The 288,358-nt window shown below is 40.4% G+C and overlaps 3 protein-coding genes across 3 annotated transcripts; 2 read left to right on the forward strand and 1 right to left on the reverse strand.

The window, feature by feature from the left end:
- Positions 1–2,583: 2,583 nt before the first annotated feature.
- LOC149300765 (peptide-N(4)-(N-acetyl-beta-glucosaminyl)asparagine amidase-like) lies at positions 2,584–16,110 on the forward strand. The gene is made up of 12 exons (XM_089484794.1): positions 2,584–2,690; positions 4,042–4,156; positions 6,008–6,190; positions 9,378–9,540; positions 9,776–9,995; positions 10,465–10,586; positions 11,885–12,030; positions 12,950–13,060; positions 13,440–13,604; positions 14,074–14,259; positions 15,189–15,366; positions 15,938–16,110. Exons 1-12 carry the CDS (start codon positions 2,584–2,586, stop codon positions 16,108–16,110), a joined length of 1,869 nt encoding a protein of 622 aa, XP_089340920.1.
- An 8,223-nt stretch (positions 16,111–24,333) lies between these two features.
- Positions 24,334–58,647, forward strand: LOC149300766 (DNA topoisomerase 2-beta-like). Its single transcript, XM_089484795.1, is given in 37 exon segments — positions 24,334–24,405; positions 28,046–28,216; positions 29,399–29,489; positions 31,517–31,580; positions 32,431–32,576; positions 34,390–34,487; positions 37,665–37,877; positions 37,953–38,126; positions 38,880–38,981; positions 39,100–39,237; positions 39,654–39,792; positions 40,433–40,590; positions 40,704–40,829; positions 41,635–41,745; positions 41,836–41,941; positions 42,049–42,158; positions 42,343–42,435; positions 42,535–42,649; positions 45,905–46,026; positions 46,839–46,987; positions 47,612–47,669; positions 47,672–47,863; positions 48,088–48,222; positions 49,175–49,375; positions 49,844–50,044; positions 50,235–50,324; positions 50,570–50,725; positions 50,957–51,040; positions 51,851–52,042; positions 52,594–52,729; positions 53,170–53,340; positions 55,452–55,668; positions 55,833–55,909; positions 56,397–56,498; positions 57,155–57,289; positions 57,684–57,781; positions 58,489–58,647. Coding segments are annotated over 37 exon segments (4,902 nt in total).
- Positions 58,648–60,297: 1,650 nt separating this feature from the next.
- Positions 60,298–242,693, reverse strand: LOC149300767 (retinoic acid receptor beta-like). Its single transcript, XM_089484717.1, has 8 exons — positions 242,516–242,693; positions 119,392–119,540; positions 100,953–101,094; positions 75,963–76,123; positions 71,243–71,419; positions 62,560–62,764; positions 61,372–61,530; positions 60,298–60,488 (listed from the first exon to the last, which is right to left on the reverse strand). Exons 1-8 carry the CDS (start codon positions 242,691–242,693, stop codon positions 60,298–60,300), a joined length of 1,362 nt encoding a protein of 453 aa, XP_089340843.1.
- Positions 242,694–288,358: the final 45,665 nt, after the last annotated feature.

Consider the following 288,358-nt stretch of genomic DNA (forward strand, 5'->3'; position numbering starts at 1 on the left):
ACTGCACTTTTACTGCAGTATTACTGCACATTTACTGCATTTGTACTTCACTGTACTGCAGTTTTACTGCAGTTATTTTTGTACGGAAGTACAAATGCAATAAAGCTGCAATACATTGAAGTACAACTGTAGGTTTGCAATATAAAAAAAAAGTGCAGTAAATGTGCAGTAATACTGCAGTACAGTGAAGTACAAATGCAGTAAAACTGCAGTAAATGTGCAGTAATACTGCAGTAAAAGTGCAGTATTGCAGTTTTTTCATGTCCAAAAAACAGCAGTATTACTTCAGAAAAACTGCAGTAATTTTTCGTAAGGGATACATTGTATGGCGGCGGACGCCCGTTTTAAAAGCGTTTAGGAGGATATCAACCATCACCTCCTAAACTTATATGGTGTCGCGGGAATGCCTCGATCAGGAGGCATTCAGCGACACCAAATACTTACCCCAGGGCGGGCTGTGACCGCTCCGGAGAGCGGTCACAGCCGCAGCTGCACGCAGTCTTCACCATCCGCAAGATGGCGGCGGCCCGGGAAAAAAAAAGATAAAGATGCAAAAGTTCGCTAGACGGTCTCCTGACCCTCTAGAGAACTCTGGCTCCACTTGCAGGTTGAATACAGGTACTGCATTCAACCATGCAAGTCAATGGAGCCCAGCTTTCTAATCACAGTGTGATTAGTAAAAATAAATTAAAAAATAAAATAAAATTAATAATTAGAAAAAAATAGTTAAAAAAAACTGTAAAATGTAAAAATAATTTCCCACTGATGTCACTATGAGGGGAACCTTCAAGTTAAAAAAAAGTAAAAAAAAATTAAAAAAAGGCAAAAAAAAATAATCTATATATAAAAAATGTATGATTTGATGGGGTAAATTGAATTGGCCAGGTTCAACAATGTCCCAATTAACACGAGGGGAAGGATGGCCACACACCTAATTTCCAATTAGAAAAATGCACACGTCCCAAATGTGGCCTTTTAGTTCACCCAAAAAATGACAAACCCATGCATGTGGGGTATCACTGTACTCAGGAGATGTTGCTGAACACATATTGGGGTGTCGTGTGACAGGGGCATATACCAGGAGCTGTAAATTCATACATAAAGTAGGTGTGTGGGGGGAAAAATACACACAAACAAATACTACTGCAAACTTCGAAAAAATGCTGGTGGTAAAATGTGTGCATGCAGAGTTAAAATACCAGCATTTAAAATACCCTGGGGTGTCTAGTTTTCAAAAATATATGGTTTTATTGGGCATACTGAAATGGCCCAGCTCAATGATGTACCAAATAGGGCATGGGCAGTGGATCCCCAAATTGAAAAATGCGCATGCCCCAAATGTGGCCCTTTTGCCCCCAAACAGCCAGACAAAATCATTCATGTGAGGTATCGCTGTACTCAGGAGATGTTGCTGAACACATATTGGGGTGTTTTGTGATAGTGACATATACCAGAACCTGTTTATTCATACCTGAAGTAAAATGTGTGTGAAAAAACAAATGCAAAAAAATTACTACCATAAAGTTTGACAAAGACTGGTGGTAGATATGCTGCATGGAAAGAGTTAAAATACTAGCATTTGAAATACCCTGGGCTGTCTAGTTTTCAAAAATATATAATTTGATGGGTAAATTGCATTGGCCGGCCTCAAATATACCCGAAATGGCACATGGGGGGAAGAATTACCAGATTTGGAAAAAAATGGCTTTGAAATAGCAAAACGCTACCTGTACTTATTGCCCCATAATGTGTAGAAAAAAGCTACAACATAAAAACATTGGGTATTTCTAAACTCAGGACAAATAGTAGAATCTATTTAGCAGGTTTTTTCATTACTTTTTATAGATGAGTAAAAGATTTCTCAACTAAAAGTTAGAAACAGTCATTTTTTTCTACATTTTTCACCATATTTTATACTTTTTTTAATAGTAAATAATATGATACAATCAAAACAATGTCATCTAAAGAAAGCCCTTCTTGTCCTGAAAAAAACAATATCTAATGTGTGTGGGTTCAGTAAACGGGAAAGAAGAAAATTACAGCTAAACACGAGCAGCGCAGAAATGTTAAAACGGCCATTGTCACGAAGGGTACAAAAAGTAAAATTAGCCTTTGTCACGAAGGGGTTAAACACAGACAGAATACTTTATAGACGGGTATAAAGCGACCTTTAATAAATAAATAAATACATAATAATAATAGTAATAACAGGGCTTTATCACGGTGTAGTGCAGACCAGTAAATGCAAATATTTTTCATACCACCAAGCTGACAGCACTAAGTGGATCGCGATCACGCGTGGAGTTAAAGAGTAAAGGACACAGTCGCGTTAGCAGCTTGCTATTTACACCGAGTCTCCGGTTTCTCGTTTATGATAACACCGACCCGAAGCCAGCTCTACCCGGGGAGTCAGGACCTGCTCCCTTCCCTAGCGGCCTGCACCAGATGACGATGATGATGACGGAATGGGAGGGGGGAATCATCCGTTCACATCCGGCCCTGCGCCGTGGCGCTCCCTCGGTTTCCGTGTACGGCGGGCGGCACGGTGACTCGGCTTCGCTTTCAGTACTGCCTGCGGTGGTGATGGCTGCGTGGGAACCCACGGCCGTGGCCGAGCTGTGCCAGAACGGGAAGGATGTGTTCATGGACGCCTCCCAGCTGCTGCTCACCTATGCCGACAACATTCTAAGGTGAGTTAGGAAGTTCAATGCCGGACCGTGACGTCACGGCAGCTGTGACCACATACAGAGGTTATACTGCTAGTGCAGTGTGTGCGCGGGACTGTGAAAGCGTTACTGTGTGCTTTTGGAGGTGAATTAGTTAAATCGCCACCTACTGCTTAAAGGGACCGTTTACTTTAGAAGACTGAATCATAAAGTAGTTTGTGAGCGCTTTAATATGCATTCTTGATAAATAAAGCTGCAGCTGCCAGCCTTATATGCGGTCTGACAGTTCCCACCACTGATTGGTGGCAGGAAGGAGCTTCCATGGAAATCAATGGGATCACTTTGTACATGCACGCAACTGCAGATGGTGCTGCAGCTGACTGGCGGTACCTACACCGCCAGGAGTGATGCACATCTCCTGCATAGGAATATCTGGGGGATCGGGCAGAGGAGAATCCCCCTCTATGCATTTGGCAAGGGGGGCACCATGTAAATGTAAAGGGACCTCTCACTTGCAAATGATGGCCGAAGTGTCCCTTTAAGTGCGGGAGACGTTAACTACATGCAAAGTAACTAAATGAACCCCATAAGTATATAGGTGGTCTTATGGAATGGTGGTTGCTATGGTGATATAAGACCATTTTCCGCAATACACCCTATATTGTTTAGCTTTCCAGAGGGTTGCTTGCTGTTAGTTAGACACCAGCGCCTGTAGACTGGGTCTACCGGAATATTCTATTGGTACTGTATACCGGATATATATATTTAATGTGTATATAATTTGAGGACAAGATAAGCTATCCATATATACGAAGCCTAAGGCAAACCATGCATCCCTGAAAAGATATACTGTATACATATACATATATATATATATATATATTATATTATATATATATAATATATATATTCCCCCATATGTACAAAACCAAGTAGTAGAATGAATGAAAAATCATTTCCATTATTCATAATAATAACAATACACGACATGTTGCATGTATGGAAAGGGTTAAATTCCATAATATTGTGAACAAAAACAAAACAAAAAAAAATATATATAGATGTGATATAAATGTTGGAACCCATGATACACTTGCTTTTGAAGGCTGCAACTCCTATCGTAATCATAACCCCTTAAGGGCAATGGGCGATCCCTAAACCCATTGAAAACAATGCATTTTGTACGGGCTTTGCCATTCAGGGGTTAAGACAGAGGCTGATGGGAGTTGTAGTCCACAAAAATTTTTCTTCTTAAATTATTCTGCTTTTTTGGCTGGCTTTAAGATAGGGGGGCACCTGTGACATCACAATCACCAGTACCTACATGTCAGCATAAGATGTACGTTCTTTTCTGTTTTGTATTTTCATTCATCAGGAGCCCCAATGAAGAAAAATACAGATCGATAAGGATCGGAAACACGGCGTTTTCCTCCAGGCTTTTACCTGTGCCGGGAGCAGTTGAATGTTTGTTTGAAATGGGATTTGAAGAGGTACTTTGTGCGCAGTGAATATGTTCTAGAACATTCTTAGATCAACTTCCATATAATACATGTTTTCTTAGTAAAGTTATTCAGTCGTCAGGGCGTCGGGGGATTTTTACTTCCTGATTCTTTAGCAGGTTTCCCCAACGCTGCAACTTCTTCCTTAAACCGAACCTTCCAGTTTTTGCCATAAAAATAATACCGTATTTGCTCGATTATAAGACGAGGTTTTTTCCAGAGCAAATGCTCTGAAAAATACCCCTCGTCTTATAATCGGGGTCGTCTTATAATCAGACCTCAAATAGGTCTGACTATGAGACTAAGATCCAGATCCCCCACAGCGATGCTGGGGACCTGGATCCTCCTGTGTTATGCCCCCCCCCAACTTACCGGTGCATCGCGTAGAGCTCTACACGCTGCCCGGACTAAGCACCGGGGACTCAGATGCAGGGGACCTGGATCCTCCTGTGTTATGCTCCCCCCTACTTACCGGTGCTTCTGAGTCTCTGGTGCTTAGTCCGGGCAGCGTGTGCTCTACGCGATTCGCGTAGACAACTTCCGCTCAAGCTCTACACGCTGCCCGGACTACGCACCGGGGTCTCAGAAGCACCGGTAAGTTTGGGGGGGGCGGGGGGAGTGTTAAACTGTTTCTGGAGGCAGAGTGCTCTGTGAAATGCCTTTTAACCCCCTTAAGCCTGGGGGCAGATGTGCATATCTAGGGGGGCAGGTTGTAAAAAAGGAAATAAAACCAAAATATTTTTCTCAATCATAGCTTTTATTAACAAACAATTGTTCACATAGTTTACATGAATTAACATTTACTGGTAAAACTTTTTTCCTATAGGGTCGTCTTATATTCAGGCTTTTTCTTTTTTTTTCCTAGATTAATATTCAGATTTTTGGGGGTTGTCTTATAATCGAGCAAATACGGTAATTTTTAATAAATGTGCATACAGCAGAGAAATGTTTAAATAAGCACATAGCAGGAAATATCAGTCGCAGTCCGCCTCCGTAGTCCGGCCGCATCATTTTCTGATGTAAATGTCAGATTAACCTTTGGTGCCGCTGTAGTCCCGACCTAGGGTACTGCGGCCTATGCCCCTCTGCGCACCTCTGTCCTTTCTAGTAGGTATTGGGATATGATGTCATATCCCGGCACTCTACTTTTAAAGACAGCGCGGCAAGGAAGGAAATTATAGAAGACTGTGCCGTTAATGGTTTGGTTGGGGAGATCAGTGATCAGGCTCCATGTTATGCGGCTGACGTCCCGCCTGGACCTGCTTCCCTTAGGCTTGGACCTGCTTCCCTTAGGCTTGGACCTGCTTCCCTTAGGCTTGGACCTGCTTCCCTTAGGCTTGGACCTGCTTCCCTTAGGCCTGGACCTGCTTCCCTTAGGCTTGGACCTGCTTCCCTTAGGCTTGGACCTGCTTCCCTTAGGCCTGGACCTGCTTCCCTTAGGCCTGGACCTGCTTCCCTTAGGCCTGGACCTGCTTCCCTTAGGCCTGGACCTGCTTCCCTTAGGCCTGGACCTGCTTCCCTTAGGCCTGGACCTGCTTCCCTTAGGCCTGGACCTGCTTCCCTTAGGCCTGGACCTGCTTCCCTTAGGCCTGGACCTGCTTCCCTTTAGCCTGGACCTGCTTCCCCTAGGCCAGAATTTGCCACTGGGTTTATGCATTCCTTGGGATTTGATAGGTCACCCCATTGGTTCTCCAGTGTTTAAGATGGTCCTGCTATAAAAAAAAAAAAGAAAAGCCATGAATTAGTCTTTCTTTTACTTGAGTCGCAGTTCTTCACTTTCTTGAAACTTTGCCAGTTCCCTTGTGAAAGTAATGTATCCATTAAAGTCTTTACTTCCTACAGGGAGAAACCCACCTTGTGTTCCCAAAAAAGGCATCTGTCGAGAAGCTCCGTGTAGTCAGAGACCGCATTGCTTCGGAAAGGAGTAAGAGGATGGATGGCTCGTACATCACGCAGCCAGCCGCGCCGAGTCCGAGCCCTGCAAACAGACCACCACAAACGGCAGAGGAGTCATCCAACTTTTTGGTGCGTATTTCAGGTTCTGACCAAACCTTAGGGTTGGGCAGCTCCTCCTGACACACTGGTACCTCATTAATGGTGTCCAGAGAAGGCTCTAAATCAGGCATGTCCAAACTTTTTTTGAAGAGTGCCGGATTTGATGAAGTGAACGTGTGCGAGGGCCGACCGTTTTGCCTGACATTCTTTGAGCCGTTAAAATTAAATGCAAATTAACTATTTTATGCAAAGTTTATTGAAAACGGCATACTTTTCATTTTGTGACTTGGATGACAAATCTAAACAGGTGTTAAATCACTCTGCCTTTAATATCAAAAAAACAGATCTATATTTGGGCAACTTATCTGTGGGGCCTTATCAGTCCGGAACGCGAGCCGCAATTGGCCCTCGGGCCGGACTTTGGACATGCCTGCTCTAAATGCTCTTTTGGGTTAAAATTCATCTCCTTGCCATGAAGTATTAGATAGCACTCGACAAACTTGGGGTATGGGGGAACCTATGGGGAACAGAGATAGTCGCTGACCACAAAGCCTGTTACTGTCTGTCAGTGAGCTCTCTCCGATATGCTATATACATATATGATATACATACGCTCTTGGGTCAGGAACAAGAAGCTGCTTTATAATAAATGTCTTTGTTTAGAAATCAGGCTGGGGTTACATAATTTCAGTTTAAATAACATTTACTTCCCCGGGAACCTAATTCAGATGTGAGGACTGTGGCATAGATAACTAAAATAGAGCTTTCTCCCTTCATCCTCTTGGGTTTGGCGTTTGGGCCAAAATTTGAGGACTTCGAGAGTTTTGCTTTAGATTTAGTTACCAGTTGGCTACACAATGTGCAAAAACAGAGGCGAACAATTTTGTGAAACGTTTTTGTTTATTAAAGAGCTGGTTTAGAGAAAAATGGATGGTTTCGTTATTGTTTTACAGAAAGGCTTCTTTCATCATTTAGGCTTTTTTTTTTTGAATATCGCTCTGTATGCAGAAATTAGCGCTTGGATTTTATTAGGACTATTCTTTCAATTCCATGCCACATTAGCTCCCCTCTCTGGTTGTTTTGCTGTTGCATGATGTCACGTGACCAGAGAGAATGTCGCATTTCTGCTTTGTGCTTGATATCTGTTTCGGTGGCGCATGTTTTCCAACTTTGTGACAGATCACATGACATGTACTGGCGCTCTGTCACGTGATATTGCATACCGACAGTAAAGGAACCAGAGAGGGAGAGCAGGAGATCAGGGGGCTGATGTATCTACAGTGAAAAGTATTCAACCCACTTGGCATTTTTCTTATTTTGTTGGATTACAACCTGAAATGAAAATAGATTTTTATTTGGATTTCATGTAATGGACCGACACAAAAAGTCCAAATTGGTGAAATAAAAAACAGAAAACTGCGTATGTATTCACCCGCTTTGCTATGAGGCCCCTAAATAAGATCTGTGCACCCAATTACTTTCAGAAGGAGGGAGGTACAGGTGTTGAGGTAGCAATGGAGGGAGTGGGAAGTAGATGGTGGATGAAGGGGTGGCTGAAGAGGACAGTTAGGGGCTGAGGCATCTATAGAGGTGTTTAGGGGGCAGAATCAGTTAAAGTGGGTAGTTGCATGGTTAGGGGGCAGGTGGGGATGCCAAGGGAAGATGAAGGGGGTAGTTGAGGTGGCTGAAGCAGGCAGAACAGGTCAGAGATGGTAGAATGAGGCAGTTTGGGGATTAGGGGCAGATAGGGGGCTGAGGTGACTGAAAGGTGCAGATGGGGAAATGAGAAAGGGGGTCTGAAGGGGCAGATACTGCTTTGAGGTAGTTGAAGGGGGCACTAGTAACATCAAAGTAAGATATATTTATTATATTATCTTTTTTTTTTTTTTTTTTTTGGATACACCTGTGTTCTGTTTGTAATTGTTTGATATCCATGAGAGCAGAGTATTTTTGTGTATTTTTTGAAGAAAATGTGATCTTAGATTTAGTTCTGGCATGTGTTGCTGAACTTCCAGGACAGAAAGAGGGTATCGGGGGCGCCCTTTTGAGAGCGTTATTGTTTTATATAAGAACTAAAATTGTATAAATTTTTTTTTTTTTAGTATTGACTAGTTATTGGTACATTATTACTACTAGGAGATAACAGGCGGCACTTTTGAAGGCACTTTGCCGCCCCAAACCCCCTTTTTTTTTTTTTTTTTAAGCGGAGGAGAGAGAGGGCGCCGAGTGGTTTTCACCTATCAAGTTGCCAGTACCCGCTCAGCGCCCCTCTCTCTCTCCTCTGCGAGCCCTCTAGCTCGGTCTCGGTGCCGGCTTGTAATGCTGAGCGCCGGAAGATGACGTCATTTCCGGCTCTCAGCATTACAAGCCGGCACCGAGACCGAGCAGGGAGACTCGCCGCAGGACTGCTGAAAGGTAAGTACAAGGGGGGGGAGTAAGGGTAGATAATAGGGAGGGAGGGAGAGGGAGGGTAGATAATGGGGGGGCGGCAGGGAGGGAGAGGAAGGGTAGATAATGGGGGGGGGGGGCAGCATTTTAAACTTCACCCCAGGCGGCATTTTGTCTTGGGCCGGCCCTGATAACACACACACTCCCTTTCAACTTTTACGCAGACACATCCATGCTAACAAAGTTACACATCCATGCTAACACACAAACCTTTACACATACGCATCTATGGGAACAGTTACACATCCATGCTAACACACAAACCTTTACACATACGCATCTATGGGAACAGTTACACATCCATGCTAACACACAAACCTTTACACATCCATGCTAACACGCACCTTTACCCATACGCATCCATGCTAACACACGCACCTTTACGCATACGCATCCATGCTAACACACAAACCTTTACACATACTCATCCATGTTAACAAAAAGTCCTTTTGAAGAACTTTATGTCATATTTCCCAGCTTTTTTATGCTTAAGCAAGAAATGAAGTTTGGGTTTAGTGAATGTTTTTTTTTGCCATGGAATAATACATATTTAATTTCAATCCTCACCTTTAAAACAGAAACCTGAAAGTGTAATTGTATTAGCCACTGGTTGGAATCCTTTTTATGTTATTACCATTGTGTGTAGCTACAAGTTACTTAACAAAAAAAAGATGAATCAGCTGACTCATGATAAATACAGAACAGTGTTTATTAACTTATATTGAACACCACAGTTAAATTAACATTTTAATTATTTTTTTGTTAATAGGCATCTGAAATCAAGTTTTTCAAGACTTTACAATCAAATTCCCAACACGTTCTAGTATACGAGCTGCCTAAACTCCAGCAAAGAGCCTTAGAAGAAATCCCGGTTACTATACTGAAGAAGAACGCGCAGGAAAAGTTGCACCAGGCCAAAGCGCTTGACTCTGGTAATCAGAAAAAGTGTGTGTTAGAAAGAAATAAAAAAAAAAAAAAAAAAAACCTACCTCCAGCATTTTGTGTAGTACTTAGTGAATCCATTTGAATGTTTTTCTGTGTTTCAACCTTTTCTTGTGCTTATAAAAGTTTTTTCCTTTGCCCGGTACATCAAAATGTTATTGAGCTCCTTGTCTTTGTAGCACCTTAGAATAATATAGACTATAAAACATTCTTTTATTTGTAAAGCTACCACTGTGAACGAAGATGACTTCTTGCTGTTGGAGCTGCTGCGTTGGTTTAAAGAGGACTTCTTCCGCTGGGTGAACAATCTCCCATGTAGTCTCTGTGGGGGGGCAACCCAAGTGAGAGACGCCCAGGCTCCCTCTGCTGATGACCTTAGATGGGGGGCAAACCGCGTGGAGAATCATCACTGTGACAAGTGTCAGCACATCAACAGGTTCCCAAGGCAAGTATGCATTAGTAAATTTCTTTTCATTAACCTATTTAATAACGCATATTTCTAACCATCCGGCTGATCCCTCTGGCAGGAACTGTTATCTGTTGTAGAGAATGGTTAAGCCCATAATTTTAGTTGTTTTCGTCCATATTCTTAATAATTACCTTAAAATCTTGAGTATAATACGCAGGTAAAAGTTTGCACTCAATTTTCTGGTGAAAAAATGAAGTACTTGTATATAAGACACAACCACCAGATTAGGTCACTGGCTGATGATCGTGAGAGTCATTAATGATCGGCGACCTAAGGAGTCATTTATTATCTCTCTCACTCTCACAAAACATCAAATTCCTGCCAGTTCTATTTTTAAGGGCTTTTCCATTGAATTATCCTTAAGTTATATTACTAGTCTAATTAAATACTCAATAAACTGTTTATTCGTTATCCAACATTTTTTTTTTTCCTTTTTCTATTCTAGATACAACGACCCTGAAAAGCTTCTGGAGACTCGGCAAGGTCGTTGCGGGGAGTGGGCAAACTGTTTTACATTGTGTTGCAGAGCTTTGGGTCTTGAAGCTAGATATGTTTGGGATTCTACCGGTGAGCAATTTTTCCTTTAAAACTAGTGGTATACTCCAAAAATAACACAGTACCTACTCTGTGGACAGGCATAAACACCCTACAGTGGTAGTATTTCCTAGACCCATACAGTCTGACTTTGCCAACACTATTTCGTAGCACTTCTCTGTTGAACCATATGAGAAAGTGAGGCTGGCGTTCCAAAAACATCTTATATAGTGGTTATTTAACACTAGGCATTTTTGCACCACTCCCAGAATCTGGCACCACATCTCTGCCAGAAGACGTTTCAATTAGCTGGTTATACACATATCTATTTGACTATTAGGGACCAGGAACCAGACGGACACGAAACGTAAAATGCAATCACCTTTATTGTAATAAAAATAGTGAACAAAGCCAAATCGTGATCCAAGAGCATATACCAAAAGACAAGCCGGGGTCAGGAACCAAGACGGGTACTCAGACAAGCTGGGGTCAGGAATATGGAGATCAGCGAAGTCAGGATCAAGCCAGGAATCAGGAGCCGGGAGGGACGTCGGAGAAAGCCAGGTCATGCACAGGAATTCAGGAACACAGAGATAGCACTTGCAGCCGGAAACAACACAAGGGCAAGGAAGAAGTGAAGTCTAGCTGCTTAAATAGCCAAAAGGGGCTGGCTGTGGGCTGGACAATGGGCCGTGTCACAGGAGTGACAGGAGTGTAGCCATGGCAACCCAGCCAGGCTATATTAGCCTCCAGCAATGCAGCTAGACAATAACAGGGGGTTGAATTTAAAGTTTTGTAACCATTCATATATTTTAATGGAGAACATCATGGATGTCAATCAATCATAACATGAATGATTTTAACTTTTTGATAGCAGCCCTTTTGGCAGGAGACACTTGTTGGGGTTGGTCCTTTATAATGACCAGTAATGTTCAAACTCACCATTAAGTGAATGTTCCCCTATATGTTTTATATCATTTTCCATTGAGAGAATGCATCCATGCTGTTTAGCTGCTTCTGAGTTATAGGAAGCAATCTGAAGGATACTTTTTGTGACAATATATTTGTGTTGTCCAGGGATGAACTGGGTGCTTGCTCAGATGTACAGTACCATACTTTCTCGATCAGAGTGAACATAAATGGGGTGTCAACGATAGACATACCACCATTTCTGTTTAGCCATCTTTCTAGGGAGAAACAGACTTTATAATCAGGAGATATATGTTTCAAGTAAATTCACTTCACAATATATATATATACACACTTTTTTGTGAATTTTCCAGTAAAAAGAATTGAAAGAATAAGTTAATTATGTTTTTTAAATCTTGCAGATCATGTCTGGACTGAGGTGTTCTCTTCGTCTCAAAACAGATGGCTTCATTGTGACCCATGTGAAAATGCTTGTGACAAGCCTCTCCTCTATGAGGTTGGATGGGGGAAGAAGCTTTCTTACATTATCGCGTTCTCCAAGGATGAGGTATAGCTGGGCATGTGGTCACTATAAGTATAGAAAAGAATGCCATGTGTGCTTTCCTGCATGACGTTTTGTAAGAAGTTATAGTTAGGGTCATGTTAATGGCAAAGAAAGGCTAGGGGAATTCAAAGGATCAGTCATGCCTAAATGTATTTTGTTTACGATTGATATTCCTTGAATTTGTCGTCTCTATTTTTTGGACCCTCTCACTTTGTTGCCTTTCATAAGATAGGAGAAGGATCTCCTTAAAGCAGCAGCTTCTCCTTGCATGACAACCTTCAGAACCAGCAACAACTGGAACAGCCGGCTGAGCATGGCTATTTTCTTTTACCAGTCTGAATAATACAGACAATAATTTTTATCAGCATCAGTATATGAGCCCTCTTCATGACACTTAGTCCATTATTCATTTTACATCAGACGTATATTCAGGGCTGGTGCAAGGATTTTTGCCACCCTAGACAAAACATAATTCTGCCGCCCCTGGCTCCACCCCATCAAGCCCCTCCCTTTTGCCACACCCACTTATACCCCACTCCTCCCCATAGTGAGCGCGAGATATGCTTACTGAATGACCGCGGCGCTTCTAATGAATGACCGCGGCCGGCGGTTTGCGGCTGCAGGCGCCCCCTCCAAGTAGGCCCTGCGTATATTCACACTTTGTCTGCCTGGTGTGGGAAGTATAAAGCTTGCGAGCAGGACCCTCTTTACCTAATGTATCGATTTGTCTTAGTCTTTCAGTTATAGTCTTGTCATATAAATTGTTGGCTGTGGTATATAAATAAAAGATTCCACCTTTGCACCGGCTAAAATGCATCTGCAGCAATCACAAAGCCAAATTGTCTACAACTCAAAAAATAGACAAAATGTACAATATTTTTCAGACAACGTGAGACCATATATTTTGTTACACCGGTTTTAGGTTGTCGATGTCACCTGGAGATACTCAAGCAAACATGAAGAAGTGATCTCTCGGAGAACGGAAGTCCAAGAAAGTTGGCTACGAGAAACAATTGCTGCTCTAAACAAGACGGTACAAAGCGTGATCTATTGTAGCCTGTTTTGTTTCTTAAATAAGCCATATATTATATTTATAATACATTATTGACAGTGACTTATCTTTGAAACGTAACTATATAGTTACCTTAATGGCAGATTGCTTTAATTTTTATGAAAGAAATTTGGTGAAGTTGGGACTTTTATGTTATCATCACCTGATGCCGTGAACCCAAAAAGTTTACATCTGAAAGTGGAGCTCTCCTAACCCGAGGCTGAAAACAAAAGTTAAATAGCTACAGGTCACTATAGCTATAGATTACAGTGTCATTATTTGCTCTCTTTGAATTTATGAATCATCTAGCATCATTATTGTTTTGACAAATTGTCCTTTGTTTTATCTTACTGTGTTAAAGAGGCAGCAGTCGTTGCCAGAAAGCCGGAAAAAGGAGCTTCTCGGAAGACTGATTGTAGAGATTGTAGAGTTTATGTCTCCTAAGGCCGCTAAACCTGGAGAGTTTGGTGGCAGGGTGTCTGGGTCACTGGCCTGGAAGATGGCAAGAGGTGAAAGCGGATTACAGGTAAATCATTTCTATTACAGAATTATATCAACCCCAAATGTTCTACATATGTAGCTGTCTACCTTACTCTTAAACAGATGAGCCTGTTTAAACACACATTCAGATTCAAATTGGCAATATAAATCTTATTTTTTTTTTTAACCATCAGCTGTAAAATTATTTAAATGGCTGATGTTTTGGGTGAGGGTCCCAGGATCTCTCCCTGCTATTAGTCAGCGACTACAAAAGTAACCTTTTAGAATAAGAGTGATGCACTTGTGACTATTTCACATGGCTGCAAATTATACTAAGACCAGCCCTATTTTGTAGGAGCCCAGGTGAAAGGTTACGGTAGCTTACCAAACACTAACCCTAACCCAAACAGCAAGATTATTTGTACAATGCAACCTTAAAAAAGACAATCACAGCTTGTTACATTTCATGAATATAGTATTTTTATTTTAATGTATTTATTTTTTATTTAATTTAGAATAAGAGTGTCGTTTTGGTGCCATCTGAAAAGGAGAAGACCAGCAAATGCTTCCATCTTCAGTACAACATTGTTGAAGATGTCTACAACCGAGTCTCAAATAACAATGAGATGATTTCTGGATGGGAAAATGGCGCTTGGAAGATAGAGTCTGTGTGTAGAAAAGTAGAGAATGACTGGAAGATGGTATGTGCGATCAACCATTATTACCTGTGTGATGACTATGACCACTGATGTGGGCTTTCACATAGAAATCCACGATACAAATTACCTTTTTGCTGCCTTTTTTTCCCCTTCCTAGTTTGAGTGTTAAGCAAACAGGGCCCAGGTGGTCCAATTAAAAAATATTTTTGCGTTTATAAAAAAAAGTTAAATTGATATTTAAAGGATTATATCTGTGTGTGTATACAATATATGGACATAAGTATTGGAACACCTGACCATTACACCAACAGGGACATCGCATTCTAAATACATGGACATTAATATGTAGTTATGCCCCCCTATAACGGCTTGCAATTTTATGGGAAGGCCCACCGCAAGATTTTGCTGTTTCTGTATGATTTTTTGGTCATTCATCCAGTAGAGCATTTGTGAGGTCAGGAGTAGGACGAGAAGGCCTGGCTCGCAATCCCCATTCCAGTTCATCCCAAAGATGGGGTTGAGGTCAGGGCTCTGTGCAGACAGTCAAGTTCTTCCACACCAAACACCAATCCAACCATGTCTTTATAGACCTTGCTTGATTTAGATTTTTCTTCTGTTCACTTTCTTTGCATTTTGTTAAATGATAAAAAAATAAGCTATTACATGTCTAATTCTGAAAGCATTCTTACTTTACAGCATTTTACAGTACAGCCCATAAATAATAGTCCATAATAAGCACGCAAAAAAAATAGTTTTTATTCAACTTGCCAAATCCTCATTTATATATATTTATAGGATGATTCAGCCATTTAGTATAGTATACACAATAATTTGTATTTCCTAAATATAAAAGACTAACATTTTAGGGAAAGAAATGCATTTTTTCCCATCATGATATTCTCTGTGTGACATAATGGAATATTATTTTTTCATGAAGCCATTAGTCCTGATGATGTACTTTGCCTTTGTAGGTTTATTTAGCTCGTAGTGAAGGCTCCACGTCGGCGAGAATTGGTTGGAAGTTTGAATGTGCGTCAGTGGGGCTTAGGGTGGAAAGCCTAAGTTTCCGTACCAGTAGTCAAACCTTCAATAGTGGTAAAATAAATTGGAAGCTGTGTTCTGGGGACATTGAAGTGGAAGTAAACCCTGGTAAGTAGAAGTGTGGATTTCATGTTTTGAGAGTGGATGATGTGGAATCCCTGCTTGTACTCTCTTCTCTCCGATCTCCCCTGCACTGATCAGACGGTGATCAGCAAGCAACCCTCCATAGACATGTCAGCCTGATCTCCTGTGTATCAAGAGGGAGATGTCCCTTTCGCTGCAATAAAATAAGGGCTTTTAGCACAGTTTTTTAGGACGTACAGTAGCCTCCATATGGCCGCGAAGGGGCTAAAGGCAACTCTGTGTCGCAATTTATTGTTGTTGTCGTTGCTCACCAAAAGCATACCAAATAGTTGGTTACATGCAAAGATTAAGGAGCCTTTGTATATCTGTATATGATATACCGAGCCAGCTTAACCCTTCTTGCTGGAAAAAAATGCCAGGGACGGCCCTTCATTATGAATAGTAAAGTCAGGGGATTGGAACTTTCCCGGCAATACTCCATTTAGTGAGTAAAGGATTCTGCTGCTGTTAAAGGGAAAAAAAAATATTTTTTAGAATGTGTGTGTATGACATATATGTTTATATTATCTTATATGTGTTCATTTTTTTGTTGCAGATAAAAATCTTTATTCCTATTCGGAGTTCTTAAACGCATCGGAAGTTGTGATAGAAGCAGAATTAAGTGGAGGAGATGGAAACACCGCATGGCAGCATACACAGCTCTTCCGAGAGTCATTGGATGGAAAAGACAACTCTTTAGAGATAATAATAACTCTTAAAGACCCTTAGGAACATTTTGTATTTGTTTTAAAAAGCATTAAAGCAATGGTTCTGAAAGAAAGCCATGATTGCAATTTTACTCATTTTTCTTTTTATTGTTGCGGTTTTTATGTTAATATGGTCCAAAATACGGACAGGTATTACATGGAAATGTAATGTGGCTTCCTGTACATCAGTGTATGCCAATTGGCAAACCACATTTTGCAAAACATGATCGGTACATATACAGGAAGCATTTTGGGTAAAATGATTTTACATGTTTGCTGTATTACGGTTTATGTTTGATATTTGTTTTTAGGTTATTAAAGAGAATTTTCTTTTTTTTTTTTTTGCAAAAAAAAATAATTCAATTGATCTCTTCTTCTACGACAGAATTATGTGTTTTTTCTCCAGTTTCTAGAAACATTTGAAATGTCTGATCTAATCCGTTTCAGCTGCTATACATTTACCAAGATCAATAATATATCGGTAAAAGGTCTTATCTGGAGATCATGTCTCATTTGTTTTCTTGTGAATAGCATGTAGAAGTGGGGGAATATACTGCCTTTTTTGACATATTGACATTTTGAAAAAACTATTTATCCTGTTCCATATGTGGGATAGACGGTGCCACCTGTCATATTAAAATAAATTGAGTTTATTTTTTTTGTTATGTCTGACATATTTAAATAAAACATCTATATTTTTACTATTTATACATCTTCCTTATAGAGTTCCGTTTAGAGCTGAGCAAACCTTTGTGCTTATGTTTATATTAACCTTAGGAGTTCAATATATATTGGCAAGGCAATTGCTAGCTCATGTGGTGCTCAAGGAAGTTTTTATATATGATTGCTAAAATTAAATAAAACACGTACACGCTGGCTTTTACCTCCTGAAAAAAGTGCTAAAAGGTTTTACAGGTAAAGCAATCATTACCATAGGGTAACAACTACCATGCCTCACTTCTTAACCCCTTCTTGACAATGGAAGATTTTCTGTACCCTTCGTGACTATGGCTGTTTTAGCATTTCTGCAGTGCTCGTGTTTAGCTGTAATTTTCTTTCTCATTTAATGTACCCACACAAGTTATATTTTGTTTTGGTTTTTTTCAGGACAATAAGGGCTTTCTTTAGATGTTATTTTGATTGCATCATATAATTTACTATTAAAAAAGTATAAAATATGGTAAAAAATTTAGAAAAGGACTTTTTCTGACTCTTACTTGAAAATTGTTTTACTCATCTATGAAAGCTAATAAAAAAAAAACCTGCTAAAAAAAGTCTACTGTTTGTCCTGAGTTTAGAAATACCAAATGTTTTTATGGGTTTTTTTCAAGTTACAGAGCAAGAATTACAATTAGCTTTTTGATATTTCAAAACCATTTTTCCAAATCTGGTAATTCTGCCCCCATGTCCTATTTGGGACATATTTGAAGCCGATCAGTTCAATTTACCCAATCAAACCATATATTTTAAAAACTAGACACCCCAGGGTACGTCAAATACTGGTATTTAACACTTTCCATGCACTAATTTTACCACTAGCCTTTGTCAAAATTAGCGGTGGTATTTTTTGTTTCTTATTTTACACACATACTTCATTTACCACTTCTGGTATAAGTCACCGTCAAACAACACCCCAATATGTGTTCAGCAACATCTTTGAGTACAGTTATACAACCCATGCATGGGTTTGTCAATTTATTTGGGAGGTAAAAGGAAACCTGTGAGAGGTGTGCATTTTTTTTGGAATTTGGACATCTGGTCAGTCTATGCCCATGTCTTATATTTGGGACATCTCTGAACCTGGCCAATTCGATTTACCTCATCAAATCATAAATTTTTTTAAACTAGACAGCCCATGGGCATTTAACATGCCAGTATTTTAACTTTTTCCATGCAAGAATATTTGTGACGATATAAGGCAAATTTTAGGGGTTCTTAAAAATAAACTATTGTCTTAGAAAGCTGGACTCCATTGACTTGCCCAGAGTTCTCAGTTCAGAAAGACCCAAAAATATTTTTTGAAAGGACATCGCCATCTTGCGAGAGACAAAATCTCTGGCAGTGGCGCTTGTGACCTCTCTCCGGAGCGGTAAAAATGCGTTCTGGGGTGGGTTTTCGGTGTCGCTCAATGTCTCGCTTTCGAAGCATTTCGTTGACACCGTTTAAGCTTAGGAGGCACTGTCACCATACAATATATGGGGGATGTTGATGTCTGGGGGAGGGGCCACACAGCTCCCCTGCTGCCGATCTAGGTGTTGCCAAATGCCTCGGTGTCAAGGCATTACAGCAACACCATTTGGGTGAAGAAACCAGTCGTAGCATGCTTTCTACACCCGTTTAAAGTCATGACGTGGCAGGCATGTCAATTGGCGACAATGGGATGTTGTTCTGACGTGCCTGTCACATCAATTGTCTTAAAGGGGTTAAACAAAATGTCTTCATCAGGAAAGTTTGGTAGTGGTGGGGTATTTATTGCTGTTTCAGTGCTGAGCCATGCATTTAGCTGGAACCTGCGTTGGCTCATCTGTACTTAAAGCACTGTGTGTTATACATTTTAAATATGTGTGTGATAAGCATAACACTAGTGTGAATCCAGACAAGACCAAGACTAGATGGGCCAAATGGTTCTTTTCTGCCGTCAAATTCTGTTTCTCTTTTTATCTTCTAATTTAGGGTTGTGCCATAGTTGGGTTTGGTCAATACAGTATACAGATGGAGGACAAATTATAATGCTGATTACATTAAGATAACAATTGCTTGTTGTAAATGGTAATCTGTTTGAATACTATGATGGAGTGCAGAAGTCCTTAGTTATTCTGTATTTATCTATGTGGTGTACTGATATGTACCGTTTTGGAATTATTGGAATGTATCTATAAACATTACTGGCTTTTAAAAAAAAACAAAAAAAAACACCAGTATCATACAATCTGAAATTCTCTACATGCTGAAAGATCTCAGTGTTCTTGTAAGTACGTTAAAGAGGAACAGTCACCACCCCAATGTATACAGGTTTTAATTACACGTATATATTGCCTACTCTGAACGGTAAACGGGTACAATGGTTTAATGTATAGGAATATAAAATCTTTAATTTTGGATAAGTGATGTGCTGTAAACCCTTTATAACTGATGACAAAACAGGTGCATTGCAAAAAGCTGGTCCTATAGGAGAACCGGTGTACTTAATGAGTTAAAATCAGTGCTGCGGAGCTGATTGCATCCAGGATTGTGGTGAGGGTTGTCTGATAATAGACATGTCTTGCCTCTTCTCCACGATAAAGAACAGTAGAAAACAAGGAGAAAAAAGTTTTTTAAAAAAATGAACGGAAAAAAGTACAACACATCCATACCCTTTCAAGTAGAATTATTTTAAAAAAATGATATAAAAAAACCTAAGGGAACATGGCTAAACATAAATCGGGGTTAAGTTCTGCTCTTTGGCAGAAATACTAAGCAATGTTTTTTTCAATTTTAATGCCATTTTTTCTAATATTTTATTTCTCTTATTGTATGTATAAAGATGATTTTAAATGAAAGCCATGCTTCACTTGGGAAAAATGTCATGTATGTGGGTACACTAAAGTAGAAAGTACCCCTTACAAATAAAATCTCAGGATGAAGATGTTTCAGATAAGTCGGTACAGAGATGGTCTACATCTATGAGAAACCGTTATGAATACTAAGCTACCCACACATTATCAAATAATTGTATAAACTTAATATTTTCTCAGCTTTTATCATTTAAAAAAAAATAAATTTAAATAGGTGAAGAAGACTCATTCACTAAAAGAAGAGTTGTGATGTCAACTATTTGAGCCCCAATGAGCTTCTGCTGCTTGAGCCCCAATGAGCTTCTGCTGCTTGAGCCCCAATGAGCTTCTGCTGCTTGAGCCCCAATGAGCTTCTGCTGCTTGAGCCCCAATGAGCTTCTACTGCTTGAGCCCCAATGAGCTTCTACTGCTTGAGCCCCATTGAGCTTCTGTTGCTTGAACCTCAATGAGCTTCTGCTGCTCGAACCTCAATGAGCTTCTGCTGCTCAAACCTCAATGAGCTTCTGCTTCTTAAACCTCAATGAGCTTCTGCTGCTTGAGCCCCAATGAGCTTCTGCTGCTTGAGCCCCAATGAGCTTCTGCTGCTCGAACCTCAATGAGCTTTTGCTTCTTGAACCTCAATTAGCTTCTGCTGCTTGAGCCCCAATGAGCTTCTGCTGCTCGAACCTCAATGAGCCTCTGCTGCTTGAACCTCCATGAGCTTCTGCTGCTTGAACCTCCATGAGCTTCTGCTGCCTGAACCTCCATGAGCTTCTGCTGTTTGAACCTCCATGAGCTTCTGCTGCTTGAGCCTCCATGAGCTTCTGCTGCTTGAACCTCCATGAGCTTCTGCTGCTTGAACCTCCATGAGCTTCTGCTGCTTGAACCTCCATGAGCTTCTGCTGCTTGAACCTCCATGAGCTTCTGCTATTTGAATCGCCATGAGCTTCTGCTGCTTGAGCCCCAATGAGCTTCTGCTGCTGAACCTCAATGAGCCCCAAGAACCTTCTGCTCCTTGAATCTCAATGAGTCCCAATGAGCTTCTGCTGCTTTAACCTCAATTAGTCCAAATTAACTTCTGCTAGTCTAATCAGTGAGATCATTGTGCCTTTATGATGAATAGTGAATTAATGCCCATGTCTATTCACTATAAGGAGAGCTAAAACCAATGAATAAAAATGAGCGTTAGTAGTTCTATATCAGTATTGAACTTGTTCGTGAAAACCTGCTGTTATTCAAAAAGCAAAAAACTGGGGCTTGCGCATGAAGTTATGTGTGGGCAGTTTAGGTAAACAAATGCACACGGCAAGATTCAGCACTTAGCAGAAGGGCACTGAAGATATTGCAAAGTAGTTCACAGTTATTGCTGGTATCATCAGAAAAGCCTAACTAGAGGAGACATTTGCTGGAACACAGTCTGTGATAGTCAAACACATTGGCAGCATGGAGAATGAATCAAGCGTTCCAAATATAGAATTCAAATTTAAATACAGAAGGCAAAACAGATGGTCAAAAAGTGATTATTTCAAGGAAGACCGCCATCTAACTGACTCTCAGGTATTACGAAAATATAAAGGTGGGAGTTCAGTAAAGTGTGTCTTAACCCCTTAAGGACCGGGCTGTTTTTTTTAAAATGTTGTGCTCTTTGCGCCCGAGGCTATTTTAACACTTCTGCTGCGTTTGTGTTTAGCTTTGAAATTTTCTTCTTCCTCATTTAGTGAACCCACACAAATTATATACTTTTTTCAGGACAAGAAGGGCTTTTCTTAAAATACCATTATTTTGATCGTGTCATTTAGTTTACTATAAAAAAAATACGGTGAAAAACTTTCTGGATTTTATTTGAAACATCTTCAAAAGAAAAATCTACAAAAGCCGTACAACACCCCAACATATCCTGTACAGTGATACCCCCATACATATGTTTGGGTAATTGTTTTATTTTATTTTACATTTTTTGGACTTTTTTTTTTTTTACATAGTGACATCCTTAGGGTCTTTTTATTACATTTACATTTTTTTTACTATTTGACATTTTTTATGGGGTCCCTGCAACTTTTTTTTAGTGTTTGCGAATTCCCCAATATCGCACCATTTCAGCAACAATGTTTTCTTTGTTTCATTTTTCCATTGTTAAAGAATGCATTTTCGGAGCTTAGCAACCTATCAGCAACTAAGTTTGTGCGGGCTAAACAGTCCCTAAAAAAACTGTAAACAGGGTAAAACTTGATGTGATTAACAATTATTTGTGAAAAGGCTGTATTGAACAGTACCATGAACGATGCTTCGAATTGCTGCATTTAGTCATAAAATGATTCGACACATTTCAGCAATGTTAGTGGAACAACGCCTTTAAAAGGGAACTCCCACCACTCTTCCCATTTTTGTGTAATAAAGCATTATTTATGAAAGTAATACATACTTCATCGTTTAGTTTAACTTATTTGAAATCTTTAACTTACCTGGATGTTTAACATCACTACTCACCTGTCCATGCTCCTCTGGTACTCTCCAGCCTCTTGTCATAGCAGTGTAATTACAGAGGCTGCACACAGCATCCGAAGCCTCATAAGAAAGCAACAAATTAGTCAAATGGCTGTAAAGTTTGGTCTTATTTTAAGCGATATGTGGCTTCATGCAAGGGAATCAAGACAACGTCAGATGCCAGCGCTCTGTTTGGTCCATGGTCTGGCTGGGAGAAGCAGGCACATTTGGGTAAGTTTTCCAACACATTTCACCTAACACTAGCTAGCACACAACATAGGGTACCCAGCTGACTACAGTCCTTAACCATAAAAAACATGAGCATTACCATTTACATCAATTATTATTGTGGAGCATTCATGTAAAAAATAAGGTGATTTTGGTAAAATTTGATTTAAATATCGTTTTGAAAAGCCAATATATTGGATAGTCTCCAAGTGGCTATGGGAAAAGCCATGCATAGCGTTGCTTCTGCCATTTACCTACACTAGGACCTTCAGGCTTCAACAGGGGTTCAAGGTTGATGACGCACACATGGTGTTTTGACAATAAGGTGTGTCAGATGGGTGCAGGGACAATTCACAGAAGACTGTCCTGGCCACAAACTGAACTGTAGAACTGGATGAGCTGATGCGGACACCTCACTGTGCATGGCTCATCAATCCAGGAGAACGTGTGCCAAGGCCGAGCCTCCATCAGTATTAGGCATGGGTTCTGCCCTACCTATACTACCGCTGACTTGCCTACCTCCAAAGAAAATAGTTATTGTGTTGGCATGGCTTCCTGGCATTGGCACCCTATACTCTCAATGACCTGTTCCTTGCATAGGGCCAATATTTTCAATGGGTGCCCATATGTCCTGACATCATCATAGGAGCCTCTACCGAATAAAGAGTTGTGGTGCCCCCAATCCTATACAGGGACCCTACCAGAACCTCATACATTATTTTGAAATGTCTCCTAACCTGTTATTCCAGTAAATTATAAAAAGAAACAAGCATTGTAATATAAAATAATATCTTTTTATCGGACTCAAGTCTAAAGCAATACTTTCGAATACTCTCGAAAGCTTGTCCTGAAAAAAGAGTCCAGTTAGGTATTATTTTATATTGCAATACTCATTTCTTTTTTTTTATATATATATATGTCTGTGTGTATATATATGTATATATATATATTTCCCATTGTCTCTTCAATTAAAAGAGAAGATTATATGGAGTCTGGTTCTTTTAAGTCGTATGTAAAGCACTGCCTGCATTATAGCTTATTATTAATATTATTAATTTTATTTATTAATTGTTACATTAGCCAACCCAAGGTGTTGGTTTTCAGAACACAGTCCCATCATCAGTCGTAGTTCCTATCGTTACGTTCACGTGCAGCTCGCACCACTGGCATAATATTCCGGATTCCGGTATAGCTCCCTCTCCCTTTGCTGTAATGTATAGATTACCATCCCTGCTTCATTCACGGCTTCAACTTCACTTCCACCGCCAACCATTCCATCCAGTGGTTCCCTTGCTGTGACGTCATTGTCACGATCAACGCCCACCTCAAGACTCCCATTCTAGGAGAAGGTAGCTCCGCCCACTAGGTCGTGACGCTGCGCGATCGGAGCGCTGCCATTGGCTACTGGCCGTTCCCGGGCCTCTGTGTGTGTAGCTGCGGAGAGCGGAAGCGGCGCTGTGTATTGTCTGCGGGAGGAAGAGGAGGGGGTAACCGGGGGTCAGGTCCGCGGACTGTGCCTGTGCTGTCCTGTCCGTGTTTAATGCACGGCGCAGAGCGTCTTATACCCTCCCGGTACACATGACGCTGCCCATTCTGTTAGAGGGTCTCTGTAGCCTTTTTACAGGACCCCTCTCTTTTTAAAATATTGTTTTTAAATGATTTTAAATTAATTTATTAACGTCGAAGGCGCCTGAGGGACCGAGCTTACTAGATAATACGTAAACCATTCATCAAAGACTGTGCCTACGGATAGGCCTCATCCCCGGTGTGTCGTACAACCTGAGGCCGCGGGCCCTTTTCCAAGAGACGAGAGAAAACGACGAGGAAGGAAAGACCCCTGTATCTGTGTTGTGTGTGTTCGCATCTTGGAGGAGGAGAGCCGCACATCTGGGGGAGGAGCTCGACTGCACAATAGGAGCCGGAGCCCTATTCTTTTATTTCTCTGCTTCATTTATTAATACGCATTTTTACTGCATTTCTCTGGGAGGAGGACCGAAAAGATGTCTAAATCTGCCGGAGGAGGAGGAGGAGGAGGAGCAGCTGGAGGGGGAAGCGGGGGGCTCACCTGGGTGGTAAGTCATGGATACCTAGCCTGGTTAAGTATGATGAGAAATAAGCTATTATGAGGTAAAGCCCGGGGATGCCCCCTAGCGGCAGGGCTTTCATTGGAGACTCTGCTTTCTAGCAGTTGAGACATGGAGGCCTCGTCATTGGGACCATGAGTTATGTGAGGGTGCTGCTTCCAGGTCAGCTCAGTAAAAGGGCATCTGTTTCTCTGTGTCATGGGATGCCTGGTGGGCACTTTGTGGTTCATCTTCTTGGATCTTGGTCCTCAGCTAGCTAATGATCTGGTGGTGTTGCTTTTTTGTGTGGTGGGAAACACTGCTGTGTTTCTTTGTGTTGTGTGAGAGCTTTAATGCAGTTTGCCCCCCACTGTGCCGGAGTATATGTCGCGTCAATGCCTAAACATGATGCTGTAACGCTAGATGTTAACACAGTGAGGGGTCTAAACATAATGCTGTATGGGTAGAGGTTAAGGCAGTCGAGGGGTCTAAACATAATGCTGTAGGGGTAGATTTGAACACGTGAGGGACCTAAATATGCATGTGATGGTATATAGATGTTCAGGATCTAAGAGGAGACCAGGGACTATTTAAGGTTTGATTGAGTCTTTAACGCACTAGATGGGCCGAAGGGTTCTTACCTGCAGTCAAGTTCTATGTATCTGTTTCAGGTCTTCTGTGCCACCACTTGTCCTCTACTGCGCTTTCCAGTCTACGTTCAGAACAATGAGGAGCACCCTTCGGGTTTGAGGCCTTACTTCATGCCTCTTGTTTAGGTTTTTAAGTGAGATATAAGCCAAATATATGCACCCATTGTGCTAGCTGTCCAGTTAGGATGCAAAGAAACACCATTATCACCATTGGATATAAATAACTCATTGGTTGATGTTCAAGGTTAATAGATATACAAAGTTCTTATGTGGGAGGAACAGGGGTCTTGTGAGAGCCTCGCGTCCAGTTTTAAATTGGACATCTATCGCAGGCCTCTGTATTATGCTTATCATGATTATATTGGCCCCAGTGCCAAAGTTTCATCTTGACTTCTTCACTCCTCATCATGTAAAACTCTCTTCAAAGGAGGCTTCAACGTATTTATGAAACAATCTGACCCAATAAGACCTCTCTTGGTGTTTTGTAATGTATGTTTAATGCAAAGAGATTATTCATTGATAACAATTAACTTTTTTTAGGGATAAACCCTTTGGTTTATGTTCCTTGTTATAGGAAGTTTGTGTGGCAGCCTGGACTCATGAGGACCCAACTACTTTATTGTCGCAGCATTGTCCAGGTAGAATACGGAATGAGGTCTGTAATGCGGAAAGGGTTTGAGAACTAGGAGCCCCATAGCTTCTGCTCCTCTCCTAACCAATGAGCTTGAGGCCAATCAGATTGTGCAGTTTATGTAAAATTTACGATTTATTTCCAAATTACTGTATAGTTGGTGGGCATGCATTAATTCAACTGGATAGTGTAGTGTCTTGTGATCGTTTCTTTTCAGATCCATCTGTTTTTCAACAATTTAAAGGCACAGCGGGGTTATGTCGGAAAAGGGGTTCTGATGCAAAGTTTGACAAATGGTCTTATCACCATAGCAACCAGTAGAAGGATGTTGCTGATTGGAGCTGTGGCGATCATGTTGATGTGATGTCTTTGTGGTTGGCCTGTTGGAACCTTTGTCACACGGGCTGTGCGGCCATACACCTCATTCACGCAAACTGTTTGAAGATGAATAAAACCAACCAGCTCCTTATCCTGTGTATTATGGCTAATATCGCTGCGTAATATGTAAATAATAAAGTGTGACTTTATCACAGTGCACATGAGTCGTTAGCTTGCCTTTGCTCCCCGTTACGCTTCCCCCTTCGCTCCCGTTACGCTTCCCCCTTCGCTCCCGTTACGCTTCCCCCTTCGCTCCCGTTACGCTTCCCCCTTCGCTCCCGTTACGCTTCCCCCTTCGCTCCCGTTACGCTTCCCCCTTCGCTCCCGTTACGCTTCCCCCTTCGCTCCCGTTACGCTTCCCCCTTCGCTCCCGTTACGCTTCCCCCTTCGCTCCCGTTACGCTTCCCCCTTCCCCTTCGCTCCCGTTACGCTTCCCCCTTCCCCTTCGCTCCCGTTACGCTTCCCCCTTCCCCTTCGCTCCCGTTACGCTTCCCCCTTCCCCTTCGCTCCCGTTACGCTTCCCCCTTCCCCTTCGTTACGCTTCCCCGTCCCTCATTACTGGTCGTTTATGTCCGAGGTCCACATACCGTGTGTGTAAAACTGCAAATGTCTTCTCCCTCTAATAAGAGATGTTCTTTCATTGTTACTTCTCTCCGACACTCGCTACTTGTTCTGTATGCTGGCACGTCTTTTTCCTCCTCCTTAACGTTGTATAAATTAACAGCCTCGTTTAGTTTCTGCTCTCTGCCGGCAAGCTTTTTGAAGTAGGTTATTTATGAAGCTAATTTGTTGAAATTCAGCTTGTCTCCAGCAATTTGTTATGAAAATAGGCAGTTTATTAAACCCGGACGATACCTGAAGATGTCGGTAACGCGTCTTTAATACCAGTCGGTGTCCACAGACTCTTTCTTGTGGATTTGGGAATGTTTTAAGTGCATCGATAGACAACCGGGCGACCGAGCTACACTAGGAGCAAAACGTAATTTATGTATTGTTTTCAAGCTTGTATCTGCACACAAGACGTCTATGAAGTACATTAGTCACTAGCGTGTTTCACACGTTTCACCAGCACCAACAGTGTGCACGGCCAAGCAACCCTACGCACAACTTTCCCGATATGTAACAGGAGATCATTTCTACTTAAAGGCGATCTGCCGCTTTCCCAAATCTCCTTCGCTTTTCCAATTCAGCATCCGTTCCAATGAATCAATATGAGAATGTTTACGAACTAAAAAAGTGATCCTATGTTATGATGGAAGCATCTATAACTTCTTAATCCAGTGGCGTCTGTATATATGTATGCTTTACGGTAGGTGGATGATATTAACGTAAACCTGCCATCAAACCAGGTTTCGAAATGTATCGAAATAAAAGGCCGTTTTTGCACAAGGAGAATGAACACGTGACTCGTTGCGAGTTCCACATATTTTAATTTCCCTTGGATTGTAGCTAGCCCTTTGTTTTTGATGATCGTTTACATAATATTGTTGAAGCTTACACTATTGTGCGCGTTGTCTGCTTTTATGCTGCACCTAGTGGGGGCGTTCTGTGTCCTCATAACCGTTAACGTTGTTAGCAGTGCCAGTCCGGCTCCTCAAGCTGTCTGGAAGCCAACCTTGCGTTGCCTGACATATATGAGCTGAGCTATTGCATAAGGAGCGTCCATATGGATGTGATTAAGGGCCAGAATGAGGCATTTGAGCCGGCTCGGCGATCTGAGTTTGATCCTTGCCACTTTGCCCAGCTGTGTTCTATATTGTACCATAAGCACTCTGTTACTGTGGCCACTTTGTATAAACAGTACCAAGTGTATCCATAGTCATAAAACATGACGTTTGTGGCATGCAGCTGGTAATGAGAGCTGGCCTGGAGCAGAATCTTGTAGTGCTCCAGAATCCTGTTCTACTTAAAGTACAATTATATTTTTGATTTATGTCTAAGTGGGAATGTATATGGTTTTTGTTTAAGATGTTCTCTTTTTCCCGCTCAGACCCTGTTTGATCAGAACAATGCCGCCAAAAAAGCAGAAGAAGCTGAAAGCAATAATAAGAACGACTCCAAAAAAATGTCCGTAGAAAGAGTTTACCAGAAGAAGACGCAGCTGGAACATATACTGCTCCGACCGGACACATACATTGGGTCTGTGGAGCCGGTAACGCAGGTAAATGCTGTCCCATTTTTATTTTGAAAGCCTGGCCGTGGCTCGATTAAACGCGTGCAGTTTTGCCCTGTATTTGCTTGGTTATAAAACGACCCCCAAACTTTGGATCTTAATGGAAGAAAAAAAGAAAATGCCTAAATATAAACAACTGTATTGGGGAAGAAAATCAAAACCACTGGTTTTTGCTTTCATTGCTCTCACGCTCTCATTCACACACCCTCATTCACACGCCCTCACAAAGTCTCCATGCTTTTTCCGCTGGCTGCTTCCATGTGGCCCGGCTCCTTTTCTGAAGCTCCGCTTCTTCTCTTGCCTCTTGTTCTTCTATCTTCTTTCTTCATCCACTTTGCCCCACAATCGGCTCGATTATGCATGTACTACTGAGAAAGGACAGAGCCTCCGTGCCTGTATTGTGTGCTGTGGCTTCACCTTTTTTGCGGAAGTACTGCAAGAGGCCAGAAGTTTGCAGACAGACTCGCAGAGAAAGAGAAACGTTTCTGCGCCTCTCCACAAACCCCTCTGCAATATTCTGGCTTCTTGGAGTACTTCCACAAAAAAAGACACTACAGGGACAGCCTCTCCCCAATTCTCCGGTCGGGGCAGAGTGTGTGCGCGGAGGCTCCGACCCTTTACGAAAGTACCTGTATAACGGGGCGGATACCCGAGAAAAGCAGGTGAACAAAGAAGACGACAGATAAAACAAGAGGAGGTAAGAGAAGAAGCGGAACTGCGGAAAAGTAAAGGAGTTCAGTCACCAGGTTCATGTGTGAGGAACATCCCGCTAGTACAGTATATGTGATCGAGTTACACCAAGTGACACCGTACTCATACACAGTGATCCCTTTAAAGGTTCTGACGCTTTTAAATGACCGACACTCATACAGTAAGATGTAGAGTCTCATGAGCGTTAAAACCTTGGAGGTCATTTCTTCATGAACCCCTCAGGTCCCAATAGCTTGTACGATTTTGTGTTTTTCTCTATGTATGTTACCCAACCAAACGGTAACGCAATCATCTTCTGAGACCGCTACGTCAATATCCTTTCTGTAGGTGACCCATTAAGTGAGAGATTTTCGTTCGTATAAAGTGGTCTTTAAGGTTTGTGTATGAGTTGCAAACAGCTTTTGTTTTCTCTTGATAGTATGAGCGTTATTGACACACATGTTTATTCCCCTTGTTTAGACAATGTGGGTTTACGATGAAGATATTGGAATTAATTGTCGCGATATTACTTACGTGCCAGGATTATACAAGATATTTGATGAAATTCTTGGTGAGTATATTTTTTTAAATTATTATTTTGATTGGAATGGGGCCAGCTGTAGAGATACTGGTGTTTACATTTGTCATTCAAATACAAAATACTGTATTTTCACATTAAGGTGATTGGGGGGAAAAAGACAAATTTGGTTATAACACAACACAGTCAGCTTGATGTGGGGTTATATGTGGCTATATTGCATTGTATTGTATATGTGGCTGCTATTATATTTTCTCTGTTTTTAGTTTATTGATGTAATTAATGTATACATTACTATATTTTTGTTGGTTATAGTTATGATATTATTGGGACTGTAATGGTTTCCATTTCTATGCGTATTCACATTGACTCACAGTCTTGTCCATGTTCAAGAAATTACTCTGGTGCTGGCATTGTCGCTTGCTAGTATGTTTTGTTTCCTGTTTAAGTCAAATCCCTTTCCCCTGTTAAAATGGTTATACAAACCATATCCCGTCCCAACAACGTGTATTCTTATGCTTCGTGACTGGCGGCACAGTTCTCCGTGAGAACCTTTTTTTGAACAGAGGAATCGGAGCGGCTACCCATCTTGTAGGGTTTTATAGAACCTGCGAGCAGAATTGCCATGTGTAGTGAATACCAGACTTCTACTGCCCTTACTCTTCACTTTCCCTCCTTTCATTGGTAAATACTTAAAAAAGAAATATCCTAAAGTATTGTTCACCAACGCTTTCAAGCAAATAGTGTCTTGGAATTCAAACAGTATGTTGTGCAGCTGGACTCGACGGAGTACATTTTAGTGTATAATGTTACATTTAGCGAGACGTGGAATCTGTATACAGTGCTTACAGGTTATTCTGGTGTTTTATAAATGACTCTATAAGGCTAGGTTTCCACTTGGGTTTTTGTCCTGCGTTTTTTTTCTTGATGAAAACGCCAAGAAAACCGCCACTGCATTTTCCTGCGTTTTGGCGTTTTTTTCTGGAGTTTTTTCTGGCGTTTTAGCCTTTCTGTGGAAATTGCTTTTTTTGACCTTAGGCAGTTTTTCCAGCCTTTACAAGTTAGAAGTTTCACCCAGCTAAAAGGGATTCGGATAAATGGCAAGTATCTGCCCCCTCCTGATGCCATTTACTTGGTAGAGTTCTACTTAAACGCCCCGGCGGACCCTTTTATCTCTTTTCTGTGGTTTGTAAGGCATGCTTTATTCCGGATGTCTGCTCCTCTAGGAAGATTGGCCCCAAATGATGGTGCAAATTGTTTGCTGTTGCTTTTGGCAGGCAGAATCCCGTTGGTTTGTTTTTAATGGCATGTTTGTTCCAAATGGTGTAGAATTCAATATGAAACTTTGTTTTGTGTGAAACTGTTTGTTTCCAGCCTATTTCTCGTAGGACACACAGATACTGGGTCCATCCTCTGCATTGGAACTGTGGAAAAAACGCCATAAAAAACGCCAAGGCAATAAACCCACATGGCTTTTTCATGGCGTTTTTTCTCTCCCATAGACTTCTATTGGAGAAAAACGCCAAGATTTCCTTGCAAAAAAACGCCAGAGTGTCAACATGCTGTGATTTTGAAAAACTGCCACAGAGCCCAAAAAAGCAGAAAAACGCCAAAGAGGACTGAAAAAACGCCAAACAAAAAAACGCCAAGTGGATATGGCATTCTGCGATTTCCTATTGAAGAACAGCTAACATCTGGCTGCAACGTTTTTTCACTAAAAAAACGCCAGGTGGCGCTATTGGTGTTTTTATGGGCGTTTTTAGCAAAAAAAACCCAAGTGGAAACCTAGCCTAATAACTGCTTTTCCAGGCATATGCTCCAGTTAATAGGTAGGTGTTCACTATAGATGTAAGTCTGTCTCTATCACCTACACTAGGTAGGTGTTCATTGTTAAAAATAAATCAAACTGCCGGTGTGTTAACTTTGTAACAATAAATATTTTACCATTATGACTAGTATTTTTATTATCATGTTTTGTGGGGGGTTTTTTATTGCTTCTGTCCGTTACTATTCTAGGTTCTTTTCTTGCCTCTAAACTTTTTTTGTTTGTACTTTTACAGTCAATGCTGCTGACAATAAACAGAGAGACAAAAATATGAGCTGCATTAAAATTTCTATTGATCCGTAAGTAAATGTCTGTTTTCTTCTTGTGGTTGTGCATTATGCTCGATATGCATACCCCTTGCGGTTTCGCTATGTAATAAAATGTGGAGCTTTCGTAAAGCCAAGCAAATACAGGTCTCACGGGCAGATCATTCTGCCATATAATTGTTTTTGGTCCAGACATTGTGTGCAGTACCCATTAACGTGGAGGTTTCTATATTCTTCTCAGGCTTGCCATTAAGGAACATTCCAGCCACTACATGCACTTATAAGTGCCTATATGTAGGGCTCTTTGTGTTAGTACACTGTAGCCAAGCTGTAGATCTGTCACTTTATCCAAATATTGCATAGAGAAGCTCAATCCTCCGCATAAGACCTTGCAATGGTGTTTACAGATGAAAAAGCAATAAATATTTTAGGTACCTAGCTTTTTATATATACAGGGTGAGAGAAGCCATCATAACTTCCTTCTCTCAGCTTCTGCACGATAATAATAGTTTCCTTTCCGCCAGTTAAACTATTGATTGGTTCAGACAGCCTTTGTAGTGGTGGAAGAGAATGGAGGAATAACTTTAGGGCAGATTATGAATAGATATGCTAGTTTTGCTATTTTTTGCTTCTCTTCTTCCTTTAGGTAATCCTTAACTTTTATACCAACCATGTCAATAGCAATGTCACTGATTTAAATCCAAAAGTACAAACTATAGGCATTTTTGACAGGTTACATTTTTGACGGTGACCTTATACTGCTTAAGGGTTGGGCAGTCTATAACGTGTAATTCAGATAATGCTTTTTAGAATGGTGGCGCCATTTATTAGTAAAATGTTCTGTCATTTACTACGATACTAATCCTGCAAATACTTTGTGTAGCGAGTCAAATATAATCAGCATATGGAACAATGGCAAAGGGATTCCAGTGGTGGAACACAAGGTGGAGAAGATGTATGTCCCAGCATTAATTTTTGGACAGCTCTTAACTTCCAGCAACTATGATGATGATGAGAAGAAAGTTACAGGTAAGGCGTGCTAGATTTAAGTGCTGTATACATTCTCTAACTTTGCTTTATGGTGTTTGCTTAACAAATTGTACATTGAAACATTGAACTTAACATCTCTTTGATTTGCATTATGGAAGGCCAGCCCCAGTGAGGTTATCCTGCTAGGAGAGCTAAGTGCGCTATGCATAACGAAATACACTGTATGACCAAAAGCATGCGGACACCCATCCTCATTATTGAGTTTAGGTGTTTCAGCCACACCTAACAGATGTATAGAATTAAGCACAGAGGCAGCCATCCCCATAGACAAACCAAAGCAATAGAATGGGTCATACTGAAGAGCTCAGTGACTTTTCAACCTGACATTGCCATAAGATGCCACCTTTGCCACAAGTCACTCTCTACCCTTTGTGGTAAAGTGTATGGGAGAGTGGTTGATGGGATGTATATCTCACCTGGTTTCCTCAGCCAGGCACGGTAGCAAACCCAGGAGCCCTCAGGTGAGGCTTCCTAAGCTCATTACTGGGGAGGAAGCCTTAAAAGAGAGGGCTGTTGGGTTTGAAGGGGAGAGGAGAAACTGAGTGAAGGAACAGCTACAGCCAGCGCTGCAGCCCACCAGGTATGAAGCTTTACCTATGGAAAACCTGTTACTTTGCTTTGTGCCAGACCTTAGGCTTGTAGAAAGGTATCCGGATGTTTAGTTAGAGCCGGACAGGCTTAGAGTTTGTTTTGTTTACAAGGTGCTCTGTGCCTACAGCATCCAAATAAACACGCTTTACGTTTGAAACCTGTGTAAATACTGTCATTGCCGCCCCATGCGTGAGCTGTTCCCTACACCTTCTAGATCTGCCCCGGCCCACTGTAAGTGCCATTATTGTGAAGTGGAAGAATCTAGGAGTAAAAAGAACAACTCGGCCGCAAAGCAGTAGACCACGCACACTCACAGAACAGGGCCGCTGAGCTCTAAAGTGTGTAAAGTGTGCTTGTCCTCTGTAGCATCATTCTCTAGAGAGTTCCAAGCTCTGTGCCTCGGCAGCTTCATGGAATGGCCTGACAAGCTGAAGATCCCTTTGCACGTTGCCAAGTGTCAGCCGTAGTAGTGGAAACGTGTTTTCTGGAGCGATGAATCATGCTTCATTATCTGGAGGGATAAATCTGTGTATGCTAAATGCCAGGAGAACGCTACCTACCGAAATGCAATGCCTAGGGCAAAGTTTGGTGGAGGAGAGATATTGGTCTGGGGCTGTGTTTCAGGGTTAGGCCCGTTTAATTCCGGTGAAGGGCAAAACGAATGCTAAAGCATGCAAAGACTTTCTAGAGAATAGTATGCTTTTAGCTTTGTGGGAACAGTTTGGAAAATGCCATTTACTGTTCCAGCATGACTGTACCCCTGTATAAAAAGCTATGTCTATAAACACATGGTTTGACAAGTTTGATGTCAAGGAACTTGAGCGCCCCACACAGAGGCCTGACCTCAACCCAACTGAGCACTTTAGGGATGAATTGGAACGCCGGTTGAGAACCAGGCCTTCTAGTCCAACATCAGTACCTGATTTTACAAATGTTCTTTTGGCTGAATGGTCACAAATTCCAACTGACTCTATAGTAATGCCCATGGTTTTGGAATGGGATATCCAACAAGCTCATGTAGGTGTGATGGCCAGTTGTCCAAATACTTTTGGTCATAGAGTGTAAGTTGCATTAAGCCACAAATCATGAGCTGATGTCAGTAAACCGTATATCGGATGCAAAAGTTCCAGGCTTGTTGAAATGTAAATTTCGCTTCACAATATTGTGTACATAAACACTAATTACTGTTTTCATCTTACAGGTGGTCGTAATGGTTACGGTGCTAAGCTTTGCAATATATTTAGTACCAAATTCACAGTTGAAACTGCATGCAAAGAATACAAACACAGCTTTAAACAGGTAGGTTTGGTTATGTTGCTAAACCGCATTCCAAAACACATGATTTGTTCAATGATAAATATCTTATACCGTATTCTTTCCAAATGGAAAAGGCTTCATGTATATTATTTCACCAAATGTGAAAAATATAAAAAAAACAGGACACCTGAACGCAACTGTCACGAACGCACTCTACTCCAAGCGTGCGCGTGACTTGGTTCTGGTGGTAAAAGGGTTAAAATTCACTATCTGTCTGTCCCTAGACCGAAAATAGTGATAAAAATACAAATATCCACCCTTAATACCACCCGCAATTAACTATAATGATATAACAAATATCAAAATAACGCTGCCACCACCAAGACAATTTAGAAATGGGGTGCCTTGGTACCCCAAACGAATCAGACTAAAAAAACCCACACAATATATTTTAACACAAAAATTATGTGATTTAAAATTACCAATAAAACGGTCTCTTCAGGTAACGTAAGTCTTTACCAGACAAAGGCAGAACTTAATAAAGGAATATTTATTATGAATAAAAAAATCACAGTGCATACAAAAAAGATGATAAACAGATTTACACGAACAGATAAAAATAAAAAGGAGAAAATTACAGAAAACCTAACTACTCACTGAATGGTCAAGTAACAGTTTTTCTGTCCGTAGGGCTCCGGCAAGGAAAGATGGCGACTTACTCAAAATTAGATCTTGGCCCCTAGTAAGCACACTGACCAATCTTCTTTCACTTGCTTTATACTCTTTCCCAGTTCATCTCGAGTTTCCAAGCCGGCCCAGAGGTGGTATAAGCAGAGGGAAGGTGTACCATAAGTGACCTCCCCCTTGAGTAGTGGAAACATATCCGTCAAAATAACTTATTTTCATTTTATCGTCCCTCCTGTGCTCGCCACAGCAATAATTCGTGCATTTATGAATTTCCTGTAAATTGTGAAGTCCATAGATATGTCACACTTGCTACATATGACTGACCATCATAGACTTCACAATTCCTTCCAAACCGTTTACGTTGCGCTGTCATGTTTGTACTCTTTTTGTAGGCTGCGCTTTCCCCGTTCTAGGTATGCACACAAGGAGGTATGATAATGAATATATGAGTTATTATTGATATGTGTTGGATATGACCTGGATATGAGATGGTTTTCCTGACTGCTAGTGGTCACTTAGCATATCAAAGAATCCAGTATTATGAGGGGGAAACAGGCATATGGTCGTCTACATTTGAACCTAGACAAAACGGCATCTCCACTGCAGGACCTAACACCCTGTAGAAGGCCCCGGTTGGAGTCCGAGCTTCAAAGGACACATTTATCTCACAAGACCTTTTGGCACCACATGACTGTACAATCAAATTAACCCCTCTCATACTGAAATTGGCCATTCCATCTCTACCAAGTAGCAAGTCCATTTATGCACTACACAAGTTGGTGTGACACAACCTTCTGGAATCACCATTGCCGTGTATCCACAAGCCAGCAATCGCGTAGTTAAATGATGAGGAGCACAGCGAGAATGAACAAATTAAATGAAAAATCTTGCCTTTTTGGTCTCTTTCCACGACTTACAGATAATTTTATTTTTAAGGAAATAGAAGGGACTGCTAAGACTTCTTCTCCGTGTCTATTAGATGCTGGTAACTTCCCACACTGTAGAGACTCACTTTATCATTCAGTGTAACTTCCAGACCAACATTTTATCCTTTTTTTTTTTTTTTTGGAATAGATAGGCAAAGGAGCAACTGATATTGTTTTTCTTTTTTCCAAAGCAATTATTATCTGATGATATTTGGCAGCGTTTCACGACATGGACTCGCATTTATATACTGACTGTGAGAGTATTTTTACGTTGCTTAACACTTCCTTTTAAGCTTGTGATTAAGTGCAGTTTATTTTCCTCCAATCTGTACAATTTAATTTCTTTTAATACATATTCTAATTCAGGTTTTAATTGGAAGCTTATTAGTTGTGATTTTGTTCTATTAGAAGTACAGCTCTATTTGATGGCGCTATATAAAACAATAGATAATAAGTGCATGGTGTCAAACATGTTGTTTATCCATATTTTATTTATACATCGGGGCAACACTGACTGATGACCCCCCCTAGTGGTTTTCGCTCGAAAGTGATCAACTAATATGTTTGTGGGATGTAAAATTATTTTCTTTAAACCAATCAGATTTTCAAAATGCTGCTTTTTCTCTTGTGTTGTATCCACCTGCGGGCAGCACTGATTGGTAAAGCTTCCCCTCTCAAAGACACATCTTCATCTATTCTGCCTTCACATGTCGCCATTGGCCCTTGGCTACAATGAACAGTATCTTGCTCATGTGTCAAGAGTAGGGTCTTGGTTATCATGCAATGTGTTTTTCTATAGACAAAGCCTGCAGGGCGCAAGGGGGTAGAAGGGTTTAAAGTTTTATAGCGCTGAGCAGTTCTTTACATTATGGATATGCATCATTTTCATTTATTATTATTCTTTTATTTATATAGCGCCAACAGTTTACGCAGCGCTTAATACAATACATAAATTCAAGGGATATGACAAGACAAGAATTGACAGACTGATACATTAGGTGGAGAGAGCCCGGCTCGCAAGCTTACAATCTTGAGGGAATGAGGTGACAAACATAAGGCACTTAGAAAGGCTGAGAGGTAGTGTGGTGGTTGTATCAATGACAAGGAAGTTCTAGCAGCTAAGACGGTGCGGGTTCTCCGAAGAAGTGGGTTTTGAGATGTTTCTTGAATGTTGGGAGGGAAGGTGGAGGTTTGGTGGAAGTAGATTCCAGAGATATGGGGGCAGCCTGAGTGAAATCTTGTAGATGGGAAAAGGAAGAGGTGATAAGTGAGGAGGAGAGCCTTAGCCCATGGGAAGAAAGTAAGTACTGTAGGTTACTCTACAGTATATTTTTGTACTCGAGGCTCCAGCCAATGTCCTGTTACAATATCAAGTCTTCTGTATGTCTGTAAACTTTTCTGCCACATATATCATTACCTCCTTTGTTGCCCCAACAAGGCTTTCACACTCCTCTGCTACTTTATCGTTGATTCCTGCAGCAACGCAACTTAAAATGCTCGTAGAGGTCAATACTGTGACTGCTTTTGCCTGTTATCTTGAAGGTGGTTCTTGGTTTATTTTATAAAGTGTTCTGTTCCTTAGTGCTTTTTTTCCCTTTCTACACAGACATGGTCAAATAATATGCTAAAATCCACTGAGCCCAAGATAAAACACTTTGATGGCGATGACTACACCTGTATTACATTCCAGCCCGACCTGGCCAAATTTAAAATGGAGAAACTGGACAAGGACATTGTGGCCCTCCTGACACGGCGGGCGTACGATGTTGCCGGCTCCTGCAAAGGCGTAAAAGTCATGTTGAATGGGAAAAAACTTCCAGTGAGTCCTTCTTTCCTGAACGCTCTTAAGTCCGCGTGCCTCGAGCGCTGTGCCAACCATCTCTTCTGCTTTTAGGTTAACGGATTCCGTAGCTACGTAGATCTGTACGTAAAGGACAAACTAGATGAAACTGGTGTTTCGCTGAAAGTTATTCACGAAGTTGTGAATGAACGGTGGGATGTATGCTTAACCTTGAGCGAGAAGGGATTCCAGCAAATCAGTTTTGTAAATAGTATCGCTACCACAAAGGTAAGTATGCTTTTGGGCACTTCTGGATAACGTTTTCGTTCTGTTCCGCAATTATTTCCTTACGTTTGCTCCTTCCTCTGCCTTCTTTTTGGTTGGCCAGAGGGCCCTTTTCCTTTTTTTTTTTTCATCCTTTATTTGTTAAAAACAAGATGTTTCTTGTAAAGTAATGTAAACACAAGGTTCCAAATGCTCCTAATCTCTTCACTTTACATTGCGATGGGCATTGCGTAGACAAGCCAGAAGGCTTGTTTTTCCCTCAGAAATCTTAGGGTGCTGCCACAACCCCAAAGGATTCTGGGTAGATGTATGCAAATAAGTTCAATAATGATCACCTTTTGCCTCTATATCCACTTTATACATGGATCCCTTGATCATTGTTAACCTTATTTGCATGTGCCTACCCAGAATCCCTTGTGGTTGTGACAGCACCATGAGATTTTGTGAGGGGAAAAACAAGCATCCTGGCTTGTTTGGTGTCTGTAGATGAGTGTTTAATAATGCTTCTACTACCCCCTTAATTGTAAGTGGAAGGGTTTTCCTTCACCTTTACCCACCATAACTTTGATTATTTACACTAGTGTTTGTCTCTTTTGTAGCCCGTTTCAAACAGAACGTGTATTTATCAGTAGCCTTGCCTCCCGGATTTTGGCATTTATTTGTCACGGTTCACATCTGTGCTGTTAAACTGATCCTATGAAGTTACTTGCTAACCACTTTTCTTTCTTTCTTTTCTTTCTTTTTATTGTTTTATAGGGTGGTAGGCATGTAGATTATGTTGTTGACCAAATTGTCTCGAAACTCATTGAAGTTGTGAAGAAGAAAAACAAAGCTGGGGTTTCAGTGAAGCCTTTCCAGGTATTTTTTTTCCTTTAAGAAACAGTTTTGACAATTGTTTCCGCCTTTAATTAAACTCCCCTGAGATTATTATGTAGAGCTCTATATAACTTTTGTTTTGTGTTTGTTTTTTTGGTAGGTGAAGAATCACATTTGGGTTTTTGTCAATTGTTTGATTGAAAACCCCACCTTTGACTCCCAGACAAAAGAAAACATGACTCTTCAGCCCAAGAGTTTTGGTTCAAAGTGTCCACTGTCTGAAAAATTCACTAAAGCGGTAAGGCTTTCTTGAACTCTCCCTTTTTTTCCCCTCTTCCTTTTTTTGTATTTTTTATTCTGAGTTATTCACTTATTTGTTGCTGATGTAGAATTAGACCCCATATACCATAGTATTTGTCTAAGACAATTAACATGAATTATTTTTCATCTTGTTTACTGCTAACATCACACAAGTGTACTAGAAGTCCAACGTATCTTATGTGATTGGGAACACTGACCTGCTTTCTGTTCCCTAAAAATTCTGAAACAATTAAACGGATTGACAAAAAGCAGTAGCAATTTGAGTACATTAATTTAATAATGCTAAAAGCAGTGTTTGTACATTAACATTGAAAGTCACATAAGTATTCCTGTATGTCATTGGCCCTGTTTGATATCTCCTGCCCCCCCCTCTTTTTTTTCTTCCCCTTAAAGGCTTCAAATTGTGGCATAGTGGAGAGTATCTTGAATTGGGTTAAATTCAAGGCCCAGACGCAGCTAAACAAGAAATGTTCGTCTGTGAAGCACAGTAAAATAAAAGGCATCCCTAAACTGGATGACGCCAACGATGCTGGTAAGAGCTGCCGCCAAATGCACAGATGTCCTCACGGTGTCTGTGATCTTCAGTGTTGCGCAAGCACAAGTATACCCATCCTTGTAACCCCCTTCAATACCCAACTCATTGGAGCTCTGCACTTGCCAATGTACTATCATTATTAGCGGTGTAATAAGAGAATCTCATTGTACGGCGCTGCAGAATATGATGGTGTTACACAAATCAATAATGGTAATAAGAGAAACCCTAAACCTCCAGGGTGGCGATAAGGTGTAAGCAATTTCCCTTACTCTGCACCGGCTGCGCATATCCACTCTATATTGGGAGACTGAGGTTTTCCTCGTACATCTATGTGGACTCTGCTTTTAATGGATGGTTTTAAGAATGTTGGTCAATACTGTTGGCCAATAGTTTTGTTGAAAACAACTAATAATAGCAGTCTCACACCAAAATTGTGTGGCGTTGGTGAGTGACAAGCCCCTAGGCTTAGCCGGCACTGCCGCATCTGAGGTCTGACGCCTCAATCAAAAGATTCTGGTTTTTGTAATTGAACAAAAGTGGTATTACCCAGCCGGTAATCCGCTACACATCTATGTAAGGAAGAACTACCTCTATTGAGTTTCATTTGCTTAATTTGTCCTTATTGGTTTCTGCGTAGGTGGCAAACATTCCCTCGACTGCACTCTGATTTTAACGGAGGGAGACTCTGCCAAATCCCTGGCAGTTTCTGGCTTGGGGGTCATAGGAAGAGATCGGTACGGTGTGTTTCCTCTCAGAGGGAAAATCCTCAACGTCAGAGAAGCCTCCCACAAACAGGTAGCAAGAGAAATGCATTTTATATATATGTTTGTGCTTTCCCATTCCAGTCATTCGCTCCCCAGTTTGTTCAACTCTTTCGTTCTTAAATTTTAGTTTTTTTGTTCCTACAGATTATGGAAAACGCCGAGATCAACAATATTATTAAAATTGTTGGATTGCAATACAAAAAAAGCTATGATGATCAGGAATCCCTTAAAACATTGCGCTATGGCAAGATTATGATCATGACAGATCAGGTAACTTCTGAAGTGTTGTAAACTAACAGTACACATTTTTTGGTTGCATTCAATAAATACACATTAAAAATAAGCAATTTATATCCTATGTACTAGAGGACTGCATTGGGACCCGTCAAAAAACTTGCGGGCGGTCTTGCTGGGGTTGCGGGCGGTCAGGCACTGCACCTGCCGGTCCCGGTAATCCCGCACAGGGCTCTACTATGTACTATGGCAGGCATGTCCAAACTTTTTTCAGAGTGCCAGATTTGATGAAGTGAACATGTGCGAGGGCCGACCATTTTGCCAGATATTCTTTGAACCATTAAATGCAAATTAACTATTTTATGCAAAGTTTATTGAAAAGTCCGGTACTTTGGACCCGCCTATACTATGGGGAAAGCTATCTTTTTCTCAGGGCCTTGGTTATTATTCCTCCCTACTAACATGTTGCTCTTTTATGAAGTTGATGATAGCTGTTGATTGCTTTAGGCATCCTTTGTAAGGGTTGGAAAGAGAGATGAATTCCAAGGAAAGTCCAACGGAAAATATTTTCTCTGAGCTTTAAATACAGCTCTCTCTCACTCTCTCACTCTCTCTCTCTCACTCTCTCTCTGTGTTATTGATGATAATCTAATACATCACTTGATTTTGTTTTACTCCGTTTTCAGACCCCAATCAATTTTGTAATTAGGTTCCGGCCCCAAAACTGCCTCAGTGGCCCTACTGTAGGGGGTACCTTCTACGTAACCCCCATTTGTTCAGTCTGGGTTTGCTTTATTGCATCTCAGCCGGTTAGTGACTGCGTTTTTTTACATACACACAGGATCAAGATGGCTCTCACATCAAAGGCTTGTTGATTAACTTTTTCCATCACAACTGGCCGTCCCTGTTGAAACACAGTTTTCTGGAGGAGTTCATTACCCCTATTGTCAAGGTACACAATAAATATTCTTATCCCAGCCTCTCCGATGTGCCTTTTGGCCAAGAGCTACATGTAACTCTTAACTTCTTTTCCTCCCCAAAGGCAACTAAAAATAAGCAGGAGCTCTCGTTCTACAGTATTCCAGAGTTTGATGAGTGGAAAAAGCAAACGGATAGTCAAAAAACCTGGAAGATAAAGTATTACAAAGGTTTGTGTTTGTTTCTGACATGTCTATGCGGAGCGTTTGTGTACACACACACACACACGGACACACACACGGACAAGTACATAATTTGTTGCTTTTTTATTTCTCAGGTTTGGGTACAAGCACTGCTAAGGAAGCCAAAGAGTACTTTGCGGACATGGACAGGCATAGGATTGGTTTTAGGTACGCGGGCCCGGAAGACGATGCAGCCATTACCTTGGTAAGAAACCGGAAATACAGGAATCCTGTCCAATCCATGTTCTTGAAGACACCATTTTTGCAACATTTTGACAGCTAGGCAACTGCTTTGTTTTTTTTTCCCTTTTATTATATCAATTTTTTTTTCTTGCATGTCTCACTGAGCACATTTGATTATCGCTTTTATCTTTCTTTGCATGCTGTAGGCTTTTAGCAAAAAGAAGATTGATGACCGAAAAGAATGGTTAACAAACTTTATGGAGGACAGACGGCAGCGACGATTGCATGGGTTACCTGAGGTAAAGACAATCGTTAGACTCTGAGGGATGGGATTAGGTGTAGTTTAATAGATGCGATATCTCACTGGGAATTTTTATTTTTTTTTCTTCTTCTCACAGCAATATCTGTATGGCACGGCTACCAAGCACTTGACTTACAATGACTTCATTAACAAGGAGCTGATTCTGTTCTCCAATTCTGACAATGAGCGATCTATCCCGTCGCTTGTTGATGGTGAGTACAGTTTCTCACAAAGCAAAGTTAGATCTTCTTTAATAGGTTTTGGGCAGCTTGCTGGAAACTTTTCTTCTTAATAAACAGCATTTAACAGAAGTCTTGAACAGAATTGTGATGTATATTTTTTCGGATTTGACTTTGTCCTTGCAAAGTATTATGGTTTCTACCAATCATAGCACTGGTAACTAAATAAATGATTAGTATTATATAATAGTAATACGCAAATGGGCCAAACTGATTTGGTCAAATGTTACGGTCCGTTTTTGTCCCATTCGTTTTCGGGCAACGAATTCCGTTTCCTGCCCGTTCGCTCCCGATGAAAATCAAGGGTATTTTGAATTTGGAAACAAAACTTGTCAGATGCGCGCGTTTACTCTTACTCTCGCTCACATTCAGAGAGTGTTGGAGACATTGAGCCCATTAACTTTGGTTACATTTTTGTTTTTGGACATTCGTACGAAATTACGGAATCGGCAGATTTTGTTAAATTTGTAATTCGTGCTAATTCGAATCCACTGTCAGAATGAATAACCTAGAAAGCAGGAAGTGGGAGAGCTCAACGGGGGTATGAAAGGAACGTTCCAACTACTTTAATGTAGAAAAAAAACGTAATTTCTAAATTATAACTCACCTCATGGTGCGTAACAGTAGGGATTCACCTCCCACACCTGAGACATGAAGAAATCCGCCTAATGTGTTCAGCTCTTACTTATAGGTCACATCGTACGATGCTACCTTTGCCCCAAGACAGGTTGTAAAGTTTCTGCCGTGCTAGATCTGTCCCGGTCCACTGTAAGTGCTATTACTGTGAAGTGGAAGCATATAGTAGTCACAACAGCTCAGCCACAAAGCCGTATAGACCACAAACACACAGCGAGACCATAACGGCATCCTACACCCGACCTGACTAATGCTGTCTTGGCTGAATGGGCTCAAATTCCCACGGACTCCACATTAATGGTTCCCTAGTTTAGGAATGGGTATTATGTATATATTAAATCAGACTTTTAAATAGGGCTGCAACTAACGATTATTTTAATAATCGATTAGTTGGCCGATTATTTTTTCGATTAATCGGATAAAAAAAATTATTTTTTTCAATTTAAAATAATGTAATAAAAAAACGTACAATTTACACTTTCATCTGTTTATCACAATGGCCTCTCTCTATTCACCTTCTTATTTTACTGACATAATAAAAGCTACAAGAACCCAAACACAGTGTTTCTCAAACTAGTTTTTAATACAAAGTTATTAGTAAATATTAATTCATATGTTAACTATTTTTCATATTTAATAAAAACTATGAGAAAAAAGCCTTGTTTAAATTTTTTTTATTTACCAAACTGCCCCCGGTTATACACATCTGACCCCCAGCTTGCCACTCTGCCCCCATATATGCCTTATACCTCTTATATGCCAGTGATATGCAACTGAGCCCCCTGATATACCTTTTACCCCCAGATATGTTTTATGCCCCCCTGATATGCCTAATATCGATATGCCTTATACCCCCTATATGCCACTGAGCCCCCTGATATACCTTTTACCCCCAGATATGTTTTATGCCCCCCTGATATGCCTAATATCGATATGCCTTATACCCCCTATATGCCCTGAAATTCATAATACCCCCCATACACCAATATAACTCACCCATACACCACTCTGGCTTCTCCCCCTCCCATACACCACTCTGGCTCCTCCCCCTCCCATACCCCACTCTGGCTCCTCCCTCTCCCATACCCCACTCTGCCCCCTCCCCCCTCCCATACACATACACCACTCTGCCCCCTCCCCCCTCCCATACACCACTCTGCCTCCTCCCCCTCCCATACACCACTTTGGCTCCTCCCCATCCCATACTCCACTCTGCCTCCTCCCCCCTCCCATACTCCATTCTGTCTCCCCCCCTCCCATACATCCCTTTGCCTCCTCCCCCTCTCATATACCACTTTGCCCCTCCCATACATCCCTTTGCCTCCTCCCCCCTCCCATACATCCCTTTGCCTCCCCCCCCACTCCCATACATCCACTCTGCCTCCTCCCCCCTCCCATACTCCACTCTGCCTCCTCCCCCCTCCCATACTCCACTCTGCCTCCCCCCCCCTCCCATACTCCACTCTGCCTCCTGTCAGCCACGGAGGTTCACAAGACACCAGGGAGCCGGGTAGAGAGGCAGAGTGCCGTATGGGAGGGGGAGGAGCCAGAGTGGTGTATGGGGAGGGTGGCTCCCATACACCCCTCTGACTCCTCCCCCCTCCCATACACCGCTCTGCCTCTCTACCCGGCTCCGTTACTGACAGGAACTTTCACTGCAGCTTCATAGAAGCCTCAGCGTAAGTGAAGGTGAGTAACGGAGGCTGTCTGTGCGCATCGTACAGTCAGAGGGGTGTATGGGAGGGGGGAGAGAGACGGAAGTGAGGGACCGGCCGACAGTGAGGGGAGTCCAGGTCCCCTGCGGGGGATCTGGATTCTAGTGTTATAATCCGATCTCTGTTTGAGGTCGGATTATAATTTTTATAATCGATAAAAATCGATTCGATTAATCGATAATGAAAATCGTTGACAACGATTTTCATTATCGATTAGTTGTTTCAGCCCTACTTTTAAACCTCGAGGAAAATGTATTGAAGGATCCAATTGCTTGAACACGAGTACTGTATTCAAAAGGCCATTAGAAGTAAAATGTTGAAATATATTTTAAGGTTGAGGAGATCTTGCAGTTCTCAATTACCCGCTTTCATAATCGTGTTATTAGCGAGTTTATTCAGCTTGCTCGCGATGGCGGCCATATACATTGTTTTAAGCTACTATGCATTTCCCATTCAGTACCACGGTTCACAGTTACTAGACGGCTATAGCCAAAGCGGCACCTTGCTGTACGGGTCCAAGATGGGTCATCCAGGGCTTGCAAGCGTGCAGAAAAAATGAGAGTAATTTATAAAATATAAAGATTCTGGACAGATTCTATATCATTTTGCAAGTTTTACCTTTTTTAGTGATGTCTGGTGTTGATGTGTTTATAAACCAGGGAAGAAAGGAGCATCTGTTATAAGGTCGCATTATTAGAGTATGGTTCTTAGCATTAAGATGTCTTGTAGAAATGAAGGGATTACGGTTTAGGATTGGAAATTCGGACCGTTATTTAATGGTATCCCTCATATAGGCATTTGCCAAAAAAAGTAAGGCACTTTCAGTTCTTCGTTAACTTGCATTTCCCCAAATTGACTTTTTTCCCCCATTTGCTAGGTTTCAAGCCTGGTCAAAGGAAGGTTTTATTTACTTGCTTTAAGAGGAATGATAAACGTGAAGTGAAGGTAGCTCAGCTGGCTGGTTCTGTTGCTGAAATGTCTGCCTATCATCATGGAGAGGTATGTACCCCGTACGTTTACCAGGGCAGCACCTAAACCAGGGGTTCTCAAACTGCGGCCCTCCAGCTGCTGCAGGACTACATCTCCCATACTCCTCAGCCAGCCCCTTAGCTGAAGGAGCATTATGGGAGATGTAGTCCTGCAGCAGCTGGAGGGCCGCAGTTTGAGAACCCCTGACCTAAGTTCAAATACCAATACAGAACCACAAAAAATCACTTTGTAACATAATGTTGCTTTGCGTAGTTTTAATATTAACTCCTGCATAAGCTTAATATTAAGCTTCTGTTTCGCCTACTAACTTAACACTCATACCTAAATGCCGTATTATGTGCTATATTACTTATGTCTACTCATTGTACAGCGATACGGCATGTGATGACGCTAAATAAAACAATAAATAGGAGCGATGGTCCTAGGACTGATGATTGCCCAAACCCCTTGCAGCAATACTTTTTTCCTGTGATTAAATATCCAGAGGAAGAAATTAAGACAGGTTTATTTGCTTATAATGCTAGACAGCTATTGTAATGGGCTTATCACTTTAACCGCAGTTTAATTTTATATAGAAGATCAGATTTAGCAACATTCCGATATGTGCTTTTACATGTATGTATCTTGCCTATTATGACTTTAAACGCTTAAGGGAATTCGGGTTTTGGAGCGAACAGCATCTTGTTGGGCTGGGATTAGAAGTTTTGTTTGTAGCGGCATCCTGGTTCTTTTAATTGATTGAGACTGATCCAAAGCTGGTTTTGTCTGTTGTACACAATCGTCCGACCGTGCCATTCACGGGTTATGTCTTCTTTCTCCAGCAAGCCTTGATGATGACGGTGGTGAACTTGGCACAGAGCTTTGTGGGAAGTAATAACGTGAGCTTGCTGCAGCCAATTGGTCAGTTCGGTACCCGGCTACACGGAGGGAAGGACGCCGCCAGCCCTCGATACATCTTTACAATGTTAAGGTAATAGACATGTTACACAGGGATGAAAAGCTAATTTTAAAATAATTTTTAAAGTGATCTCACATTGATCAGGAAAGTCATTGTTAATGTAAATGACTATTGTAGATGGAAACAGCTGGTTAATGGAATATCTTCATAGACGTACAGAGGCCCTTTATCGGCTACCATCACTCCCGTGTTCCAATGGCACGTTGTGTTTGCTAATCCAAGATAAAGGCTAATTGATCATTGGAAAACCCTTTTGTACTTGTGTGACACATCTGTAGATTTCCTTGTTTCACCCCAAACTTTTGAGCACTAGTGTATGTGCACAAAGTGCTTGTAGTGGGACTCTGTTACTGGTAAAGCATGCATAATAAAGGGGCTCACAAAGTACTTTAATATGCATTCTTCTGGCAGGGTTGTATGAGACATTGTAGTAGATCTAACTTGTTTAAGATAATCACTTACTGTATTTTGTGTGCCGGACCCCGTTTCTGTTTATCATATTTTATATTTTGTTCTTTCCCCGTTGTATGACTCTGTGAGACCTGTAACATGCTTTCACATGGCCTTTACCCAGCTGAATGGCGTGCTTCTTTTGCTGTGGCTTGTTAGATGTAATTAAGGTTGTCTCTCCTGCAGTCCCCTGGCACGGCTACTTTTCCCAAGCGTGGATGACAATCTTCTCAAGTTCCTGTATGATGACAACCAGCGCGGGATGATGACAACCAGCGCGTGGAGCCGGAGTGGTACATGCCAATTATACCAATGGTGTTGATAAATGGTGCAGAAGGAATTGGTACTGGTTGGGCGTGTAAACTTCCCAATTATGACACCAGAGAAATCGTGAACAATGTGAAGAGAATGCTGGATGGCCTGGAGCCATATCCAATGGTAATTACCCACTTACACGATTACCAGCATGCAGAGTTTCATTTGAGATGTTTCTCTTGTCAATTGCTTGTTGCTTGCTACTTGTATGATTCAAGAATGTATGTGCAGATATGTGTAGATTTACATTTTGATATGGGTGTTAAACCAGCATTAAAAGGTTTCCAGGTGTAATAAATCACTTTTTTCCTTTTTTTTATTTATTTATTTATTTATTTTTTTTGCAGCTTCCAAGCTACAAAAACTTTAAAGGTACAATACAAGAACTGGGTCAGAACCAATATGCCGTGAGCGGAGAAATTTTTGTTTTGGACAAGAACACAATTGAGATCAATGAGCTTCCGGTTAGAACGTGGACTCAGGTTGGCACAGCTAAGTTATGGGGTTAACCAGCACCTGCTTTTTTATATACCGTATTGGCTCGGATATAGGCCGCCCCCGTATACAGGCCGCACCCTAAAAGTTTGGTGCTTTTTTTAAAGAAAAAGTTTTTTCTTTAAAAAAGCACCAAAAAAACATGCTGCCACTCTGTCCCCCCCCCGAGATATGCTGCCACTGCCCCCCGAGATATGCTGGCACTGTCCTCCTCCTGCCCCCCCTCCCCCGACTTACCAGAGCAGACTCCTGAGTGTCTTGCGGGGGACATCTACGCAATACGCGTATACAACTTCCGGTGCCCGGCACTCAGCCGTATTGCGTAGATGTCCCCTGCCGGCCCCGCAAGACACCCGGGAGTCTACTCTGGTAAGTCTTGGGGGCAGAGGTAAAACGCATCGTGCGGACGGTCACCGGCTGCGGCGATGCGGGTAAACAACCTCCGCAGCCAGTGACCGTCTGCACGATGCAGGGGGATCTGAATCCTAACCCCGCTGCCTGGGCGTCGGGCGCTAGACCCCGAATATAGGCCGCACCCCCACTTTAAAGACTGCGGCCTATATTTGAGCCAATACTGTGTGTGTGTGTGTGTGTGTGTATATATATATACACACACACACACACACACACACACACACACACACACACACACACACACACACACACACACACGTCAGATGGGATATTTTTCAGTTTTTCTTTTATCTTTCTCACCTAAATGATATATTCAGGACAAGAAGGGCTGTTTTATGAAATAATTCACATGAGGGTGGGTGTGTGTATGTATGGGTGTGTGTATATGGATGTAGTTTGTATAATATTACCCATTGTAAATTGCACACAGCTAAAAAAAAAAAAATAGATCTACTTGTCTTGAGGGTTAATATGCTGGTATTTTATATCCTTATATATAATACCTAATTTCTGGTTTGCTGGCAGGTTTACAAAGAACAGGTCCTGGAGCCAATGCTCAATGGATCAGAGAAAACACCAGCCCTTATTACCGATTACAAAGAGTATCATACAGACACGACTGTGAAATTTGTTGTTCGAATGACAGAAGAAAAGCTTCAGCAGGCAGAAGTGGCTGGACTGCACAAAGTTTTTAAACTTCAGACTAGTCTTACATGCAACTCCATGGTAAACTCCCCTGTCAGCAATTTAGTATATGTGTTTGTAGCAGATTGAAATGTTTGTTTAGTTGGTCAGAAGTAAGCACGGGAGGTTTTGTAGAGCAAAATGTTGAAGCGCACGGGAGGTTTTGTAGAACAAAATGTTGAAGCGCAGTATTCACAAGTAGTTGCCACCTTGTGCCTCAGTTCTTTATGTTAGCATATAGGATTTCTTTACATACATGTACTTTATAAATTCTGCAGATTTAAGTAAGATGTGAAAATACAAAGGCCCATTTCCTATTACGTGTTAGCCTAAAATAGATGACACAAGTGCATAAATCTGTTATGTCATCTATTGTAATCTGACTATTTCTAACCTTGTGGCGTCTACTACTCTTAGTCAACCTTCACAAACAGATGTAATTTCTATCTGTTACTGAAGAAGCATAGCTTTGTGTGTTTCCAAACTGACCTCCTTTTTGTTACCGTTTAGGTATTATTTGACCATATGGGTTGTCTAAAGAAATACGAGACCGTGCAAGACATCCTGAAGGAGTTCTTTGACCTGCGATTGCACTATTACGGGCTGAGAAAAGACTGGCTAATAGGAATGCTGGGAGCTGAAGCCACTAGGCTTAACAACCAGGCCAGGTTTATCCTAGAGAAGATACAAGGGAAAATAACAATAGGTAAAGTCTGCGGCTAGTGAGTAGTCCATCTGGCACAAATGGCATGTATGGGAAAAGAGTGCTGTACATATAAAAGGCAGCCACTAGATGGAGGTGCCGGGGTAAAATAACAGTAAAATCACACTGGTACATGATCTGCTAGTCTGTAAGATTTTCGCTTCTGCTTATCAGATCTGCTTTTTTTTTGCCTGTGAGAACAAATCCAGGAGGGACTTGATCCAAATGTTGGTGCAGAAAGGATTTGAGTCTGACCCCGTGAAGGCTTGGAAAGAAGCACAAGAAAAGGTATTTTAAAATTAGTCTAATAGTAGCAGTTTCTTTGTGTTGTAGGAAAAATGATGATAGCTGTATTAGTCCATGCAGCTAATTGTGACATAAGCTTTCAGGACCCCAGAGGTTCTCCTTTTTTCCCAACATAATGTTGCATATAGTGACCTCAGATTCACTATGCATATGTCATCAAGTGCTGTTTTCTGTATTAACCATCAAACACCACTATCCTCCCAATCATGAGATGTTGTCGTTTGTAGGCAGCAGAAGATGATGATCCTCAAGAGCTAAATGAAGATACTTCCTCGGACGCAGGCACTGGGTCTGGACCCGATTTCAATTATATTCTCAACATGTCTCTATGGAGCCTTTCCAAGGAGAAAGTAGAAGAACTGATTAAACAAAGGGACATAAAGGTATGGATTCATTATAGTATAATATAACTGCAGTGTTTGTTGCGTATGGTAATTGTACTGGACAAATGTTAGAACATTTCCGTCGGCTCACACATGGGGATCCCCCCCCCCCTTGTCTGGTAAACTCATATAGGATCTCTACTCTCCCAAAAGGAGAACAGCTGGCAGAGCTTTTGAAAGAACACACTGGTCTCCCTCAAAGGAAACTCATTCATTCTATTTGTATTTCAGAGCAAAGAACTTAATGACCTCAAGCGAAAGTCTCCATCGGACCTCTGGAAGGAAGACTTGGCAGCTTTTATCGAAGAACTTGATGTATGCTTCAAATCTGTGTTGCCTTACGATAAGTAGTGAACGCAGCATAGATGTAATATCCAATGTATTGATTCAGTATTTGTTCTGGGATGAAGCGTGTTTTCAAGCATCTTATTTACAAAAAAAAGTTCTCTCGCTAACAATTAAGTGAAATCTTTCTTAGTACCACATTGTTTTTCAAATGACTCCCGCCTTGCATTGGGTATTCTGTCATTAAAGTGGAAGATGGCGAAGTAGAGCCCGATAGTGGGGACGTCCGCGTATACATATTTCTAAAGTGTGCTGCTGTACCGCTCATGCTGGGATGTGTAGCGCATTAATTATATATTAATAGCTAGAGCAAAGTAATTGTAATATGCATTAAAAGATTTACCCACAGTAAAGATATCTGGATTAAATGTGGCGCTCCTCAACACAAGCTTAAAATACAAAATCCTCAATAAGACCTTTTCTAAAATAAATATCCATTTTACCAAAGTATTTTCCTTCAAGCATGAAATAGGTAGAAATATTTAGTTTCCATTCAAAAGGCTTATATATATGTTAGCCGCCTTTAGGTGCGCAGCGGGATTCTGGTGTCCTCTACACTCATGACTGACTTGGGTTTGCCGTCAGGAATTATCTGAGATATAATCCTCACCCAGTCTGTATAGAAAAATTCCTTTTATATCTAGAATTTTAGGCTGGTCTCCCAACAACCACCAAGGTGAAAGGTTTGCTTAAGAATTCTCACATTTATGAATGCAAGATACTTAGTTAATAAAACAACCAAATCCTGTATGAATAATATGTTTCTGTGGATTGTTTTAGAAAGTAGAGGCCCAAGAAAAGGAAGATATCTTGGCCGGCTTTTCAAGAGCAATAAAAGGCAAAGTTGGCAAGCCCAAAATGAAGAAACTGCATCTTGAAGAGACTATGCCTACTCTTGACGGCAGAAGGATAGAGCCACAAATTAGCGCGATGAAGGCAGATGCCAGTAAGAAAATGCTCAAAAAGAAGAAGGTATGGACATGACGATTAGCTGTGATTTTAAGAGGTTCTTGAGATTCATGGGATCTCGGTAGTCTGTTCTGTTTCAACCCGTGAAGCTGCGTTTGCACGTTCTGTAGTTCTGTGCGTCTTGTGATGTGTATTGTAGCTCTACAACTGGTTTATTTAGTGTATCTGTTGGTTATTTTCTGACACTGTTCTGATGCAGAATATCAGTCCTGCTTTTCCCTATAAGGAGTCTCCATGGGTTCTTAAGGATACTTTATATTTCACCACTAGATCTGCAACCCGCACCGGTAAATATTGTGCTGCTTTAAAACTAGTCGCCGTCTGTTTTGTGACTCGATCAATTTAGCTTCCAAATGGGCAGCTTCACTTCATCAGCAAGAACCAGACTCTAGAGGGATTCCAGAAATTCAGCACCAAGAACCAGAGAAAACTGTCCCGTATTCTGTTACAGAATGTTTCTGTGTTCTGTAGATCATTAGTTAAAAATAAAAATAGTATGTAAAAAATATTCGAGTGCATGCTTTTATATAATTATATGTTTCCCTCTTCAAAAGGGTGAAATTGACTCAATAGCACTGAAACTGGAATTTGATGACGAGTTTGGTTCCATACCAGCGGAAGCAGGAGAAGACTCTCAAAATATCACTCCAATAAAGCTTGTGAAACCCAAACGGGAGAGGAAAGAACCTGGTATGTATATACAGCGGCCTCTGCATCAGAAACCACCGGCTGGCTGAATGACATGTAGTTCATTTCTCCAAGCTCATGGACCGGTGTCTGTCAACATTCCTAATAAATGTTCTTTATGTGTTACGTGATTTTACATTTTACAAAAAGCAGACAGTATTATAGTAAAATTTGACTTTTTTTTTTTCCTTCAAACTTTCAGAATGTTAAAGGAATCCATAGATTGTGATTTGTGAATAACATGATGTCTCGAGGATATTCCATAGTACATTCTTTATCAAGTTCCAATCATTAAATATCCACTCTGTTATTTACCATTCCAGCTAAATTCGGCTGACATAGTTGTTGCCCCACAGAGTCCTGTACTTGTTTAGCCACGCTGTCTGTCACAGCTTTTATACCGTGCTCTGGAATAATGTGAGGTACTGTGTGCTTTTCTTAAGGTTCTAGAGCCAAGAAGTCCATATTAACAACTCCAAAAACTGGTTCCGTTAAGAAAGTGAAGAAACGAAACCCCTGGTCAGAAGATGAACTAAAATCCGACAGTGATCTGGAAGAGGTGGAAGCAGAACCTGTGGTCATTCCTCGGGACAACCTACTGAGGAGAGCAGCAGGTACAGGAATGAGATGTACTTTAGAATGTTTAGTCTTTGCATTCAATCTTGTTCCTGACACTTTTGCCATCTGTATATCATTTTTGTTTAGTGAAAAAAGCAAAAAAAATTTTTGTATAAAAAAGAGTGATGATGTCGTCATGAACCCATTGTGATGTTGTCGTCATGAACCCATTGTGATGTTGTCGTCATGAACCCATTGTGATGTTGTCGTCATGAACCCATTGTGATGTTGTCGTCATGAACCCATTGTGATGTTGTCGTCATGAACCCATTGTGATGTTGTCGTCATGAACCCATTGTGATGTTGTCGTCATGAACCCATTGTGATGTTGTCGTCATGAACCCATTGTGATGTTGTCGTGATGATGTCATCATGATGTCATCGTGAACCCATTATGTCATGAACCCGTCATGTCATCATGAACCCATTATGATGTCGTCATGATGATGTCGTCGTGAACCCATTACGATGATGTCGTCGCGAACCCATTACGATGATGTCGTCGCGAACCCATTACGATGTCGTCGCGAACCCATTACGATGATGTCGTCGCGAACCCATTATGCCATTATGATGTCATCATGAACCCCTTATGATGCCGTCATGATGATGTCATCTTGAACCTATTATGATGTCGTCATGAAGCCATTTTCCCATTATGATGTCGTCATGAGCCCATTATGATGTTTTCTTGATGATGTCATCATGAACCTATTTTGATGATGTCGTCTTGATGATGTCATGAACCCATTTTGATGATGTCGTCATGATGTCATCATGAACCCATTCTGATGTCGTCATGAACCCCTTATGTTGTCGTCATGATGATGTCGTCATGAACCCCTTGTGATGTCGTCATGAACCTATTATCCCATTACGATGTCATGAACCCATTATCCCTTTATGTCATCATGAACCCATTATCATGTTGTCATGATGTCATCATGAACCCATTAAGATGTCGTCATGATGATGTCATCTTGAACCCATTATGATGTCGTCATGAGCCCATTATCCCATTATGATGTCGTCATGAACCCATTATGATGTCTTGATGATGTCGTCATGAACCCATTATGATGTTGTCTTGATGATGTCATCATGAAGCCATTATGATGTCGTCATGATGCCATTATGATGTCGTCATGAAGCCATTATGATGTCGTCTTGATGATGCCATCATGAACCCATTATGATGTCATCTTGATGATGTCATCAAGAACCCCTTGTGTTGTCATCATGAACCCATTATGATGTCGTCTTGATGTCATCATGAACCCATTATGTCGTCTTGATGTCGTCATGAACCCATTATGATGTCGTCTTGATGATGTCATGAAGCCATTATGATGTCGTCATGATGTCATCATGAAGCCATTATGATGTCGTCATGATGCCATTATGATGTCGTCATGATGCCATTATGATGTCGTCATGAACCCATTATGATGTCGTCTTGATGCCATCATGAACCCATTATGATGTCGTCTTGATGATGTCATCAAGAACCCCTTGTGTTGTCATCATGAACCCATTATGATGTCGTCTTGATGTCGTCATGAACCCATTATGATGTCGTCTTGATGTCGTCATTAACCCATTATGATGTCGTCTTGATGTCGTCATTAACCCATTATGATGTTGTCTTGATGATGTCATGAATCCATTATGATGTCGTCATGTCATCATGAATCCATTATGATGTCGTCTTGAGCCCATGAACCCATTACGATGTCGTCTTGATGTCATCATGAACCCATTTTGATGCCGTCATGAACCCCTTGTGATGTCGTCATGAACCCCTTGTGATGTCGTCACGAACCCCTTGTGATGTCGTCACGAACCCCTTGTGATGTCGTCACGAACCCCTTGTGATGTCGTCACGAACCCCTTGTGATGTCATCACGATCCCGTTATGATGTCGCCATGATGCAAAGTAATTTCTTAACAGTGGTGTCCTTTGCCATCTTTATTGCATGATTAATATGGCAGCTGGAAAACAGTAATTGAATATCCAAGTATGTCCAGTGTGTGACACTAGGATAGATCTCTTTTCTAGAGAAACAATTTAAGTTCCTAGCTAAACCCGTGTCTGTTCTGTTTGCAGCTGAGAGGCCGAAGTACACCTTTGATTTCTCTGAGGAGGAGGATGCAGAGGATGATGATGACGCTGGGGTTATCGGTAGCAATAATATTTTTAACGATGTGAAACCGCGGTCGTCTCCTGTAACGAATAGTCGCGACGACGATGAATATAACGCTTCTGACAGCCAAGACAAGGACGACTTTGAATTCTCTTCCTTCAAATCCACACCATCAATAGAGTAAGCTTTCCACCGGTCTTTGTTTTTTTTGCGGGGCTACTAAACGCTAGCAGTTAGCTTTCCAAACCTAAAACCGCAAAATCTGTGCTCAGAACACACAAAAATTCAGCAGTACGAAGTGTGATTATAAACCGTTTAATAATATATCGTTTACTCCAATGTAGAAAGACAACAGAAGCACAGAAGAAAAAAGACACGGACATTTTCTCTTCTTGTTCGTTCTCGGAAAAAGTACAAGACGGTAATGGAATTTTTTTCTTCTTTAGTTTCCTCAAAATCCTGCGCATTTGTGTTCTTGTAGAAGCGTTTGTGCATATTTATCCCTTATCTCGAGTTGGTCTGTAAAGTGTTTTTTCTTGTGGCTGAGTTCTATAATGAGCCCAATTTAGAATATTTCTAAGATTATAAGAAAAGGACAGGACTGCGTATTTAAATGGAATAACCCTTTTTCTAAGCTTTGTATTGTAGGCAGCTGTATTTTTCGCGCATGCTGTTGTCGGTGGTGTAATATAAAGAAATGCTCACCTTGCTTTTTTGTTTTGGGGTCTGAGTTGCTGTAACTAAGAACATCTCTGAATGCAACTGAAATTAGTATTTAATTATGCAACATTACATTTACATGCAGGGTGACAACCTGCACAAAATAAGCCCATTAAATACCCTGCTGCACTCATACTACTGTTTTATAGGGAATTAAATAATCTGATCCTCTTTATTTAAATATACAGAAAAATCCAGTGATGAGGAAGAGCCCTCCTCGCCCCTTTACTCGTCTTCATTTGCGTTCAAGTCTTCAGAAAAACCTGCAAACAAAAGCTCTACAAAGAAGGGTAAGTGGATGAGACCCCGATACGGTGACGCCGGGAATAATCCGGCTCATTATTTGGGAATATGCTTTGCCTGGAAGGCGTTTTGTTACCGATAACACTCGCTCCTAGTAGCGTCTTCAGGATCCCATCAGAGGAGCTCATGGCTAGTTTACCAAAGAGCCACTTGTGTGAGGAAAACCAGAGTCGTCATGTGTTAGATTTCACACACGAATGAACACATAAAATGAGACAGGAGACCCAGGCATGGGCTTGTCTGCACTCACTGCGAGGTATTGGTGTTGGATTCATTCGGTCACTTCATTAGCTGGAGTTAAGCTTCGTGAAATAATTTAAATATGCTTAAGAAGTGCAAATAAATATTGTGTTAGTGTGAATTTGCTGTCCCCTCAAAATAACTCGTTATACAGGCTGTACACTCACTACTTTACATTGTAGCAAAGTGTAATTTCTTCTGTGTTGTCACATGAAAAGATATAATAAAATATTTACAAAAATGTGAGGGATGTACTCACTTTTGTGAGATACTGTGTGTGTGTATGTGTATATATATATATATATATATATATAATATATATATATATATATATATATAACTGTTGAAGACAATCCTACTTTTTGGTGTAAAGATCTGTTTTGTGTTTTCTCCACTGTTGCAGCAAAAACCCCTTCGGATGGCACCCCAAAACCAAAACGACCTCCGAAGCCAAAGAAATCTGAGGTCTTGGTGAATTCTGATTCCGACTTAGAGATCGGCTCTCCAAAGAAATCTACAACACCCAAAGGTGGGCTGTGTTCATTTCTTGCTGGTGAAACATATTTTTCCAGAGATTCACGTTAATTCCCCTACGTGGCTGCCGTACGTAGCGTTACTTTCTAGTATAGGGGTTTTGCAGTTTTGTCAGAAAATTAGTAGGGTGGACCGAGCTGTAGCAGATTCTGTCCGCAGCGCATGGCTGTATTGCTCAGAAATAGACCTGTCCATTCAGTTGAACCAAAAGCTCTGCTAATTTTATAAATAAGGGACAAGACAGGTGGCCTTTTAAGGTCCAAACTTCCACGTTCCGGTCTGAGGTTGAGACTGATGTTAAATTCGCTGTTCTATGCAGTGAAATACCAGAGTGTGAATCTGAATGAAAAGCTCACTTGATTGTGATTTGGTTCATTCACTTTTTTTCCTCCGTACAGCAAAAGGAAGAGGAAGGAAACGAAAAACATCTGGTTCAGAGAATGAAGGGGATTATAATCCTGGGAAAAAAGGAACAAAGTCATTGTCATCCAGCAAAGTAAGGGCAGCATTTCTCCTCTCCCCCCCCCCCAAGTGTTTTGCTGTTGCTCCTTCATCACTTGTTAGTTGCTTAGTTCACGGTCTCTAGCTTCTTCACATTTGCCATTTAGACCGCTTTGCCCTAGTGGTCAGTGATACTGCTGAATGGCGCAGGGAGGATACCTATTTGGTACACATGATGTCTCATGGAAGGCATGCTGAGCAGCACTCCGTTGAATTTGAATCCATGCAGGGAATGTCATTTAGAGACCTGCTAGCAAAATGAGCAGCGTGTTCGCTTAATCCTTCAAGTGGTGGAGCGGAGCGGTACTATGCGTTGCTCCGTAGGTGGCGCTACAGTACTAATCACATGTATCTGGTCTATGAGGCGTACATCAGTGAACCGAGACTTCAAACGCAACGCATCGTTTCTGCACCAGCAGTCAAACATATATGCGTTACGTTTTGCCTTGAACTCAGATCCACTGCTGTGTCGCTGTTTATGTTCCGTTTCCTTGAGAAGATCTGCCAGCTTTTCCGAGCACTGCCGCAGCGAAGAGGGTAGAAAAAGCCCGGTTAAAGCGAAACTCGGTAGTGATGTAGAACTTGGTATAAACGCCACAGTTGATAAGCTTGCATGAGCAAACGTTAATGTCCCTTCTAACGTGGATTGTGTAATTAAGCCTCTTTTTTAGTGATTGTGTTTGCTTCTCCGATTCATTGTAGAAATCAAAGAAACCAGCACTTGACCAGGACTCAGACGGAGACATCTTCCCATCAGAAATGGCGTCTGAAAGCGCATCACGGCAGAGGCCTGGTCGGGCAAGGAAAGAAGTGAAATATTTTGCGGAGTCTGATGAAGATGACGATTTTGTTATGTTTTAATTGTGTGCCCGACGAGCACAGAAACATTTTTCCAACGAAGTATCTTGTGTAGTCCTTTTTGTCCCTCCCGTTGCAGACTTTTGTACATTTGTCTTATTTTAAGTGATGACGTATTTGATGGTTTTTATTATTGTGTAGACATTTTAACATTTTGTTGTTACATATACAGATTTCTGCTCTTTTTTACTCATGTCATGTATTTGTCTGGACTATGCTTGTAGAAATTGTTTTAGACACCTGTGCCTAGGCACACATTTTAATTGTCCTGGTTGAAAAAGAAAAACTGCTTTTATGAAATGAAAGAATGAAAGAAAAACATTAAAAAAACAAACCTTATTATTTTGGGCTTTCTTTTGCTAAAGATAATGAAATAATACTTGAAAAGTTTTAAAATAAATATATTTTATTCTTTGCCAGGATACTCCATGGAAAAAGGTAAACAGTATATGAACATAGAAAGCATTGTTTAACAATCTCAATGTACAAACAGAGCCGGTGAAGATACATCACAGACTTGCTAAAATATCCCCAAAAATTCTACTAGTGCTTTAAATGAGACCTATCAACATTTTAATTTTTAGATGGTCAACGTCTACTGTGACATCGCTGTCTGTGATCCAAAGGCCTTTTTTATTTAAAAAAAAGAAAAATGGGGGCAGATAGGCTGCTAGTGTTGAAAGTGTCTGTGGTCATTAGAGGGAAGTTCATTAAAATATCCCTATCTACACAGTACTTTTTTTTTTTTTTTTTTTAGAGCTGTGATCTATGAACTCTGTAGGCCTCCCACCCCTTAACGTCAGAGCAAACATTTCACAATTTTGAGTGAACAAACAGGAGCACACAGAAGAGCGGTGAGTGTGAGTGTTACATTTTGGGAATCTGTACTTGTAATTCTAAACCCACTCATAAGTCGTGAACATCACACACACGTTTCTCTAATGGCTTGTGAAACAAGTAAACATAAGAACATCGTAACACTGGAAACGCCTTCGAGGCTATCGTTGCTGCAGAGATGCATCCGTAGAGAGCGTCCACCAGACCATCGCGTTCCTGCATTTCCCATTTTAAAGTGACCGTAACAATTGTACAATTTTTCTGACTGAACCGGCAGATACTTTGATACAAAACTGGCTTCAAATAATGTAGTGATTTAAAGTTTTCCCTCACACAGGATAGAGGACAGACTAAACAATGCAGCTGAGGATGTGTATACAGATTTTATGACTAAACTTTTATATACAAAAGTCCATTTTTTTTTTTTCTTTTCACCTTATTGTCTTGATCATTTTATGTATACAAGACAGCAGGAAAGCACCAAACATCCAGCAGAGAGAACAGTAAATATATATGTACAAAGTCCACTTCAAAGATCTTGCAATCCGATCATCGAAAGAGAAAATAGGCTATTTCTTGTTCTGTAAAATGGCTGCTTTTAGTGTTTTGTTTGTTAAAACATCCTTTATGAAGAGTCCAGTGAAGTTTAAGAATGTAAACAGCATAATTATATAGCTTTATTTAAACGAGAGCCGACGGTCTTTTTTTGAGGTCTTGGCCTTAATTCAGCAAAGACAGCAGCAGACAAAATATGCTCCTTGCTTTACATCGTTGTGTGCATATTGTTTTGGGAATGTCGGATGTGGGGGGAATGTCTTATTGCACCTGAGCGCAGTTGCTCACTCGTTCTTGCTCTGGGCTGGCTGAGATGTTTGGACTGTGCTCTGGTGCTTTCTCGTCGGGACTTGATGATGCCTCGTGCCCTTCCGAGTTCTCCAGCATTTCCTGAATAAGAGGTGGCATCGATCCAGGTATTTCCAGCTTCAATGTGATAACACGTTCTGCTCCTGTACAAAAATAAAATAAAAATGGTTATGGGTGTAGAACGTTGATGGTGTGTTTACCAAGCAACAGTGCAAGGGGTTAATGATGGATGAAAGGCCGCTACCAGAAGGTATAGATATTGTTAGAGTGCAACAATTCCTTCCTTAACGCAAAGCAAAGTTTTCCGAATAACTGGAAACGGTGTCCCATTAACGCAGGCTTCCATTGTGAGGAATAACTCCCCTTTTTTTGTGCTTTCTGAGGTGCAAACGCGGTTTAACATATCTCTTGTTTACATGGTTATCAGGACGAGTCATATGTTAGGTTTGAGAATGTGTCACGTTCTCACGGGCTCTGTGTTTGGTTCTTGCTTACCTGCAATGTTTTTGAACGCTCTTGTGCTTTAGTAAATTTGCATGTAATTTTGTGGTGTGTTTTTTTGTTTGGTTTTCAATTTTGAAAGGCCCTGCCAAAGGAAGCCACAATAGCCGAGGAGCTGCTCTTCTACAAGAAGCTATCTACTAAATACACAGCACTCCCGTGCAAGAGATGGTGGAGTTTAATCACCAAACAGTAGGCCGGGGAGGCGCAGCTTCATCTCATCTCACATTATATTTTGAAGGGCCAACCCGTGAGCTTCTGCTCCAAAATAGCTTGAATGGCCACGAGTAAAGCACATTTAAACAAGTAAGAGTCCTTGAGTGGCCTTGCTGAGTAAACCATGCATTACTTAGGACCAGCTCAGCCCGTCTTGCAGATAAATTTGCCTGAAATGATCTTTTATCATGCATAATGAATTGCAGACTCATCAGAATCCACATGTCCTTTCACACGATAAGCATTACTTATTGCTATTATTACTTTATCTTAAGGTTAGCTTATCTGATTTTTTTTCCTGAACCCTACCTTTTGCACTAATGCTGCGGAGATCTGTGATCTTCATTAGAATCTTTGGAAACATATGGGGTTTGTTGGGTCTCCTCTTCCTGATGTAAATTTTCAGAGCTTCCAGAAGTGGTTCTTGTAGTTTGTCTACTTTAGCTGGTTCTTCAAGGTCCTGACGATCTATGGAATAATAAACAATACTACGACATCAGTTTACTTGTTCTGCGGTGTGCTACATCTTTTGCCCTGTAGGTGGCAGCATTTTGCAAGCCAACAATAAAAATTAAAAAAATAAATAAACGGCCCCATCTGGTTGAAGGAATTGTTGTGTTGCATTAGAATGAGAGCGAGCTATATTTGGCCTGCTGACATCAGAGTGGCTTTCAAGTCTAATTCTTGATAAAAATATGGCTTGGATGCGTATTACCAGCAGTACTCAACTGCACCATCTATTCTCCCTGAAAGAGCAAGCAATTTCTATATATTATATATGGGTACTCAAAGATGTTGTAAAAGCTATAATATGTTATGTGCATCCAAGCATTGCAAACAAACAGCAATGGGGAAGGTTAAGAAAAGTCTTTCCTGCGCTGAGGTTCTTATAAGACTTGTACCATCTCTCTGTGGAACAAAATAAACAATGAAATGGCATTTAACATACAAATGTAATGCTTCAAATAAATCAGAACATTACAGAAGGTCTCCGATATATAGGTTTATATAACAACGTCTGGTTTCCTTATAACGACTGTTACAAAACCCGAGTGCTGGGAGGTCTGTATTACGCCACATCTGTAACAATGTGTCCAGGCCCTAAATGCCACGTAGAAAGCTGCAGAAAAACCAAACCCATCGCACTGCTGTTAGAATCGAGGCCACTAAATGTTTGGCTCATCGGTATCTTCCTCGTAAAATCTGTGTGACCTCCTTCTGTCGATGTCTACTGGGGTCAGCACACTTATACGTATATATATTCACAGTGGATTTAAATGCCGGCAAAAGAGAGGTGATGGTCTTATGTGCCTGCTCGATATGAAATTTTATTTGAAATATGTATTTGGCTTTTTTACTTAAGCCCCTCTTTGCCACATTAAACATAAACATACACGCAGGCGATGAGTCTCCATCTCACTGAATAATGAACCATGTTGGGCAGCTTCAAAGCCCATTCAGTGCCAAGGTGCCAGCCTAGTCCCAGGGCTGACTTACCTTCACAGATTAAGCAGATGGCACTGAGTAGGCCCGTTTCCGTGTCATCCATTTCCAAGGGCAGGAGCTGATTGGCAAACGTGAACACGAGGTCAGTGAGGGGCCCAAATCCAGCATTGTGCATCTGAGTTCTGTTGAGAGTAAGGCCATCCGAAAATGTCATCGTGTCCTGCTCCGGGGTGTATCTTGTGCAAATTCGAAGAATCTAGAATGGAAATGGAAACATGGATATATATGTATACATAATCTGTGCTACAACCATTCATCATGTTAGTTAATTGCTAATAATAATTTTTAATAATGCTAATAATAAAACAGTTTTTTCGACATGCTGAGATAGAGAAAACAATAAGATGTGGTATGATTGGTAATGCTAAATACAGTGATTTGCTGTATGGTAATTTCAAATCTTCGTTAACCCCACATCTGTGTAAGGGTAATAATCATAAAAAGTGGACATTATAATACAGAAGGCAAAAAGAAAATTCACAGAATTCATTTTACAAACTGTGTAAAAAGAAAATGTTTCTAGCATAATTGATTGGCCATTTTTGCAAGCTGACGGTGTAGCTCCGCATCCGAATGCACTTCGGCAGCAAAGTTATGTTTTCTGCGCCATATAAGTTCGCCTACAAAATATTTACAACTATATATTTTTATTTATTACATTTGTTCATATGCTTCTTATGACAATTCTCTAAAGGGTCTGTAAATAAAGTTCCCCATCTTTATGCATATGGTAAAAACTGGAGCGCATCGATGCCAGAGCCTCACTCAATCTGTTCGCAGCCACGACTGCAAAATAAAATCGTTTAAAATCAGGTTCTGGTGACGTTAAGGTCATATTTATAAATAGCATTTATAACTCATTGATGAGCCATGTGAATCCATAAATCCAGATGTCCTGTGATGTCATGGAAACCACTTGCTGTCACGACATGCAAGTGATGTCAGCCTTACTGTTTCCAGCTGTTGCAGATGGATATGTTGAGATAATGCGTACTGCCGGCCATGGCAGAGCTTGAGAATGTAACCACTACCACCTTCTGCGCCTGAGCACAGAGAAAAGCCCGACTTATGGGACACGCAGACCATGCGACCGAGATCCAACATGTCACACCGAGGCTTTTGGACACGTCCCCAGTAACAGGCTGAGGAGCATTACAGGCCATCTTCACAATAACGGAAAGTGAAGGTCCTCGTTCCACCTGAATTATTTTGTATTACGCCGTCACACTACCCATATACGATCACACACATGCGATCAAAGAACTCGTGAAGACAAATATCCTGTGGTAACATTAACAATTCCCATTCACCCCCCCACCACACATACACACACACACCGTGTACAAGTCATGTACTTACCTTCTGGACGGAGTATTGTTTAACCCTTGTTTTAAAAAGCAAAGCTAATAGAAGCTCAAACTTTTCCCACTTTAATAAGTGCATTGCATAATTTTCCCAAAAATGATTACAAAAACAAGGCTTATTTACATTTCCCGTCTGGGTAGAGTCCAGTGAAGATGTCGCAGGAAGTTTAGTCATCCTGTATTTTATTCAGAGCGTTTTCATACCGATGCAGTGTGATTTGTGTTGGGATGTCTCAGTGATTTATATCAGGTATTCCTAGATAAATACCAAATACCACTGGGATGTTGACCAAGTGGCATCTCTGTTACACGCCTGGGATGCCATATGCCTTGTTTTGCGCATTCAGTTCTGCAGATTGTTTTAGTTGTGCCGCACCTCTTTAAAGCAGAACCACCATGGACGTGAATCTGTACGAGTACCTAATCTCTTCAGAGCAAAATTTCCATAAGTGTGAGTAGTTAACCTCTTTAATACTGGAGAGCAGGCCTTTGTGATCCTGTACGTGGCAGACAGACGAAGGGATGGAAGGATGGATGGCACCATGGTTGTGACGCTGGGCTCCGTTGAGACCTTTTTTTCTGTTTTGAATTTGCCAACCCTAATGCCTAACGCAGAACAAATAACACACAGCAATGAATTATCTCGCTCTTACCAACTGTGCTGTATCGTTCTGACACAATGGCTTTGGAGGGCTCCTCCTGCAACAACAGATACTGGGAAATCAATAGCATTTTATACTTCTGAGTGCTAATAAAATGAACGCAGCAACAATGCTTGTTTGACAGTGATACACAATAGATGGATTGCTCTCGAGTTAGGATGAGTATTAACTCCATTATCTCAATCTGGCTGGTTGTTGTGAATAGAATCACACGCCAGGAGCGTAGAATCAAGCATTCGCATGCCGTCACATGAAAGTCAAATGCTTGCAAAGTCATAATGCAATATCTGTAGCTTCCCTTAATGTGACTTTTGTTGTCTATTTTCCCGTGGCAAAAAAGCATGTGATGGCCTAAACGCAAGTGGTTAACCGCATTCCACCTCTTTAAAATCAGATGGTTCCTGGTGAAAACGTCCTCAGCTAGGTGTCGTAGTGAACCAAGAAGGCCATTCTCATAAAGTACATTTTTGCCACTTTGACTTTAAGGGCAGTCAGGCCCGTTTTCTCCTGTATTTCAGGATTTAACTTAGAAACCCATGTATTTGAATGAGGGCATTCGATCCCAATGGATCCTTCCTTTCCAGCTAGTTTCATGATGACTCCCAGCAGTTACCGGCCAGTTTCATGATGGATCCCAGCAGTTACCGGTCAGTTTCATAATGGATCCCAGCAGTTACCGGCCAGTTTCATGATGGATCCCAGCAGTTACCGGCCAGTTTAATGATGGATCCCAGCAGTTACCGGATGGTTTCAGGACGAATCCCAGCAGTTACCGGCCAGTTTCATGATGGATCCCAGAAGTTACCGGCCAGTTTCATGATGGATCCCAGCAGTTACCGGATGGTTTCAGGACGAATCCCAGCAGTTACCGGCCAGTTTCATGATGGATCCCAGCAGTTACCGGCCAGTTTAATGATGGATCCCAGCAGTTACCGGATGGTTTCAGGACGAATCCCAGCAGTTACCGGCCAGTTTAATGATGGATCCCAGAAGTTACCGGCCAGTTTCATGATGGATCCCAGCAGTTACCGGACAGTTTCATGATGGATCCCAGCAGTTACCGGATGGTTTCAGGACGAATCCCAGCAGTTACCGGCCAGTTTCATGATGGATCCCAGCAGTTACCGGCCAGTTTAATGATGGATCCCAGCAGTTACCAGATGGTTTCAGGACGAATCCCAGCAGTTACCGGCCAGTTTAATGATGGATCCCAGCAGTTACCGGATGGTTTCAGGACGAATCCCAGCAGTTACCGGCCAGTTTCATGATGGATCCCAGCAGTTACCGGCCAGTTTCATGATGGATCCCAGCAGTTACCGGCCAGTTTCAGGATGAATCCCAGCAGTTACCCGCCAGTTTCAGGATGAATCCCAGCAGCTACCGGACAGTTTCAGGATGGATGCCAGCAGTTACCGGCCAGTTTCAGGATGGATCCCAGCAGTTACCGGCCAGTTTCAGGATGGATCCCAGCAGTTACCGGCCAGTTTCAGGATGGATCCCATCAGTTACCGGCCAGATTCAGGATGAATCCCAGCAGTGTGTATGAGAAGGATCTGAAGAGCACTATATAAAAATTTTTACACACCAATAGAAAGCTTTGGGTCCTCCCCTAACTTTAATGGTTCACATGGAGTCTATGGATTCTGAAGTCAATGGTGCCCATTCAAATAAAAGGATGCATCCTCCAAACACATGGGGGTGCTGGCGGACAGGAGTGTATATATGCTCCTGTGAAACCAGCTTCCATTGTAGGATCTTTTTTTTTGGTGGAGGCACGTCACCACCAAAGTTTCTTAAATTATTTTTCCTCCATTTCAATAGGCACAGGATGGGAGGCACATGATAGAGTTGGTGCCTATAAGTAAGGTTTTTTTGACTTTAACACCCCTCATCCAAGTGAGCAGGAACTTGGCGTGTGGGGTGTTGTGTTAATAGAGGGTCCTGAGGTGTGCGTTCTCTTGACACCTAATATCTCCGTGGAAATATGACCAGTATAAATTATGGTTTTTAAATGGTTCACCATATTTTTAATGAAATATATATATATGGTTTTGTGGTTTTAAAACCTCTTAAAGAGTGCTGGGTCACTTTGTAACACGTTAAAATGTTCGTTTTAAAGAGAAGCTCTAAATTGGGTCACTGGGGTATTTTTGTGGATGCTAAAGGGTAGGAAATTGGTCACCACTTGTTTCATTCCCATGGCAAGGATAAAAATGGTGGATGGGGGAGAGAATTAGTAGATCAGTCACACATTCCAGCAGCCCTGACCATGCAAGCATTCCCATTCTGCATTAACAAAACTCTTCATTTTTCACCAAGACCGCAGGCTCCGCTCACAAGAAAAAGGCTAACAAAGGAGAGGCGCCCTGATCTGTGAGGAAATCAAACACAGGATTGTCAGGCAGAATGAACTCAAAGAAGATGACAGCGGGGTCAATAAATCATAGGGGGTCACTGAAAGGTGTGGGCCCACTCAGAAAAAAATACATTTTGGTCCCAATAATATGAAAGCATTCAGCCATGTAACAACTTCTAATATATGCTCTGCGGCTTTTGAATTTTAGCCCTGGGAACCTTAGGCCAAACGGTGCAGCAAATGCCACGGAAAACGCTACACACCCTGATACGCCAGGGATTAAAGAGAAAACGTAGTGATGAATCCCAGGGCACAATCTGTTTAAACAAAATAAAATGTTTATATATATAATAAATAAAAATGTATTCTGTTAAAATACATATACTTCAAATAATTCTGCTATTTGTAAGCATGTTCGTTTTCTTACATTTGTTTCCAGCATCTCTAGGCTGGTTTCTCAATGAGTTTAAAGGCGATGTCCTACCTATTCTACACATCAGAAACATCAATCCGAACACTGCTGAATGCCCAAACCCTTTCCACAAATAATTTTATAACCTTTCCACAAATTGAGCGATCTTCTAAGGTTTATTTTAACACAGGGCTAGTGCAATAAACGGAGCTGTTCCTTTAAGTCATGAGAACATTAAGCATTAGTGCGGTTTTTCATGCTCATACCGTAACCTTTTCAGTTACAGGAAACAGAATTCTAATCAAGTGATCCAAGAAACACAAACTTTTACATTTTGGCTATTTAGTATTTTTTTTTCTTCATTTCGGCTTCAAGCTTTATCTTTAAAACTTCATATTTGTATACACCAGAACAGAGGCTGTTTGCTTTTGAAGCTGTGAAAAAAGGAGCAAAAACGTGTTCATTTGAGGGCCACGATGGGCTCCAGTTCCCCAAATCTTCTTTCTTCTGGGTCCACACTCCACAAAGTGATATGCTACGCCTTCCTTCCCTCCTCCAAAAGCCACCACAGAAGGGACGAATCTTCTTGGTCCTTCCACTGAAGTCATCTGAGATAGGGGGCCACCGGCGAGAGCTACTATGCCTCCCTCACTAAAAAAGCTGAATCTTTAGGGGATCCGGCTCCACTGTGGCCATTTTCGGTCAAAACAGACAGTTTGCTATTACATTGTTCTTCTAATACAAACACTTGTATGCATAATCGCCATAATTCTTTAGACTGAGCAAGACTATTAATTAAATCATTTTACTTGTAACTGGCAGGACAGAAGTCTCAATTCTTTCACGGTCTTAACATCTGTCGTTTTATCAGCAGAAATCAGGATCCCTTTATTGAAGTTTTGCCCATTAATGTATTTCCGCTGCATTGTAAACCTTAATGCGGCCCGCGGAACCTCGAGGTGCGGCCCGCGTGAGATCGGCAGCCAGGATCATAAGAGCCCTGCCGCTTCCTTGTGGGAGGGTCTATTCTCTGCTCCAGTCCTGCCTCCTCTGTGGGGAGAACGAGGGAGGCCCCGACCCCTGCTGAAGTCTGTGAGCGGCATTGAGAGCTGTAGAGCAGGTAAGGGGATGGGGTAGGTTGTGTGAATGAGTATGTCTGATTGAGGGAATTAATCTGTGAATGAATAATTGGTGTGTGTGTGATAGCATGGATGTGTAAGTGCTGGAACCTAGGCATGATGGGACTATGATTGCTGTTAGCAATCACACCCCTATCATGCCAAGTCAGCCAGTACATGCTGAAACCTGGCTAGCTGCCCCCCTTGTGTATTGATGCTGCCAGTAGTATGGGGTATGCACTTACAGCCACCCTGTACCAGCATGTATTGGCTGACTTGGGATGATAGGAGTGTGATTGCTAACAGCAATCTGCTAACAGCAATCACAGTCTCATCATGCCTAGGTTCCAGCATTCACTGGTTGCCTAGGTATAAAAAGAGTGTGTTTGCTGTTAGCAATCACACTCCTATCATGCCAAGTCATATTGTTGATTTTTTTTTTGTCCAATTTTGGTGTGTTACTTTTAATAAAAGTGTGGTTACACAGTAAAATTGGACAAAAAATACAATGCCCAGCCAACCAGTACATGCTTGAATCTGGGTATGCCTGAGATTGCTGTTAACAATCATAATATATAATTTTTTTGTACAATTTTGGTGTGTAACTTACTTTTATTAAAAGTGTGTGTGGGGGTCACTTTCAGTTTCGGCTAAGTGAACCCTGAATTTTCGGTTTTGGGCCAGAATTTTCATTTTAGTGCATCCCTAAAATAAATAGAACTATTTTATTTTTACTTATCCAGAATCCTGAATTTGTAGGCCCAGAAATCCCAGAAATCAGTGAGAGAAAAGTAAAGGTTTTGTGTCATTTACTTTATTTTAATCTGCATTTCTTATTAAAGGCCATATTTTCTCTCAGTGAAAAATGAGTGCGGCCCTCGCACGTATACAATTCTGATGAAGTGGCCCACTGCAGAAAAAACTTGGACACCCCTGATCTAGACTTTTCTATAAGCAGGGCACACTTTACCTTGCATGCAATGCTTTTCTCTGTTGATAAATATAGAGATTCCTCTGATTTAAATATGCGTTGGCTAAGCCCAAGACCACAAGGGTTGGGCCTTCATGATGATGTATGGAATATCCACAACCCAACTTTTTAATAGACCCTGAAGCCAAAATGACATATAATGCCCCTGATGATCAGTAAGTTGCCATACTTTACATAAGTGGGAAATTGAAAGGTTAATCACTGGATTTAGCAAGTCAGAGTATGTAACATGGCCCTTCACTGGTCTCTGGGTGGTTGATACAGAGGTTACCCAAGCTTGAAAAACCACACTCTATAAATCACAGTATATGTATGTATGTGTGTGTGTGTGTATCTATGTGTGTCTGTGTGTGTGTCGTGCAGTAAGCCAATGGCGGCACTGATGTATAATTGTGTAATATTGACAAGCCAGCAATCAGTGATATATATATAGAAAGTTTTGTAGAGGAGGACCACACACACAAGTGTGATAAGAGAGTACAGTATGAATGAATTCACAGGGAGGAGCACCTCGGGGCAGACCCAGATTCACTCCCTACACAGAACAGAGGATACTTTTACTCCATTCCTCTGTTTACGCTATACATCAATGTCATAAATGAGAGCCTATTCACAACAGCTTCTGACTGGGCATGTAGAGGAGGTCAAAGCAGCTAGAATGTTCTGAGGAGAGATCTGTTTGATTTTTAGCAGCTGTGTGATTAATAACACCAGCTATCATCCATCTGGGTTAAAGGACACCCCATATCCCATAAATCATTATGTTTCTTAATTCTGTCTTGTTTTTATTAAAGGACCTCTTTTTACTCCCTTGCTTTCTGCTTCAACCCGTTAGCTGCCAAAATTTAAGTTAGTTTCTCCCACACGGCTAGAATCCCTTTGAGGGATCAGCACGTGTCGGTGAGACTTAATGCTCATCCCGCCATTGCTGTTCTTGGCTACATCCTGAGCATCTACATGATGTGCCTGTAGCTATATAGGTATGTAATGTTGTGCCACTAAATAAATATTAGATATGTTAGATAAGTAATATGTTATTATATCAAGAAAACAATTGTATTCTTCAAATTCCACAAATTTCTACTATTCATGTGAGTCATCGAACCACAAAGAACAAACTTCTATTGACAAGAAGTAACTCCATGTGTCATCCATTACTTCCAGACATGCCGGACATTCTGATCACATTATCTGCATGTCTGCATTTTTGTTCATACAATGCAAGTTCAAACTAAACAGAGTTTTATAATGAGCAGATGTCTAGATAAACAAGAAAATGCACTTTATCCACTTTGTGACATCACAATCCTGTCTGTATACAAATTAGAATCCAAAATACTGGTTAATTTGTATAGAGGATGGCTTCTTAATCCTACAAATTATATGAAAATAACTACGGGTTTACTAAAGAAAAGTGATCCTTGTGGCTCTCCCAATTAACATATTATTTGCAATTTCACAAGCAAAACACTTTTTTAAAATGTAATACAAGGTTATAACAGACAGTAGACACTGCCTGGGTAACAATGTCAGTAATTGTCTCTAAGAAGCTGGCACTCAATAGATCAACATATATACACGACCAGTGTTTTTCCATCAAGAATAAATACATGCTCATATACATATCTGTGTATAAAGCGTACGCCAATGGGTTAATACAATATGCTTGGTAAACAGTAATCCTGAAGCTTTCCATGACTTCAGGAAGCATACACTAAACAGAACTTAAAACAAGGCACAATTTAGTGATAGGGAAATAAACCATACACACCAGAATATCCAGACAAGCTGCTTTTAGAAGAGTGATCTGATCTGCAATGGTCAGGCTGGTGAATCCAGGTAACCGCTTTGCAAATTCCACTATTTTAATAATGCACTTTGTAGCAAGTTCGCTAAATTTGTCCCATAAACCAAGGTCGAGTCGGACACGGTGATCAGCGCTGGAGTTCTGAGGGATAGAAAGAAAAACAAAGTACACACTTTGCTCTATCACAGATTGCAGACAGGAACGCAGCAAAGAGTTTGATCTATACATTAAAATGTACATGTCAAGCAAACATAATTGTAGTACATTAAAAAACAGCCATATTAACATGCAGATCAAAACATGTTAAAAGTCTTCAATTTACAGCTCCTGTAGAATTTCAGTTTTACTGCCCAGCACACTAACTGAGCACAACTACTATAGTTGTAGGTCTGTGGATCCATTTTGTACTTTGGTCTACAAGAAGCAAGCTTTCAGCTACCCCTCCTGAAAACTTGTCATCCTCTCAAATAACATTAACTTTTGAAATGAATCACATATTGAAACAATCCTTGGCCTCGGCCATAAAGCTTCCATTCACTACACTGACAAAAGTTATATAAAAAGTTATATAATAAGTTTAGAATTGAAGAGAAGTGATAATACAGACAGGACCATCAGGTTACATATCTCGGTTATTACATTCCCATTACGTGAGACACTAACTGGTGGCCTTACGGTGACTTCACAAGTCACGCAAACTCAAAGGATTCTCCAGGTAGAAAATATACACCAATAAAAATGATTCTCTGGGTGTAGTGGTCAGACAATGTCCACCAATCACAAGGGTTTTTTGAGAGTAGTCATCAGTGTCTAGCAATCAAAATGATTCAGTGGGTGTAGCAGACAATGTCCACTAAAGAAAAGGTGTAGCAGTGTCCATCATCCATAGTATTCTTTGTGTGTAGCAGAGAGAATGATGGCCCTCATCAAAAGGTTGTTCTGGGTATAGTAAAAAAGACAGTGTCCTGTGAATGCAAACAGCAAAATACACATCATCCATCTCTGTAACTGCTTACAATATTACAATATGGCCATATTACAGTTACGTTAAACCAGGTACAGTTGTCGCCAATGTCTAGAAGCAGGACCTCTAACAATGAGTCCTTCTCTCTGAAACAAGTGTTGTATCTTTATTGCATAAAATCAGACTGCGGCAGCCGATAAAATCAAATCTTTCTGATTGCAGCGTTGCAGGTTGAGGACTGTTCCGTCAGCTGATGAATAAATGCTAAGAGCCTGTTCTCCGTAACGCTTTACGCTGCCCAGGGGTAGCAGGTGAACAGTCAGCTCTGCGCCCTTAAAGACACTCGTCACCACCACCAACCGGAGAGTCCGATTTCTTTTATTTCATTGTGAAGGGCCTGGGCAAAACGCAGCCCATCAAGAGGAAATGAGATCAGGGAAGGGAAAGAAAAATCAAGATGTGCAGTCATTCGGGCCGTAATTAAATTTAATAGCCAGTTTATCCAGTCCACAGGAATACTGCATGGTAAAGAGATACACAATGCAGAAGCCTAAAGCAGGAAATCATTTGGCAATAGTTTAGCCATCTGGAAAAAAAAGACATTGCGTGAAAGCAGCAAGTGTGAAGAAAATATTCATCAGTATTATATGAGATTACTTTATCATGCGATTGAGTTTGACACATATTCTATTACACAGAATGCACGCTATCACACACAAAATGCAAATGGCTAGAACAGATCGAGGAGAAGACAAAGGGGCTGTGTATGCCGTCAGCCTGCTTTCACAATAGGTTGCCTAATTTCGGAATATTTTTCAAATCACTCTACATTAAGGGTATTTTTCCTAAATGAAGCACGGGGGCATTCTGGGAGCTCAGGGGAGGCGACTGCTACAGGAATATATGCAAGTGACATTTACACTCTTAAGGATCAGGGTGTATATCATCATCAGTGGCACATAGATATACATTAAAGCCTATTTAATATAGTTTATAGTCTGTTTGTGAATACGTTTGCTAGCACAATAAATCTAATAAAATAAATATTTTCAGGAATAAGTCCTGTTTAAGGGGTTAAAGCAGTGAAACAGGCCGAGTAACTTGCAGAAGTAGCCTGCGGGTATCGGCACACAATGTAACTTGTGGCTGGATGATTATGTGACATACCGTTATTGGAAGAGGAGATTTAGATGCACCTTTAGCTCTGTGACACGTAGTATGAAGATGGTTATTGCTTGTTATTACAGCTCCGGATTTTTGATTCAAATGCTTTACTGCTTTATAAACCCACAAAGGTTTATGCCTTACATGTGCTCATTGAGCGCCGTCTCCCATTAGAAACAAAATCGTATGGCATTTTCTGACTCCTGCATGCTGTCAACCTTTACGACATCCATATGGAACATAATGAAGGCACCTTAATATTTACAGGGGCTTAAAAGCCATGGAGAACACTAAATCTGCCTGCAGTGCTGACGGGGAATGTAAGCATCCAGAATGTGTTGAGGAGGGAAACAAATTCACATGGAAGATAGATCTAACGTATTTATAATTCTTTAATAGATGGGGGGCATCTTGTTTAGAATCAAGTATTAAAACCATCATATTTACCATATTTTATTGCTAACTTCCAGATTAAGCTGGAAGTGGTTTATGTATGATATTAATATTACATTTTACTTCTTAACAGGGAAAGCATGGTGTTCTGATGTTTTGATTGTGTTCAGCGTTTACAGAGTGTTAAAAAAATAAAGTTCTGGCTGTCTCGACATCCTCAGAGTTATCAGACCATTAATCTATAGACCAGCAGCCTCCCGATGGGTTAGAGCATCTTTGGCCACAACACCGATTCCTGTTATTAAACAGCAGGTCTTCATTGATTGTTTTGACTAAAAGCAAGAATAAGCAGTGACAACTGGGAAGGCACGTAAGCGTTTCTGGTCCCAAAGATTCTGCAGTCATATCTAACTTTATATCATCTGCTTTTCTCAGAATTAACTATCATCGAAATATCTATTTCCATTGAGAATACAATAGTCTCTTCCAATGACAAAAGAAAGCCTAGGGGGTCGGTCATTGTGTATATTGCACAGCCTCGTTCATGTCTTCATGTGAAATCTGTAAACATTCTGTATGTCTTCAAAGGACATTTTTTTCCTAATTTAAATAAATGATTACCCTTGAAAAATAATATTCCTCATTACAAGCAATGGAACTGAACCACGGTGCTGGCATTTCACTGGTGTTGGACTTGAATAATTTAAGCTTTTAAATTCTTGATTATACCTCAAGCTTACGTATCAGAGCACAATCTGTAGAGTATTATGGCTTGCAAAACGAGAATAGCAAACTCAATCTGGAAAATCTATTTCTCGAGGCTTAAAGAGAGAGTGTTGAGTTTCCTGCTGGAGGTCACACACCCAGCGCTTTGTGTGTGATGTGACCTAACCACAACCACAGCTCCAACAAACGCTGGTGCAAAGACACACCGCCAGGCCAGGGTAATGTAGATAATGGCTCTGAAGCAAACACATGAAGAAAAAAAAAACACTATCAATCTAAACAAATCCAGTAGAAATCTCTGATGAATCTGGGTCATTGTATTTTTGCCAGATATTGCCCAAGAGAGGCATTCCTCAATTAGCTTGCACTAATGGTACACCATTTAAGATTATATGGATGTAATTATGGTGCACAAAGGAACAATGTGAGCATGGCACGGTGAAAACGCATAAATACAGGCTCAAAGCAAAGACCTGTTAATAGTATGCGAGGGAGATGAGAGACTTTCTCTGAAATTGCTTTGTTTGCTCGACTGTTAAAAAAAATCAACAAACAAACAACAAAACATACCAATAAATATATCAGGATATTTGATCCAACCTTTTGCCTGCACACCATTGTACAATAAACACGCAGGGTATGATCGGTTGTATTGTACTGTTTATAGTCTGGACAGAGTCTGCTACTTGGCACCCCGGTCACCATGGTCATATCTTGTAACAGTAAATGATTTTTCCAGAATTTAGCTGCAGTTCATGTGCATTTGTGGGGTTCAGTCCACCTCTGTGAGAACAAGCCCTCTGTGCTGTGGATGTAAAACTCCCAGAATGCTCATGAACATACCAGGGAACATCCAGGCTCCAGCTACCTGGAGGCCGCTCTTTTCGCCATGCGGGTAGGCAGTCACACTGATGTCGTCAGTAGGGGGTCCCACTGGGAGCATGGCGATCCGTTGACGTTGTGTGCGTGCTAGCCCCACACAATGGAAAACTGGCCACAACATTTCTCCCACGACCTGGAGTTTCACAGTGATGACCCGAAAAACCAAGGAAGCAGTGCTTCACCGGGTACGCTCATGAGCATCCCGAAAATAAAGGCATGTGCCTATGGCGAGCTAAACATCATAGACACTGTAGTTTCACAACAGCTGCTGAGCTACATGTTGGCTAGAACTGCCAGTCCTAGCCTACAGCAAAATTTGAGGTTCAACTAAACCCTACCAATAGTATCATTCAGTGTCACAAAACATTTTGTTGTGTAGTATAATGACACAGTCGCCCATGCGATAACTTGACAAGACAAAACAAACACAAATTTAAATAATGAACACAGAAAGAGACCATGAGTCATAACCATAAACTGAAGTTGCCATGGGGCAAAAGTAACATCTAATTGTAAGTTCTAGTGTTCCGCAGTAATTAGTAGGAAAAAATGTACCGTAGTGTATTTTCCCAGCTGACACAGAGAAGGGAAGGTTTCTTGATGGGCCTTTCGAATTTTCTCTGTTAGGTCATCGAGTTCTGCTGTCATCTCACAGTTTTCTGTGCACTCTTGTTTTGAAGGCTCTTTCTTCTTCTTGTTCCTGTCATTTCTGACAGCTAAAGGAAAAAAAAAAAAGTTCAGATACCGGATGCCAAACTTAATGTTCAACTGTGCGATGGCAGAAAACACCAACTTGGCCTGGCTGTAAAGCCCTAACGTTTATGCCATGGGCAGCTCTTTGATAAGCCATATAGTCATGGAAAATTAGATAGGACTCACCAAAAATGGGGTACTTTGATGTAGTGGCTGGCTAAGCAATATAGTGTGACGGAATCCCAAATATTTATGTCTTAGATATTTTTTTAATTGCATACCTGGGACATTGATCTGATCTCAGGGGCTGTCTTCCATCTTCTGCCCACTCCTCACCCGTTTAAATGCTAAAGAGCGTAGCCCCTCCCCTAAATGCAGCTAGACACACCCCTTTATAGCAGCCACACCCCAAGTTAAAGGGTAGCTCCACATAACCAACACTGGGAAGTCCCCACAGCTATGGGTTTGGACCATCAATATACCTGTTCATTTAAATGTAACATTATTGTGTACTGTACAGTATTTGCTGATGCTATATCAATACAAAATAATAATATTCTCAGCTGAGGCGCTATCCCAGCATATTCAGTACACAGTTGTATTATTGCCCGGAGTGCTAATCTGTTACCAGGGTCTTGAACAGAAAGCATGAAAGGAGAACTGATTATGCTTTGCAAAAATTCTTTAATTAACAAAAAAACTATTTGGTCTCTCGAATTAAACAGATTTTTTTTTAAATATGGGAGAAAAAGCCATTAGGTCTATTTAAAATGTGAAGCATTTGATGTACTGCTATGCTCCCAAGATACTCTTCATCATGCTAACTGTATTATAACATTCAAAAAGAAAATTCAGATTCCAGACACTTAATAATGCTCTTGCCATCTACAGCGTTCCTATCAGAGAAAGAGAAGAAAGCTATTATCTCGTGGACAGATTTCTGTGGGGTAAATACATTATTTATGCACAGATCGAGTAAACACAGGGTAAATATTCAGGATTAATGTGGCAAAAAGTAGGGGACAAAAAGGAATATGTAGAAGAGAACAGCTTATTGTTACTTTTTCATTAAAGCATTAATGCGTGTTATACAGCAATGTTAAATAATGTTAAATAATGGGTACTGCTTCATTTATATGTGTCCCAGCTCTGTTATCTTGGCCCAATCCACTTTACTCCTTGACTTGACTAGATGACTCTTTTCATACTGCCTGTGAGAAACAATAGAATGGTACAGTCCTCATCCCTCCTGGTCTGCAGATCAACAAAATGAGATAAAACGTCTCCTTTAAGGATATCAGACCTGGGAGAAGGGGATATGACAGAGACAAAACTAGGGATGCATCGGTAAGTCGGGGGGCATATAGGGGGGTAATAAGGCATACAAGGGGGGGTGGCATATCAGGGAGGCAGAGTGGCAAGTCAACTGTAAAGTTTGGTGGAGGAGGGATAATAGTATGGAGCTATTTTCCAGTGGTTGGGCTAGGTTTGGACAATTTTATGCTTCCAACTTTATGGGAACAGCTTGGGGAAGGACATTTTCTATTTGAACACGACTGTGCCCGAGTACAAAAAGCATGGTCCATAAAGACATGGTTGGATGAGTTTGGTGTGGAAGAACTTGACTGGCCCGCACAGAGCCCTGACCTCAACCCCACTGGAACAGAGACTGTGAGCCAGGCCTTCTCATTCAACATCAGTGACTGACCTCACAGATGCTCTACTGGATGAATGCCCAAAAAATTCCAACAGAAACACTCCACAATCATATAGAGCGTTTCCAGAAGAGTGGAAGCTCTATGTATTTAGAAAGTGATGTCATAAATGTCCCTGTTGATGTAATGGTCCAGCGCCACAATATTTTAGTCCATATGGTGTACGTACCGACATAAAAAAAAGCTGTTTCTAACTAAAAACTTTGTCAAAGGGAACATCTTTGGGTATTTATCCTATTATGCCCTTGTTTATCTGCTATAGAGTGACATGTTAATGTTCGTACTTGATAACTGTAAAGGTTTTTAATATGTAGGGTGTTTGCGCACATGCCCAGTTCCAGACGGGGTTTACATTCAGGGCCGGCCCGACAATGGAGCCGAGTGGGGCAAGCCCTTTTTTTTTTTTTTTTTAAAGCGAAAGAGAGAGAAAGGGGCGCCGAGTGGTTTTCGCTTACCAAGCTGTCAGTACCTGCTCGGCGCCCCTCTCTCTCTCCTCTGCAGCGAGTCTCCCTGTTCGGTCTCGGTGCTGGCTTGTAATGCTGAGTGCCGGAAGATTACCTCATTTCCGGCGCTCAGCATTACAAGCCATCACCGAGACCAAACAGGGAGACTCGCCGCAGGACTGCTGAAAGGTAAGTACAGGGGGTGGGGGTAAGGGTAGATAATGGGGGGGGGGGCGGCAGGGACGGAGGGAGAGGAAGGGTAGATAAGGGGGGGGGGGCGGCATTTTAAAATTCGCCCCAGGCGGCATTTTGTCTTGGGCCCGCCCTGTTTACATTACATGTCACTCTGATTTTATAAAGGTGGACTCTTCGAGAGGGTGACAATCTCTTCTTGAACATAAGTGGCAAAATAAGGCATTAGGCAATATTGCTTTGGGGAGTGAGGAGCCAGCTGCTCTACTACACATATCTGTGAAATCAGCCACAATCCCTTGCTTTAAGATGACTTGTTTATTCTTCCCATTGCACACATCAGTCTTATGGTGGAAGAATAAATATCTTACAGTGAAGCAGGAAATTGCATCCTGGTTTTGACTGATTTTCTCTTGACTTCTACTTCCCGCATTTCTACACTTCTCCCTCCTCCGTTATTAGTGTTCAGTTTATCAGCATATTCAGAGGCTAGATTTGTGATCTTAAACGTGCTGTTCTTCAGATGAATAACTATAAATTAATTATTAAGATCAGGGTCCATAATGTGTGCTGTTATCCTCAATTTGTATATATATATATATATATATATATATATATATATATATATATATATATATATAGCAACCTTAATGTTATTGGTCATTTTTATGGCAATTAAGCGCCCCCCCCCCGAACAATTATTAATGAGGCAAAATTTTATATGATAAAATTATTATTTCTGGGCATTTAACAGCACTAAGAATTATGTTCTAAATATTGCAACATTAACCCTTTCCTGGTACTATAACAATGTCAATTTACCTAGCCCTCTCATAACCAATCCGTAGCCAAATAATATTATGATCTGAAGAAAGGTGTAATTGCGGGGACTCTATGGGGGGCTGAGAATGAATTCATCATTGTTGGTCATTTTCCTTTTAATCTGGAAAATATTAATATTGTAATGCTGCTTGCTTTTGGGACTTACTTATAGATGTATTGGAAGACTGAAAAATTTGCAAAGCAGACAGCTTCCTTGAAACTACTTAGCTCAGTAGCTCTGGGCTTCTCGTGGTGCACAAACACATAATTTAGGACAGTCTTATGAACCGCTGCCAAGGACTCCCTGACACAAGGAAACGCTTCGCATGGGAATCGCTTTGCTGCTCCTTCGCTTGTGGTTCAGCTCCTGCCGCTAATCCTGTTATGAGAAGCCTTGTTTAAAGTACCAGGCCCTTACCTATTTCCTAAAACAAAACAAAAAAATGTACTTCATCTGTTCTAAGCCGAGCTATCCAAAGTCACGTCATGGAAAGTGTGAAGGTGATTTCATTTCTGTACATCTGAGCCTTTTTCTATATGCTCCGAAGTGTCACATACTTATATGACATCGCTTTTCATCCTTAATACCCAAGCATGCACTGATGAGAAATGCAACCATCACTATTACGTTTCAGTAATTCTGTTCAGACCCCTGTGTGGAAAGTGCTGCCACTGATTCTAATGAGCGCACCTTCCTGCCACTGATTGGCAGTTCCAATCAGCCAATCAGTGACAAGAACAGTCATGTACTGTAGGAGAAGGACGACAGCTGCTGCTGTGTCAGGTGAGAGCTCTAATTTTATTTCATTTTGGAAGAATGCATATTAAAGTATTCAGAGACAAATTAAAATAGAGAGATAATTCAAATAAGCACGACCATTTTCCCACACCCAAGTCCTTTAGTTTCTTACAGATTGAATATATTATGAACCTATCATCATTTAATGTTCGACCATCATTTTATAATGAGATATATGAAATCCTTTGTGAAATACTTCTGAAATTATCTACTGTGTCTCATTAAAGGCTAATTGTCGTTTCACAAATGAAATGATTGCCTTTGACGTCTTTTAGATATTGTTCATAAAGTAGGGTACCAGGTAAATCCGTGTAATTTCTGCGTCAATCATCAGATTATAGTTTGCCTTCAAAGTAAACAGATGTCTGGTCACACCAACCAAGGATGAAGAGCATCACATACTTGGTAAATTACATTATTTTCAGTATTGAGGGGAAAAAAGTGAAAAATGTACCAAAACAATCCCAGAACTAACAATCCATCACTATTGCAACCCTGACTGTAATAAAAATAAATCAGAAGCCGGTCCGTTTGAAACTAATTTTTTAAGCATGACATTTTCCTCAGCGTTTCTTTTTTAAATGTCACCCCATTCTATGAGACTGAGTGATTTTATCCCCAGGGACAGTCAGTCATTCCAAAGTCTGCTGCTGCAACTCACCCGTCTTGGCACATTTTATTTCTCAGACTTCAGATTAATCAGAGATATAACAGATCATCATAAGATTTTAAATTCACGTGAAAGAGGCAACATACGGGGTCATCAAACCTTCCTAATGTCTGATAAAGTCTGTCTTCATGCATTGGGTTTGCATTTGCAGAATGTAGTATTATACTAACGGAAGGAATAACAGAGGGCGTGCTCTGTGTAACGATTTGGAAGATAACATGTTGCGGGCTTGTCTCTCCGAAACATATAAAAATGTTCTTACAAATGTAATTAACACTGGAGGAGCTGAAATGATGCAAAAATACAATATAAAAGGTCGGCGCTAGCTAAAAGGTAATGCAACGTTTCATTTTGAAGGATAATATGCGACTTTCATCCTGTTGCATGTTATCAAGTGCATGCCTGAATGTCAAAAACTGATATCTCGCAGGAGATAACATATATATATAACAAGGTATGACTGACAAGCCCTTCCATCTTCCTTAAAGGGACAGCTTACAGTCCCTGAAGTCCTACTAAAGAAGAATGCACATTAATGAGCTCTGTACTGTAATATGCATTCTTCAGAAACAAATAAATAAAAAAGCACGCTTACCTGTGGTTGAAACTGCACCGCTGCAGCTGGCATCCTCATCTATGGTTGGACAATACTTGCCAGTGATTTGGCTGCTTGAAGCAGGCAATTAGTGACAAGAAAGCACTCTATTTTCCTCACATACACATAGGGGTCAGAGTAAGCCAGCGCAGGAGCCGACTAAAGGAGTATATCAAGTGCATGGAGATGTATTCAACCTGCGGGTAGGTGGTCCCTGATGTTGCAGGAAAGCCAGCGGGGTTGGAGGTGATGTGGGTTGTGTAGCAACGCTCCCGCAGCCCAGAATTTGGTGCTGGGGACCCAGAGGAGACCTAGATAGTTCCCAGGTCTGCTTATATGTGCTGACTTGAACCCCCTCACTGCAGGTTACCATGTGATATTCAAGCGCTACTTCTTTCTCATACACTGTTTATGGAAGAGCTTACCAAGTTATTTTCCCACAGACATTCAATAGTGAAGTTGTCCCTCTAGGGCACTGAATTATAAATTCACAAAGCCATGATGTGTGGCCTTGCAGCTGTATGAAACCAATTATTATTATAGTTTGTCAGTCCCAATGACATTATAATGTATATTATAATTTTTAATTTACCTTTTCTGCAAATACATTTTTTTGTGTTTTCAAGGAGTTAAACATATGTTGGTGCATGTTTAAAAAATATTTCATAAATTATTGGAGTATGTCATTTTTTCTTGTTATTTGATCCAAAAAGATGGAGATCGAAGTGTTTATGCTGGTTTAATGTCAAATATTTGTCCCCAAGGAACAGTTCTATTTATGCCAAGAGATATATCTTCGGATATATAAAAATGGCCGTTGTCCCAATATTTGCACTTCAGTGATGACTTGTGCAGATTACAATTAACCTTTATTATTAACATAACTATGGAGGTCATATGGGTGAAGTTGCAAGGAAGCCAGAGTGTCATGCAGGATAACGTCCGCCCAGTGCTCCCTGTCTAGTGGAGGATTATGGTCACATGTTCTTATAGTTATTTAACTAAAGCTCCCATAAACCTCACCCAGATATTAGCATTTTATTTTCCCCGATCCATACACTATATTACAATAACAATGAGGCCACTGAAAGTGTTCCGAGTGATCATAAAGCCACTTTTTCTCCGTTTCTGGCACACGGGTCTGCCCGGATGCCCTTTTGCAAAGTCATTTTTTCTAAAACGGAACATATTATATTAATATATTATTATATTATTTGTTATGATTTTCCAGAAGATTTGATAAAGTGCTATTATCTTTTTATATAGTGCATATAATTTATGGAGTACTTTGTGAAATGAACACAGAATCTGTAAAGTAATGTGCTATATTTCAGGGAGAATCTTAAAAATAATTGATTAATAATCCCAATATAACACCACAAAAAAAAAAATACAACAATATATCTCACAGCTGGAAAAACGTAACTCCGTAGACCTCAACCTCACATAGAGATGTGAGATTATATGTGAAAGTCTGATGTGTTTTGTGTGTAGCTACATAGAAACAGTATTTGACAGCAGATAAGAACCATTCGGCCCATCTAGTCTGCCAATTTTATAGCGTGACAGGAGGCTCATATTTTGCATATCTTCCTTTACTTAGACCTCACAGCAGCAAAGGAGAAAAAACAATGTAAACAAATAACCAATCAGAGACAGTCCTAGCATATATAAGTCCCATTCAGCAAGACTGCCTCCTCTTCCTTTGCTGCTCCTCACGCAGGTCAGTCACATTTCTTTTATTTGTCTAGTGGGTGATCTTTGTGTGCTGTTTTGTCTTCTGAGACATTTGCTACCCACTTTTTCATGCACGGCTATTATTTAAATTTTATTACCAAATTATTGTTATTTATAGATATACATCTGTGCCTAAACATATGTTTTATTTAGAACTTTCTCCCTCCCCCTGGTAGTTTATTTCCCCTAGTTTACCTTCATTATTTTTCCTCTGACTTCCCTGCTTCTGTCCAGGGCTCTCACCTCCATCTCTATGTTCTTTAACAGTCATTTTCTCTGTCTCTGGTCTCCATCTTGGATCTCGCGGCCGCCATCTTTAATCTCGCGATATTTCGGCGGCCATCTTGGATGCCCTGAGTTTTTTACAGGTTTTCAATTTAGTTTTTTCGTTTTTAGTATAGCGTTTGGGGTTGGGAGAGCACTAGCTTTCTCATCATGTTAATGGTTTCCACCTAGCTTGTTCCTTTGTTAATTTCGGAACTTGCGGTGGCCATCTTGGTGGGGGCATAGTGCCTTTTATATAATACGTTTTTCCTTCCTGCGTTTTTCTGTGGTGTTTAAATAGTGTTGGTGGTATTATAGCTACATTCAGTCTCTATTTCAGGTGAGCCCTGAGATTAATCTGTGCCATTAATTCCTATAATCCTTCTCCTGTGAGTGAGCCTCACAACTTTTACCCCTGCTTTCAGATTTGGGAATTTAGATAATTATCCCTAACACATTTATTCTTGCCTCTATATTATATTTGAGAAATCAAAAAAACATCATGGCTGATACAGCTTCTGGCTCTAATGCTCCCCCTGCTGATATCCAAGCCTGGATTCAGGTGGCAATTAAAGAGGCTCTGGCCAATTTAACCCCGGCCCTGCCGGCATCCACCATTCCTCAGGTCTCCTTGTCTCAACCCTCAGGTTCTGATTCAGAGAGCTCTGCAGGGTCCCCACCTCCCAAAAGACCTTGGAAAGGATCTAGCGCTCATGCCAATAAAGGCAAAGGTCCGGCTAAACGTGCCAAACGCCGCGCAGATCATGCTTCGGCAGGACCTTCCACATTAGCAAACCCTTCGGGGGATGCACCTGATTATACACCTCCCTCGGGAGATGCCCGTGATTATTCCTCTGACGAGGATTCAAATTTTCTGTTGACCCAGGAACTTGGTTCAGGTGAGCCCTTAACCAGTTCAGAGGCTGCATTACAATGCGCAGATCCTTCGGAAGCAGACCTAGTTTACACCCCTCAGGGTGAAACCCTATTTGACCCCCGTTTTATTCGCCACCCTAGGTCGGCTGAGTGGACACCTCCAGACCATATAGCCCGCTATTTGCAGGTCTGGATGCGCAAGGCCTTAGATAAAGAGGTGCGCAATAAACTTAGGGCCGAATGCCCTCGTCCCACTATCCCGGGCAAAGTTACGGCCACCCCAGAATTCGATTCTTTCATGGTCACGTATATGAACAAAAAGGGTAGAGACCCACGTAGGGGTTTGGAGAAGGGTTTGAAATCCGCACAGGATAAATTATTAGATGTTTCTGGTCCTATGACTCAGATTTTTGTGCTGGCTGATGAGGCAACAGCCCAAAATTCTCCCCTTGACCCAGGACTAATCAAAGATTGGGTACAGCGGGGGTTATGCCTGTTAGGCAACGCCAACGCGGCAATTTCAGCCGAACGTCGCAAGGCAGCGCTGCTTAGAATTGACCCCCGGCTGGCCGATATGGCTGATAAAGAACTTGGTCCCAAAGCCGATGGCAAATTATTTGGGGATCCCTTTATTTCTGAGTTACGCAAACATGCGGGTAATTACACCACAATCAATAAGGTCGAGACTTCTCTTAAGAAAGTATTTCAAGCACAAGGTGTTTTTCACCGGGCTGGCAGACAGCGGGGCCGTGCTGCCAGCCGTGGAACCTTCACTGGCCCTAGATACAGCTACAGTCCGGTTTCTACACCCCAATATAATCCCACCTTTCGGACTCCGTTTCCCGTTTCCAGAGGGTTCCAGAGAGGTCGTGGCAGAGGTGGACGTGGACGAACAAGATTTTCATCTGGTAAGTCCTCCAATACTATCTTCTTTCCTTCCTCCCGTGCTCCCTGCGGCTCGTCTCGCATTCTTTTCCCACTGTTGGCACCTCATTACCTCAGACAATTGGGTCCTCCAGACGATACAGGGTTTTTCCATAGACTTTGTGTCCACCCCGTCTCAGGCCCACCCCCCCGCCCCCTTAGTTGTCAATCGAGAGACACAAAGTCTCATCGACCAAGAAATAGCACTTCTCAAAGTCAAAGGTGCAATCCAGAGGTCACCTGGCCCCCAGGGTTTTATCAGCAACATATTCCTTGTTCGCAAAAAATCAGGGGAAAATCGTCCAGTCATAAATTTGAAATTCCTAAACGAATATGTGGTTTACCGTCACTTCAAAATGGAAGGGATTCATATGCTTCGAGACCTTCTAAGAGAAGGCGATTGGTTTACCAGACTGGACCTAAAGGATGCGTACCTTACAGTACCGATCCACCCAGACTGCCGACAGTTTCTTCAGTTCATATGGAATTCCCAACTGTGGCAATTCACTTGCCTTCCGTTCGGTTTGAGCTCAGCTCTGTGGTGCTTCACGAAGCTAATGAAGCCTGTCATGGCCTTCTTTCGAGCTCGGGGTGTTCGTTCGATCATCTACCTCGACGACATCTTGCTCTTCCACTCAGACCCGAGACGACTGCGGTTTCAAACAACCTGGGTTATCGGCTGGCTTCAGGCTTTGGGGTTCATTGTGAACCTCCAGAAGTCGGTCATCGCCCCGACACAGTTGATTACTTTTCTGGGCTTCGAGATAGATTCCATCAATTCCCTTCTCAAGCTCCCTTCTTCCAAAATAGCGAACATCAAAAAAGAGATCAGGAAAGTTATTCGCCTGGAATACATCTCCTTGAGACATCTTGCAAGAATAGTAGGCCTTTTATCTTCTTCTATTCAAGCAATTTTTCCGGGCCCCCTTTACTATCGGGCCATGCAACGCCTGAAAGCCAGACATCTTCGGGCTCTCCAATCTTACGATCAATTGGTTCCCCTCCAGTCAGATGTACGTCTGGAACTCAATTGGTGGCTCAAGCACATGGAAGCATGGAATGGCACAGCCATTTTCGGAACCAGACCAGACTTTGTCTTGGAATCAGACGCCAGTCTGTGGGGCTGGGGCGCCTCTTGCGCAGATTCCGCAACCGGAGGCCGCTGGTCACGGGACGAGCGTCACTTACACATCAATTGCTTGGAACTTATAGCCGGATCTTTTGCGGTCCGCAGTTTTTCCAAGGACCTTTCTCATTGTTCCATTTTACTGCGCATGGACAATGTGTCCGCGGTGCGCTATATCAACCGTCTTGGTGGAGCTCGGTCGAAACGTCTATCCAATCTGACCAGGGACCTCTTTCAGTTCTGTCTTCACAGGCAAATCTCTCTGTCAGCGGAGTACCTTCCGGGAGCGAGCAACTTGACAGCAGATTGGTTCTCCCGATCCTGGAGAGATGCCAGCGACTGGATGCTAGACAGGCATGTTTTCTCGAGAATCGCTCTTCGTCGGGGTCCACTCTCAGTGGATCTCTTCGCGTCCAGATGGAACTTCCAACTTCCATCCTTCTTCAGTTGGCTTCCGGATCCGGAAGCAACAGCGACGGACGCTTTCTCTCAGACCTGGCCTCAGACGGGTTCTTATGCGTTCCCTCCTTTTTCAATGCTCTCTCGCGTGATCCACCAAGTGCGACGACAGGTGATTTCCCTTGTGTTAGTTTCGCCCCTGTGGCCAGCTCAACCCTGGTTCCCGGCTCTCTTGGAAATGTCCTACAGGGATCCCCTCATCCTTCCGTGGAGTACTTTTCTCCTTCGAGACCCGGAGGACTCCCCACACCCTCTGGTGGTCGATCATCGTCTTTCTCTGGTGGCATGGTCGATTTCAGGGGTTCCTGGAATCTACCAGGCCTATCAGACTCAGCTAGAGACCTACTCCGCGAATCCTGGGCTCCCGGTACTAGACGCGCCTACTCCTCCGCTTGGAACAAGTGGAGTAGCTGGTGTATGGCTCAACAAGGTGATCCCTTTACAGCCCCTGTGACGGACGTTATCAACTTTTTGTCGGCACTTTTTTCCCAAGGAAAATCGTACCGTACCATCAACGTGACCCGCTCTGCCATCTCGGCTGCTCACGTTCCCATATCAGGTCTTCCGATCGGTAGGGACCCCTTGATTTGCCGTCTTTTGCGAGGGATGCGTCTTTCTAGACCCCCTGCTCCTCGGTATTCCCATTTCTGGGACGTCTCCCTGGTGCTAAACTTGTTCAAGTCCTGGGCGGATAATTCGGAACTTTCGATGCGGCACTTATCCGCTAAACTTACCACTCTTTTGTGTTTGGTTTCATTTCGCAGAGTTTCCGATGTCCGGGCGTTGGATTTTAATTCGTTGACTTTTTCTCCGGATGGCGTTTGTTTTCAAATTTCGCGTCGTACTAAGTCACTTTCGAGTTCCGTCTCTTACCCTTTTTTCCCTTCGGAACCCCTTCTCTGTGTTGTTCGTTGTCTTCAAGCTTATCTTGATAGAACTGCAGTTCACAGAGTTTTTAGGGTACCCCAACTGTTAATTTCTTATGCAAGCCCGTATCGCCCGGTCTCTTCGCCCACCTTAGCACGGTGGATCCGTTGGGTTCTCTCTCTTGCAGGAGTGGACCCTCTGTTTGGTGCTCATTCGGTTAGAGGTGCCGCAGCCGCTCAAGCTTTCCAGATGGGCAGTTCGTTGCAAGATATCATGCGTGCGGCCGATTGGTCCAGGGAATCTACTTTTCGTCGTTTCTATTGTCACCCAGTTGATCATGCGGCGGATTCTCTTTTTTCTAAGCGTTAAAAATGCAAAATATGAGCCTCCTGTCACGCTATAAAATTGGGGATTATTCTAGCTCTGTGCCCGAATAATCTGAATTTTATTAAAGACAGGAGGCGAATATTTTTCCCACCCATCTTTCCCTGACCCGGAATGTTTTATCTTAGAACTCCTTTTCTGGTGTTTTTTTTTTGTCTATTATTATGTGTAGAATTTATATTTAATTTATTTTTAGAGATTTTAAGATTGTACCGCGCTTATGATTGTATATGTTACATGCGGTCCCATCTCCAGATACTGTTATGGTTTTTCTCTCTGCTTCAGCGTAATCCGTTCTCTGCTGCGGTGCGTCCGGAAGACCTGTGTCCAGGAATTCCAGTTGTGGATGGTCAGGCTTGGACTGAAGTTTCCTCTGTGGTTTTTTCTCTATGATCTCCTCGTTCCAGTTTTCAAGTTTCGTCTTCTGCGTTCGGTTCCATACCAAAGGAAGAGGAGGCAGTCTTGCTGAATGGGACTTATATATGCTAGGACTGTCTCTGATTGGTTATTTGTTTACATTGTTTTTTCTCCTTTGCTGCTGTGAGGTCTAAGTAAAGGAAGATATGCAAAATATTCGCCTCCTGTCTTTAATAAAATTCAGATTATTCGGGCACAGAGCTAGAATAATCCCCAATTTTCCCTCATTCAGACCATAATTGAGTATATATTTAGTATAGCTTTAAGCCTAACCCATGGATATCTATATTCCCTCATGGGGGCTGCTCCATTTATCTAATGCCCTCTTCGTAATGTAAACTTTCCTTACGTTACACCTTAACCTCTGGCCCTCTAGTTTTAGATCATCTTAAATACATTTCTCTCCTATACTTTGTTTATATATATATCTATATACACACACACATACATACAGTATATATACTATATATACACATACGCACAAAATACACTCAGTCCTAAACTACCGATGTACTGGGAAACACCCTATAACAGAATGTAAAGGACTCACTGGATAAAAATGACATCACATTGTATTCATAGGACTATATATATAACTATGTAACACAGTTTTGAGTACTGTTCAGGCTATGGGGAAGCCACCAGAATGCTGTTCTTCCAATACAATCTCCACCTGATTCCAATGATTCGCAAATAATAATGATCACCATTGGGAAAGAGGTCATTCAGAAGTCTGTGATTATAAAGTTCATTTCCACAGTTCAAACTTGGGCCACAGCTCCACCATATAACTCTTCTTCAGAGAAGGGAAGAACGTATCATGTACAGCACTTATTTCCCAAATATATTGCTCTTACTTGGCTAAAATACGAGTATAAGGTAGAGAGGTACCCTCGGGTTCAGACCCTGTGGAAATTAACCTTATCATTACAGACTAATGACTTACCACTTTAATAACGATGAACATTATTAATTTGAATCATTGGAGACATGGATTAATGTCAAAAATCCATAATTCTGGTATAGGACCAGAGTTGACTTGACAACTAGACTTGTGCATTCGTATTCGGGAGAACATAAAACTAACATGGATGTTTTCGTTGTTCAAACCCAATACAGAATAAACAAATATGGCGGCGGATAAATGTACATGAAGATGAAGACGCATGACACAAAGAATATTAATTTGTTCGTGTTCATCGTCTTCGTGTCACGCCCAGCTTTTCTTCAAAGAGACATTGATTGAGTGGCCTGATCTTTGTTTGTCCAATCGGCTCATTCTTGTGACATCATGCATTTAATAACACCTATTAAATTTAAAATTAGATGATTTAATAACAGATCTTTAATCAAACTGGGCACTACTACTATCCTTAACCTCACGTTAACTCTATGACTATAGGTCTAAGCTTATTTTGAGTTTTTGACCCACCTTCTTCCATCCGCATACCTGCCAACAGTCCCAAATTTCCAGAGACAGTCCCGTTTACTTTTCAGTCCTGTCCTGTCAAATTCGGGTTGTAGGTAAGTATGCCATTGTAGGTGTTCATTTATTGATTTCATCACCGTTTCACGGCATTTCTATGGCAACCAACAGAACATGATGAAGAACGTTTACGAATATTCGTCCCGAAGACAAACATGAAGACTTCAGTGGCGCCCAAGTCTACTTATAACTGAAGTCTTATGAAGTAAACAGTAAATAAAAGATGAAAATCTTGCTCGACATTAGTTACACAGACCGGTATGTACTAGAGGACTGGATTGGGAGGCGGGTCCCGTGGATCCCGCCAAAAAACTTGCTGGCACGGGCGGTCTTGCTGGGGTTGCGGCCGGTCAGGGACTGTACCTGCAGGTCCCGGTAATCCTTACAGCGTCTCCTCTTGCTCCACCCAGGAACAAGGCGGAGTCACGGGTAGTGACGTCACATCACGTGACTCCGTTTTGTTCCTGGGTGGAGCAAGAGAAAAGACGCTGTGAGGGAGCAACTAGAGGGCAGCCTTGTGGGACTGCGCGGGAAATCTGCAGTTCAGGTAAGGAGGTGGGCTTGATTGGCCACAAATGTGGCGGGAGCAGGTGGAATTGGCCACAAATGTGGCGGGAGCGAAACACCCACATTGTGGGAGCGGGCGGGATTGGGCAAAAAATCAGCGGAGCGGGATTAAAAAAGCAGTCTCGCGCAGGGCTTTAGTATGTACTGATTCCAGCTTGACGGGGATGCAAAGGGTCTAAGCTGCCTCTGCTGGACGTCTGTCACTGCCTCATGTGCATCTGCGACATATTATTTGCTCAGTTACTTTCCACTGAGTTAGTGCATCCCACGATGATGGTTTTTAATGGCAAAGAAGAGTATTAATCAGAGTTTTGGCTTATATGGCAAATTTTTTGTCAGGTGAGGTCACACTGTCTGAAATCCTTCAGATTCAGGTCTCCTATACATTATTTATGGTACATTCCAGTACTTTCCTGTTTCTGCTGCCACCTTGAGTCTTCATGTTAAATCTTTTAAGGACAAGACACTGATATGATTTAGCAGTTGGAGGGGGGGAGGAAGGACGGGCAGGGACAGTAACATGTTTTATATATATATATATATATATATATATATATGTTACACTCTCTCAGTGCCTAGGAGAGGGGACACTTTATTGTAATGTTGTCCTTTTTAACCCACCACACTGGTACTGAAATGGGGTTAAAGGCAGTTTGTGTAGATTTGAGATCAGGTTGTCTGCCGTTTGGCACCACTGTAGCTTGTAGTCAGAGAAGCTGCAGTTCATCATACAGTTAACTCGATAAAATAATGTTTTCTACATGGATTAACTGACCCAGTTTTTTTCCTGGCTCAGAAATGGAAACAAAGCATGTAACTTGGATGTCAGATGACGTCTGAAATGGAGTAAAGAGGTTGTGTGCTTTGCGTGGTCTGCTAGATAAGAAGCCTCTCTCTCTTTTTCATTTTTCGATTCATTTTTTACCATTTGCAAAAAATCACCAGGCAACAGTGGTTTGAAATAATCTACTTGTTAAAGGCATAAAGAGAGTTCTAATGACGACAAAAGATCACAATTACCTAAATTACCTTAATGTGCTTGTGTTGGCTTTTATACTGTTCAGGCTGAAACAGGTATCTTTAGACTGATTTTCATTGCTATCAACAAATGGACTGTTCTTCAAGGGGCTTTAAAACGAACAGTAAAGAGTAAAGGGCCAATTGTAATGCCAGGGAAGAGGTAAAAATCCCTCTGGTCCCATTTAACACTGTTTTGATTTTAGCACTTTCCTCTGAAAATGTAATGACATGAAAACACAGAAACGTGTTTTTGGTAATAAGTGCTTGTTTTTGGGACACACAACAATTAGGTGTTCCTGGCCAAAATTGTGAATTAGACGAAATTTGATATGATTATTTGTGGGAAAGGGTTAGGCATTCAACAGTACTAGAATGATGCATCTAATGCTGAATTTAGTTACAAAGTGTTATATTCAACAGAGCAGGTGGAACAACACATTTAAATGGTATTAAAGCTCCTTGAATGAAAATCATGTCATTTTTTTATTATTTTTATGTTAAACCTAATGTCCCCACAAAATACGTTCCGTGAACACTGTCCAGTTCCACTTGACCCGGCCTTTTTCATCTTGATGGACCTTTTTAGCTACGCTCCCTCACTGATCTCTGAGAAAGAAGAGCATGTGTTAAGGTTACACGGTAAATGTATACATAGTACACCTTTCTTTTAAACTTGTTGCAGTGGATGACAATGCCATCTAAAAATGTTGATGTTGTCTATATACTGACCTGCTGTGGATACCTCAATAGCTCAAGGATATGAACATTGATGGATGCATATTGATGTATCCTTGATGTATGATTGATGTATATGTTCATATTTTCTACATTTGATATAAGTGTAAGCGCATTGTTGTATAAATCAGACTGATTTAGGTATAATTTAGTCTGTGTTAGTTGCCAATGCAAGGAAAAGTAGGTTAGAGGAGCAGGTTAAAGAAAGTTGGTCCAAATAGTGGTACATTTGAATCATATGGTTCTAGCCATACCATTCTGAAGCGAACAAAAAAGGGTAAAGAACAGTAAAAGCCTAACACTCCCCAACCAGGACATAAAAGACTGACATGGAGGCCTCCTAACCAGATGTCTTCCCTGGACCTTTATGGCTAAATCAGTTTCTAAGCATTATTATCAACCTTTTAAGGAAAAGGCTGGAGTAAAAAGAATGACTTAAAATGCTTAGGCTTTACACAAAGCTTACTTGAAAACGAAAACCTTATGGATAGTTCAAGCAGCTTTCTTTACAATACTTAAATCCGCAGAGTATAGAGTATTATTCACCCTGCCAGTGCTGCGTCGAGAACACCATATACCCATTTATTTTGTTTTGAATTAAGTTTTGATGTATGGTGTCATGTTATGTCACATAAACATTGAATTTAATTTACCTAAAAGCCATCTTTCAATTCCTTGTGCCAAATGTCCAGTAAGAGTAATTGGTTGTGCAGACGGAAACATAAGAAAGAAGTATATCACACTGTCATTTAGGCACAAGTGGCATCAAAAACTGTCCTATGCAAGTACACAATGGCACTCCTGATATTTGGTAGCAATTTAACTGATCTAACTAAAATCCGAGTGTGTTTCAATTTAAAGATATACGGTATTTAGGACCACAATTACCTATAATATGATGATATCAGTTATATAGTTTGAGTGGAAATACAAGTTTTAATGTTGGTTCTGGCTGACTCTGATTTTAAAATATGTCACTGCACACATTTACAAATGCCACAACTGAGTCAAGACAAGCATATTGCCTCACAACAAAGCACTGTGATGTCACTGGCGGTTTTTCACCAGTGCCAGGACAGCCAACAGAAGAGGCCAGCAAATGTACCCTCTGGCAAGTGCTATTTTTATGAGATGCAATTTGGTTGCAAACCATTAGCAAGTCAATGCAACAAAATCTTTGTTACAAGCGTTAATGAGGTTCATTCATTAGAATGGAAGTTGTCAGTAGTTTTGGGGTTAATTCCCCAAATTCCTTATGTAATATAAAGGGCTTAAAAGAGGGTGCCTGTGTTGCTTTTATGTGATTAACCTCCTGGGGTTAAGAGTAAAATGTCAGATCTGCTAAGGTTTATTTGCTTCACATAATAGAGAGTCCAATGAATGTTTTGTCTAAGTGGAACAGCACCTTTAAGCTGATCCCAAAAAGGAGAGACTTCTATTCATCCTCCCACCCATCACAGTAATATAATTAGTGTTTTCAACACTGTCCTTTCATGTCTCTAGCCACTTGTGATCAAGCATTGTTAAAGAAAGCTGTAACACACTGTTAATTAGAGATAGGTGTACGTTAACATTTTGTTTCCTCGCCGTGATAAAATACAGAATAAAAGTGGGTCAGCCGTTGCATGCATTTCTGACTCCATTATAACTGTCAGCCAGAAAGCCTACAGCCTTAACATTCACTATAAAATCACGCTGGGTTCTTTTTTTGGGAGTTAAAAGCCTAAATCCCACTCCAACTTAATACAGAGATATATGAATGCCACCCAAAAGTACTAAAGTTCTATTCCTTGTTTATTTAAACATAACGGTTTTATCTGGAACAACTGTAAAGCTTGTTATGTATTCAGGGCACTGAGACAGAAATCCCACACTTAATTAAATGCTTATCGCCCTTGGGCATTGCCTCTAGGGTTTCAATGTGTACGTTTTCAATGTCAGCTGTAAGTTATAAAACCTAAATTTGTTACATTTAAAAAAAAAATTTCTATGAAATTGTTCCTGTTTAATATAGTAGGTGGTGGTATACTCTGGCTCCGGGCTATTAGGCAGCCCCTCTAACACCAAACAAGTGCAGATTGCCCTATGGGCTAATCAGGTTCCTTGGTGCAGACCTGCTCAATGGGCAGTGTATATAACCTCTCCTGACCCATCCATTCCTGCTATGGGGAACTTGCCAAGCTAGTTTAGCCTCCATAGCTTGCTGTTCCCCAGGCACCGTTCATCCTTAATTGACGGAGTGCCAGCATATGACATCATAATACATGGGTAACAGTATCTCTACGTTTTAATTGGTTTAATTTTTGTGTATCTTCATTTTTATCATTATTTTCACATTGTCATTCTCACTGGTGATCTTATGCTCCCTGGTAGAGCATGCTGGATACCAGTAGTCCATGCACACAAAATATCAATGAGAGAACATTATCTGGTTCCACTCAAGCTCAAAAATATCAGGCTTTGGCCTGGTACTAGTAGCGCACGTTTCAAATGCATTTTCAGAGGAGTGAGAGAACTACAGGACTTAAAGTAGGTTGGGCCAAGAGCTATAACCCTGCATTTGTGGAAAACATATTATGCAAAAGAAAATGGCACGATATTTAAAAAAAAACACTTTTTAAAATGAAATACTAGTAATAAAATATGGTGATTGTTATGTTAAACTTCGGCACCTTCCTTTAGCTATTGCTATATAAGTAATGAGTTACAGTATATACTGTATAAATTCAAAAGTGTTAGCTTGCGGATTTTATGGAAACTCATGCTATAAAGCTTAGCTCCTGTATAAAACGCCATAAAATGTAAATGAGGTTAATCAACGATCGTCACAAATTAGGAACGAATTCATTGAAGGAACAAGATAAAAGGCGCCTGTAAATTGCTCCTCTGTTTGGAGTTAACATCATATTAATAAAGAAAACAACAGTATTATTTTCTTTACGGGTTTATTAATTGGTCAGTGAAATACTTTTTTTGTGAGGCACAACAAGCAGAAAATGAATTCATGGGCTATTAATCTGTCATACATGGTACTGGAAGCAATGCTCATTAGATGGTTTGATGCAATTACTGCTATTACATAACCATCCTTACAGAACCTAGAGCAAATTATGAATAATATCATTCAATCTTAGTCGCCTTGGAAGACTTTTAAAGCGAGAGATGGAAATAGGCTTAACCCTTTTCAGAACGATACTGTACTCCCCTTGTGGCAATTTAAAGGTTAAACAAGACCACTTATGATTTTATAGTAGGTGTGAATCACACCATATAAAAATCATATACAATTCACTACCACAAATTTTTAGGCATTGCACCTGTAATGTTCTTGGGGATTCTTTATAAGTATATTTATAGGGGATGCGTTAGAATTTGGACGACTTTCACTCCAAGGAAATAAATCTTTGTAGCCCCCATGTTGTCCAACACATACATTATTTGTAGTTTGTGGACTAGTTTAAACAATTATGTTACTACGAACTTACATATAGTACCAACTTGCACACACATTTTAATTTAAAAAAGCCCTGTCAGGTGGGGGTGCCACTGGACCCTGGAAGGGATCATAATGGCCTGAGAATGCTATAAAGATGCTATGAAGATCATTAACTGGGAAACTATTTGATCTCAGTGGAAGGCACAATGCTGATTCCCTGATTACCAAAGGAATTATGATGTCACAGTGTATGAGGTAGTAGGCTGGGGACCAGTAATGCTGCCTGATCTCAGTGTGAGGTGCAGCCTTGCTTGTTGACTCGGGCACTGACTGTGATGTCACACTGTAAGAGGTGTGATGGTATGAGACACCTGGGCGACTATCACTGTACCCACAGCATTTACAGTAGGCACCGAAACACAAGAGGAATACATAGTATTCAACAGTAACTGCTCTTAAGAGTTATTAAACTATGTTGTGTCAGCAGAAATCACTTTTTATTAAACCTAACATATTGGCCCGTAATTAAAAACACCATAGCTTACTTTGTACTCTGGGGATATGCACTAAAGGGAGAGCTGACAGGAGAGCTGTGGTTTTAACTACTTGACTTCATTATACATTTTGAAGGTCTAATACCATACAGTGCCAGCCAAGCACTTTCTGTTGCAGGGAGAGTGTGGTTGGCCCTGTATAATGTATAGGTGCATTAACCAACCACCAACCTCTCTTGAAATCAACACACAATGAAAAGTACATCCTTAATATTGTAATTGGTAAATACCGTCTTATTCCATTATGTGGTGTAAATGAATCTATGGCTCAAGTGGGTTGTCAATAAAAAAAATAACCATTTATTAATTTCTTTATGCTGGGCCAAGGGTTCTATGGCAATTGTTCCTTTTGCCCCATCATTAACGAATCACAAAATTGACTGGTCAATAAAACAATAACATTTGACAAATATATGGAATTGATGGACAGGCATGTTTTTCACTGTAAAGTGACTCTAGGAAACACACATTCAGCAAGATACTTGTATATCAAGAATATAACTATCTATCATGGACACATTTGATATAAAGTGTTGCACTTTATTGCACAAACTGTGGTTAAATATATGTTAATGGCTTCAATTTTGAATCAACTTTATCAGGACCCTTGCTGGACAATTACTCGTGTTTATGTGATGGTTTATGTATTGTTATAGTTGTTACAATCCTTTAGTGAAAAGGGACCGTTGCTGGGGGCCAGTTACCATAAAAGGCAATTTTGTCAAATAGAAACTTGTATAGTTTCAAGATTACTTGTGGAGATCAAAAGCAAATATGTGCTTAATAAAAAAATGCCTGAAGTCTCAAGTTGGCCAATTAAGATATAAATATAATATAGAATATAACACCTGCCAACCAAGTTTCTGCTCATGAAGACTTTCATCTTATCACCATAACACCCAATGGCTTGCTCCTACTGGCAGATCATCCAATTGAGTGTTATGGTGATAAGATGACTTTTACTGCATTGGGCAGGAAAATAAAATCACAGTTTTCTTTATATATTTGTCTTCATGAGTTTGTCTTACAGCAGATGTATCTGAAGTCAGTATACAACTCGCTTGACTGCACTTAGTTGAGATCTTTTTTGGATTTCAGACGCGTGCTAATCTCCCGGAGTCATTTAGTATTTAGAAATAAGGTAAAATTATTACAATTTGCCGTATGACCTAAAAATGGATATTCTTTTACAAATCTCAAGGTACAAAGGGAAATGACATATAAAGGGTGTTTTCCTCACATCTGTTTAGTGTTACCTGAGTACTGAGTAATCCTAAGTATGCCAAAGGATTTCAACACAGAACAGCCAGCTGGCAAACACAACAGAGGCACAGCTGAAAGATGATGTGTGAGTATTACTTATTCTTAATGGGCTCTTTGACACCTTTTTTTAAGATCTAGAGATAATGTTTCTTTCAAGGAGACACATTTTAAGCCAACCATGCAACAAATTTTAGGGAGGGATTTTTCACTTCCACAAATCCTACATTTTACAGTTCAGTACACTAAATAAACATATGGAATAGTCTAAAGATTAACATAACCAATATACATGTAATAGAAAAGTGATAGATACCTTATGGGAACCATGAAGCAGCCAATTTCCCTTTCTGCTCGCGTGATCTGAATGAGTATACAGTCCAAAAAAGTTATTCCACCCCTTTTTAAAGTTGCTGCTCCCCTTTGGTGGGAGCTGTTTGGCTCTGGCAGTCTTTCTAAAGGGTAGAGTAAGGGAAAGGGAAGCGTTCGGAATGTGAACCTAGTTGTTATGCTGGTTTTGCCAAATATCTTGATGTCGATAAGGAAAAATAGTTCATTACCTGACCAGTTACTCCAAACCAATAATAGGCTAAACTACTACACTGACTGACTTACACATCATAAGATATTGTAATACATCAAAGTGGCTATGCTAAAAGCTGAGAAGGTAACAGCTCCTCTTTAATACTCCTTGTTCCAGATTTAGAGAGTTATCAAATATCGAACCACTACCACTGTGTACGCTTTAGTAAACATTTAATTTTTGATATTCCATAGAGCTACATTTAATTTTTTACAATGCCTAAAATACTCTAACTGCTCCTTTTAACAACATTACATCACACATGCAAGCAGCATACCTAAATATGCTGCTTTCTTCAATGGGAGCAGTGAGAGAAGGAGGTACACGAGACGAGAATCATTGTTTTTTAATTCCTATGAAACAAGAATACATGCAACTATTTTGGGTTAGTTAAAATGCCCTGTAGTCTTTCTAAAATGTTGTCTAATATGCATATTAAAAAAGATTACATACACAAAGGTTCAAGAACTCCACAGAGAACACTTAATCAAAAGGTTTTGCTCACTTACACCACTGTGAAGGAAAAAATCTCTATTGACGTACCAGTCTGATCCTGATCACAAGGGCCAGAACCAGAAAGCAAGGGAAATTTCCTCTGCACAAGAAAGCCAGAAAACCCAGACATAAAGTTTGTCCTCATCAGTGATGTGTGGTTGGTTTCCCTCTAGGCACAAGTGAGCAAGGAGGGTCATGTCTGGACTCACCTTTACACTTGGGATAGACAGAGGTTTGCGACAACTTTGTATGTAATTTCACCCTCGGAGTGAATTTTCAAGTTCACCCCAAGTGTAAAGGTGAGCACCCCCTGCCCCCCAAGAAAGGATTTGCTATTAAGCGGTTGTCTTTTCTCAGTTGAGTTGATCTCAATGCTTTTTGTATGTTATTTTACTCAAGGTTTATCCCTAGCGTAAAGGTGGGTCCAGAGGTGAATTGTGCCTAGGGGGATGATTACGGCACCCCACTGAGTAACGTACATCTGGGGTCGTTGGTTCCCTCATGCAGAGGAAATGTGCAATTTAGTTCTGGGCCGCCATTGTGGCAGTATCAGACTGATATGTGAACAGAGGTTTTTTATATGTAATGGACAAGTCAGCTGGAATTTGAGATGCTCCTGAGCAGACACCCACAGTAGGACACACTGTCAAACAGCTGTCTGTTGCTTTTTAGTTGATTTTAAACCTTTTAATAGGCATTAAAATTATCATAGGGAGTTGGCAGAGTGGGCTCAGGGTGCCAACTATGTAACACGTACACAGTGACACATTGCGGTCTCCCTACAGCAATAAAAAAGCCAAATGGTTCTGAGCCACCACCTAGATGTTTCAGCAAAAAGTGTACCAGGGCAGACTTAAAACAACCTTCATATATAAACTAAAGTATATCGGCATTCTTCCTCTCTCCCTCACCGGGGTGCACGGAGTTAAGCAAAACCTTTTATGGGGCAGTAACAATATACACACCATATAACAGGGACCTTAGGCCCTGAGGAAGACCACTCTCCAAGCACTGCAGCGCTAAGTGGGACTTTGTCCAATCACAGTATAGCAGCTACACACTGATTGGCCCAGGCCCGGTGATTGACAGTTCCCGAGATGTATAATAATGTGCAAAAACTCACAAGACCTTTTCTACTTCAGCCTTTGTATACATCTTCAACGGACACATGAAAGTGAACTGGACATTGCGGGGACACAGTAAACACGGCAAACATGTGAACGGAATGGCTTAATATTTACTGTTATACGGAGATCAACAGAACGTTCCTGTGGTTCCTTGTTTTTATTAGAGCATTATAACATTACTGGTAAGTTTATTTTCATAAAGCAAAGAGGAGGCCCATTAAATGTAGCGCAAATTACACCTCTGGGGCTGTTGTTATCGCTTTTTCCTAACACCATAGTTTACATATATACATATATATATATATATATATATATATATATATACATACATATATATTAGAAACCCACTTCATGTGTATACCATGGTGGCAGCCATATTTTATTCCTCTGTATGATTATGAAGTCACAGTTGAAAATGTACTTGCTGTTGTTTGGTCCAGGAAATAGATTAGATAATGGTAATGCACGTTTGGCCACCTTTTGTCACCAATCTCATCTTCCATGAGGTAAAATGGGTTTTTAAACTAAGTATCGCCATAACAATTACATTGATGGAAACAAATGTGGTTTTAATTTATCCAATCAGATATGCTTGAAGCTGTGACAATGGCCCTTAAGGTTTTTTGCACATCAGTAGAAAATGCGTAAAATACATGTTCACACCCTCAAAAGATTTTTAAGGAAGACATTAACTACTGGGGAAGTCCCATGGGAAAAATGTTACAATAAATGTATACGGCAAAACCTGTTTGTTTTTATCTGTTTTTGTTCCAATAAGCTTCCTTTATGTGCAGACATGGAGGTCGCCATTGTTGTCGGACACTTGATATGTTGGGCCCTGCTCAAACACCACACTGAGCTGATTCTTTATGGCAATGCTAATGAAGTCTGCCCTTCCATAGACTTTTATTAGTTAGAGATTGCGGCTCGGTGTTTACGGCAAAGCAGTACGATAAAGAGTCTGGGTGTCTGTCTAGTAGAACGGACTAAGATAAAAGAGATAGAACATATACAAATGACTGATTGCAACTGTCCAAAAATTATGTATTATGCACTCTTAAAGGAAGGAAATTAGCACAATATGTTTGAAAAACTTTTCATTGACCTAATACAAAGAAATGGGAGTTCACATTTAATGACAAGCCAGGTTAATGAAGTCTTAAGTGAGGACACTTAAACAAGTGAATCTGACATTGGGATAAAAAGAGCAGACTAGAGTCTTGAATGTATCTTACGTACGGCACATTTGGGCGATGAGCATTTTTACTGATAAAAAAGGATTCCTTGCATTCAACTTACATTCTTTGGACATTCCCACTTCAAAGCACCTCTGTAGTCTGCAGTACTGGCAGCGGTTCCTAGTAACTTTATTGATAACACAGTTCTTTTCTCTGTGACAAGTGTAAATCATGTTCTTCTGAATACTTCGACGGAAGAAGCCCTGTAATGAAATGGGGGAGGAAAAAAAACCACATTAAAAAAAAGGGAGCAACATCAAACGAGAAATGAAATCTATGTTTGCCACACCACAGATTGGCCTATTAAGTTAATGAAATGTCTCCAGTGGAAATGCTGGATAATGTTAACCTTCAAAACCCATATGAAATATTAAAGGCTTTGTATCCCTTTCCCTTGTTGCTTAGAGCGCGCTGTTTAATGAACACTAGAGTACAGCGAGTAGATTATGATGCCGTGTTGTTGAAAATGATACCAGTACTTGTAGATTGCAAGAATACTCTGTGATACCCAATGACAGCCAGACTGGAAAAGAAACTGGGTTCATTCGAAGTTTAACTACTTATTCTAGAGATGGAGGAATATATAAACAACGCTGGGGTTCTGCACTCTGTACGGACGTCTTAGGGAAAATGTTCTTTGTTTCATAAATCCGGTAAATAAATTCTTCCTGCACTGTTCCTAGGAGCGATACCTAGCACTCTAACTGCTGATGAAGGCGCTGGGTAACGACTTGCAATTCAGCGCAAAGCGTTTAATAATTAATATTGTCATTATGTTCCAAACAAATTAATACAGCCTTGTGATAAGAAACTGCAAGTCTTGTTAAATATTGAACAGCGCTAAATAAGTCATGTCTGTTTCTTTCTCATTTCAAGGTATGTACAAAATCTCTGCCTGTTCATAAACCATACTTCAATTTCCATACGCCAAATTTATTTTCATCCAAAGGGCAGAAAGCAGCGTTTTAATGATCTGGTATATTGTCTCTGAATACCACTATTCATACCACTTTACCAAATATGACATTTTTAACCTCTTCATGAGCAAATGTGCTCCATACTTGGAGATTGGGGCTTTTTTCATCATTTTACTTTATGTTTGTTTGACCGCAATACTCCTGTTTTGTGTTTAGTAGAAACAAAAATAGGGGAGTGCAACAACCTAAAAATAATCAAAGGCATAAGCATTCTCCTTGCAATAAAGCTGTGAAAAATTAGATAGGACTCGCCAAGCTTTGGGGTACTTTAACGTGGTGGTAGGCTACGAAATATACGGCCATATAGTGTGACAGAATCCCCGATATTTATGCCTTAGATAGGTGTTTTTGGAATATTCACTGAGCATGGCCTGAATTCTAATTCTATATTGGAAATTCATATAATATAATAGAGCACAGGCAGTACACTCTGGCATCTAGAAACATTGCATTTCTGACGTTTAAGTCAAAGGAGACATGCTCTAATTACGCTGATAGACTTTTGGCTTTGTGATAAGACTGCATGGAAGAACACAGCTCTTTGTGGCGGGTGGAAAATGCAGATTTGTAAACCCAGGCTGTTGAATTTTAATAAAGTCAAAACAATTGGAGAAAAGATTAAGATGCAGAAACAAGCACTGCTACATAGCGATGGATTAGCCAACAAAGAAGCAGCGTGGTGCCTGCAAAACCTATGGGCTTACTCCTGTACTATTCCCTCTTCTCTCCAACCAGATGAATACTGGGTTATAAACAAGCCAATGCTGAGCCCAGTTGTAAACTCACCTTCCTTATACTTATGCATTAGCTGCTACTTCACATACTATTACTCTGCTGCTCCCTTCCCATGAGCCACCGCTGCAGCATGCAGAATGCACCCTGGCGGAAAGCACATGCAATCATCAGAATGCCTCCCAGGGTTCTTGCTATCTGTGGTATGTGATAGATGAGTAGCATGTGGGTTACACATGTCACCACATGCGCATTATGTCAGGTTCACTGGCACTGAATGGGTGACATGATAGTATGCTGGCTTGTATTTGGATGTTAGCGTGGTATTAAGATGCATGCAACTTTTTTACAGTTGATATGAATTATAGGTGTGCGGCCATGAGAAGTATAACTGCAGCAGTTACTGGTTATTGTGATCACCCATCACGGTGGCCCTAAGATGACAAATACTCATTCAAGGTGCATATAGTGATCAGTTGGATCGCTGGCCTGGGCACCATTGACAGGCTCCTTAAGTGTGTGGCTGGCATAAAATAGGTCCCTTGGAACAACTAGCGAAGCTCATAGAAAGATAATTTTGTAATAATCAACGTGTATGTGTGCAGGGTATATGTGCCCTGTCTGTAGGCATTAAGGATTCATTATGTTGTTACCCCATATGCATTCAGCTTTAGTTACAGAACGCTTACCATTGTTTCCTGATTCTTATTCATAAAATCTCCTGATGGTTTTAAAACAAATAATAAACCAAGGCTGCCTCTTTAATTTCACTTTAGATTTATTGAACACTTGTTTTATTTTAATTTCAAATGTTATATTTTATTTAGGCTAAATAGACATTTATTTAAAAGGACTGAGAGCATAAACTGGTTCCCTTGGTAATTATTGGCAAATCAACACAATTTTCATAAAATGTTAAAAATGGTCTGACCCACACAGGCATTTCTGTTCCTCTCTTAATAAAGAGCACCCTTTCTAAATTAAGATACGAGTGAGATCATAGTATGATGTAATATAGAGTTATTTTATGAACTATTTGCATGTTTTATTCCTACACTTTGTAACTGATAAATATTAAAGATTTGATTTAATAAGGGATTGGATTACTTGAGTTCAGGTAATGACCTGTGTCCTCTAGAGGTTACCGGTGCATTTTGGGTAATTTACACAAGGGCTAAGTCTGCAATCCCTGTTCCATTTACATCTTATCCTGTGTATCGGATCAGTGAGGACATTGCTCTAAAAAACAGGTAGAGCACTGGCCGTCTTATCTTCTTATGTTCTTAAGAACCTTAAACAGATCAGCTCAGCCCTCACACTCTATCTCCGGCGATGAAATATCATTGTATCGCCGCACACTACAAACTCAATGAGTGAGATAAGAGGGAGCTAGGGTACAACTTTCAAGTCAGGGAGGAATGTTGGCCACATCTGCAACACCATGTTGCAAAAATAATTATTCAGAAAAACATGCACAGGTCGGTTATATTTGTGCATCAGAATTTTGCTGGTCAGGAGCATGTCACTCTATCAATGACTTACTTCATCAAAAAAGTGCAGTTTTAGATAGATCTCATTGGGAAGCCACGTCAGTAACCATGTCAAGTTAAATAGACTTTTTTTGTATCATTTTCTTGGTGTTGTTTAATATTCTAGTAATAAACACATATGCCGTTACTAAGAAACGAGGGTGATATTTAACTGCATTATTCATTATTATTAGGCATAATAACTGCTATCACACTTATCAAGCTAAAGACGGATGTCAAACACAGACACGCCACTTTCAGTCATTCTCATGCACAGATAATAAATATGAATATGCTATTAGTAAATGGAAACTACCAGCAATACTTTATTCTGCTGGAAACACTATGACTAACAACCTCCAAAATGTGTTTTTGGATGACTTTTTATTTGCACGAGGAGTCCTTGATAAGTTGTAAGGGAGGGTATCATTTAAAGCACACATTAGTAGAAAAACTGTAAAAAATAAATAAATAAATAAATAAACCTGCCAAATATAATAATACAAGTATTAATAAGCTTTACTGGCAAAATAAATAAACTAAATAAGTACAATTTATAATGTGTATACTGTATATACACACATAGATTTATATACAAATCAACTCTGCTCTCAAATTTCCACGCACACACCTGCTATAATATAGAGAAAAAAGAATCTCTACGCTTGTACCACTTGTAGTCACCTATAACCCAGAGCTTGAAGAAATCCGGAAAGTCATCAAAGACCTACAGCCTATGCTAGCAAAAGATGAGACACTAAAAAACATCTTCCCTGAAACCCCCATTTTGGCCTTCAGACAACCCCCAAAACTGCAACAAAAATTAATTAACCGGAAACTACCCACTGACAGAATGAATAAAGAAAAAGGGACCACACCGTGCAAAAGGCCCCGCTGCAAACTGTGCCAACATATATGCACAGACAACATAGCCAGCCACAACAGCAAGACCTACAGTATTAAAGGATCATATACCAGCACAACTAGCAATGTAGTGTATATGATACAACGCACGAAATGTGACTTAGGATGCTACATTGGAGAAACCAGCCAGCAATTAAATGGCAGAATGAACATGCACAGACATTCCATTAAACATCACAAGGAAAATTCCTACTGCACCCCTGTGGGACACCACTTCACCCAAAATGACCATTCTATCAAGGACCTAAAAATCAAAGTACTGAAAGGGGACTTCAGTAATACCAAAGAAAGACAAACTTTTCAAGTCAGAATGATTCAACTATTCAACAGCAAGAATAGAGGACTCAATGTCGATTTGGGTTTCCTATCCCACTACACAGGTTTTACATAACCCCCCACCTGCTATATGTACTGTATTTTTAAGTGCACCATGTTCATCTATATGTACCTGTATATATGATAGCATGTGTAGACATATACATTCCCATCCCTATATTCATCACTGCATTCCTATTCCCTGTATGTGAGCACTAGCATCTTATGGGGGTTTTTTTTGGTCAATTTATCTTCAGCAGTGCTAAAACCCCCCCTCAAAATTCCCTACTCAGAACATTTATGACCCTCTGGAGGGACACATACTTTTACAACATCTCACCCTCCCTTATCAGATCTGGGTAGTAAGCCCCCCTCCCCCGCCACACAACATTGAATTCTATGTGTCATTTTGCTCAGAAAGCTTGTCATTCCAAAATTCTGTTAGCCCAATAAAAAAGGTATTATCACAAGATACTTATTCCATCTGTTATTTGATATTGACACCACTGGACTAATACGGCTACAACCTCTACTCTACACACACACAAATATACACGCATACAAATGTGCATCTATGTGTAAAGGATGCGGCACATGTTAGTTTTGGGAGTCTGTGACCTTATTAATTTCTGTTTGCTCCTTTTCAGCTCCTTTCATCCCCAGACACCATGTGAATGCCTCTACATCTATATTTACAAAAGTACATAGTTGATTGACATCTGCAGGTGGTAGCTAAGCTGTTAGTTAACTATAAGCTGGGACACCTACCAGGAGGTCCTGACTCTGCCCATGACCCACCAACACCGAGCTGTGTTTTAATCACTTTTCTTAATTTTCGAGAATCAAAAATTGGTGAAGTTCATCAAGCTTTTGAAGAGGGAAAAAACTTTGATATAATAGAAGTAAACAAAACAATTAAAAACAGTAGCAACTGGCTTAGAGATTAATACAAGCGCTTGTGGTCAGAATGTGGCTTTTGTGGTTTGAGAAGAACAGGGAACTTTTCAAATGACAGTAGAGTTTACATTTTGCACAGGACACCAGTACGCCTGCGCATGTCTGTCGAGTGTGTGATTACCTTAATTATAAAGTACTTTACCCTTACCACTTCCTTTAAACTTAATTAAAAAAGCATCTCACCTCTCTGAGAAGTAGCAAATCACACTCTTGGCCTTTATTAAACTACCTTATGGCTGAAAGCGTCATTAGATATTCCCTTTCTAAGAAATATACATATTACACTCATTACATACTTACTGATGTATTATATATATTGTTATATGGGTCATTAATAATGTTACAGGGTTGTCACTCTGCAGATACCTCAAATCACCCCCAGTCTTCCTGTAGACAGCTCTACATGTATATGACGAAGAGACCTTTGATGTCCCCAAAGCTTATGTGACTTTACTATTTTTTCTATGATGGCCCAAAAAAAAGAGATATCAACTTGGACGAAAGACTCGAAGTATGGCAAACCAAAAGGTTAATCATACCGACCAAATGGGTCTGAAGGACAGATCTGTCCATTATGTACTAAACAGTCACATCACAGAAATACAGATATGCATTGCTTTATTTCTCACTGGATAAACAGATGCCTTGTCATTTGTATGTACTCGTTTAGGTATTCTCTCTAAGCATTGAACCTTGCGTCATAAAAAGCATATGCCACTTCATATAGGAAGATCAGAGAAGGTACAATGCAAGATTTTTATGGCATCAATATAATATGAAACCTAACAGCAGATGTTTGAGGAAAGCAACATTTAATCCCCCCAAAAAGCAGGCCTGGTAAATGCAAACGCTGACATTGTAATGAGAATTATGTTACTAAGTAGTGAAAGAGATAAAGTTACACTCGCAGTAAGACTCCACCAGCCACCTGCAGGCGTGCTAATGATGGAACAATGGTGGCATTGTCTTCAGACAGAGGTCGCTTCTTGTGTGGACAATAAAAAAGGTTTATCTCAACTTGTTAAGACAGCATGCCCACATATAGGCAAATTTTAAAGAAAAGTATTATCACATATTTTAACAGATTTAATACATTTCACAAGGGAGATATTTGTCCATGAAAGATGAATGGCATGATAAGAACAGACTATGTGACCAGGTGATGGTTTGAGAAGGACTCATATTGTTGACTTTGCAGTATCTTTAGATGCTCGTTAATTGTTGGTGCCAACTAAATACATGATCACAGGTCAAAAGATAGTGAACATTAACAAAAATTATAATAATATAAGTGATAGATACGATAAGTGACAGCTACAATGCCTCTCCTTAAAGTTAATGGCATCCAAGCTTATTAATCAGAGAGAAAATGATGAACTAGAAGGACCAATTTGTATTTGTTATCAAACTGTGGGAGTTTGGGGTAGGAGCTTAACATTACCAACTCCAGTTTTACATAAAGCAATCTTAGTTAATAATAATTAGCTCGCTTTTTATGCAGCTTCTAAAAATACAATGAGGCTTGCAATAAATGTGACAAACGTGATCAATTTTAAAAGTTATATGGTTACATTACAAAATAGCTGAGGTGGAGGGTGGTGTGGATCAAGTGCGGCCTGGGCTCATGTCTTTAAGCCTAGCATAAGTAAAGCTGGACTTCCTTGAAGTGAACTCATAACGAGCCAGGACAAAAACAGGTCAACTGCTGAGCTCAAGCCAACACCTGCTCACCCATGTATAGGTTAAATTAAAGTGTGGAGCTGCGATAACTTATAACTCACTGATCATGGAAAGTCCATGAGATTTGGATAACTGAATAACTGCGAACTTTTGGCTGAGAGGTCAGTTGTTAGCTTGTTCTATCACACAGGTAGGTTGATTCTGCTCTTTGATTCAGATAGCTTCTCCTTAAGATCGATGAAGGACCACAACGCTGAGGTACTCGCATATAAGCATGTTAGCAGCTGTTAACATAGTAAATGGAGGTGTTCTATACAAATGTGAAAGACTTATCCAGCCATTAAAACTATAGCATTTTTGTTAAACAATTAAACATCTAAATATTCTATGGTCACTTTGCACATAATGACATTTGTTGGTTCCTCTTAAAAGATAGCAATACCAATGAGTACAGCAATTAGAGCAGGGGCGTCCAACATTCGGTCCGCGTGAGATCGGCAGCCAGGATCACAAGGGTCCTGCTGCTTACTTGTGGAAGGGTCTATTCTCTGCTCCAGTCCTGCCTCCTCTGTGGGGAGAACGAGGGAGGCCGCGCCCCCTGCCGAAGTCTGTGATCGGCATTGAGAGAGCTGTAGTGCAGGTAAGGGGGTGGGGGAGGGTGTTTGAATGAGTATGCCTGATTGAGGGAATGAATCTGTGAATGAATGAGTATATGAATGAATGGGTGTGTGATAGCATGGATGTGTAAGTGCTGGAAACTAGGTATGATGGGACTGTGATTGCTGTTAACAATCCCACTCCAATCATGCCAAGTCAGCCAGTACATGCTGAAACCTAGCTAGCTGCCCCTTGTGTATTGATGCTGCCAGCAGTATGGGGTCTGCACTTGCAGCCACCCTGTACCAGCATGTACTGGCTGACTTGGGATGATAGGAGTGTGATTGCTAACAGCTAACAGCAATCTGCTAACAGAAATCACAGTCCCATCATGCCTAGGTTCCAGCATTTACTGGTTGCCTGGGTATAAAAAGAGTGTGTTTGCTGTTAGCAATCACACTCCTATCATGCCAAGTCATATTGTTGATTTTTTTTTGTCAAATTGTGGTGTGTTACTTTTAATAAAAGTGTGGTTACACACTAAAATTGGACAAAAAATACAATGCCCAGCCAACCAGTACATGCTGGAATCTGGGTATGCCTGAGATTGCTGTTAACAATCATAATATATAATTTTTTTGTACAATTTTGGTGTGTAACTTACTTTCATTAAAAGTGTGTGGGGGGTCATTTTCAGTTTCGGCTAAGTGAACCCTGAATTTTCAGTTTTGGTCCAGAATTTTCATTTTAGTGCATCGCTAAAATAAATAGAACTATTTTATTTTTACTTATCCAGAATCCTGAATTTGTAGGCCCAGAAATCAGTGAGAGGAAAAGTAAAGGTTTTGTGTCATTTACTTTATTGTACTCTGCATATTTTATTAAAGGCCATATTTTCTCACAGTGAAAAATGAGTGCGGCCCGCGCACGGATACAATTCTGATGAAGTGGCCCACTGCAGAAAAAAACTTGGACGCCCCTGAATTAGAGTATATGCTTACAGGTGTTTTGTAAATAGCCCTAAGGAAAAAACTAAATTGCAAAGACCAAAAAAAAAATTTAGGATTAGTTAAGAAAAAACAGCTCTTAATGCGTGCATGTAAAACTAACCTATCAAGCAAGCCCGGGGTAATAGTGTCTGCTAATGCCTGACTCCCGCTACATCTTCCTGCATCCCACATAACGCATAGATTGAATTATGAGCTTCTATATAAATATGCATCCAGAGCATGACCTCTCTGAGTCACGTCACGTATGTATCCCCCTCTATCATATTATAAACAATACAATATATTTTAAGGTCACCGTCTTATTTAATGGTGATGATTATTAAAGCGATATTCCCTTCGGGGTGCAGTTTTACTGTCCTAGATAAATGGGGTCAGGCTGTGTACTGAAAGAGTCATTACAGATATCGCTCTTTTTACAGTTGGCACGATCAAAATGACTGCCAGAATGAATGCAAGACCTATACTCCACCAAGGATTTGCATAAAAATTTGGCCAACGCCAAGCTTTTGTGTAACCTCGAGATTTACGACGACATTTAGTACTCTCCATCTTCCATTTCTTGTGGAATTCAATAAATCTTGGCCGCACAATAAGAACCAGGCAAAAAATGATGATCTAATGCATTGGATGCATCTTTTTTTAATTTTGTTATTAATTATACATTGAGCAGCTGGTGGGGATTATAAACTAGGTACATGGTAGTCATCCCAAACGAGACATAGAAAAATGAAATTTAAGAAAAATTGGGGAAGGGGAAGACTCATCTGTACGAGACGAGGAACATAAGAGGATATTTTTATAGCTCTGTTTTATTGCGCTCCTTGTGATATATCATACTACTATTAGACCGTGGATAGGGCCTTCGTAATAAAATGCAAATGAGCGTACGCCGTCTGCGCACCTTGTTCTCTCTGCATTTTAAACACGGAGAGTCATGTGACCCGAGAGCATTTTACAGCCAATCTCCCACATGGTTGCCGATAAAGTTTTTTTGTCTCAAGTTTATAAGAACAACGCTTTTGTGCCAACGATAATAAAAACTTAACTGGTATTATATTCTTTTGTTGCACCAACATGACATGTACTAGGCTGGCTGCCATGGATGATTTTGTTTCATAGGCATCACTTATCTACAGGTTTATAAACGAAGCCATGGAAGAATAACATTCGGATGCATGAGCCACTTTGCCTGACTATTATTATAAGGGATGTTTGGGGGAATTATTATTTGTTTTCAACGCTCGGTTTAGTTAAAAGTGTGCTGAGAAAAATTACCGATTTTATCAGGGGGTTTTTTTGGTACCTGTTATCTTGGTCCTAGTAGCAATACTAGAAATTATACTCTATATAAATATAAATATATATCTATATATATATTGCCTGGATTCATACAACAATCTGAATCAGAACATGTGCAGCCAACAGAAAACAAGCGGTTAGACTCCATTTCCTCCTGGCTGCCAAGAAAGCCTGCCGGTATGATCATACACCTTGTGCAACTCGTATAAACACCCCCCTTATATCCCATATACATACATACCATTACATCCAGTTCTAGTTGGCTATTTCCATTCATAAAAAGTAACTACAGATATCTTCTTTACGAAACTAATACAAATAATAATAATAATCATAATATATTAACAGAAATGGTAAAAAGTTCCAATATGAAAATATTTGGAGCGTGGGCGACGTTTATGTCCCTGTCACCCATTGTGCTTTTGCCAGAGGCAATGGTTATGACCTTGAATTCCATTCAATCTACATCTAATAGCTGCTGCTTTCTGCCCCTTCTCTAAATGCTGTACCAGACCCTACACTGTAGACACATATACAAAGTCATCATAAATAACTCTACTGATTGGCTTCTTTTACAGCCAGGATTAAATTACTGGTTAATTGGTGTTTTTACATCACAGTAACTTCTGGTTGCTGCAATTAATAATAATAATAATAGTAACTGGGATAGGCTTCCTGGAGCTCTCCATCTTCTAGCAGGCCTAGCTGTGCATAAGGGCAGGTTGACATCAGAGGCTTAGGTGGGTAGTAGGACGTCATGGGCAGCTCCCACTATTATAATAATAATTATAATAATAATGACACTTGTAAAATATTTATCATATAGTTGAAATATACCTTTGGGTTAATCTGTCTATTACATCAGCTTCTTAATAAGATGTCCTTTGTCAGTACACAGTAGGTTACAATAGCTTCTGCCAACCTGAGGAGAATTCATTATATGTCAGTAAATGTGAGTCCTATGAAGGCATAGACCATTTTTAAACATTTTTTGTTTTTTTATTTCCTATTCTTTTGATAAATTTGTATTATTGTGTACTTCAGAGACACATTATGAGAGCTCTTGACTTACCCTTTCAATCTTAGCTAGCAGACATGGTCACTTAATATCATGATGCCCCTTTGGCACGCTTCTATTTTCCCTAATGAGAAATCCAGTAATGAAATCCGGGCTGTTACTTTAGGCTTTGATCATTATATCATCCAAACTCATTGCCCCTCATCGTGTTATCTTAATGGGTAAAGGATCGAGTGCTATTCTTGTCCTTGGGTGCATTAAATGTCCTCATTTACAGATTGGAAAAAAATAAAAATTAAACTGTGGATGAATTATTTAAAATCTATTGTATCAGTGTGTGTTCTGTGAACATTCGCCACTGGCAGGAGAGGCCAGATTAGCTTTCACTTTTAATTGTGTGGATATCTTATCCACTTTGAGGAAAATAAAGAGCGATATATGAAACCATACTTGCTAGGAGCTGAATAAATCCAAGTCCTTCTGGCTTTTATTCAAAGCCAACGTAATATAGTTAAATAATGTAACACTGATGCAAGAATGTCAAAAGAAAAAACTCTGTTTATTATTTACTTTAATAGAATTTGTCCATTTCTATGTTAAACGAGAGAGAAGTTAATATAGGCATTGGGTGGCTTTAAGGAGACTTCAGGTGGCTTAAGAAGCCATTGACAAGCAGAATGCAGCATTCCATCTGGGCACAATAGGAGCCCATTGTGTGTATAGTGCAATTCACATCAGCTGGCTTTTTTGCTCAATCCACAGTGTATTACAAAGCCATAAAAATCCCCTGTGATGGTTGTGCTAACACCAGCGAGATAACATGTTTAATGAGTCAACATAATGTGTCGTATTTCCCGCTGAGCCTGACAGCTAAGCACACAGGGCGTGATGTGTTCCAGGCTTTTTTTTTCTGTTGTCCTTCTTGTTTATAGGTAGTTAAAAAAATATTTACCTGGCCTATTCAAGGTACACAGTCGGAGCATGGTGAGTTGAGCAAATAATTCCTTCATTTGCAAATAAATTTTAACCTGGTCATGCCAGACAGTAAACTTTACAACCATTGGGAAATGACACAAAAGCAGGCACTGATAGGAAGCTGCTGTAGAAGCTGAAGAAGTTTCTTTAAAGTTTGTGTTCTTTCATATGATTAAGGACATTTTTATCAGGACATAAAAAAGTGACAGATCTGCTAAGGCTTATTTGCTAAGCATACTAGAAAGTACAATTAATATTTTGTTCAAGAGGGGTAGCCCCTTTAACCCTTCCAGGATCCACAATGTACACCGCATGTCTCATACGTGGTGAGACTGTAGGGTCACCTGTTATATATATATATATATAAATATCAATATATGAAATATGTGTATTTTCTACCTATATTTAATTTCTTTAGCACAACTATGAAAAGTAATCCCTGTCTACCCTGCATTATGTTGGGGCTGCATATACATCATTCTCCAAGTATATAGAACAACATCATTAGATACATTTAGTAAGTTGTATGGGAACTTTTAAGAAAATCCTCTTAAATTCAATATTTTGTTTGTCACTGAAAATTTACCCTAGAGAAAGTGTTACCTGTTTATACCGTATTTGCTCGATTATTAGACAACCCTGATTATAAGACGACCCCCAAAATCTAAATATTAATTTAGGAAAAAAAGAAAAAGGCTGAATATAAGACTACCCTATAGGAAAAAAGGTTTACTAGTAAATATGAATTCATGTAAACTATTTTTTCATATTCAATAAAAGCTATGATTGAGAAAGATATTTTTTGTTTTTATTTCCTTTTATTTGCCAACCTTCCCCCCCAGTTATGCACATCTGCCCCCAGAAAAGCCTTATACCCCCCCCTATTTGCCACTCTGCCCTATGATGTGCCTTTTAACCCTCTATATGCCACTCTGCCTCCAGAAATGTCTTATACCCTCCTATAAGCCACTGTGCCCCATGATATGCCTTTTAACCCCCTATATGCCCCTCTGCCCCATGATATGCCTTATACCCCTATATGCCACTCTAACATATATACTGCTAACAGCAATCACACTCCTATCAAGCCCAGGCAGCCAGTACATGCTGGAACCTGGGGATGATGATAGGAGTGTGATTACAGCCTCCCTAGGCCATGCTACCACCCCCCCCTTACACATACATGTTATCACACACACACTCATTCACAAACATTTCAATACTCATTCATTCCATTAATCACACATACTTGCTCATAAACCCTCCCCCATCCCTTACCTGAACTGCAGATCTCTCACTCGCAGACTTCTGCAGGGGCCCGGCTGCTTCCCTTTGCAACTTCTCTTGTTCCGCCCTCACAGGAAGAAGGAGGGGGCAGAGTCATGTGACGACTCTGCTGGCTTCCTGGCCCCAGCGGACATTTTTTTTCCATCTATTTGAGGTCTGATTAGAAGATGATCTCGATTATAAGACGAGGGGTATTTTTCAGAGCATTTGCTCTGAAAAAAACCTTGTCTTATAATCGAGCAAATACGGTTATAACGTTTTCCCCTATATCTAACTATAGCAAAACTACAAAATCTGGCCTGGCCAGAACTGGTAAAAAAATGTAAAGATTAATTTGCTGATCATCAATATCACATGTGATGTCAGGAGTCACAAGAAATGGGGTGATTCCCGGCTCCAACATACTTGGGGGTACCCAACATTGTCAGGGACAGGTTCCATACACCTCATTTGAGGAGGTAGAACCTTAGAGTCATCTGACATGATAGCGGCTCAATATTTGTCAGAGTGGCTTCATCTCCCTCCATAACCAACACTGCTTCCCTCTTGCCACCCACCAAACTACTATACACCAATTATAGATAGAGCATAGCATCTGTATTAGCAGTCATGCAATCGCTGTAATTGGTCATCACATTGATCACATGACTGCACTGGTTGCTGATTGGTTCTCATGGGACTGCCTCAGGTGGGAGGCGGTTCTTGAAGTCTGAACGTAAGTATTTTCTAGAGGATGTACCAGACTGAAGGGGTTAAAAAAATATCTAGCAGCGCAGCAACTCATACTGCTTTACTAATCATGACAGAGGTTGAAAGGATAAATAAATGAGAAATAGTATTCTGAAGGCAAAGAGACGCAGGGGTGTAACAAAAGTAAGCCCTTGTTATAAATGTACTAAATGACTCTAGAAATCTGACGTTCCGAATATATTAGCGTCTCTTGCAGCTGTTGAGCAGGGATTTCAGTTTTGACTATTGGAGCTAATGTTTTGAAGAAACTACCAAAATTGCTGATTATGACACACAGCAACTAGGGAATATCAGAAAACTATAGAGGAATAACCCCAAAGGAAACTACTAAATCTGACCAAAACCCATTAATTCTGACCAAAACCCCAACTCCTTTTGAAGAAATGCAGCCCCAAACTTGCGAGGAACTTCCACCATGCTTTACTGTTGCCTGCAAACACTCATTCTTGTACCTCTCTCTCTCTCTAACCCTTTTGGCGAACAAACTGCCTTCTTTTAGAGCCAAATATTTCAACTTTTGACGCATCAGTCCAGAGCAATATAGCCCATTTCTGTGTGCTTCTTCAAGAGCGCATGGACAGAACATCTAGAAATCCCTGCCTATCTTGACATTTCTGCCTGGGAGAGACCTTGCTGACGCAGTATAACTACCTTGAGTTTTGTTGCTGTGCTCAGTCTTGCCATGCTTTATGACTTTTAGCATTAAACTGTCTTTAGCAACCTCACCTTGTTACTGAGTTTGGCTGATCCTCATCCAGTTTTATTTCTCCTACACAACTGTTTCTGTTAATAATTGTGTTTCAACCTACATATTGAATTGATGATCATTAGCACCTCTTTAGTATAATTGTTTAATCATACAAATAACTATATGCATGCAAAATACATAGTATACATAGAAGGATTAATGCTGTTTAGAAGGCAGATATTGATATTGATTTTACTTCTGTTCACTAACTTTGCATTTTGTTAAATGAGAAAAACAAACTATTAATATATTGTTGAAAGCATTCTCACTTTACAGCATTTGTTCACACCTGCCGACAAATATATGATCATATAGGTGCTTTTAAATAAAATTTGCAGGATGCCGGCTGATTCATTGATTTGTTGTGTGTTCATATGGGTCATTTTAGCAGCACCCCAGTATTTTTTGTTCATATTTGCAGGTCCTTACCAGACCATAGGGTTAAGCACCCAAACTTAATGAGGTGCCTCATTAATGGTATCCAGAGAAGGCTTTAAATTAAATGAGTCTCAGTGGGTTAAAATGCAGTGCCGTCCCACCGATTCAGCTCCTTGGTAAGCAATATAACCATATAAAATTTTTCAAAAAACACTAAAATTGGGATACTTTAACACAGTATGCAATACATAGCCATATAGTGTGACAGAATACCCAATATTTTTGTCCCAGATAGGTGCTTTTAAATAATATGTAATAGGTGTGTACTGATATATATATGTATATAAGTACAGCAAAATGCAATAATAATGTTGGGAAAAACGCAACCAACCAATAACAAAGTAGGTAAAAAATGTTAAATATTCCCTTTCTTATCTTAAGGAAACACAGAAGAAAACAATCAACACCTTTAGTCGTTCTGTTGTTTAGCCGCCATAACAGGAAATAAGTTACACGACTAAAATTAAAAGCAGAGGAAAAACTACACTAATAGCGTGTTGGATACAGGGCTGCAATTGGCAACACCACATGAGATTTGTGGGTTTCATTTTCAAGTCTGTCAGGGGAAATTTGTATTAAATGAATCAACTAAAAGCTCAAATATTTTCAGTGGCGCTGCTATTACTCGGTCTCCTTCTCCGATGAACTTTTGAACCGGAATCCATACCTTGATGAGGGCAATCATGGTTTTAACCCGAAAGCTGTCAAAACTGCCATTATGTTTACACCTATTCTCGCCAGATGTTAACGAATAAGAAAGCAAAGACTAAAAAAATGGCAACAAAACGAATGTAACTCCCAGTAGCTTTGTCATCTCAGCCTTGTTCTTTATCGTAACCATATTGGCCCAAATCATACCAATTCAGAAAAAAATGTTATTCTTGATCTCCGTTAGGATAACTTAAGAAAGCATACAACTGTCAAACGTGTTACCTAAATCATTTGATTTGCTTCTATTTTGGTTCATAAGGGACCTTATGATGTTTTGTCTACACTGATACCGTGAACAAGGTCATACCCTTTCCTTGTTCTTTATCCTATGTATTCTATGTTAGCTGTCACAATGTCACATGACAGGAACAAGCAAATCGGAAACCGTATATGCATAAGAGCAGAGTGAGCTCAGAACTCTATACGTTAGGATGAATTATATATTTACACACATATATATAGCATAGTTGATTTTGATATATATATAGATATATATATTGCAATTAAAACAACAATTTTTCTAAATACAGAGCTTTCCCATGAAACTACGCAGTTTAAGTGTTATAAGAGTGAACTTCACAAGGGGAACATCATGATTTACTTTACCAATTATAGGGGTAATAACAAGCCGTATCGATCCACAAGGTCTAGGGGAAAAATACATTATTTCTTAGAAAAACAAGCAAAGCCTATTCATAAAACGTCACCTTTTTAGTGGTGTCCATAAAATCATTGGAAGACTTTATCCAATATGACGCTGGGTTAAGGAACAGATCTTTTTATTACGAGCTTGTGCTTTTACATGTTTCGGTTTCGTTGCACAGTTGATTCAGCAGATGGGTCAGTAGAAAGAGCAGTTTTGGTGCAAAGTGGCGCTATCATATCATGTGCATATATGTGTAGAAATGTTTAAACTTTTAAAAGTAGTCTCAACTTTGCAACCAATGGAATGTCCATATTGATTAGTAAAGAGTTATTTCTGATAAATAGAATAGTCATTATTGAGAACAATGAAATGCTGGTTAATACATTTTGCACCATAATATTGTTTAATGACATACCCTACTTTACAGTTAAACCTCATCATGCTATTCAAAGTGGATTTCAATGTACATTCAACTCTGATAAATATATTTTCTGGTCAAGTTAAAAAAATAAAAAATATAACATCATTATTTTTTTGTAAAGGTTGATTTGTTGCCTTTTGGTTAATGAACTAGAACCCTACACAAGGCAGCTTTGCTCCGAGAGGTCGGACTGCTGCCAGCAAGGGAATGCCAGCCTTTTCATTGCCTAAAACAAGAGACAAGAGCCTAACAGGCAGCGGCATTTTCAAGTGCACCAGTCGCTCTTGACGCCGCACAATGCTGCCTTTGTCTGGATGGGCACCAGGCTGCGCTCAGTCCCATTCCTGCAGGCCTTTCAATGCAGAAAGCAAAGTGTCATGAAGAAAGGATGTGAAGCCCTTACAAGGACCTAGCCACGTTAATGAAAGCTGCTCTTTTGAGTAACCAGTCCTTTCTCCATAAGGGGAGATTTCTAGACCATGGTAAAATGGCGTGTTAACATTTCTTTTCATCTAGTTTAAAAATGGCGATGGTGAGAATAAAGAGAGCTTCTGGAGCGAGGTTTAAAGAATCTCTAATGAAATGTTAGATTGTGACCTCTTGTTCTAAGATTAGAGACGCAGAGGCTTCGGTGTAATGGAAGGAAGTTTTACTTTACTGTGAGGGTGGTGGATAAGTGGATCAGCCTCCCAGAAGTTGGTAAAGGATAATACAGTAAGGAAATGTAAGCATTCATTAGATAGACATAGTCCTACCTTGAAACTAAGATGAGACCAAGGACCAATTATGGTTTGAGTCTTTGCATCAGGAGAAACAGGCAGACTAGATGGGCTAAATAGTTCCTATATGCTGTAAAATTATTTTTTTTATGTAATCCTGTCATAGGTTTTGACTGTTTTTAAGAGCAAAACTCTTGACACTGAACATAAGAATTCTGATAAACAGCAACCGTCACTCAGTGCTTTGCGGGGTCTTGGCCTTTAGGCGACAGTTGTCAAACGTTAAACTTGCGAAGTTTGTTGTACTTCAAGTCCCATGAGACTCTTAATAAAATTGTGAGTTCTAATGCGTCTCGAACAGAATAGATGCACATATATTTAGATTTATATTTTGAATTGAATATGCTAAAACAGTTGTATTATTTATTGTCATTAGTAAGTATTAGTTTATAATATGTGAGTTCCATATACGTATTTAACATACATAGGTCCTTTTCTCTACTTTACAGAGGGTGGTAGATAAGTGCCTCCGAGCAGAAGTGCCAGAGGCTGATACAGTGGGGGAGCTTAAACATGCATGGGATTGGCGTTCTTCTGACTCTAAGACAAGACTGAGGGCTAATTGAGGAAAAATGGTGAGACTAGATGGGCTGAAAGGTTCTTATCTGCCGTCAAATTCTATGTTCTCTATATTTTTATCACAGTGATTTCTAGGCCGACCCATTGTTTAAAGCAAGAACACAACAATATATGACAGGTGGACTTACCTTGCACCCCTCACATGCACTGACTCCATAGTGATATCCAGATGACTTGTCCTGACACACAAAACAGGGCTTGTAAACACGCGGAGGAGGGGGAGGGGACGGAGGACTGGGAACCAGCTCCTCTGAACTGGTGCTCTGTGTTTCGATGGCTACAAAACAAAAAAAGGGGGAAACTCTCATTTAGTTACGATTCTGTTATACTTTATTCGCTATAGTGTGTATTAAAGTAGATTTATCTGAAAAGTAACAGAGCAGGTACAGACAATTATGTCATTTTTTAGGTCTTGAAAATGTTCAATAATTCAGTTCCACTAACTTGGCTTTCAACTTGTTATGTACATGGCCTACCACTAAACTCACCCCATATTAATCACCAAATCTCTTCTCTCCGACTGGCTGTTCAGTTGGGGGATTTAAATATCTGCTAATTTACTTAATAAATGACGAAGGAGAGAAGTCTTTTTATGAGAGAAGCTGGGTTAAAGGAAAACTGTTGGCTTTACAGCTTTTTTTTGGAGATATTTAGGTTTTATTCCTAAGAATGTAGCTGCCACCAAGGGGTTACTAACTTAACAAACTAGTAAAATAAAAGAAGAAATAATTAAGCAAATCCTGAGATCAGCTAAGATATCATGTCATTAGCTGTAAACACCATTAAATTAGGTTTTTTTACAGTAAAGTTCAGGATGTGGGAAAAGTAACACGTGGACCACCAATGCCCTTAGCAGAACAGGTCCTCCTGAATCGCTACCCTTCTCTCTATAACGCAGTCAGATTTTTTTATATTTTCAATTAATCTAAAAGGTGTCTTTAGAATCCATAAGTGACGTGGACATGGAGAAACATTTCCGTTCAAACATGTTCCAACATCATCTATGTATACCTTGAAAGTGGCAAAACCTAAGGCGAAGTCATCCTTTGGGACCCAAATATCTCTGCCCCTCTTTCCTCCCTGATGCCCCCTTTTGTTTGAATGTTTGTTGGGTATGACTGTATCACAATGTTCTATAGCCCTAAAAAATGCAATGATCGTTAAACAGCATAAATTGTGTGTACCGGTTATATTGTGCAGATAAAATGAATTTGGTTATAAAAATAATGATCAATAAATAAAAAATAAATAATGATCAGTAGGTCACGTTACATAAAATATCTCGGTAGTGCCGCGGCTCTTACCCCACCTTTCTCTGTCCCTCTCTGGCCATTTAAAATGTTGGCACGCATGGAATTTTCCATAATTTATACTGACCCTTATATCAAAGGATAAATACAATGGTTAAAACATTTTTGTGCGGCTCATCTGCTTTTAAATATTTTTGGTGGATTGGAATAACAGTAACATATAGCCATGCAAACAAAAATGACTCATTAGAAACCTTTTCCCTTTGCATTTTTTGGAACAGCACATTAGCAACTATATTTCTTTGGACGTATAAAAAAACAACACAGTGGGTTTTATTCATTAAGGGAGAGCCGTCATGAGAGTTTGCGGAAGAGTTGTGGTTTTAACTTGCTCACTTCCTTGACCAATGCTGGCAAGTTTCTTCAGTAAGAAGCTCTGATCTGGCCCTGTAATGTATAATTCAATGTGCAACAAGTCTTTCAAGGAAGCTCACTGACTTAACTACACATGACACAGGGCCAACCAAGCTCTTCCTGCAGCAGAAGATCAACGAGGCAGGGCCTTCGTAACATATAGCGAAGTCAAGGATTTGAAACCCTCATCCCTCCTGCAAACTGTCCTACCAACTCTCCCTTTTGTGAATAGACTACATAGTTTTGTAGCTTGAAATATAGGGGAATAAAAACTAAATGCAGAGGTGTATTGTACTGAATAAGATAGAAGAATGCTGTCTAATTTATGCCTTATTTCCACACACAATTACTTTAACTCTTCTTAAGGTTTGATAAAGGTCTATTGTTTTTTTAATATATAAAACATATTATCTGGACAAAAAAAAAAGAAAAAAAATGGTGATTGTCATTCTTTAACCCAATTACTGTTTCAATACATAGAGAAAGTTTTCGGAGGCCCCAACCTAATTTTAATGTCACATTAACTGAAAATAATGCAAACACAAATAAAAATGCTATTAGTCTAAAAGTTGGAGGGGCTTGAAGCTTCTCTCCACCCCTAACTTCACCATTGTTATGGGATTACTTGTGTTATATACTTTATTTTACCCAGCTTGTTTTTATTAACTGTTTCAAATAAGAAGCGGCTTACAGCAAACCAATGAAATGCATATCCCATATGTCTACCATACATGAAATGGTTAAAAAGATTAATTGAATGCAGGTAATCACAATGCAGAGTGCAGAGTTGGATCACAATGTTGGATTGTTAAATCAAATAACAAATACTGCACCTGAACATAAGACAGAATGGAGGTAAAAAAAAAAACTACCCACAGACCTAAAAGATGTAGCTGGAACACTTAGGGCTCTATCCATCAAGGTAAACCTGGAGTGATTCTGGTGTAACGTACTACTATTGGGGCAATCAGGAGACAGGCCATAGACATCAAGCAGCGCGACACCAGAATTAGTCTAGTTCTGATAGGATATGATAAAAATGGACCCGAAAACAAATGTTAAGAAAACAAAATCAAATTTAGCTCCTCCAATAAAACAGAGATTGGGGTAAGGAGACCCTTAAATGTGTTATTGTCTTAGTTTAACAATACATAAAGACTACCAAAATGAATTTTATTATACATATAGTATATAAATGGTGAATTCATTGAAATGTGTGGCTGTACCCTGAGCATTAGCAGTTAAAAAAATAAATATATCTGATGTTGTTTTCATTGTCACAAACTTAAAACATAAGTTAAGTAAATACATACACAATAATAACATACTCTTGTCAAATTACTTTAATTTCCAAAACACAGTGTAGGAGCCTGTTTTTTAAAGGTTCCAGTTTAATAAATCAAGATTTTATTTTTATCTAATCAAAAAAAATCTGTATTCAGTCAAATTTAGATTTTCAGTTTTAAAAAACCTTGTGAAAATTACTTAACAATTTGGCTTAAAATCTTTGTCTTGACACCCGCCTAGACCGGCTCTTAAAGTCTTACGTTTTTCTGCAATAACATTTCCAGAAGACACAATATTACAGATCATACCAGGGTTCCAGGGAGATTATACACAACAATCCTTTTAGCCGAGTATCCCAAAACATAAAAGTATACAGTTGATTCTGAAATTGCGGCTCTGAAAGTTATAAGGGATAACTATGTCTGAAATGGAGGACAAACCAGAAAAATGTTACACCTAACCTTTCTTTCAAAGAAAGTTTAATAGTATAAAAGATGAGATGTTACTGCTGGCCAATTTACATTTATTTTCTAGAGGAGTTGAGATTCATGGTGTACACCGCACAATGCCAGATGCCAAAAGGAATGGGGGTGTCCAGAATTTAGATGTCACTATAATCACAAAGAATGAGGTGTGTGACAGCACAAGGAAAAAAAGAAAACCAGGTATTATGAAGGCAGAATATTTGTTATAATATTTTATTATAATGTTATTATGGAAAGGGGTCTTAACAGTATAAACACTCCTGGTTGCTATAGGCTTACTACAATGTTATATAGTGATTCACAATCCAGGCCATATGAAAAGTACGCCATTAGGAGGCTTTTGTAAGCAGGATCCAACCTATACTTGGTTATGGTCGTTAAAGTTGCTGTTCTACCTATTCTTCCAAACTGAACTCTCTGTAACTCACACAGCATTAAAACCATCATTTCTGGTCCTGTTGAACACTTAACACCCCCCTTCCCCCGAAATAATGATTTAATCATTTAAATTTTGAGCTCAAGGAGCATCATATAGTGTTGGATGGCATTGACCCCAACTTTACCCCTCACCCCATCCCCTGCTCAGGGGATAGAGGGGTTAACTTATGGCAAAATATCATATGGAGCCACAGACCCCTTTCCATGAATAGACCCCAGTGTAGATGTTCCACACCATCTGCCTTTGTATATTTTAATATTCCATACAATGGATACAAATGTGTGGCTATGATGTTAATGGTACTCAGGATACTTAACATGCATATACTATTTTATTTTTACTTTTTTCTCTTCTTTTTATTTTTTTTTTTTTTTTTTTTTTTAAATCTGACCTAGTCTGACCCTCAAACCCAGAAAAAAATGTGATTTTTTCAATGAGTGGCAGGACATCCTTAGGCATTAATCACCTGCAATTACTAGGAGCTGTTTAATTTTCTGTGACACAGGCTGCTTGTTCCTTATCAGTCATTGATTATAAGTGATTACTGCGCCAACAGTTACAGATATCCCAAGCTCATTAAGTAAATGATACATCTCCTAATTGAGAGAGTGATATATGTTCTGTAGCATGCAGATAACATCACTTCAGCCTGGAGGGTATATAATATGCAGACTAAGAGGAAGGACAGGACGTTTACCCTGATGCTTCACCCTAAACTAACAACATTGGAACAGCCTCCTCATTGCCTTGTGTATCCACAATTAGATTTTTGCAAGTGTATCCTTCAAGCCAAGAGTGACATATATATAAACAGGGTCATACGGTGTGCTTACAGGTTTTTGCAATCTTTACATGCAATCTAAACATGCCAGCAACTTAATGATTAGAACCAGAAACCCTGAGTATGGGAGACATCCTCATGGTTTCCTTATGCCCAATGCTATACTTGTTTAGGTTTCTGAGACACTTCTGAGTAACTTGTCATGGGTGGCCTTTATATACCAGTGTTCCTCCCAGCTTCTATTTGATCTTAGACTGTTTATGCCTCCGTCTCATCCCAGTGTAACTTGCTGTGTATGACCTTGGGTTGCCTGGCCTTCTATGCCAGTCTCCCCAGACTGCGGTGCCATCCGTCCGTCTCCCCAGACTCTGCAAGTTTCCTCAGTCCATCTGACAGTCTCCAATCTCTTTTGTCCAGTCCATCAGTACTGTTTCTGTATATGGTGTCCAGGAAGAAGTCTAAAGCTGCAGCAGACAGCCGTCTGCAACCAGGCACATCTATACCTGCCTACCTCACAGGGTTCTTAGCCCGAACCTGCACAGAGACTTCCCCCTCATCCAGCACCTGCAGCCATGACTATACAAGCTGTTGTGCCACATATCTTGTGGCTATTGACTCCTAGACAGGGTAGAAAACTAGGTACAGCCTAATTGTGGGTACCCAGTATACATGTCGTTAAGTGTTGCCAGATTTTGTAATCCCCTATGAGGCTACCTAGGTCTGGGCAAATAGCGCTAGATACTTATAGTGATATAAAAACCCTAATCAGCAATAAATCAATAGACACACCACCAAATTCATATATATATATATATATATATATATATATATATATATATTCAGTCCACCAAATATAGTTACGTACAGTTTTGTAATATCTGCTTTCCAGAAATTAGTTCAGAAATGCTGATTAACATACTGTAAAATATTGGTCATTCTTTCTACTGCCGTTCCTGGGGCACGAAGAGCCACAGGCTGCTGCTGCTTCACCTCCGTGTGCTGAAGTGGTAACAATCTTTCTATCTGAAATAGTCAGTTCTACTCCCTCTGTGGGACACCAGGACACCCCCCACCACTTTTGTGTTATGTTTCGTGTCATGTGTGTCAACAAATTCCATCATCGGGTCAATGATGGTTAAAGAACTGGGCTGCTCTCCTAGCTAAAGCATATGGTAATGAGGTAAACTGGGTGAAATATAAAATTCAAGATTGATAAAAGTTCCTTCTGTGGAATAAACTTTGGTCAGGTTGCCTCACATAGGACTCAAATGTGGTCCTTTATTGTTTGGTGCATTTTATCAGAGAGGCATGTATTGGTCATGATCACACCAGGCATGCATTTAAAAAAAACACCTCTGAAATAAACCTGTCAACAATTTTTTTCGAGAGATGGAATGAAGGAGAAGGTCTTCTCTGGACACCTCAGCATGGAGAAGGTTTGATGAACACTGCAGTCCTTATCTGGTTAATAATGGTGCACTTTCACGAAGAGCAGCGTCTTTACCCTCTACGAGTGACACTCTTCCATAATAGCGATCCGTTGAAACCTTTATTGGAAGTGGCAAACATTTTAAAATATCTATTTCCAGTTTTTTTACCGTCATATATGATAAAGCATATACTGTATTTTAATATAAACTCTGGACAGCTGAGCCACAGTGCTAGAGGAATTGTAAGGCACAAGGCATTTCCTGCATGGCCTCAGGGGCATTACAAGCACCGAGCTCGGAGTCCCTGGTGGGAAAGAGCAATTTAAGCTAATTAGGGTGAATAGCAAAGTGTTGCCTTTGGTCAATGGATTCTGTTAGCCCTCATTTTTGTTGGCACCAAAAGGAGCCGGTCTGGAGTTTTCATTCTTTTAGTGTGTGTGCATACACTTGTGGAGTGCAAGGCACACAGCTCACATGCATTAGTCACAAAGTCAAAGGAAACGGCAAAGTTCAACTAGAGTACAAGTAATTAGAACCAGATTCTCTACTGCGCAAACGTATTGTGAGAGTTATATGTTCGCCATGAAAGCAATCTCATATATGTATGTGCCTTCGTTTAATATTTCTATCATCCTCTTGAACTTTATTTCAGAGGGGACACTAATCAGAGAACGACACTCACTCAAATACAAATTGCCCACTTGCCACCAGAGGCTAATATACATAATGAAAAACAAAATAAACCTATACGGGAGCTGTAGCCATCACAGGTTTTATAATTTCTCTATTAATTTATTAAACTATCTATAGCGTTGGGGCGATATTTGGATTAACCAAGAATACCCTTGCACATGGAAAGCTGGTTGAGAACCGATTAGTCCCCTATCATCAACTCCCCTCCATTTTCTCCACCTCACCGCAAAGAAGGCTAGTAACATATGGAAGGAATAATTAGGCACCCATATTACAGATATTAGATCGGTTTCCATTGCATATATTTTTAAATATTTAAATACTTTTTTTTTACACCAGCGAGAAAAATACCCAACTTCAAGGTTTCAATCCACCAATATTCTACAGGAAATCCAATTGAACTGGAAAGCTGGTTAACACATAACCTCAGAAGAACAGGGTAACATGATAATACAGCTCCGTTATGAGGATTGCATACCTGGACTGACCTCACTGTGCTTCCTTAGCAGATGAACGTATGAGCAGGGAAGCAGCCAAAGATTTATCCTTTTGAATACGGATCACTAACACCCCTCTGAATTGTATAGGCGTGAGATTTAATTACATAGTAAGCACGATTAAAAAGTAGTTTTAAGCACCTACGTGACTTACAGCTAAAGAGAAAGGGTTAACAAAAATAACTAAAAATAGAATAGGCCTTTACAAGGATGAAAACACTTTCATATTCATTGTTCATGTTCCAATGTAAAGTTGAGTTGGTTGAATACAGAAGACCAAGATGGATGTTCCTTCTTTGACGGTATAAAACAGGTCTATATGTGAGTTAAATAGTACATTAGCTGAAGCCTGAGCACAGCTGATGTTCTTTTGTTCTCGACAAGAGTTCTCCATGCAGAGGTGCAGTGAGACTTGGTTTCACAACCTAGCCATGACCCTTAGGGGAGTGCGTCTGACTTATATTTAACACATACGCAAATCACGCGCTTGTTACAAACGGGAAGTATGTTTAGAGCAGGTATGATATTTTGATTTCTTTGGCTAGGTAAACAGGAATTTAATATTGAAAGTGTTAATCAGATAAGTGTCCTCATGTAGCCACGCTGCGAAAACATGGTAAGTACTATTCTACAGATCGTTAAACTAGGTTTTTCCAGTGCCTTTCACAAAATCCTTGCTCAATTTGACATTTGTTTATTGAGAGTGATGCTTGCATTGTGAGATTGTATGAAGATTACAATGCAAATATATCAAGTAGAGATAGCTAATAACTAGCAGGCATCTTTGAAAGAGATCAACAATAAAAGGCTTTCATTCTTATACTAAGTCGTAGAACATCATGATCATACATCGATTTTATTCTTCTGATTGGCATTAAGTAAGAAGCCGTGATGTGAGCAGCTGTATTCACAGGGTTAAGATAGCCGCTTAAGATAAATATTTCCCATTTGCATTAGGAATGAAAGTTGCATCCCTAACATGCATGAAATCCAGGCACTGGGTTAACAAATTGGAAAGCAGCAAGTGATGGACCAGTTTTTGGTCAATTATAAGCCCTTCCCGGTGTCGCAGAAAGGGCTACTAAAACATCTCTAAATATTCAAAAGAATAGCGCAGACAGCATCTGTGACAGCATGCACATTAACGCATCACAGAAACATATCACAACAGTCAACAAATAGAATTTATCACACTCCAGGGGCTTATCTGACGTGCCAAACTCTATATAATCGGTGCTTCCATGTACTGTACGGGAGGGAAATCTCTACCTCCTATTATTAGCTAACAATAATGATTCGTTAAGAATTTTAGGCATCTATGCAAAATAGAAAGTGGTTTTGGGCCAAAAGCATAACTTTAAAAAATAAATATTCACCATTCCTCTTTTTTTAATTCTTTTTAGACATCAAAGGATAGGATTAGAATTATTGTCCTGTCATTATCCCTTTTCTAAAGCAGCTCCTGTGCTTGTGCTGAAAAGCTTGTGCTGCGTGGATAGCTTACATTATGAATGTCTGACCTTACGCATGGACAGCAGTGATAACTGACGCTTGGCAGACTATAACTCTTGGCTTGTCCTTGGCTTGCTGAGCAACCTGGATGCTTTAGTCTAACAACCAAAAAGCTGATATTTGTCCGGCCCCACTTTCAGGTGTGGACATGCTGGGGGTTGTAGATCCCTACCAGAATTTGGAGGTTACCTCTTCTGAAACGTATGGAGCTTGCAATTCTACTACCAAAAAGTCTGCTGCAATTTGAAACAGAGGCATCTGTGTTTTTAGTAAAATATATGAAATCCAGCTCACTGACACACTACCCTGTACCAGGTTATGGTCTAAACTTACTGGCCTTGAGAAACACTCATCAGGGAGCTCTATTTTAGCCAATTGCCACCTTTCATAACTATAGGGATCTCATTCTGATCTTCTTGAAAACCTGTACTTGTCACTCTTTGCAGTCCCTTCATGAAGATGTCTAATGAATTTGATGGGTTCAATTGTTTAACTCACCAGAAAACTCCCAGTTAACTGAATAAATAACTGCTTGCGGACCATGTCCCTCCAAACTCATGTCAATGCTGACAATTCACCAACATGAAACTGTGCTTATGAACAGTTCCGCAGATCACAAATAAGATCAACCTCTCCATCAAACCTTTTGGTGTCTTGGTGATGCTTTGAATGTAGGGTAGACAAGAAAGGAATTTGGCCAGAGCCAACTGCTATACTTATTCTCAGATACTTTATGAAATTCCATTATTAATGTGTCTTTTAACACCAGTTTCAAATATTCCTAAATCATCAACTAAAATGAGAAAAAGTAAATGCATTTGGTAGACGAGATGCAAGTAAGAATCACACAGTGAGCTAGTAGGCAACATTAAAGGTTACGTCAACATGAAATGTGTATTTTAATTTCAGGGAGAGGAGGCCCGCCACTGCTATTGCTTGTAGAGCGTTTCATGTCTGTATTGCAATTTGATAAATATTTTTACAGTGACAGCATACCGTTCCTAACGATGAATGGTACCATATTTTTGCCTCTGTGTTAATGCTTCTCTGGTCATGTTTGAAAATGCGCTAACCTTAAGACCAGGGGCGTAAATACAAACCACCGGGCCCCCAAACTTCAACAGCTAGTCTGTGCCTTCTTTGCCCCTTGCCCCACCTCCTTCCAACCTAAAACATATGTAAACACACAAATTACACACTTACTCATACTCACTAACACACACTCCATCTCACCCCACTTACACATCCATGCCCACACACACACACATGTACACATCCATGCTCACACACAATTACACATCCATGCTCACACACAGTTACACATCCATGTTCACAAACAACAGTACACATCCATGCTTACACATACACACAAGTACACATCCATGCTAACATACATACATCTATATAAGCCTCCGCTTACCTCTCACCCCTCCTGCAGCTTTCCCTCTGTGTGAGCAGCCTCGGTTTCACTGCAGGGTCACATGACGTCACCTGACCCCAGATATGCTCCTGTGTCCCTGTGCTGGTTCAAAATAGTTTAGAAAGGGCCCATGAACTTGATGGGTGCAGCCCAGGTCGGAAGGGCCCTTTGTAAACATTTTAAACCCCTGTAGCTACACCAGTGCTTAAGACTCTTCAAGATATGTATCATTTTACAAGGATTCTATTAACCCAAATAGAGTTGCCAATTGGTGGTCAGGTAACCAAACTTGCAAGAAGGTGTAGACAAGGTTTCTGAGAATGGACATCAGTCTCCAAACCAAAGCTTTAATGTGCAATGCCTTGGTTTATAAGGATTACAATATAACTGTTTTCAAGCAGGGATTTGACTTATTAGCTAGGCAGAAAATGTCAAGCAAACATTTTATGTTAATGATTCCCAGGTCAAATTACATATTTTATGTTCATCTTCATAAAAGAGCTTACAAGTAACTGATAACATGCACAAACAGAGAAAACATTTAGTCTACAAAACATCTCTTGATCTCTACACATGCTCCTCAAGTATGAAACTTTTCATCGAACATCAGTGTCTGACCTCACAAATGATCTACTGGATAAATGGGCCACAAATCCCAACAGAAAAACTCCACAATCTTGTGGAAGGCCTTCCCAGAAGAGTGGAAGCCGTTATAGCGGCAAAAGGGGGACCAACTACATATTAATGTCTGTGTATTTAGAATGCGATGTCATAAAGGTCCCTGTTGGTGTAATGGTCAGGTGTCCCAATACTATTGTGTATATATAGAAGTCCAAGATATTAACTGCAGTCACAGGACTCCCAAGGAAAAAGGTCCAATCTTTATTTAGGAATTATATCAATGCAATTTGTTAATAAAATATTGAATTATTTTTCCTTACTTGAGAGTCCTGTGAGAGTGTTGAATTTTTTTGACTTTTGTATATTGGCTGAATAGCATCTGGGCATGTAGATTATTTTGTATTAAAATAGTGCAGGGCTATTAGACTTGTGTGTGTGTGTGTATATATATATACACACACACAGACAGACAGACACACACAAGTCTAATGGCCCTGCACTATTTTATATATATATATATATATATATATATATACAAATTTTAAACATATAATTAACATAAATACATCAACTGATCACAAACAATTTTCCAGCAATATGCCGTCTCAAATCCACACCCCAAACCACTTAATAAAAATGTCTCTTTGTGGCCCCTTGGAATGTTGGTAAGGTATATGTACATTTGCTTTGCCTTTCATTGCCTAATATTTTATTTTTGAGGACAGACTCACTTTTGAAACTAACAAGAAACCTGTCTTAGAAAATATAAAGACTGGAGTGGATTTTATTACAGACTGTTTACAAGAAAGCTTTATTGCTCTTTTAACTAATGTCATCCTTTTCAGATATGAAAAACATTATGAAAAACACATGCAAATCTATGCATTCTCCGAAAGGGTTGATCTAGTGTCGCATACAGTGAAGAATGCAGATTAACCCCTTTTTAACTGAGGTTCTTCTGGTTCTTCTGTGTTTTGATGATGTGTTGGTTTAGCTATGATTCCCACATTTTCATTTTTACTGCACACATACATACCGCTTTTAGATGTCTAGACCAGCATTTAATACTCCTAAAATATGAACAAAATAAGAAAAAAAGCTCAACATTTTTGTGTGATTTTCACTATTAGCTGATTTGATCAAAATACCCCAAGATACATTCATTAAATGCCTTGTGTTTGATAGTACCTTTTGTGTAAGAATTACTATACCTTTGTGCCAACTATAGGGCAAATATTAGACAGCAGAGATTGCTGTTTCAAAGTGTCCCCCTCCCATAATTTTCAGAATTACTGGTTTTTAACTGTAATCACAATCAAATAAAACAATAAATAACTAAGAAAGTGCATTTTAAAGGAAAGTAGACAGCCTGGGGCAGAGGCGTATCTACTGAAAATAGCGCCTATGGCAAGCACTGAAATTGCGCCCCTGTCCAAATAAAAACCCATTTACTAGCCCCTGCTGCCTATATATATATATATATATATATATATATATATATATATATATATATATATATATATTAGTCCCTGCTGCCGATAGCGGGTATAGATCAACACGCAAACCCAGATCAATTGAAATTCACTTGTGATCTCAGCACTGAAGGTATATATCAAATAAACAGAATCAGACATACAAGTCCTGTATTTGCAGGTATTCAATAATAATATATGAAACGTAGCATCGCAGGTATAGATCAACTGAATAAGACATATTAACCCTGTATTTGCAGGTACACATAAATAATGTATGGAAACATAGCATAGCAGATATGGATCTACAGAATAACACAAAAACCCAGCTTTGCAGGTAAAGATCAACTGGAATTCACATAAAAACACGGCATTAAAGGTATATTTAAAAACCCCTAAATTACAGGCATAGATCACAGGTTGCACACCCCAAAGCCAGCCCTGGCGTCCACACTGCCGACATAGAACCTGGCCAGCACCCAGATTACACACATAAGATTTGCCATCTTTGTCCCCAAATAGCCCACCACAAGTCAACTTTGTCCCCAAACAGTCCGGCCAGTGCCATCTTTGTCCCATATACACCCTGCCTGTGCCATCTCGGTCCCCAAGGCTCAAACCTCCTGCTAGTGCCATCTTTGCCCTTCCACAATTATACATCTATGATACACACAAACACTTTTACAGTCACTCACTAATTCACACTTTAATTCAGAGAACTCATCCACACATTAACTCATGCTCTCTCTCATTCACTCAATGCATCCACACATTAATGCACACTCTTTACTTATATCTACCCCCCTCCCTCATCACTTTTTAACCCCCCCTCCCTCATCACTTTTTAACCCACCCCCTCCCTTCCTTCCCACTTTTTAACCCCCTCCCTCCCTCACCACTTTTTAACCCCCTCCCTCCCTCCCTTACCACTTTTTAACCCCCTCCCTCCACCGGGGGCTTTTAGGTTCCTGTTATCCAAACATTTGGCCACCAGTCTTTGCCAGATTTAGCAGTTTTTTTGCGTTGGTTAGAATTTTTTGCACTGGTTATGCTAATCACCAAAATGTATTTAGCTGACCCTCCAGATTGCAGAAATGTAATATGTATAGGTTATTGTATAACATCTGAAATCTACAGGGCACACTACCTGATACATTCATTTGGACTGTCATTATTATTACTATCTTTTATTTATATAGCGCCAACAGTTTATGCAGCGCTTCATACAATACATATATTCAAGGGTTATGACAAGACAAGAATTGACAGACTAAGACAAACCGATACATTAGGTGGAGAGAGCCCGGCTCATAAGCTTACAATCATGAAGGTTTTAAGAGGTTAAAGTACTTTGTAATATTGAACCAGAGGTTTCTCTAGAAAGGAGGTCCATTTGATGATCATATAGTAGGCCAAATGAGCATCTATGTACCCCCAGTAACTAGACCAGGATAGGCTACTCCTATGACACATGTTCCACTTTTCCTTGGCGTAGAAGCTAACTCTTCTTTTATGTTATCCATAGTGAGTTACAGAACAATGAAATAAATGATTTCCATTTGACTTTGTAACCTGTTAATAGGGCCAGACATTTAAAAGAGGAACAATATATAAACCCCATGTTATATATACTATAAATACATTACATATCATATATGTTTCAAGTGCCATACATTTCCTAAGAAAGGGATGCAAAAATATTGGTGAGTATAACTCTAGGATATGAGAGGGGGTATCTCTTTTTTTATAATTACTCAATAGCACGACTGTTTCATTACTATTTTCAATGATGTCAGTGATGAATGGAAAAAAACACAAGGGTCAAATGTGTCTGGATGGAATTAGATTACTTAATAACTTTATAATTGTATAATAGAATAATAGGGGCAGAAAATATTTTGCCATTTTAAGAAAAATCCACTTACCAATGTTGTAAGGAAATGATTAATTTATAATAATGTCTCAAAATGAGCCAGCTAAAATTAGTTTGATATGAGGTCCAGACTGCCAGGTAGACATAGCAGCAGCTAAATGTTACACGTGCCAATTAATTTCAAGCCAGCTGCGCTGTATGATGCTAATTGATCTATGGATATTCTAGTAGCTAATGTCCATTTGCATGAGCAATTAGGATGAGTGCGGAACGCTCGGATACGTGGAGTTAACCCTTCCAACTCCACAGCGGGTTTAAAGGAGCACCACAGAATCGGGGATATAGAGAATAACATGCTTTGGATTCCGTACAGTCCGCTGAAATTACTTAGGCTCCGACAGAGGTACGGGACAGTTGGTGTCTAAAATGCCGCCGACTGTTCAAGCTTTCAGTATGCCTTCACATGGGCTCAGCCGATATCAATCGTGCTCAAACAGTAGTCTAGGCTATTATTGCCCGAAATCCCTCCAAAACAAAGTTTTTTCGGTCTGCTTCATAACATAAAATGGCATAAAAAAAGAAGCTTGGACTGAGTGTTATACTGAGGAAGCCGGTAGTCTAGTAATTGAATATCCTGCTGCCTTTGGTCTAGATGGTCAATTATTTTTCAGTCCAACAATGTTGTCTATAAAATTAATCAACGCCCGGAAAGGGTCAGACCTGTATGAAAACTCTATTGCTTATGTTTTTCAGTTTAGGTAAGGGCCAGAATCTTACTAACATACCTGGGCTAGCCCCACATACAGGAGAACTGGCCATGGTTGGCGGGGAAGTGGGCAGGCCATGCCGTGACCTGTAGTTTCTCCGCGGTGGCCTTGGAGAAGTGGCGCTTCACCCACATTCTGGACCCCACAGAGTCCCCAGGTATGCTTACAAAGTTCAAACAGATCTGATGCTTCTCCTGAATTAGCACAAAATAAACCTATATATATATAGTAGTCTTAACAGATTAAAATCAACAACCTATTTGTATTTGAAGCCCAGTCAGATCCCTTTATGATGTTTTTATTATTGTGGCTTTCTGCAATGTGTGTGTCTCAGTGCGGCCGTTACATATATATTGTATATTTGTGTAAAAGTCAATATTCTATGTTGTTATAATAGGCTGCCATTGTTGTAATCGCAGCAAAGAGGACATGCCAAAACCCACACAGAAATGTGTTTAGAGTTGTTAGAAAGGCACGTCTATTGTTTGCAAAGATAAGCAAGGCCCCAGCGCACAATTAAAGCTTTCAATAAATAATCTGTAAGCACATTCCTTTGATTTACTGTTATTTGATACAGCAGTTAGTTTCAATGGGGCAGTTAATATTGATCATGTAAAGCTCTGCAGACAAACATGAAACACTTCTAGAACTCAATGGACTATTGGTCTTTATTCTGTCCATCTTGCAGGGTACTTGTAATGGCTGGGAAATTCAAAGTCAATAACACCAATTAGCGTTTAATGCCCTTCAAAATACACACCGCAGAAACGACCGAGCAAGTGGCATATGCTTGAACACTTAACACGTCCGTCTGCCTTACACCCTGCCCCTAAAAATAGGGACTGGGGAATAAAGCAAGCCTGGGTTTTGCCAGAAATCGGTATAATTTAGAGTTTCTGAATTAAACCAGTTCTACGAGATGGAAATAAAGCGCCAGCGTTACGTTTTTCCTGATGTTTGACCAATTGCTTTCTCTTGAAAAAAGGCATCATTTTCTTGTTGGAAGGACTGTGTAGTAATGTTTCTTAGTTTATAAAAATCATGTACTTGGATTATGTAATCTTTATAGCATTGCGTTTCTAAGTGACCTGAGCACTTCTCTAAATATTAACCCTTTTCCACGATGTTCCTTAACCTACTAGTTATAAAAGTAGCCATAACTGGAAAGCTAAACCATGCCCAGGCCTAGAATACCCTAAGAAGGGTCATTTGCGGTCAGGCGAGGTGTCATCCCCTTAAGCATTATCTAAATCACTTAAGTGTCATCACATTAGGACTGAAGAAGACACTGAAGAATAAATGAGTCTGAAATTCTGCACATCCACTCGATAACTACAAAAAATTGTGAAAATGAAAAAAAATGGCTGTCAACATTTTGTAATGACTATGACGGAATGTCAAGGTTAAGGAACAGCTTCTTCGATTGCATTTTTAAGGCAAGCATTTTCTATGACTCCAATTGACTGCTGGTTTCGAAATCCTCTATTTTGTCGGCCATCTATGGGGCGGAAGATATTAACATATGATTACTTCCTCTGTGACTCCTCTGTGACGAGTAGGTTTTTGGAAGGATTGTTCTACAAATAATACATAATATTTACAGAGCATCTCATTTCATAGCTTTTTCTCGCAGTACCTGTATCTAGCTGGCAGCTAGCCTACACCGTCTCCAGCAACCTATATTATACTGATACATACACTTATTGTAGGTATTGCAGGGGGAGAATCTGTTTAAGATTAGGTAAATCAATATTTGCCATTTAAAGCCTGCAGCAATATAGCTACATCAAGACAAACATCTAATAGTTATTCCCTATAACATAGTATTAATAATACAATAATATTAGTATTTAATTAAATTAATTTAAATCAGGAGCAGGCAGACTCTGCGAGACCAGCATCTGTGTACTGCAATTTCCATCATAAGACTCCAGCTGCATGATAGGAGTTGTAGTCCACAAAGCTTTGGCTGACAAATAGTAGCCAATCACAGCCGTGCTGCAAACCAGCCTTATGTTACTTTTACAGCCTTACATAATGGGCTAATTTTCAGAATTGTATTGTGTTCCCTGAAATTGCATCTTTATATTTTTATGGATAACATAATTTTTAATATAACTTTTACAATGTATTTCACGAATGTAATAATGCCATTTTCTCTAAGTATTGATACTAGTTTTTTCTCCCTACTGTTTGTAATGTTAAATTGACAAAGAGAACCGCATTGATTTCATACCAATAAATTCTAGCATCCTTCTCCTGTGTATCCACTAATACGTTGTGACCCTATGATTGCATCATTAGCATCAATCACAGTTGAATTGGAGGGCTTTGTAAGGGGGGCAGAGACAATGACCCTGGAAACTAATTTACTTTATTGATACGCTTTTTGCTCTTTAGTTTATTGGACAGCTCTATACATAAATGTCTTTAATGTACAATATATATAAACATAGAATCTGGCGGCATTGAAGAACCATCCGGCCCAACTAGCTCAAACCTTATTCAGTCCGTGCTCTCGTCCCAGAGGACCTTATTTACGTCCATGACAACTATAGGTAGATAATTATGCTTGATAACGAACGCAAATAGCAACTCTTATTTTGATGATCTAGATGAGGAACATATATAGCAATGTGGGACTGGACCGACCCGCAAAATCCCTATAATACATTTAAAAAATGTTTCAAATGGATCCATGTTGCTCCTGGTTGAAATCCTAAAGGTACTCTAAGCATATACCCCAATGGAATATCCACCTAGCTATATAATATCACTACTGGCTAGGTATACAATATTATTACTGGTTAAGTTTATTGAGGAAAAGCCTGATGGTAAAAAATGTTAAAATGTATATAATTCTGTACATATATTATACAAATGTATAACCCTTACAATATCCTTTTTAACTATTCTGGTGCCAGTCCTTTGCAGCGCATTATATTCCAACTTCCTAGGAGACCTTCAATGTTTGTCATCTGTGTTAATTAATTGTCATTATTGTAATGTTGGACAGTGAAAGGAGCTCAATCCGGTTACTTTCTATTAAGGCCAATGACTCAGAAACATAACCAAACAATTAGTTTGCCAGTTCTTTTTACAAACGCTAAACTTTGTCTGTAAATTATAACATCAGAAACTAAATGTCACTTGCGTTTGTTTCCATTTCAGTTAATGATACCCTCAAGCTTAGAAAGGGGCCAAACCGTGCCGTCTTTTGATCCTAAAACGGCCTGCCGACTAGCAGTCTTTTCTAATTGTGTCCTTTGATAAAAAAGTAAAGGTGATTCCGCTTGCAGCTTGAACGGTTCTATCGGGTGACCAATCAAATGACGCTATTATTTCGCTTTCCGAATAATAAGACTGTGAAAGGGGAGAGATGGACCCGAGCACTGTGGAGTGCAGCTGATCACTGCGTCCAGGCCCATGTTGGACACGCATATGATGTGTTATGGACACCCAGGTCGGATCGTATCGCAGCTTATAAACATGCCTTGGGTTTTGCTAAATTTAACAGCACATCTTGGTTGTGGAAGGCATGTTTCTTGGGACGCGTGCAAATCAGCGCCTTTCCCTCGAGAGTGCATGTCCTGACGCCACTCAAAAAGCGTTAACACATATAAACACTCTAGGATTCATCAGAATATTACCGTGTAAAGGATAAAGGATTCATCTTGAACATCACGTTTCAATATTTTCAGCTCCTCACAAAAACAGCTCACAAATGTGTTTAGCTGGGATGTTTTTTGACTCAAGACTCAAGTGAGTGCACACTTAGATGGCACACAAATAGTTAATAAAATTATAAATATATATATTCCATCGATCACCCAGAATTCCCAGGTCTGTCCTCACATCAAGGCAAAGGTCCATAAGCCAATGTTATACGTATATTTCTCTAGCAATATATTTCGGGTAAAGCTGGCATTTCTTTTCTATTCCTTTATGTATCTCTATGAATTCTGGCTGTAATATCTGATTTAACATAGGGGTAAAATGTTACTCCTAATGAGATATAATGGAGATTGTTCTCAATCAGGAGTGAGCCATTTTCAGACAAGCGATTTTTCTGGTGTAAGCGGCAGTGCTTTCCTTGTTAAACTGTTCTTGCCGCCTAAGTACAAGTTTTTAAAGACATTTAACTCCCCTAATACCTTGTGCTGCCTACTTAGAAAGAGATAATTGTTTTGACATTTAACATTAGTTTCTGGGTCTTCACATTACATCGTCTCCGTCTTCCCACCGTTTCTGCTAATGTCCATGACAGAGTATATAGCACATTGTGCCGTCCATTGGCATTAGAGTTTAGGCAAAGAATCACGCAATTACCCCCCCCCCCCAAAAAAAAATCTAAATTGCACAACACTGGCTATACGCTTTAGAGTAACAATAAAACATTTCTATTTAGATAAAAACCTTGATCGTACTAATATTTTGATTTAAACTTTAAAACTTACTTGTACAAAGACTTATTTTGGCAATTTTTGTATATATAAAGTTTTACTGTTTTTACTCAACTCAAATACTTATACTGTCACCGTAAAATGAAATTAGTCCCATGAAGGTATTCAAATGTGCATGTTCTTGCAAAGCTTTTTTGTAGCCATTTTTTTAATTTATATATATATATATATATATATATATATACTGTAGTTTGGGGTAGCCGTATTAGTCCAGTGTATAAGAATGCAAAAAAACAGAATGTTGCAGAATCTTGTAATACCTTTTTTATTGGACTAACAGTATTTTAAATAATAGACGAGCTTTCGGGAGTCCTCCCTTTATCAAGTCAAAAGCATTATATATATATATACACATTTTTGCGATAGATAGCTATGTTGGTCGGTCAATCCATAAACCTTTACCGTAAAATAGTTTCTTTTTTTTTTTCCAACTAATTCTACAATGTTCCCAGATTTGGTGGCTTTGGGAGCAAATACAGCGCCTAACAAACAGAAGCGCACTAAACACATATAAGGGGATATTAATGTAAAACGTTATACTAGCATCCATTTTACCTTAACCATTAACATCGAAACCAATAATGTGAGCGTTAAAATAATTTTAATTTTAGAACTTCTTACATTTAAAAGGTCACAGCCCGATCATATATTTGGAATATCCCTTCAATCATTATTTTTATGGTACAACAAAAAAATAACAATGAGTTTAAATCTCTGCTTTACAGCGTAATAAAATATAACTAAAAAACCACAGTAAAAAAAGCTTAGGCTGGTCTCTAAAAAGCCCAGCATCAGTACTAAAAGTTTATTTTTAATTCAGCAGAGTAATGCTGTTTGCAGCTGTGTATTTCGAATTCCCTGTGACTTGCAAAGGCTCAACACTATAAAATAAATACTTCAATTATTCATGGCTGGTACACAAAAAAGCGTGGGCTTTAATTCTTTATTTACACAAAATAAACGCAGTCACAACTCTCCCTGTTAAATGCGAAAACATTGGTAAAAAAAGGAAAAAAAAAACAGCTTGTGAAAGACAAAATATTGGCATGAATTTAGCAGCAGATTTTTTAAAAAAAATGTTTTTCTTTAGAAAAGGGATGGTGTTGTGACAAGTGTTTCAACCGTAAGTACTAGAAACCATGTTTCCAAAAAGATATATGGCGGAATCGTATATTTAACATAGATGGGAAATTATTAATATGCAACAGAATGGGGCAAACAGAAGGTAACTAAACAATGAATCAATGCAATATATATATATATATATATATATATTCACACGTATATACATATGGAAATATTTACGTCTATACACACATTGCCAAGGAGCAGTTGGTTTTATTGTGTATCGTGAAGGATTTGTTATATATAAACATATTACAATCGCAAATAGGTTTAAGAATTATTGTAAGCTCGCTTGAGCAAAGCCTTCTTCCTCTTTTGTTTCTGTAAGTCCAAATTATTACGTCATGGACTGCTTGAAATGTTCTGTTTACCTATTTTACAGCGCTGCGGAATATGATGGCACTATTTAAATCAATAAATAATAGGAAGAATTTACAAAAACACATCTCAGGGTAATCCTCTAAGGTCTTTCTGTATAGATATGTTTACTACATTACATTTTTATCCGTTTTATTATGTGTGTGTGTCTGTCTCTATATTACATTTTATAACTTATACGGCACAATAATTAGAACTTTGATTTTTTTTTATTATTACATTTTGGGGGATAATCTATAGCTGTCTACCCATTGTACAGCGCTACAGAATATGATGGTGCTATATAAAATAATAATAATAATAATAAATAGAGTACAATAGATAGAAAAGAGTACAATGTATTTGTTGCAGGTTATTTTGACATATTTCTTGTTTTTCGGTTTGTTTTTTTGTCATTTTTAAATCTGCAAACATGGCAGTGTCTTGCAGGAGAGAGTCCATTAAAAAAAGGAAAGTATCACATGGCTACATTTATAAGATATTTGGGGTGTGGCGAGCGGGGCAGTCGCAGAACACACCGAAAAAGCCTGACTCGGAAAGTTGTGTTTACTGCATTAGCGTAGTATTATGCTTCTTTATTTTTACAGCATGTGCAGAGATGTTATGGAGGCTGGAAAGCCGTGGTTGAAAGGTTATCGCTAACATCTCCTCACGGTGTGACCTTAGGGAGCGGTTAACACTTTCTCCGTCCATATCACACATTTCACGTTTACCCTGATAAGGAGCATAGCGGCATTTTCTCTTCTGAGTTTCAATATATATTTCAAAATTAGATGCAGCTTCATTATGTTTATGAGATAGTATAGAAAGAAAGTGATAATATATGTAGATATATTTGCAGTATTAGACATGGAAAAATGATCTGCACAGCTAAATAGTTAAACAATACAATTATACATAAATATATATATATATTACATAATAGTTTAGGTATATTGCTGACATGCGTATACATGTATACTTGAGAATTCAATCTTCAGGTCATGTTATCTTTATTATATAGATATATATATATACCCATACATACATATGTAGATTAGTATATATATATATCCTTATTTTACTTGTGTTTGTCAAGGCAAAATGTAATCCAGGTTCATATATAGAACATGCTATTATCAGGCTACGTTTAAAGAGGTATTAAGTAGAAGTCTTATCCTAGCACTACACATGTACGTCTGGTACACTGTTAAAAAAAAAAAATAATGGAAAAAAAAGGAAATAGATATCACGTCTGCCTTTCCAACAATTGTTTGGATCCGTGAGATATTTTTAATTATTTTTTTTTTTTTCTCCCTACATTAAACAACAGCATGAAGAATCTCTGGCATATCATATTCATGTTGTTCTAGTTAATTGCAAGATGGAAAATGTTCTATGGTGGGTACTTGGATTCACAATTTTGTTTTACGAGCACACATTTCGTTGGAAGAAGCGGAATTTCATTTAGTCGTACAGAGCGCTCGTAAAACAAAGCAAAACACACAAAAAAAGTAACAGCAATAATCGAAGGGACAATCCTCAGTCGAAGTGTCGAGCACTGCGTTAAAACCATTGTGATAAATAGCTCGGCAGTTTATCTAAATCAGTGTCACAGCAAAGCAGCATCCTGCGGGCTCCTTGGAGCGGTGGCTGGCTCCGTACTTTGTTGCCTTTGGTGATTTCTCAAAAACTTCAAGCCCTGATGTTAAAAACGCTGCCGCTGTTTACAATATATCTGCTCTTCAGCACCATGTCAAGATCAGATAACAGAATTTTACAGACCACTAACAAGCTTTCCCTCCTTCACAAGCCTCCTACTGTACATATGGAACCACTGTCTGAAACTCAAGGCAGGGCTGTAATTGATGGCTTTACACAGAAGCCACCACGGGCAATGGATATTCAGCAAGCCATAAAACTTTTCGCCAGACAGAAGTAAATAAAGAGGTGCTAAGGTCAAATCCAAAAATGATGCCTTCACCGAAAGATATACAACTTTAACAATGACTTGGGGAAGTACCCATACGGAAAAAAACAAAACCACAATTATTTCAAGTAACATGCTACAAATCTCAACTTATCGGAAAATATAAACACTGTAATATTTACAGCGATTAAGACAAACAAGAAAATAAACAGATGAAATATAAACCAAACTAAATAAAAAAAATAGATATAAAATAACACCTATTTTGACAGCATCTTCACAAAGCTACACATCAAAATTTTACAATTTTGGCACCCATCAGCAATAAAAAAAATAATAAAACATAAAATACAGAGAGAGAGAAAAAAATGAGAAGCAATGCACTGGTATGTGGACCTACATTGAGCGCTGTGCCGGTGTTGCCAATTGGTTTGTGCCAGTCCGCTGAAGCATGCTTTAAGGGCTTTTTCCTGGAGCATGCAAGAAGAAGGGCTTGCAGTGTAGAAATCCAGCATTTGCCCTGGACTTACTGCGAGTACATCCATACAGTCAAACATGATTCCCCCCTATACAGAACGCCTGCAAAAAAAGTGCTTTTTTTCCTTTTAGGTGCAGGGTAAAATGGCATCTAAAAGTACACCCAACTCCATCAAACTCTGCCCCCTTTTTTTGGCACGTAGGCTCTTGGTCTTTTTCCCAGACCAGAATCATGAATTATGACAGACAACACAGCTAAAAGCCTGTAATTGATCCAAATGATCATTTACTATTTTGCTAGCTTCCCAGTCATTCCAGCAAAACAGGAGGGGGGGACGAAGAAATCCAAGCTGTCGGCTCCAGGCTAAATGTATGGAAATTCCTGACGGTGCTCGTGGCTTTCTGCAGCAGTCCCTCGGTCGTCCCCGCTCTCCGGGCTCGAGTGAGCTCAAAGCCTGTAAAAATAACTACATTTATTTCGTCTAGCACTCGGTTTCCCCCCTTCTGGAGCGAATAGATCCTTCTGCTTTTGAACAGCTCACTTCCTACTACTTGTGTCACACAAAATGAAAGATTGGATTGCCTAATATATGCGAGTGAACTCTCCATGAACCCTTCCCAGGCTGCTAACCTTCAAATGACCCAAACTAGTCTGACATCACCAACTCCCAGGATTCTCACACGGCTTAAAGACTAGCAGCCGCCCTGCAGAAACAGGCAGAGCCGCGCAGGCTGCTGCATACACGCTGCTCGCTCTCCTACAAACACAAGCAACATCATGCAACCTGTGCGTTCTGATCTGGCGTCCATCCAAATCAGTCGTCCTGGTTATTTTTCTTTTTAACCAAAATGTAATTTATTTGCACATTTATTTATTTTTATTAGCCAAATAAAACAATGTATTTTTTTTAAATAAATCTGTTGCATTTGTTACCTTATTTTGTATTTAAACGTATTTGATACAATAATAATAAAAAAAATTGTAATTTTTTTTAGTGTTTAGCAATAGTTTCCAAATCCTGAAAGCATTGTTTGTTTAGCCTTTATGTAAGTACGCAGCAGCGCTGACCTGCGATGTTGTGTATAATTGTTACGGATAACCATTAATTCACGGCTATGTCCTGATAAAGGGGCACTTTGGGGTGAGAAGTCACAAATGCCTAATTTAATCAGCACTTAGTGCTTTTTTTTCTTTGTGATAACAATAGGACCGAAAACACAGGGCATGGCAGGCAGCGGCTTTAGTGTTAATATCAAAGCACAATTACCCCTATGGGGTAAATCCTCTTGTGTTATTATGCCTCTGATCACTCCTTTCCCCTCAGCACAAGAGGCCACTGTTGAGGTTACAATCTATATTTTTTTCTAGATAAGAAGAATGTTCTTTGCTAAACAGTTCCTTAAAGGACCATTTTCCCGTTTTCTTTCACTTAAAATGTCAATTCCTGGGGCTGACTCCTCTTGGCTGTTATGCTGTCGGCATTACGAGGGTGCATGTTGCTACGCACAGTTCTGTGCACAATTATTATTATCACAGGTAATTATTAGCAGGGCTATCATAGCCTTTATTTAACTCATACGCGGTACGGAAAAACACGCGTGGCTTCCGTTCCAGAAATTCATTGTTGTCCTATCAAACCACAGGTAGCACACAGCCTTATATGTGTATGTGGTGGGAGAACAATTTTTCCAATATTTTTCCTTAATAAAGCTCATCATAAATATACAGAATAGAACCAGATACAAGCAGGCACTGGTAAAGCTAAAACCCCCCAGAGGTTGCATTTGGGTCCTACAAAGTTGTCGTCACATGATAGTACACAGCGTGCAATACCATTGTGAAGTCAAGGACACACATGCTTGGCTAAACTTCCACTTAGGGTCAAGTGTAATCTACATCAGACCCTTTAAGCCAAACAGAGGAATTGGTATATTGGTAGCTATCATGGGGGGGTCTAGATGTAGGTTTATTAAGAGATGGAAATTAATGTCTTCAGGCCATTCAACGGGAGGGTTCTGTAGTGCAGAAGCCCAATATCGGTGGGGCAAAGGAGAAGAACCTCAGCATCCAGGACTATGTCTCTAAATGCCCAACACAGCCCATAGAAGAAGTCAAGGCCCTTAAATATATGTGAAGGGAAATTACCTGTGAATTATGCAGAACAATAAAAATCCTGTACAGAATCTGCATGTATAGGGACTGTTCCGTAACAAGCTTTCAAATTGAGTCAATCACAAAGCAAGACGCAAACAGATCAAAAATTAGTAGATTGGATTTACCTGACCAGGGCACGTCAACATAAAATAAAGAGCTGACATTCTATTAACAAGTTAAACGGTCTGTCTTTTTCTTACGCAAAGCCAACCATGTGAATATAAAGGAATTCCACTCCTTCCTCCCTTCTCCCATTAGGGAAAAAAGCATTATATCCAGTTAATAATAATAATAATAATAATAATAATATGTGGCTAGAGAGTTCAGCATAGTGATGCTGCTGAGTAAGATGCAGATGATAATAGGTATTATTCTGTAGCGCCATCATATTCTGTAGCGCAGTACAATGGATACAAAGGACATAAAAGTGCACAACAATTTGGACTAACAGAAACAAAAAGGTGGGTCCTGCTCAAACAAGCTTACAATCTAAGCTCACAAAAATTCCGATAATAAAGTCCCCAGAGAAAACCTCAACAGGTTCAGATTCCTTTACTAGTGTTGATGAGTAAGTCCAGGCATTGGACGATGTAAAAATACAGCCCTCACCTCTCTTTGCTTGGTGATGGGAGTCAAAGTCTAGCAACAGCTGGTGGGCTGCAGTTACCCACCCATATGCCAGAGAGAATATGGAATATGCACAGCCAATAAAACCTTGGGCGATCCAGGTTTTGTTCTTATAAGACACCCTGGCGCCTATTCATTCTCTCTTTGAAAGTGTGGGGTGATGTATGGGATGCAGTCTCCTGTCACTTTATGTGCTTCTGAGGATGAATTTCCCTGCCCTCTCTCAGTCCTCCTCTGAATTTAAAACTCAAGAGTGGAGAATGAGGAAAGGGGTCGGAGACCGTAGTGAAGTAGAAAGAATTTGAACGCAACAGGCTTTGACCAGGGGCACCTCTAGGTTTTAAGGGGGCTTGAAAAGCAAAAAGCAAATATATAACCATTTTTGTTCTAATATTTTACTGTGATAATGGTCCCCAAACCAGTTCAGTTGACCAAAATACCACAACATATATTAATTTAGGTGTCTTGAATTTATAAAAACCCAACATGCATAGGTTTTTTTTAGGTTTCTTGGAAGTTACGGGGCACAAATCAAACATGCCCATGATCACGTGAGACTTCTGACACGGGAAGGAGGCAGTCCTCGGGAACTGTTGATCATAGCAGTGTATTTTTTAATTATTATTTTTCAGAGGCTGCTAATCGGTATCTGACTGATCAGCAGTACTCACTACAGATCAACGAAGCATCAGGTTCATTGCGAGGCAGTCCCTTCTTCATGACGTTCTATGCCATCAATATAGATTTCTGGGCACATTTTTTCATGAGGACATAAAACTTCAAAGATTTTAAGGGGTCAAATATATTCTTTGAAATTAGTGCATAGCTTTATATCACATTGTAATAATGTATTGTCTTAATCACTGGCATTAACTTCAGAGGCAACATTTGGGTGATTTTGACATTCAAGGCTATAAAAGGAATTTTAATGGAAATGCTGATTTCTATCAGCAGAATTCTGTCGAGTGACATCACTCATACTTAGTTTTGTCAGGAAACTCCAACTTTGTTGCTGCAAGCAAGAGTTTTGTGGATAATCTGCAGTCATGTTGTTTGCTGCTTCTTCTCATTATTCATGTAATATAAATGCAAGTACCGTATTTGCTCGATTATAAGACGACCCTGATTATAAGACGACCCCCCAAATCTTAATATTAATTTAGGAAAAAAAGAAAAAGCCTGAATATAAGACGACCCTATAGGAAAAAAGTTTTACCAGTAAATGTTAATTCATTTAAACACTTTTTTTAATAAAAGCTATGCTTGAGAAAAATATTTTGGTTTTATTTCCTTCTATTTTCCAACCTGTCCCCCAGTTATGCACATCTGCCCCAGAAGTGCCTTATACCCCCTATATGCCACTGTGCCCCATGATATGCCTTTTAACCCTCTAAATGCCACAGTGCCCCATAATATGCCTTTTAACCCTATATGCCACTGTGCCCCATGATATGCCTTTTAACCCTATATGCCACTCTGGCACTTAGAGGGTTAAAAGGCATATTATGGGGAAGAGTGGCATATAGGGAGGTTTAAGGCATTTCAGGAGGCAGAGTGGCATTAAAGGGGTTAAAAGGCATTTCACAGAGCACTCTGCCTCCAGAAATGCCTCAAACCCACATTTAACACTCCCCCTCCCTCCTCCAAACTTACCGGTGCTTCTGAGTTGGGGGGGGGCGCATAAGACAGGAGGGTCCAGGTCCCCTGCATCTGAGCCCCAGGTGCTTAGTCCGGGCAGCATGTAGAGCTCCACGCGAATCGCGTAGAGCTCTAAGCACCGGGGACTCAGAAGCACCGGTACGTTGGAGGGGGCATAACACAGGAGGATGCAGGTCCCCTGCATCCTCCTGTGTTATGCCCCCCCCTCCAACTTACCGGTGCTTCTGAGTCCCCGGTGCTTAGTCCGGGCAGCGTTTAGAGCTCTACGCGATTGTATCGTGTAGAGCGTAGAGCTCTACACGATACAATCGCGTAGAGCTCTACACGCAGCCCGGACTAAGCACCGGGGACTCAGATGCACCGGTAAGTTGGGTCGGGGGTTAACACAGGAGGATCCAGGTTCCCTGCATCTGGGTCCCCAGTGCTTAGTCCGGGAAGCGTGTAGAGCTCTACGCGATTGTATCGCGTAGAGCTCTACACGCAGCCCGGACTAAGCACCGGGGACTCAGAAGCACCGGTAAATTGGGGGGGGGGGATTAACACAGGAGGATCCAGGTCCTCTGCATCGCTGCGGGGGATCTGGATCTTAGTCTCATAATCAGACCTATTTGAGGTCTGATTATAAGACGACCCTGATTATAAGACGAGGGGTATTTTTCAGAGCATTTGCTCTGGAAAAAACCTCGTCTTATAATCGAGCAAATACGGTAATAGAAAATACAGAAAAAAATATGTATGTAAGGTCAAAACTCAAGGTCTAAAATTGTTATATTTATCTTATTTATCCTGTGTCAGAGCAGCAGGACTGTCTTTAACTCTTTCAATGCCAACCTCATATGTGATATGTGTATACCTGGGAAGTTTCTAAATGAGCTGGCGCATCCTGGCGATTCTATGCAGTGACTCATCTAATATGTTATAAAATTACTGTCATACTGCTCCTTCCAAAATCTTAATTTCTGATTATTTGAAGATAAACTTAATTGAGTAACACATATTCAAACAGGGATATCAGTTATGATATACTGGTAACAAAAGCACAAAACAAAAAGTTTTAGATTTCATCACATCACATTGGTCCGTGTGCTCACCTGTAACGATGTGAGTGGACTTTCCATATGCTGCGGTTTGCGCCTGGCCAGCTCGTCCACTTATAAAGAGAACGGGCCTGGGGTCAAGACAGATCTACGTGGACTGTTTGATGCATACAGATGTCTGTCATGTCTTGGAAAACAGGTCTGAATTCTGAGGAATAGTGCGGTATTCTAGGAAGGTCCAAGGTGTCATGAACATTGCACAAGCATGCCAACCTTATACTACTTAGCCTGCCAAGTACTGACTTAAACGCTTACTTTCACCAAACGCAGGCCTGGGATTAAAATAGGCCTGCCCTGGCACTTTAAGACGAACGGACGATGAATTATGTACTTGTGGCCACCTGCCAGATGCATGCAATTGTGCGGTACTCTGTTACACATGCTCAGTATGTGGCTGCCTCTATTTATAACATGGGAAGTTCTGCCTGTCCACAGGGCATTTGCCTAGTTTGCCCAATGGCCAGTGGGGGCCTGACTATAGGTGATGCATTTTAATGGGCTAATTTTCATTAGTAGCATAAGGTGAAACCTCAGATGTCCCTTGTTCAGACCTACATGCAGTTAGAAATAAAGCCTCAAAGCTCCTTGTTACCATCACTTGTCTCCTATCCTCAGTTGATTAAAAACAGTCAAACCCTTAAGTAAAAAAGAGGGAAATAAAGCAAATTTGCTCTGTTCACAGATCGTATGTAGTTAAACGTCTGGCACTGCGTATTATTTTTTCTCATTATATTGTTATATAATTAAAATGCACAAATGACCCATTCTCCTGTCCCCCATGTGCTCTATACATAGCCTGTATGCAGTACAATTTTAATTAAAAAATATTATCCGCAAATATTTCCATCTCGGGATTTCGTAAAGTATCTTAGATTACTAAGTGTTTGGGGTTTTTTTACATCGAATTTGCAAACCATGTTTCATTTTTTCCCCTTTATCGTTTAATCTTTTTTCTCTCCTAAAGAAATATGGCAAGAAAAAACGATGCTTTCAATCAGTCTTGCATTTTAAGCATATAAACCTCGGTGCGTCATTTTATTCTCTCTTCTAAAGGTTTAATTACATAAAATCAACTTTTACGAAGAGTTGCTAATTTTGGCAACAACCTATCACTTGTCTGCTTTTGTGTCACATGACAGCTAAGTGCTCCTGGCAGAAAATACGAAAAGGTTTAACATATACCGTATTTGCTCGATTATAAGACGACCCCCCAAAATCTGAATATTAACTTAGGAAAAAAAGAAAAAGCCTGAATATAAGACGACCCTAAAGGAAAAAAGTTTTACCAGTAAATGTTAATTCATGTAAACTATTTTTTTTAATAAAAGCTATGATTGAGAAAAATATTTTTTTTGTTTTTATTTCTTGTATTTTCCAACCTGTCCCCCAGTTACGCACATCTGCCCCCAGGCTTGCCACTCCAATATGGCACTGTGGCCCATGATATGCCTTTTAACCCTCTATATGCCACTGTGCCCCATGGTATGCCTTTTGACCCCCTATGTGCCACTCTGCCTCCAGAAATGCCTTATACCCCTATATGCCACTCTGCCTCCAGAAATGCCTTATACCCCTATATCCCATTCTGGCATTTAGGGGGTTAAAATGCATATTATGGGGCAGAGTGGCATATAGGGAGGTATAAGGCATTTCAGGAGGCAGAGTGGCATTAAGGGAGTTAAAAGGCATTGTATAGAGCACTCTGCCTCCAGAAATGCCTTATACCCCTATATGCCACTCTGGCATTTAGGGGGTTAAAATGCATATTATGGGGCAGAGTGGCATATAGGTGTATAAGGCATTTCAGGAGGCAGAGTGCTCTATTAAATGCCCCCTTAACGCCACTCCAGAAATGCCCTATGCCCCCATTTAACACACACACACACACACACACACCCTATACCCCCATTTAACTAACACACACACACACACACTCTCCCCTCCCCTCCCCTCTCAGCCCTCTCTTACCGGTGCTTCCAGCCGGGGCAGCGGGTTGACGTCGCCTTCTGCTGCAGCCGGAAGGAGGTGGATTTGGCAGCGGGGGTTTGTCTGCGTCCGTCGCGTATACTTTCCCCGGCTGTCAGAGATCAGAGTTCCCCGCACCGGTGCGGGGAACTCTGATCTCTGACAGTCGGGGAAGGTTTGCGCGACGGACGCAGACAACCCCCGCTGCTAGCCACACCTCCTTCCGGCTGCAGCGGACGTTGTCTACGCGGATCGCGTAGACGTCAACCCGCTGCCCCGGCAATACAGCAGGAAGCACCGGTAAGTGTGTGTATGATGGGGGGGGTGAGACAGGAGGATCCAGGTCCCCTGCAGCGGTGCGGGGGATCTGGATCTTAGTCTCCTAATCAGACTCTATTTGAGGTCTGATTAGAAGACGACCCCGATTAGAAGACGAGGGGTATTTTTCAGAGCATTTGCTCTGAAAAAAACCTCGTCTTATAATCGAGCAAATACGGTATATATAATTAAAGAGCTATTTTTTGGAAGAGTACTCGGAACAACGTTTCTGATGTAGCATTTAATTACAAAAACGTTCAGCAAAGAAAGTGGGACAGATCCGTTGTTTTAATTGATGCGGCTGAAATGATAGCGGTTGTTGGTTCTTTTGGGCAATGTTAACTTAACTAGCATTTCTGAAGTGCTGAAATCTGCGGGATCTGTGCATACTTTGGATTTTTTTAATGTGTGTGTAGGGGGTGGTATATGTGGTATGGCTTATTGTAAACATGTTCTGTGAATCTGCCCTAAGCCATTTTTGACTGTCCGATCCATCGTATACTCAACAGACCTAAAGTAGCAGCTGTATATTTCCTTCCGTCAGTTAATTACTCTGCAACGTGTACCTGCAAAGCGAACGCGCGGTGTTACTAAGTGAAAAATGGCTCGGATCGATGAAAGACAGGCACAGTTAAGCAAACATAGTTTGTTTTAGTGATTCTGGAAAAAAATGGGATTGCCTGTCCCTTTAAATTAGGCGAGCGGCAGCGAATATGCTGAACCCAGAGCCAGACCTGTATGGTAAGAACAGATTAATTAATGATTCAGTTAAAGTATACCACAGGGAATATCCTCTATGCACGGTGATATATATTTAAGTTATTTATGTGTATGTTTAAAGTCTGTAATTGAAGAAAGAACTCATAATAACAGTTGCTTTAGATGCTGCAATTCATTTATAATTCATTAAGGGAGAGGAATAAAGGTACTTTAAATGAAACCCTTCATTAGTATGACTTATACGAGGTTATCTGTGAAATTATCATACAGACTTGTTTACTGACAGATTTGGGGTAAGCACATAATATCTTGATTACCCTTAATCAGTGTATTTATCGTCTATAGATTAAATATTATGGACTATACTTGACAAAAAGCTTACACATTTAGTGTAAATGGCTGGCTTAAATAAAAACAAACTACATAATTTTTTAAACAAAATCTAATAAGTACTTGATTTACTTACATTGCGATGTATAATTCATGTATAATAATACATATACATAATTCATACATATACATATACTTGTGTGTGTGCTTTCTAGTGACATGATTTGTCACTTTGACAGAATTTTGGGCCGGCATCTCCATTATAAATCATCCCCAAATAATGCAACTCTGTGCAAGGCAATTTCTAACTAGTTATCCAGTCGCTCAAAGGGTTAAGATTATGTTATGGAGCAACAGATAAAACTTATATATATATATATATATATATATATATAGTAGAGGTTATCACAATAATAAGATGGAATAAGCATCACAAGATACTTATTCCATCTGTTATTTGATATATATATATATTTAATGTTCACTGAGCTTTACGGGGAATACTAATATAGCAATGGTAACGTCTGCAAAGCAAGACATTGCCCACACCTCTGAGTGTCAAATTGTTACATAGAAGGTTTGTTAATCTTAAATATTTTAGTATTCCGGAATGTCATGTATGTAAAGGACTCATTATGTCTCCATAAGAGCCACTTCTCGGTGCCTCTTTTATGTAAACAACATGCTCAAGTGGTGTTTGATGACATCTATTCCTCAATTATATAGCATAGTCAGTTTCACACGTTAATCAGTTAAATAAGACTTTTTTTTAACACTTCATAGCCTTTGAGGCCTGAAGTAGAGCCCTGCGCGGGACTGCTTTTTTAATCCCGCTCCCGCTGATTTTTTGCCCAATCCTGCCCGCTCCCGCAATGTGGGTGTTCCACTCCCGCCCGCTCCCGCCACATCTGTGGCCAATCCCGCCCGCTCCCGACACATTTGTGGCCAATCAAGCCCACCTCCTTACCTGAACTGCAGATTTCCCGCGCAGTCCCGTGCGGCTGCCCTCGAGTTGCTCCCTCACAGCATCTCTTCTCTTGCTCTGCCCAGGAATAAGGCGGAGTCACGGGAAGTGATATCACATCCCATTTTGTTCCTGGGCGGAGCAAGAGAGGAGACACTGTAAGGGAACTCTGTTGTGGACCGCGTGGACGGTCTTGCTGGGGTTGCGGCGGTCAGGCACTGTACCTGCGGGTCCCGGTAATCCCGCACAGTCCCGCAAGGCTGCCTTCTCGCTGCTCCCTTACAGTGTCTCTTCTCTTGCTCTGCCCAGGAATAAGGCGGAGTCACGGGAAGTGATGTCACATCCCATTTTGTTCCTGGGCGGAGCAAGAGAGGAGACACTGTAAGGGAGCAGCGAGAAGGCAGCCTTGCGGGACTGTGCGGGATTACCGGGACCCGCAGGTACAGTGCCTGACCGCCGCAACCCCAGCAAGACCGCCCACGCGGTCCACAACAGAGTAAAGCTGAACTTAAGCCTGGAGAGTCAGAAGGCACATATGACAGTAAAACACTATCTGACAGCGGTTGCCAGCCAGAGGCTTGCGTATAGTAAACCAAAAACAGGTAAAAAAAACCCCAAAAATGTGAGGATGAAGCTCTACCTATATCCAAAGCAAACCTTATCTGCAGTTGGGCTTTGCCCATACTACCCAATCTTGGTGTGGATTTTGAAACCAGGCACACTGTCTAAATAAGCCCCTGTGTAAGTGAACTACTTGGCATTAAACAAATTATTAATCAGGTTTTTATGATTTGTTAAACATGTTTGTGGAGGAACTAGTTTCTTCAAACCCCCTGTCAGGCTTGTATCTAGGCCACCGTCCAAAGACATCTCAGAAAAGCTACACTTAAGTTTAAGACGAAATTCCAAATGGGATTTTAGTGATCTCTAAGGGAATCTTATTACATAAGTTATGGTGGGTAAAGGTGATGGGAAACCCTTCCACCTAAATTTAAGGGGTACTAGGAGCATTATTAAACACTCATCTACACCTACCAGACAAGCCAGAAGGCTTGTTTTTCCCTCAGAAATCTCATGGTGCTGCCACCATGTCTTTTTTGTGTAATAGGAACTGAGACTAACCTAGATGTACAGGCCTTATCCAACAGTTGCTAAAGTTCGGGGAAATGACCACGAGCTAAACTAAACTTCAGCCGTGCTCACAAACCTGCGTATGAACCCGTCAGGCACATGCATTGATCCAAAGGCTAACGTCAATAGCGGCTCCAGCTCATGCACATTTGGACCATTACTGCTTGGCAAATTGTAACTTTACCAAGAACTCCTAAATGCACAGAAGTAACTTGCTGCAATGTGTTTGAGCTTCATCTACACTGAAGTGTCAACATAGAACTGTAATAATGAGTTTTCATGTGACCACAGGAAAACATATATCGCAAAATATATATAAATAGGGATATCAGTGTACTCAGCAGTGTAAGGCATTTCTAGGGGGCAGAGTGGCATATAAGGGTGTATGAGGCATATCTGGGGGGCAGAGTGACATATAAGGGGGTATAAGGCATATCTGGGGGCAGGTTGGCAAATAAAAGGAAATAAAAACAAAAAATGCATTTTTCTCAATCATAGTTTTTATTAAATATGAAAAAATAGTTTACATGTGAATTAATATTTACTAGTAAAACTTTTTTCTTATAGGGTAGTCTTACATTCAGGCTTTTTCTTATTTTCCTAAATTAATATTCAAATTTTGGGGGGTCGTCTTATAATCGAGCTACTACGATATATATATATATATATATATATATATATATATATATATATAAAGCACTTTCAAAAGATGGTCAGCACTCCAGGTCTTTAAATTAACAATTTCACTTTATTCAAAGTCAAGTCGACGTTTCAGTCATTGCTGACTTTCCTCAGGACATACCTGAGGAACGTCGACTTGACTTTGAATAAATTTAAATTGTTAATTTAAAGACCTGGAGTGCTGACCATCTTTTAAAAGTGCTTTGTATGGAAACTGCTGGTTACTAGCACCAGGCTTGGGAAATGTGTGTGCAATGGACTTTGTGAGTAAATATATATATATATATATATATATATATATATATATATATATAAAGATCAAATCTGTCAATTTGATATACATGTTTTGTATAGTTAATATTAAATGTAACTAGCTAAGAGCAACATGGGCTCAGGCAAGCTGTCTTTTGAAGGGTTGGTGGAATAAAGAGTCTAGTACATGTTTCCTGTTTTACTGCTATATAATCCATTCAGGAACCCATTCAGGAATTTGTTGGTTTCTGCCCCATATTCCTGTCAGAAAATATGGCAAACAGTCATTGCACTGTAGTAGAAAATGTGTGAGCAGCCATTTACCGAATGAAAGACTCTTCGGAACAGGCAGTGAAACGTGATTTAACGTCCCAAATACATTTAGAGTCTGCATTGAGTGCCGCTTCAGCTGCCTCTTTGCCATTTACTGTAAAAGAAACAATCATGTTTCATACACACAGAGATCAGGACGAATGTTATCTTTCACCATTAAAGTGAATGCTGTTCCATTTTTTTTCTTTCAAGTTGAAGTATATATATATATATATATATCACTACTAAAAATTTAAATTATATGACAGTGTTGTCCATAGTTATATATAATTTGTCAGCAGATGAGAACTGTTGGGCCCATACAGTCTGCCTATTTTTCTAGCTCTTGCAAAACCTCAAATGTTATTTGGTACTCCTACCAAAAATATTTATTACATTATTTTATTTTTTAAATATCTTTAATTGTTATTTTTACATTATTTTGTTATATTAATTACATTAAAAAGACATTTTCAAAATATTTTTTGGATAATATGTTTTCATACAGCTACATTATTACTCACTTGTATTCAGGGTTAGGCTGGCGAAGAAGCCTAACCCTGTGTTTTTGGCACTTTAAGGCCAATGGCTGCTAAATAACATACGTGCAGCTGCTGGTTTAATATGTGCCGCTACACGCTAAGCTCTTCACACTTCACACTTCACAATTCTAGCGCAAACTCTAGTTTTTATATAGTTTGGGATTTACTATATCCGAGGTGCACCCAGGGCCGGCCCAAGACAAAGTGCCGCCTGGGGCAAAGTTTAAAATGCCGCCCCCCCATTATCTATCCTTCCTCTCCCTGCCGCCCCCCGTACTTACCTTTCAGCAGTCCTGCGGTGAGTCTCCCTGCTCGGTCTCGGTGCCGGCTTGTAATGCTGAGCGCCGGAAATGACGTCATCTTCCGGCGCTCAACATTACAAGCCGGCACCGAGACCGAGCTTAGAGGGCTCGCGGAGGAGAGAGAGAGAGGGGCGCCGAGCGGGTACTGACAACTTGGTAAGCAAAAACCACTCGGCGCCCTCTCTCTCTCTCTTCTCGGCGTTAAAAAAAAAAAAAAAAAAAAAAAAAAAAAAAGGGCTTCAAAAGTGCCGCCCCACTCGGCTCCATTGTCGGGCCGGCCCTGGGTGCACCATTTTCATAACGGCTTCTAAGAAGTCCACGACTCTGAAATCAAATCAATCGAGCTGTGTAATAGACAGGAACACTCTTTAAACAAGTGGTTATTACCTTGAATACATCACTTTAGCATCAGTAACAACAAAAATTATCTTATTGCTCATGACAAAATGTTCTCTTCTTGAATCGGCTTATTGACAGAGACTATAAATCTGGCTATGCACTGAATAGATACCAGTACAGTACATTTATGGAGCTAATTTATTGAGAGCTGAATAGGACTCCATCAATTAGTCCCATAGATGCTGTATATCACGATGGAAGACCATTGATGTCTGAAGTATGTTGTAAAGAGTTGTAAAGGGTGCAGGTAGTGGCTGAGGCCAGGCTGGGAGAGAACTGGTTTACATGGAGTGATAGAACAGGGTTAGGGCAACAGGGCAGACCTGTGGAAGGATAGTGAATTGGAAGCAGACCAGAAGGAGAAAGTCAGTATGGGCATGTGATGGAGTGTATAAACCCTTCTCCCCAAGCACGGCACCAAGTTAAAGCCTCCAAACAAGAGTGGGGAGTCCGGCCCTTAAAACTCTGTCTGCGGTCCACAGGTGGATCATGAAGCATTTGGGTTTAAAAAGTGCTGCGCATTTGAAGCTGGTTGAGAGGCCAGTGAGAGGCCTACATGGAGACTTCTCTGGATGCTACCTGATGGATTCCCAATAGAACACTCATGGAAGTGAGTTTTACAGCCTCCTATGTGCGAAGAGAATTGTTTTTCTTTAATTTGCTGCTTATTAACAAGCTGTGAGTCTCTGCTGTTAAGAGACTGTGTTTATTCGGCTGCAGAGTGAAATAAAACTGACTTTATTTTGAACCTTCTGTGTCCTGTCTGCCTGTGTCATCAGCCATACGGGGCAAAGAAGATATCTTGCTACTCCGAAAAATGGATCGGATGAGTTGAATGGGATGCTGTCAAATTCTATGTTAAGAAGATGCATTCTTATGCTTAGAGTTTCCCTTTTAGCACAGTGGCCAAAGCTGTAAGATAAGTGGAAATAGAATTAGAAAAAGAGAAAAGATAGCATATGGCTGGCTAATGTAAAATTTACCAATTATGTTAACCACATGGTAACAGCTCACAAGATCTCTCTGAGAAAATAACCACAATCTCTTCTAACTGTTGGAAATAAAATTTAAGAGGAAATCAACATGGATGGAATCGGAATCCTACAATTTGATGCCACCCTATCACACCTGGGAATTTTAACACTATGCCCTATACAGTTGCTCCTTCAATTCATGTTAATATTCCATCTCCATCTGTGCCTTCTCTGTTGTTTCCCCTAAGATTTAAATCCTCGCATATATTTGTATAGGCACCTTCAGTACTACTACTACTGTAATCTGCCCAATCATGTGCTTTTTCTTTATACTTTAAAGTATAATTCAAGGGTTGATGGGGGAGGATTTCATCCAAAACACACTGGCAGACAACATACTCCTTGTGCATTACATGGTCATAAACAACATACATTCATTCATTATGAAAAATGGAGTGCATAGGAATCTTGTGAAAGGAGTAAAGAAATCACTTTGCTCTAGATTTCTCTTTGTCTCTCCTCTTTCTCACTATCTATCTCTCACATCACATCCCAGCATTCAGCTTCAATATTTCGTGGGGAGCAGTAAAACAGACCACGCGCTGCCTTTTATTTTGGGATGATTTTTTTTTTTTACAAAAAATGTCTAGCTGACAACCTGGCACGTGCCACAACAGAGGCCTTGGCATGCCCGTTGTCACACATGTGGCGTGGGTTCGCCATCACTGGCCTATACCTAGGAGTCTAGGTACTGGGGCACGACCATAGGACAACTTCAGACAAAAGAGGCGCATTTCTGCATAGTTTTCTATAATAATAATAACCAAAAACCCATCCGAACCAATCATTGTTTAACTGGATTGATGAAGAGATGACACTTATCACAGATGAAAGAATCAATAAATACAAAATACAAAAAAAAAACCCAGACCCTTTTCCCCTCTATTAAAACTCAATGAAATACTGTCGTTCTTTAAATGTATTTGCAAGCTTCAGGCACATCATCACCTACACAACATATAAAGAAGACATTACTGATTAAGAACATATAGAACCCCCCCCCCCCAAACCAGCCCCTACAACCATGCGTTATCCTTTCCTCTGCCCTTGTTGAGTGAAAATATACTTCGGTGCTCCTAGATTTCCTATATGAGTTGCGTAAGCACACTTAATTTTTAAATCTATATTACGTTAAGACGTTACTATGAGCCCTGTGTCCTACCAGGCGGTAGAGTAAATTGACATCTGACAAACGTTTCTAATAACAAACAATGATTACCATCAGTCTATTGGGATCTGCCGAGCATCTAAATTGCCTCCCCCAGCTAAATCACGTCAATTTGTATCAAGTGTCGGACAATAGAGATTAAAATAACCAATACTTTCCCCTTTCACCTAAAGGGTTTTCCCAAACACAGCTGCATAAAACCATATTCCAATACTTTTTAGTATATTTGTGTTTTTTACTGCTTCAAAACATGAACACATTAGCACATGACACCCACCCATAAACACCAAGGTATTATTGGTTTTGATTACGGTATAACAAAGAATTCCGTACTGGTATGAATAGTTGTCGGTGTGGAAGCAGTAGGAGCTAACTAAGGTTGCATAAACAAACCATGAAGTACTGGTAATATAACACATATAAAGGCCAATAATATGGTAACAAGTCTGAAAGTATTAATATTTTAAGGTTATATTAGGTTTACATAAATATACATTTTACAAGGGGCCTTAAATAAATAATCGGAGGTATGCGGTTCAACATCAATATATTATTTATTTATTTTCTTATAACTGTACTGCAAACTAACCTTAAGGAGCCAGAAAACTTGTTAACAACAACTTTGGCTTTTTAAAATGCTCTAAAATTTTGAGAGGCCATCTTTGGCTTTTTCTCAGAGCGACTAGAACGACGGCTCCTGTAGTAAGCAACGTGATTTTTAGATCGTCAGAGGGGATCTTAACTAATATATGTAATATTGTTTAAATGGCACATGGCTATAGATCCGACATGATGGGTGTCCACACACACACCTCCAGATTGCTGGGGAGAATTTAAATAATTGGTGACGGACTGTGTGCTTAACTAGTTTACCCATTCCATAATTCAATAAAAATCCAAAATAAATTTCCCATCATTTGGCAGCATCCAAATGTTCAGAGAAAATGAAAAGAGAGCCGAGGCCAATAAGGTTAATCACTTTGTTGTTACAGAAAAATGATTGCCTGACTTAACCTTTGTATACATAACTTGTATAGGGATTACTACCTTGTTTGCATTCACCAAGCCTATAGAAGCCCTGCATATCCATTTACTTAGGTAAGACTTCCTGCACAAAATAGTCTCCAATTATATGTTAATTTTTTTACTCATTTTTTTATAAACACATTTCTGCAGCAACTGTAAGATTTTACCAGATTTATATAAATATACCCCATAGTCACACATTCTAATGCTAAAAATGAAAGGCCAGCTCATTTAGAAAGTTTCCATGTACGACTACAGGTTCCAAAAAAAAGACTAAAAAAAAATATGAGCACTCGATACGAGAACAAGTACACAATCAGATGCATGTTAGTGATTTTTATACAGAGGGAGTGTAGGGAAGATTAGTACAGGTTTCAACAGGGAGCTGCCTGTGCAGCACCTGCTTTACCTGGGCTGGGGTTTGCAGAAAAATAAATATATATATATATAATGATAAGACAGACAAACTGTTTAATTATCACAATGTGAAAACATTTTATTCTTTACTAATTAACACAATTTTTAACAATAGGTAGGGTAGTAAAATCAACTTATTGAACCAAGTTTATTTTATCTCAGAGGAAAAGTTATCATTTTACTAGAAATACTCTGATGTGATCAGTGAATTTTAGAACCACAAATGTATACTTTGTTGATCCTATACAATTGAACACTTTCAAGTAAGACATTTCATGCCGACAATAAAGGGTCAAGTAAAAGCAGTCAAAATAGCTTCTAGATCTAGTACAGTTCCACTGGGAACTTATATATTTAATACATCTTTAATGCGGCAAAGGAAATACTACAAAAACAAGAAGAGTACATAATGTACACATGATTCCATGCCCATCGTGCATTATATGAAACCAGCTGGGAAGCAACCAGTTTAAGTGTTGCACCCTACAACCTCTACTGTGACCTATGGTCAAACCGCATCATCCATTATGAAAGGTTAAACAAACACCAAAGGGCTTTAAAAGCAAACGTTAGAGTGGTACTTGAAAGGTTAACACAAATTCTGCAATCTGATCCTTAGGACACAAGTCTTATAGATGGTGGGAGTTGCTTTCCTGTAACACTGCAATAGTGATTTATACTTATGAGATTTTAATTTGTTCTAGCTGCCTTTATAGGTACCAGAAAAGTTTGGTATGCAACTGTGGATGTAAAATCTTCACTTACTTTCTATGCAATTGTATTAAGCCATCTGGTCCCTCAGCTCCCACATACCCGTGCCTGTGTAAACCATCTGTGCTCTTTTCCTGAGCTTTTATATTTACATTAATGTAATGCAATGTCTGCATGCTGCTGATGGTGTTTGGGGAATGAGGCTACATCTTCATTATCTTATCTAAAGAGAGTGGCTTAACAACATAAAGGATGGATGCATGACCCCACTAATTTAATACTTTGATGCACATGGCTGACTGCCCAAGATTAACTCGGACTCTGGGTCTGCTAGAGTGGCACACAAGCAAGCAAATCAACCCACGGTCTGAATGAAAGGCAGCCAAAATATGATTTAGTTGAGACAGTAAACAGTCAGAGCACCACTCCCCTTCCTCATATGCAACGCTGGGAAGCCCGTTATCTCCAGGTGAAATGTACCTTCACAGTGGCTCCAGATGTGTCCTAGATCTCTAGGCAGAGGAATGGTGTTTGGTCATGACATCCAGGTTTTGCCCAGTTATCAGTCTAACTTATTATCCTGGCTACACCCTAACTCTTGTAAGGAGACGGGAGGGGGTTTCAGCAGCCAGCCCTGGTAAGGACCCAGGTATGCTCATATGTTGCTTTCAGTTATGATAAATGGAGCAGAGCAAGTTTGATTAGCTCTAAAATGCTTCATGTTGTTGACATTGTAAGAAGGGCCTTAGGTAGTAGCCTAGGTTGTATTTTTATTTATTCCCCCTATGCAGGTAGATATTGCCTTAAAGCAAGATAGCTAGCATGATTGTGATTAAAGGTTTCAGTTGAAAATCAATAATTTTAAACTACACACAGTGTAAGGAAGGGGTTATTTGATGATCTGGCCACCACGATCTGTTTGATGCCTAAGAAAAAACATTTGCTGACTGGAAATGAAATATTTTGCAAACTTGAAAGAAAACAAAAACAAAACAAGAGCTGGTGACAAGTTGTGGGTGTTAGAACCGGTGACAATGCAATTAGAAGGTATCACACCTAACATTTATGCCACCAGGTGGCTTTTGGGTTGCTGGACTCTCTGCCTCCCTATGGGCATTAGATGCATACTTGCTCCTCATCAATTAAGGACCTATCTCAGCCAGGCATGATCCTCACTTTCATGCTAGAGTATTGTAGTTCCTGGCACCCAGATTGTTTGGTGTTTTAGATTTTAAAACAATCATCTGAGGCACCAGCCTGCTTTTCTTCAGCATGAGTATTTTTTGTTATAAAGGAGAATGCCTACAAATGTGGATTTTGTGTCTGTTAAGGACAAGCAACTACGTTGATGTTCTTGAAAGAGAGAAGATGGAATGAACTGTGTCGTCGAGGGGGCGATAATGAAGATACCTGCCCTGGATCTTAATGTTACTTACTGTATGCATGATCAAATCAGAGGAATATATACAGCAATGCTACAGAACATTGGAGTGTTTCACAACGTCTATAAAAACCTCAGAGAGAGGAAAGACTGACAGACGGTGAGAAAATCCCTCTTACCGTTCATATGTATAACCCTTACCTGTCTGCCTGGTTACATTGCTATTTCACCAAAGCAACTAACCCACAGAAGATGCATAATGAGATGCTGATCTGAAATGTTAAGAGGTGGTACCTTGTGCAGGCAAAAGAGCACAAGATGGGGTTGGTGGTAAAGTGCATCCTCCCCACAGTGACCCGAAAGAGCCTGGGATGGTGATACAGAACCCCTGACTAACTACCTGGAAAATGGGGTGTAGAAGCAGTATCTGTGCCCCTGTATAAGCCCTAGTATACTGTATAATTACACCCACAAGTATTTAAAAGACTTAATGACAGACACAAGCTCAATTGGCAATCAGGGTATAGAAGGAGAAATATGCAATTTGATCGAGTTTTAAGGAGACAGTAGGTACTACTAGGAGATAACAGAGGAGAAACACAATTTTCTGCTGCATCTCCTAACCACTCACACTTAATAATGCGCCAATTTCAGTCTCATTAGCTGTTATCAACTTAACACAGGACACCGTCAATCCATTGTAATGTTACAACATCTCAACACTTTCCCTTATTTCACCAATATTTTCCTTTCCAATAAACCGTATACTTTAGATAATGGGTAATAAATAGTTCAAAGTTCAGGAGTATGTTTCGTATAATTACAGATAAGCTGAATTTGACATGGTCATGTCCCTGCTGTATCTGTCATCGGCCTATGTATTACACATCCAAACATCTGCAAATGCCATTATTGTCTTCCAGGACAACAGGAGGGAAAGTTAAAATGAGACAGCTTATTAATCACCTACTTATTTCCTACCCAAAGAAAGGGAAATCAACATAAGAGAGAAGAGATACGTTATTCAACATATACAGGTCTTATATACAACCCTTTATTGGACAAAAACACTTATTTGTAGACACCACTGAGGAAGCAATACTCTACATGGCCAATTTACTGTTCAATACCTTGGCACTTACAGAGTTAAAAGATGCATTATATATTCCAAAGCAGTCCAGGCATTAAATATGCCTAATTAATCGTGTACCCTGAGATGCAAACACTGATAATACGTAATTACTCAGGTGGCTTTTTAATGTTATCAGTTAAATCAGCCCTAATTGACAGGCATCTGACAAGAGGGATAGATTCCTCCTGGCTGACCCTTTGGCCAGTACTGTGTAGCAGTAGGCAGGCTTCATTTAAAATGGGATAGACACACCTGGAAATGTGTGGGTAATTAGGGGATGATAATTAGCCCATTGATCACAGCCTGGCTTGTCATTAGCTGTGGTATACAAAACAAGAAAAACAATTCTTCATTTAAGTCGTTGCTAAATTCAGGTAATAAAGTCAAAATGAATCTTTCGTTTTCAGTGGAACTGACTGTGATGTGATGCTAGAAATTCCTTGTTTCATTTTTGGTTTAAGTAAACAGGTCTGCATACTTTTTATTTTGTTCTGTGTTTTGACACTGGGGTTTTAGTTTGCATTTTTTCATAACTACATGTTTGTAGATAAATTGCTTAAAATAATCGATATTTGTTACCAGACCTGGGAACTTCCTAGAGTAGGCTACCCAGAGCTCTCATTCTTTTGGTGGAGCGGCTTCATGAAGGGATAAGACTAGTCACACATAGGGGTAGGGCTAATAAATCATAGTGGTAGGGCTAGTTTTTAGTGGGTGAGTGTTGGAGGGAAGTGGGTAAGGAGTGGACACAGCTAAACACTGCTCCCTTGCCTTAAGAAAGGAGAAACTGACCCTTTGACCTGGGCAAGCAGCGCTTCACCCAAGTCAAACATAGAGAGTTTTATGTTTCTCACTGGTAGTTGACATGTCACAAAAGTGTAATTTTGCTTGGCTGTTTATTAGTAAGATAGTATTATGTTATCATTCTACCTGGATAATTCTCAGGTAAGGTAGTCCAATGGTCTGCCATGCGCTCTCCATATGGCTACCATAGGAGGGTAGACTTGAGCGTAGGTTAGCCATGTTAGTCATTTGTCATGTGAGGATGTGGCTAGCTAGAAATAAGAATAAGAAAGGTATGCCTCACAGGCCTAGTGATTTAATAAATGTAAGTATTGCATTTCCACAGGGATACTATTTATGGAACACATGTGCAACCAATTATGACCGCCTTTTCCACACCCAAGGGTTTGGTGTATATTTAGGAAAGGCCTTCATTTCAAGCACTAAACCAAAGGTCAACAAATTTGGTTTGAGATTAGTAGCCAACTTTTTCTTCCCAATCATATTTTTGTTTTCATATATTATCCAACCTGATCCCATGTTATACACTAACACTCTAACACCACACAGTAACAGACACATGCTAACATCCTACGTTCATGCACACACATGATAACACCATACACTAATACACACATTCTAATACTATATGCTGACATACATACTCATGCTAAAGCCATACTGTAACATAAACATCACACATGCTAGCAACCACATGCCTACACATGTGCACACATATTGGCTAACACTTTATATCTATAAAAATACACACTCTAACATACACACTGAATCTGGCACTTCAATACAGTATACATACTGACTCTGGCACTATACATTTACACACACACTGACTAGCACTATACAGATACTACAGTACACACACTAATACTACAGTACACACACAGACTGACTTCAACACTATCCATATACACACTGACTTTGACACTACAGTATACACATACACACATTGACTTGAACACTATCCATATACACACATACACACTGACTTTGACACTAAAGTATACAGACACTCACATACACTACTCTCCCTCTCACCTGCCACGCGACTGCCTTTCTTCTGCCACCACAAATACGGCACAATATGCTTTCATGTTGGTGCGTGGTGAAGTAAATGATGTAATTCATGATTGCAAGTCCTGCAAAACCCTGGGCATCAGGTTGCCATGGAGACTAGAAACCACTTCCATGAATCCGGGGTAGCGTGTGCCGTGGGGCACCCAACGGGTCACATAATGTACGCTACGTGACCCCGCTGGGTGCCTGACATTACTTACTGTCAAGATCCGCACTACAGTATTCATCAAAGGGTAGACATGGTTTGAGAACATTACGTAGGTTGTTTCAGTATAGTCCAGGAGTGATATAATGATTGGACCTTTTCTGTCAAAGCAAATACATGTTTACATTTATATTTATATAATTTCAGCATACTGTCTACATTTTGTATTTTAGGGAATGCTTCCCTTTGGTAAGTCCATTTGAAAAACCGTGATGGAGACAAAGACAGAGAGAGAAATCCAAGAAGGCTATGAAGATAAGAACCCAGAAACTAAAATAGAATTAAGATAAGGTTTAGGTATTAACTTTTTCTAATATGCCCTAGAACAGTTTTGTTTGCAATAGCCATAAAAGATACAGGGAGGACAAAAGCATTAAATCTAACCGTTCAGGATAATAATTAAAATAAATCATTTACTAATTAACAAAGTAATTTAAATACTTAAGAACACCAATTTCAAAAGTTAATTAAGTGCTTATGTAATTTCAATGTGGCAAGCACAGGGCTATCAAATGCATCACAGTGCATACATGCCATATAGTGGCAGAAAGTGCTTCTAAAAGCTTGGATGAAAGCAGTAACGAAAATGCCTATCACCAGCATAACCTTGATTTATCAAACTACGGGTTAAAGCAGGAATTCAGATAAAATATTATGAAAAACGTGAATGGTAGATGGCAGATGATGTGCTTTGAATGCGGTAATGAGATTAAGGCATTTTTTGAAAGTACACCATGAACTATTTATTTTTTTCTGATTTCCACATAGATTTTGGTGGTAAAATTTCAGTTCTTTCGCAGTACCTTAAAAAGATGAAACTTTAGAATTACTCTTGGTGAACATGACCCTGGAGGTCTTTTGCAGTTCATGTTTTATTAACATAATTATTTTCCACAAATGCAATACAGATATATTTATAAGTAATGAAATCACCATGGAAACCAATGGAATGCACATGTTTTATATTCAATGCCAAAGTTACTCTTTAAAACTATGGCCTATTTTGTTTTTCGAAAAAGCATGTTTATCTGTATACCAGTAATTTATCCAAGAAATGACTTATGTAATTTACTTACATACATTACTTACATATGAAGGCCCTATGAAAGGGATACTGCAGCCATACCTCTGTTTTATAGCAGTAGATTAACATCTAAAAGTGATCTTTGATTTTGCTTTTCTAATAATGGAGTTGCAACAGCTCTTTAAAATGTTACTCTTACCTCCCTTTTAATTAAAATTGACCTCACATGCATACTGAAAATCTGTGCATTACCTTTTAGCCCCATGTAACTTGGGTAAAGACATCTTAGTCCCTTCAAGCAAATTTTAAATTCTAAATTCTAATAACTAACCAAAAATGTTATTCACGCGTTTGGCTTCTTTAGACATACAACTTTCTCTAATAAACATGGACCGTATCTGCTTTTTAAGAAGCATATTTCTTTTGCTCAGTGTCAGAAAAATATGAATATTCTGTTTAATTTCATTATTCTATATATGATTTTGAGGACACATGGCAAGATGCTTCAAAACGAAAATGTATAACTGTACTGGCAACTCTAAGCATTTAATCCAGATTCTCAGAGTGAAGCCCTGCTTCCCTGGATCACTCTCTAATTCCTCCAGGCAGGGGATCTCTTGATAAAGGCGTTTAATGCAGAAACGCTGGGTTAAGACATCATGGGTACTGCCTTGCTTTACGTTGTTCTTGATATTTTACTTATTCACTTTATTGTGGACAGTTTATCATACTGCATAAGCATCATCGGAGTGCTGACCATTTTTGTTTGGTTTAACTATTGGGTTGAGGTTTGGGGAGAGAACCATTTAAGACTATAGCACCCATTTTAATTTTGGATATTGCTGATCTATTTTTGTGACTTCCAGAATACCTACTCCCTGCCCAATTCCCATCTGTAAGGCTATCTGGGGCTTGTCCGCAACTATAGCCACCCCTTATGTGAACCTGGTCAATCCCCTCCAAAAAGGAATCCCCCAGTAGAGCGAGAACAAACATCTTATATGTCGTGTTGACTGAAAAACGTAATTACAGTCATTGGTGACCATGAACATCCCTGAGCATTTTTAACTAGAAGGATGATTCTATATTCAGATAACTGGAAATGGCTAAATCACACAAAAAACCCTACAAAAAAGCACATAGCAAAATACAGCACTACTGCTACAGTTCCGTGTCTATGTTACAGTGTTAAACGTGCAGATTGCAATTTTGAGCCATATGTTCTATATAATGGAACTTTGGATAAACAATATTAGTCTCATGACCAAGAACTGACTAAATAGATTTTGCCGGCCACCTGAGCCCTAATCAGAATGACCCACATATGGGGTATGCACTTTATAATGGTGTTCGATAGGCTCCGGCTTATATAAATTACAGACACATTAGTTTGCAGATCTGCATTTATCCCATGAGTACTAGTAACTAAAGTTAATATTGCAGGGGATTTCCTTAATCGCTGTAAAGCTGTTTTGTTCAACAATGTTCCTAAAAATATAGCCACTTAAATCCTTTCTTTACATTTTTCATATTCTTTGACCAGTCCATGGAAAATGTAGATGGCTTTTCCCACAGGCCCAAAGCAAATAAACAATTCCTCAGGCATGACTTTTATGAAGGGGATAGTCAGGAAATCCAGAGTAAATTTTATTCGCCCACCCATCACAGATATGCTAACCACTTTCCTGTCACGAAAGGCAGGAACAGTGATTCAGCTTATAATAATGCTTCTCAATACGAAGCAACGAAAGCCAACAGGATAGATATGCCCATAAAATAAAGCTAAAAATGACAGAGTCTTTGGTTAAAAAAAAAAAAAAAAAAAAAAAAAAAAAGCATCTGTTGCTTTTCCCAAATCTAGCATTTCACAGTTCTATACATTGAATAACCCTATATAACTCTGTGAAATAGAATATTAAATATGCGATAATATATTACTATTAATTTAATACATGCAGTATTTAACCCACTTAATGTCTATACCAGGTGGAAAGGTATCTAAACTTCATGTTCTTAGGATTTGATTACCCTCTCCATTATCTGATGGTTGTTGATTGGCTCAGAGAGCCTTTGACCAAGTAAGGAGAAAAAAAGGCATCTTCAGGAGCAGAAACTGATCAAGTAACTCTGGATCCGCCACAAACTGCCACTGATCTCAGCTTCCACAAGCTTACTGTTCATTACATGGATTATCAAAAAAAATCACGGGTGCCTAAGGAAAATGTTTATTTTTACTGCAAACGGTCAGTTTCCTTTCCGGACTCTTACAAAACATCTGATAATCATCCTTACATATTATCTTATTATTGGAAAAATCGCTTCCAATATGTAAATTAATGGAAATTACTTAAGAAAACGTGACAAAAAGGGGAATCACATCTGTGTTTGTGCAAACAGTTTAACTTAAAGCCCTTTATCCCATCATGAATCAGGAAGACGGCTTGTTTAATATCTCATGCAGTTAGTAAAGCTGTCATAGATATGTTTTTATCTGTTCCGATGATCACACAGCTTGCACTTAGCTTAAATGAAAACATCACTGTAACGCATTTTGTCTGTTCTCTCTAGTACTAGTATTGTCTACAAAGACGCACATTTTACAGGACATTCATCTTACAATCGTTGTTTCTATAACTGTTGTCTCCCCTGACTGGTTACTGAGTTCAATAGAAAAAACGAAGGCAGGAGGCCTGTGGATTAAATTTCTTTCCAATTACACTTTGTAAAGGATCAAACAGCAGCTTGTGGTGAGGATAATGCATTTAAGGCTAGAAATCTGACATATTTAGCAAGGTTTCTATTTAATTTAATATTTAAGATGCAGATCACATTTGCCTAGTGTTCACTCAAATTCAGAAACACTAGCTAAAGGAGATCCATCACCAGGAAGAAATCACTTTACTTTAACTTTACTTTATATATTGTATGTTGTTTTTAACCATTTTATAACATTGACATTTATATCAGTCAACGGCAGATGGAGGAGTTCACCCATGAGGAACACACCAAAATTCTTCCTATTTCGGTCTGCATTTGGTTCTAAAAAATAAATAAGATTCAAAAAGACAAACAGGATATAAGGAAGATGAAACCAGATTAATGCCTGGAGTCTTCAATGTTAAAACATAGCTTTTATTAATGCAACATTAAAACCATCACAGCAGGGGAAGGTAGTCAGTGGACTGCTCATAGGGTTACATATTTGGTTCAGTGTAATAATGAAGAATAATGAAGACGAACTGATGAAGCGTGAGAGGTGCTGAAACACTTCCCTTTCTTTGCGAATCCATCTTCATTATTCTGGCCTCTCAGAGTATTTCCACAAAATGGCGCAGACAGCCTCTCCCTCCAATCCCTGTTCCTCCTTTTGCGGACGTGCCCCAGAAGGCCTAGTTCACGCAAAAGCGGAGAAGAAAGATGACAGAAGAACAAGAAGAGCAAGGAGCAGGGCAAAGAGACAGGGACGCGGAAGCAGTTGGTGAAGAAGGTAAGGTGTGACAAAGAGTGGGAGAGCATGTATGAGTGAGTGGCAAAAACAACAAAATGCAAACAAGTTTTGCGCTCTGCTTCGTTTTCATTTGTTTAATCGGTAGTCCCTCCTCCTTTCCAGGCTATCGTTTGGATGAACTAGCATCAAATTATGTCCCACCTAATCTATGGCCTGAACACTTCCCAGGTGCAAACTAGGGCTGAAACAACTAATCGATAAAATCGATAATAATCGATTATGAAAATCGTTGGCAACGAATTTCATCATCGATTAATCGAATCGTTTTTTATCGATTATAAAAAGGGGGTTTTTTTCAGAGCAAATGCTCTGAAAAACTCCTCTCCTTATAATAATCCGATCTCAAACAGAGATCGGATTATAACACCGGAATCCAGATCCCCCGCAACGCTGCAGGAGACCTGGATTCCCCTCACTGTCAGCCGGTCTCTCACTTCCGTCTCTCTCCCCCCTCCCATACACCCCTCTGACTCCTCCCACTCCCATACGTCACTCTGCCTCTCTCCCAGCTCCGTTACTGACAAGGACTTTCACTGCAGCTTCATAGAAGCCACAGTGTAAGTGAAGTGCAGTAACGGAGGCTGTCTGTGCGATGCAGACACTCACAGGCTGACAGAGAATCATCCTCTCTGTCAGCTGGTGGGGGTCTGCATCGCACAGACAGCCTCCGTTACTGTCAGTAACGGAGCCGGGTAGAGAGGCAGAGCGGTATATGGGAGGGGGGAGGAGTCAGAAGGGTGTATGGGAGCCACCCTCCCATACACCACTGTGGCTCCTCCCCCCCAGAGAGGATGATTTTCTGTCAGCCTGTGAGTGTCCGTTACTGCACTTCACTTACACTGTGGCTTCTATGAAGCTGCAGTGAAAGTCCTTGTCTAGTGAAGATCCGTTGCTGACAGGAGGCAGAGTGGAGTATGGGAGGGGGAGGAGGCAAAGTGGAGTATAGGAGGGGGAGGAGCCAGAGTGGAGTATGGGAGGGGGAGGGGCCAGAGTTGTATGGGAGAGGGGAGGAGCCAGAGTGGTGTATGGGAGGGGGGAGGAGGCAGAGTGAAGTATGGGAGGGGGGAGGAGGCAGAGTGGAGTATGGGAGGGGGAGGAGCCAGAGTGGAGTATGGGAGGGGGAGGAGGCAGAGTGGAGTATGGGAGGGGGAGGAGCCAGAGTGGAGTATGGGAGGGGGAGGAGCCAGAGTGGAGTATGGGAGGGGGAGGAGCCAGAGTAGTGTATGGGAGGGGGAGGAGGCAGAGTGGAGTATGGGAGGGGGAGGAGCCAGAGTGGAGTATAGGAGGGGGAGGAGCCAGAGTGGAGTATGGGAGGGGCCAGAGTTGTATGGGAGAGGGGAGGAGCCAGAGTGGTGTATGGGAGGGGGGGAGGAGGCAGAGTGAAGTATGGGAGGGGGAGGAGGCAAAGTGATGTATGGGAGGGGGAGGAGGCAGAGTGGAGTATGGGAGGGGGAGGAGGCAGAGTGGAGTATGGGAGGGGGAGGAGCCAGAGTGGTGTATGGGAGGAGCCAGAGTAGTGTATGGGAGGGGGAGGAGGCAGAGTGGAGTATGGGAGGGGGAGGAGCCAGAGTGGTGTATGGGAGGGGGAGGCGGCAGAGTGGAGTATGGGGGGAGGAGCCAGAGTGGTGCATGGGAGGGGGAGGAGCCAGAGTGGTGTATGGGAGGGGGAGGAGCCAGAGTGGTGTATGGGAGGGGGAGGAGCCAGAGTTGTGTATGGGTGAGTTATAGTGGTGTATGGGGGTATTATGAATTTCAGGGAATATAGGGGGTATAAGGCATATCGATATTAGGCATATCAGGGGGTCATAAAACATCTGGGGGTAAAAGGTATATCAGGGGGCTCAGTTGCATATCACTGGCATATAAGGAGTATAAGGCATATCAGGGGCACAGTGGAATCTGGCATATAAGAGGTATAAGGCATATATGGGGGCAGAGTGGCAAGCTGGGGGTCTGATGTGCATAACCGGGGGCAGTTTGGTAAATAAAAAAAATTTAAATAAGGCTTTTTTCCCTCATAGTTTTTATTAAATATGAAAAATAGTTAACATATGAATTAATATTTACTAATAACTTTGTATTAAAACCTAGTTTGAGAAACACTGTGTTTGGGTTCTTGTAGCTTTTATTATTATGTCAGTAAAATAAGAAGGTGAATAGAGAGAGGCCATTGCAATAAAGAGATGAAAGTGTAAATTGTACGTTTTTTATTACATTATTTTAAATTTAAAAAAATTGCATTTTTTTATCCGATTAATCGATGAATCGAAAAAATAATCGGCCAACTAATCGATTATTAAAATAATCGTTAGTTGCAGCCCTAGTGCAAACCATGTTTTACTGTTAATTAGGCACTGCACAAGGGTTCACTGGATGACACTGGATAGGACTGTTGGCAAGTCTCATTAAGACTGTCTTATTCATATCATAAATATAAAGAGGGCTAGAATATAATATTGCTATCCCACAACACAGTGGGATGGAAAAACTGGGCACTTAAGTCCTACTAAACTGACCTAGAGTTTCTATTAGCCTTTGCGCTTCTGTGACCTAAAGCCCTTCGTTTCCCTGCCTGGGTGCGGATGGACACTGGGAGAGGGGAGCAGGCTCTGCACAGGATTAATCAGGTAAAATACATATCTGGTGTAGAGTGGCTCCTCTCTGCTAGTGTCCGAAACACATAATCCAGAACTCACAGCAGGCTATGACAGCAGTGGAGAAGCTCAGGCTACTACAAACCCAGAAGGTCTACTACTTAGGGCCCCCTACCACTCTGTGGCCCTGGAGCAATGGTGTTGTTATGCCTTTCTGACAGATTTTTCTGCTACAATTTAGCTCTTGCTGACCTTGCTATACTGAACTAGTTCCTCACAGAAAATACCATAGAAACGTATCATTAAGTTGTATGTCCTTTATCGAGGCTGACGGCATATTTATGGGTGCTGGTGGAATTTCTGTTGTGTACTGCACTGAAGCCATATGTATAGATAGACATCCAGCTCTCCATGAATCAATAATAGGTTTACTGCTTAAGCTACTGAACATATAATAACATGATCACTAATATAAGAAGGTATTTTTAATCTTATTTTAGAGACAGTACTGCATCTCAAAGTTAGCCTATGCCTCGGGCCAAGTTCATTAGTTTCTGTTGCAGATGATTCTGTAGATGCTTACCCTCTATTTCACTTTCAATGCAAATAACAGATGACCTCTAGCTATGTTTTTAACCAAACCGAACACAAATTGGATTGTAAAATAACTCCATCTTGCGAACATTTGACTATAACTTTGTATGTTTATGGATGTTTGCACAGCTGTCTGGTAGACGTGACTCGCACCGAAGCAGTGTGTTTAGTTTTATGTATTTTAATACATGCGCGTCAAGATAAATGTGGGAAACGTGCCTTAAACCCTATGCACAACAACGTGTATCCCAGATTATATAATTTAACAATACAATGTTGTCTTGCAGCACTAGGGGCATATGCTTCAGATACTTCTATATGTAAACCTTGAGAAATTGTGTATGGCCCAGGAAGAAGCAGGCTGGGGCATTATGGAAATATGCTTGAAATCTGGATTGCTGGGCAAATGACTAATCTGCCTTGTCTTTCAACGACTTTATTTGCATTCTGGCTCCTGTAGTCTAGATTACATTCCATTGAGGGTAGGAGGGCAAACTGGTTGAGACCTAAACCTGTGTTATATGTAGCAGTGTACTCTGTCGTAGAATGACCATAACTGGGAATTCACGCCCCACTCTCCGCCCATGTCACCTTTAAATGGGGATGTTTCCCGCAATGTGGGAAGGAAACCCCACTGACATCAGTGGGAACACCCCCAATGTCAGCGGAACCGTCCACTGACATCAGTGGGAAGTCCTGACCGTGTCCTGCATGGGTAGGCTCCGGGTAGCTGGAGCCCGCAATTTGCCAGGTATGAGAATGACTAGGCCTTAGGGGGAAGGTCTGGGAGGGCAGTGGGGCTTCAGTGCACAACAGAATAGATTGCCCTATGGGGGGATCAAGCACTATTGCTAAATGGATCAGTTACAAGGGAGTTTTCTGATATCCTGAACTGGCCCATTTGCAATATTGAGGACTTTGCCTAGCTTCCATAGTACTTGTGCGCCGCGCCACTCAAGAGGGGAAGTGATAGGATGTAACTCATATTCTGGCACTCAGGAGTAATAATGGAGACTTCAGAGGGGTATTAAAGTTTAATATATTACTGGTCATAGGCTATATAAGGTCTATATAAGTTAGCTAGAGTTACTGTGAACACTTCCTGTAAGAGATCAATCAAGAATAGCAAAGTAACAATGGTTATATGTTATTTAATTACTATAGTAGCCCGCTTATAGGCCACACTTTTTCCTCCCACTTTAAGTCTTTAAAGTGGGGGTGCGGCCTATAATCGGGGTTTAGTGCAGGGATGCGCAATTTGTAACACCTGACGCCCGGGACATGCAATTCAGGGTGCCAGGCAGGTGGGGTTTTTTTTCTCTTTATCATTTAGCCCAGCGGCCAAGCACTTATGCAGGGGACCTGGATCCTCCTCTCTGGAAGCCGGTGGGCGTCTGCGCGATGCAGACAACTCTCACTGCTGCCGACACTTCTGCCGGGTCTTCTATGACGGAGCACTCCCTCTCATGGGCTTTGTGCAGGGGCAGGGCTAGTCATGTGTAGTAGGGCACTGAGTAGGGAGTAGGCAGAACGCAAGGAGGGGGCACTGCCACACACCATTCCCCTATCCGGAAAAACAAACTTACCTGGAGACTCAGGAAAAGTTTCTATTTAAGCTGCCAATACTAGTATACACATGCAGTGGATTTTTATACACTTTGTGTACATTGCTATTTTTTGAACTGTAAACATAGTTGGTTTATTAAGACTAACAGTAAAATGTAAAGTTTCTTAAAGTGACAACTGCTTTAATTTATGCTTAGATTCCAGTTTCCATTAGCAGATGAAGCCTTTAGAAACAAGATGCGTGTAGGCAGTTTTAAGCATTTGTCACACAGTTCAAGTTATTGCACATAAAACCTGAATTTGTTTCTTCCTCAAGTACTTGAGCTCTTTAACAGACCACATATTACAGATCTGCTATTATTATTAATAAAGATGATTCCTTGCTGTACATTTCGAGTTTTGCAGCACAGAAACAGTAAATTAATTATGATTCATATTCAAAGTAGAGGAACATAATGTCTGAGTACAGATTTAAACACCGTTTTCTCAGTAAATAATGCACTTTCTACCATGGCAGTAAACTGTAACCTTTATCTAATTGGTACTTTAATTAATCAATATGTCAGTGTAGTTTAGAACAATTATGTGCATACTAATGTACTGTACAAATGTGATGACATTCAGTATATTAGCAGTTGATAATGTATGCAGTGGTTCACATTTTCAATTTTTCACTTATAATTTACCTTATTTTGTTGATGAGGTCAATCAGCTTTTAGTCTTTCATCTAGATTTTTACTGTTTTTAATCAAATGCATTTTTCATGCTGGATTAGCTTTGTTTCAGAAACAAATTTAAATAAAAGAAAACATACTGAGTAAGTAGAAGGAATGATTATATGTAGAAATCCAAGAGACTTTAACTAATTGCTAAATCCACGGGCCACTACTCTTTGCTAATCCTACTGGATATTTCTGCTGCTTTTGACACTGTAGACCATCCTCTTCTCCTTCAAACTCTTCATGATCTTGATCTCCATGACTTTTCTCTGCCCTGGTTCACATCGCACCTTCAGCGTCTCTGTCTCCAGTAACATTTCCGCTCCCCCTCAGTCACCCTTGATTCTGACCTCTCATTCACCCCCCCCTTCAGTCTGTCTAAAAAAACTACTGCCTTCATCTTAAAAACATTGCACGCATCTGTCCCTTCCAACACAAGATGCCACCAAAGCTCTTGTCTATGCCCTCATTATCTCCTGTCTTGATTATTGTAACCCTGTCTTAGCTGGCCTCCCTCTTACTCGTCTTGCCACTCTACAATCCACCATGAACGCTGCTGCAAGACTTATCTTCCTCTCCCAATGCTTTACTAAACACCTCTCCCCCCGTCAGTCCTTACATCTCCTTACTCATCTCTAAATACACTCCTAACCGGTCTCTCCGCTTATCCAATGATCTCCTTCTATCCTCTCCTCTAATTTCTAGTTCTCATGCAAGATTATTATTATACGTCTTTCCCCCTGCCTTCAGTCCTTCAAAAAGAAGACCCACTTCTTTAATGACGCTTACAACATTGCACGTTAACGTCTTTTCATATTCCATATTCCTTTAGCTCAGGGCTCGATCGGAGGTGCCAGGTCGCCATGGCGACTGAGAATTTTGTCCTAGGGCGTCCAACGTGCGGCCTGCCAGACTTCAATATGTGGCCAGCGTGAGCAGGGCCGGACTGGCCCTGCTCACAGTGCAACACGGTGTGTGCAAGCCCGTCTTACCACGCAGCGGTCTTACCACCTCACCTCGCAGCCGCACCACGTGAACGTTGGTCTGCCAGCCTACTTGGTGGGCCGGTTAAATTTTATTAGGCGGCCGGCTTGCACACACCGTGCTGCTGAGTGGCAGTGCCTCAGTGAGGCTCTTCATCCCACGGGGAGAGGATCTGCACGTCAGAGGAGAACGGGAAAAAAAGTGTAAGTGCAGGGCAAAGTGCTGGGGTAAAGTGTGAGACTGTGGGTGCAGGGCAAAGTGTGGGTACAGGGCAAAGTGTGGGTACAGGGAAAAGTGTGAGTGTAGGGCAAAAAAAAGTCCTGGCTCCTTTTTTAGCTGGCTTCTAGATATAAAACAAACTTGTCATTTACATTAACCACTATAAAAGGTGGGGGCATCACATACACAAGGGAGGAGGGTTGGCTGGGGGCAACACATAAATCAATGCACATGGGTGTGGTGGCATAAATGCACAAGGGGGCAATACACAAGGTTGTGGGGTGGAACACATTAATCAATACTAAAGGGGGTCTGGCTGGGGCATTAATACACAAGTGGCAAAAATATAAAAGGGGGGTTAATGACAAAGTAGTGTAGAAAATACTTAGCCTGTACTGGTGTGTTTGAGTGTCGGTGTGGCAGAGCCTGTCTTTGTGTGTCGGTGTGGCAGTGACTGTCCTGGTGTGTGTTAGGTGTCGGTGTGGCAGAGCCTGTCCAGGTGTGTGCGTTTGGGTGTTGGTGTGGCAGAGCGTGTCCTGGTGTGTGTGTTTGGCAGACACAAAAAAGCCACAAAAAGCCAAGTGAAAAACACTAATATATTATATAGAAAATTTGGTGTGTCACATAAGAATATATTATATTATCAGCATAACTTAAATGCCCATGACGTTTGGTTCTAGTCTTTTTTACCTGTAGATTTAAGATCTGTTATTTTTGTTGTTGAAAATTAAACTTTGTTAGTTTAAAAAAAAATCCTGGCTCCTAACTTTTTTAGCTGGCTCCTAGATTCATAACAAGTTGTCAAGCCCTGCTTTAGCTCAGCTTTCCTAGTCCCTCTCCTGCAATATTTTTACCTGTTGCGGGATGCCAGGTAGACGGTTAAGAGCCCGAACAACCAAGTAATGGCTACTGAGGAAATCAGAGCTTTATACAGCTGTCTTGTGTACTGACATTGTATGTGTGCGGCCTCAGTGACGCTGATTTGTACATTCGTGACACATAAAAGCTATGTTGATCTTGAACCTTGGTATGGATCTTTTTTACATTCCTTTATGTTTTTTTTCCCATTTACAAGTCAGAATGAACATCTAAACAGACCATGCGTCACCTTTATCCTTCCTATTATACTTAGTTCTAAGAACTTTTACAGGAGTCAAGAGCTACACCTGTGCTATTAAACAAAGATTTATCAATTATCAAGCTGTGTCATCATAATGCAAATACTGTACAGCAGGAACGTGGGACCGCTTCAGAACATTGTGCAGGAACAATTTGGGACACAACACGTCTGGCAATATATGACACACGCCTCTCTCAACACATCATCTATTGCCCAAATTAACCCCTTATACTTCAGTACAAAAGCATGTCTTTTTTCGCCCATGATTTCCGTCTCTCTCATTTATGTTACCCATACAAATTATATATTGTATTTTTTTATTAAGTGAAAAGATTTCCAGAGATAACACATTTATATTAAAATACCTTTACACTCATATAATAAATATACATTTAACACAGCGTTGTCAACCCTAGACTTCAGCTAATTGTTTCTCAGAGAAGGATTACCTGGTAATTACTATTTTTATTAACCCCTGATACTTGATACTTACCAATTGCTTTGCGGTTAGTAAGCTACGTTATGCCGGTAGCTGATTAAATATTTGTAGGGTTTGGCAAAATTCAAGCCTATTTATGAGACAGCCTAATTCTAACAAGCAGGAAATAAATACACCCCAGAATCCTATATCTAAAAGGTTAGGAATCAGTAGTGCATTATGAACAGCTTGCCGAAAAACATGTTTTATATAAAAAAAAATTCACTTACTTACAGATGAAAGTATGCTCTTGTGATGCTTGTATCTTCACTGGCAAACTAAAAGACATTTTCTGTAATACCACATAAGACTTCTATTTTTTATCTATGTTTTGAAAAATTGTCGATTAAATTTCCAGGCTAATAAAGCACCCAAGTTAGTTCCCAAATACGCTTCTCTGATTTTTAATACACATTCTTGTATTCAATCCACAGGTAAAGGAAAGGTCAGGAGACGAGTGGAACAGTATTTGTCTAACACTTATATTAAGTATCTTTTTAATATGGTCATCATCGGATTAAAAATACAGATACATGGAAGAGGTTTGAGAAAAAATATATGATTGCCGGTAATTTGGAATAACTTTTTCCTTGAATAAATTATTACATATGTATGGGCTTAGGTTCCTGTGAAAGTAAGTTAATTTATCATTGTTGCAAATGTAGACAGTGGTCTTCTCAGACATTGCAGTTATTTTTAAGCTTTAAACACAGACGATTGGGGAAACCGTAGCTTGGAGAGCATGAAACGATCAGAACAACAACTGTGTATGGGGACCACAGTGAATACCAACTGCTTTCCTGCCGACCTGTTATGTGTAAGTCTACGTTACACCCCAAATTACAGATATACTTAAGATCCATATTTCTTTTTGTCAACAGTCACAAACATACAAGGGGTTTTATTACTAACGTTCAGTAGCTGTTACACCACTGTTATACACTGTTTTTAAAGACTGAATTTAAAAGATTGAGAAATCTATTATTGTAATTGCTTTATTATGATCGTTCCATTAATAATGCAGTATTTCTTCCAATACGTTCTATTGCCTTAGTCATGAAATGTAGATTAGCGTTTTTAAAACAGAATATAACGATTTGATATAAGGTCATCAGAGACAGTTTATGAGCTGTTACTTACATGTTTAATGCTGTCAGTCAAGAATGTTAAAGGGACAATACAGCCTCCCAAAAAATAAAGAGTACATATTAAAGTACTTTATGTATATAAAAAAAGAATTTACCTTGGGGAGAAGCTGCAGCTACAGACCTGCAACTCCCCTCCTCCTCTGCAGTCCAATGAGTCTCTCTACTGATTGATTGCTTCAAGCAGCCAATTACTGTCAGAAAAGCACTCCTATTGAAATCAATAGGATCTGTTTCTGTGCTTGCTCAGGTGGCATCTCATTAGACCACCACGACGTTTGTTGTGCCAGCACTGGAGGTGACTGGCGGTATGTTTAGCCCAACAAATCTCTTGCGTGGAAAATAGTATGCTGGAAGGAAAATGTTAAATGTATGGTGGTTCTGTAAAATTCCTCTATACATTTGTAAAGAGGAGATCATGATAATTTAAAGGTACCTCTCAGCTTTAAGGTGCATATGATTTTTGCTAGGTCAAATCTCTGTGGGTCCCACTGATATGGAGTTATTTCCACAAGTTGCACAACAAATTGCTTATATCTGTGCCGACCAAAAAGAGACACCTTGTCAATCCGTTGTACGGACATTTGGTCTATGACAATGGACTGTTGTAGAAAAATATCCCTATGCACCCAGTTATCTACAACGTGGACCACTTAGAGCTGCAGCCTCCCTTGCAAGTCTAGGTGTTTTTGGTAATATAATGATACAATGTACCCGCAAATTGGTCCGGCTTTTCTGTTGACTTAACACCATGTAATAGCATGAACAAATAATAAAATTCATAATCAGCAACGTCCCCTTAAATATTTTTTTTTATTTCAGCTCAATAACAACAGAAAGTGATAGAGAGTAATAATCTTTTCATATAACTGAATCTAGTTACTTGATGATATATACTGCCTAATACCAAGTCTAAAAATAAAGGAGGGGGGTGACTGGAATCACTTTGTATTTTCATGTACAGATCTCGGAGCATTAATAAGGCAGGCATCCTATGACGGCGTTGGTCTAAGATAATGGACTGCCTACACATATATTTTCAAGTGCAATGACACTTTTGCTTATTAAAGACCTCTCAGCTGAAGGGGCAGCATATTATGAACTGGATGAACCATTCATTTTCCTGGATGCGTTATTCAGTATTTTATGCTAAACTAGCAATACACCATTCATTTTAGTACAATGATCCTTATGTTCAATAAAACTGAAGTGCTGGATCATAAATCATTACAGTCATTTATTCTACATTAGACACATTAGCCATTATATTCCATAATCTATTACAATAAGGTTGATTTAAATGCACCCCAAGGAACTGCAATAATAATGTGAGAACCAAATATAGCAATTAAGGATAAAATATGCTTTAACCTAAAAGTGAGCTGGTTGCATTGACAGCTGGGAACTTGGAAAGGAATGAAATCTTGGTAAGCCGGAGACCTCGAAACTAGTATTCTGCGGATGTATTCTACGTCTAATGTGTTCTAAATAAATCAAACAAAATTAGAGGCTAGTTAGCACCCTATCACCTAGACAGTAGGAAGAATCCCCCGAGAGGCTGCAGGTCCTTGTAAGCATGGGTAAGAGCCACTGGGCAACGTCCCTGCGTAAATTCTGTGTCACACAAATGGCACCGCAATGTGGTGAGATCTAGTTGCCAATATATTTATATTCACACAACTGCATCTCTTGTCCCGGAGAACCTCTGTAATTTCAGCGGCATAAGGTTTGCAGGGCCAGGTGGTCTGGCAGTGATTGAGTAAATTAATAAATGTGTCTTAGCCTCCAGCCGGCTCTGCTTTTGTTATAGGTCTACATCTGTACTGTCATTAGTTCCCTGGACAGATGGTCATGAGAGAATACAGAATGGAACGTCAAATGCCTAGTACAAATTGCATGTCCCCCAAAAATTATTTTTCTTTACTATTGTTAAGAGATGTTTATACTGACTTACAGTATGTAAAAACACCAAAATTAATGTATTTGTTTTCTTGTTCTTGTACCTACTCATATATAAGCTTTGCATATATTTGTTATGATGCTATGAAAATGTACTGGAGCAAAAAAATGAGTAGTTGCATTTTATATAAGCCCTCTTATCAGGACACCGGACATCACCTAAATAATCATAAGTATATAGCTTGATGAAGAGGAGATAAAGAGACAAGGGATTACTGGCAATTAGAGGCCCAGAAGCTTAGATAAAATGTGGGTGGCAGATAAGTGAAACAGCCTTCCAACAGAGGTAGTAGAAGATAATATGGTGAGGGAATGTAAAGTTACATGGGATAGATATATGACTATATTGAATTTAAGAAAAGGGCTAACTGAGGTTTAAGTCCTTACAGAAAAATAATGAACAGATTAGATGGGCTAATGACCTGCCATTAACTTCTAGGTGTCAAATTAGGTGTTAAATTCTCCTTACACTGCTGATCCACTTTTGAGTCCAACTCCGTCCTGAATAAAGCAATAATCCACGTAATGTGGATTATTACGTGTGCTCTTGTAGGAACCTGATAAAATGCATAAATGAAGTATGCAATTGTCAGCAAGAAGAAAAACACATGAGGGAAATCTAATGGTTCTTCAAGAACTAGCATTTCCAAGTCAGTTATACCCAGCTAGAATATCTGTGAGAATACTTCATATTAAGTAAAATGACTAGGCTGCCATACTATCAATGTTTTATGACTTCTTTTTAATCAGATCTGTTTAGCTCATGAATCTGTATGAGACGTTGATGCAGCCATCTGAGCTATGTGAGGTGGTTATCAGCCAAATGAGTCTCTCAACGTCAAAACCGCCATAAATCCACCCGTCCCTGAGATTCATAAATAGACCTTCTGGTTTGAGACATTATTGTTTGCCCTACAGTAAGAATACATGTCTACAGGATTTCAAGTGTTCTCCCTTGATCTTGCATCGTGTGTTGTGTTGGATATTAATTCACGCTTTACTGTTCTCTTTTTAATATTTAAAGTCACAATAAAAATCGATGTTGTTTACATGGTTTAAAGCTCTTTTCTTCTTACAGAAGGGAAGAAAGAAAACTATGACTATTTTATAACCAAAACATCGTTATGTGTGGAAGTGAAATTATTTATCACAGACACAGAAAGCTCTTTTAGTTAAACAACTCCTGGGTGCTTTTATTTAATTTAAAAAAAAACCCTCCTTCTGGATAAGAAATAGGGAAGAATGTCACAGTCTTGTTAAGCAGATAATAAAGGGTGTAAAGAAACTAGTGCATAAATATTCATGTAATGGTAAAAATGGCTATTACTGGGAAATCCACAGCCCCACCAATGAATGATGCATATTAAAATGCTATGTAAGTTCTTTAGTACGGATTATTTACCTTTAGGGAAAAAATACAATACAATTACCTTTAGGAGAAGCTGCAGCTCAAGAGTTGCACTAAATTGTTCCCTTTGTGGGCCTGTTCTCATGTCACTTTTGGTTGCTTGCAGCAGCCAATCAGTGGCAATAACACAGAGTGCTTTCTGCACATGTGAGGTATTATGAACACAGCGTGCGTGTGCTTTGGCAAGCAGGAGGTTTGTTTGTTTGGGTGTATGCGATGGCTGGAGGGTCCCTTTAATACCTCAAAGAGAGAGAAGACAGAATGAATGTTTCTTTGTAGTAAATTTTTTGTTCTCATTAATCATATATAGAGAAATGTCGACTTGCTACCAGTTCCCCTCTGAAAAATACCCCTCGTCTTATAATCGGGGTTGCCTTATAATCAGACCTCAAATACGTCTGACTATGAGACAACTAAGATCCAGATCCCCCGCAGCTGCAGGGGACCTGGATCCTCCTGTCTCCCCCCCCCACCCCACTTACCGGTGCTTCTGAGTCCCCGGTGTGCAGCCGGGGCACTGTGTAGATGTCTACACGATTCCCGTAGACAACTTACAACTTACGCTGCAGCCGGAAGGAGGTGTGGCTAGCAGCGGGGGTTGTCTGCGTCCATCGCGCAGACCTTCCCCGGCTGTCAGAGATCAATTCTCTCTGACAGTCGGGGAAGGTCTGAGCGATGGACGCAGACAACGCCCGCTGCTAGCCGCACCTCCTTCCGGGTGCAGCGTAAGTTGTCTACGCGAATCGCGTAGACATCTACACGCTGCGCTGCCCCGGCTGCATGACAGGGGAGTCAGAAGCACCGGTAAGTTTGGGGGGGGGCGGGGAGTGTTAAATGGGGGGCATAAGGCATTTCTGGAGGCAGGGTGTTCTATGAAATGCCTTTTAACCCCCTTAATGCCACTCTGCCTCCAGAAATGCCTTTTTAACTCTCTATACGCCACTCTGCCTCCTGAAATGCCTTAAACCTCCCTATATGCCACTCTGCCCCATAATAGGCCCTTTAACCCCCTTAATGCCAGAGTGACATATAGGGGTTTAAGGCATTTCTGGAGGCAGAGTGGCACATAGGGGGTCAAAAGGCATATCATGGGGCACAGTGGCATATAGGGTTAAAAGGCGTATAAGGCATTTCTGGGGCAGATGTGCATAACTGGGGGGGCAGGTTGGAAAATAGAAGGAAATAAAACCAAAATATTTTTCTCAATCATAGCTTTTATTAAAAAAAAAATAGTTTACATGAATTAACATTTACTGGTAAAACTTCTTTCCTATAGGGTCGTCTTATATTCAGGATTTTTCTTTTTTTCCCCAAATTAATATTCAGATTTGGGGGGTAGTCTTATAATCAGGGTTGTCTTATGATCGAGCAAATACGGTAAGTTAAAAGAATTACATCTAAAGCCTGCCTCTTATACTCATGACTGTCCAAGTTGTACATCTGTTCGTTCAGGCAACTGGGTATATTCTTTTCCATTAACCTACAATTTAATGATGTAAAATTACCCAACAGTAAGGAAAGGTATGACATTGGATAATACCGTAGCATTAACCAGTGAATATGTGGGAAAAGAGATTCATCTCCGGCAACTCTCAGCATTTCACCCAGATTAGCAGGCATCAGGGGCCAGTGTGTTCAATCTCCAGACTTTGTGCTCTCCATCCAGGTTCCATCTACTCTCTCTGTCCCTTTCAAGTTGATCTCGGCCATACTCACTCCTATGTGTTGTTAGTCCTGCCCTCTTCTGCCTCCTCTAAGGCAGTCCTGGAAACTCCCCAGGTATATTCATCTCTGCTAAGTATAGTCTGTGAGGGAGATTTACAATAGCCAGGTTACAAGAGCCTGGTCCCAGCTCTGCAGGATATGAAACCTGTCATACGTCACAACCTTTTTAGGGTACAGATTAAAGAAAAATATTGATGTGTCATGTAACTTGTAATAAATCGGATGGCAAACAAATCTAGATGTAACACACTACATACTGACCTTGATTTCCACAAGCGGACTCAGAGGATAGGTCTTTTTTTCACTAATAAATGACTGAATTTGATTTTTTGTATTTTCACACATATTACAGACATGCATTTTTTGGACAGATCTTAATATTCTATTATGCTTATCTTGTGGAAATCCTTACATTTATAGTCTACAGAAATGTCTGTTTTTTTGTAAAACCACATCTAGAAATATTTTCTTAAAGGGAAGCCGCATGTTAAAACAAATTCTTTTTAAAAATTAAGCTTTACATATATCTATCGCTATATACAATTGTGTAGTTTAGCATTCGGTCTGCACTTCCTGCACTTTCATTAGTCAGTGTGAATCTCTGGGAGATTAGAACTGAGCCATTCTACAGTTTACCACAAGACAGTATAATAGGGAGTCATGGTGTATGTCCTAAGCTGGGATCCCTGGCCATCTTGTTAACGCACTTCTCAGCTCCTTTGGAAATAGTCCTACAACGTTCCCAAGCAGCAGTACGCAGTCTTCGGGAGTAGAAAGTAGCCTTCTTGGGAGTTGTAGAGAAGGCAATATAACTCATTTACAAGGACTTGTTATCGGCTTTTTCCCAACTAATAAGGCAGATAACTACTAGTACTGAGTGTAGCTAAACAAGCACCACTTTATAAGGTATAAAACCAGGTCATTCATACAATAGGAATGTGACTAAACAATTCACTCCCAATGTCCCACTCAATCCAGTTTGTCTCTTAAGCTTTTCATTAGTCATTTCTAGTGTATACCATGGGAACAGCCATCTTAACTTCTTGTTCACAGTATATTGATGGTCACTCGTCGTCATTAAGTTACCTCTTCCCTTTTTGTTTTTACTCTCTGGTGAAAGTTGTCCCGGCTGCCTTTACAAAGGTACGGGGAGGAAAAGGAGATAACACCAGCATATAATACTGCATATAATGTGCCACTTTCTGACACATATCTCAGCTTCCGTTAGAGAGTTCCTTACTTTTACTTTGAAACCAGATAGGCCCAAAAACAAACACTGGATAACAAATAAAAGCATACATATTTGTAACATTTTATTTTGTTTAGTGACTGCTGACTGTATAGTATATATATACTATGTGTGTGTGTATGTATATGTATGTATGTATATATATGTATATATATGACTTGGCATTTAAAAAATAAACAAGGTACTTGAAAAACAGCTAGCAGGGAGTGATGATACATTCATCTAGTTTCAACTTATCTCTTACACCAAAGGGACATTGTCGATTACACAGAAAATGTAATCTCTGTGTATTTGCTTACACACATTGGATAAAATGAATGAAGCTTAATGACACTTCCAGGTCCATTAAAGGCAGGGTTGTGAATTAAAATAGTCAAGGAAGCAATTAAAACAGATAGATGACTTCTGTTTGATTTGAAGAAAAGGAAAAAATATATATTTTTAACCACTCGGGCCGTCGGCTCTTTCAGGGTCGAGCTATTGGAGCGATATGGAGGGAATTACTCCATGCTGTATTTTCATTAAAGATTCTATTTTTTTTGTTAATTTTTCCAGAATAATAGTAAATGACAAGTGAACTTCATATGAACTATAGGTCAGGAAAAGATTTAGTATTGGCATTTTTAATCTAAAAAAGTCTGGTGCCAGAAAATCAATATGTTTCAGTTGCAGCATTCGAATGCAATTTTCTTCATGTAACGGGGCCGCTGATTTTTTTTTTTTTTAAATAATGAATAATTCTGAGGCCTTCTATGAAACAAGCAGCTGTATTACACGGTAATGACATCAATAACACATTACATGTAAACAGAAAATGAACAAAAAAATCATTCAAGGCCCTTTTCAAACGGGCGTGCTTTTCATCAGTGCTATTACAGGTTCCATTCACATTATCGGATTGAACCATGCTGCATATCCAAGGTGCTGACAAGCCTTGATTACCCAATAACTCCTGTATTCCTTTCAGGCAGGTTCACCGAGAGGACATGAATGCAAGGCCTTCCTGTGGGGCAGACTACTCTCCACAGAGACCAAGTCAATGAAATCCAATGCCCTCACACTCCTGTTCTTTAAACTGAAGCGAGCATTTCCTGCTAAGCAATTATGACTTTTCCGTCTTTGTTCTCAAACGGGTTCTGATAACAATTAATTGTGCGTGAGAGGAGCCAATCTAAACAATTTAAACTCCTTTGTTCATAACACTGCAAGGGACGCTTGATCCCTTCGTGTACTAAATCTGTCCCGGTATTTTTTTCCCATGCTGCTACAGTATCAACAAATCCTCTTTTCACAAGCACTTTGGATGGAATGGAAAATGAATTTGAAGTCCAAGCCTTGACATCTTATACGATGCTGTCCAAGTGTTTAACATTAGTTAATATTATTAAGCACAGGAGAATGTAAGAACACTCCATTTGAAAGATAGGCCTATTTGGAAAGATCTCAAGTGGGACTTTTTCCACTAAGAATCTAAAGGGAAGGAGGATTTTTTTGTTATTTCTTGTTTGGCTTAAAAGATAAGCCTGATCTATTGCTTATGGAAAACTGCATGATGACTTGGCCAATAAATGTGGAGTTTGCAGACGAAGAATGCACTAACCTCTAAGAAAAATAATGTTATAATTAAACTGGAAATTCCCATCATTGATTTTTTTTACTCTAGGGGCAATCACAATGCTTCCCAAGTGCTTCCCTTTATTTGGATTCCATTCCAACTGTCCTTGGCACCTTGCTGAAAATTCATGTGTTAATCATGCCAGACTGGGAGACAAGATACTCTGCTAGCCACACTCCAATGTGTCCCATGCCAGTCATCTTGAAGATTAAAAGGCGTGTGAACATTTAAAAAGCATTTAATATGTGAACATTAGCAGTATGTTGATGAGTTATCTAGCATCATCATATTCTGGAGTGCTGTCCAATTAGTGAAAATAGAGTATACGACAAAGTATCGTGTCTTGTTTTCTTTGCTTTTCTGTCTTCTGATGACTTTTAGTGGCCAACTCCAGGATCGCAATGGTTAATCCACATGGAAGGTATGGGCCACAGGTCTGTAATCTCATCGCTTACATAGTTCAAAAAAGTAAGAGAGAGAGAGGGGCAACCAACCACAAGCCACTTTGCATGTGTAAAATAATAATAGATAATGGAGAAAATAAAACAAACGAAACAACAAACTCAAGTGCAATAAACATTCCTTTTGTAGCCCTCAGAAGCCACTGAAGCTGTGTGTTATAAGCATGAAAGGTAACATTAATGAACCACCCCATCACTGTGGCCCCAGTCCCATCCAAAACTCGCTAAGGGGAATTCTGCGTGGGGAATTATTACAGGAGTCTTTTGTTTTAGTAGTTGCAGGCTTTACCAAGTAGATTTTTTTTCAAGATTTCCCTTGTGGCCTGGGAAATTTCTTCACCAAAAAAATATTGGCTTATTCAATTCAAGAATTTGTTAGAGTACTAAAAGAACCAAACTTGTTAAAACGTGAAAGTACTATTTGTGGTCAGGCTTCAATAGGAAAATATATGAGACATCATCAGACACAATGTAAATAAATACACTGGCAACAAACTGTCTTTGGTGACCAGTTCCCAGCAGGGAGCTTCTAAAAGCAATATCTCACCCCTTTTAAGTGTTGTTATGGCATTATGGTGACATGACCTGTTCTCTGCTCTCTTCATCTCTATAGATCTGGAGGATGGCGCATGCTGTTAAGGTCAATGATTTGACCTTTAAATTGCATGGGTTGTAGGTGCAAAGTTTTAAATAATCCTTGACACTTTGTGGTATTTTCTTGGATAGTTGTATAGGAATGCTTTAACCCTTTGAGTGCCAGTGGTTAGGACATATTTTCCTTGTGGAAAGCAGTGCTCATTTTCATAGTTTCACTGTAGTTAGATTTAGATGACAACCTTATAAGCAGCTTACACTTTACTAAGACAAAAGTACAGTATATATGTTTTTTCGGGACTGTTAAAGAAGCTGCTAGTTGATCTGTGACTGATCAGAAGCTTTATATTCACTGCTATTGATATTTTTAAAGGATGGACAATTGCTAATAGGAGAGCCCACAGTGCTACCATGTATGAGATGGGTCCATTTTTGGAGCAATAATGGGTCCTACAGAATGTAGGTTTATTTGTTGTTTTATAAAATTGCCTTAAAATACTCAGGGTCATATTTACACACAGGGCAGAGCCACCAGCCACCCCCTCTGTCCTTACTGATGAGCGCTGGGACATGACATCACATAGCAAAGGTCCATGTTTTAAGGATGTGCGGCACTAGGTGGAAATTAACTCTAGAGTCTGTGCCAGTACAGCAGAGTCCTCCATAATGCTAATAGATCTGACACAACGGTGCTACAGGAACCTGTTCGCCCAAAAGGGCAATTGGCCCTAGTCGGTCTAGGGCAGAATAAGCCACTGATCATATAACATTTTGGCTTAATTGTTTAAGAATGTATGCGCTTTTTTGATTATTGTATTTAGTTTAGGAAGGTTAAGTATTTTTTAATTTGTAAATATATCCATCTGATGCACAGCCCATATGAACCATTATTTATTCCTTAGTTCCTAGCTATCCTTCAAAATAATAAAATATCCAGAGCTCTCCATCTTCTGGGGACCAGCCACACATAGGAGCAAGGTTAGTCCCATGCAGCATAGAAAAGGTAGGGAGTTGGAGGGAAGTGGACAGGCAGAAAGTGGGCTGGAGTTTCCCTGACAAAGAAAGAAGAAGCTGACTTTGAGAATCAAGGTAATAAAAACGGCTTGACCCAGAGACTCCAGGTTGAACCTAGAGAGTTCCCAGGCTTGCATATGTACTTCCAATATGTAATATTTTAAACTCAATAGATTAATTATCTTCTGCCTGGGTTTGGGAGACAACACTGAAAGCTAGATAAGTTATGATTAGCACTGATAATCCATTTCCCTCACATCACTATTTCGTAGGCATCCCACACAATAGGAAGCTGGGTGTCAGGCAACATAATAAGTCGGAAATATTCCTGATATCTGTTTCCATTCAGGAAATGCTACAGCTGTCACAATCTTGTGATTAATTGGGACAACTGAAAATCTTGCTCAACGGCACAATGTCATGGAAAGGAGCTTCGGTGACTGCATGCAATAACATTCAATTTTGTGGATTTTAACAAAGTACATTGGGCAGGATAAATTTGGAACATGTAGTGGAAGCTGAAAGACTAGCAAATTGTATGGAGAGTCGATAAAGCTAGCGGAGAGCGACATGCCCAAAGATGTAGGGTGCTTTGAAATTAAGTCATAAAAATATCAGTTTCATCAGTAAAATCAAGACCTCTAAAGTGCAAAATGTAGGGCTCTAGGTATATATTATAATGTATGTATGTAATTTATAATTTATCTACATATTGCCATCAATTTGCTCAGAATCTTTACACATTGATTTGGTTTGACAAATGCAAATAAACACAAACTGAACATTCCATTACATTTTTAAGCAATCATCTGAAATGTAAACTACTTCAACAGTTATACCACTATGAGCAGGCCTGGACATCAAGCACACCGGATACTTATCGATACTACCATTCCAACTACAGATTACCTTATTTGCTCGATTATAAGACGAGCTTTTTTTCAGAGCAACTGCTTATAATCTTCTTATAATAGGGGTCGTCTTATAATCAGACCTCTTATATTCAGGCTTTTTCTTTTTTTCCTAAATTAATATTTTGATTTTGGGGGGTCATCTTATAATCGAGCAAATACGGTAGGTTCTGCAGCGAAAGTATAGAAAGTATATACAAACTGGCCTAACTGTGCGCTTAGTTCTTATCAGCCCGGGAGTGACTATGGGAACGAAGCAAACTCCCCAAAAAATGGAAAAAATCATGGATCACTGTAGCAACATCGCACCCCCTATCAGGGAGAACCACCAATGTTTTTAAATGGAGGCCAACATCCTTTTATACCCTCTTTTCACTATAACTCCATAATAAATGGACACTGTTTTTTAACACAAACCAGCGCAAGCATTCTGTAGATTTGGACTTCTGTCTCATTTCCCTCCTTCCTTCGTCGCCTTCTACTGGTGTCGACCAGGGCTGGTCTTAGTTACAGGTAAGTCAGGCTAATGCCTGGGATGACTGTTGGTGCCCCCCAGTCCAGAAGTTGGTCTGGTACCTGAGGAGGGTACAATGGACATACTGGGACAGGCACAGGCATTTAGAGTGCAATAAAGTGCAATTATTGTTTCGTATCAGTTGAACAGAACATTCAAACATACTCCGTAAACTTCTGCATGAACTACATAAGTCAGCCCCCATCTGCCAAACTAGTCTATGAAGGAAGAGGGTATTTAAATAAATCCATTAAAAAAAACCAAATGACTGCATCTATATTGTGTAGTTCATTCATTTTAATAATGTGTAAGTTTAATTTAATCAAAAAACTGTTTTTTATTCTCATGCCTTTGGTCTTTGTCAATAATATTTACTACAATCCGTCACAGATGTCAATATTTCACTATCAAGAATCCATTTTCTGGTGGGCTTTCTTCAAATATGCTGTTTGATGATAGATTTTTCACCTTTGCAAGTCTATTTATCTAAAATGATGGTTTTATGATCATCTCTCAGGATAGGGATTTTTCACCCAATTCTGCACATCAGACAAGGTAGCATTCCCTTTATACATTTCTGTATCTGCTTTCCATAATCATTTTTTTCCAGTGGTAAGATGTATTAATTGGCGCAAGGTGTGCATTCATTAAGATGTGTGATGTTATTAGAACATGCTGTGATTTCATGGTATTTTAAATATTACAACATGAAACATTTATGACATGCTTGTAATTTCACATCAAAACACTATGCAAATATTTTAACACACTGGACGGGGTTCTATTACCTCTAAATCTTGTATCCTTTGTATCATTAATGTCCAACTTTTAAGGAGGAACATCTAGTCAACAAAACTTTTAGGATGCTCAAATTCATTTATTGAAATTGATTTGCGTGACCGCGTAGTTTCAGAGACATTTGTACTGAAAATGAGGATATTAAGGTAAGATGGTGCACACACATGTTGATTTGTATTGTTTGCTCTTCCTTGTACTTCTTGACTTAAAATGACTTGCAGAAACCAACAGTTCCTTGAGAGTAGGACAGCTATACATTAATAAAAAAATACATAATTACAAAGCTAAAAAAAACAACAGATATTTGCATAAAACAGCCTTTTCATTGTACCTTTAATGTCATCTTATACCTTTACTCTTCTGCTCAGTCACCATCATGATTCTATTCCCCAAACTCTGGTTTGATAACCTATTAAAAAGCTACTAAACGCTACTTTTATACAGTATTTTAACAAACCTCTTCTTCAAAGCACAGTCTGTAAAAAGCATGTGTAGATTTTGGCAGATTTTTTTTGGTCCTGCCAGGAGTGTTCATTAATCGGAAAATAAGATTTAGCTCCAAAGATGAAAAGAAAAAAAAAAAAAAAGTTTAAAATGGAATCCGATTAAGTACCGTAAAATGTCTCAGCTTTAAAGTGACTGTAACCGGCTTCACAAATTCCTAGGGTTTCTATAATACGCTATTGGTCACTATATATATATATATATATATATATATATATATATATATATATATATATATATACACACACACACACACACAAACAACTACATTGGGTCTGTCAGCCAATAACACACTTTGTTCCATGCATGCGCACTTTTAGTGACAACATCATTGGTTCGGCATACATCAAATGGGTGTTTTTGCCCTCAAAACAACCTAAGCTGCATTACAATTACAGTTCTTATTGTCCGCGGCCTGTAAGGCATTCCTCCGAAACGCGATATACCATACAAAGTAACTAAGAGACTACGAAGCACATCTTCGCTAAATTTAATTTGCAAGAAGAATTGCTCTAACTACAAATAGAAAGGTAATTTAAATCATTAGTGGATTACCGATTATACTTCTAAGAGGAGGACAAAAAGAGATGCTCCTTTGTGGTTTCACGTTTTCTGTTAGAACTTTGAATGTAAACATTGTTCTAAAGGCCATATTTTCTTTCCCGATCTTTAAACGACCATAAATAAGACCATGGACAGCCATACAAGCTGCTACTAAATGTGAATGTGAATGTGTCTGTAGAAAAGACTGACTTTCAATCAAAGTCTATTGAAAGAATGGTTGGGTTTTCTAAAGAAGCATGTTGTGCCTATTAACCAAGTTACAAAAGGGGCCATTTTGCTGATTTATGTTCGGTTGCTATGGTGATCCTGTTGCATAGACTGGCAGGTGGAACCTCCGGTAGCCATTCTCCTGGTTCGTTTTCTGGCGGACGGCAGGAGTATAACTTCATTAAGAAATAAACACTATTGGCTCTATGAATTTAATAACCTCTCTATAGAGATTTATACACGTATATTACTTTTACCAAAAGGAAAAATGAAATGTGCTAAGAGACGTACATTTTGTTTGTGTGTAGCTGAAATCTTCTTCTTTCTCATTTAGTGAACCCACACAAATTATACATTGCTTTTCGCAGGACGAGAAGGGCTTTCTCTAGATACTATTATTTTGATCATATAATGTTTTATTAAAAAAATACCGTATTTGCTCGATTATAAGCCGACCCCCCAAAATCTAAATATTAATTTAGGAAAAAAACAAAAAGCCTGAATATAAGACTACCCTATAGAAAAAAACGTTTTACTAGTAAATATTAATTCATGTAAACATTTTTTTCATATCTAATAAAAGCTATGATTGACAAAAATATATATTTTTTTCATTTCCTTTTATTTGCCAACCTGCCCCCCCAGTTATGCACATCTGCCCCCAGGGTTGCCACTCTGCCCCCAGAAATGCCTTATACCCCCTATTTGCCACTCTGCCCTATGATGTGCCTTTTAACCCTCTATATGCCAGAGTGGCATATAGGGGGTTTAAAGGCATATCATAGGGCAGAGTGGCATATAGGGGGTTAAAAAGCATTTCTGGAGGTATATATATATATATATATATATATATATATATATATATAACTGCTAACAGCAATCACACTCCTATCAAGCCAAGGCAGCCAGTACATGCTGGAACCTGGGGATGATATGAGTGTTAGTACAGCCTCCCTATGCCATGCTACCACCACCACCCACCTTACACATCCATGCTATCACACACACATACTCATTCACAAGCATTTAAATATTCATTCCATTAATCACACATACTTCACACACTAATCACAAAAACCCTCCCCCAACCTTACCTGAACTGCAGATCTCTCACTCGAAGACTTCTGCAGGGGCCCGGCTGTGCGAGCAACTTCTCTGGCCCCGCCCCCAGAGGAAGGAGGGGGGAGGTAGAGTTATGTGACACTCTGCTAGCTTCCTGTTCTCCTGCTGCTAGGAGAAGAGACGCTGCTCGCGACCAAAGCACCGGTAAGCAGCCTGGCAACCTAATCGAGGTCTGATTAGAAGACGACCTCGATTATAAGACGAGGGGTATTTTTCAGAGCATTTGCTCTGAAAAAAACCTCGTCTTATAATCGAGCAAATACGGTATATAAAATGTGGTGAAAATTTGATAAATTATTTACTCATCAACAAAACCTAATAATAAAACTTGCTAAATAGATTCTAATGTTTTATGTGTTTGTGCAAGTTATAGGGCAATAAGGACAAGTAGTCTATTGCTATTTCAAAACCATTATTTTTTTAAATTAACCATAGTGTACATATTTTTCAAAAGTAGACAACCCAGTTTATTCAACTTGGGGTAATTTGACACTTTTCATGCAGCCATTTTACCAACAATCTTTGCCAAAGCTTGTAGAGTTTTTTTAAGATTACAATTCTGGTATAAATTAACTGAGAATGTAAAGGTTTACATGATATGTGTTCAGCAACATTACTAATTAAATGTAATAATTTAAATATTATACACACACAGTGCTCTCCACAGAATATAGCTGTGAGGTGCGGTAAAAGGTTTTAGAGCTTCACAAAATTGGAAGTGGCTATCAGAAAATGCCCATCTTCACCATCAGGGCAGTAAGTAAGAAGCTCCACTCAACTAGAAATGTTATGAATCAACCTGGAAAGAGGACTTGTGTCTATATTGTCTCAACTCACTTGAAGAGGATGGTTTGAGAGTCCTAACAATCTCCAAGGATCACATCTGGAGAATTGCAGAAGTTAGTTGCGTCTTGGAGTTAGAATGATGTTTTTAATACAGCATTTTGTTCTAAATTCAGCAACTATTAAATATTTTTTCCTTGTTCTACAGAAATGAATAATAGCAGATCAAATATAGTGGACAATATCATGTGGCATTAGCATGTGTTAAATTAATCTTAAAAGCTTAATCATCACAGAAAATATTACAATTATGAGGAAAATGGGCATTTAAACACTAAGTGAACTAATAAAATCCAGGCGTATTAGGATGATTATGATACTAATGATGTACGAGCTTAGTGCAAGAACTGCTTTGCCTCAGTTACATTTTAATAAAAATAACATTTCCAGAAGAAATCCATTATTTTACAATAACATGGTACGTTATCGCACTGCAATAAAATCAAGGATGGTACGTTTGAATTCAATTGCTATGTAGAAATGGCAATATGGGAAGGAAAATAAAATCATTACGTATGTACTGTATATTTCATACTAACTATAGACATGACATACTGCCCCACCTTCATGTATGCTAATGACACCCCGACACTGCAGGGGCTTGGACCTTTAAGGTTTTCTGGTCAAATTCACTCCAATGTACAATCCTAAGGAGTATATATGTATAACCTTAAAGGGGAACTCGTCACCATCACAGCATTTACTATTGTAATACAAAATAATCAATGGAACTGTGCAGATATATACCGTATTTGCTCGATTATAAGACGAGGTTTTTTTCAGAGCAAATCGGGGTCGTCTTATAATCAGACCTCAAATAGAGGTCTGACTATGAGACTAAGATCCAGATCCCCCGCACCGCTGCAGGGGACCTGGATCCTTCTGTCTCCCCCCAATTTAACACTCCCCCCCACCCCACACACACGGTGCTTCCAATTTCCTGCTGTATTGCCGGGGCAGCGGGTTGACATCTACGCGATCCGCATAGACAACTTACGCTGCAGCCGGAAGGAGGTGGAGTTGGCAGCGGGGGTTTGTCTGCGTCCATCGCGCAGACCTTCCCCGGCTGTCAGAGTTCCCCGCACCAGTGCGGCACCGACACCGGTGCGGGGAACTCTGGTCTCTGACAGCCCGGGAAGGTCTGTGCGATGGACGCAGACAAACCCCCGCTGCCAACTCCACCTCCTTCCGGCTGCAGCGAATCACGTAGACGTCAACCCGCTGCCCCGGCAATTCAACAGAAAATTGGAAGCAGCGGTAAGTGTGTGTGTGTGGGGGGGGGGGTTGAAAAAAGTAATGCATACCTTGTAATATTTGCCCTATAAATACCCAAAAAGTTGAAAATCCTAGGTAGATTTCCAACTTGGCACAGATTAATTTATATATTTGGGGTATTTTTCCCCCCATTGGCATTAGCTGTGTAAAATGTATATACAAGTAATACAAGTAATGAGCATAAGGTTTGTGTGCTGTCTTTCTTCACCCCCACCCCATAACCAAAACACATGGACAAACTAACATGCAAACATGCTCTAAAACCCATTGACTTTAAAACACCAAACACTTACACATAAACACTTTATTTCTGTCCTTTCCATTGCACCATCCGCTGTGGGTTCACCGCTGACATTCTAACACCATGTCCTGACATAAACACTTACATTAACACCATACATTTACACACATAGATGCTGACATCAAAAACATACATACACCATACATTTGGGTTCCAAAGAGATTTCACAGTATTCTCCCTGTTTATTGGAAGTGATATGTAGGCATTCACCTTGATATTAAGAAGCAAACATAACAAAGAAAAATATCCACATATCACAATGCACATTCATGTCTTATTACATCTCAGATCCTAATTCTACACAAATAAAATTACAAATTACATTTGGATGCATTACAAAAGTAAGTAAGGCACAAAAACACAGAAAAAGATAAACCATAACATAATAAATAAGGGAATCCCCCCCACCCAAGAGCATCCCTAGCAAAAGCTGAAGGCACTTTAAGAGCTTATCGAGATTCATAAATCTTATAGCATAATGTTCAAACCAATCTTCAAGTTTAGCCAACATTTCCTCATACTTTATATGAGTTTCACTAATATTCAGAACTTCCAACAATGCTATAGTTGGTTTTGTCGCTAGAAAGATATGCAGAATTAATTTACAGTAGGTTAAGTAACATTATCTGGATTGTAAAGGGAAACCTTATGTCCACCACCAAGGAAAAAAACCCTTTCCAGAGCTTTATGAGCAAAGGACAAGCCCATCAAACATGCACCTTGATACCCACCTGCCCACCACTCCTCCAGCAGCACCAAGGCATTTATGGGAAATATGGTCGTGCCTCTCTCTTCTAATGGGATCGGGTCGGTTTAAGAAAGGAGACTAGGTATCCAGAAGGTCAGCAAGATAGATAAACTAAATAGAGACTCACACACATACACACATAACAAACATTAATCAGGAATGTGGTTCATCTCTTCCTTCCACTGAGCATTGTGAATGCTGCCCCCCAGTGACCCATCAGTTTCAGGTACTGCTGCGAGGTTAGTGGAGCTGCAAAGTGCTGGATTATCCACAGAGCTCAGGGCCCATAGGCATGGCCCAGTGGTCAGGGCCCATAGGGATGGCCCAATGTTCTGCTATTCTCAGATATACTTATGATCATATTGGGTATCTTTCACTTGTAGAAGGAGATACCTCATAATTACAAGTTGATATATCAAATAACTGTACAACCGTCTCTTCAGCGTTGTGTTTTATTAGTTTTCTTTTTGGAAAGAAATAAATTAGAAATCAGTCCAAAGGACTCATCTTAAATTTCAAAAACAGTTCATTGGTTTGTTCAGGTATTTATCTCTCTTTACTGCAGTTGTAAGACTGTTAATACTTTAGAAAATGTCTAACTTTGACAAGCAGGTACTGAGCAAAAGGGGATTATTGTAAAGCTCTTTTTAAGTGGCAGGTCCACTTTAATTAAATCATATTCGGCTTGTGGAGCACTTTGTTTACTGTGACGCATCTATTATCCGACAATATTTATTACACATCCAGTGTAATATGATTTGGAACGGCATTTGGCAGGAGGTGTAAGTTTGCGCCATATCATGGATGTGAAGGAATGATCCAGCCTGGGGCTGTAGACGTTGGACACATTTTAACAAACATCTTGTAATGATTCCAGCTGAATGCAATAACACCTATTGAACACTGAAATGTGCCCTCCCGTTGAACCCAAACACATGGAGTTTCACCTTTTTTCTAACTAATAAATATATATTTTTTTGTTTTTCACCTTAAGTATTTAGTACAGACACATTGGATGTATGTGTTAACCTGGCTATTGTTGGCGTGTGTAATTTTACCGTATAAAACCTAAACAGATCTTATTCAGATGTGTTTCTTTTCTGTGTTCCAGACTTAAACCTAAACTGCAGTGCCAGGACGGCGAAAAATCCCAAATTCTAATGACATGCCTCCAGTGAATGTCTTCAATTAGCTAAAACATAATTATATTCCATTGTAATGAAAGATTTTCAAGGCTTAAACATGTATTTTTTTATTTTTTAAAGTAAGTTACATTTGGTGTCTGTCAGGATTACTGTCTGACAACACATGGGAAATAAAGTTTTATGTTTAACTATACACAGAAACATATGGTTGGGTGCACTACATGAGAAGAAACAGGCGTCCCTTCATAGCCTTCATCTAATCGCCTCCATTCAAAGCTGCACATATGGAAAAAATAAAACAGAATTTTCCTTATCTGCATTACAGTATTAGGGTCAGAGACTTAAACGTTAATCTATAGTGCCTTTAAAATGGGAACTATGGCTTTCACAAATATAACCAATTTGAGCAAAGTTCACCAATACCATTTATAGTAAGTATAAATGCATCAGAAATATTTACTATAAAAGAAAGGGAATATACTACCATGTGTAAGCTAATGTGGAGAACTTGGAAAACCAATCATATCTAATAACATTCTTGAACTAATGTTCCATTTTTCTTACCTTCGCTTATAAAGGCTGCCAGAACCAATCAACAATCTATCGCTTAACAATAGGGAGCTAATAATTTAATGGGGAGGTATAATTGTGTAGCTCCTGAGAACTGGAAGTATAGATGGCTGGTGCCAAGATATATATATGTATAAACATACAAAGCATATTCTTCTTTCTGCAGGCAAGGCAGTGCCGTTTGGCCACACCCACTTGCCACCCATCTGCCGCCTACTCCCCACCCATTTTCTTTCCTGGAATGCTCTCTGGAGCTATCCCCACCCTTTCTTCAGACGATCCCAACCTTAAGTGAAGCCACTCTCCCAGAATAGGAAGAGCTCCTGGCAGCCTACCATGGGGAGCCTCCAGGTAGACATTTAAGGCGTGTAAACATGCTGCTTATTAGAACCATAAACTATTTGCTATGAGTGGGACTGGAACCCTAATTCTGAGATTCTCGCAAGTATGACACCAATTTCAGGCCCTGCAGACGTTTGTCTAATTCCATTCTATCATTTTATAGCTGTATTGTTTTCTAGAGTGGCACATGATGTGGACAGCTTTGTAATTTATTAATTTCTGTAAAATTAAACGTTAGCCCTCTTTTGCATTAAAAGATAAAATAATCATGATAATATAAAATAATAATTTGGATTCATTTTCAGTCATTATATAGATTTTCTCTGCATATTCAGCTTCCCATTTTGTCTAATCTAAAATACGGCTAAAAAATGAATAAAGGTTAACAATGAATTGAGCTTGGGCGAAAACAAAATGTTATCTTAAGTTAGGTAAGCTTTCGTTATTGCAGTGTAAAAATCTGAAGAGATCATAATGTTAACCTATTTATGTATAATCATCAAGCTGCTGCCAGATTCCTGGGCTAAGTAGCGTTTAAAAGACTTTCTCTGGTATGGAGCTGCCAGCAGATCTTAGATAAAAAAACTTGTTCCTGGCAGTGTCAGATAACAGTTAAACTCCTTTCTGTCATCATGATTGCCATTGATAAATAAACAGGTCCCAATCAGAAAATCAGTCTACTATAAAAAAAAACCTGCCCCAAACATCCCAACTACAGAACTAAATCACCCTCTTGTTGCAGGGTACCTACATATGTGATCGCTTGCACCAATGCAGAAAGGAGACACGCATTTCTGAAACATGCTTAAAGCTCTTCTTCATTCATCCTATAAAGACCCCATGGCCAGTTACAAACTCTGCCTGGGGGAGGCAGATTGCCCCCTCTTGGGTGATCTGTAGGCCGCTGCTCAGTAGACCCGTTGCAGCAGAGCGATCAGTGGTTGTCAGTGGTGTGCTCACAGTAAGGAGGGGGTGGCTGGGGGCATTGCCCTGGGTCAGGCCTAGGGCAGCACCTGGTAAACACCCCACTGCCCATGGCTACTGTATTTAAGCAACACCTATATACACACATATATAAAGTTTATTAAAGATCCATGGTTGTAATCTATATGGTTACCGATCTTCATCCCACTGCTCAAAAACCATAACCCCTAACCCTGTATTATTCATATAACTAATTCCTATACTACTTACAATGGATGTAAATGTACACATAAATATGAACTTGACATTAGGTTACAGACAAACACATTTTAAAGAAACTCAATAAAAAGCACAAAAAAAACATTACAAAGCAATTCTTGTAAACTGATTGCGGAACACGTTGGCAATGTAATATTGTTAGCAAGGCTGTTACTACTTATTAAATAAGTAATAGATATCAATGAATGTACTCGGTTTCTAAAATTGTAATTCATATGATCATATGGAAAAGCTAAGTACTACATAGTAGCTTACTCTCCTATCTTCCAGTTATATGAAGTAATTATTAAAGAAAGTAATTACTCTAATATACACATTAACTCACAGTCATTAAAATCCTCCAAAACAGAGCGACATGATGGCTTAGGCTATTAGAAGGCTTGGCAGCCACCCAACACCAACAATAGCTTCTAATTAATTGATCTCACCTCTAATCTGCTATTGTTAGCCCGGTGCTGATCATTTGTTTGGTCTACAGATCCTATTGCCCCTTTCATTTGATTGTATTTGTTACTGAACCCGCTGTATCTCTTTCAATTAAGCACAGGTTAAGTGGTTCAACCGCAAGAGAATAGGAGATAATGGCACCAATAAAAGTAATCTCTTTAATTTGCTAAATGGATTACAGGGAAACCCCAGCCAAAGTGAAGTCATACTGAAGCTAGTGGCCTTCACTTGAACTATCTAATGCTTAACCTCATAAATGCCAAATGCTGTGTAACAAATCTGTCTGAAACATGAGGTTTCTACTGTAGCCGTTTGCCCGATTCTTAGGAACATGCTGAGGGATACTTTATTGTGCTTGCACCTGTACTGTGGAAGCTGTGCACAAGACTGAGTTAATTTTCCAAGGCCATTAAACTGTGGTAGGAGTTCATTTTGTATTGTAATTACATAGAATTCCTGAAAAGAGTCTGGCAAAGATGATTAGGAATCGGATATATGGAAACATTACATTTGTGATGGTCACATATCTATATCCCTTACTAAGAAGTGGTAAGTTGGAGTTGCTGTCACTACAGTAGGAAAAAACACGCTCATGCTCCTGTACTGTAACACCTACCTGTCCGGCCGGGGTCCCACGGCGTCCCTCGCGCACGTCCCCCTCGTGTATTGACGTGCGCTCTACACGCACACGAGGGGGCGTGTGTATTGAGCAGGCACGCCTCCCGGTTCCTGACAGCTCTGTTCGGGCTGCCGCAGCATATCAGCGGCGATCGGAAAACCGATCCGCCGCTACATGCTCGCGGTACCCGACCAGCACCTCATCTGCCTGTGTGGCACTGCCGCGTCGCTCGCGGCAGCAACACAGGCAGAGAGGAACTCGTAGTTTACCGCCGCGGGCATGCCGGCGGCGATCAAGTGTTTGATCGCCGCTGCATGTCCACGGAGGTGGTTTTACCTTCCCTGCCTGTGTGGCACTGCCGCGTCGCTCGCGGCAGCAACACAGGCAGAGAGGATCTCGTTGGGTACCGCCGCGGGCATGCCGGCGGCGATCAAGTGCCTGATCCAGCGTAACATGTACAGTACAATTTTAAATTAGAAAGGGCAGCCAATGGACAGTAGACAGACTTTACTTTTTATGTTATTTTGAAATATGTCATCTTCCCTGCTTAGAGCCCATCAGCACGTGATTCACATTAGCACAACAAGTACTTCCAGCTGGATCTGCTAAGAAATCCAGTTGTGTCTACATGACTTTCAACATGTATATATATATAATACATGTATATGGACAAATGTGTTGGGACACCTGACCATTACACCAACAGGAACTTTTATGACATCCCATTCTAAATACACAGACATTAATATGAAGTCGTTCCCTCCTTTGCAGGTATAACAGCTTCCACTCTTCTGGGAAGGCTTTCTACATGATTGTGGAGTGTTTATGTGGGAGTTTTAGCCCATTCATCCAGTAGAGCATTTGTGAAGTGAGGCACTGATATTGGACGAGAAGGCCTGGCTCACAATCTCCATTCCAGCTGATCCCAAAAGGTGTTCGGTGGTGTTGAGGTCAGGGCTCCGTGGGGGCCAGTCAAGTTCTTCCATACCAAACTCATCCAACCATGTCTATATGAACATTGCTTTGTGTAGGGGGGCACAGTCATGCTGGAATAGAAAATTGCCTTCCCCAAACTGTTCCCACAAAGTTGGAAGCATAGCATTGTCCAAAATGTCTTTGTATCCTAAAGCATTAAGATTTTCCTTCCTAAATCCGGATTTCAATAATTAAGAGTTGTGTCCCAATATTTTGGTCTATATAGTGGTGCACAAAGCAAGGTCCATAAAGACATAGTTTAGTGGGGAAGAACTTGACCAGCCACACAAAGCCCTGACCTCAACCCCATCGAACACCTTTTTGATAAATTAAACTGAGATTGCGAGCCAGGCCTTCTCATCCAACACCAGTGTCTGACCTCACAAATGCTCTACTGGATAAATGGGCAAAAAATCCAGCAGAAACACTCCAATATCTTGTGGAGAGCCTTCCCAGAAAAGTGGAAGCTGGGGGAACAACTACATATTAATGTCTATGTATTTACAATACACAGAAAAAGAGATTGGAATACAGCACCCAGTAGTGAGATGGTGCACAAGCCAGGGTACCACCAAGTCCTTCTTTCTCAGAAAGACCTGTGTGTCGAAACGTTGCCTGTGTGAAATAAACTCACCTTACAATTTGAGTGCTGAATCTTTAGTATGTATTTACAATGTGATGACATAAAAGTCCCTGTTGGTGTAATGGGCAGGTGTCCCAATACTTTTGTCCATATAGTGTATGTTGACCAAGAGGAGGAAGCAGTTAAGTCTTCCTTTATCACTCTCCATATGTGGGCCATTGGGGGTGGGATCAGGACTTGCCTGAGCTAACTGTTCACAGGGGCATCTTCCAATTTTCCTCCCACTCCCCAACAATCCAATATTAGCTGGGACAATCCCCACCTAGCATGCTGCCAACCAAGCCCTTAGGCAGCTAGCCGCACCCATGTGCGTGGCTATCCCTGTCCCTTCACAAAGCCACTGCCTAGAAAAGGGGAGAGCCTGAGATAACTAAATTATTTTGATCTATGTAAGCACATCCCATCCTTGCACCAAAAAGTAATATTCTGCAGTTGATCAGGTTAACAAAATCCTTCTACATTTAGGTGTTTCTATTTCTGTTTACTTCAGTTTAATTAAGAAGGAAATAAAAAGTGAGGTAAATAGATAATTAAGGTTATTCTCTTCATTGCTGATGTTCCAACACAATTACCGATGCCAGCAGTGCTCACACAGTGTTACCTCTGAAATTTAATTAGATATATCACAGTTGTCTTATTTAGCATTACAGAACTGCGTTATTTCCATTGGCATCTTTTACACGTTACAAGAGCATCTCACTTCTTTTAACCCTATTAGCTTTTAATGTCTCAAATTTAAAACTCACTGGGTGTTATCCCAAGTATCTGATGTGTAGCACAAAATTCTACCATTTCTGTCCAAAGATGGGACACTCTTGTTTTAGGGGGTGATGAGAAGCATGAGTAGGTATGGGCTTTATCAAGAACTTTTAAGTTCCAGCATTTTGAATATATATTATGGATTTAGAATCATTTAGGAAAAGAATAATGCATTTTATTTACACATTTTCTAAGGAACACTGCAATCAGGGGCAGGCTGGCCAGGGGCCATACCTTTCAAAACAGATATACAGAACATTATGATACATTTTAATACTGCATTCCACAGTGCCCCACATTACTTTAACCCCTTGATTACCCAGCAATGCCCCCTTAACAATTCTGTGTGTCACCCGGCTCCCTTTTTTTAAAATTAAATAGAATTCCCCAGCCTGCAGTATAATTTAACCCCTTGATTGCCCCCCAGATCACCCACTGAGCCCTACAGAACCTTTCCCTGTGCCATGCAAGTGCTGCAATACATTCAGAAAATGCAGTTTAAACATTTTTTTTAAGTTTTAAAAATACTGTTTGTTTACTTTCAAAAAATATATTCTATTCTGGGATTCATGTTAATTGGTAGGGTACTACAGTCAAAAGGGGAAGATTTGGGGACATTTTAAATTGGCGCAAAATCGGCACAAAAATCCTAAGTACAACTATACAACATGTTCTAATTCGTGCCATATATATATATATATATATCTATGGCTGCATGGCAAGTGTCCAAATGATCCTAGGAAAACACCTTGGGTTTTCTGCTTTCAGGAAATATATACTCTTGTGGCGTTAATTTGAGCTGGTGGGGTGCTAAACCTTTCCAAATCTGACATAGGCACAGCAAAAATCTGAACATTTCTAATTTGCAACCTGTGATTTGTGGCCTGTATGGTCCAAGTAACATAAAAAAAAACTACACATATGGGGTAATTCTGTAATCTGGGGATGCAGTTGAACAAGTGTTTGTGTATTTTTCTGCAAGTACACTTAACCTGTGCAATACAGGAACACACAAGCGTTTGTGTAAAAAAAAAAAAAAAAAAATGCACAAAATTAATATTACGGCAAGTTTTGGTAGAAATTTATGGCAAAATGGTTGCATGGCAAGGGTCCGACCGATCCTAGGAAAACACATACAACTGACACTCTCTAATATAAATCACGAATGAATAAAGCCATGGTAGAAATGGTGCTTCTTAATTATGGGGGAAAGCCCCTCTGTCACAAAGGGATTAACACATATCAGGAAAATATAGCGTATCATTGTCGTATTGGCTTCATTATAACTCATACTAATACAAAAATTGCAGACACTCATTTTCAGAACAAAGGTCCTAATTCTACGATTTACGTTCATTGGCACTTTCTAATCGTAAGTAACATTTCTTGCAGAGCTACGAAATTCTGCAGAATCACGAAAAGCCACATTATGTGCAGCTTTATTGCCACTGTTCTTCATGCACCCTAAAGTAATCTTTCACTCTAACTACTAAATTACTGAAGTTACAAGTCCAAGATCCCTCCCAGGTGCTTTTGTAGTGAGTCTGAACAAGGACAGATATGTTTTCTGACCGACAGAGGTGAAAGACATTACATCTGCTTCAGAACTGCTCATTTCTATATTTTTGCTTAGAGAATTGTTCTTTTTCTTCCCCGAGGTAGCGCTTAATCCTGTTGATACAGGCATAATACTGCATAATGCAGAGTTATGACCACCCACGCTGTTAAATTTCACTGAAGTAAATCTGGGTTAAACGCATTTTATTGTTTGTGTAGTTGGCTTCCTGTCTTTATATTTTATGTCAGGGGACCGGGAGAAAACATATGTTATTGCTGCCGGACAATGAAGGCCAATTTAAAATTACTTTAAGTGCCTCATTGAAACAGAATGATACAAGTGAAAATTTTGCTCTTGCTCTTGAAAAAAATGTAAAAAAAAATATAAAACACTGGATATTCAACCCACTTTTTGACAATTTCTCAACACAATATGCATTATTATTAAAAGAATAGAGGATTTTTGTCATTCAATGCCATCTACTAACGTCTCTTAAATACAAATAAAATGCTGCCCACTCCAAGGTGGAGTGCGGGCTCAGGAGAACTTGACTTTTACAAGGCCCTCTATTGGCAACAATATTATGTTATTGATACCATTTTTCTGCAATTCCTATATATTTATGTATGCATGAAATGGTACATTTTATTTATAACTCATATCAAAACGGGCCACTTGTATTATGGACAGTGTCCTGTGCAGCTGGGAGGGGCAGAGAAATATGACCCCCCCACACACTACAGATTGGCATCTTCTGTTGCTCTCACTCACTCATCCTAAACTAACACACACTCAATTTATTACCATGCACTAACACATATACACACACTGTCTTCCTCTCCAGCTCCACAACCTTCCCCTATCCAAGGCTCCACTAACCCTTGGTTCACCCTTGACACCCTAATACGATGTATAGACCTACATACTCATGTAAAGGCCATACACTAACATACACACACATTCCAGCACCATATGCTGACACCCTCACAACATACATTAATACACATACTCCACAAACACCACACACATGCTAACACCATACATTGATATGCATACCCTATCACCATACAATAACATGCTAACACGATACACTTACACAGGCCCGGACTGGGACAAAAAATAGGCCCAGGCATTTAAGCCTGAGCAGCCCATTTTTATTTATTGTTAAAGCCCACCCTTCATGTACCATCTTTGCATACACAAATCATTAACATTCATTAATGCAGTCTCACAAATCATTCAAGCAATTCATCCACACATGAATTCATTAATCCTCATACACATTCACACAATTCATCCACACATTTATTCATTCATTCTCATACGCATTCACACAACCCCGTTTCCCCATCTTATCTGCCCCTTCTCACTATATAGCCCCTTTTCACTATGTACCTACCCCCTTCCCCACTTCTCAATATGTACCCCCTCTCACTATCTATCCCCTCTCCCCATTTCTCACTATCTAACCCCCCTCTGCCCCTTCTCACTGCACCCCCCTCCCTCACCCTACATACCTTGTTGCCGGAGCAAGCAGCAACTGCGACCGGGCCTGCAGCAGGGCTGGATTGACTTCGGGGCTGATGAAGCTGCAGCTCCAGGCCCCTACCTTAAAATAGGCCCAGTCAGGACTGGACTGACTGGGCCTATGCGGCCTCTACGGCCGCATTAACGCAGGGCCCCTTAAGCCCGCTGCAACTGCGACCAGGTCCGCCACTCTAAGGGGCCGGGAAGCCCCCACCAGGGCCGGCTTTAGGGGTCTGCGGCCGCACAGGGCTTAAATTAAAACATCGGGGGGGGGGGGTTTAACTATCAAAAACTTTATTTAACATGGATGATGTTAAATAAAGTAAAAAAAAAAAAACAACAAAAAAACCCCCGATGTTTTAATTTAAACCCTGTGCGGCCGCACACCCGTAAGGCCGGCCCTGGTGGGGGCTTCCCGGCCCCTTAGGGTGGAGGACCCGGTCGCAGTTGCGGCAGGGTTATGGGGCAGGTGCCCCTTATGCCCTGCGTTAATGCGGCCGTAGAGGCCGCATAGGCCCAGTCAGTCCGGTCCTGACTGGGCCTATTTTAAGGTAGGAGCCTGGAGCTGCAGCTCCATCAGCCCCTAAGTCAATCCGGCCCTGCAGAGCCCGATGGCCAGTCCGGGCCTGCACTTACACATACATATTTACACACATTTACCCACAGTAATAATGTGTAAACCCACAACTACGACTAAAAATAATACAAAGCATAACTAAAAACACGTTGAATTTTATAGAGGTGAGTTTAGAATTCCATTAGACTCATCTCAAGAAGAAAAACCACTAGAAGCTAATAGGGCAAGAGTAACTCACATAAGGACTCCACAAGTTCTAAACTGAGGTCTTTGTGGTTGTAAATTACCTAGGTGAGTTCTCAGTGTGATAAGCCAAGACGACCTTTTAAATGTAAAACATGATAGTGAACCCTCTTAGTTGAAATAAAAATCATCTTGGAGCTTTAGGCGTTGGTATAAAGGTTGCATGTTAGAAGGAGAGACAGATCTTTGATAGCATTAATCCAGCTGTGGCCACGGCAAGAGGACAGCCTTCAGATAATGTGTTGCCTCAAACGCAGATCAACTGAGAGATACTGCTTATCAATGAAGATGGAATTTGGAGCAACCATTATGCAAGCAGCAATAGCCAAGTTTCGGAATGTAATCCATGTCAATTGGCATATGAATAAATAGTGACATGTATAACAACGATGTTTTAAATGAAAATGTAGCACAATTTTGCACTGAAATCTACATAAGCATTTAGTCTTCCAGTGTGAAAAAAGAACAGTTAGAGAAGAAACACAACAAATCCAAAGAATAAGCAATTGTTTCCTTAGTTTTCATTTTTCTCTTTGTGACGTCCCAATTTGCATTATGTGCATTTAGAGGACTTGGGCACCAAGGCCACAGCTGTGTTTCTGACTAAAGGAAACCCTTTCAAAAAGTGCTTGATCACCGCGCACAGAACGGAAACTAAAGATGCTTCATTGTGTTTTACAGAAGAAAAGAAAGTGAATACATCATAATTTATTTATACAAGGCGATCGAACAAGGTGTGCAGCTGTTGTGTATGAAAACATTTTCTTTCTCATGCTTGATGGATGTTTTTGAAAATCCAGTATATGACCTAAAATGAAAGGACCACTTTTCGTCTTTCGCATTTCCTCGTTCTGATTAAGATAGCATGTATTGAATGAAAGATGAAAAAAATAGCAGGCATCATTGTCTTTCCAAACCTTGAAAAATCCAAAGAAATTAAAGATACTGTTTCTATATGTAATGTGATTACAACTTGCATTCTACTTTAGAAATTATCTGCTCATGGACGACTAATGCATTGTACAAAATACTAGCAATGAGAGAATCTGAAAAGGACTTTATTACTTATCAAATAATAATAATAAAAATAACAACATTGTTCTTCTTGTGAGGTTTGGATAAATTATATTGGTTACGATATAATAATAGACTAATTTATTTTTACTAAATTGGGCAAAGTTTTAGGAACAACATGGTTGAATGGACCAGAGCCTCACACAGTGCATGTTGGGAACTGTAAGAAGTGAAAACTCAGTTGAGAAAAGCAACAGGATGGAACGTAAGGTGTCAGGTACTCTTAAGGTAATGTGGACTATTTAGGGCTTTGATGGTCACCAAACCTATTTTGAAATAAGTTCTCCATCCATTTCAGTTGAGAGAAAATGAACTAGGTGTCATATAACATGAGTAATTCTGGTTGGCAGAAGTCTGTTGGATTTTCCGGTAAAGATTGACTCTTTCTTAGAAGGCCTACATATAATGCATTACACTAACCTAGACAATCCAGCATAATCATGGATTACGTTGGCAATATATTTTATGGAGTGATACAAGTGTTTTATCTTGTCTGTGTAACTCAGGTGAAAGATGGCAGGCATTATCTCAATAGACACGGTATTTAAGGGACAACAGTTTTGTGCACAGAATTTACAAACGTAGATTTTCCATACTGAAAGAAGTAGTCACAGATTGGTGACTATTTCTAAGTATTGCTTAATTGGACAACTCATCAAAGCTGTATGTCATAGCAATGATATCTTAGGTCATGGCCTGCAGCAAAAGTCACCTATGTTACACCACTGATTTAGACAGCTTTTAACATACCATACAAATGAAGAGACAAAAATATGGCCAAAGGGACTTAAAAATATGTCAATTTTTATACAGAATTCCGGTCATGTTATGAATATGTGCAGAATACAATATACAGAAGTTCTTATAGAATTTTGTTTTAGTGATTCCTGTTCAATGACAATGTACAAAAAATGTCTATATTCTAGGAAACCCAGTAAGAAAATAGCCATAATTGGCATTTGCCTCTACAACAGCGTTAAGACATTTTATTGCTTTCCAATTAACACTACATGAAGATATTCCTGAGTCAGGAAGAGATAGATTTCTTAGAGAGTGGCCTTGTTTGAAAAATGTACTTGTCCCTAACAGCAAAGACATACAGTAGACTCTTTTGAACTCCTAAAGTGCCCATATTTTAATTTTAATGCAGAATCCGAGGGGAGAGCTATGTTAGAGGAGTAATAAAGAACAAGTTATTGTATGTGCTGCTTCATTTCCGAATGGCTCAAAAGATTAATGCACTCATCTGCATTACTCTCAGCAGCTACTCTGAAATGAAACATTGGGTGCTGTAACATGTCCTTTATTGCTTAAATAACATATACTCTGCTAATTTTACCTTGTCCTTTCCTGATACAATTTGTCGCTGATACAGACACACAAGCTTCATAGAAATGCAATTATCTAAAAACATTCTCAGGTCTCTCCACTTACAATAAATTTTCCAGCATGTTCTCTTGGAGTATTTGAAATAGTAAAGCAGAGGTTTTTTTTGTTGTTGTTCTACCAATAGAAATGAAATTACCAATACTCAATAAAAGCAAACTAAATTATAAACAAGAGTACCATTTCCCCACGTATGGGGGAGACACACATGTGACCAGGAGCTACTGGGAATGAAAATCGGCTCTGGCACTTTAAGGCCAGCAGCTAAAAAAGGACATGCCAGCGGCCACCTGCTGGATACCACGTTACCTCCATCTGGGTTGTTGCTTACAGTGTGTGAGCTTCTGTCCCCTGCTTGTTGTACAGTGCAGCATGGCGTCCCATGCTCAAAGAAATCTGTCATCGTGCTCAATGAAAGCCAATAACGTTCTTCAGCTGATGCTTATACAGGAAGCTATGGTTGCTGCTCCCACTGTAAATAGCAAGCATCTTGGGTCACATGCTAAAGAGGTTTCTTATGATTTACGAAGGCTTTAGAGAGCTACTGTTATAATGTATTGAAAAATCTAGAGATTATTGATATATTTTATTTGTGTATACTTGCAATGTATTACACATATATAGCTTTATTGGTCACGTCTGCCGTCACTGAATGAGCATTTACCATATTTATCTGCGTATTACACACATCTGCATATGACACGCACCTGCATTTTGCCTCCTCTGTGGTCACCTTCACAGTCTGGTGAGTAGTAATGAGTCAGAGCAATGCGCCAGTGCTTTGCTCTGATACACTGAGTGCTGGACCGCGCATATCGGCGTATAACACGCAGTTACGACTGCTGCCCCGAATTTCAGGGTAATAAGTGCGTGTTATACGCCAAAAAATTCGGTACTTCATGTTAGTTCTTCAGCCCTGAAACACATAGAAAGGAGTGGAGCGCCTAGCTAAGCAGACATGAACAATCCCAACAGTGAGGAGGCTCAGGTTAAGACAGGTAAAGTTCAGTAGTGAGTGTAGCAGGTAAAGCACAGACAGATCCCCATACCTGGTAAACTGCTGGCTGGAGTCACAGATGGGTGACACAGGATGCCAGTGGTTAATGCAGAATGGATGGTCACACACAGCTGGGTTCAGTACACTAAATGGGGAGTCATACCAGCCAACGGTCAGTACACAGAGCAGGTAGTCAGACAAGCCAGGTACGGTGCACAGGTAGGGCAATACAGAATCAGAATCACTAGGCAGAAGAGTAGTCAGGCAAGCCAAGGGTCAAGCAAGCCAAGCATCAATAACACAATCTGTAACTTAGCAAAGAAAATAGCAAGACCACGAGAGGGTATCTGTGCTGAGCAGTTCTGGATTTTTAAATCTGGTGCCAGCTAGCCTCACCTCCAGCCGCATCACCAGCATGTCTGCAGTATTTTCCAGCCGGCGGCGACGAGTGGACGACTGTGATCATCCCCAATCGGGACTTGCCAGTAACGGGTCCCGGTGGCATGGCATAATTGAATTGAATTTAATCTGTAAGCACGTAAGCACCATTACATAGGTTTATTAATGGGACATTCAGGCATCATATGTCCTTTAAATTTACATGATGTCCCCACTGCAAATGCATGGGGGGATTTTGCAGAATCCTTCCATGTGCATTTATCCCTTCCCCCGACAAGTGACATACTTACCAACGCTCAGCTCCAGCTCAATGGGAGAGTGTTCCTGCCACAGAACTGCTTCACCCAGCCAAAGAGTAGGCAAATCGTACAAATCGTAGAAGAAAGGTCTCTGCTGTCCCTCTCCTGAAGGTATCTTATTTATTTAAAATTTTAAAGAGGGCAAATAAAAGTATTAGGGGAGGCTACCTGCGTATAATTTGGCATTTGGGAAAAGAGACAAATCTGTAAGCATTGGTAGCGAGGAATGGCCCCACTTAGTGTTAACATCACAGCAATGATGTCTTGCAAATGTCATGGAAAGGTATTTGAACATGTTTTTTTTAATACACTTCTGTAAGTATTGCGCTGGGTTTGAGAAAATACCCATTGTTTTCCATTTTACATCTGTATGCAATCACGATAATGTAAAAATAATGGGAAATAACCATTTCTGTAAATTAGATCCACACCCTGCAGCAAAGCACTACAGATGAGCTTCTACAGGAAATAGCATTTTGGAAACGCCATGCTTGTGAGTGATAATTTTAACGGATAATTCTTTGGAAAACTTAAATTCTACGTACACAGAAGTACCCTTGCTATCCAAAATTGGGCAAATCAAGCATTCACTTTATGTTGATTAAAAAAGCACCTCTTATACACGTAAAAGCAAATATCTAAAGCTTCTGAAGATTTATATTGTGGAAAACACAGATTAGTATGTTCTTCCTGGTACACTTTTCATGTTATTTTGTGGAAATTGGCAATTTCACGAGCTTACTGTACTACTATCATACCAGCAAACTCCATGGAACTGTGCTGCAGGCAATGGGTGTCACCAGTGGCGACTCTAGAAACTATATAGAGGGGGGGCACACAAGATACCACAGTCAAACTGGGGGGGCATTCATAATTTCCAAAAGTAATGTGCTATGGAATTATACTTTTGTTATTGGGCTAAAATAATACTTGATCATTCAACATGGGAAGCCTGAAGCCACAATTGAGTGCAACTAATCCTTGAAATAAATATTATAACACAATAAATAACTTTTCCGCTAAATGATTTCAGGGCCTTGAACGTTTTGTCCCCTGAAGTCACTACAACTTCAGGAGGGCATTTTATCTCTGGATAAATATAAATTAAATAATTCCTACTGTAAGTTAAGTGCCAGGAAACAGATGACCAAACACACACACCAACACAGGCTCTGTCACACCGACAACCAAACACACACACCAGGACAGGCTCTGCCACACCGACAACCAAACACACACACCAGGACAGGCTCTGCCACACAGACACCCACACACATCAGGACAGGCTCTGCCACACCCACATCCACACACACACACACACCAGGACAGGCTCTGACACACTGACAACTGAACACACACCAGGACAGGCTCTGCCACACCAACACCCAAACACACAGCAGGACAGGCTCTGCCACACCAACACCTATACACACACACCCGAGGACAGGCTCTGCTACACTGATAACCAAAAACACACAAACAGCAGGACACAATCTACGTCACAGACGTCTACATCAGGATGGATTTTTCACACTGCATTGTCGTCTACACCCCCCTTAGTGTTTTTGCCCCTTGTGTATTGATGCCCCTGCTGCCCATATATATTAATATTAGCCCCAGTTGCCGATAGCAGGTATAGATCAACACATTAACACACAAACCAAGCTTTGCATGTATAGATCAACTGAAATTCACTTGTGATCTCAGCACTGAAAGTATATATATCAAATAAACAGAATCAGACATACAAATCCTGTATTTGCAGGTATACAATAGTATATGAAACGTAGCATTGCAGGTATAGATCAAATAAATACATGGAAACAGCATTGCAGGTATTAACCCTTTCAATCCCTTTTTGGTACCTCAAAGCCCAGAGCAATTTTGCCATTTTTGGGGTATGTCGGTTTAGTGATGATTCTCTTTTCCTGTGAATAGTGTACCCATGTAAACTATATATTGTTTTTTCAAGGAGAGATAGAGCTTTCGTTTGATACCATAGTTGGATGATTAGCTGAAAATTTAGAATGAGAAATTTAGTAAAAACTAGCGAAGATTAGAAAATTAAACTAATTTTTTTTTACATTTTCCCTCTGAATCCTCACAAAATTAGGTCAAGTGATGGAAAATCCCCTCCAAGTTCACAATTCAGGTGTCCTGATTTCAGAAATACCTAATTTATATAGATGTTCCAGACTTTCCCAGCACCAGGGAGCATACTATAAGGTGTACAATTTTGTATAATTTTTATGCCTATGGCTTAACGGGTTTGGGGGTTGTGAACGGGGGCAGAAGGGTTATACTGGCTAGATGTTATGCTAGGGCAATGGGAAGTAAGGTTTTTTAATAATAATTAGCTTTTTCTATATATTATTTTTACACAGAAATGGTTAGAGGTCCTCCTAGGGACCTCCTGAACATGCCAGTGATGTCACAATGACATCACAGCTCACATTATAATTTTTTTTTGTATTATATATATTATTATTTTAATGATTTATTTAATATTATTTTTTAAATGAATTAACTTTTTTTTTTTTCTGCTTTTCTCTTTCAGGACGGGAGGGGGGAGTGAGAGAGATGGTTTCTCACTCCCCTCCCCGCGATCCCCCTGCACCGATCACACTGTGATCTCTATGCAGGTCCTCACAGATCGCAGCGTCTCTGTGCCTCATCGGAGGGCAGGATATCCCCGCAGGGGATATCCTGTCCTCCGATGACCTTCCTGGTTACGTCAGCAGGGAAGGGAATGCCCGATCTGACGTGGATCAGGGCCATGTACCATGAACCGAAGGCCCATATTAAGGTTAACGGATTTCTCTCGGGCCCGGTCACCCTGTCGAACGGCACACGGCAGGGCTGTCCCTTGTCCCCACTCCTCTTCATTTTGGGTTTGGAACCGCTGGCGGCTGCGCTCCGTGCCAACCTGTTGGTGACGGGAATCTCTGTGGCTAATGTTCATCACAAGGTCGCCCTCTATGCCGACGATATGTTATGTTTCGTCACCAACCCTATGACCTCTTTACCATCTGTTGTCAGAACTTGATACGTTCGGCCGTATGTCGAATTATAAGATTAATGTCCAGAAGTCGGAGGCTCTCTGTGTCAATATGCTACAGGCTGAGGTGACGGACCTGGGTTGCAAATTCCCGTTCCGTATCTGTGCCGAATCGTTAACTTACCTGGGCCTTAAAATATCCCCTGACCCTTCAAAACTGCTCTCTTTTAACCACCTTCCCCTCCTCGCTTCGGCGGACCTCCGCAGGTGGGCGTATACGCATATCTCCTGGTTTGGCAGGATAGCCGTTTTGAAAATGAACATTCTTCCACGGTTCCTGCACATATTCCAGTCCTTGCCAATTTTTGTCCCTAAGCTATTCTTTCTGAAATGTCATCGGATTTTTACATCCTATATATGGTCCGCGAGGGTGCCGAGGCTAGCCCGTTCCCATCTCATTCGCCCTAAGCTGAAAGGGGGTATGGGTGTCCCGGATCTGGAGCTTTACTGGAAGGCCGCCCACCTGCGGAGGGTCGTAGAATGGACTATCGGCGTCCCGAAGCAGTGGTTGGTGATTGAGAAGGCTCTCTCCGCTTGCCCCCTTAGTGTCCTCCCTTGGATCTCTGACTCGGGATTCAGTCCGTACCTGGGGCACCTCACTACGATATCACCCACTTACGGAGTTGGTAGACGCATCATGAAAGGGGGTATCCTATCCTCTTCGCCTTGTCCCCTGCTCCCCCTTGTCCCCAGCCCGGAGTTCCCCCCGGGCTAGGCACCCCAGCGCTCGCTGCCCCTCCGGTCTCTCTCCCAGATGCCTCTGCGCTATCATCATGTATTTTCGGGCGCCCTTACTGTCACACCAGAGGCTGTTTTCTCCACCCCTCTCACTACTTAGGCCCAGCGTTTCTTCCTCCATCAGCTGAAACATTTTGCCTCCTCCATCCCACAGACCCCCCTCGTTACCAGGCCACTCTCAGCCTTGGAATCGTTGTGCACTCTTCCCACCGAACCCCCTCATCTCCTCTCGGCACTATATGCACTGTTGGCAGATTCGGTTTCTGCTACCAAACCCTTTTTCCTTAGTATGTGGGAGAGGGATCTTGGTGTCTCCCCATCTCCTCAGGATTGGGATAGGGTGTTTCTCGCCATCCACAAGCAAGCTTCAGGAATGCTCGTATAAGCTCCAGACGCGCTGGTACAAGGTCCCTGCGGATTTACATAGATTTATCCCCTCGGTCCCAGATACCTGTTGGCTCTGTGGGGCCAGTGGGGGCACCCTGTACCATCTGTGGTGGTCATGCCCCACAATCCAGATTTTTTGGTGCACTGTTTGGGAGGTTTTGGAGGTGGTCTGCGCTCCTGATATTCAGTTCACAGCTGAGACGATGCTTCTGCACATGAATCCCCTTCCCCATGCAGCTTATAAACGTTACCTAACGATACATTTACTTAATGCCGCAAAATCCATCATCCCACGATTTTGGAAATCTCCCAACCCCCCCCTTCTACGGGCTTGGCTCCAACAGATTATGTTTATAGCTCAAATGGAGGACCTAATTTGGTCCGCCAGAGGTAAAGGTCATCAGAACGACCTCCGTTGGTTTTGGTGGCATACATTTGTTGCGTCGCCTGACTTCAGGCGTATTTTTGGGACTCCTGTCGGCTCACCTTAGTTGATACATTCTCCCCTTTTATTTCTTTGTGACGGACTCGTACCCCTGGCTCATCACAAGTTATATTGCTACGCAAAAAAAACTGGGAAAAACTGTTGTCCGCAGGGGCGTACCTAGAGTATTTGGCACCTGGGGCGGATCCTGTACGTGGGACCCCCACACACACACTTTAAAACTGCATAGCTTCTATAATTAGGCAAACATTGACAGAGGTACAGCATAACTGTTATCATTATTTACTAAGGCAGGCATTGACGGTGGTACAACATAACACCTATCACTATATACTGAGGCAAACATTGACGGTGGTACAGCATAACTGCGATCATTATATACTGAGGCAAACACTGACGGTGGTACAGCATAACTGCTAACATTATATAGTGAGGCAAACATTGACAGTGGTACAGCATAACTGCTATCACTATATACTGAGGCAAGCATTGACGGTGGTACAGCATAACTGCTATCATTATATACTGAGGCAAACACTGACAGTGGTACAGCAGAACATCTATCACTATATACTGATGTCTCAGTTTCACCCTTTTGTTACATTTATAACTCAGTACATTATTTATAGTAGTTATAGTAGTTTAGGTTGGGAAAAGACTTGCGTCCATCAAGCTCAACCCTTTTCATATTCCTTGTTAACTGCTGTTAACCCAAAAGAAGGAAAAAAAACCCTTCGAATTGTGCTTTCAATGGGGGAAAAATCCTTCCATTATTATAGTAAAAGGTGACATGAGCATTATATACAGTCAACTGTACAAAAAATACCCCAGAGGTACAGTGAGCAGCTTTCCTAATGCAAAGAATGACAGTAAGACTAGAATAGCGTGCCTGTGCTAAAGTCTATGAGGACCAAAGATGTTGAAGACATTGTAAGACCAGCATTTCCCTGCCATCGACCTCAGAGGCAACCCCCCCAATGCTTTCTTTTGATGATCATGACAATGTCTTGGGACAGCGCCTTGTGGTTGAGTCACAGAGGTGTGTCAACTTAAAACGTTAATAAACGTCATTAAAACACAATTGAACCCGGGTCGTCTCTATGTTAAGTTCTGGTGTCCGGAGTGTGCGTCATGTCTCATATATACAGTATATAATATCCTGTGGCACCTTCCCTCTACAGCTTGATTAAATTTTTCGCCTGCACTTATTGCAGGTCATACCACTCAGTGTATTGGAAAGTTGTTATTATAAGTTCCCTAAAAGGTCTGTCCAATGTATTTATATAACCCTTCAAAGTGTTGATACATTTCCACAGGAGTGGGCATCAGTATCTGTATGCCTACGAAGGCTTAGAATACAAGTTCCGACACTGTAATAGATACACATTCTATGCCATTTTATTATTTAGATATTTACATTAAAGCGTGTTTTTTCTACAGCAGAGCATTCTTGAAAAGTTGTTTACAGTACGGTTTGTTGTAATTTATGCCTTAAGTAAAACAGTTGATGAAATATGTGGAAATATGTGCAGGGAATGCAATAAAGCACCAGAAAAATCAAGCAGGATTCTGGGTTGTATAGTGAGAGACATTAGTAGCAGAAAGAGGGACGTGGTTCTTCAACTTTACAGATCTCTGGTCAGGCCTCACCTACATTACTGCGTACAGTTCTGGAGACCACATCTTTAGAAGGATATTAACACATTGGAGAGAGTTCAGAGGAGGGCTACAAAAATGGTAAGTGGTTTGCAGGACAGAAATCAGGAAAGGTTAAATTATCTTAATATTTATAGCTTGGAGGAAAGAAGAGAGAGAGAAACATTTAAATATTTAATGGGATTTAACAAAGTACAGGAGGGAAGCTTATTTGAAAGAAGGAGCAATGTTAGAACAAGGGGTCATGGTCTAAAACTAGAGTGTCAAAGACTTGTAACTTTACTCAGAGGGTAGTATATAAATGGAACAATCTCCCAGCAGAAGTGGTGGAGGCTAATACAGTGAGAGAATTTAAACAGGCATTTGATAGACACAAAGCTATTTTTACCAAAGGACCTGACCAAATACTTGGGCAGACTAGATGGGCTGAATGGTTCTTATCTGCCAAAATGTTTCTAAATTTTCAAAATATATTTAAAACAAACTGTAATGCCCCTCTGACCCTTACCTGCTCTCCCCAACTGTCCCCCGTCACTGCAGGCCGAAGCCGCGGTCTGTAGTAGCGGCGTTTACCCGCGATCGCTAAAGTTCCAGCAAACCCCAGGGAGGACTTCCAGGTGTTGCCCAGATATCAGCATAATGTTGCACACCTGTGGAGGGGAGGTGAAGTCTGCCTCCACCATCAACTATCCCCCAATAGTGTTCACACACAGAAACAGTGAACCAGGTGCTGTGGAATCACTCCTCTCTGATAACCAACACAATGAGGAACTTGTTCAGCACAGGGGAGGAGTAGATACCTGCAACACTATAAGAACCCCTCAAACTGAGACCACTTTACCCCAGTGTTCCAGAACTTTGGTTCTTGTATGTCCGTGGACTCCAGATTCCTGTTCTTCTCTGCTCGCTTTGCTACAGACCCTTTTTTTGATTGGCCAGGATCTGACCTTTGGCTCTCCTATGCCGTTTGTCTATTTCCTGACCTTAGCTTTGACTACCGTATGCCACCGCCGCGGGTCCCGTGGCCGGTGGACAGAGGTGTGTTCGCGGTTCACGGAAACCCGATGTCACCGTCGCGGGTCCCGTCGCAAGCGCACGGGGGTCCGTCCGCAGTTCACGGAGACCCGATACTATAACCCCGGGTTCCGTGGGCTGCGGATTTTCCCCCGCTCGCGGCGCACGGGAAATATTTAGAGAGCGTGTGAGAGAGTGAATTGTTCCAGAGTTAAAAATGCCCTCAAATTTTCTGCTGAACAGAATGGGCAGGGAACAAAATTCGTTGCTTGAAAATTTGACATTTCCACATCTCTAGTAAACAGAGGATTTCAAACTAAAAAGCTACAGGATAATATTAGTATTAGCAGTGTGGATTTGGCAAATTAGAGACACTCTGGATTTGTTCTAACTGAAAAAATAAGTTACAATATTACCTTTAAAATAGCATAAAGTTGTTCGTATTTCATACAAATTTCATAAATTATTTAAAAATAGTTCTGTCCATAAAGTACCAAATCTTAAAATTTACTGAAGAGTTGTACAAACTTGTCCTTTTAAATTCCCTAAACACCTACCATTAAGCTAATGGGGAAAAAAACCTGCCAGACGGTCTAACAATAAATCTTGCTTAACATGAAAGTTAAAATTGTCATGATTTAAGATCCAAAGATAAGCAAGTGTTGAGGTCATAGTTGTCCTATGTGTGTACTTGGAGAGTATTTAAAGAACCAAAGCATTATACAATAAATTTATGAGTGCTGCTCAAGGCTCTTAGTGTTCAGAAGAAAACATTTAAAGGACGTAAAACATTAATATGCGGTGGCAACATACACAAAGCTCTGTTCAGTGGCGTTTACACAACATGCAAAGCCCTGCTTCCTAAAGGGCTTGACAAAGCCACTCAAACTGATTCACAGCTTCTCTGTAACATACTTATCATCCAGCTCTCAGTTTGTTAAAAAGTTTAACAAAAGTTTACAAATTTTTCATTAACCCCAATGTCATCAATTTGTCGAAGTAGGTGAAACTGACAATTGTAAATCATTTATTGGAGGTTTAGAGCCAAACTCAGGCTTGTCCACTCACATTATCATACATTTTATGTCCACATTTTTGCCATCTCTCATATGGCAATTGAGTAGAATGTCCCCTCTACCCCTTCTCATGTGAATTATTGGTACAGGCCAGTAGGAATATTGAGCAGAGAAGTGGTCGGCCAACACTGGTTTAGCAAACATGAGCTTTGCTTTTTTCTAAACAAAAAACCTTAACGTTGACTACAAATTCTATAGAACAATGATTTCAGAAGAAGAGTGTAGCTTATTTGTGTACGTGTGTGGGGGGGTGCCTAATACTTCTCCCTAATACTGGAAATTGCCCCTCAAAACCCCGGTTTATGATGATTTATAATACAGTGTACTGCATCTCTAAGATGCATGTAGACAATGGTGGTATGTTCTAGAAAGGAGTCACATCGAGGGTACCTGCAACCCCCGCTGTTACACAATTGTTTTTAAAGATATAAATAAATAACAAATCCACTGGCCACAACTCACAACAATTGATCGTTGCAGCGCTGGCTTGACTCTACTCAGACTCTTCCAAGTTGTGCCCACTTCCTGGCCCTTTTCTATCTTACTCTTGGCTAGTCTCGTTCTGGCTGCCATATGAACAGCAAGACTTGTATGTCAGCATATCTACTACTATGATCACACCCAGTCTGTGGCTTCCTGAGATACAGATGGGTTATAGTCTAAAAACAAACCTTAATAAAAAAATTTCCTATATAGCTAGTACATTTTAATTGAGAATGTTCTGCTTAGGGGCGCCAGTGTGTTCTTTAAAGTCCCTTAGCCTGTTGTGTAACAGATGGCAATTTGGAATGAGATCCACTGCTCTTCAGAGAAACATCCAATCACTGTAAATAATACATTCACACACTATACAGAAACACACATTGGCACACTGTATAGCTTCAATAAAGTGTGTGTATAGGATTATTTTTAATGTGCGATGATGCTTTCTCTCAAAAAAAATACATAGTTACTCTCAAAGCTAAAGCAAATATGTATATGCAAAGAGATTACTTTCTGCTGGTTCTTTAAATTAAAATAATAGCCATCATTTATTAGTCTGGCAAGAAAGACAAAAAGCTGGAAGTGAATTCCAGCAAACAGGGTTGAGGCAATCAACACAAGATTTAAGGCTGAGATAAAGCACTTCTATTAGCATTTTAAAAATATATGATATATTTTACAATAAAATCTTTATTAAAATCATAAACAGCAATAACAGGGACATCTATGTGTCAAGGAACAGCGTTTTTGTTTCAGCTGTCAAGTGAAGCACTGTGCAAACTAGATGTTGCATGCAGGAAGTGTTTATAGCAGGAAATGTATAGTTTCTGACAGTAAATTCCAGCTGCAAAAAAACCACCAGCTCAATAAATAAAATTAAACAGAGAAATGGCTGCATGCTCATTCTTAGATACCATTCCCTGATGGCTGGGTTATGAAACTGTATTAACCCTCTTAAGGACCGGGCTGCTTTTTAAAAAAAATATTTGTGCTGAAGCTGTTTTAACGTTTCTGCTTTCTTTAGATACCATTATTTTGATATCATCTAAAATATAAAAAAATATGGTGCTACAAAAACACCTCTTTCCGACTCATTTACAAAAGCTACTGGAAAAACATGCTAAATAAATTATAATATTTGTCAGGGGGTTTACAGGGGGTTTACAAATATCCAATGTTTTTTTGCAAGTTATAGGACAACCCCTAGAAGTATATCATCTTATCATTTGTTGAGGGTAGATGGTGGGCGGATGTCTGGTTGGTGCATAAGTTCCCTGGTGGGTGGATGTCTGGTTGGTGCATAAGTTCTCTAGTTGGTGCATAAGTTCCCTGGAGGGTGGATGTCTGGTTGGTGCATAAATTCCCTGGTCGGTGGATGTCTGGTTGGTGCATAAGTTCCCTGGTTGGTGCATAAGTCCCCTGGTGGGTGGATGTCTGGTTAGTTCATAAGTCCCCTTGTGGGTGGGTGTCTGGTTGGTGCATAAGTCCCCTGGTGGGTGGATGTCTGGTTGGTGAATAAGTCTCCTGGTGGGTGGATGTCTAGTTAGTGCATAAGTTCCCTCGTGGGTGCGTAAGTTCCCTGGTGGGTGGATGTCTGGCTGGTGCATAAGTTCCCTGGTTGGTGCATAAGTTTGCTGGTGGGTGGATGTCTGGTTGGTGCATAAATTCCCTGGTTGGTGCAAGTTCCCTGGTGGTTGGATGTCTGGTTGGTGCATACGTTCCCTGGTTGGTGCATAAATTCCCTGGTGGGTGCATAAGTTCCCTAGTGGGTGGATGTTGGTCGGTGCATAAATTCCCTGGTTGGTGCATAAGTTCCCTGGTTGGTGCATAAATTCCCTGGTGGGTGGATGTCTGGTTGGTGCATAACTTCCCTGGCTGATGTATAAGTTCCCTGGTGGGTAGATGTCTAGTTGGTGCAAAAGTTCCCTGGTTGGTGCATCATATCCAGACACGCACAAATGCTCCAGCACTATACATTTACTTTTCAAAATGGAAGATCTTCTTAGCATACTAATTTTTTTTAAAAATGTTATAAGCATTTCGTTTAATCTATGTTTCTCGGTTAATTTAAACCTGCAATGCAGGGTTTACATGTGAGATTAAGTTCATCTCTATCTCCATGTGGTTCTCATTTGATCTATACCCACAGTTATTCAGTTAGTCCAAATAAAACTTGTTCATTCATGTATAAAATGTATTTATTTTTTCACTGGCCCACAACAATGTGTAAAATATATGTGGACCTCATACTGAAAAGTTTGGAGACCCCTGATTTAGACCATGCCATTTCCCAGCATGCACCTGGCATTCTGCTACTGTTTGACAATTGAATTCAGTTAAACCCTCCAATATAGAACTAAACAGGGACTTGTATTTGTTTTAATATCATATGTAATATTTACCTACATTTTTTACATATAAACTAAATTGCAATTATTGAGAATCGTCACTGCTACATTTGTCTCATTCTTATTCCTGATGACACAAAAATTAGCAACGTACAACAGAAAAGTATAACAAATCCATTTTTTTGTTAAGACATGTAGGCTTCTAGGTGTTAATTGATTCTGAACGTAGATACATGAGAACCAATGCTCTTTAGATATAAAAATCTAAAAACCAGAAAAGTTTCCCAGCAAGTAGGACAAAGGCAGACTGACTGGGTAGAATCATGTTTTATCAAATTCTATATTTTTCTGTTTCTTGATTGACACTTTAGCCATTGTATGCAATTTAATGTAACGTTGAGCTTTTTGCATGTGAATGCGTATAGGGATTCATGAGAATCCCCTTTATTCATTATCTCTCTTTCACCCAGCTGTTCCTGTTGCAGGTAATGCATTCCACATATGTGCATACGTATTGCCAGCTGGCACTGGCTCAAAGAAGAGTTCCAGGGGGTCTACTGAAACCCCACATATGCATGGGCAGAAGGCGCTTCTACTGACCTCCATTAGAGGGCTTTTTGGAATTAATCGGCTGCTGTAAGCAAACCAAATGCAGAGCGCAGTGGGGTGTTCTGCAGCAGCTCTGAAGCTGCAGTGTCTTCACCAGGTGTTTATTTTTACATTTTTGGTTAGGAAATGAATGCATATTCATGCTATTTGCATGCAATACTATAAACCCAACATTACTTAGTGTTTGTTCCTGTAAAGGCTGCACACGCAATGCACTGCCTTGACTTACGGTTTACAACGGAGCGAAGAAATGACTTGGGGAACACTAATAATGTATAAACTATTCCTCCGTTACAAACAACCTGCCAGTATATATCAGACATGCACACAGAATTTCTCAAACCCTGCTCTAACAAAATTAACCTTTTCCGCAGACCAGAAATGTGCAATGTGCTTCTCCACTTGAGAATTTGTTGCTGAGGTTTTATAGAGCCAATGAACAAATATCCACTGAATATGTCAGATACCAGACTAGAGAACATCATTGATAATCCATGGGGAAACAATGCTTTTTATTGTATTTTGTTTTAAAGAGGAGAAACAAAAGCAAATTGTCTATTAAGCTATCTCTGCTGAACCATGCACTTATGGAAAACAGAATGGTTTAATTCTTAAGCTAAATATGTTGCTTCTGTTGAGTTCAATTACAAAGTGTCATCTATCTCTGTCCAAGAAAGACTAATGAAATATTTCATGATTGGTCGGATATTGCTAAATTTGATGTCATTCCATGTGATGAATAAACAAAATGTACATTGTGTGAAAGGGTAATGGACAGACAAAAATGTCCTCTAGATAGATCAATTGATTTCCCTTGATAGGCAACCTCTTTTTATGTATAATTATTTACATTTATTTTTATTTTATTCTCCTAGGGATTTCTAAACCTCAAGGAACTCTCCCATAAGGAGGGCTTCTTTAAGAATGTATTTCTTAATATCTTGAAGAGGGAAAACTCTGTTCCCCTCTTCTCCCTCTGACCTCTCTGTCTGTTGACCAGATAGCTCTGCGTTCCTGATCACACAATATGAGTAACAGAAGTAGAGATCCAAGTAAGGTCTTGTCAGGACCAGGGCGAGCAGGTCGGGTAGGAGTCCATGTGCAGGGGATATGGGGAACTCTGTCTGTACTCCTTTATGCATGGTGACACTGAGATAGGTACAGACAGAGTAGCAGGACTGGATAGGACGAGAGACAGGAGCTGAGGCAGGTACAGGCTCGGGAGCTGAGGCAGAGAGACGGGAGCTGAGGCAGGTACCGGCTCGGGAGTTGAGGCAGAGAGACGGGAGCTGAGGCAGGTGCAGGCTCGGGAGTTGAGGCAGAGAGACGGGAGCCGAGGCAGGTACCGGCTCGGGTGCAGGTGCAGGCACCGGCTCGGGTGCAGGTGCAGGCACAGGTTCGGGTGCAGGTGCAGGCACGGGTTCGGGTGCGGGTGCAGGTGCAGGCACAGGTTCGGGTGCAGGTGCAGGCACAGGCTCGGGTGCAGGCCCACTGGCAGGTAAGCCCACAGGCAGGTTCAGGCACAAGTACAGGCTCGGGTGCGGGCCCACTGGCAGGTAAGCCCACAGGCAGGTTCAGGCACAGGTACAGGCTCAGGTGCGGGCCCACTGGCAGGTAAGCCCACAGGCAGGTTCAGGCACAGGTACAGGTGCAGGGGAGGCCCACTGGCAGGGCGGACGGGAACGGAGGCCCACTGGCAGGGCGGACGGGAACGGAGGCCCACTGGCAGGGCGGACGGGAACGGAGGCCCACTGGCAGGGCGGACGGGAACAGAGGCCCACTGGCAGGGCGGACGGGAACGGAGGCCCACTGGCAGGGCGGACGGGAACGGAGTACTACCAGGCCAGGCACGTGTACAGGTTCATGCACGGGTACGGACTTACGCTCGGGTACTGGATCATGCACGAGTACCGGCTCAGGCACGGGTACAGGAACGGGCTCAGGCACGGGTTCAGGCTCGGGCTCGGGCACGGGCACGGGCTCGGGTTCAGGTACAGGTACAGGTACAGGTACAGGTACAGGTACAGGTACAGGTACAGGTACAGGTACAGGTACAGGTACAGGTACAGGTACAGGTACAGGTACAGGTAGCGGCTCAGAGCAAAGGCAGTCCTTTAACATCAATGCCAAGGCCCTGACTGAAGGGCAGGGCAGGTCTTTTAAAGGCAGGGCTTTACTCAATTCATAAGGCGCAGCTGTACCTGATAATCAGGTTCAGATCACTCCAGAGGGTGGAGGGTGGCCACTAGTGGTAGCAGATGTATTAGCCTGAAGTATAATTCAGCCATGGTTCAGGCAGCAGAGAGTGGATCCTGACAGGTCTGGACAGAACTTTCAGGGTATGTATTATATTTATGGATCAGAAGTTATAATGTAACAGTTCTATAATGTATCAGTTCAAGTTTGTATATCCCATATAATGTATTCGATCATTATCACATTCCATGTGCCAGCACGAGACAGCAATACTGGCCTTTTGACAGAGGGAGCCAAGCTGTCACACCTGCTCCCAGCAATCACAACATGCACTGATGAATGCTGTGGTCATTATAGTTAATTGAGTGGCCTTATAGGCAGCTTTAGTGCCCTTGTGCTGCATAGGGCCAGCCCTGTAAGGGTCACCCCAATGCCATCACAATGTGGAGCCTCTCGTCTTATGGAGCCTTTGTGATTCCTAAGGCTCTTCACATTGAGAGCTAAGTTCACTGTAGTGGGGATGGTGGAACCGAACAGGTAATCAAGGCAACATTTTACATCAAATGTGCTCACACACAACAGCAAAGGAACAAGCATAACGTATTTAATTAAAAAAATATAGAAACATATTTGTTGCCATTATTGATACGTAAAGGGCTATAGAACATTGTGATAAAACCATACCCACCAAGCATTTGGAACGAGCAGACAGACATTGGGGGAGACACTTGGATGGTACGTTGCTACTTTAAGACTAGACCGGCAAATAATGTACTGAATAATCGATTGGCATTATAAGACACATTGGAAGTGTGTGGAACTTACACACCAAAAAAAAACAATCTTTAAGAACATTCACAGCAATAAAACAAATTTTGTATAGTGATATGTGCATCCACAAGCTAACTTCTCACTTGAAGACCAATGGAGGGTAGCAGACTGTAAAGCGGGTCAGTTGGGAGATGTTCCTATGTTATGTGCAATAACATGGACAGACCTACCGGATTATAGTAATCAGGGCACTATCAATAAAGGCAATGACACAGAACTAGATTAAAGTATATATATGTCTATAACCTATTCAGAATTTAAAATTTTCGTACCAGTTTACATTAGAAAACGGTGGGTAAAAGTCACTGCAATAAAATATGATTGTTATTGTAAACAATCTTCCTTTTTTAATGGCTTTGTTTAACTTAAAAGTAACCCGTGCAAACTGACTTTATTGTGATCAGTCTGTAGTATGTGACTCTTGAGAAGCTGTTAGAAGCTAGGCTTTAAAGTCTATTAGTTAACGAATTTGATCCCACATGGTTAGTGCTTCCAGTTAATGCCAGAGCGAGCTAATTACAGAGCTTGACATCTATGTACTGCAGGAACAGAGATGCTTCTGTGACACAAAAAAATGACTTTCCAACAAATATTAAACAAAACCCAACAAATATACTCCAAAAAGACCGGGTCTGAGGCTGCACACACATATCATGTTATTATTATTATTATTATTATTATCCTTTATTTATATAGCGCCAACAGTTTACGCAGCGCTTAATACAATACATAAATTCAAGGGATATGACAAGACAAGAATTGACAGACTAAGACAAACCGATACATTTGGTGGAGAGAGCCCTGCTCGCAAGTAATAAACCAATGTCTATAATTCTTATATTCATCAGACCAAAGGGTGTCCAACCCTCTCGTGTCACAAATTTGTAGGCAGGCGGAGGAGCAGCAACTTTTAGCTCAAAGGTACTATCCCAGCCAAATGGCCCAGCAACACAGTGGCCAGACAGCATGCTCATTAGGGCTGCAACTAACGATTATTTTAATAATCGATTAGTTGGCCGATTATTTTTTCGATTAATCGATTAATCGGATAAAAAAAACAACAATATGCAAACTTTTCGTTTATTTAAAATTTCATGAACTGGATGTTAAAAAACAACTTAAAATTTACATTAACATTCTTATTTTGTTACGAGAACCCAAACACAATATTTATCAAACTAGTTTTAATACCTAAACCACTCACTTTGCCCCGGCACTTAGCACCCTGCACCCAGCACTTTGCACCCAGCACCCAACACTTTGCACCCAGCACTTTGCACCCTGCACCCAACACTTTGCACCCTGCACCCAGCACTTTGCACCCTGCACCCAACACTTTGCACCCTGCACCCAGCACTTTGCACCCTGCACCCAGCACTTTGCCCCAGCACTTTGCACCCAGCACCCAGTCTCCCACTCTGCCCTGCACCCACACTCCCACTCTGCCCTGCACCCACACTCACATCCTGCCCTGCACCCACACTCACACCCTGCCCTGCACCCAGTCTCCCACTCTGCTCTGCACCCTGCCCTGCACCCACACTCACGCCCTGCACCCACACCCCCACCTTGCACCCAGTCTACCACTCTGCCCTGAACCCACACTCTGCCCTGCACCCCCACCCCCACTCTGCCCTGCACCCACACTCTGCCCTGCACCCACACTCACACTCTGCCCTGCATCCCCACTCACACCCAGCCCTACACCCAGTCTCCCACTCTGACACTCTCACACATAGGCATTCACACATAGAGAATCACTTACCTCAGCTATGGACTCGTTCCACTTCCAATCTTCAAGAAGTCGAAAACTTTATTCGAACGGCAGACCAATATTGAAGCGCGTCACGTAGCTCAAAGAAGGCGGAGACTGTAGAGCGCGTAGCAGAAGCCGGGAAACGCTCGCGGAGGAGGTAAAACAAGCCGAGTTCTCCAACAACTAATCGATCACTCGATTAATCGATAACGGAAATCGTCGACAACGATTTCCGTTATCGATTCTTATCGATTTTATCGATTCGTTGTTTCAGCCCTAATGCTCATCATGCAGTACAGAGCCATACGACAAGACAATTAAAAAGGTAGTATAAGGTTGGACAGCCTTGAGTCAAGTCATTAAAACGCTGGCAGTGCTTCATTCATTTTCAATTTATCAAATGAAGTAACTGATATCTGCTTTATAATCTAAAAAGAATATCTCATGGAAGTTTAGCCTAACATAGGGATGCCCAACTTAAGTCCTTGGGGGATGCATACACCTGGTTTTCTGGATAGCACAAAATAAAGGGGCACACATATGTTAACTGTTCAGATTAGTTATGTTTTGAACTTTTAAAGTATCAAGTTCATTGTCAAGGATATATCATTGTAATGTCTTGTAAATTGTTTTGATTATCTGCGTATTTGTAAAGAAAGGGCCATGGGCCATGAAATCACTTGGAACATAAATATGTCCATTGTGTATTTATGTACATCTAATTAACCGCCCGCTCTAGAAAGTCTGCTTCTGCATCAATTCCAAAACACATTAAAGACACTTAAAAAGAAACAGGGAACCATGCAGCACTTGCCGTAAGGCTAAAATAATGAGTGCAACTCAGGTGCGTATGGCAAGATTTGAACTTGGAGTGTTTGGCAAGTTCACAGCACTTTGAAGTTTTTCTGAGGTCAGTTCCCACTAACTTCATTAGCGAATAAACTGTAGCCCTCAAGTTGAGGAGATCGGAGAGCTAGAATTAAGTTCAAAGCCTTTTCCCTTCAAGTTCAGCTGCTTGTTGGAGCTCACAATGGACTTGCCACTGAGCACGGAATCCCAAAAACCTATTTTCATTGTGGGATGAAGATATTTTGAGATGGAAACTCACTTAAAACAAATGTTCTGCTTCACAAATTACAATTTTATTTTATAATTTATTTATTTTTCTTTTTTTTTTTCCTTTCTATTGTCTTGACTGACAAAAAAGGTAAGGGAAGCAGATACAAGCAACTCATGGGTTCCTCTCCACTCAAGACTTGTAACACATATTTTATTCATTTTCAGAACAATAACAAATTGGTCCCAAATATTCTAAAACACAGACCAAAAGAATTCTATTTAGAGGATCCTTCTCAGGGCGACTAAAGGCATCTAATCTGGGAGGCCCTTTTTTTTATGATTTAGAAATTCAAGAGTTTGCAATTTTAGACATTCCTTGGTCTCATTCGCTCTACTTTATAATGTACTTATTATTATTAAAGTATGTTTGGTACTTACAAAAACATTTGCTACAAAGAAAGCATTCAGACTGAATACACTCACAACATACTTAAAAGTTTAAATTAACTGTTTAGGTTTTGCTTTCCATATTGTACTTCCAATATAGAATGCTAGGTAATTCAAGATTGCCCATAAACCTCTACCTGCTTCCTACATTTTACACAAAATTTCCCATCCCGTATATCAGTGTTAGACCAAACTCTTCTGTGATAAAGCACGGGCAGCTTCATTTCCCAGTTAGAGGTCAAAACCACTTGAATAGCTGCTGCAACATTTTTCTTCATGAAACCAGTAAGGAATGGAACACAAAGTAAGCAATATTTCTTCTTGCCACGATGGCTTTCTAGAACTGTGAAATGCGAAAATGAGGGTATGCAAACTGTTTAACTATGTAATGCTTAAGGTTAGTTTCAACTTCATTATGCCTTACTATGGGAGATGATGATTTATAACTGAACTGAGGGAAGCTGTCAACTGTATTTAACATCTTTATGAGAATTCCATTACGCTGCGTGAAGTGTACAGACAATTTCCCACATCTTTTCTATGTAGCAGTTGTAATAAAGTGATGCGTGTAATAGGACCCTCGCAGATGTAAACTACACACAGTACACATAAGTCATCACCTGTGACAACCACTTTTCCACAGAGGTTGTGCCCTTTTGTACTGTGCAGCCATCAGGACTTTAAATCTAAAGGGATCACTTATTATTTACCTAATAGATCATAGAAGGTGGTCAATAGGTCAGGGTGTGCAGAGACCAAACAAAGGTAAAAATCAAAGATGGTCACTGGTACATGCACACCAGACACAAAGAAGTGCACATAAAGTTCCCAGAACAGGCTCACGGATTAGGCAACGGAGCACTGATGTGAGATTAAAAAACAATGATATATGTTTGGGAATCCTGACATAGAAACTATGTTAGACCCATACTAATTATTTGCATGTGCAATGTATTGCTAATATATATTGTGGTAAAGTGTATGGGAGAGTGGTTGATGGGATATATGTCTCACCTGGTTACCTCAGCCGGGCCTGGTAGCAAACCCAGGTGCTCTCAGGTGAGGCTTCCTAAGCTCGTTACTGGGGAGGAGGCCTTAAAAGAAAGGGCTGTTAGGTTTTCAGAGGGAGGGAGACACTGAATGAAGGAGCAGCTACAGCCAGCGCTGCAGCCCACCAGGTATGAAGCTTTACCCCATACAAAACTGGTTACTTTGCTTTGCGTCAGACCTTAGGCTGCTAGAGAGGTATCCTGCTGTTTAGTTAGAGCCGGACAGGCTTATAGTTTGTTTTGTTTACAAGGTGCTCTGTGATTACAACATCTAAATAAACACGCATTTACGTTGGAAACCTGTGTGAAACTGTCATTGCCGCCCCATGCGTGAGCTGTCCCCTACAATATACCGTATTTGCTCGATTATAAGACGAGGTTTTTTTCAGAGCAAATGCTCTGAAAAATACCCCTCGTCTTCTAATCGGGGTCGTCTTCTAATCAGGCCTCAAATAGAGGTCTGATTATGAGACTAAGATCCAGATCCCCTGCACCGCTGCAGGGGACCTGGATCCTCCTGTCCCCCCCCCCCACACACTTACCGGTGCTTCCTGCTGTATTGCCGGGGCAGCGGGTTGATGTCTACGCGATCCGCGTAGACAACGTCCGCTGCAGCCGGAAGGAGGTGTGGCTAGCAGCGGGGGTTGTCTGCGTCCGTCGCGGATACCTTCCCCGACTGTCAGAGATCAGAGTTCCCCCCACCGGTGCGGGGAACTCTGATCTCTGACAGCCGGGGAAGGTATCCGCGACGGACGCAGACAAACCCCCGCTGCCAACTCCACCTCCTTCTGGCTGCAGCGGAAGGAGACGTCAACCCGCTGCCCCGGCAATACAGCAGGAAATTAGAAAGCACCGGTAAGTGTGTGTGTGTGTGCGCGTGTGTGTGTTAAATGGGGACATAGGGCATTTCTGGAATGCCTTATACCCCTATATGCCACTCTGGCACTTAGGGGGTTAAAAGGCATATTATGGGGCAGAGTGGCATATAGGGAGGTATAAGGCATTTCAGGAGGCAGAGTGGCGTTAAGGGGGCATTTAATAGAGCACTCTGCCTCCTGAAATGCCTTATACCTCCCTATATGCCACTCTGCCCCATAATATGCCTTTTAACCCCCTAAATGCCAGAGTGGCATATAGGGGTATAAGGCATTTCTGGAGGCAGAGTGGCACATAGGGGGTCAAAAGGCATACCATGGGGCACAGTGGCATATAGGGGGTTACAAGGCATATCATGGGCCACAGTGCCATATTGGTGTGGCAAGCCTGGGGGCAGATGTGCGTAACTGGGGGACAGGTTGGAAAATACAAGGAAATAAAAACAAAAAAAATATTTTTCTCAATCATAGCTTTTATTTAAAAAAATAGTTTACATGAATTAGCATTTACTGGTAAAACTTTTTTCCTTTAGGGTCGTCTTATATTCAGGCTTTTTCTTTTTTTCCTAAGTTAATATTCAGATTTTGGGGGGTCGTCTTATAATCAGGGTCGTCTTATAATCGAGCAAATACGGTATACACATCCAAGACATGCATGAAGTCCTTCAGCTGAATATTTTTACACATTTCATCAATTGAGAATTGGATGTTACCAATGACCATGAACATTGACCTTAAAGATAGGTTTCATCTGTATCTAGAATTCTTAATACCAAGAGGTATGCCCCAGAATTGGACTGTTGTCCCAAAACAGAATTGCAAATGGCCCTTCAATGGCAAGAGTATTAAATGGCTCCAAAAATATAACATGGGTGGTAATATCACGTTGCTGCTTACCTTAATTTTATTTAACTAATTTCTTGTACAGTAAACAATCTGTACAGCCAACAATATGAACACATCTGATGTCCTTCCTGTATATTTTACTAAATAAGAACAAACTATTTTGGTATTTAAACAGTAATTTCAGATGTTATGACTACCTGGACAGAAAACAATTCAAGTTACTGCTATGGATTATTATGTAGCTCAATGTGGCACCTAGTACAATGTTTGCTGCACATTAGTAAGGAATGGATGTCCCAAGCATGGCTGTAATCACTTTACGAGCCTAAATTTAATAACTCTGGAGCTGCCAATCTTAATTTTATCTGTCCATAAAATAAATGAACCTGTGTTACTGAGACTCCTGAATATGTCATGCACAAACACAAATATCCTAATGCTTGGATTGTTTGGCTTGTTTTTCACTAATTGAGCATATGGCCGCATAGTTTTGTGTTTGGCGTCACGTCACGCATCCAATGCATTACTGTTATGGGGCGTTCTAGCTGGTAATGTGAGTATTTACGCTATGTGCGAATCTGTAGCTTTCAACGACTTCAGACATCAGCAGCAAAAAAAAACCTGAAACATGAACCACAATCAGTAAAGTGCTATCTGTAATGGCAGCTGCTGAGGGAAATTGATGTGCCTGATCGTTCTCCTCCTATTGTCCCATAAAAGTTTATTTTTGTCTTTCTGGTGTTTATTTTTGCTACGACAGCTGCTTCTTGATCTTTAAGATGGGAAATAAAACAAGGATTTTTGGGGGGTATTATAGCAAAATGGAATGTCAAGATAAGAATATACGTCAGATGTTAGAATCACAGCACAGAGCATAAGCCTTTGATCCCAGTGTATACGCGGTTGCTATCAAAACAGTATTATTTTTAAATTAAGATAAGGGATACCGCATTAAAAACAGTGATATCTGCAATGGCAAATTATAGTAACAGGACTTTAAAACAACAAAATAATAGGTATATGTCTTTCAATTGAGCCTACATTACATCACTGATTACCATACCTGGGAACTCTCCGGGTTTGACCCGGAGATTGCCGGGTGAGCGCTGCTCCTCCGGGTCGCGGGAGCGGGGTCTTGACACGCCCCTCTCCCCCCCATTTTTTCCTTTAAATGGTGGCGTTTCCCGCCGCCGTCATCAGTGTGCAGTCCTAGCCGCATCCCACAAGGGAAGGCTCCGGGTAGCCGGAGTGGAGAAGTTCCCAGGTATGCTGATTACATTACTGGAAAGTGAAGTAAGCATTTCCTTTATAGCTAAGCGCAAGGTGGACTAAAGGTAGTGAAGCAATATAACCTGAGATGAAATTGGCCTTGAGGGTGGAAACATCTTATGCGTACCTACCTGCGACATGTTGTGTACTGTATGTACAACCACACATAATGGACAATGGATACATTTGTTAAAGGAAGTCAGGGCTTTTAGAGATAAAAATATTTATTTCCATTACTTTTATTATTAGGTTTGGCATATACAGGGAAATCTGTGTTAAAATCATTTTCCAAATCTCAACTACTTATTTGCTTAATGCAAACCACCATGAGATGGCGCTACACATAATTTGAGATCTATTGGTGTACCTGTATTTTATCCCATTGAGAAACTCTGAGGAGTACTTATTAGTTATATTACAGAAGGTCTTAATGGTAAGGCATGTCTTTTGCAGATGGTATGTATGTCTGCAACAGGGTAGACCGTCTAGGTGGAAAAAAAGTCAAATGGGAAATTACTTAAGTAAATTAGAAGAATGTTCGAGTGTCACAGCTGCAGTTTAATGTTGATAATTATAATATAATGCACTTGGAATGTAAAAATACCAATGCAGAATATATCTTTGGGGACAGTAAGCAGACAACGCAAAAACGCTTCTGAAAAAGCAAGCAGGGTGCTGGATTGTATACCGAGAAGCATTAGTAGTAGAAAGATGGAGGTGGTTCTTCCACCTTACAGATCTGTGGTCAGGCCTCACCTAGAGTATTGTGTATAGTTCTGGAGATCCCATCTCCAGAAGAATATTGACACAATGGAGATAGTTCAGAGGAGGGCTTCAAAAATTACAAGTGGTTTGCAGGATAAAAAAAAAAAAATCCGGAAAGACTATGAAATCTCAGTAAATAAGAGAGAGGGGTAAATGCAATAGAAACATTTAAACTAGGGCTGAAACAACGAATCGATAAAATCGATAATAATCGATAACGGAAATCGTTGTCGACGATTTCCGTTATCGATTAATCGAGTGATCGATTCGTTGTTGGAGCACTCGGCTCCTTTTACTTACCTCCGCGAGGTTCCCCGCTTCTGCTTCATGCTCTGCAGTCTCCGCCTTCTTTTAGTTGCGTGACGGATGTGACGCGTTCCGGAGGTAAGTATTCTTCATGTCTGTGCGAATCGCTCTGTGCGAGTGGCTCCATTCGCACAGAGCGATTTGCATATTGGTTTTTTTTTATCCGATTAATCGAAAAAATTATCGGCCAACTAATCGATTATTAAAATAATCGTTAGTTGCAGCCCTAATTTAAACGCTTAAACGGATTTAACAAAAGTACAGGAGGGAAGCTTATTTAAAAGTAGGAGAAAATGGGAAGACTAGATGGCTTGAATAGTTCTTATCTACCTTCAAATTATTTGTTTGTGCAGGATACCATAGCTACTTTTATGGAAGAAAAAAATGATTCGTTTTTGATAGAACAACATTGGCAGTCAACATAAACTTGAATGACACTGTTGTTACCATGAAATCACAGATAGCGATACTAATTTTGCATTTCTTGTATTTGTCCTGGAGGATCTACGTATCATGGCTAATTGTTACTCCTCCTGGGAAGCCTTTAATCTCCAAAAAAGAGGGAAAGTGTTGCCTCTTCTTCTGCCTCATCCCCTTACGTGTAGCCAGATCACTCTTATATATACTGAGGTGTGCGTGCTTCCTCCAGGCAACTTCCCAGGTATGCAGATCTGCTCACATTTTCTGTGGTACAAAAGTGCTTACTCTGGTCAAATATATACCATCATAGACCATTGCAGTACATTACAAATTGAGCAAATATTCAGGTCAATAACTTTTAATTCTGGTTAGATTAGCAAATATAAAATGCACATATCCAAAATCAACTACAGTATATTTGAAAAAAGGAAAATATAGCAAAAGTCCAACTTGAAACACGCTGAGTTTTAACAGATATTGAGCAGATCGCTTTTATCTGTTAGAGGATTCACTTAAGTCTGATAAGAAAGATTTGTGAGGTTTCCAGGTCTCATTAATTAAAAAAAAAGTGCTGCTTCAACCAGGAATGTAGTACTTCTGGAGGAAAAATAAATGGCTTCCCTGATTGAAGCAGATCAGCACAGAGGAAGGCTTCCTAAAGCTATCTCTAGTTCAAACCACTTGAAAGATGTACAACACAGTTGCTTGGACATAAGACGATGATCAGTTGACTGCACTAAAAAAATGAAGGGATGGGCCCCTAAGTGTGCTGTGTACGATTGGTAGGGCAATTACCATTGACATAAGCTATATGTCATAGAAAAAAGACTGAAGAACGGATTGTTTCTTATCTTAATGGACAAATTAACCAACTGGCGATGTTGGGTGGCTAGCGAGCTGATTTAGTAAGGCTACTGGAAAAGGAGAAGGATGAGGAACTTGCAAGGATAGACCAGAATACACATGCTCTCCACGATAACCTGCTTATTGTATACCGAAAATAAATGAAATTTGTGGTATGCATATTTTCAGAAATGAACTTTTAAAATTTAATTAACAAGTGATTTTCATAAAGAAAAGCAAACACTGTACATTTTAAGCATTTCTGGGATGCTGCTCTTTCCACGTGATAAGCATAGCGGAGTAATTTCCACTGCTTATACCATATATGTAGAGCATGAGTTGGGCCATAATGTGGTAGAAAAAAGCAACAGCAATTCTTGCGAGCACAATATACACAATACATATTTGACCCTCACATCTGCCAATTGAGTGACAAACGTATTGTATCCAATACAAGGTCCTCACATCCCCAGACAGTCACACCTCTTCAGAATCATCTTGTGTGAAGAGTTTTTATAGCAGCACATAAAGCTGGAATCATCACAGTGCCACAATGGAGTACCTCCTCACCTAATACGCTTAAAGTTAGGCTCCTGTGAATATGCACATTTCAACTGAATGAAACCTCAAACAAAATTAGGGCAAATACTTTTTGGCCAGCACCTTCCTCTCAGATACTTTTGTCCAACTCCTAAATTCTACTCCACAACTAACTGAGCCTCCCTCAAGGCGAAGCATCGGGAGTCAGCAAGTTTCTTCGAGGCCAAAGAGAAACCTCCTAATCAATCACTTTAAAGCAGATCAAATACAGTTCTTCACTAAAGACATTACTTAAAGTGATAGCACTCCAGCAGTGTGTTTCTGGTACTCGGTTATTGTAGGCAGAAGGATTGTATTCCTTTCTCTTATTATTATCTGAAAACATAAATAATTTATTTTGGTTCAGATTTGTCTTTGGTTATTTCACACTCAAAGAAACCATGAAAGGTCATGTAGCAATACACTGTTCCATATTGATTTTAACAACTAAAAATCTATGTGGCCTTGTATTGACATTAACAACCTTGTACAGACAATTCATCATCTGAACATCATGTCCGTGTATGATCAGAAGAAGAAGACCCTTTTAAATCAAAATTGAACAGTAAAGGTCACATAACAATTTATATTTACAAATGATGTGAAAAGATTGATTGTGCAGGCTGGGATCTTCATGGGTTCCAGCAAAGAACAGGCGTAGGCTGGTATCTTCTGGCATGGAGGCAGGTAAAGCCAAGTTGCCCCATTTACCCCTTGTGACCCCAAGTGACTCACATAAGCACTGGCACATACTCTTCCACATTCACACTAACACAGGCTCATGCTATCACACAAAAATACATATACACATTCATACTCACATACACTTAAGCATAGTGGACAGTTCTTAAATTTCTAAAGTTTACTTTATATTAACAACAGATCACGGAACTACTTTGACAGAATGTGTGCCACAGTTGAAGTAAATTAGCTTTAAACTTACTTCAGAGCTTAATATTCATCAATTAGTATGTACAGTACAGTATGTGTATATGGGGGTGTGTGTATATATATATATATATATATATATATATATATATATATATATACACACACACACACACACGTGTTCCCTTTCAGTTGTTGAGTATAGTGTTGGTATGAGGTACGGGTATATATTCATTAAAATTGTGTTTTTAGGGTGTGTTTTAAAAACATCTTACCAGTGGTATTTTAAAGGTTAAGAAACACATTGGGGTTTCTTTTCACTAAAGGGAGAACTGACAGTCCCTTGACTTCACAATACATTACGATAGCCCATCCCAGTGACAGCGTCTGTTGCAGGAAGAGTTGGATTAAATGTCAGGCACCCACAGGGGTCCATAGCAAAGGGTTTTCAGGGAGATCAAAGGACACTTGTGTTTCTATGTTCCTCTGGATGAAGAGTAGCACCAGTATATTATTCTACCCCAGCATTTCCTACAAGAACACAAGCATAATCACAAGGGATTGTCTAAAGAGGGCCCCAGCTTGCATAGAAAATTAAGAAAGTAGTAGGGAGCAGTAACTGGAGTGCCCTCTACGCATACTCTGCTTACGATGTCTTATGGAGGCTTAGTTTGGCTTGACAGAGTTAGTTTAGTGATTTTGGTTTCTCTCACTTATACTATATGGTTCCTATGCTCAAGATCACTGGCTTCTAGAGGTCCTATACACTAGGGATACACACAAACACCATTTTTATATTTTTAATATATAAAGTAAAACCTATAGGTTTATGGAGAAAATGTTACATGCTCTGAAAGGGTGAAAATCCCTATTAGTGTGGATGTGACAACATGCCTAAACCCACATAGGAGTTGGCTGATGCACATTATATGCCCATCAGCAAGGTATAATTGAATTATTTTGTTTTATTTATAAAACTCATATGGAAAGAAGAAATAGGCATTGCATCTAATATTCACTAAAATAAATTATTTATGTAGAACAAAAGCTGATGGAAACATGTTTAAAATGGACCAGTTTAATAAAACTCCTGCATTAGATTATTTTTACTCACAAAAATCACCCATTTGCAGTAATTTACTGGAAAATTGGCATTGAAATGCTAAGCTGTTGAGTTAATTGTTGCACAGAGAAATTAAAGATTGTTCACCAAGTTAGGGGGTTTTGGTTGCTTTTTTTTAATAAATACATGAAAACAAAGTAGGAAAGGCTGTTACAACTAGAAATATACAAAGTATACGATGTATAAAGTACATGACCAAGGTCATAATTAAGAGGTAAAGTTTGTTTCTCCATTATTTTTGTGTTGAGAAAAATTAGGTTGATTTACAGTGCACAGGTGTGTAAGAAGACCTATGCTATCTAGCTATTTAATCTTTAACACTTTGCAGAGCTTTATTAAGCGGACTGGGTTATAAAATATAGAATTTGGGAACGCAACAGTTCTGCTTTGTGTCAGTTGTCAAACGCAGTGGTCGTAGGAGCTTCTAATAGGCAGGTGCAAGGCCAGACTTAGGCTAAAATTTAGACCTGTCATTTCCACCACTGTTACCTGTCGTCGAGGACTTCTGCTGTCCAAGGCTAGAAAATGACAACTACATTAGAAAGACAAATTTATATTATATATATATATATATATACATACCGTATTGGCTCGAATATAGGCCGCACTTTTTCCCCCCACTTTAAGTCTTTAAAGTGGGGGTGCGGCCTATATTCGGGGTCTACATGCAGTCCCGGGCGCCGGGCAGGCAGTGGGGTTAGGATACGGATCCCCCGCAGCGGTGCAGGGGACCTGTATCCTATTCTCCGATACGCTCAGACAGCCTCCCCTGCCAGCACTTTCCACGGGGGGGGGGGGGGGGGGGATGGGTGCCAGCACGGGAGGTTGTCCCGGGAGCACCAGGGAGTCTGCTCTGGTAAGTCGGGGGGGGTGGGGGCCAGAGTGGCAGCATATCTCGGGGGGGGAGGAGGACAGTGGCAGCATATCTCGAGGGGGGAGGAGGAGGACAGTGGCAGCATATCTCGGGGGGGCAGTGGCAGCATATCTCGGGGGGGGGAGGAGGAGGACAGTGGCAGCATATCTCGGGGGGGGACAGTGGCAGCATATCTCGGGGGGGAGTGGCAGCATATCTCGGGGGGGGGGCAGAGTGGCAGCATGTTTTTTTTAAAAAGGGACCAAACTTTTAGGGGGCGGCCTATATACGGGGGCGGCCTATAGCCGAGCCAATACGGTATATATATACAAACCAAAGGGAGCGGCTGCACACTCAGAAATATTGTTAATATACACAGGCTTTTATTTGCCCGGGTGCTCCAAAAATAGCCAGATATATGTAACCATAAATGCAGCAAGCATAAGTCCATAAAAAAAGTATGATGCTCCATTTCATCATATCCAAAAATGAGGAAAGAAACATGTTAATTTAGTCCCATTGGTGTGAGGGTATTAATCCAAAAGGTCTCGCGTTAAAGCAATAACTTGGCCCTGTCACCTCCTCTCTTTTTTATGGATTTATGCTTGCTGCATTTATGAAATCCCAATATGTTCTGTTTTTATTCATTCCATGCATGATATTTCTTTGCAGACTGCAGAAGTCTCTGGCTTTACCAAATTTTGTCTATTTTAGATTCTTGTGGTATGGTACTATGTATTTTTTAAACGTACACATTTTCATTCTATATGCACTATTTAATTGCTATTTCACTGAGAATTTTCTCTTTTATTTATATCATTTCACATGACCAAGGGAATTCAATGTATTGAACGGAACAGTTATAGGTTCCGCTTGTTGCATGGGGGATGTTTTACTAGGTACACATTATGTTTAACTGGGGATATGCACATGCTGTTCTGGTAATTCCAGTCTACATTCCCACATGATGATCGTTTGAGAGGTGGGGTAAGCCACTCCTGTTGTTTATCACATTAATCACTGCACTGCATAAATTGTTTCACTTTGCCACACAGCACTTGTCTTGAGAAAGGACCGGAGGTGGTCCGAAACGTTGGCTGTGCTGATTGAAATAAACTAGTGTTTAATGCACTTTACTGCAAAGACCCGTGAGTGCCCATTTTTCTTTGGTTACATATATATATATTTCTCCATCAGAGCAGTATTTTTATCTCTCTGATCAATGAGGCAAACATTGTCCTTCGTTCCTCTATATAAGCAGTACTTCACTCAGAAATGCCATTAAGTTTCCTGGTAGCTGCTGCCTTAACGCTAAGAACCATCAGGTGAACTGGCAAACATACAGGCCCAAAACAGTCTGCAGAACATGTCACACAACAACAGTATGCGGACTAAGGAGAGGCTTTAAAGAGCACCCAGCCCTGTTTTGCACATTGGAATTCATTTTGCATCGAGTGCTTCTTACTGCATGCAAATCAGTGCAGGCATTCCTTAATTACTAGATATGTAAATGAGACTTCTGTCTCATGTAACTCATTTCCCAGCTGCAGGCCAGGACTGGCCATCTGGCACGCCGAGCACATTACCCATACTTACGGGTACTGCCCACCAGAGGCAGATCGAGTCATGCAGTGGGAGGCCTCTGGCTGGATACATGGAGCCATACTCTGCCCGAGTACAAAAACGTAAGGTGAGGACTGGATACCCAGGCCTGCACCTTACACGTCATTTGGCGGCCAATGTCCTGAAAGTGCCAGGGCCACCTAGTCATCCCTGGCCCAGCTACCTCTACTAAAAAACAGCAAGCATAGCACAGTGTAGGTCCTGCACATGCTCACTAGTCATTAAGAGATGATCTCCCTTTGAAATCAATCGGAAAAACAGCAGCCAATCAAGTGTGCTATCTGAACACCGATGCTTTGCAAGCAAACACGGGATTGGTTTATGTTTTGATAAATTCAATGGAAGCATCTGCTAATGTGCATGGAAATGCTTCCCGGTTTCAACAGAGATACCCAGGGAACGAAGGAAAGAAGTCTTGTTTTCTAACTCTAAGAACTAAACAATGGAAATCCATTGTGCACGCATTCAAATCTATTGGAGTACTTGCACAGTGGACACCAATATTCATTAAAAAGAAAAAATCAAGTTCAGGGACTAGGCTGCTCCTTTAATAGATACTTTTGTCAAAAGTTTCAAATGATCGTTCCTTTAAAATACAATGATCATATAATATTTGTGCTATTTAAAAAAATCCCATATAGACGGCTTTTTATATTAAACAGTGTTGGAAGAGATACAACAGCAATCAGGGCAGTCAATAAACTCATACAGATTTCAGGTAGGAAATCAAAAGTGGAGATTCCAAACACTGCTCACTGATTGTAACAAGTTATCATAAATGACATCTTACATCATTACTTATTTGGGTTTCCACGCGCCCAGTACTTTGCCTCCAATTTCTGCAATATATTTATTAATATGTCTATTTTTTCTGCATAGATACTGGAAAGTAAAGAAATATGGGACTTGTACAAACATGCTATAAGAGTAAAACTGGGTGAGAGTGGGAGCCACTGACTGAAAAAGACATAAAGATGCCAGATTTTCTTTTATCCCTTACCCCACCTGTTAATTCATTACCAATAATTAACTTCTGATATTTATTGTGACACGGCATACCCCAGGAAGATTCTCTGCACAAATGATGTGTAAATTGTATGTGTGGGTCCCCAGGCTGGAGCATTTGGAGAGCAGGACGGGCCAATGCTCCAACTCCAGTGTTGCAATAGACTGGATGACCGTACCTGATTTTCAAGGTCCAGTCCAGGACTTTGATAAAGCCTGCATCATGCACACAAGTCACACATCATTCATGTATAGAATCTACTGAAACATCTCCCTGGGGCTGTACGGTGTCACAATAAATAAATATATAATATCATTTATATGAATACATTCATATTTATATATATATATATATATATATATATATATATATATATATATATATATATATATATTCAAATACAACTAGGTTTATATTAAGAGAGGAGACACATTTGCATAAAATCCATGCATCTTAGACGTATAAAAAGAGTCACTTACTGGCTGGAGATGGTGTACTGCATCCACTTGTTGGAGGTTGACCCTGAAGTCCATGGAGGGATGGGAGAGAAAGCCCCCGGATGACTGGGGGAAACAGGAAGGGGTAGTGGGTGGCCGGATAGTGATTCATATGTCCATTCACAGTTGGGACAGGACATGTACGGCTGCTTGTTGTCATATTAAGATACCAGTGAGTGCAATAACTCATCTATGGGTATAATACAGCATGACTTCTAGGTGACTGTATTTTTGTCATGTAGGGGGAAACACATTCAAAATGAATAAAGTATTTCAGCCAGACTGAGGGATCATTCCGATAATGACCAAACCAAAGCTTTATCGATGAATACTTCTGTGCTGTGTGGCGATAGTAATTTGATGCTTCTGTAAAATCACTGGCTTATTGTCGAAGTTTCCTCGTTTGGATTCTGTCTTTATGCTGACAGTGTATTTAATCACAGCAGCTTTTCTCTTGAATTCCTAAAAAGAAAGAAAGAATCAAGAAATGATGAACATGCAATCTTGCTGGACATATGGCATCTAATATAACTTGTAGTAAGAGCATTTTCTAAACATTCTTGGGTCTATTCATTAAAATGCAACTCCAGGCAAGTTGGCAGTATATGCTTAAAATATTATATTTTAGTATATATAATCCCCTATTGCATAGGGCATGGGGTGATGGGGAGAGCAGCATAGGTTGGCTGTATACCCCTTGAGGCTATTATTTATGGGTTAGGGAAAGATGTGGGATACTTCTTGGTTTTCGGCTAAATATTTTTTCAGGTGAGGACATGTAAATTGACACATGGATGTACAACTACTCACAGGCAACTTCTATATATTAGTGAATATGTGTCAATAGCATCAGCATGCTAATTCAGACAACTTTAGTTGAGTCTGGTCACCCCATTAAGTTAATAACCAAACTTACAGATATAGTTAATTAGAATCTCTCTCAAAAACCCATAGTTAATTATAGTAATAATAAATAATTTCTTTAAAACATAATTCATTTCTGCACAAAAATAATAGATGCTGGCAAGAGAAGGGTTTACCCCACTGGTAAACAAATATTTGAAATATCTAAGTAAGGGCAATACCACCGGTATCAATGAATTAAATATATAAATCATATAAAGGATAGAGATTTTTACACTCCATACAGAAAAAGAATCAGGTGGTAGACCATTCATAGGAAAAATAACGAAGTAACTAGTGATTGATGAAAAAACTTGACTTTCAAGTAGACACTCAATCTTCGAGGGGAGAGCGTTCCTGCAGCAGGTTCAACAAACGTGAAGCCACACATGAAAGAACAGGACAACCGTTCAGACCCTATAAATAATGTTTATAGGTCGGCTTCATCAGAGGCAAGCGAATGAAACTAAGCAGAAGTCTTATATAGTGTTAGCACCTCCTACCTCTGCTGTCAGATTTCCTGATTGGTCAAGCCCCTTACACACCCATAATCGAACAAACATAATGAAGTGATAAATTGTGGTATCCTCAATCTCATCTCCTGCAATCGTATTAATGAAATATTTACTCAGACCTTACAGCCAGCTTAAAAATCAAGCTATGTGATCACTGTAGTTTTTCAGTTAAAATAAAAATAATAATAATAAAGGGGTCTCTTTTTAGATCGTTAAAAAATGTTGATCCCCTCATTCATCCCCATAGGAGCCCAAGTTAAAAGTATATATAACTAGCATGATTCACATTGTACTTTTGAGTTAATATCACCTTTCCTGGGGTGTAATGATACTTTTTCAATGCCACAAAAAGACAAGGTCTGTGTTATTGTGATGGTGAATTTTGACATGTCTTAAGACAGAATTTTCTATAGTGTCTTTTTGTCATATGGTAACTATGAACCGAGTGGTCTCTAATGCTTCTACCTCTCCTAAAAATCATTATAGAGGTGGAAAGGGGAATATTTTTAAGTAGTGGGTCGGACAGTAGTATACGCTAGAAAAGTTGTATGTTTGTTTTTTTTTACATTTTCAGTTACAGTGGGGCAAAAAAGCATTTAGTCAGCCACCAATTGTGCAAGTTCTCCCACTTACAAAGATGAGAGAGGCCTGTAATTTTCACCATAGGTACACTTCAACTATAAGAGACAGAATGAGACAACAAAGTCCATAAATCATATTGTCTGATTTTTAAAGAATTTATTTGCAAATTATGGTGGAAAATAAGTATTTGGTCAATAACAAAAGTTCATAACAATACTTTGTTATATACCCTTTGTTGGCAATGACAGAGTTCAAACGTTTTCTGTAGGTCTTCACAAGGTTTTCACACACTGTTGCTGGTATTTTGGAGCATTCCTCCATGCAGATCTCCTCTAGAGCAGTGATGTTTTGGGGCTGTCGCTGGGCAACACGGACTTTCAACTCCCTCCAAAGGTTTTCTATGGGGTTGAGATCTGGAGACTGGCTAGGCCACTCCAGGACCTTGAAATGCTTCTTACGAAGCCACTCCTTCGTTGCCCGGGCGGTGTGTTTGGGATCATTGTCATGCTGAAAGACCCAGCCACTTTTCATTTTCAATGCCCTTGAGGAGGTTTTCACTCACGATACATGGCCCCATTCATTCTTTCCTTTACACAGTCGTCCTGGTCCCTTTGCAGAAAAACAGCCCCAAAGCATGATGTTTCCACCCCATGCTTCACCGTAGGTATGGTGTTCTTTGGATGCAACTCAGCATTCTTTCTCCTCCAAACGCGACGAGTTGAGTTTCTACCAAAAAGTTCTACCTTGGTTTCATCTGACCATATGACATTCGCACAATCCTCTTCAGGATTATCCAAATGCTCTCTAGCAAACTTCAGACTGGCCTGGACATGTACTGGCTTAAGCAGGGGGACACGTCTGGCACTGCATGATTTGAGTCCCTGGCGGCGTAGTGTGTTACTGATGGTAGCCTTTGTTACTTTGGTCCCAGCTCTCTGCAAGTCATTCACTAGGTACCCCTGTGTGGTTCTGGGATTTTTGCTCACCGTTCTTGTGATCATTTTGACACTACGGGGTGAGATCTTGCGTGGAGCCCCAGATCGAGGGAGATTATCAGTGGTCCTGTATGTCTTCAATTGTCGAATAATTGCTCCCACAATTGATTTCTTCACACCAAGCTGCTTGCCTATTGCAGATTCAGTCTTCCCAGCCTGGTGCAGGTCTACAAATTTTGTTTCTGGTGTCCTTCGACAGCTCTTTGGTCTTGGCCATAGTGGTGTTTGGAGTGTGACTGTTTGAGGTTGTGGACAGGTGCCTTTTATACTGATAACAAGTTCAAACAGGTGCCATTAATACAGGTAACGAGTGGAGGACAGAGAAGACTCTTAAAGAAGATTACAGGTCTGTGAGAGCCAGATACCTTGCTTGTTTGTAGGTGACCAAATACTTATTTTACCGAGGAATTTACCAATGAATTCATTAGAAATCCTACAATGTGATTTCCTGTATTCTTTCCCCCCATTCTGTCTCTCATAGTTGAAGTGTACCTATGGTGAATTACAGGCCTCTCTCATCTTTGTAAGCGGGAGAACTTATACAATTGGTGGCTGACTAAATACTTTTTTGCCCCACTGTATATCATAAGTGACAACGGGTATCAGAGCGAGTAATGTCATCCAGTAATGTTTTACTTTCAGGTGTGAGGGCTCTGTGATATGCCCTTTTCAAAACTCAAGTTTTTTCTCTAAAGTAAGATCTAAGAATGTCAGCTGCTTTCTTAAAATCATTCAGATTGGAGCAGTTACGTCTAGCCCACTGTCTAGGCTTTAGTGGAAGGGGGTGAAACCTTAACCTATTTAACAAGCTGTTGGTAGCCTTTAGTTTACAATATAAATTGGTATTGAGAGCACCACCATTATTCTGAGTGATTGTTACATCCAGAAAAAGTTTAGAATTCACCAAAAGGACAGATGTCAATGATATTAAGTCAATTAACAAAACTGAGAAAGGAAGCTTCATCTCCATGCCATAAAAATGTATCGTCTATATACATGACATGGCTGGATGAGTTTGATGTGGAAGAACTCATTTTTATCCAGATAGCCCATTCTAATGCTCAAACAGCCCAAATGTTAACAATAACATAAGTTGGAGGAAACTCTCACTACTTAATAAATATAGGCCAGAATTATTAAAATTGTTATTGTGAAATTCTGGAGTTCAGGAAAAAATACCTAAAACAAATTATGGGAACTGCTGTCATGGTCAATTACCTTTAATTTGTTTGGCAGGGATACCGATCATGGCCAGAGTAATTGAGGTTAAAGATTATAAACACTGAGCTTGGTATATCATTGTAATCACAGCTGGCTATTCCATACAAGACTGTTGGCCTCAGAGCTCTGTTGTAAATTAGTTAGAATTAATGCAATGATGTTGCTTCACTTATTTAACTCAGAGGAGGTGCTGTTCTTGACCCTTTACCTTAAAGCCCACCTGTCACAGAAAAATATCAAGGTGTCATAGGAAGGAACTGTTCTACTATACATTGTGCTAATCTACTGACAACATAAGAGGACATCGAAATAATAACGACAAACATGGGTGCTGGATAGGCTGCACGTGAATGCTCACATACCCACAATCCTACTGATTTATTAACGTAGTTCTAAATGCTTCCATTTTTATATAACTGACAACACGCCTACAAAAGTTTTGCAAAGTCAGTAATTAGGAAGGGGACATATAATCTATATTTCTTTACAGGAGTCTGGTTCAAATGATTTATTGTAACTAGGGCTGCAACAACTAATCGATAAAATCGAAAATAATCGATAATGAAATTCGTTGGCAACGAATTTCATTATCGATTAGTTGAATCGATTATTATCGATTATAAAATGAGGGTTTTTTCAGAGCAAACGCTCTGAAAAATCCCCCTCATTATATAATCCGTTTAGTCTGACTCACCGTCTCACAGCAGCAGCTCCTACTTACTCCCCCTCCCTGTAATCACTGTGACAACTGGCCCCGCCCCTTCCTTCTCCAGGCCAGAACCAGATGGCTGTGACACTCATCTAACTGTAAGTATATGTGTATATATATATATATATATATATATATATTTGGGCTACTGAAAGTTAGGGGAGGTGGGGGTTAATTTAGGGGCAGTTATGGTTAGTGGGGTGTTTAGGGTTAATTTAGGGGCAGTTATGGTTAATTGGGTGTTTAGGGTTAATTTAGGGGCAGTTATGTTAATAGGGTGTTTAGGGTTAATTTAGGAGCAGCTGTGGTTAATTGGGTGTTTGGGGTTAATTTGAGGCAGTTGTGGTTAATGGTGTGTTTAGGGTTAATTTAGGGGATGCTGTGGTTGATGGGGTCTTTAGGGTTAATTTAGGGGATGCTGTGGTTAAGGGGGTGTTAAGGGTTAATTTAGGGGCAGTTATGGTTAATGGGGAGTTTAGGGTTAATTTAGGGGATTCTAAATCCTGGGGGCAGTGAAGTGACATATCTGGGGGTATAAGGCATATACAGTATATAAGGCATATGTGGGGAGGGCAGTGTGGCATGTCTGGGGAGGACGGAGTGGTGTATCAGGGTGTATAAGGCATATCTGGGGGTAGAGTGGCATATCTGGGGGTAGAGAAGTGGCATGTCTGGGAGGCAGGGTGGCATGTCTGGGGAGGATGGAGTGGGGATATAAGGCGTATCAGGCACAGTGGCAGATGTGGGAGGCAGCGTGGAGTGGCAGATGTGGGAGGCAGCGTGGCATATGTGGGAGGCATTGTGGAGTGGCAGATGTGGGAGGCAGCATGGCGTGGCATATGTGGGGAGGGCAGGGTGGCATGTCTGGGGAGGATGGAGTGGTGTTTCAGGGGGTATAAGGCGTATCAGGCACAGTGGCATGTGGGGGGTAGAGTGGAGTGGCAGATGTGGGAGGCAGCGTGGAGTGGCAGATGTGGGAGGCAGCGTGGTGTGGTATATGTGGGAGGCAGCGTGGAGTGCTGTGGTAGGCAGCGTGGCATATGTGGGGGGGCAGCATGGCATGTCTGGGAGGCAGCGTAGCAAGCCTGGGCTCAAATGTGCATATATTGGGGGGCTGGTTGGGAAATAAAGACAAGAAATGTATTATCAAAGTTTTTTTATTCTGCTGTTTGTATTTAACATCATTTGTTTAGTAAATTATTTTAAATAAATGAAAAATTTACATTCATTTTTTTTATCCGATTAATCGATTAATCGAAAAAATAATCGGCCAACTAATCGATTATTAAAATAATCGTTAGTTGCAGCCCTAATTGTAACTATTGGTAAGCTTGCTCATTTGTGATAATTTTACAGGATTCTCTATAAAGTTTATATTAAGATCAACTCATGTAATTTTTAATTAGTTGTAAATAAATGATCAGCTGGTGCCTCTATAATTTTATTATAAAACATATCTCTCGTTCCCCTTCTAATAAGACGTTGCGGGATTAAGAGCAATGCCACTGCTGCCACACTGTTTTATTTTTTTTTAAATTGCTTTATGATGGAGTTTTTCCTGATTTCTCTCTCATACAAACAAATAAGGTTGAACATTTTAGGAATATCTAACATGCTTATCTGAAAGAAATTAGCAGAGATAAGACATTCTGCTCCAGGTTAACATGTACACAAGATTCTCTTTGGCTCAGAATCCAATAAAATGAACCACAGTGGCCCAGGGCCTTGGTATCATTCATGCAGGCAATTGCGGTGTTCATTTTTTGCACATTACATCACATTTGTATGATTCGCACTGATAACACTAACTGCACTTGACTTTTTAAGAAGCATATAGTCTATGAATCCCTGGTCCGCTAAACCAGATTTGTTGACAAACAGTGTTTGCATCACTGATACCTGTGGGCAAAATCAGGGCATTACTACCCCATTTAATATACTTCTGTAGAAATCAAGAATTGAGAAGTGGAGAGGGGCATTCCACGTATGGAACCCCCTGTTGTCATTCCAACACCCACAACACAATGGTTCGTATGCCCTCACACACAGCCCGGTATTTCTCTATATAACAACTAAGCTACATGCACCCCCCCCCCCGCTCTGAAAATCTGAATGTTTGAGCTAACATACTATAGCAAAATAAAAAGCTACTTTTAACCCACAAGAGAACTTAATTGGGAGAGTTTTCATGGTCCATTCTGTACAAAGTCACAAGACAAAGTCATTCCCACAATATCTGCAGTTATTTAATTTTGTAACATTGCTAACAATTTTTTTTGGAGGTTTTTCCTGAAACGTACAATGCAAGGAAGTAATAGATTTGAAGAAAAGGCACTAAGTGGCACAATATGTGACAGCGGGATGTCACAAAAAAAGTAAAAAATTTATGTAGATATTAAAAGTATACCACATAACAAAAAGCAAGGAAAGCAGCAGGGGTGTGGTGAATTGCAGTATTCAGTTGAATAATTAAACAGATCTTTAAAGACAGACTACACCGCTGTACTTTACAAAGTGCTAAGCAAGCAGCCACGTTGAAGAATTACACGTCCACATTTATTAATGTCGCATCTTAACAGGCTCTATGCAAGAATTTAGCTCCATTTCATTTTATCCCTGTAGTCAGAACCACAGGCTCATGAAGCCAAAATATGTCTGTAATACTTCCTTTATTAAAACAATGTTAAGGTATGTGTAGATATAACTCATACTGCGATGCATCAAATTCAACAAACCACTTTTAAGAATTGTTCTCTTAAGCTGTAAATACATACAATAGAAGAAATGAAAAGGATTGTCTTTGGTACTTTTTTTTTAAGCAGGTTGGATATAGCACACTCCAGGGCACTATATATTTTGACAATGAAGGGTGCTGGTCTGTCACCAGTATGCCAACTAGGCACAGGCTTGGGGCAGCAGGTATGGGTCAGATGGCATCAGAGCTGGAAACTTACTGGGCTTGAACTAGATTCTCACTGCCTCCTAGGGACTACGGGGGATTGTCTTAAATCTTCGGGCAGAGGGAGTCGTGTTTGGCCGTGCCTACTCACGGTCCAGCTTCAACCCATTCCTGCCTCCTCTCTGCCCATTTCCCAGACTTCTTATGGCCACATCCCTTTCAAACTGCGAGACAGCCTGACTGTTCTTTAGCTGTTTAGTTACCCTGCCACACACATATTGTTATGTAAACTGTATGAACGAAATCTGAAGAAGGTTGGACCTTGAGGCCCCCGGTCCATTAGTACTTCAAGCGGTCAATCGAGCTCTGCTATCCTTTTAATACAGCTCTTTCACAATGCAATGTGCCAAAACTGAGGTTTTCAATTTTTTTTATATATATATATATATAAAACCCTGAGGTTCTAGAAATGAATTCCAAGGGATATGCAATTTTTCTGATGACATTTTACTTTGAGACAAACTAAATTATGTTACCATATTGTAAATTATTAATAACCTAAATTATTAATAAAGATGACGAGTGAGAAAGAATTGAAGCAATAACTCAGTAACTCTAGGTATACTACACACACACACACACACACACACATTATATATATAATGTGACGGTGTAAACCCCAGGGAGATGCTTATTTTGGCATTTGGGTACAGGTGCTATCCAGAATGTAAATATGTGTCCCTAGGGTGGAGCAATTGTAGAGCAGGGTGGGCCAATGCTCCGTTCCCCCATTCTGTAGAAAATCCATGCCGGCTTTTCCAGGAGGCTAGAAGTCTGCAGGATCTGGTACGGGATTCCTATGGGGCCGGCATCAGGCACAGGTGCTGGGCGTTAAAAACCCCTGGAGCCTGATACTCAGAGAGACTGTTGGGGGAAGAGGAGGTTTCCCTGCGCTCCCAGGGCAAGGAGAGGCCCTGCACAAGAGGACCATCCTGGAGCCAAGTGAGGCAATACCTGCCTAGACATTTTGTGTGTTGTCTGGGGGAGGTTTTCCAGAGCCTGGCGTGGCTGGGAGGTTGAGTTAGTGGGTGATTAGGCTGGTCGGTCTGGACCAGCATAGTTCAGTTAGAGAGGGCTCCAATTGGGAGCTAGGTTTTCTTTTTATGATTTGGTTTTTGGGGTTTAAGCGGTTAAAATAAAGCACTGTTTTGTTCAAAGCTGCTGTTCCTGACTCTGATTGCCCTAGAGGACTGTGCTTAAGACCCCTAAAAGTGACATGTATGGCCCTCATGCTATAGGGTTTGTCACAATATATATATATATATATATATATATATATTCTGCTTTATGTAATCAAGCTTATATCTAAAAAGAATACAAGCACAAAAAGTGTTTATTTTAATATTTTGTTATATTATTTTTATATTATTTTGTCTTTTACACAATTATAATACTAATTACACACACAAGCTCAAATAAGCAGTTTACAAAAAATAATACTTTACAACTTTGCACAGTTGGCACTTGACAGGTACACAAATTAAATAAAACAAAATTCAAAATTTAGCACATCTTAAATGTTTGAAGACCATTGTGTTGAGTATTAGCATAGGAGTAATGCGCCGTGAAAATAGGTGCTATTTCATCAAACACCTTATAGAAAATTCAAGTGAAAGGCGTCTCAGCTAATAAGACCTAATATGAAATAGTTTGTTTCCTGGGGCAAGGTAAGATTTGAACTTCATTAAGCAAAGAACAATAACAGCACATTCCCTGCAGGCACATAGTATGGTCTGTACACATCATGATGCTGAAATAGCTAACAACTGTCATGTTTAAAAAAAATCCAGACTTACCTGAAGGTTGGATCTGCTGATTATGGCACGGCAATATGAAACAGAGTATAGAGCTCCCTTCCCTAAGTTGAAACTGGGCAAAGCCTGGAAGGTGCGGAGCTCTCTTTGTATAACATATACTTCATTCATTGAAATAACCTTTAAGATTTTAGTCAACTGTGTCCCCAATAGGTGTTTTTTTGAATGGTATTCACTGAGCATGCGTTTTATGCTTTTTAGGTTGTGCTCTCATTTTAAGATTTATCTATACATTATACCCATTGTACAGTGGTGCTGGATATGATGGCACTATATAAATCTATTACCATCATTCAATGTCAGCTTAGCACTTCTTGCAGCAAAAGATCCCTCACAAAAGACCAACCCCTAAGGCTAACACCTGTCAGGTAAGATAGCATTCCTCACTTATACATGCAAGAGACATCCAAGGGACTCAGGGTCAGTTTCCACGTTCTTCTGGCTCCTACCCACTCCCTACTTATCCCCGCCCTCTACCATCCACTGCCAGTGTGTGGCTAGTTTCACCCACTTAATGAAGCCACCCTCTAGAAGCAGGGGACCTCCATGTGAAGGACACCACATTTCTTACTAAAATGTGTGCTAGGAAAGGAACAAGTATTTCTGTCCTCTGCAGCTTGGTGCAGGAACAGTGCTGGATTTAACACAGTGGGACTACACTCTTGGTGCAATATTATGAATGTCAATGTTCCATTTATGCATACATTTCACCAAATGCGTACGGAGGACATGCTGTTTACTTCACTCATTGTTTGCCTCCTAAGCTCTTTTAAATCAGGCATTCACTGGCATAGTATACGGTGGACATTGGCACCCCAGGGAGGGTCCACATGGGGCCCCTGCTGCAGCTTTTGGTGCTACTGAATGCCTTGATGCTGAGGCATTACAGCATCACTGTTTAAGCAAGGAAAGCAATCTTTGATAGTTTCCTCAGGCTATTTAATGCCATGACGTGTCAGGCATGGTATCACTCGTTAACTGAAGCCATTGGAAATAAATAGAATTTGCCTGCAGCTGAGAACCATGTGTCCATCTAGTCTACCCATGTTTCCTGCTGTATAAACCTCAAATCTTATATGGTCTGTGAGGAATGTGAGACAAAACATTTTGCAGAGTGTGAAATATGGTGAGAAGAATGTAAACAATGTAAACTAAAATTTAAAATAATACTGTCAACTCTCACAAGCTATTTGAATGCTTGAATCAGGCATCTGCCATTGGCTTATAACAAAATTTCCCAATAGCCAGTTTCACTAAAAACCACTGTACATGTCATTGTCTGTTTTGGAGTTATCAGATTAATCGGTTGTTTCTCTAGATCAAGGATTATGAAGTTTCTTCTTAACTGATTTGACGACCCATTACTGATTGTTGACATTGGAGTTTGACAATAAAGGAAGAAAGCCCTTCCATCCTCACACTTTCTAAGAGCATCATGGTAGGGCCCCAGGGTAAACGAGCAGACTCACAAGATCACACAGTCTGAGACTCCTTTATATTATACACTGATTTATTAGGGTGCGAGCATTCCAGTTACTATTCTGAAGAGTCTCAGGATCAGCTGGTATACAAAGTTCTGATTATACCTATCCAGCTAGCTGTTCAGCAGTGTTCAGCTGTTGTGTATGCCTTTGTTTCACAGTTGTGTTATGGAACACTTTTTATGACATCACTGATGATGGCCAGCCACAGTGCTCATTGAAAAGCAGTGATGTCCTTTAACTATTGTTTCTACAAAACGGTTCGCAAAATAAATCAGCATGACCAGTTCTCTTTTAAAGTAACGTTTCATGGTTATGTTAAGTAAAAGTGATCGGCATAGCCCTAATTTTCCCCAGTCTTTGAATATTTTATAAAAAGCTGACAGCCTTTCTAACATAGATTACATTTTCTTATGAATAAAGAGATCTTGAAAGGTTTTAACTATAATATGCTTTCTATTTAAATTGATGCATGTTAGTGAAAGTGTCATAATCCCCTAATCTATTCAAAATTGTATGTAAACAACAGAAAAGCTTCCCAACTTAAAGTCAAAGGATTGTCACACACGAGATGAATAATAACGAAAAAATAAGTATACCATTTTCTATCATGGTTATTTTTACCTGCTCAAGCAATGTAAAAAAAAAAAATATTAAAATGTCTATCTGTGAGGTGGCTGTGAACTTCAGTATAAATAATGCGAATTTCTGACATATGCTGAACTTTCACCCATCACTTAAATTATGACAGACACATGAGCAGTCACCCAATTCATCTTCTGTAACAACAGCTGACAGAAATGAACCTTACTGTGCCCTGTCAAACACTAAAACTTGAGACCATGGAAACTAGCTCATCTAAGAACTGTACTACAGAACAATCATATTTTTGAGAATAGAAAGTAGAAGAAAAACATTGATACTAGACATGGACTTTTCTGCTATTCAGCAAATCCTTTATGGAGATCTAAAGATACAGGCAGATGGCTGACATCGCCACCAAGTCTACTGTGAATGCATAACAGGTATTGCGTGTCTTTGCACAAGCACTGGCGATGCGTCTTCATGAGGGGAAAATATTACATTAAGAAGAACATAAACTGACATAACCCTTTTATTTAACACGGCCTAGGCATTAAAGCAAATCAAATGTTCAAACCTTAATCCCCTGACCTGCAAACGCAATTCTACTAAAGTGAACTTTGTTGCCTACATGGGTAATGTCTGGCTATTCTCCAAAGCACTGTAGAGTTCTGTGGAGGTCTGTAACCATCAATGAGGAGAGAGCTGAGGTTTTCCTCTGCCCTGATGGTAGGAAAAGAAGCAGGTGTAATACAGAATATAATTGAGTCAAGTCACAAGATCCCTGCAAGCGGCCTCAATTCAGTACTCTTAAAGTGCTGGCACAGTAATATCTGAAATGAACACAAAACTGTCAAGGCAAACTTGTCTGGCAAAGTATGGCGGATATAGGTTCCATTTACAGAGATTGAATAGAGAGTTCCTCTGAATCTCCCCAAAAGGCACAGTAAAAAGACAAATGTTGACATAACAGCAGAGAATGCGAATGAGAGAAGGGAATGGTTGAGCAGTTCAAGCAGGTCTATTCACTAAGATGCAAGCCGTTGGTCGGGCCCAAGGGGCTACTTGACTGAGGTAACTTGCATGTGGTCACAAGCCCTTGAAAATTTACACTTGCAGACAAACATGCATATTTCCATACAGTTTCTGTGATGCTTATAACCCAGTGTAAAACACAGATGCAGATGCATGAATATGCAGAAGAGCATCACACCTGGGTGGGAAAATGGACTAATCATATAGACGGGGCATTGTAGAGCACAAGTATAGGATTACAAGCAGTGGTATCAGTCAACAAGTAAATGCCCGTGGACGGCAATGGCTTTGGCAACCTTTGGCATATGGACTCTGGTGTCTGAGTACACACACAATGCCTACCCATGATGAGGCCAGTAACATAGGACCATACCATTTGACGGGTCCATCTAGTCTGTCTATTTTTCCTGATGTAAAGACTTAGATCTTAATCAGTCATTGGCCTTGTTTTTGGTTCAGGATAGCTTTAAGCTTATCACATGCATCATTAAAGTACACATTTAGTTTCAATTGCACATGTGTATGTGGAAATGAACAAAAAAGTAAATAAAATGTGTTACTGGACATGCCATACTATTCATTAGAATCCCCTCATCTTAGACTAAAGCAAAAGGGTCTGTACTTCCAATCTCACTGATATGTCTCAGTTTATGGGAGGTAGCTTTATAGTAGATTAGAAGATTGTTGTCCAGTTTGATGTATTAGTAACTGTTTATTTGCCTAGTGCTTTTCATATTGTCTAAATCCCAGAAGCTCCTAGATCTAACTTCAACTTAAAAAACACAGATTGTTTTGTACTTTATTTTACTGGCTGCTGGCCTTAAAGTGCTGAGGCAATTTCAATCCCCAGTCTGACCCTAATTTCAATGGTTTCAAAACAAGACTTTTCCTTGTGGAACATTATTAAGAAAACACTTTGAGGTAATCCCTGTAAAAAATATAAATCCTTGCATGCATCAATTTCAACAGCAAAAAAATGCTCTTTTAGCAATCTCCTTGCATTTGTGGTAGATATTGTTTTGTTAGTTAATAACATGCATGTTGACGTTATAAGTTATCACACTTGTAATAAGGAAGCGAGTCTTCTTATCGGGGCTTGTAGTGCTCATTTTGCAGATTACTCTGTCATAGCCTGACAATGAACAGACAACAATGTTTTACTTCATGAGGCCATCATTGTATACGGCTCTATTAAATTACACTTACAATCTTCCCCTCTGTTCATTGTTCTCATTTTTTTCTTAATTACATAAAGCAATGCTCTTTCACTGCAACCACGTCAAATTCCTATTTTCCCATGTAATCTAAAATTAGGTTTCACTGTGTACGAGTTGATTAGTTGTGGTAACATTATGTGTTTTTTTCCTTACTAAAATATTGTAGGACTGACCGGGATAAATTATTAATAAAGACAAAATGCTCAGACTTTGCTTCATAAGGATCCCTATAACATATTTTATTTTTTAATAGTCTCTTCTGTTGTTCCTCTACACTATAAGCTCTTGAGAAACAGGCACGTTCGTCTATTATTGATGCTTTTAAATAATGATTAAAACAGGCTTTTTTTATTGAATTCACTAAATGACTGAGATGATACATTAAGCTCAATAAACAAAATAATCAGATTGTAGCAATTTCGCTGATATAAAAGAGTTAAGGCATAGACACTCAAGACATAAAGTATAACACAACACTTCAGTAAGTACATTCATCTCGACAAGCACTTTGGCTACTATACTACCTTCTTCACGCTCTAATTTCATACTAGAGCATAATGACCTGAAGCACAATCCATTACATAAACTATAAGAACAAGGGGAGACAGGGAGAGTCCAGGATAATAGCTTTGTGTGTTTATAGCTCTGTGAGCTGATGCTGACTTAAGTCATGCTCAAGTGTGTCTCATCGAAAGGGAGCACGTGTGAGGCTGAACCAAACTGAATGAAGTGCCTCTTCCGTAAGGCTAGGTTTCCACTTGTTTTTTTTTTTTTGCTAAAAACGCCCATAAAAACGCCAATTCAGCCACACAGCGTTTTTTTAGTGAAAAAACGCTGCAGCCAGATGTTAGCTGTTCTTCAATAGGAAATCGCACAATGCCATATCCACTTGGCGTTTTTCTGTTTGGCATTTTTCTGTTTGGCGTTTTTTCAGTCCTCTGTGGCGTTTTTCTGCTTTTTTGGGCTCTGTGGCAGTTTTTCAAGATCGCAGCATGTTGACACTGGCGTTTTTTGCAAGGAAATCTTGGCGTTTTTCTCCAATAGAAGTCTATGGGAGAGAAAAAACGCCATGAAAAAGCCATGTGGGTTTTTTGCCTTGGCAATTTTTATGGCTTTTTTTCCACAGTTCCAATGCAGAGGATGGACCCAGTATCTGTGTGTCCTACAAGAAATAGGCTGGAAACAAACAGTTTCATACAAAACAAAGTTCATATTGAATTTTACCCCATTTGGAACAAACATGCCATTACAAACAAACCAACTGGATCCTGCCTGCCAACAGCAAACAATTTGCACCATCATTTGGGGCCAATCTTCCTAGAGGAGCAGACATTCGGAATAAAGCCTGCCTTACAAACCTCAGAAAAGAGACAAAAGGGTCCGCTGGGGCGTTTAAGTAGAACTCTACCAAGTAAATGACATCAGGAGGGGGCAGATACTTGCCATTTATCCTAATCCCTTTTAGCTGGGTGAAACTTCTAACTTGTAAAGGCTGGAAAAACTGCCTAAGGTCAAAAAAGCAATTTCCACAGAAAGGCTAAAACGCCAGAAAAAACTCCAGAAAAAACACCAAAATGCAGGAGAATGCAGTGGCAGTTTTCTTGGCGTTTTTTAATGAAGAAAAAAACGCAGGACAAAAACCCAAGTGGAAACCTAGCCTTACAGTATTTAAAGATCTACCCCATGTACAAAAAGCATGCTATGGAACAAGAAGCTAGGAAACCTTAGTTCATACAGCATGCAGTCATATATGTCCTACAACGCCCCACTTTGCCCTTGATGAATATGGTTTGATATGCTCAGTCAAATCATTGTGAAATAGGCAATGAAACTAAGTTACTGGCTGTTTTGGTTTGACGTCTAGGTATATTTCAAGAGCAACAAAGCCAAGGTAGCTGCAGATTTTCCACAATCCTGCAGTGCCAATTTCATACTCTATGATCCCGGAGTAGAGGAGTAGAGGTTGGGAGGTATCCCACCAGTTAAGTGTGTGTAGCAGTGCGCTGTGGGCACTCAAGGGGCTCAAGAACACAATTAAACAGAGGAAATGCTATGTAAGGGTCTCCATGGAAAAATGAAAAATAAGCATCTCTACACAAATAGAGGTATCAGAAACACTCTTTTCTATTTTTTTTGTTAGTATCCTTAGTCTACATATCCCCAATATACAACATTTCTTCAGCAAGTATCTCTTCTACTAACAGTTTCTTGTAAAAATACAATATGTAGCACGAACATTCACAGGTGTAGTGAGCAAAGCATCCAACAGTTTAGTTTTAAGATTTGCATCCAAGAAAAAAAAAAATCAGATTAATGTGCAGATTTAGTTATTCCAATTGATTAAAAAAAAGTGTTGCATTTTTATGGCTTTAGGACAAGTGCTTTTGTTGAATAATTGATAATCTTGTGAACCTTGAATGTTCTTTTAACTAAATATGGATTTACATTTCTCAAGGACAAATATAACTTCCTTCAAAATGTATAAAAAAAAATAACAAAACTTTTTTGAAACTGCAAACCATACCATAGATGCTGGTATACCCGGTACCTACATGGTGGGAAAGGGATCTTTTAAGCGATGATTTATAGATAGTTAATGGCATGGGCGTTTCATTGAATAACTTTAAGTAATTTTATTTACTTCTGATCTGGTTCATTAGTAAAATCCCATAATTCTCACATACATTAACATAGAAACATAATTGTATTGGTATATATACTGTGCTGCCCCTGATGTACATGAGGTGGGAGGTGCAGAAAAGGCAAGGATCCACCGGGACCCCAGTGCACCTGTATCCTGACTTTTGTACTTGTGGGATTAAAAGATTTAAACTGCAAGCCTCAAACCCACAAATTTTTGTAATCTGTTGGATAGCTTTAATCAGTATGTGTAGAGGAAGCTAACTCTTTTATTGGAAGCGTTCTTCTCAGATCAGGATCACTTTAAAGTTCAGTGGAGGCTCCATAACACAAACATTCATATAAATTACATCTGACTAAGATGTGCAGGAGACATTTCATGCCTTATGCCACAAGTCTTTCTTGAGTATTAAGGGTTTATCTCTGCCAGTGTCTTGGACATTGTCAAAATTGCAGGGAACTCTGTAGATCTTGCCTGATCTTTATGAACCTTTTCTCATCAAAAGCCAGGGCTATATACAGTTGTGTGAAAAAGAAAGCACACCCTCTTCGTTTTTACATATCATGACATAAAAACAATCATCTCTTCCTTAGCTGGTCTAAAAACACATGGCATATTACATTGTGTCATGATTTATTCAACAAAAATAAAGCCACAATGGAGAAGTCATGTGAGAAAAAGTAAGTGCACTAGGGCTGCAACTAACGATTATTTTCATAATCGATTAGTTGGCCGATTATTTTTTCGATTAATCGGATAAAAAAATGAATGTACATTTTTCATTTATTTAAAATAATTTAATAAACAAATAATGTTAAATACAAACGCAGAATAAAAAAAAAAACTGATAAAATGCATTTCTTGTCTTTATTTCCCAACCAGCCCCCCCAATTTATGCACATTTGAGCACGGGCTTGCCACGCTGCCTCCCAGACATGCCACGCTGCCTCCCAGACATGCCACGCTGCCTCCCAGACATGCCACGCTGCCTCCCAGACATGCCACGCTGCCTCCCAGACATGCCACGCTGCCTCCCAGACATGCCACTCCACGCTGCCTCCCACATGTGCCACTCCACGATGCCTCCCACATATGCCACTCCACGCTGCCTCCCACATATACCACTCCACGCTGCCTCCCACATATACCACTCCACGCTGCCTCCCACATATACCACTCCACACTGCCTCCCACATTTGCCACTCCACGCTGCCTCCCACATTTGCCACTCCACGCTGCCTCCCACATATACCACTCCACGCTGCCTCCCACATATACCACTCCACCCTGCCTCCCACATATGCCACGCTGCCTCCCACATATTCCACTCCATGCTGCCTCCCACATATGCCACGCTGCCTCTCACATATTCCACTCCACTCTACCCCCACATATGCCACTGTGCCTGATACGCCTTATACCCCCTGATACACCACTCCATCCTCCCCAGACATGCCACACTGCCTCCCAGACATGCCACGCTGCCCTCCCCACATATGCCTTATATATCGTATATGCCTTATACCCTCAGATATGTCACTCCATCCTCCCCAGATATGCCTTATACACCCAGATATCTCACAGTCCCCTCAGAGTCACAGACCTGTTCACAGCACACTGACACCATACTTTTATAAATAAGTACTGGGTTAATCTTCACTGCCCCCAGGATTTAGATTCCCCTTAGTCTGCCCCCCCTTTACCTCTAACTGCGCCTTAAGTTAACTTTATTAAATTAACCCTCAGTCCTCATCATTAAATTAACACTAAACACCCCATTAACCATAACTACCCCTAAATTAACTCTAAATACCCCATCAAACACAACTACCCTAAATTAACCCTAAACACAGCATCCCCTAAATTAACCCTAAAGACCCCCATCAACCACAACAGCCCCTAAATTAACCCTAAACACCCCATTAACCACAACTGCCTCAAATTAACCCCAAACACCCCATTAACCACAGCTGCTCCTATATTAACCCTAAACACCCCATTAACCATAACTGCCCCTAAATTAACCCTAAACACCCCATTAACCATAGCTGCCCCTAAACACCCCATTAACCATAACTGCCCCTAAATTAACCCTAAACACCCCATTAACCATAACTGCCCCTAAATTAACCCCCACCTCCCCTAACTTTCAGCAGCCCAAATATTAATTTTATACTTACAGTTAGATGAGTGTCACAGCCATGTGGTTCTGGCCTTCTGGGAGAAGGAAGGGGGCGGGGCCAGTTGTCACAGTGATTACAGGGAGGGACTGGTAAGCAGGAGCTGCTGCTGTGAGTCACTTAAACGGTTTATATAATGAGGGGTATTTTTCAGAGTGTTTGCTCTGAAAAAACCCTCATTTTATAATCGATAAAAATCGATTCAACTAATCGATAATGAAATTCGTTGGCAACGATTTTCATTATCGATTATTATCGATTTTATCGATTAGTTGTTGCAGCCCTAAAGTGCACCATTACTGCTTCCACAGAAGCTAAGTAGCAGACAGCTGCTGCTAATCAAATGCCCTGGATTAATTGATCATCAGCAAGTGTGACCACCTCTATAAAACACAAAGTTTTAGCAGTTTGCTGCTTTGAAGCATTCAGATGTGTGTTAACACAATGCCAAGGGGGAACAACATCAGTAATGATCTAAGAGAAATCCATCATTCTACAGCGAGAAAGATTATTTAAAAGTGGAAAACATTAAAGACAGAGAAATTGCAGCGTTACATCTCGGACTAAGCAGGCCTCAGTTAGCAGGTTAAATGTTAAAGGTGATGACAGTACAATGGCAGTACAGTGACAGAACATGGCAGCACGGTTTAGGTTTGCAAAGTTGCATCTCAACAAACCACAAAACTTTCGGAAACAATGTCCTTTAGACAGATGAGATCAAAATGGACCTGTTTGTGATGAAGGGTGATGATTTGGGCTTGTTTTGTAGCCACAGGACCAGGAAAACCTTGCAAGTAATTAAATCGACCCTGAACTTCTCTGTATACCAAAGTATTGTAGATACTGGCCGAAATTGGGTCCTGCAGCACGACAATGATCCCAAGCACACCAGCAAATCTACAACCAAATGGATGAAAAAGAAAAGAATCAAGGTGTTGCAATCACCGAGGCAAAGTCCAGATTGAAATGCTGTAGCAGGACCTTAACCCCTTCAGGACCGGGACGTACCTGGTACTTCCTGGTTAACAGTCACCGGAAGACCGGGACGTACCAGGTACGTCTCCTCCAAAAACCGCCCCCACATCGCCGCGATCGTGGGGGCGCTGCTGCTGCTGCTGTCTGCCCAGGAGTCTGGGCAGACCAGCAGAGCCGCTCAGAGCCCGTCCCCAAGCCTACGATCACTCCCACGGAGTGATTCTCTAGGCAGAAACTGCACAGGCAGCTTCAGGGAAGGGGGTGGTGTGTTGAATGGGTCCCCACACAAGTGTGGGTACCTGACCCAACACCCCCCTGCTGCCTGATCGCTCCATGAGAGCGTCAGTGCAGCGTTAACCCCTTCAATGCCGCAATCACAGCATTGAAGGGGTTAATTCCCGTTTTGTAGGGGGCTCTGCTGCTGGTGGTCTGCCTGGAAGCCCAGGCAGACCAGCAACAGCAAAAACGAGCCCCCAGAAGTCCTTTGATCAGTCCTGTAGGACTGATCAAAGAGACTCCTCCCCTACAATCTCCAGTCTATTGGAGATTGTGTCCCAGCTGCCAGAGGCAGCTTCAGGGACAGGGAGACAGGGTTCGTTGGTCTCCACATGAGTGTGGAGACCAGCCCCCCCACCCTTCCTCAGTTAACCCCTACCCCCCTCTTCCTCAATTAACCCCTTCAATGCTGCGATTGTGTATGACCCCCATCGCAGCATTGCAGGGTGGGGACTAAATATCAGTCAATGCTGTGCTTCAATGGAGCATCAGCATTGAAAGAGTTAAAAAAAATAATAATAATAATAAAAATAAATAAATAAATTTAAAAAAATAATAATAAAATAATAATAAAAAATAAAAAAATAACAGCACTGACCTGAAAGTCCAGGGTGCTTCCAGGTCAAATGCTGGGCTGGGCTGATCAGATCGCTCCTGGCCAATAGGAGTGATCGGATCATTATGGCAGCCCACGGATGACCCTGCTCTACAAAGAGAGAGGGGTCATCTAGGGTAATTATGAAAAAACACAAATTATTAATAAATGAAAAAATCATAATTATTACCTGACCACTTGTCGGTGACATTTTAAGTCGCTGATTATTGATCGGTCTCCCTGATTGATGTCAGCGGCCTAAACCTGTCACTTACAAGTAATCTGATAAAAAAAAATATTTAAAAAAATTTAAATGCACATGTTCCAGTTTTGCCCTCATAGCTTCCTCAAAAAATGCATGAACCAAGCATGTGAGGCCTTGTTGGAACCGGGGGATGTTGGTGAACAAAATGTGGTGTTTTCTTCCAGTGTTACACATATGCTGTGCAAGAAATAAATTGCCACATTGAAATGTATGCGTTAAAAACGCAATAAAATAATTTCCCTGTGAAGTTTGGCAGACATCAGTGAAGAAATGGCTGGCTGAAAACTGTCAAAACTACCCTAGTTGAACACCTTGACTCGTCTACTGTTCATAAATATATACTTTCATGGGGTAATTTACAGTGGGGGGCTTCCAAAATGTCCCAAATGGGATATGGGCCCAGGAAACCAATTTCTGAAAATTCCAAATTTGAAAAGTAAAATGCGCATGTTCCAGTTTTGCCCTCATAGCTTCCTCAAAAACATGCATGAACCATGCATGTGAGGCCTTGTTGGAACCGGGGGATGTTGGTGAACACAATTTGGTGTTTTCTTCTGCAGTTGCACATATTCTATACAAAATATAATATAAAATCTAAAGCAACATTGCAACATATGCAAAAAAACCCCAAAAAATATAAAAATACCTCAAAATTTGGCAGCAATTGGCGATAAAATCCCTGTTTGAAAAGTGTCAAAATGACCCTAGTTGTACACCTTGACTTATCTACTGTTCATAAACATATCATTTTGAGGGGATAATCAGTATCTGTGACAACTATTGCAGTTATTAGGCTACCATGCCAAATTAGAAAAAAATTACATTTCAAAAACGTGATGGATGCCTTGCAATATTTTCCCTATACTGGTCAAAATAGATAAAAATCCTGGCCATGTTGGGTGGTTTCCAAATCAGGACAACTTAATGAATATTTTTGGGATAATTTTTTCCCATTGGTTCAATGTGTGTACAATTTGTACGTATACAAAACTGTAAAAAAAGGCGTTTTTTTTCATTTTTTCCCCACTTTTTACAGTTTATTTCAAACAAAACAATGTACTACCCAGCTTAATATGGTTTCAAATGAAAGCCCTACTTGTGCTGAAAAAAACAATATATGATTTGTGTGGGTGCACCAATTGATAAGAGAGAAATTACAGTTGAAGAAAGACATGGCAAAAACACAAAAACGGCTCTGGTCCTTTAGCGACACGTTAGTATCAAAATCCCGGTCCTGAAGGGGTTAAACAAGAGCTGTGCATAAACAAATGCCCTCAACAAATAAACCTCAATGAATTGAAGAAACGTTGTAAGGAAAAGTGGGCCAAAATTCCTCCACAAAAATGTAAGAGACTTACATAAGTTATAGTTAAGTTATACAGAAAACTTTTTTTTAAAGTTATTGCTGCTAAAGGTCATATCATAAGGTATACTTATATGTATAAATCATGATACAGTGTAATATGTCATGTGAGGTTGTCTTTACCTAATTTATAGACCTGCTAAGGAACATATTATTATGTACTGATATCTAAAACCATAGATGTGGTGTACTTTTTTGTACTATTTTATTATATCAAGCTACTAGTCAAGCAGCCCTTACTAATCACTTTATATATGGACCAACGCTTATTATTCATCTGGAATTTTATAAGGTGTTTATAGCTTAGCATATAGTTTACGAAACCTTAACAAGTTTTACTTGTACTTTTATATTTAGAATCCTAGAAGGATAGGATACAAAACAATCAGCCTCTGCATAAAATGGCAGATGAAAGGTTCAATTTAAAATAACGAAACCTCGTTTTAGATTACCTTACCCCTTTCCATTGCACTTCCAACACAGTGATGCTTTTATTCCATTCCTGTGATATCAGAAATGGGCATCTATGACGTCAGGAGCTATGATGGCCCAATGACAAGAAGGTTTCACATTCTGTGGCAGAAAGTAGTGACATCACTGGTATATATTGATAGTACTGGACGGGTATTCTGAAACGGAGAAAAGCAGGTGAGTTAATGGTGGGTAACCAAAATATATTCAGAAACTTCTATGAAGCAATAAACCAATAATTGGTATCAGCATCAGTGTGAATTATTTTATTTCGCTACAAAATGACAAAAGTGAAAGTTTTCATGCTGGTTAAAGCTAGACTTGAACAAAGGCAACCAAGCATTTTACTAGGGCACTACTTTTTAGAGGTGCTATGGGCAGCAACAAAAGGAATTGGCTTAACAGTAGACATTTTGATCAAATTATGGCAATTTTCAAGCATGCTTTAACTCCTTATCATCATCTTACCCAGGAACTCTCTGGGTTTGACCCGCTGCCCATGGGGGGAATCGTTGCTTACCCAGATCTTAGCAGATGCCTGGCCATTTTCCTGAAGCAGTTAAGCTGTTTGACCACGCCCACCCCCACCCTATCAGAATTGCTCCACCCTATCAGAATTGCTCTACCCTATCAGAATTGCTCCACCCATATGTGTGGCTAGCCCTGCTTTTTCATGAAGCCACTCCCCTTGAAGAGGAAGAGCTCCAGGGAGCCTACCCTGGAAAGGCCCCAGGTATGATGACTATGTTTCAGGTGGGCCTTCTTAAATACCAAATGCACATAGAAATGATAAAAAATATACTATACACTATAGTACAAGAGAAAGGCACAGTAGTGAATTATAAATCATATCCATTGATGCATCGTAAGAATCTACAGTATGTTATTTAGAGGGTAGAGGTTTATACAGTGAGGTAATTAAGCATGCATTGGATAGGCATAAAGATATCCTGCATCTAAGACAGACGGAAACTTGGTTTGAGGTGTTCCAGTAAGAAGTAAAATGAGCAGAACAGATGGGCCTCAAATTCTATAATTTACATGAAACTACATTGTATTTATAATCTGATATAAACCCTAAAGGTTGACAAAGTGATCCAATCTGTATGCGTTTTAAACCAATATAACTGCTAAATCTTTCATATGTTGCTGAAAGCTAGCACTTGGATTTCTTTGATAAAAGTCATTTGTAATATATTCTAGAATGGTTTCCTAGATTCACGTGGAAATTATGCTCTATTTATTTTCTACTTGCAAACAGAGCCAAGTGTACACCATATGCTTAGTGTTCCTCATGTAAAATAAAGTGTATGAACAATCCAAGAATGCATTGCACTAACAACATGCTCTTAAAACATTTGCATTTTTGAACATACATTGTTATAAAATTAAAACTGCTTTTAAGAACTGCAATGGCCTTACTAACACAACATTATACTAACGCTAGAAAATTGTAACACGAGGAGCATATGGGAAAACATATTGAAAAGAGATTCAGGAAATTGTGAAAATAAACGGTTTTCTAAAGGGGGAACGAACTGTCCGCCTTCAGTAACGCTACCAACTCTCAAGTCAATTACCCCACAAAGGATAGCAAAGAGATGTACGGCACAGGCATATTCTTAACTAGAATTGGTGATGCCCAGGTGCCCTCTCACATACAGAAATACGGTCAACTACTTGAGTCCAAGAGTCCTAGTGACTTTTTATCTTTAAAATGTCTACCAACGATCTTGAAATGGCCAGGGCAGCCTTATCATGTTGACACTTGTGCTTTTACAATTTTTGGGACTGTGAAACTCAAAGTAAAGAGATAGAAGTCCTTCTTAAGATTGTTTTTGGTGGCATTCCAGTGGATGAAGCGCACCTAGGATAAGGCACTATACTTTTCCACCCTATGTGTGGGCAAGAAATAATAGACCCATGAAAAAAGACCCCGAAAAGCGTGCTTCACCTTGTACAACTGAGAGTGACCCTGATATCAATGGAGGCGCTACCCAGTCATACAGTAACACATATCGTGTCACTCTATGGTAAATAAACTATAAGAAGATTTTCGCGCTACATTCCACAAGGATTCTAAAGCCATTGTGCATGATATAGTGAAAGAACTAAAAAATTATAACGTGACAGAATGCTAAATATTGATAATGTCCACATGAGTGACTATAGTTGTGCTTTCAACATACTAGCTGACCTTAAATGAGCTGCAAGTAGATTACGAGAGGCTGATTGCTAAAACTGCTCATCTAGCAACCCTGGATTACCTTGCCAAATTCAAATGAAAGCATTTATATCTCACTGCATAACTTGGATCTACAAATTGACAGAGCACACCAAGTAGCCGAGCCAAATCACAGATCATAACGAGATATTGAAGCAATACAATCATATCACATATCATATCACAGTCTTCACCGGTCCTTTCAGTAACCACATAACAAAAGCAAAAATTCAAAGATGTAATCATACAGAGATATCATACAGCTAAGGATACTCTACCAAATTACTGATACTATATAATTACCCACATTTATCACTTATTTATCTTATTCCCCCCAAATGCTCCTATTCAAGGGTACAAAACAATCCAATTAGCAAAGCTTGTCTTCGCAACCCTGACATGCTATTTTCCTAGTCTCTTCATATTGCTTACGCATATGGATAATCTCCACAAAGGCATCTTGCTTAAGCATGGTGTGTATTCACAGTTCATCTATATAAGTTTGTGGCACCTGAGCTCATATTTCTTTGCTAGATGAACAAATAGATCAAGTGAATTGATTAAATTAGCAAAAATAGGCTTCCAACTGATTTGACATTAAACTGAACATTCAAGCAAAGGAAGTACAAGCCCTTGAAAACAGATTATCAATTTTGCTGGCTGTGGTACAAGAACATGCTGGAACTCACTGGACTCCAAAGCTTTGTTCTGGAGACACTCTTCTATCCTAAACAATGTTACGCAAATTATCCTGAAAAATCCTACACAAACCTTTGATGTCTTTGCTAAATTTAGTAAGTAAATAAAAAAGAATGAGGCGGTGAAAGCATAAACTATTGTGTTTTAGTGTTGTTAAAATTTAAGAGAACTTGCAAGTTCTGCTAGTTTGAACTGAATGAAGTGATGAATTCACCTTTCACATTCCAATCTCAAACCTAGTGTTACGCGTTAAGATAAAATCTACATATTGGTCAAGTTAGAGACTGCTAACTACTTTCTACCTTTATTAGTTAACCCCATTTAGTGGGGCAAATTAATAAATGAATACAGAAAAACGGGCAGAATATTCCAAGGACAAATCCATAATCTTAAGCAATAGAAAAGAAAGAGTTCCTCTTACTTAGCGCTTTATATAATAAAGAATCCACAAGATAAAATTAAAAATACTTTAATTTCAGTGTGTATGTGTTATTCAGCGGTCTCAATTGACGTCTCTCCAATGCATATACCACATGGAATATAAAAAGCAAAGAGTGCAAAAAACAACACTGCATCAAACAAAATTGTAAAGCCCATACACAGCCTGCTCACCATATTCAGAGCCAAATTTAGGCTCATGAAGCATACGTTGGACACTCTTAAGGCCGGGTCCCAAGCCCCTTTTTGGAGGATAATCACTCAAGATAACATATATAATTAAAAGTTTTAAACAATGTATTAAATTAGTAATTTTTGTTTTCTTTTTTAAATCAAAACACTTAATAATTAATAAAATATATAATAATAAACTGCTCAAATAGGCTCACTGGGAGGCGTTTTGTCAGTCCATGACTTCCTCAACCAGTGCAATGAGCTTCCATAATCAATATTGTCTTTTTATACTAAAATCCAGTCTAAACTTTTCAAAATTCTCAATGGTCCACAGCTGTTGTTTTTGTTTCCTGTGTCCATATATGGGCATACTGTTTCCTGTATTGCACAATGTTGTTATAATTAAAATCAGCAAACAAATTTCAAACACCTTTCGGTTTTCAGTTGCTGATAAAGTGCAATTTCGGTTTTCGGTTCCTGCAGCAGTATGCCGATAATCAATATTCTTTTTCGTTAAGAGTTTATCTGGAAATAATAGTTAAAAAGCATCAGATTTATTTAACTGATTTATTTAGAAACTAGTATATCTAAAAGACCTTACCATAATAGGTTAGAGGGCAGCTCAGAAGTACTATATTTAAAAGGGCCAAAATATTTTAAACCATAAATTAAATTAAATATTACACCAGGAGAAATTTGTATATAAAATACATTATCAAATTCCACATTTAGTACAGAAGGTTGAAGTGTGTTAAAATTGTATATGAAGCGCATTTCCTCTTTCCATAATCTTGATATTCAATATGGATGTCAGGTTAGCGATTGAAGGACCGCACAATCATCAGCATGACAACCTTTCTTCCTTTACAATCAAGTTAGCAGTTGAACAACCTCGCGATCCAAGAGAAGAGTACTTAACATACACAAGCGCCACAAATGCCTTTGTAGTTATTTTACAAACAAATTCTAGACTTAACAATTTATTTTTAAATCTAGATATTTTAGCATGTCATATGCATTGTACTGAATAATACAACACATTATAAAATGAATTATTAAAATGTGTTATTGAAACATCACTTAAGAGTCAGGATAGGATCTGACTTTCTTGACTGATGTGAACAATGTACTATGAAATCATAGGCTTACAGTTACTTGCAGTGGCCTGGAAACTATACTCTGGGAATTATAATAAATAGTAAGCATGTTTCCATATGTAATAAGGAGCCATACGGAGACCTGCTTATTTATTATACAAGGGCCCGGTAGATCTCATAAGTCAAGAAGCAACCTTAAATATCACTTTTTGTGATATTGGCTCGTTTTTATTTATAACCCAAAGTTTGCACTAGGTCACACGGACTTGGGATGAAAATGGGCCCAGGCATTTTAAAGTCAGAGTCCGATAAATGAGATAATTGTGGTGGCCGCATGATACATTCTAAAGACAGAGGTTGGCTGCACAAGTAGCAATAAAGGTATGAGGAGGGCACCCTGAAGGCTTGTCCGGCGCCAGACCTTTGAGGGATACAACAGTTCTCTCAGAATTATCTGCATAACCATTAACCAACTTCTCCAGTTGCTTGGATCTAGACTCCAAAATAAAGCTGGAATGGGTGAGTTTTCATGTTAGCATAAACCTAATCTAAAACGAATAACAGGCTTGACAGAGATGCTTGTTCAGATAAACAGGGAATCCCTGCAAACACAGTTTGCAGTTTAACATTTTCCCTTCAAGACACGCACACTAAGTGCTCTTGGAAAGTAGCTATAGACAGGATTCATGTTGTAGAATGCATCCTCGACTCTGAGCATCTTACAAAAATCCATCTACAGTAGTTCACTTTTATGGATTTCTTTATTGCAGTTGACATGGGCTTGCCCTGGGGACTAACTCACTGTTCCATAAAGATCCTTAAATAGGCACTTCTGATGAAACATTTAATCCCAGCACAAGTATCAAACTGCTGCTTCTGCCACTGATAGTAATGGAAAAAATCAGTTTGACAATTAATTAATTATATTTATGCGCGCGTTTGACTGCTTATTATGCATCCCAAAGTAGTTTAGATGCAGGTTGCACGTTCAATGTATTTCTCATTTATTTTTCCATATATAAACGTTTAAAGTGATTTTCTATTTTCAAATACACATGACGGAATGTACTAACACCCAGCTTTATCAAAATCATAAGTGAGTATTGGGACCTCAAACAGAACCAGGTTTTATGGGCTTATAAATCCTGAAATATGTCTTCTGTTTCTGTGTATAAAAATAACTTGGTAACTCATAAAGACTGAGTTAGCCCAGGCTGGGAAAGTTACTGTGTCTCGGATAGCTGCAGCTAACACTTAACTCTCTAGAACGCTCTCAGAACTGAAACTCAAATGACTTGTTGGGTGAGCATTATGGAAATTGCACACCTACTGTAAGGATCGTCTTACCAGAAGGAATCCGGGATGCAGGAAAGGAACACGCGCAAGGGGCCTGAGATGGATAACAGGGCACTTGGCGGTGTAGCTGTAAGCACGGGTGATCAGGGCAGCGCCGTTAAGCAGACCAGGGTCAGGATACCGGAGGTTCTCAGAGTCGTTAGGAAAGCCAGGGTCAGGATACCAGAAATACACAGGAGCCGAATGGAAAGCCGAGGTCAGGATGCCAGAGATACAAAATAACCGTTTAGCGGACCGGGGTCAGGATGCCAGAGATACACAAGTCGTAAGAATAGCCAGGGTCAGGATTCCAGAAGTTCACGATAGCCGTTGAGCAGACCAGGGTCAGTATACTAGCAATAGTAACAAGATACAGGAAAAATACGAGGGGCTCAATAGGTACGGAAGCACCAGTACAACTGAGCACCGGTGGATAGGTTAGAGAAGTTTAAATAGCCCGGGGAGGCGTTCCCCGGCGTCCCTGACGTAACCGCGCCCACCGTCGCCATAGCGACGCAGCGGAATCCAGGCGGCGGTCAGCCGCATAAATATTCATGAAGCGGCCGCGCGTGCGAGCGGCTGCTTCATGTAGCAGGGAACGGTGCCGGCGTTTCTGCCGGGAGGATGGAGAGGAACTTCCCCGCGTCTGCCAGGTAAGTGCCTTACAGGATCCCCCCGCAAGACGCGACCTCTGGGGGCGTGGAGAACCCGGCTTGAGAGGATGCAGCTTGTGGAATCTGCAAACACAGACGGGGGCATGCACCTGATCTGCCGGTTCCCAGGTTCTTTCTTCTGGGCTATACCCCTTCCAGTGTATCAGGTATTCCAAGTGTCCACGATGGATCCTGGAGTCAACAATCTTTTGTACCACATATTCCTCCACCCCATTGATGACAACAGGAGCAGGCGGAGGAGGTACACGGCCAGGAAAGGGGTTAGCTACCCATGGCTTGACTAGAGATACGTGGAACACGGGATGGATCCGACATGTAGCGGGCAGTTTCAGCTGCACTGTTACTGGATTGATGATCCTGGTGATGACATAAGGACCGATAAACTTGGGTCCTAATTTTTTCGATGGCACCTGCAGGCGCAGGTTACTTGTGGACAACCAGACTTTGTCACCGCAACGGTAGGTTGGTGGGCTGGATCTATGACGATCTGCATATAATTTGTATGTTTTACGAGCCTTGCTCAGGTTCTCTTTCAGGGTTCGAAATTGTCTGGCGAGAGCGGTGACTCGGTCCGTAATTCCAGGAACCGTAGGTCCGGTGGGTAGGCCCGGAATCATGGTAGGATGGTAGCCGTAATTTGCAAAAAATGGTGACATTTGTATGGAACGTTGTTTTTGGTTGTTGTAGGTAAATTCCGCAGAGGGGAGGAACTGGAGCCAGTCAGTCTGGAGGTGAGTGGTGTAACATCTCAAATATTGTTCCAATATTTGGTTTAAACGTTCTGTTTGACCGTTGGTTTGAGGATGAAAGGCCGTGGACAGCGTGGGACGAATGTGCAAATTTCGACAGAAGATCTTCCAGAAGCGTGATGTGAATTGTACCCCCCGGTCAGAAGTGATGGTCTGTGGTAGTCCATGGAGCCGAAAAACGGTATTCAGGAACAAGGTGGCCGTGGTCGCTGCTGAGGGAATACCAATGGTGGGAATAAAATGTGCCATCTTAGTAAATCTGTCTACCACCACCATTATTGTGTCGTGTTTCTTTGAGGGTGGTAGATCCACAATAAAGTCCATAGAAATTTTCGACCAGGGGGCCGATGGGATAGGTAACGGGCGGAGGAGGCCTACCGGTTTCTTGCGTGTGGTCTTGGTTCGGGCACAGGTGGTACACGAGCGGACAAACGAGGTAACGTCTCGATCCAGTGAAGGCCACCAAAAATGACGTCGGACGAGATCTAGGGTCTTCTTAATGCCCCCATGTCCAGAAAGGAGGGAGTCATGACAGGTTTGTAATAACCTTAGACGGGCCGGTCGTGGTACAAATATCATGTTACGGTAATAGAGAAGGTTCCTGGTACGACGGATAGGAGGATGTGTTCTTGGTATTGGCACGCCGCGGGATGAAGTACGGATGTAGTCCATAAGGGGTGGTTGGTGAGTGAGAAACAAATTGGATGGGAGAATGGTATCGGACTGACTCTTAGGGTGATGTGAAGTAACTGGTATTCGGGACAAGGCATCTGCTTTAATATTTCGGGATCCAGGGCGGTAGGTGATGTGTAAATTAAATCTTGTAAAGAAGAGAGCCCACCTTGCCTGTCTCGGGCACAACCTACGTGCAGAACGGAGATACTCGAGGTTCCGATGGTCGGTATAAACCGTCACGGGGTGTATGGTACCTTCAAGAAGATGACGCCAAGCTTCTAGTGCCTGCTTGATGGCCAACAATTCTCTATCCCCCACACTGTAGTTCATTTCTGAAGGGGTGAGTTTGCGAGAGTAATAGGCTACTGGGTGTAGACTCTGTTTTTCTCCATGTCTCTGAGATAAGATTGCCCCTACGGCTACATCCGAAGCGTCTACCTCCACATAAAAGGGTTCAGCAACGTTAGGTTGGATGAGAATAGGAGCCGTGGTAAAATACTGTTTCAAGATGTCAAATGCCTTCTGAGCGTCAGGTGACCATGCGAAATGAGAGGACTGGCGAGTAAGTCTCGTGATGGGTGCGATGACATGAGAGAAATTTCGAATGAATTTGCGATAGTAATTCGCGAAGCCGATGAAGCGCTGGATCGCTTTTTTATCAGAGGGTATCGGCCATTCCAATATTGCTGACACTTTCTTAGGATCCATTTGTAGACTCCCCGGCGTGATAATGAACCCCAGGAATTCTACTCGGGAGGATTCGAATTGGCATTTCTCTAGTTTAGCATAGAGATGATGTGAGCGTAGGCGTTTGAGGACCAGTTTAACCTGGTACCGATGTTCAGACAAAGTTGATGAGAAAATGAGGATGTCATCCAAATAGACTACCAGGAAGATGTCAAGGTAGTCCCGGAACACGTCATTTAGGAAATGTTGAAACGTCGCGGGGGCGTTACATAAACCGAAAGGCATTACGAGGTACTCAAAGTGTCCATAGCGACTTCGAAAGGCGGTCTTCCACTCGTCTCCCTCCCGTATGCGAACTAGATTGTAAGCCCCCCGGAGATCAATTTTAGTGAAGATGTGTGCATCTTTCAGTCGGTCCAGAAGTTCAGGAATAAGGGGCAACGGATATCTGTTCTTTATAGTGATTTTGTTTAATTCACGATAGTCGATGCAAGGGCGTAAACTGCCATCTTTTTTTTCTACAAAGAAGATTCCTGCACCGGCGGGGGAGGTAGACGGACGAATAAAACCCTTGGCTAAATTTTCTTGGATATAGTCTTTGAGGTAACGTAGTTCAGGTTCCGACAATGGAAATATTCTGCCAAAGGGAATGGGAGCTCCTGGGAGAAGATCGACAGGACAATCATAAGTCCTTTGGGGAGGAAGAGAGTCGGCTCCCTTCTTATCGAACACGTCGCTGAATTCTGCATATTGCTTGGGGAGACGTAGGACCGGAGAAGAGGATGAATCGTCAGGGAGTAGCAGGAGTGATTGGCGATTGGAGAGACAACGAGTGCGACAAAAAAAAGATTGGAAGGAGAGGGTGCCTGTGGCCCAGTTTATCGTAGGATTATGAAGCCTCAGCCAGGATAGTCCGAGAATAATTGGGAACATAGGTGATGGGATCAAGTCAAAGTTCAGATGTTCCATATGATTATTTCCCAGTAGTACCTGGAGTCGTGGTGTTTCCTGGGTGATGGGTCCAGAGGATAGCGGAGTGCCATCTACCACTTGGATATGTATTGGAGCTGCTTTGGTCAATGTTGGTATGTGCAATTGCTTGGCAAAGTCTTGATCCATAAAGCAGCTACTGGCACCGGAGTCAATGATGGCAGACACTGTAGTAGAATTACTGGTCCACTGCAGAAACAAAGGAATGGAAAGGTGAGGAGACCCGTCTCTAGGAAAGGAACTCAAGCAAACTGTAGTATGTGTGGGCTTACCCTTAGGAGGGCGTCGAGGACAGGAGTGGATCAGATGCCCGGGTTCACCACAGTATAGGCACAGATTGTTCCTCCGACGACGGGTTTTCTCAGCTTCGGATAGTGGGCCGCGTGCCAATCCGATCTGCATCGGTTCTTCCGGAGGGGGCATGATCGCTGGTAACTGGAGAGGAGGAAGGGTAGGAGCCGTAGGAGCAGTATGAGCCACAGGAGGGAAGTGGCGTCTCGGGGCAGGAACGGCTGAAGCAGCGCGTTCCAGGCGTCTTTCCCGAAACCTGCGGTCAAGCTGGATAGTCAGATATATTAAATCCTCTAATGAATTGGGGATACCCACACGGGCCAGTTCATCCTTTAAGCTCTCGGATAAACCCAGACGGAATTGGTCCAGAAGTGCTGGTTCGTTCCATGTACTTTCAAAAGCCAGGCTCCGGAATTCTGTGACGTATTCCTCCACAGGCCTTTTGCCTTGGTGTAACGCACGTATGGCTGCTTATGCAGAGGTGGAACGAAACGGGTCATCAAACAAGGTATCCATAGCATGACTGAAATCAGCCCAGGAATTCAGGACGGAGTTATTAGTGTGAAGCAAATGATGGGCCCACAGTTGGGGTTCACCAGAGAGCAAGGAGATCACAGTTCGTACTTTAACATGGTCAGAGGCGTACGTTCTAGGTTGTAGTGAGAACAGGATCTGGCAGGATGTCATGAATGTGCGATAACGAGTTCTGTCCCCAGAGAAACGTTCAGGTAAAGGCACCTTAGGTTCAGGAGCCGTAGCACCGATTTCCTCCATCACCGGGGGCGGAGCTGTTCCCGAAGGGGATCCCCCGGAGGCAGGTAGATTTGTCTGGAGTTCCTGAAGTTGACGCTGCATGTGTGCGTGGCTAGTTTGGAGGTCTTGAAGAGAACGAGTAAGGGAGGCAATTTGTCCCGTGAGAGCCGAGAGTGCGTCAGCAATTCCTGCGGATTCCATGTTTGGCTCAGTTGTTCTGTAAGGATCGTCTTACCAGAAGGAATCCGGGATGCAGGAAAGGAACACGCGCAAGGGGCCTGAGATGGATAACAGGGCACTTGGCGGTGTAGCTGTAAGCACGGGTGATCAGGACAGCGCCGTTAAGCAGACCAGGGTCAGGATACCGGAGGTTCTCAGAGTCGTTAGGAAAGCCAGGGTCAGGATACCAGAAATACACAGGAGCCGAATGGAAAGCCGAGGTCAGGATGCCAGAGATACAAAATAACCGTTTAGCGGACCGGGGTCAGGATGCCAGAGATACACAAGTCGTAAGAATAGCCAGGGTCAGGATTCCAGAAGTTCACGATAGCCGTTGAGCAGACCAGGGTCAGTATACTAGCAATAGTAACAAGATACAGGAAAAATACGAGGGGCTCAATAGGTACGGAAGCACCAGTACAACTGAGCACCGGTGGATAGGTTAGAGAAGTTTAAATAGCCCGGGGAGGCGTTCCCCGGCGTCCCTGACGTAACCGCGCCCACCGTCGCCATAGCGACGCAGCGGAATCCAGGCGGCGGTCAGCCGCATAAATATTCATGAAGCGGCCGCGCGTGCGAGCGGCTGCTTCATGTAGCAGGGAACGGTGCCGGCGTTTCTGCCGGGAGGATGGAGAGGAACTTCCCCGCGTCTGCCAGGTAAGTGCCTTACACCTACAATTTGCACAACTACAGGTGCAAATATCACCCCAGAGAGAAGACATAACCCATGGCTTGCACTAAATACTTTAGAAATGAAGGCTATGCATCCACCAGAACCACATTTATTACAGAGCCACCTGGGGTATTACTGAAGGCCATTTTAATACCTTACAACAAGGTAGTGTTTCTTCAGCTACATAAGGATAGTAATGGAGAAGGACTCTAGTGGGGATTAAAGTTAACAAAAAAAAAGGTCTCCGTACTATGGATGGAAGTGTGAACGTTAGTACTTGGAATCCAAAATGTTGCTCAAAATGGTTATTCTGTTACAAAGTTATGAGCAAAAGTGAAAAACACAATGGGGTCCCATATAACAGGTACGATTATTTATGATGGTCCTCCTCTACCAGAAAAAAAAAATCGCAAGGGAACTAGGACATTTTCATAATCTTGTGTTTACAGCAATATCTCATGGGAAATGTCCTGTTAGCTGATCATGCGAGTTGTACTCCCCAGCATGTCTAGCTCAGAGAACCAATCACCTATAACAAACGCTAAAAAAGAGAGACTGGGAGATGTTACCTCAGGGTTTCTATGCTCTGGCCGATGGCCCTGCTTTGGGTTTTTAGAGAACCAAGCTTGTTTAAACTTCAGCCGTTGATTCGGTTCATTTATTGAGCTGGGCAAAACAGTATTGAGATTCACTTTAGTGTTACGCAAGAGAAGGCCAGGGCAAGTCAGAGAAGGCTTAAATCTGGGTCACGTTCACTGGAATCAGGAGCTGAATTAATAGTGCAGGATTAGCAGTAGCTCCACCAATACTATGTACCAAGGAACATGCCTGTGCCCCACACATTTTCAAGCATACTTCTCCCATGTTTACTCATACTCTAAGAAAAAAATTGAAAGCTTTTGTCAGTAAATATAGAAGAACGCTCTAGCGGCTTATGTGTCTATGGGGTGGAACTAGCATGTTAGGCTAATTAGCTTGAATATGACATTATAATCTGGTACTATAACACGAAGGATCTGCAAGGGTGTATCCTGTGTAGAAGTTTGCCAGCAGAAGCTGCATGTATCACGGGTTCACCATTCCTGACACAGGAAGAATGGATGTAAGAAACAGTGACTGTGGTTTTTTTGAGGTGCTGGAGTGTACATACTCTATGGTCAACTATTGCTCTTAGGTTGATTGGGAAAAAGCTGTCCCAGATTTGCTACTGAGCTCATTTAGTTATGATATTTAAAATACGTTGTGATCTAGAACATTTAGAATATTTTTTTTAATATTTATTTGCCCTACAATTTTTCACTGGTTTTTGCAGCGTCAAAGTATAAAAAGCAAGCGTTCTGATTGGGCAGCTAAATTGCAGTGGCTGATTTTTTAGGCGAAGCGGAGGGAGACAAAAGGAGTATCTAGTCTTCTGGCACAACACAAATTAAAAACTTTCATCTTCTCAAGAAAGAGAAGAAAATCTTGCTGTTATTAAAAAATAATTATATTAAGGCTTGAAATAGGTAGTAATCCATCATATAAAAATTACAAATAGTGCAGGAAATTTCAAGCTAATTTGAAGACATTAAATTTCCTTAAAGTACCAATTTAGCTCAGCATTAAAGACATAAAAATAAACTGTTTAGTTAATACAAACCAGATATATATGACAATTACCTTCCTCACATGCAAACTGCAATATGAAAAAGCAAATTAACTCTTTGATTTTCAGGTCACCCTTAGAAAGTAGTGCTAGAGCCATATGAATCATTTGCAAATCTCTGATTTTCATCATAAGAGTATGCTGTAATCTGATAAGTGAAACAAATATTACTGTTTTCTCTACTTATTATCTTATTACTTACTTATTACGTCCTGTTCTCAGGATCTGCATGATTATCCCCTCCATTAACTTATATCTGGCCTATTGTGGATTGGCTCAAAACAATTACACTGATTGACAAAAAAGAAGTACTTGTGTTCTCCTGGTCACCCTGCTAGGGCAGGGGAGCAGCATTTAGCCACGCCCATTCCCTGCCCACCCCCCTTCAATTCATTTAATGGACCCCACCCTGGCTTGAAGCAAACTATGCCCCTTCGGTGGCTAGCTCCACCCCATGTGTGTCTAGCCCTGTGCCTTCACAAAACCACTACTTTAGATGAGGGAGAGCTCCCGGTAGCCTACCCCTGGCAGCTTCTCAGGTATGTATATAGGTGGTTTTGGGTTTGATCAAAATACAAGTTTCTCACTTGTTGACCACCCCTCCTGTATAATAAGACACATGATTTCACCAACTGTTTGCAAAAATGGTGGGAACTAATTCTAACATTAATTGTTTCAAACTGTAAAGGTTAATTCATTGTCTGTAGCCTAAATGATGAGGAGAAAGGAGAACCCTTTGTGTCAATGTGTCATCTGTAACCAAGGCATCTTCAAGATGTCTAAACTCATCAGGATGTATAAATTATCTTTCAAATGGAACTTAATTAATGTATTTTATTTTTTAGCTGATAGAAAATCAGAGAGGCAAATGAGGATGACTATAAGAAACATTCACTAAAGCATGTTTGATGGTACTGCCAACTCGCCAATACCTACAGCCCTGAAAACATACACTTGTTGAGATGGTTTGAGATAGTGGTTTATTTTTACTACTCTCCAGTCTGAGAATGCTAACAACTGACCATTTAAATTGCTATGAAAATAATAAATGCATTAGTAAGTTCAACAACAGTTGACTGGGCAGTTGTTTTTGTTCTGTTTCATCGAGAAAGACATTTTATGTAATAAACATTTTTATTGAGCTCATTTCTCCTGGGCAAACATGTTCGTAAGACTTAGGAACAAAATAAGGTAAGTCATATGCTTCTAGATCCTAGGTTTTAGTATTGTGTTAATTCGGGAATAATAAAAGATGTATATGGTCAGGTGGATCTAAATTATTAACACACACATATATAACAGTGCTAAAACTAAAATAATAATCACTAAGAAAAACCCACAGAATTATGTTCATTTTGGTGCAAAAAAAGAACTAAGAAGTTAGGGGGATGATCTGCTTATTACAGCTAAGAGAAAATGTCCAGTGTCTGTCCATCATGGTGAGAAAGTTAACTGCACATATCCAAAAGCAATGCCTTGAGATGAATACCAACATCCAGCCCATTCATGAGAGGTGCAATAGTAGCTCAAACTCCTCGCGGTTTTTCATTTTGGCCTTTACAAAGGCTTTTATGTTTGGGTTAGACCAGCTGCTGTTTAAAACTGTTTAAACAATTAAAATTATTATTCTATAATGACTATAGAACCACACTGAATAGTATGTAGTTCTACAGTAGCATATACAGTAGAATAGTATATAGAATAGTATGTAGTTACATGACACTTGTATAGTAAAAGAATGTAATTCAATCAGAATCTGGCTGAGCAGACAATGCATACTAGTGGTTAATAATGTCCCTGCTACTCCCTTAAGTTTTATGTGGAGCTGTTTTTCCATCATCTTTACCCCACCACAACATTTGTTATATTAAAAACCTACAAAGTACTTTCATATGCATTGTTTAGGGGGATCCCTGGGACACTTGTGCATTGATCTGATTTTCCATGAAAAGTTACTATTGTAACAAACAATGCAATGCTCTCTAATATTATAACAACTAAATGAAATTGGCATTGATTTCTATTTTGGTGCTTATTTCTGCTCAAGGGTTGAAAAACACATGTGGTGTTGTTGTTGATGCAAATGGATTATATTCAATTAAGTCGCCTGGTGTGCCCTAAAATTATTTTGTCTGTTATTTAATTTACTAGATTTACTTTGTACAGTTGTTGTTTAGCACCACACACTATGCTTTAAAGGTATAGTAAATCTGGGCCTCCATTTTCTTGTTTAGACTGTCTGAAATAGACAGGCTTTGTATAAATAGTGATTCTAGTGTTACCACGGCAACCAAGTGGATTGGTCCAATGAGCAAGACCATTCTTCTGGTTGCTATGGTGAATAAGAACATAATTCAGCCATTGCTTTAGAATCTCATTTTATACATAACTCTCAATAGACTTCAAAATCCAATTCATTTCAAGTAAATACATATTATATCAAAATAACCATAATGTACACATTGGGGCCTGTTACATCAGCGCACACGCAGATTTTGAAATAAAACCTTCCCAGATATAAACATGGGAAATTTTGTTTTTAATATTACTCCAAGTTCTTCCTATAACTATTAACGTATCTGCGAACTTTGCACTGCTCGTTCAATAGCTCTGAAGGCTTTACAACGTTAAGAAAATAGGCACAATATATTTTATTGACTGCACTCTACAATTATTCTTAGGGTGAATGGTGCCAGTTCCTTCTCTGGGAAGTTCATACTATAGATCTGTAACTATTACTTCATTTAAAGACATTTTACATTTTAGAGATAGAATCACTTTACTCAGTTACAGCAGGACATTTTTACTTATTACGTTGACATTAATTGGATAATGCAGACTATACTGAAAATGAAATGCATATGTTGGAGGAAATGAAGTGTGTCATTAAATACAGTCTATGGAATCACATACAGTAAGACGAAATACCCAGAGAACATCTTTTTTATATGACACCAACAGTTTAGCCACTTAACTTTGAAGTGCCATTTTAAAATATTCCTTAACGTGACTATGTACAAAAATACACATAAAAATAAAATATTGTCGATTATAATCGTAAAAGACAGGACATTTGTCTCCTCAGATACAGAGGAACATGTTTCAAAAGCAGCTCAGTACAAACTATGAATAAAGCTCAAATCCCAAAGAATAAATTAGCATTGAGATACAACATGTTCATAAATCATGCTAAGGTGATTTCCTTTGTTTGTGTAAGTTTCACAATCCAGTTGGTAGGCAGTCGAAAAGCTTCACTTTGATTAACAGCCTCCTGTTGGGTTTGTGGAAAAAAAAAAAAAAAAAATTCAGCCTAGGCCCATTGGAAAGAAGAAAGTGCATGGGTTTTAGGCAAAACTAGATTAAAAGAGGAGGAGAGGAGGCTTTAGTGGAACGGAGAGTCATTAATAATACCAAGATATAAATCAAAGCTTCAGACAGAACAAAGGCAAGTGCACCAAATAAACATGGGAACACACAGGGAATTGTACCAAAGCAGGACAAAACTCTTGAAGGAAACAATAGAAATGGCACTGCCAATAAAGTTGGGTTGATTTATGAATGAGTTCCTTTCTGGGAGTCACAGAAGTGACACAGTTCACACATGATGTCGGAATGAGCTTCTTATGTTACACGTGATTCTCATTGTAATCAGCCTTTCTTACAATGGACAGATCCGCCATGATATCTTAGTAAATGTTTGCGTGTAATCATAGAAAAATAACTAGGTACCAGCGCACGCAACAAAGGAAACATCATTTACTAGAAAATAACTTTACAGTAAAATCATGTATGAGGTGATGGAGTTACAATTTTAGATGCGTTGATAAAAGACTAAATGTTTCTTACATTATGATTGATAGTCTAAATTTTTAATACTTGTGACATGAAGAACTGGGAATCCCGGCTACTTTTGCCGAAAGAAGCACGTCCCAGCCTTCCATTTGTTGCATTCCAGAACAGTCTATATGCTATGATGGGATGAATTGGACATGCTGCTTGTTATGATGTAATTAGGTCATTGGGGGTGATTTACGAGTGAGTGTTACGCTTCACAGGAGCTTACATTTACTCACGGTCCTCCTGCTTCACTCTAACATAACTCCTTTCTTATTTTGATTTTATAATATTATAAACTGTTCACTTGCAGTAATCAGGTAGATTTACTCCACCAAGGATGTCATAATTCTACTTTATTACGGCTTTTGTTTGGAATGGTTTGAATGTTCCGCGTTCGGCGGATAACTCAGACATTCCAATGCAGGAGCATTAAAACTGAAATGTGTCTGTTTTAAACACATCTATACTAAGCTGCGTGACTATTTTGTGGTTACAATAGCTTCCTGTTGAGAATTATGAACATGTACTGCCAGTACATGTGACATGGCTAAAAAGCCAAGCATGCAGCTGAAAACTCACACGGTTTGGACAAAAGGCCAACTTGCAAATTCACTAAAGTCAACTGGCATTTGCACTATGAAATAATCACTCTTAACTCATATACATTTCACCGCATTATAGTTGATGCTAATTGAAATAGGCAAGCAGCTCACGGATTCATTGACAGCGAGTTCCTTGTGAGTTTTAAATAAAAGTTGCAACTCCAAATGTACAAGTACCTCCTCCCCATAACAAAAAATAAATTAAAAAAACCCAAAAAGAAATAACTGGGTACTCTATTATCCCCTTTTAATCAAAGGGGGCAGATAACATCCAGTGACCTATCCCGTCCCCAATTTGCTTAAAAAAAAAATCATTGGATTGTCTCTGGTTACATGCCTAATATTGTTTGGGGTCCCCTTTTGTTGCCAAAACCTCCCTGACTCATCAAGGCATGGACTTCACTACACCTCTGAAGGTGTGCTGTGGTATCTGGCACGTTAGCAGCAGGTCCTTTAAGCCCTAAAAGTTGCGAGGTGGGGCCTCCATGGATGCATCCAGATGCCATGTGTTCTCCATGTAAGCGGCACCCGGCCATCCACTTGATGCAAAAGAAAACTTGATTCAAAAGAAAACTTGATTCATCAGACCAGGCCATTGCTCTGTGGTCCAGTTCTTATGCTCACGTGCCCATTGTAGGCAATTTCGGCAGTGGACAGGGGTCAGCATGAGCACCTAGACCGGTATGCAGCCACACAGCCCCATACACAAGAAACTGTGATGCACTGTGTATTCTGACACCTTTCTTTTAGAACCAGCATTAACTTTTCAGCAATTTGAACAGTGGCTCGTCCGTTGGATTTGACCACACAGGCCAAACTTGCCCCCCCTCTCCGTGCATAAATGAGCCTTGGCCGCCCATAACCCTGTCTCCGGTTCACCAGTTTTCCTACCTTGGACCACTTTTAATAGGTACTGACAACTGCAGACTGGGAACACCCACAAGAGCTGCAGTTTTGGAGATGCTCTGACCCAGTGGCCAAAGCCATCACAATTTGGCCCTTGTCTAAGTCACTTAGATCCTTACGCCTGGTCCGTAATACATCAACCTTGAGGACAAAATGTTAACATGCTGCCTAATATATCCCACCCACTGACAGGGGCCATCATAACAATATTATCAGTGTTATTCACTTTATCTGTCAGCGGTCATAACATTATGGTGTATACTCCTGTTTACCTGTGGCGCCACTCCAGTCTAAGGGGCTCATTCAAGTCAACAGAAAATGCCATGCATTCTGATACACTCTTATGCTATTTTATAATCCACTGCCATCAGGCACGGATCAGACTGTTTGTTTTTTTGTGAGCGTTTTTTTCTGTTTCAGTGGGCATCTTCATTCCTATTTATGTTCTGAATGATCCCTTTAACGTTGCCCTCACCTGAAAGTCACAAAATTAAAAGTTGCCAACACTAGTAAACTGCCCACATATTAGAGAATAATTCTGCCAGGGTTATGTTACAGAAAAACCTCTGTGGATAAAACACCAAAATCCTTCTCCACTTGGGTTCCCTTTTTATGCAGGTTCCTAGAATAAAATCCTTTGTGAACTTTTTTAGAACACATATGGGATGTCAAAAGCTCTTGACTTTTTCAAAGAGTCCTCCTCAATCATTCTCATTCCTTTCTGAAATATGATAGATATAACTATATATTTAGAAAGTACCAAAAAAACTGGGTCTTACATTTGTTGACTTGACCTTACCATGAAGCCCCATGTAGAAATACTGTGCTACAATGAAGAATTAATTTACATATGACTCTAGAAGCCAGCACATTGAACCCCCCTTTTTTTCTAAAGATTTATTTATCTAACACGCTGTATACAATGTTTTCTTAAACTATAAAAATGCAAACACTGGTAAACATAATTCAGTCAAACTGTTTAATCATTTTTGCATTGTTTCAAAGCAATTGTGATTACTGATTTACAAAGAGTACATGCATATGGGAGCACTGCATATAATAGCGTAGACCCCCCTCAGGCTTATATCAAAGTAGTATCTATTTTGGAGGCAATAAAACAAATGAAGTGCATCACATCACCTTCTTATTTTTGCCACAGCAATTTCGGTTATGATAAGAGTTATAGCAGATGCATATTCTCCCAGCATCTCTTCCTTTGCATACTGTGCTTAGTACCTTCCTTAGCCGTCCGTGTTTTAATGTCCTCCACATGTATGTGATACGCTCATTGCACTGGCACAACATTAGAATCTTAACGCCTACAGCTGTTCGCAAATGGCAATTTCAAACACCTTGTTCCAGCAAAATTTAATACTTAAATGATAATATTTTCCATGAATGTTAACAGCCGAAATATGTCGTACTGAGAACTGCCTCTTCACACATTTTTGGCCTCTGCTGAGCGTTGTAAAATTTGCTTATTTGTTGGACTGTGCTAGTTTTATTCCTTGGGCTGGATTTAGTATTATCCATTAAATAGCAGCCAGGTAATTTTTACAGAGCCCTATTCTAGTATTCACTCCAACACTGTCCTAGCTCTTCTGGCTGAGGCTTAATCCCTTTGATGTGTTGCAGACCCCTCTGGCAGGGAATGGGATAATGAATAACCTTCTTAGGGAGAGATTTATCAAAGCAAAGTGAAATGGTTTCTGCTATTTATTTAAACTTTGTGAAAAAATCAGAACTCAATTTTTAATCACAAACCTGTTTATAGAATTTCCTTAAGTGAGTCTTGGTCATCCAAAACAGCTAGAAAATTCTATAAAGAAGGCACTTTAAAGTAAGGGTACAATAATACTCTTTTTAACCCCTTGACGACAACTGACGTGCCAGGCATGTCACGAAAATGCATCCCCTTAACGACAATTGAGGTCTGACACGTCATGGGGTTAAATGGGTTTAGAAAGCGATCAAAGCTGCTGCCTGTTTTAAAAGATCAACAATCACCTCCTAAACTCCTCCTAACATTGGTGCTGAAATGCCTCAATATAGACAAAATCTTGGCACGGGAAGAGTTTTTTTTAAAAATAACATTTGATTTACCCATGGGGTGTCTAGTTTTCAAAGATGTATGATTTGATGAAGTCAAATGAATTGGCCAAGTTCAAAGATGTCCCAAATAAGACACATGTGCATGCTAACCAGATGTCAATTTAAAATTGTTTTTTTTTTTAAAAATGTGCACCCCCAAAACAACCTGATAAACCTATTCATGGGTGGTATCACTGTCCTCCTGAGATGCTGCTGAACACATATTGGGGTGTTTGGCATTGACATATACCAAACACTGTAAATTCCTACCTAAAGTGCAATGTGTGTGGGAAAAACACATAAATAATTACACAAACTTTGACAAATGGTGGTAGAAGAATTAGTGCATGTAATGTGATTACCGTATTTGCTCGATTATAAGACGAGGTTTTTTTCAGAGCAAATGCTCTGAAAAATACCCCTCGTCTTCTAATCGGGGTCGTCTTCTAATCAGACCTCAAATAGAGTCTGATTAGGAGACTAAGATCCAGATCCCCCGCACCGCTGCAGGGGACCTGGATCCTCCTGTCTCACCCCCCCCCCCATCATACACACACTTACCGGTGCTTCCTGCTGTATTGCCGGGGCAGCGGGTTGACGTCTACGCGATCCGCGTAGACAACGTCCGCTGCAGCCGGAAGGAGGTGTGGCTAGCAGCGGGGGTTGTCTGCGTCCGTCGCGCAAACCTTCCCCGACTGTCAGAGATCAGAGTTCCCCGCACCGGTGCGGGGAACTCTGATCTCTGACAGCCGGGGAAAGTATACGCGACGGACGCAGACAAACCCCCGCTGCCAACTCCACCTCCTTCCGGCTGCAGCAGAAGGCGACGTCAACCCGCTGCCCCGGCTGGAAGCACCGGTAAGAGAGGGCTGAGAGGGGAGGGGAGGGGAGAGTGTGTGTGTGTGTGTGTGTTAGTTAAATGGGGGTATAGGGTGTGTGTGTGTTAAATGGGGGCATAGGGCATTTCTGGAGTGGCGTTAAGGGGGCATTTAATAGAGCACTCTGCCTCCTGAAATGCCTTATACACCTATATGCCACTCTGCCCCATAATATGCATTTTAACCCCCTAAATGCCAGAGTGGCATATAGGGGTATAAGGCATTTCTGGAGGCAGAGTGCTCTATACAATGCCTTTTAACTCCCTTAATGCCACTCTGCCTCCTGAAATGCCTTATACCTCCCTATATGCCACTCTGCCCCATAATATGCATTTTAACCCCCTAAATGCCAGAATGGGATATAGGGGTATAAGGCATTTCTGGAGGCAGAGTGGCATATAGGGGTATAAGGCATTTCTGGAGGCAGAGTGGCACATAGGGGGTCAAAAGGCATACCATGGGGCACAGTGGCATATAGAGGGTTAAAAGGCATATCATGGGCCACAGTGCCATATTGGAGTGGCAAGCCTGGGGGCAGATGTGCGTAACTGGGGGACAGGTTGGAAAATACAAGAAATAAAAACAAAAAAAATATTTTTCTCAATCATAGCTTTTATTAAAAAAAATAGTTTACATGAATTAACATTTACTGGTAAAACTTTTTTCCTTTAGGGTCGTCTTATATTCAGGCTTTTTCTTTTTTTCCTAAGTTAATATTCAGATTTTGGGGGGTCGTCTTATAATCAGGGTCGTCTTATAATCGAGCAAATACGGTAAATACCAGCATTTGAAATACCCTGTGGTGTTTTCAAAAGTATATGGTATCATAGGGTAAACAGAATTGAAGTATATGGTATCATAGGGTAAACAGAATTGAGCGACAAAGATGTCCCAAATAGGAGGAAGGATGACCAGATGTCAAAATTCCTAAATTGAAAAACGGAATTGTGTATATCCAAAATGTGGCCTTTTAACACCAAACACCCCAACAAAAATATACATGGGTAGTGTCACTGTACTCAGGAGAGTACATATTGTTGTGTGACAGTGACATACAGCAGGAACTGTACATTTTTACCTGAAGTTCAGTGTATGTATAGAAAAATAATAAAAAAAGGCAAAAAAAATTGTAAAATTAGTGCATGGAAAGAATTGAAATACTAGCATTTAAACTACAACTCTGGGGTGTCTAGTTTTCAAAAAAATATGGTTTGATATATGGTCCATCCAGGCTGCGGAGCTGCATATCTCTGTTTTTCCATGCCTTGCCCCAGTTCCCATGTTTTGCTGTGGTCCACTCCTGGATTTCTGTATGCTCTGTCCTGAACCTCTGATTCCTTGATTCCAGTCTGCTCTTTGTTTCAGCTCCTGTTTCCTTTATAAGGTGTGTCCCACCCGTTTGTTCTGTT

This window comes from Sceloporus occidentalis, unplaced genomic scaffold (genome assembly GCF_023333645.1).
Source record: "Sceloporus occidentalis isolate IW3139 unplaced genomic scaffold, rSceOcc1.0.p SCAF_23, whole genome shotgun sequence".
Taxonomy (NCBI): Eukaryota; Metazoa; Chordata; class Lepidosauria; order Squamata; family Phrynosomatidae; genus Sceloporus; species Sceloporus occidentalis.

Excerpts from the sequence above, each read along its gene's own strand:
- LOC149300767 (XM_089484717.1), bottom strand. The coding sequence starts at position 242,693 with ATGACAACAAGCAGCCGTACATGTCCTGTCCCAACTGTGAATGGACAT. Across the intron at positions 76,124-100,952 it reads AGTGGGAATGTCCAAAGAAT|CTGTCAGAAATGACAGGAAC; the intron begins GTAAGTTGAATG and ends TTTTTCCTTTAG. Across the intron at positions 60,489-61,371 it reads CCGCAGCATTAGTGCAAAAG|GAGCAGAACGTGTTATCACA; the intron begins GTAGGGTTCAGG and ends ATTTTTGTACAG.
- LOC149300765 (XM_089484794.1), top strand. The coding sequence starts at position 2,584 with ATGGCTGCGTGGGAACCCACGGCCGTGGCCGAGCTGTGCCAGAACGGG. Across the intron at positions 6,191-9,377 it reads AGGAGTCATCCAACTTTTTG|GCATCTGAAATCAAGTTTTT; the intron begins GTGCGTATTTCA and ends TTTTGTTAATAG. Across the intron at positions 13,605-14,073 it reads GAGGTGAAAGCGGATTACAG|AATAAGAGTGTCGTTTTGGT; the intron begins GTAAATCATTTC and ends TATTTAATTTAG.